The sequence below is a fragment of the Trachurus japonicus genome, chromosome 16 (genome assembly GCF_045865225.1).
Source record: "Trachurus japonicus isolate A0001 chromosome 16, Traja_1.0".
Taxonomy (NCBI): Eukaryota; Metazoa; Chordata; class Actinopteri; order Carangiformes; family Carangidae; genus Trachurus; species Trachurus japonicus.
The window spans coordinates 16,378,552-16,628,931 of record NC_140922.1 but is presented as its reverse complement, the minus strand read 5'-3'; the positions used below and the strand labels follow the sequence as shown (position 1 = coordinate 16,628,931).

The 250,380-nt window shown below is 41.0% G+C and overlaps 8 protein-coding genes and 1 long non-coding RNA gene across 11 annotated transcripts; 7 read left to right on the top strand and 2 right to left on the bottom strand.

Annotated features, from left to right (window-relative positions):
* Positions 1–49,223: 49,223 nt before the first annotated feature.
* Positions 49,224–159,264, bottom strand: LOC146972206 (uncharacterized). Its single transcript, XR_015037854.1, has 4 exons — positions 159,143–159,264; positions 117,408–117,483; positions 72,159–72,259; positions 49,224–49,350 (listed from the first exon to the last, which is right to left on the bottom strand). It is a non-coding gene; the product is annotated as an uncharacterized LOC146972206 (long non-coding RNA).
* LOC146972207 (transcriptional repressor scratch 1-like) lies at positions 49,348–58,719 on the top strand. Its single transcript, XM_085802156.1, has 2 exons — positions 49,348–49,765; positions 54,417–58,719. The coding sequence occupies exons 1-2, from the start codon at positions 49,651–49,653 to the stop codon at positions 55,142–55,144; spliced, it is 843 nt and encodes a 280-aa protein (XP_085658282.1). The 5' UTR covers positions 49,348–49,650; the 3' UTR covers positions 55,145–58,719.
* Positions 159,265–160,771: 1,507 nt separating the features above from the next.
* Positions 160,772–176,358, top strand: dgat1b (diacylglycerol O-acyltransferase 1b). Of its 2 annotated transcripts, XM_085802149.1 has the most exons (18): positions 160,840–161,184; positions 162,718–162,805; positions 163,625–163,665; positions 164,344–164,429; positions 167,220–167,272; positions 167,725–167,830; positions 170,871–170,999; positions 171,393–171,461; positions 171,597–171,700; positions 172,110–172,148; positions 172,336–172,377; positions 172,513–172,557; positions 173,099–173,211; positions 173,687–173,752; positions 174,433–174,520; positions 174,683–174,745; positions 175,231–175,401; positions 175,456–175,590. In XM_085802149.1, the coding sequence occupies exons 1-17, from the start codon at positions 160,952–160,954 to the stop codon at positions 175,378–175,380; spliced, it is 1,515 nt and encodes a 504-aa protein (XP_085658275.1). In that variant the 5' UTR covers positions 160,840–160,951; the 3' UTR covers positions 175,381–175,401; positions 175,456–175,590. The 2 variants fall into 2 exon arrangements, with proteins under 2 accessions (XP_085658274.1, XP_085658275.1); XM_085802148.1 differs by having other exon boundaries at positions 160,772–161,184; positions 175,231–176,358.
* A 4,505-nt stretch (positions 176,359–180,863) lies between these two features.
* gpr20 (G protein-coupled receptor 20) lies at positions 180,864–186,800 on the top strand. Its single transcript, XM_085802523.1, has 7 exons — positions 180,864–181,307; positions 184,771–185,050; positions 185,157–185,423; positions 185,542–185,786; positions 186,055–186,139; positions 186,297–186,422; positions 186,588–186,800. Exons 2-7 carry the CDS (start codon positions 184,853–184,855, stop codon positions 186,798–186,800), a joined length of 1,134 nt encoding a protein of 377 aa, XP_085658649.1. The 5' UTR covers positions 180,864–181,307; positions 184,771–184,852.
* A 1,401-nt stretch (positions 186,801–188,201) lies between these two features.
* On the top strand, positions 188,202–199,840 carry LOC146972203 (polyamine-transporter SLC45A4-like). The gene is made up of 13 exons (XM_085802146.1): positions 188,202–188,382; positions 189,706–190,601; positions 194,196–194,384; positions 194,474–194,653; positions 194,767–195,428; positions 195,609–195,755; positions 195,862–196,110; positions 196,633–196,752; positions 197,129–197,228; positions 197,330–197,410; positions 197,523–197,653; positions 197,997–198,065; positions 198,204–199,840. Exons 2-13 carry the CDS (start codon positions 190,343–190,345, stop codon positions 198,504–198,506), a joined length of 2,490 nt encoding a protein of 829 aa, XP_085658272.1. The 5' UTR covers positions 188,202–188,382; positions 189,706–190,342; the 3' UTR covers positions 198,507–199,840.
* Positions 199,841–202,001: 2,161 nt separating this feature from the next.
* On the top strand, positions 202,002–217,922 carry LOC146972202 (DENN domain-containing protein 3-like). Of its 2 annotated transcripts, none has more exons than XM_085802143.1 (28): positions 202,002–202,107; positions 204,218–204,379; positions 204,777–204,972; positions 205,124–205,213; positions 205,374–205,489; positions 205,712–205,836; positions 206,126–206,237; positions 206,360–206,479; positions 206,575–206,673; positions 207,110–207,229; positions 207,491–207,606; positions 207,770–207,925; positions 208,021–208,117; positions 208,216–208,319; positions 208,579–208,766; positions 208,939–209,098; positions 209,322–209,517; positions 209,692–209,860; positions 212,028–212,287; positions 212,387–212,557; positions 212,933–213,062; positions 213,283–213,390; positions 214,428–214,567; positions 215,383–215,543; positions 215,668–215,804; positions 216,081–216,199; positions 216,474–216,611; positions 217,260–217,922. In XM_085802143.1, exons 2-28 carry the CDS (start codon positions 204,296–204,298, stop codon positions 217,476–217,478), a joined length of 3,831 nt encoding a protein of 1,276 aa, XP_085658269.1. In that variant the 5' UTR covers positions 202,002–202,107; positions 204,218–204,295; the 3' UTR covers positions 217,479–217,922. The 2 variants fall into 2 exon arrangements, with proteins under 2 accessions (XP_085658269.1, XP_085658268.1); XM_085802142.1 differs by having other exon boundaries at positions 204,777–204,978.
* Positions 217,923–218,033: 111 nt separating this feature from the next.
* LOC146972201 (potassium-transporting ATPase alpha chain 1) lies at positions 218,034–226,202 on the bottom strand. The gene is made up of 24 exons (XM_085802144.1): positions 225,957–226,202; positions 225,566–225,670; positions 225,372–225,431; positions 225,050–225,253; positions 224,772–224,885; positions 224,500–224,634; positions 224,018–224,135; positions 223,638–223,906; positions 223,384–223,462; positions 223,174–223,293; positions 222,887–222,996; positions 222,315–222,449; positions 221,968–222,160; positions 221,668–221,843; positions 221,358–221,494; positions 220,988–221,138; positions 220,532–220,700; positions 220,186–220,340; positions 219,852–219,975; positions 219,567–219,712; positions 219,271–219,404; positions 218,721–218,822; positions 218,441–218,532; positions 218,034–218,318 (listed from the first exon to the last, which is right to left on the bottom strand). The coding sequence occupies exons 1-24, from the start codon at positions 225,966–225,968 to the stop codon at positions 218,290–218,292; spliced, it is 3,069 nt and encodes a 1,022-aa protein (XP_085658270.1). The 5' UTR covers positions 225,969–226,202; the 3' UTR covers positions 218,034–218,289.
* A 3,519-nt stretch (positions 226,203–229,721) lies between these two features.
* On the top strand, positions 229,722–235,364 carry tbrg4 (transforming growth factor beta regulator 4). Its single transcript, XM_085802141.1, has 11 exons — positions 229,722–229,792; positions 230,557–231,045; positions 231,161–231,481; positions 231,591–231,765; positions 232,192–232,349; positions 232,452–232,562; positions 232,657–232,801; positions 233,497–233,736; positions 233,886–233,997; positions 234,108–234,222; positions 234,790–235,364. Exons 2-11 carry the CDS (start codon positions 230,641–230,643, stop codon positions 234,889–234,891), a joined length of 1,884 nt encoding a protein of 627 aa, XP_085658267.1. The 5' UTR covers positions 229,722–229,792; positions 230,557–230,640; the 3' UTR covers positions 234,892–235,364.
* Positions 235,365–237,034: 1,670 nt separating this feature from the next.
* nacad (NAC alpha domain containing) lies at positions 237,035–250,105 on the top strand. The gene is made up of 10 exons (XM_085802139.1): positions 237,035–237,631; positions 241,052–241,338; positions 241,424–246,902; positions 247,090–247,338; positions 247,958–248,049; positions 248,444–248,512; positions 248,684–248,830; positions 248,999–249,133; positions 249,303–249,425; positions 249,961–250,105. Exons 1-10 carry the CDS (start codon positions 237,547–237,549, stop codon positions 249,973–249,975), a joined length of 6,681 nt encoding a protein of 2,226 aa, XP_085658265.1. The 5' UTR covers positions 237,035–237,546; the 3' UTR covers positions 249,976–250,105.
* The last annotated feature ends 275 nt before the right edge of the window (positions 250,106–250,380 follow it).

Below are 250,380 nucleotides of genomic sequence, written 5' to 3'. Positions count from 1 at the left end.
GCGAAACAAGGTGCCAGAAAGTGCCAGACATATGGAAGTGTTAGCATTTCTACAAATGACCTCTCTCACTTTCACTGTCTGAGTGTTACTTCTCTCAGCTCTGGACTTTGGTGAAGCTGATGAAGGCAGTATAGTATATCTATGAGAGTCACACCAGCGTTTCCATTCCTGCTGTGGCATCAAAACCTCAACATAGTGATTAATGAACAGCACCAGGGCTTTCTGCTACCCAAGCACACGATCTAATAGAGAGAGAAAGTAAGTGTGTGTGTGTGTGTGTGTGTGTGTGTGTAAGCATGTGTGTACATGTGCTCTCACATTTTTGGACATCTTTGCATCCTATCCACCAAAGAAACCACTACTGTCAGTTTATGCGTTTGTCTAATGGAAATAGAAATGATAACATGCAGCAAATGAGCTGCTTTTCATGTGTTGTTAAATGACAGCCCTCCTGCAGGTATACCTGTCTTTGCAGTCACACTTTCCCACCACTTGGGAGCGCCAGAGCTCTGCCTGCTCTACTATTCAAGCCTTTCTGAATTGTGTTTGTCGTCCCACCATGAGTCAGTGAGATCACACAAGTGTGTCCATTACTGATCAAAGCCTAGGATTTATAAACATGTAGGCCTACTGATACAGGAGGATTTGTTCTTTTTCAATCACTGCTCAGACTGACTTCCACATATCAGGGGTGTTTGACAAATATTACCAACAAGTGAAAGGCTGCAATTAATCAAGTGAGTGCTGAATAGTAATATGATTAATATAAATTACATCATAAATATTATGAATATTACTGCTACAGTTTACACATTCATATAAGTGACAGTGCATACTGATAGCAGTGAATATGGTATTCATAATAAACACCCTAACATAACATAAACATGAGCACACTGATTTAAAGAGGCTGATCACAATCATTACTAATTTTAGTACAGGGACGGAAATGGATGTAAGCAATTTAGGACTACAGCTCAATCATATAATAACCATCATTAAGAAATTGATTGTGCTGTGCATAAAATGACTCATCTTCCTTTGATGGAGGATTTGGCACCTGCAGCACTGCACAGGATGTGCGTCTTTCAGAGGGCGAATACACCGCTGAAATCAACGAGTAGCTCCTCTGTTGATTTTGTTTTTATGTTTACACTTTGCAGAACTTCTGTTGGCAAGTTTCTGCCACACCAGGTAGATACACTCTGTGAACTAAAGTCATCTTGGCGCTGCTCTGCTTCAGGTCCTGTCTGCCCTCGGGTTTTGGTCACTGTCACGTTTTAGTGATGATGGAGATGACACCATGTGCTGCATAATGCCTACCGACAGTAATTATATAGCTTCTCTCACTTCCCCAGTACATGCAGTTCTCCCAGGACCGTTTTTCACTTCTGCCCCTGGACTTATGACAAACTTAACCTTGGCTGACATATTTGGTGGACAAACAGGTACATTTGATGCACATCTGGTTTTGGTGAAGTTTTAGCTAAATGACCAGATCAGATCAATGACTTCATTGTTCAACATGGCTAAATGCGCCATTAGGAGGAGCAGTTACTTTCACAACATGTTGCGGGAAACACCACTGGTGGAATCCATCTTGTATTACTCAGCTGACGTCTCTTACATGAAAAGAAAAATGAGAACTACTCTAAAATGTCAGGTCAGAGAAATGGACTGCACCACCAGCTCTGGTAAGCTGATCGATAGACCAGACTCGGTGCCTGCTGAGCCAGCAGGGGAACTTTCATATTTATGTTTTTGACCTATCGGAACAGCACAAGTAGCACAGTGAACTTCTTTACTGCCTGTTAACAAAGATATAACAGTCGGAATCTGTTAGCTGCTACTTGACCACATGAATTATTTTGTTACAGCAGAGGCACAATGTTTATGGTGGACTTTAGCTCCGCAGTATAGCCTCAACATGACAATAAACACCCAGCGAAAGACAACTCCCATGGAGATACTATGGAACAAAACTTCCACTGAAGTTGGGACAGTTAGAAAGTTAAAAAAACAAAACAAAAACAACCTCCAGCCTCTTGCAATGTTTTTGTAACTTCCCTTAAACCCACTGCCGCACCAGTCACATTCTCTTTTTGCAGCAAATGGCAATGTGCAGGTGGATGTGAAAAGTGGGCAGAGGTCCAAGTGCTCTCAAAGTCTAGTCTCCACAGTCCTCACATAACCTCTGTGTTAGAGATGGGAGGAGTGCTGCTGAAATCTGAATCAACTCCTTAACAACTATCTAGAGACGACAGAAAAAACCTCCCGGCAACCCTACTCCATGTTTTTGAATCACAGTCGGTGTTATGCTCACACCAGTACCTGTGGCTAACAGTGGACTATCCCTGTAAAATGAATATTTTTGTTTATGTCTTGTACCAAGGACTGCTCCCACTTTATTCTAACTTGTTCAGACTGTATTTACTCTGATCCTAAGTTTCACACCGCATAGACAGCCTCTCCCCTCTGGATGTGGATTTAGAATACTAAAGGCTGGTCTCACAGGGCGAACGGCTCTTTTATCTCTCATGCTGTCAGTGTTAAATGTATGGGGAAGGCTTGATATACTCTTCTTTATAATGTGCTGCTATTTTTCAAAGATACAGGTTTTAGCATTCTTCACACATTTATACCACACCTTCCAATGCATTGTTTTTAGGTGATCTGGACAAAACTAACCCTAACCTCTCAGACAATGTAGCTACTGCATGCAGTGGACAGATATTTACAGTTTGTACTGTCTGAAAGTTAATTTATTATTGATATAGTAAATTTTCCTTCTTCCATTGGAGGAATAAATTGGTAAACATGACCTTGTCAACTGAGCAACAGAGACTTTTAAATGACTGTGTAAGACCCAAAAGACATGACACTGGTGCTTGTGGGTAGATATCCAGGCTAGCTGTTACCCCGTGTTACCTTTATGCTAAGCTAAAATAACCAGCTGCCAAAACTGTGGTGTTGATCCTCTGATATAACTCTCAGCAAGGATGCAAGTCTGTTTCCCAAATGTCAAATTATTCCTTTTAAGGCTTTCCCTTCCTCGTGCTGTATTGTGAGACCAAGCACCGGTGGTGCTTAGGCAGCGATTTCTCCTGAAACTCCTTTCCTGCCTCTTTTTCCTTCAACATCATCACAATTTCTTCATGTGTGTGTGTGTCTTTATCTTTAATAGCTGCTTGTGGCTATATTTGTTCTCGTATTTTTTTGCCTTCTTGGGAAACCTTTGCCCTTCATTGCCTTCATGGTTGCACTTTGTCACTGCTTGTGAGATTTGTCACTCTCTTAACAGGGACAAACCATGCGAAAACCGATTTTTAACCATAACCGATCACACTGTGGCTGCCCACACAGTCGCACAGTTTCATGGTTCGTTTAACTGAAAAAACAACAACAACAAAAAACTGACCGCTGCCTCAAGGAGGTTGCATATTAGTTTATTTATCTCCTAGTTTAAATGCAAACTGAGAAAATGTGAGGAGTTAGGCTACCAGTTGTTATTGGGCTGTAGAGGTCAAACAGCAAAGTGTCATCAGATAGCTAATCAACTCATTCAGATATCATTACACTGGGCTAAATCCCTGTTAATCCCACTGAAGATTCAATCAGTGTTCCCTCACAGGTCAGCTTGTTCCACCGTGTGTGTATGTGTGCTCACATGTAGGCATAAGGGACAGAGAGAAAGGTAATTCTTCATGTTGATAGACAATGATTGTCCTTCAATGGGCCACATTCACCGTCTCCTCTCTGTCCTTCTCTTTGGTTTCCTGTCCTGTCCGCTCCTATCTCCCCTCCTCTCCTTTCCTGTCGTCTCTCTCCTCACCTGGCTCTCCTTGTGTCTCTGCTGGCTAGAGGATTAGCACTGCTTTGGTCTTTGATTGATAAGTCTTCTGTCAGTCTATCTCTCCCTGTCTATCTATCTCTCACCTTGTATGTTTGTATCATCCCCTGTCCTCTCACTTTGCCCAGCACTCACATACATGCTGTGTATCTGAAGAGAGCACAGGTAGAAGTGGACCAGGCCTGTTTCTAGGAGTGAAAGTCAGTCGTCATGTACTGTGTCTGCTGTGTAAATATAAGAAAATAGCAGACAGTGGCTATTGCATTATCTGCCAAGGCTCAGCTAAGCCTGTTTAGGGTTCAGACAGTTGTTTCCCTGTCACGTTCACACTATTTCTGGAGCAACATGTAGCCTGAGGCCTATACCCTCATACCCCCGAGAAACAACATTCACTAGAGTGAATGTTGCAATTAAATGGCAAGTTACAGACCATATTAACTAGATTAAAAGAGGATACATTTATCAGATCTTTCAGAAAAGGAAGACGAAGAATGGAAAGGAACATATTCTATCTATCTATCTATCTATCTATCTATCTATCTATCTATCTATCTATCTATCTATCTATCTATCTATCTATCTATCTATCTATCTATCTATCTATCTATCTCATACTTTTACTCGCCTCACTGTTTCTTTCTGTTGCTCAGATTAGCTCCATCCATTGCAAACCTCCATTCAGCTGAATAAAGTGTCACAGGACAGAGAGAGAGGTAATAGGAGGGATGTGACCCTGCAACCCTCTCCATGTCAGATGGAACCAATCTAACCAATCCGAGACAGACCATCTATTCATACCTACCTACCACTGTGTGTGTGTGTGTGTGTGTGTGTGTGTGTGTGTGTGTGTGTGTGTGTGTGTGTGTGTGTGTGTGTAATGATAGTGCCCATCCATTCACACTGCTGCTGGTGATGCAACTCAATGCCTCACTGTGCTTAAAAGCTATTACATGTCAGCACTGGATTTGTGTGCTTTCAGGTGAGTGTGTGTGCGCGTGTGTGTATCTTTGGACCTGTGTCTGAGACCTGATGTTTTATCACCAGCTCAGCTCCAAAAGCCAATTTACTGTCTGATGGCGGTTGTGTGAAATTCAATCGCAGACGAGGGAAATAATCTTGGATGACTTTGAATGAACTTGTAAATGTTCTGTTTCCCATGGGAGTGCATAATGCCGATTTTGAGGCCGTAAAATTTTACATAAATCCAAACAACAGAATCCAAATGCAATAAATAATGTGACTGCGACAATCCCCCGTTTTTATTTATATATTGAAAATGAAAAAGAAGTTTTGCAAAATGAAAATAAAAGTCAACGCTTTGTTATAAATTCCTCCACCCTGTAGCTGTAGTTTATATTGATACTGCAGAGGCTTTATGAGCTACAGTGTCTCCAATAACTACTCTCTCTCTCTCTTTCTCTCTCTCTCTCTCTCTCTCTCTCTCTCTCTCTCTCTCTCTCTCTCTCTCACACACACACACACACACACACACACACACACACACGTTTCTAAGCCATATTCATACTCTGGATACACCTCAGAGACAGGAAAGAGGTAATTGCATTGACTTTAGAAGTAAAACAACAGTTACAGGCTTAGTGTACGTGTGTTTGTGCAGTGTGTGTTTAAACCTTTCATCCATCCATATCACTGTGCATAAGAGCACTGGTCCATCCCATTCTGCCTTATGTTCTGCTTGCCCTTGGAGAACAATACAGCATGCATTGACTCCAGCAGATATAAGCTGGTGTCACGTACACTATCATTCCCCTTTTAGGTGTGTGTGTCTGCATAATATATGCTTTGTGTTTGTATATGGATATGTGCACGTGCATGTGCAATAGAAAGAGCGAGACAAAGAGTACATATATGAACAGACAGAACGACCTGGAGTACACACACACACACACACACACACACACACACACACACACTCAACACTCTAATGCACAGTTAGTGTTTTGGGAGAGTGTGATGGTAAATGAAGCGTGAAATGAAGAGTCAGAGAACGTTCCTTCCCCAGGGAACCTCTATAGTGGACTGACACAGACCAGGCCAAGATAGATCAGGACGGCCAAAACCAAACCTTCAGTCTCACTGAATCAGCATGCGCCCTGATGGGTACAGAGTGACGTTTTCCAAACTTAACCTTTAGTTGCTGCAGAGGTTGCGCTAGACTTTTTCGTCGCCGGTCATTTTGACTGACGGGGTCATAAAAATTCCGTCATAATCTATTTTTACCGGTCACTTTATTTATTTTTTTTAATGATAATAATGCCATATTCAATAGCATTAAATTTTAATTCATGTTTAATTCATATCAAGTCCAAACAAATTGAACAGAGAATGCTCCGGAGCAGAGTCTGCGTCAGAGCACATCTAACCATGGGTCAGTCAGTGAATGCGAATGCGGGGTCACTTTCTGCCACTCAACATCTAAATACAACGTAAATACCTGATGATGACATCAGTTTTCTGTCAACAATCAACATGCTAACCCATGTGTTATACCAAAACATCCAAAGGAGCACGTTTTCACATAGGCACCGCATAGTGCACCGGCGTTAGCTCTCTCTCTCTCTCTCTCTCTCTCTGTGCCTCTCATCTCTCTTTTACGCACGCAGCCACTGTGCATCACTGAAACAACTGAAGCTATAGACCACACAGCCAGATGCAGCACAAATTCAGACAGGACAAAACCCACTCAGCTTTACGTGTTATAAACAATGCCACGGCGGGCAGAATACATTAAAAGAAGGCTTAACGTTACCTTTGGAAGAGTTGTGCGCGGCGAGTGTGTGAAACGGTGATGTCCTGCCCCCACCGCTCTACCTGTACCGAGACACACCTGTGTAGCTACAGCTACGTAACTTAACAGCTGACTACTGTCGGCCCCTCGGACACTGCAGCTGAATCTCGCCCGTTAAATCATTATCGACCGTCATATTTGCACTGACACGACTCCCATCAACATTTAATCCACTTGAAGGAGTTTGAATACTGCGGGAAGCTTTCTGTCTTCTTCTCTGTTGTTAGTGTTTATGTGTGGCAGCGCTACAGCCACACACGCTCCACACAGGCCTGGGGTATGTACTACAGCGTTCTACTGAGCGCACCAGCCAGCTGTGAGTTTGGTTTTTTTTAAATCTAATTCTCACCATAGTGACTTCGTGACATTGTATATGTTTTATAACGTTATCCACCGCTCCATTTATTGATTATCCGCCGGCTTCATTGTAAACAAATGCACATGGCCAGACAGCCATGGCTGTGAATTGCAATCTGTCAAAATGACGGATGGCCTCAAAATCTTTCCGTCACCGTTTTAAAAAAACGGTCAATGACGGAAAATATCCGGTTAACGCGACCCCTGAGTTGCTGTGACTTTCTTTCTCTCTTTCTTTCTTTAGCTGTGAGTGACGATCAACATTCAACAGTCAATTGAAGAAATGCGATGGCAGTTGCTATTTCTGTCACGTGTACAAGTGTGTCACTAATGCTGCATTCACATGGAACCAGGCAGACAGCAGATGGCAGACCGGATGTAATTTTAGTGGACAAGAGAAGGACGGTAAACTTGGGCAAGGCCAGCAAAGATAGCAACGGTAAACAGCAATGCTGTACAAAGTTAATATATTTTAACTTGTTAGTCACCACCAGCTGTGACGTTTTGGAGGGAATTCAACATAAGTTTCAGTTTGCAATGCAATATCAAAACAAATGAGAATTTTATTGCCATATATGTATAGCTATGATTGTGGTGTTTAAGAGAAAAGCACAGCAAATGTTAAACTAAGGTTACAGTAAAAGGGTGTCACGTTAGACAGCGCCCTGCCGTTCCAGGTGTTGCACACTATGTCCCTTAGAGGGCGCTAGAAGTATGTAGTGAAGAGTGTCACAGGGTTTCCTCCTCAGGTCAGTGAGGGGTGCTTTTATGTTCATGTCCACCGGCCTGCACGCAAATAAAAGGCTGCTGCCTGCTAGCACTCCTGGTCGTCGTTTTTCACCTCCTTCTCACACAGTCTGACGACACGACAATGATAATATCATTTAATAATACACAAAAATGTGGTGTAAACAATATGCCATTGGCCTGGCCGGGGCAGCATATTGTCACGAGTGTGTCGCTGTCCGACTGACAATTTGTTTTTCGCATTCCGTTTCATCCCGTCCCGTGGCTGTAGCCCGTCCACCATCTCCTGTCTTCTGGATTCAATCTGAAAGCAGCTAATTGTGTTTACGTAACTATCAAGTCTTGGCTTGAAATATAACAATTGGGACAGGAGGGGCCACCGACTTCTCATCTTCTGTGAGAAGAACCCACGACAACAAAGCAACGGCCGATGTACTTGAATGAAGTATATCTTTCCCACACCCACAGAAGCTGACACATTTCTGAGCAGTGTCTCCCTGTTACGGCCGGAAGGGGTTCGGCCTTGTCTGTGTCTTTCTCTCCCCCTCGTTCTCCCACAACTCCACCCAGGTCCCAATCAGCGAAACGAGGCTCACCTGGTCCACTGAGCTAAATACCCTGCAGCTGACACCAGAGGGCGGGGGCAGTGCTGGGGACTGCTGGGCTTGCCTGCCTCCCATCATGGCGTTCTGTTTTAGTTTGTCTACTTGTTTGTATTTGTATATTTTTGTATTAAATCTCTTTTAGTTAAGTTAGTGCCTTTGTCTTTGTATTTTGGGTCATTGTTGGGTCCCTTGTTATGCCCCTCTGGGCCAACAAAGTACTGGGGCGTAACAATTGGGGGCTCGTGTCCGGGATCTGAACAACCATGAGGTGAAGTGAAGGTTTGTAGCTGTTGTGTGAGGTAGTAGTCTAGTCTTCTTTTCAAGATGGTTTGTGATTTAATTGCCTGTCTGTGTTTACTTGAGAGTTCCCTGTAAGGTAGTCGTCGGGCAGAGAGAGACTCTTGCCACTTTGTTGTTTTGCCTTTCTTATTTTTGGTGGTGAAACCTGGGTGTGGGTACGTTTTCTGTGTGGCAGTGGGCCTTGCCTTGGTCCATTGTTCACTTGCAGAGTTCAACGTTTAAAGAAGCCTCCCGGGAAGCCACTGAAGACTAGATAGTTAACCACATTACAGGGTGCCTCTCCACAACGTCACTCTTTAGCAGAGTTGCACAGCAGTGTAATCACAATCTCTTGTGGGTTGACTCTACTTCTACTTCTAGTTTCGTCTGGATCCTGTGTAAAATAGTAACAGTAACTTTTGGGATGTGACTTTTTGTGTGGTACCTGCACAGTGCGTTCGTTGGGTCGTTTGGTTGCAGCTTAGGTGTAAGTTGGCAACATTTTGTGTAGCAGTGGCTACTGTGTGACCTCTTTTGTGTTGTGCTGTTGCAGTCCACTTTTCGGTTGAGTCACTTGTGTATGTTACTGTTTACTTAGTTGTGGCTTCGTTGGACCTCGTGTGCGTCTCTCCATAGATCAGTGGATCTTTGTGTGATGGAGTTGACTTGGTGAATTATAAGGTCTGTGTCCGTTGGTTAATGGCAGACTGCTTGGTGGCCATTTTGTGTCGTGGCAGTTCAATTTGTTCGGGTCTTTGTGTGTTGATAGACAGCAACTTGAGTGACCCTTTAGGTTGTGGCTGTGCTCGATTTTGTGTTTGGTCACCTGCAGTGTTTAGTAAGTTTACCTTCGTTTCGTAGTTTCCCTCATGGTGGTAGCCATTTAGTTATCTGGTGGGAGTGGCACCCACTTGCATGGCTACTGTTTGGCTGCTCACTCTTTACATCGAGTGGCAGTGTGTTGGTTGGCCTTGTGTATTTTGATCTTGTTGGATCCACTTTGACCTTTTCGTTTGTCCTGACCGCAGTCCCAGGGTTTATTTTTGATAAATGTGTTTATTGGTGTTGAGGCCAGGTTCAGTCATCCTTTTTTATAGATAAAAAAAATATTAGATTTAGATATTTCAATGAATAAATAGTATGGTGTTTTGATGTAACATGATGTTTTATTCATTGTCTTAAGGGAGGGGGTGTTACGGCCGGAAGGGGTTCGGCCTTGTCTGTGTCTTTCTCTCCCCCTCGTTCTCCCACAACTCCACCCAGGTCCCAATCAGCGAAACGAGGCTCACCTGGTCCACTGAGCTAAATACCCTGCAGCTGACACCAGAGGGCGGGGGCAGTGCTGGGGACTGCTGGGCTTGCCTGCCTCCCATCATGGCGTTCTGTTTTAGTTTGTCTACTTGTTTGTATTTGTATATTTTTGTATTAAATCTCTTTTAGTTAAGTTAGTGCCTTTGTCTTTGTATTTTGGGTCATTGTTGGGTCCCTTGTTATGCCCCTCTGGGCCAACAAAGTACTGGGGCGTAACACTCCCTCCCCAAATTATCCACTGACCAAGCAGATTATTTAGACACATCACTTTCCATAAACGAACTGGAAAAAGCATTACTACTTATGCCCAACAGCAAGTCCCCAGGTTTAGATGGCTTCCCCACAGAACACTTCTGGTCCCTTATCTCTCCTCTATTTTTCAACATGATATCTGAAATCCTCCATAACTCCAAAATTCCTCATCACATGAATACAGCCCTGATCACACTTATTCTCAAACCAAACAAGAACCCCACACAATGTTCTAGCTATCGTCCAATATCTTTAATAAACACAGATATCAAAATTATAAGCAAGGCCCTAGCAATAAGATTAGAATCCGTACTTCCACCATTTATTCACGCAGACCAAACTGGATTTATGAAAGGGAGACACTCCTCAGAAAATATAAGATTATTTAATATAATGGAACTATACACAAACAAGACCCAATACCCAGCCATAGCATTAACCTTAGATGCAGAAAAGGCGTTTACAGTAACAGGGTAGAGTGGCCCTTTCTCCTCACCTCCCTCAATCACTTCGGCTTCAGCCCCTATTTCATCAACTGGATCATAATTCTATATAACTCACCCACGGCATCTGTAATCACCAATGGATAAATATCCAAATCCTTCACATTAAACAGAGGTACAAGACAAGTATGCCAATTATAATCACTGCTTTTTGCACTGTTCATCGAACCACTCGCTTTAGCCATTAGATAGAATAACAGCATCTCGGGTATACAAACATTTTCACATTGACACAAAATCAGCTTATACGCAGATGACTTCTTACTATATCTAACAGCACCCTCCATCTCCCTTCTATCAGTCCATAAGTTTATCGACAGTTTTAGCAAGGTCTCTGGCTACTCCATAAAGTGGACTATAGGCCAGGAGTTATCCCAATGTGCCCAGAACCTACAAGCTCCAGAGGCACCATGTATTGCACCAAACAACTTGTGGATGATGTTCAGCAAGCAGAGGGAGTTGGTGCCCATTGACAGCATCCTGGAAGCAACCACAAAGGAGGAGACAGGCAGACTTCAAACAGTTGAAACCATGATCGTCAGCCTTACTGAGAGGCTTAGTACACTGGAGAAGGGCTGCACTAAAGGGCAGTATGTCAAGAACTGAAGGGTTGGGCTGGGTATAAATTGCAACTTTTGAAGAGACAGTTCAAAGGGGCAAGTGAGGGTGAGAAGAACTCTGTGGCCTCCTTAGGAAGAAATATATGATTCTCAGTAGGGTATAGAGGAGCACAGGAGATAGACTAAAGACGACACATGGATGTACACAGCCTTCCAAGCAAATCCCTTTGGGGGATTACCAAACAATTACTTGGTCAGAGGGGCAACTGCCAATCTGCATGCCGAAAACAGGAGGAGGGCGATATCATAGCAACGACCAATGCAAACTTATGCATGATGTGAATGCACAGGTCAACAGCAGACTATACTTAAACACGAGACACTGCTGTTTGGGCTGTGACCCTCAGCTACAACCTTAACAACATGTTGTTTTTGTTTGTTTGTTTGTTTTTTTTTTTACCTGTGAAGACGAAGGTCCTCTAAGGTTAGTGTATCTATGACATGTCCCCAATTGCTAATTCAGGAGTTGTGTCTGTGGGGTTTACCAAGGTAAAAGTGTGATTTGGCAGGAAGAGAACCTGAAGATCCAGTGTAGCAGCGGAGCGGAGAAAATGACTCATCCTTGAATTGTCCGCTGGGATCAGACCTCAGCCATATGAGTGACATACTCCAACATTAAAGTAAGTGGCATTCCCCTTTAATGACCATTGTTAACATTATTATCCCAGACTTGACTGCTGTAGCAGGTCACCTAATTCTACTGGAAGCAGCTTTAGCCTTTCTCTCCACCAACAGAGTCCATTACAATCAGGTCTTATCTCCTCTAATATGCTCTGCTGTTAATGAACAATCAGCCCTGTTAATGTCCTGCTAATTAATGGTCCATCAGCCTCTTCAGAGTGGTAATTAAGTGCCAGTTGAGGCGTCTAATTGGCATGGTTCTGATTGGATCGAGTCACGCTTGACCCTCTGGGACACAGGAAGTGAATTATAGCGTTGTCATCGTTGTGTAGAGGACTTTCACAAAGACTGCTGACTCGCTTGTTTAAGAAACAGAATCATCTTGTTAACCTAAGAAGTGAAGTGAATGACAGTTTCACTTGATTGACTCTGTCAAAGGACAAACTGTCATATCTGAATTAAATCAATGGTATAGAAGTCCGTTTTTGTCAACAATTCCTAAATGGCTGATTGAGACCTGTCACAGGGAGGTTTTTCAGTACATAAATCTTTTAGGGTAATGCACTGCCACTCAGTGCCTCATTAAGAAGCATTAGGAGACATAATCATTCATTAGAAATATATTGTTACATTTGAATCGATTGATTTCCAAGACTTGGACACTGACATTTTATGGTGAACATGCTTCTCATTTACAGATCCAGTCGAGGTCAGAGTCTTCCTCATTTCATCTCTCCTTTCTGAAATGATTGTCACTTTACTGTAATCACTAAATGCTCCACTGTGTTGAGAGAATCAAAATAATCTGTAAAGCTGATGGGAACTGCAGAACTGGGTGATAGTTACCTGTAGGTTTGTCACTGTTAGGGAATTCTTTTACATCACATTTAATTCTTCCATTAATTGTTAACAAAGAAATACTGATCAGAGCAGCTTAAGGAGAAATAAAAATGAAATATGATTAAACATTGGGATGCATAATGAAAAATCCCTTAATGAAGGAGAGAAGAGAACAGCTTATGGCTATCATGGTTTTAGTACAAACAAGGCTATCAAACAAGCTTCACACATGGCTGATGGTGAGCTCCTTCACTAATTAGTTACACTTAGCTGAGAAAGAAACATGCTAGAAAATATTTTAAGGCAAACAGGAGTTCAAAACCAGCTTGAATTGTGAGATAGATTCACATATGGCTGGATGCCGGCTATGAGCTGCCCGCTTAATTAGTTTGACTGTTAAAAAGAACAGAAATAGCCAAAGGTTTAGGGCAAAGTTTAAGGCTAAGCACAGACTCGATATAATACAAGCTAACAGTGTGAAGTGGCAGTTTTCACTCACATATGGCTGACTGGTTGCTTCAAGCTGTTGGATAATGAGTGAGAGAAAGGTAAAAGGAAAGGGGGAGGGAGGAAAAGGAGGGAGTAGAAGGAGGTTGGAGAGAAAGAAAAAGAGACGGGTGTGAGTGAGGTGGTTTTTATAATGAGGGGACAGACAAACACCTGAGTAGAGATAGAGAAAGAGAGAGAGAGAGAGAGAGAGAGAGAAAGGTTGGAGGCAAATAAAGACTCCATTTGGCAGCTACTGTATACACACACACACACACACGCACACACACACTGATGCACAGAGTATACTGGTTGCTTGGAGCAGCTTGGGATAATAAGAAACACAATAAGGTGTTTTTTATAATGAGAAACAACAGCTGAACCACCGATGGCAGAGAGGAGAGTGTTGAGGGTTGCAGGCAATGGACAGCTCCACTTACTGTACAAAACAAGGTTCTGCATTGAAATAGAAAGTTGCTATGTGATACCTATACTTGCAGAGAAAACAAGTATGGAGACAGACGTGTGTAATGAGTCCCTGGTGCATCATTTTAACAAACTTCAGAGCCAGGTGGAGAAGCTAAAGAGGTATAAAAAATATTGTGGAACAATGGAAATGAGTTACACCTTCATCATTTGAGAGCCGGCTGGAGCCTCTGTCTGATACTGCTAATTATAAACAAGGACCTGTTAGCATGGATGAAACTGAGGTCAAGTCCACGTAATATCAGCTCATATGGAGTTTATAATCTACAGAGAACAAATACACAGAACATAATTAAAAGGTATTAGCAGACATTTGATATTGAACATTGAAGATTTGCTAATAAGGAGAACAGTCATCTACTGAGCTAACTGTAAAAGCTGTTTAATAAAACATACTGATGATGCTAATTCAGTCATTGATTTGATTTATTCGGTTTTATTTTATTAATGTCCTCTGTAAGTCTGTAATAGTTCTTCATTAAAATCATTGGGACTGTATTAAATACAAAAAATAATTGAGTTGTTGTGTTGTTGACATTGCAGTAAAGACACACAGCACAGACAGGTCATGTTTTAGTAAAACTGTGAATATTTGAGACAAAGAGACAGTTAGACAGGATGCATGCACAAGCTAAGAGGCTTGCTTTTCTGTTTACGTTCATGCATGTGAGTCTACGGTAGCCTATAAACTGAATACTGAGGTGTGTGTGTGTGTGTGTGTGTGTGTGTGTGTGTGTGATCAAAGAGCTCTACAGCCTTCTCTTTTTTTCTCCTGGATAAGCACTTTGTTGTCCTTGGGAGACTGCTGGTGCTTGGCTTCTCGTGCACAGTCGCCAGGCGCTGTTCCACTGAGCCGTGCACGTGAGGTGACCTTCCTTTGCCTCTGGCTCAGTCACGCTTCTGTGCACCACACACATAGACACACACACACACACACTTACACAAATACATGCACATACCTTTGCGGCCTCAGGATAACACACTCTGTCCCCTGCAATGTTTCAAACTGACAGACATCCTGTGTTGTTCACTTTAATGGACCAATAGAAACACAAACTACCACATTTATACACATGAACACATTGAAACACATGAAAACCACTGCACATTACCCTCCATCCACCTCACATACACACACAGAGACACACACACCACCACCAAGTAACATAGAGCATCCATTACCATCTCTGGGGGCTTTAGTGCTGGTCACACAGGTGGCCAAATAAAGACATATACACAAACACACACACATGCATGCATGCACGCACAGATAAAATAAAATATAATCATTTAGTTATCACCTGTATGTTTATACTATCTATCTGCACTGTTTTCTGCCATTGGCACAATGTGTTACATCAATAAGTTGTACAGCATTTTGGACTTTGTGTGAAAAGTGCAACAGTTGATTCTACATATTAATTACTATGTCACATATGTAATTCAATTGAGTGTGGAAATAAAATACCTCAAGACAGTGGGGCGGCAAACAGCACTGAACACACTGGAAAATTGATATGAGAAGTGTCAGATTACAGTAGCTGCACTGCACACCTGAATGAATATGATTGGATATTGCTTTAATGAGACAGCTGCTGCCAGTCAGCTAATGCTGGGTGACTCCAGTGCTCTGCCTGAACTGTCACTATGCTTCATTAACACAGTTTTTAAAGCTAAATGCTCCAATGTTGTGTCCTCTGCACTCAGAGAAATGAAATCAAGCAAAGGAGAGAAATTATGTTTTTATACTACTAATTTGAGACAGTTAATTCATATTGGTCTGTTTTTAAAGGCGGAGTGTGGGACTTTTTAATTAAACACCCGTTATATTCAAACCCTTTTGAGCTGTAGAGAGCTACATGAACTAGAAGTACAGTATAGCAGAGAGTTTGACAGAAAAAGTGCTCAAGAAATGTCTCCGATGCTCCAGATGAAATATGACTTTATATTTTGGTGATTGGATTATAGTCTATAGTCGATAGATTATCAGTGTGGCTTTTTCCTCATTGGAGAGCTGTTTGTGTAATTACTCTCACTACTTACAAGTTCTGCAGTGTAGGTTTGGTGGATGTACTGTATCTGCAAAGTTGCATGAAGGTCATGAAGAACAACTCATGGAAAATTCACACAATGTAGTATGTTATTTTTCAATAGTTGTCAGGTTTCCCTCCAAATCTACTTAAACCTTTAAAAACCTTTTATTTTTATTTTTAAATCAACTATGCGAATGGCAGAAGTTTGTGAAGACGTACAGCTGGTGATCCAAATCTTCAAGTGGATGCCATTAACCATTTTTGAAAAATACGTAAGGCACAACAAGAATTAAATTAAAAGAGGTAACAATTGTTACCTTGGGTAAATATTAAAAGAGTTGACACTAAGTTGAAGCACCAGAGCAGTTTTAGATTGACACCTGACGACAAACAGGCCACATGATGCAGGACCACAGTGTCTGGTGTTGAAGTTGAATGATTTGTACAGATACCATCCACCCAACCACCTCTGTTAAACTTTGAGTGATAACAAATATAATCCATCCAGCAAATAAACATTTCCTTCAAAATGTACAGGACTAAACCCAACGAGTGTAATTTCTAGAAGACATAATTAAGCAGCGCCACAGAGCAACGAGTGCAGCTCTGCTACAACATTTAACGACAGCAGTGATAAAAGTGTTGCAGGGTGTGAGGGTTGTTCCTCCAGCCCAGATGTTGACCTCGCTGTAGAGCCTCAGAGCTGCTGTGAACACGGGCAGAAAATCACCCTGGGTGTTACCATGGTTATCAGGTCTGTACTGACAGATGCTCATTAGAACAAACAAGCACACACACGCGCGCACAAACAAGCACACATTCACACACAAACACACAGCCAATAACTTGATGGTTTCTCCTCACTTCAATGGTTCAGCCATCTATCTGTCTTTGAGTGTTAGATCTCTTGAAGCTTTTCAGACGAGAATGAAGAATCACTCATGGCTTGTAGAGAGTGAACATTTTCATCTTCAAACTCATTCAATTCATTAAGGATTTATACGTCTGGCCTGAAACAAAAAATAATAAAGTGCTGTCTTCTGACAAAGTGTGACATGGCCAGTGTGTGGAGAATAAGCTGAAACTGTTTGATTTTTGAATGTTTTATGTCACTCATCATTACTGGAAATTCACACAATCAATAATCAAACATGGTGTTAGGGAGAACCACCTCTTTGATTCTCACACCCACACCTCACAACTGTGGCTCCCAGAAGAATAAATATAATTCAACACATAATGTTTGTTTGCTACACTGTTATTCCAATTTATATATATATATATATATATATATATATATATATATATATACTTTTACTTTTATATATATACTTTTACTTTTATATATATACTATATACTTTTGACTCACACGTTTCACACCACATTTCTCACAGAAATAGTTGGTTGTAACTGTGATTTAAATATTTGGGCTTCATATTATTTCTTTGGTAAAATGTGTCTGTTACTATTGGTGGTGCATTGCCACAGTTTTTCCTGCATGGAGATTAGAAAAGCTTAATTTTCTCTTGTCTATTCCGGGTTAAAGAAATACAAGCAGTTATTGTATAGGCTACAAGACACAGGCTGCACTTTTTTTCTCTTACATAAATTTTGATTTATAAGCGCTTTTCCAAAAGCTCAAAGACACTTTACATACAATAAATTCAGTTAAGAACAATTTGCTCAAGTACTTCGTTTGTTTAGAGATAAAAACAAACTGTGTATAGTATATAGGCGTTTTACAGTACAGTAGCAGTAGAGCAAGACATTACTCTCCACAGAGGCAGAAATATTTATTCATGGATTCACCTCATCAATGTTTAATGTGATAAGGATTTTCGGTCATCATCTCCTGACTGAATGTGACTAGAAATATTCTTCAGACTTTTGATCCAGCCTGTGCATCTTCACAGTACACCTGAGTTTCATTATTTTCCATTTAAAATCTACCAGCAGGTCATAAATGTACAGCACATTAGCATACAATAGTGGAAATGAGCAGGCAGACAGGTGTTAATGATCCTCTAAGGACTCTGATATTTATTCATGGATTCACTTTAGCCTAATGCTGTTCCTATATCCAAACACACCGTGATGGCCCACCCAATTTTCCCCCGTGTTTTGATGTACCTTTACTGTGTATCAGGCGCAGCACGCAGACAGAATGTGTCATATTAAATCCTCATCATCGTTTAAGCATGGAGGCGTCTGGCTTCATTGTACAGATGTATTTATGAGCTGAAAAACATGAAAAACATGCTGATTTTTTTTTATTCAGTTCATCACTGAACTCATGAATATAATATTTCCCACAATGAAGGATTACAATTTTTAACTGTTCTTTTTCATGAAGTTTTGTTCACCAATTTAAATTAGGAGTTATTTAACTTCACAAAAACACAAAACTCATAGATTATGATCCATGAATAATTCTTACTGGGACTGAGATAGGAAGAGAAACACTTTTTTGTGTTTATCTTTTTCCACTTTCCTGAATATTAGCACTATAAACTATTTCTTATTTAAAGCAAAAGCCTTGGGGAGAATTTTTAAATTGAGTGATTGTCTTCTTCTGGGATTCTCTCAAGTTTTTATTTTTTCAGTTTTAATTAATTAGGGGTTAACACACTTTTGGTATACAGCAGATTCAGAGGAGATAGAAAATATTAAAGCGTCCTTGGTGGAATGTTTTTCTCTTACAGCTCCTATAACCATAAGAGGGATAGTTTAAATATCAGATGAAGATACAGTATCTTCTGTTTATAATAAAATCATAAAGAGTCAAAGAGAGACCAGAAGGATGAAATGATTTTGAGTGATTAAATTGATCTATAGATGCCATTAAATGAAAATTAAATGATATAAAATATGCCAAGTGAACAAAAGAGATTTAACACTTTACTTTCTTTTTTTCTTTTTAATAGTGGCTCACGTACCTCCATTGTACAGTAGGCACAGTAAGCAGACAGACGGGTGTAAATAATCCTCTGCGGCTTGCCATTTTTATTCATAGATTCAGTTTACTCTAATTTTGCCGGCTCATTGTTGTGTCTGTTGCAGGCCCCTCCCTGGTGGCAGCGTGGCTCATGAATATCAATGGTGTAAATCTGCATAATTAGATGCAGTGTTATCATAATAATAAAGGCCTACAGTATATTGTATCTCTAAAAGGATCCTAGACCTCAGATCAAATCTTTGAGCTTTGACCTAGAAAAGAACAAAGATGACTGTACTGCCAAGATCCCTCTTTGGATCCGCAGCCGTGGGCAACGAGAGATGCAGACGCGCAAAACTTTATTGTCTCGGTACGCAGGACACAAAGTTGTTTTAGAACTGAGCTTCTCCTTATAAACATAAACGTAAAAAATACTGTAAACATAGAGTGTTACGAAAGAACTGTTGCACAGGGCAGACTATAACACAATCTTGTGAGCTTCAGCAAAAAATGTCTTTCTTTCTTTCTTTCTTTCTTTCTTTCTTCCCTCATTTTTACCCCCCCACCCGCATAAAAAAACACACACATGCGCACACACACACACAGATGATAATCGTCTAACCAAGAGGGCGGATTGCTAGATTTGAATCTGGTTTCAAAGTTTCATATTTACTACAGACACACACAGTTGCACTTTTACACAAAATCTCAGTCAGAAACGGATTCACCCCTGTGCTCGTAAACACAACCGTACCTGTATACACACAAGCAGCACGAGCAGGCACACGCATCAGATGCAGTGTGTATAAATTAAACACACACGCATGTACGGAGACAGATAGACGCACGCACACGGACACCATACACACATGTGCAAATAATCCCCTTTACCCCCACCCCCTCCACCCCACTGTCTCCCTCACACACACACACACACACACACGCTCGCTGGCTGTGTCCTGTGGTCTGTGTGTGCTGATAAGGGTTTAATCCTGATTGGAGCCTCAGTAAAAGGCTTTGTTATGAACACTAAATAGACTGGCCCTCGGCGAGCACACTGGGACACTGCTGATAACATATACACATGTGCACGGACACACGCAAAACGGACGTATACAAACACACGTATGCACACGTTTATATATAACCACAACATAGAGACACTCAGGGTATATGCATACATACAAATTCACATACACTAGCAGATACAAACCTGTATGCGCCCTAAATGCATGCCGGCACACACACACACACACACACACACACACACACACACACACACACACACACACACACACACACACACACAATCCATAAAATCGCTGCATAAAATCATGTGCATGTATGTGTGTCTGTATGTAAATGTGTGTGCGTGGAGTTTATCGGTGGCTTGATAAAGCTCTGGAGAGTGGTAAGTGTTGGCAGACTCCAGACTGAATACGCTGTAAATAGACTACTAATAGAGAGAGAGATTAGAGGAGTGGAGGAGAGGACAGTAGAGGAGAGATATGAAAGAGAAGAGGAGGAAGAAGGGGATGAGAGAGGAATAGTAATGTCAGCAGAGCCACGCTCTACCTCTGCATTTTGACCGAACACCAGAGGAAATTCTACCATGTCACACCTGTGGCAGCAAAGTTAAACTTACAGGGGCTTTTCAAAAGCGCGATGGTCAAACCCTTTCATGCGTCTTTTTTGTCACTGCGCCTGGTCCTGCCCTGCTCACAGGTCCAAAGTACAGAGCTGGCAAACATCTCAGAGCAGTTTATTTTCAGCAAAACACTTTTAACCATGACCTGCTGCAACCTCACAGGCTCTCTCCCTAAAGTCCTCCTGAAAAAAACAACAACAAAAAAACACACCAGTTGTCCTACGTGTAAATACCATGATTTGTGTTTTAGTAAAAGTGCGCTGTGATACACGAATGAGCAAACTAAACATCCTCCGTACACCTTGTACTCTGGTGGTGTTGCTAAGGTCTAGTGGATGGGCTGGAATGCAAAAAAAAATGTGTGTTATAATTGATTCCGATACTTTCTAGTAATGAAAATGTGCAATGTGTGTGTGTGTGTGTGTGTGTGTGTGTGTTTGTGTGTGTGTGTGTGTGTGGGGGGGGGGGGCGGCAAAGCCTGCACCAGACACAAAAGGTTCAGCGTTAACCTGATATCTTTGATCACAGACCCCCAGCTACTCCTCCCCGTGCTGCTTCTCTTCCCCCCTCCCCTCGATTGACTGTCCGGTCAGTTAATCAGTAGATGCAGTCCCTTCCTGGGGTCACCGTGGCTGTGGGACATCTGCTCTTGACCTCTCATCAATGACCTCTCTGCTGCCCAGGCGTCATTAGATGTATCCCAGTATCATTACAAGTGTCCCAAGAGGTCAACCCTGAGGTCAAGGTTGCTCCTGGAGGTCAGAGGTGGAAGGTCACTGCTCTGTCATCAATAACAAAGGGGGTGTAAGGTCTATTGTTGTCTACAAGTAGTGACAGGTAGAGATGGAGGGGTATGGTCCCACAGAGGCACATCAGTGGCTCAGCTTCTGTTTGTTTGCGTGTGACAGTTTTTTTTTTAAAATGCAGAATACATTATGCACTACAGCTGCACTATGTGTTGCCCTTTTAGTGTTGAATCCACTCGCTTAAGATGAATGTTCGCTTTGTGGAGCTCAGTCAGATGTGGGAGCTTTTTCAGGCCATGCATACAGGCTTTGCAGATTCAGTCCACAGGTTTCTTGTTTCGCACAGGCTCTCACAAACACACATACAGTATACACCTGGGTAAATACACATCTTTACTGTCTGGATCACTTGCTTTCACTGCCTCATGTCCTCCATGAATAATCCTGTTTCTTCTTTTCTTTGGCATGCCATCCATCGAACACAAACCTTTTCAGAAAATGTTCCTCAAAATGAATAATTCTGAGAGAGCTGATTTTGCTTTTTCTATATGCACACGGAGAAACAGGTTTTTTTTCCCTCTTTTTTTTCCAAATATGCTGACGTGTGAGTGTCGTTTAATCTGAGGTGATTATCATGTGATCCACGGTCCAACCATACATCCAAAAATGGCTCTTTCGGCACAATCTGCTCTTTATTTTTGCTCCATAAACAACAAACAAAGCTTGAAAAACTACAGAGAGCTGCTTGCATGCCCGCGGTGTACGGTGGCTGGCGCAAGTAGCCAACAAGAAGAAGAGTGTTTTTTATGCTGTTTTGTTAGTTTCTCTGTTGATGACAAACTTTTTCAGAAATCCAAAACTGCTTGTGCGGATGGAAAACTTTTGAGTGGCGTTTTCAAATTGTGGACATGGCCTCTATCACCTTCCTGCTTGTCACAATCCCTGCTTTGTTTGTTTCTCTTTTCTTTCTCATTCAACTTTTTCCTCTGTTTCGCTCTCACCTTCATTTCCTCATCTCCTTCCACCGCCTGTGATTCTGACCCCCCCTTCGCCTTCCCATCTCACCCCTCCCTCTGTGTAACCTTGCAGGGTAAAGCTCCATTGACATCTGCTTCATAAGTATTCAGGACTCAGCGCCTTTGACATTAATCAGCCTACAGTACATTATCTCCCCACTCCTCTCCTGTCCCCCTCTTCCCCCTTTTTTTGCCTCCTGCTCCTCCTCTCATCCCTATCGCCCCACTTTCACCTCTTTTCTCTCCCCTCCGCTGCCTGTCTTTACCCCCCTTTCTCTCCCCCTCCACTACCCCCTCTGTTCTTCCTCCCCTCCTATCATGCTCCTCGGCTTTCTATCCACTGTTTTCTTATCACGGTGTGATAACCAGAAGAGAAAAGGGTCATTATTAAGTATGTATGTTGCCTACCTGAACGTCTGGCTATCGAGATACACTGTCTATCTGTTTATCTGCCAGCCTGCGAGTGAGGCAGCAACTTTAATATAGCACTCACAGTATGAAGAGATTTAAAAAAAAAAAAAATGAAACAGTGTTTGACCAAACAGAGGGCAAACAGAAGAGCAGGAGTCCAGTCAAGCAAATATTTATCTTAATTTTGATTTTTGGTTTGACTGGACTGAGATGTCTTTGGTTTGTCTTAATCTCCAACAGCCAGACTATGTCCATATGATAGACTGCAATAGTGCGGTGCAGAGTGTACGCTGCCTCTTGCTCAGCACATGCTGGGATAGGTTCCAGACCCCCTCGACCCTGAACAGGATAAGCGAGTACAGAAAATAGATGGATGCCTGCATCTCCCTACTACATCTTTACTGCACCAATATGGAAGAAATGTATGACAGAAAGCACAGCACCATCATCTTTCTACATAAGAGGGAAACCACAAACTGTGTTGTTGAATTTTGCCAGAACAGGCGAAACTAAAACTAAATTAAAATTAAACTCACTTGGCTCTTTTAGGGAATATTTCCAGAGCAAAAATGGTGTAGACAAACTTTCTGCAAATGGCTCAAATTTGATTAAAAAAAATAAATATCTTTTTACATGACAGCAAATGGGCATTTACATCCAGTGCAGTTATACCAGAAGGGTAGATCAATGAGTTTCATGAGCCTCATAACAATGCACAGTAGTTTCTAATTCGACGAGACAGGTTTTATGACCTTGGAGGTTCATTGCAATGAATTTTCATGTTATCCTGAAAGCGTTTTCACAGTGAATTCATGTTACGGCACAAACCACCATCATTGTGTGCTTACTGACTCACCAACTCAACAGCAATGATGGATGAAGAATTATTGCAAAAGTTGAACCAGGTTCAATCCTGCATTATTTTTGGCAGAGCTCTCTCTTTGTGCCAACACCGTATCTTCATTCAAGTGTATGAGAGGTTCGCAGTGATAATGTCAGTTTGAAGACAGCCTTGTGATGGTGTTAATGCAAAGCACAGTGGCGAATAGTTTCTGCGAGGCAGAGCGCAAAGTGAAGAGCAGTGGTGCTAGGATGCTAAGAAGTGCATCAGGATGAAGGAAATTACAAGATACATTTTCTCATCCTTGCTAATTCTGCTCTGCTTGAGATTTTTTTTTACTGAAGTTCCAGGAACTAGAACTATATAACAGTGAGAAATTGGAGATACTCACAATTTTACTTTTTTCTAGTAAAACTTTTTCTCAAGGCCAGAATCCTATTGGATTCATGTGATCTCCTCCAAGAAAAACCTGCTGGAGAATCAGTGTCGTAAATGCTCCACAGTTTTCACAGCTGCTCAACATACGAACAACAGCTTTTTTCCCATTGAGACAATGGAATACATTCACCTAAAGACAGGTCCTGTCTTTAACCTCAACTCTAGCACGTAGTTCTCGAAGCAGGAGAGACTTTCACAATAATGGAGAACAGTTTTGAGACAAAAAGGAGGCAATGACCGTCCATCCACTGAGTCACACAGGGTTTGTCTGAACTCCCATTTTCTAGAAACATTTAAATACTAGAGAAAATCCAAATACGATAACATAATACAACATAACATCAAGTGGATATTGTGCCTGTAATAGCTTTTCACTCCCTCTGGCAATGGGAAAATGGCTAATACCAGCAAACAGTTTATAGTTTGTACAATAATTCTGCAGTGTTCTTTAGACTGAAGGGAGATGGTCCTAACAAATGCGGTGTGTACATATCATCACCAAAGTAGCTGATGGAGCGACTATCCCAGAAGGAGTAGATTATGGGAGTAGATGAGGACATGCCGAGGTGTATAGCTGTCACAGCGCTCAGATCAGCTTGGAGGTGTGATGTCTGCCTCCGCTGCTAGCTAACAAGGGATTATAAAGCTCCACATAATCCTGGATAGGCGGGCTGGCTCAGGACTCTCACTGTTACTGCATTAGCATTAAGCATTAATAGTGCCCTAGCATTAGTGTTAGCAGCTAATAGTGTCCCAGAATACATTAACAGCTAATAATGCGATGCTGTAAGATTAGCATTAAGTTATAATAATGCCACGGCATGCATTATGAGAGTGTGTTACAAGACTGGATGCGAAGTATAATGTTAAGGCTGGTGACTGCTCTGTGTATGTGTGTGTGGGTACCTGTGTGTTGATGTACTGTATGTGGTGCTGGTGTGTGTAGGAGCATGCATTAGCAGATGATAGAAAATGTACAGAGAGAGACAATAGAAGGTTACTGAAGACACTGACAGAGGGAGGATGGAGGCTGTACCAGGTGAGGGGTTTAACAGAGTGTGTAGCAGCATGCATTAGTTACAGCAGGCACGGATGCAGCAGTCACACACACACACACACACACACACACACACACACACACACACACACACACACACACACACACACACACACACACACACACACACACACACACACACACACACACACACACAAGGTTATCTGGCTAAGGACATGTCATTTCCTCATATGCTATATGAAGGTCAACTAAAAAGTGGAGTAAAATCTACAAAACTGTACATTAACACATTGGCCTCAAAGAACAATGTCATTTGTCAGTGTCTTTGAGAACTGTTATATCCAACCGTTGCAAAAAAAGATGAGTTTTTTTGTGATTTGAATTGAATGTCTGACAGCGCCTTAAAGAGATAGTTCAACATGCTGACAAATTGGCCCATTGCCATAATCCATATAGTTTTAGGAGTAGGTTCGTTACCTTTAATTGTAGGTGCAAGCTATTTTTAGAACGACGGAGCAGAGCCGCAAGCTGCTCAGAGCTACACTACGGAGTCGGAGGCTAATGAGAGTTCTTGGTTTCCCAAACTCATCAAATACACAATCCAACAACTCCAAAATGCTCTCGTGGACAAGTTGTGACCTGCACGTTCACCACACTATGAGATAATGATGGAACGTTACGAGACAGAGTTGTTTTAGAGGTAAATGCAAAGACTAATTCCTGAAAAAACTGCCCCCGACGGGAACGTGCATCAGCGGTTTTGCATGAATTTACCTCTAAAACAAGTGTGAGTTTGATGAGGGGAACCAAGAAATCCCATTAGCCTCCGTAGCGTAGCTCTGAGCAGCTCGAGGCTCTGCTCCGCCGTTCTAAAAATAGCTTGCACCGACAAATAAAGGTAACGAACCTACTGCTATGACTATAGGGATTATGGCAATGGGCCAATTTGCCCAAATGTTGAACTATCCCTTTAAAGAAAAACAATTATACATTTAACTGTGTAAGGACAGACAGTTTCTGACAGTGCTGCATTAATGATGCTGCACTTGTTTACACACACACATGACATGTTAAAAATGACAGTGAGAAATTATTTCACAAAAAGTGACAAAAGTGTCTGTACACCTGGCCAGTTGCTATGTGAAATGAAGAGAGAGAAAGATCATGGTTTCTGTGAAATATACTGTGTTAAAATTATGAAATGATCACATTGATCTTTAAAAAAAAAAAACGTGTCTGTGGTGAAAACCAGGAAAAGAACATATTTATTCTGTGTAAACACTAAGTTGAAAGTTATGTTAATCCATCTCTCCACTGTGGTCTCCACAGCATGAGGTTTTGTGGCTCTATAACAAAGTGGTGCCACTTCCACTACTGTAGCATCCGTATTTACCACAATGGTGTCGAGCTACAGAGAGACTGAGCCGGTAAAATCTGTGGGTAATGAACTCTAGACTCTGTCAATAAGGAAGAAGAAGGCCTGCAGCACAGACAATAAAAAAAGAGGAAGCAGCAACAGAGAAAAGGAGAAAATAATAGGAATAAAGGCTGAAAGAGAGAAACAGACATAGAGGAGTAATGCAGACAAAAATGCAGAAGGGGGGTGGGGGGTATAATCACGCAGCAATTCAGTGGAGCCATTATTGGGCTGCAGGTTGTTCAGTTCTTTACAGACTAACAGCAGGGGTTCAAAGGAGCTTCTAAACCACCCACAGATACGCACAGAGGAAGGTCCTGCCAGCTACAGAGCTATCTTTGGCTGCAATGGCATACCACTCAATCTCAGATTTTCCTCCTATGATCCAGAGAAGTAGAATCAGGTTTTACGAGTTTGCAGATTAAACCTGTATATTTCTGAGGAGGCGCTGAGCCGCTAAAGAGGTGGGATTGATGCTTAAGTCTTATGCTCTTAAATGATTAAAGGAGAAACAGGCAGAGTGAGACAAAGAGAGAGAGAGAGAGAGAGACACACAAAGTCAGACTGATTGGTTAATTTTTGGTATCAGATGTTCATGGATAACATATGTTAATTACTGCTGTTAATGATGCCATAGATTACCACGTTAGATGACACAAGAAGGCTTACAGCTGAGACAAAGGGCAGTCGGGTGTGTGAGTGTCTGTGTCTCGCAGTCACCTCCCAAGGTGTTTGGAATCACAGTGCTATTAGAAGTGCATGTAAGTGTGTGTGTGCGCGTGTGAGTGTGTGTGTATGAAAAATCCAGTGTAATTGCCCTGTCTATCCATATCCGCCCACAGCACCATGTGGGACTCCGGCTAAAGTGGCTGCCATTGCTTTAGAAATAGCCGCCTAAATGGCTGGAGGGAGTTGTAAAATACCCCATTGTCTCCATGGTCACATAGCTCGGCCTTAAGGGACCCATTTACTCACTCAATCCAACAAATCGAGGCCACGGAAGTTCTTTCTTTGTGCACATTTGTTGGATTTTAAGCATTGTGGAGAGTTGTAGTTGAAGTTTTTGGATTAGAGCTTCCACTCGGCGGCCTTTCATGTGATCTTCAGGAATCCCAAATGTCTGCTCTGCTGAAGAGGAAGTACATGGAGTGATTGCATCTGCCTTGTTAAAGGGATATGTTGGCATTTTCAATTTAAGATTGGTTGCTCATTCACGGAGAACAATGAGGGAAATGTTCCCACCTCTAAAGCTCATTAATCCCCAGGTGTTTGCTGTACAGGAAAAATATGCCTACGTGTCCATCAGCAGAATGGGACAGTGTAAATTAGGTAACTCCTGGCAGTCGAGACAGTGATTGAGAAAAAAAGGAACCTATGGGCTATACAGTATGTCGCAAAAACACACTAACTCTGATTGGCACAGTTGGTACTAAAGCATTTTAAGAGACGGTTACCCACGTTAAGATAAGGTAGGAGTTACAGTAAAATCAAAATCTGAATAATTCCTTTCTCTTTAGGATACCTTCTGATTACTTGTAAAGAAACAGTGAAACATGCAGAAGTAAATGTTTAAGATACCACCATAACGCACTTGCCTTAGCATAAAACTGGAGAGCAACAGGAAACAAGTTTGTTTGACCTTTTTTTTTTCTAAAGACCCAAAACAAAACAGAATTGAGAAGCTTCCTCTCAGCTATAAAGGTATTGCTCCATCTTGACGTGGCACCCATGAATATGAAAGTGGTATCAATCTCTCATGTAACTACTGGAGAGACAACCAACATGTATATTTCCCAACATACTGACGTATTTGTTTAAAATACTCTCTAAAACCTTTGTTTCTTATGAACTTATTCTGATGTAGTCCCAGTCTCCTCCCCTACCTCAGTCTTTTCATGTCATCATCTTTCAATAGAAATGTATTTACATTTTTGTTATTCTTTTCTGTTTCCTGCCTCTCTTTCTACCAATTGCCCCGGGGGCATAATGAGCTAGCATCACAAAACACTCACACACAAATGCACAGAAGCACTTTAATAAGTCTATCCTCACTGCGGCTTTCAGAGTAGGTTTGTGTGTTAAATATTTGCATATGAGCAGAAGTATGTGTGTCTTTGCCTATAATGTGGATCATTATGCATTTTGCTGAACATCAGCGCACACTCACCCTCTATCAGGAGTAATTAATCAAATCCTGTCACCAATCTGTAATCATTTACATCTCCGCTACCTACTATATGTCTGTCTGGCACTTTGAAAATGTGTATATGTGTGTGTATGTGTTGTGTTGTATATGTATATGTGTGAGTGTATGTGTTGTGTGTGTGTGTATGTGTGTGAGAGTCACCTACACCATCTGGAGTATAGGAGAGTGTGCACGAGCATGTTGCGACACAGAGGGGGTCCTCCGAAAACACAGACGCATTCTAACATCCCCCTCAAGCTGCAGCACACACACACACACACACACACACACACACACACACACACACACACACATACACACACACACTCACGTCAGTATAGATATCTTTGTGGGGACCCATCATTGACATAATGCATTCAAAGGCCCTTAACTAAAACCTTAACCATCACAATTAAATACCCAACCTCAACCCTTACACTAAAACTGACCCTAACCATAACCTTAACCAAATCTGTAAACAGTCCTTTAAACTTAAGGATTCAGCATTTTGGTCCCCATGAAGCTCCATGGACCTCAGTGCGCTCCCACACACGCACACACAGATTTATTTGTTCATTACTGGCAGTAATCACAGCCTACATCTCACACCTGTGTTCTCAGCTCCGTTACATGCTTGGAGGTGTGTGTCCTTGTACGGTATGTGTGTTTGTATGTGAGGAGGGCTACTGAAGGAGGAAGAAAGACCTTGTTTCAGAGCCACAAACACTCATTTTGTGTTTTTTGTTTCACACAAACACTATGTATATTTTTTCACGTTTTCTTTTATTCAATAGTTGAGAGACAACCATGAAGCTATGATGAAAAAGGTCTTGAACCAATTTAATTATCTTATATACTATATCTATATACTGAATATAATCAGCTGCCGGCATTCTAGTCCATTCAGAATCAAGCAAACATTTTACTAATTGGGCCATAAATTGTGTAAATTATTAGCATAGCAGATTATTATACAATTAGACTCAATCATCAACTACAATCATTACATCCAATGACCATGTTGTTGTGGATTTAACCAAAATTAATTATATATTTAGAGACTATACTATCCAAAATTATATGATACAAAAATGAAATTTAAGTCTATGTCCTCTATCTGACCTATATATTAAATTCAATAATAAATTGCAAACACCACTTTTATTAATGTAGAGGCACTTCAGAGAGATAGTAAAATTGTATAAATATCCGACTATGATACCCTATAATAATAATAAATATTTCAAATGTATCCTTTTAAACAAATTTGCCCTCTACTACTCTTATTGTCTACAATTACAAATTAACTTATTATAATACCAGTAATTAAGCTAATAGGGCAGTCAAAACACAGAATTTCATTATATGCTGATAATGTAGTTTTATTCATGTCAAATTTAAATAAATGAGTTTTTCAGAGTGTAGGCTACATCCCATATGGGCTCTAGCCCTTATGCCGGAGATTACTGATTTGATTCCCAACCGGGACAATCATTTACTGTGTGTCCACTCTCCTTGTTTTCTGTCATATCTCCAGTGTCCAGTAAAAGTAGAAATGCCTGAAAAAATATTATAAAAAATGGTCAAGCATTTTTAGACCTCACTTTGCTTTAGACCAAGAATGGCAGGCAGAGCATGACAGTCATAACTTGTCAGTGCAACAAGTTCAAATATTTAAAATAGATTGTTAATACCTTCTTGACAAACCAAAATTAGCATTTTACAAACTGGTGCCCCAATGGACAGGGCAGGTTTCCATAAGAAATCCATTTAGTGTATAAAGTCCTCTATCCTTAGTCAATCAAATCAAACACTCTTCATTCATTTTTTCATTTTTTCTCTGGCATTCTGATGACAGCATCTTCAAAGACAAACAAAAAAGTAAGGGGATGTCTGGCAGGATCATGAAAAAGAAAAAAATTCACAGGAGTTGTACAGACACTGAAAGTTTGCTCAGCAGTACTCACAGAGATCTGAGGTCTTGAAAGAGACACCAGCATGCCTTTAATTTAGTGAAGTCCCAAGGCAAGAGAAGGTTTAGCTTATAGAAGGACACAGTCTGAGGCAGCATACACACTCGAGGACAATAACCTTGATCACGGGAGCACTTCAGAATTCATCACGGCATGGAAGTGTGATTTATGTTTGAAAGAACATTTTTCAGGATGCACAAAGAAACAGGAGGTTGCACCACTGGCAGCCTAGAGGCAGGGCTTCCCTTGTACACTCAGTAATGACATTACTATAATCCAGATAATTGTTCAGGAACACTTTCAAAAGAAATGGCCACACCTGGGATGTTTCCTTTTAAATCAGTACCAGATCTGAGTTATACTGGGAGGTGAAACATATGCCTACAGGTCTACAATGCATAAATCCAGTGAAATTGATGACTTTGATGAGAGCCTGACGCATGCATATGGCCAGACAAGTAGACATCAGAGTATGAATGCAGTCACAGAGACACTAAGTTGTGCATTGGTGAAGTTATTAAATGAACTCATGTAAATTAAATGACTCTTGATAGCATTTTACCAGTTGTAGCTGCAGAAGAAACATAAGTAATCAGTTCTTATACATGCTGATCTTGACCTCAGCTAATGCACAGTATCATATTATCCTCTTTGCTGGGCATTAATGGACTACAAATGTCTGTTGGTGTGTGTGTGTGTGTGTGTGTGTGTGTGCTTGGGGGGTGGGTGGGTGAGGTTGCCTTTCATCATCTACATAAAAATGAGAGGGGCACATTGTTCCTCCTGAAAACGCATACACATGCACATTCAGCCACATACACACACAAACAGATTGGTTTCAATGTGTTCGCCAGTGAATGTGTTTTTGTGTATGTTGTGCACACATGCTCATGTGTGAATATACCATTCTCCACACTATTGTTTACATGTTAATCCCACAGTTTCCTTTCACCAACCCTCCTTAAAGCGCTAGAGTGTGGTTCAGAGCAGAAGGTCTATGTATGTCTTGCCATTGTGTTTGACCCCCTGTAGTGTCTTAATTATACCGGTGAACCTGCTGAAGGCAAACCTCTCATTTAAATACAATGAAACTAATAGTCATTATGATTCTTTCAGTTGTCAAGGGGGAACAAAGGTAGTGTATTAAATAAAAAATCATTAAATCTTTTTTTTGTTTTTCACACATCAAGCCAGTAGTTCCCATACCAGTGTAAAAGCTGGTTTCACTTTTAGTTTTAAATACGGGGGATAGCCTGTTACTTCAAATAATTTTCAAAAGAGTTTTGGTTAAAGTAAAATAATAGAATAAATAAAATTAAAAAATCTCCTAAAAATCCTAAAATCCTTTATTGAAATATCTGATGGATTGGGTGACACGTAGGCAGCATTCAATTAGCAACTGCCTGGTAACATTGAGTTTGAGTTTGACTCACTTATACATTCATTACATTTATGTTCTGTTTAACTAGAATAATTAAATGTATTTACAACATTTTGGTTTGACGTTTTCTTGAAATAGTTGCTACAAAATCAAGAACACTATTCTATTAAATATAAATTACCTATTACATTATTTAGAATCAACAGAAGAATTTATTACAGTAAAAGACTTTACCGAGGATTGGTAGGATTGGTTAGGAGCCATACAAAAAGCAATGTTACATTTTGTATGACTTGATTGACCAGTCAGGGGGAAAATAATATAAACTCAAGATATTGCATATCCCACTGATAGACAAGCCTTCAGATTGCCCTCAGCTGACTCACTCACAGTCTGTGGGTGGACAGCATTCGTCCAATCACAATGCACACATTGACAGTGCTCATCTTGATGTATACATGATGCACCTGAATGCAGATTCCTCATGGTGTCAGCATCTTGTGTAATCCTGTCATTTTATGTAAATCAAGTTCAAATAAAGTTCAGCCAACCTCTTGGTTAAGCAGTGACATTATTAAAACACAAGTGAGGACACACAATTGTAGCCGTCATTCAGGGGAGTAAACTGGCTGCAGTAAGCAGAAGGTGTGTGTCTGGTTTTGTGCTTGTTTTTCATTTTGATTAGAAATCTTGTAACTAAAAGAAACATTAAATAGGACAGTCTCACCGCCCACTACATCAGTTTAGCCTGTCTGCCCCGAGGCTAGCTCTGACTGTAAACTGGAGACAGAATGGTGACATGTTGTCGGATTTATGAGGAAGGCAGACGGATGCACTGCAGCAAGTGGAACGGAGGAGGCATGAGGGCCAAAGAAAAACAAAGCCGTACTAAAATGAGAAGTGGAGACATGACGAGCAAGACAAGATGCAGGGCTCCGCTCTCTGGAAACATAAAGGTCAGATTTAACTGGTGGCTGGTAGAATTCAAGGATCTGAGGTGGGTCTGAAGTCTTGCAACACGGACATAAAAAGACTTAAAATACACACAGAGATGAGATGATTAACAATATACAAGTTACAAATAAGAGACAAAAACTGAGATGGTACACATGGATACTTTCAACCCAGTAGCCAAGTAGCTGATTGGATGATTCTGCACCACATGATTTTATATCCAGGGCCAATATTCATTGTCTGTGCAGGAAATAGCACGTCTGACTTTTATGCTTTGACTTTTATTGAGGTCACAGTTCACATCCCATCACAAGCACTACAATTTACCTTTGCCTTTTTATTCACTGTAACCATAACCTTTCTTTTAGATGTCTGACCTTAACCACAGTTTATTTGCCATAACCGCAATGTTTTCCTAACCTCAACTATAACATTGTCAGACAAGGACATTGTAAAGAGTGAGAGTATTAAAAACTTTAGACTTGGATAGGAAAAAACAATAAAACTTTGCATGGACAATCATCCAATAACAGTGGTCTTGTCTGGTGGTGATAGGCCTGGCTTTCTAATAATACTTAATTCTTAAAATCGGCTCAAGACTTTGTGAAATATAATGAAGCAATCTGCCATTTCTCTGTCACAGGTTGACATTTGCCTCTCATAAATCTTTGTACTTCAAGGTCCTATTAATTGGAAAACTCCTAGATCCTAACTGGATTCTTAATTAGTGGTATAATAAAGGAAAGGTGCACTGCTAAGGTCAACCAATTACGGTATATTAGACAGGACTAGCATCAGTAGATGAATATTCACTATGTTCCCTGCCACAGGTGACTAATTAGACTGATCAAAATGTAGACCATTTCTGGACAAATGAAAATTCACAGTCATTTATACTTTACTGATATTCTCTTCTTCAGAAGTTTTGTGAGCAGTGCAACGTAAAAAAGAAAAAAGAAAATTGCACTGGCAGGCTGAATGGCTAAATCCCTGTCGAGTGGCTGAACTACTGCTGCCAGATGCAACAGTAGCTGATTACTTTGCTCAGTGTAACTCTTCCAATACTTAAATATTTGCATTACACCAAACCCTGACTTACAAATGAACAAACTCTGTTCTGAAAGTGCTTAGAGTTGGTTTGTCAAAAATGAAGAAAGACTGATGTTGACACATGGCATACATTTATACATTTTGCCTTTCATAGTGTTTAAGTACAATAAGATCAAGTGTACAGAGTGTAAAAACAAAAGTGATATAGATAAAGGAGAAAAATTGATTTTCAAGCTGCTAAGAAATGAGAGGGGAGACGAAAATCAAAGAGCATTAGCATAGCTGCTCTTTGTCTCCTGTCTGTCTCTTTACCCTCTGTATCTAATGAGTAACCAATGGTCTGCCAGACAGAGATAAGGTGTGTGTGTGTGCGTGTGTGTGTGTCTAGTCCCAGTGTTAGTCTGTCTCTCCCTATGGACTACAGTGTGACAGTTAGATGGATGTCCCCCTCAACCACCAGCTGATTTCTACATGCACAGTCAAAACATACGACGACTGAGCAGAGCTGAATGACCATGTGTCAGAACATGCGGTGCCACTTCATTGTTGTGTTTTCTCCAGTGTAAACAAACATATACAGAGAACGACATTGTAAAGCTGTCTGCTCTGAGCCCGGCCCGGTCTGACATTTATCGAGGTCTACAAATAAGATCTCTGGAATGGGGACATTTTATTCTAGAAAGCAGGAGATGTGCAACCAGGGAGCCATATTTTTTTGGACCACATCAGCACTGTTCCCCTCTTTAACAGACAAGGTTAAAAGCCTCTGAAAATCCCGAGTCAACCTCATGACTGAACACTTTGACCTTTCTGGACTGTTTAAACTATTTAGAAATAAAGATTAAAAGGACAAAAGTATACATTGAGAGAGGAGTACTGGGTTAAATTGATATTTTGTCACACAAAATGAACTGCTGTGTGTCATTACACACAGATAACAGTTTGTTTGAGCTCTGAGGTGAACAATTGAGCAGTCAGATACAAAAAACTCTATGATTGAACTTAGTACAAGTGAAAAAACAAACAAACACTCCACCTTTTATGGTGAACTTCCCCTCATAACTAAACTTCCTAAATGTTGACTGGACAACAGATCGTAATTACCAAAAGAGCTTCTCCACACCAACAAGGATTTCTTCCTCTACATATGGTGTCTCCATCTGGAGACTGTGATATGGGAGACAGCTAGTTATATAGCTCTCCAAGTGATTCCTCAGTTGTGAAGTCCATGTGCAACTTTACAAAGTTTTTATTTTATCATGCATGACATGGCATCAGTGCATAGGAGAGCTGCTGTAGACCAGTTCATGATTTTCAATATGAATATTAGCATAATGAATGTGGTGATATCATGTAGGCTGCTGGTGTCTCTCAAATGCTCATATTCATCAATAGACTGTGAAGAATTTATAGATGAGTTCAACATGCACTGGCTTTGCTTTTCTTCTACTTTTGTTAAAATTTGCTATAATAAGTCATGTTGTTATATTAAAATGTTCTATTAATGTTGTCCATTGCGTAAATTTATTTGCTTCCATGTAATGCTGACGTTTCTTGAATTTGTTAAATGGCTTGTTAATTCAAAAGACGACTTCTTCAATGAAAGGATTTTACTTTTTTATTGTGCTGAATAGATAAAACATGTTATCATGACGTTTTTTACTGCTACTGTAACCATTGAAACCTTTACACTATATTAGGTCTTCACATCCCTTCTTTTAATGTCCGCAAGTTATTTTGTACTGTAAAAGAGGTCCATTTACACAAATAACATTTTTTGTCTATATCATTTATCATCTGATTTTAATACATTAATCTTCACTAGGCTTTAAAACATTAAACAGAGCTCTTTAAAAGTTTGTAGTTTTACATTTCATCCCTCTGGCTGCTATCTACTGTAGATAAGAATCCTTTCTTCTTAGATTTGCATGGCAGAAAGCCAGATGCGGCACAGATGACCTTTACGAGTTAAACTCTGATGTAACTTTTGACAATTGAAGTCTTATTCTGGAGCTATGGACACAGCTTTATTCATAGGAAGGCCACAATACAATGATATAAACATGTTGCCACAGGAAAGTTCGGACACATTGTTTTTCCAAAATGCTGTCTCTTTTCTCATCATGACAATTTATGAAGGTCCTGGCTTCTATCTTTTAACATTGGGGATGTGTATGACAACAAGAATGCAGAAGTAATATGTGCAAATTCTTTTTTTAACTGCACTTGAGCTCTGTGTGAAGATGAAATTCAAGCAAAACTCTACAGTGGTTCAGATTAATAGCCATGTGCAGCAGAGCAGGCGGCACGGCTCAGAGCCAACTGTCCCTTCTGCTCATACAGACAGGGCCAACAGCCAATTAAAGCCCTTGTTCAGGTCTCCGGCCAATTAGAGCCATCGGTCAGAGCACTGGGCAAGTACGAAGCCTTGGTCAGCGCTTTTAGTCCAAAAGTCTAGTTTGGACTTCACATGGTCCGAATGCTCATTATTTTATATTAGCCAATCAGAGCAGTTTTTTGCTTCGGCTGATTAGTGACAACAGCACAGACACAAGACAAGCAGATGAGCTGTGTCTCACACAGAAGTGCACAGTGTCTGTGAGTATGTGTACACCAGGGTCATGTTGAGCTGCCCCTGTTGGCTCATGCTGTCCGGTCCTGTTGTGGACAGACTCAAGTCGAGGCTTTTGGCCAGAAGAGCAGAGGAGAGCCATCAGTCAGCAGCTTGAGCCAGTGAGACCCTCTGCTCTGCAGTCGCAGCCAGACACAGAGGTCAGGCCAGGGTCAGGTGGTCAAGACTGGGGTCAAAGGTCAACAGACTCCCTCAGTGACCAGCAGTAATAAATGCCGCATACACACATGAATACACACACACACACACACACTCTAATGACTGGAAACCCTGTCCAACAGTGACCAGTGACTGTGACTAATTCTCTCTGCTGCCCAGACCTTCATTTATGACATGATCTGCACTGATTTGAATGTGCAGCTCGAAACTATAAGCTCCAAACATCTTCATAATACGCTCAGCATCAGGGTCGCGGTGAGTGTATAAAACCCACAGTTTGAGATCTATATGTGATTACTTGCATGAACCGAGTACATGCTCACCGAAATCAAAACAAGATAATAAAATGATAAATGGTGATGTGCCATAAAGACGAGAGGAGAGACTTTGGTTTGATGCTAATCTTTTTCTCCCTCCTTCAAGTGGCCTCTCCCAATAACACATCACAGATTCAAGCAGCATAAAAGAGCAATCACAGAACAATTTAACCTCTCCTGCTTCTGTGCTCACACTCTGTGCACATGTGACGGCACAGCAGAAGTGGCAGTAACTGCCAATTCACAAAGCTCCCACTCGTCGAATTCCTCACAAATGATAACTTTCAGGCCCCCTAGCGATAAAGTAATTTCTCCATCTCTCCTGTCGGTGGTTTGGGGGACAGCAGAGGGCTGTGATAATCTCATAAACAGAAGCTGTGTAGATACGGGCCATCTATTATGACTGGGAACAGTAGCGTAGATAGCAGCATTTATTATCTGAGACAGCAGACAATACATTCTCATTCTGTGATACTACTGCTGACAGACACAGAGTGATCCATCTTCACTGACCGAGCCGAGAGAGAGGAGGGAAGAGAGAGGGAGCGACAGATGGGGAGTGAGAGAGGTACAGTGAGAGTGAGAGGGGAAGGACAGCATGGAGACTGAGGGAGAGGGAGACAGCGTAAGGGGGACAATGTGTGTGTGTGTGTGTGTGTGTGTGTGTGTGTGTGTGTGTGTGTGTGTGTGTGTGGAGAGAGCATGTAGAGGAGAATTATTATTGCTCTGTTCTGCATTAGCTGTGCTTCTGTCTGGTGTGGTTATACACAGTCAGACAGACCATACACACACACGCGCACGCACACACATTTTTCCACTGGTCATTGCAGCTAACAGTGGACCAGTTTGCTGTTGCCTGAAGCTATAGCTAAATAAATAAATAAAGGGTTACAGTGGTTTTTATAGCCAGGCTGTTATTTTACTGCTAATACCAATAATTCAGTATAAACCAACTGCCCGGCCTGCTTCTGCCTCCTATTCATTCCTACTTCTTCCCTCGACTGCAGCAGCTGTAGCTGAAGTGGTACTCATAAAGTATTATTGAAAATGAGCACACATTACTAACACATTGTGAGTGCATTATCAATATTACTTTACAGTAATCAGAGTGTATTCCAATACACAGGACATGCACATTTTTTACGTCTTGTAGTAAAATGTATAAAAATGTTAGTACCCTAATGCATTAAATTATCTTATCTAAGGGTCCAGTAGACCTTTCTGTGTGTGCATTCACTTTCTGTCTCAGAGTTAGATTGATATCATCTGTCATGTTTGTGTATTTTATGTACAGAACTAGCAAAAGGAGGTGTTCAACTTAGCTTTGCATGAGGACGTCGTGTGGTTCTGTCTAGTTCTGGTGCAGTTTATCCATTGGTCCAACATTTGCTGTGCAACATGTCCACTGGTTGCTGTCCACCAGGAAACAAGAGCACAATTTGTGATTGGCTTATACAGTAATTAAACATATATTATATCATGTTAATTTGTGAGATTTAGAGGATGGATGGAGCCGGATCAGTTTTTTTTTACTTCCAGTCCTAATGCTAAGCTAAGCTAACCATTTCAAAGCACCAGCTCAGAACCATTGGAGAAGAGTGAATAGATACAGTATATAAAGCAGTTTGCAGTGAAATGTTAGCCCTCCCACCCACGGCAACAAGCAAAGAATACACTGTAATTTATCTCTGCAGGTTTTCTGGCATCTGCTCACAGTGATGTTATGGGAGACATTAATGTTTTGGCAGCACAACCTACCTTACTCTTCAGAGAGAAGGAGCAGAAAGAAAGACAGAAGTAAACAAACAGCCATGAAAAGAAGGGTAATAATAGAGAAGTTGGCAAATAGATGATAAGGAGTGGGGACAGAGCGGGGAAGGTGGAACGAGTCCAGGTGATATTTTTATTTGTTTCTCAGATTCCTCCATTAAGTCAGCGGTTTGAGCACAGAGACAGCGGACTGAAAAAGAACAGGTATAAACGCAGGGAAAGCTGTGGCTTATTATCAGTGTGTAATGACAGATGAGAAGAGATGCAATTAGAATGAGCCATATGGATGATCATATGGTCATTTTATAATTAGCACTATTTTAAAATAGAGTACAAGCTTGCGTAAACCCAGACAAGAAAGAGTTGTGGTTGGTTCACAAATAACTTTTAAGAGACACTCATTTAAGTCAGTTAAAAACAATAAAAGAGACAGATCAGCAGAAATCTTCTTCCTGTTCATGAGTCTCAATACAGTCATTTTCTTATATTGGTTCATGATTTTCCTATATTATGATTGGTGGAATCCGACAGTTAACTAACAGTGGGACTGACCTCGCGGATCAGACACTATCTCACCTTAAGCATCTTGTAATTCACTTTTAGAGACTTACTTTCTTGAGAATACACACATTTGTTGCAAAGTCACTTGATTTACTCCATTGCTATCAATGGTTGAGTTATTTTTCTAACTGAGAAAAGCTCATCTGGGCACTGCAACGACTGAAAGCTGCTTTTTTGTGTGTGTAGGGAGCAATAAAATGCAATTAACAGAATTTATATCACAAATGCTATAGATTTTGCAATATGATTCCTATAATGAGCTGTTTGTAGTGTAGCTTATCCTTCCCTTTTTATTATCAAAATATCACTGCAGCAATTCCTTGGTGCCCTGTCAGAGTGAAGTTTTTTCTAAATGAGAAACAAGCAAAAATCACAATAATGATGACCTTGGCAATAACAACAACAGTTCTCATAAACTTATATTTACAATTATAAACTAAAATTTTTTATAATGTGATATTTGAAGATGGAAGGACTGGTATGTCAGAAGTAAAATACAGGATTTTGACATTTAGAGCCTTTTTTCATAGTCACAATGCAACCTGGATGAATCACCCTCTCTACCGTCCACATTATAGATAAACCGTCACAGAGGGAGCGATACTATCATCATCATCTGGAAACAACCTCCACAGGATAGTTTGTGTTTTTCAATGCGTAAAAACCTAAACAGAATTTACTTGCAATAGTGTTGCTCCTATGCACAGTGGAGCTCCTGCATCTTTGTGATCCATAAAAGGTCACTGCCACACAAAACGCACTACAGCGGCGACATTTTCACGTAACACTCTCCAAACACTGCAGGGAAAAACCCTGGAGACAGACAAGACCGCCTGTGTCCCAGAATTAGAAACAGTCAAGTTCTCACCTCTACTGTTCACCTTCTCAAAAGCTTTCCACACTTCATTTATGTAAATGTACTTTTCCTTTTACATTTCTGACCTGTCGATTCTTTTCACTTCATCCTGATGTACACATAAACGTACATGATGTGTTTTTGTTGTGAAACTTGGATCAAATCCACAGGCCGGTTAAACACAGCAGCACATACTGTAGCACGGTGGAGCTGCAGAAGGCTGTGCACAAGCTATTCTGACTGCATTCTTTCATAAAGCAAAGACAAAATAAAAATAATCTTGGAAAATGTGCAAAAGCCGAACACTTAAAAAAAAACACACATTATATGAGAATAAAAATATGATCACGTAATGGGTTCATTCAAAGTTCATATCATGTCTTCATAACAGAAGTGTGTTTGTAAACTGTTTGGCCTCTGGGGGCAAATAAAGTTGATTTAGCAATATTGACAAAACATTAGAACATTTGAACAGTGGTGTTAGATCAGTAATGTGTTGTCCTGCTGATGGAACATCAGGCGACTACTGATGCCACCGCACTGCCTCAGGGGTACATATAGTACATACAGGCTGGGAGAGTGTGTGTGTGTGTGTGTGTGTGTGTGTCTGAGCCCAAATTTGTGTTGTGCATGCGCCCTGCAGGGTGGTTCTGTGTATCTGTAATCGTATGAGCATGTTTATCTGTGTGCGGACATGTGTGTGTGTGTGACTGACTGTGTGTGTCCCAGAGACAGATTGCTTGTGTGCCAGATGAAAAAAAAAAAAAGGTTTAGAAGCAATAGCGGTGTGGATGGAATAAAGGAATGAAACCTCTGATAATATTGGAAACGGTCAGAGATGAAGAGGAGGAGGGAGGGGAGGAAGAGTAAGAGCACTGAGCCTGTGTATCCACTGAGGAGCTCTCTGCACAATGCTGGCTTCCTCTCTATTCCTTCAATAGAGAAACATCTGATTCATTTTACGACCCGCACCTCGAGCTGTGAATAGTTTATTGTGTAAAGCATTGAGTGAGGGACGTTAAACAATATCTTCACAAATTGCAGGGTTGTCCTTTTCAGCGGTGCTTAGCAGTATTATTGGTTGAATGTACAATATTAAATTGAACCTGTTATGTAGTTTTCTGTCAGCTTAACAACTGAACAAGCTGTGAGCACATCACTGATGTTGTCCCATCTGTTGACATCTTCTCTTTGCAAACAGGTATTTTTGATTCAAAGTTACGCTTCTGTCAACTGGAGTTTTTAACTCTCTTAATACCTCTGTTTTGTATTTAGCTTTTAACTACTACATGATCCTTTATGTTCAGCAATTGGTGTCTTCAGTCAGTATGTTCACATGCACAGGTTATAGTTTGGCTAGGTCATTTGATTGAACCACTATCCTTATGCATCTAAGTATACAAGCTCAAAGTTTGTGTTTTTTATACTGTCATATTGTTGTTGTTGAATTTTATCTTATTTTGACTTTGGTCTATTTTATGATTTTTAAAGTGAAAAGTGTCTTTGAGCATTTGTAGAAGCACTTCCATATAAAATGTCTTCTTCTTCTTATTATCATAAATTAAATTATTATGGATCAAAATATGTCAGATACTGATACGGTAGGTGACGCTTTGCTCCTTCCAGCTTGTTAGTGTTGCACCTTTTGGAACAAACATGTTAGCTAATGCTAAACTGGCAGGATATCGAGCTGTGGAAACATGGACAACTTTACAGCTCTGAACATACAGTATACTGTAGATTTAGTTAGCGGCTTCTTCCTCCGTTGTGCATTTCATTCGATTTCTGAGTCAGAGCCCGGGGCAAGAACTATGGAGCGTGTACAAAGCGCCAGAGTGGCTGTTTTAAGTCAGATTAAGGTAAAAATGCAGAGGTAATAGAACTCCAAACTTTATTATCTGTGTGTATCGGCCCGACTTTGAACATTTTGATTTTAGTTTGGCTGACAAAATTAGTCGCACTAACACAACATAACGTAAATGTACTGACTGACTCCTCAGCGCATTCAATGTAATCAGTGTGAGGTACACAGGTAATAATTTGATCTAATGTTAATATGAAAAACAGACATTAAAGAAGCTTTAAATTCAGAATGTAATTCATTTGAGGCCTATTTTTATTCCCCCTGAGTTTAGCTACTGACAGATGTGCCCTGATTTGACATGAAGGGCAAATTCGCCTGTGTGGTGCGATCATGTGATCCAGTCCTGTAACAAACAAAACCACAAAACATCAACCTGATGCTGCAGTGACTGCCTTTGTACTGTACCTCAATGCAAGCTAAATAAGTAATGTCAGTTTCAAAGCCAAAGCTTGCATTTGCATACACTGCTGAGACTTGTGCATTTGTGTGTGTGTGTGTGTCTCCAAACATTTGATTATTTGTTTGATATGCTTGATCTTACCTTTTTCAGAGACAGAATGGACATAAAACAAAAAGAATATGAATCCAATTCTACATCCTTTGATGCGTTGTTATAAGTCGGTGGTTAAATTGATGCTTTCTGACCCTTCTCCACTATTTGCCCCCCTTAAATCACGAAGCTGAAGTGTTAGAGATTGAGGATAAAGACATAACACCTTGCTACTCCACTGACAGTATTTCAGTTTATTCTTTTTTTCTGACTTTATCGACCAGTTCTCTCTTCTATGCTCCAAAGTCACTGAATAAATGGCCCAATCTGTAAAACAAATAGAAACGCTACCTGGAATGTTTTCATAGCTCTTTTACTTAACTCATCGCTCTGTCTCTCATCCCCCTTTTCATTTTTTCCACCCTCCCTTCCCACCTCTTCCCCTTCTCCGTGTTTCCGAAATATGTCTCTCTTTATCACATGTGACATCGCAGGATAGGCCTGTCTGAGGCAGGTAATGATTTTTTTGTTCTTATTTCTGTGTTGAGAGGGATCAGAGTAGTGCTGGTTATCGGGCCATTTATTACCCTGCCAGCTCGCCACTCAGCTGTCTGGGTAAATGCAATCTCTCCTGATTCACACAATTACCCCAAGATAGAGACAGAAAGAGAAATATCTCTGGCAATAGCAGAGTGGGTCAGAGAGAGTTTAGGGAAATACACAGAGAGTGAGGAGAAAGGCTGCTTTGCTGCTTTTCCAACCAGACCGGCAGTTTTGTAAGTGCACAAGGGTTGTTAGTTTGCATAGAGTGAATATGTGTGGTGATGATCTCCTACAACAGGAATAAATGTCAAAGACATTAATCTATACTCCACTTTGCAGACTGTGAAATCTTCTTCTTTATGGATTCATTATGAACATTATACTGTTGCATTATACTTTCATAAGTGGAGCTCATCAATCCCATATGTCTTCCACATTCATTTAACTAATGAAGCACTACATCGGTTCTCTAGATCAGGCTGTAAAGACCAAACTCTGAAAAACAACAACAAATAATGTGTGTGTCCCACAGTGAGTAATGTAGCATGCTCTCTGACAATTACAATGTATATTGTGTGGGCTATATAATATTCATTTGTATGAAAATTGATCAGGCTACCTAGAATTCTCCTCCTATCATTTTAATTTAGTACATATAGTTAAAATATTGTAAAATGTTTACAGTTACACTTCAGTGGCTACATAATCTATATTAAACTGGTTTCTCTTTCTATGTGGTACTCTATAGAAACATGGTTTCTGACGGAGCTGTTTGTTCTGTACAGTTGAGATGGCACAAAGATGGCACAATACAGTTGCATGATACAGCTCTGCAATGAGAGTAGGTGGATCTGAAGTGTTGATTGTTTTGTTAACTGCTCTTTCCAAGGTCAACTTTTAAACCAGCATGGACTTAAAATATCTTATAATTAGTCAGAGTAATTAAAAAGCAGGTACAGGAATCTTCACCTGCAAATGAGGATGATGTGATACAGTACAAAGCTAAACAAAAAGTGAGAGGTTCCGACAGTTTCCCTACAACTGAGACCGGTTTATTTTTATCTTCTTGGAACTGTAAATGAAAATGTCTTAGACATCCAACATTAGAATTAGTCCTCTCCTCTCCTCTCCTCTCCTCTCCTCTCCTCTCCTCTCCTCTCCTCTCCTCTCCTCTCCTCTCCTCTGTTTTGGGACACTATCCTGTGCTAATGTACGCTGCATTCTGTTTCACCAGTACAGCGGGAGTCATCAAAAACTGCAAAGAAACAGGCCACATTTCTCCCCTAGCCCAGCACTTCTGCATGTGTCTGCAAGTGTGCATGTGTGTGTGTGTGTGTGTGTGTGTGTGTGAACGCTGGTGTGTGTGTGTGTGTGTGTGTGTGTGTGTGTGTGTGTGTGTGTGCGTGCCTGATGAGAAGAGCTGCTCAGCAATATTTAGCGTTACTGCGACAGAACAGCTTTAGGACAGAACAGAACAAGGCTCACCTTCAGAAAAGACGAAATGAGAGGCAAAGAGAGAGACAGAGAGAGGGGAAGAGCCAGAAATATATTCTGACTTTTGATGCTCCTTGATGAAACATTTCGCTTTAAGTAAGAGGAAAAATCTTAACACCAAACACTAAAACCACCTGCATATTCTCATAAGTGCACTTACCCCTGAGATAGAAACAAAGAGAGGTGAGAGGAAACATTAGACGTGAGTTAGTGAGTCCTTTAAGTCAAAGCATGTTAAGGCGATTAAATATGACTCTACCACACTGTGTGTGTGTGTGTTGTTTGGGGTGAAGGGTAATGTGTAATAATGAGTCATAACTCTAGAAGCATTACGTGCTATTGCTGTGGACGAACAGACATTTGCATGTGTTCATATTGGGGGTGTAAGACAGGAGGGCCTGCAGCAGCCTGCCTGTCACATGCACCACGCACAGACCCACATCCACCTACACACACATACACGCATATGTGCACAGACCAGCTGGGCAGCGACTTCGAGTTCGGTGCATAACACATATGTTGGCCTTCGATGGGCACTGCATCAATTAAACCAAACAGGACACGCGCACACACATGCACACACACACACACGCACAATTCTGATATAGAAACACTGTGGAAAAACGCTTTAAATTAGAAAATATGGGAGAAGCCCTCATGGAAATGAGGAATATTTCTCCAGATATAGGCTAGTGAAATAAAAAATCAGTTTAAAAGCTAATGGCAGTGAGGTTGTGTGTCATCATTTTAATTCAAATCAACTCTATATACCTCTGTAACAGCACTTACAGACAGCAGCTTACCATTCTTATTTTTAAAAAGCTTCATTCAAGCTGTTCAAAAGTCTTACTGTAACAAAAAAACTTGCATCTCACACTTCATCTGTCCATTAAATACATTCAATCTTGCAATCATTGCTATCATGGTATGAGTCAGATACTGACATTTACATTTTGCAGCAGGCGCTGAATGTTAGGTCTTTTATTGACGTTTTTCTCTTCAGTCACTGTTACACATTTTAGCTGTAGGAGTTCAGTTTTATGATGATGATACTATTTACTAGGAGTAAAAGGAAGTGGAATTAAAAACAGAAGTAATTGCTCAAGTAAAAACTAAAAAACATTGCAGCAAAAGCAACATTTCTGTATATGAGAACATTTTACTTTTGTGTTTACTCAGTTCACACATTACTGTAACTAACTGATCATGTTAAATCACACCAGTGGTAAATCTGTATCTGTATTCGGCCTGCTGATAATTTAAAAAAAACAACAAAAAAAACCCCAAAACACTGTCTCTCCCAAAAATAAAGTGTGGTGCTGTTAGTGAAGTGTGAGGATGACACCAATGAGAGAACACCCAGAGCTTTCCACTTTTGGCTGCAGTTCACACTCATGTGTGCTGCAGTGAAATGTTGTCCCTTCCATCCCTAGAAATTACTCTCACATCTCTAGTCTGATGCAGACACAGGGAGTGACTCGCTGTCACTTTGGCACTTAGTCATTGTTGGTAGAATTTATATATGGTAGATCTAATTTTGACATTGCCAGATGTCAGAAATGAAAAAAAAAAAATCATGTATCAAAATCAGACGTGTAGTTTGTTGAATATTGTGTTTGCTCCGAAACAACATCAGTAGTTGATCATCTACATGTGGAGCTGTGTGTGTGTTCTGAGACCTGTGTGTGTCAAGTCCTTGTAAACAATTGTGCATGTTTATTTATGTCCGTGTCTTGATGTTAGGTTGTGTGTGTGTGTGTGTGTGTGTGTGTGTGTGTGTGTGTGTGCAGGCGTCCACATGGCTCGAAATGATGATGAAATGCGTTGTTAATGTTGTAGGTTATTTTAGTCAACTGACAGTTGTTGTAGAGGTGGTTGTGTATTGTGTGTCGAGCTGATTGTGCATGTGTGCATGAGTTTGTGTGTGTGTGTGTGTGTGTGTGTGTGTGTGTTTAATTGGACCTCCCTGAGCCAGTCTCCAGGTGACGGAACTCATCTGCTCTTCCCCTGATTAAGGACAACAGATGGACGGGTTGCAAAACACACACACACACCCACACACCCACACACACACACTCACGATTCATCATCAAACACACTGAACACATGTTATCCAAATCACATGGCCTGTAATCAATAGTAAATACACACACACACGCACACACATCTGACTTGAAGATAGACATCCATGCATCATATTGCTATGACCCAGATGCCTCAGTTTGTTCGATCTTCATCATCATCATCATCATCATCATCATCATCATCGCCCTTCTCATCATCATGGTCAACGATGGAAGAAAACTCAGCCTCAGCCTCCTCTAAATCATCCTGGCGCTGCCTCTGTAAGTCTGTAAGTCTCCACTGTCCTTCTCCATCTGTTTGACTGACAGGGAATATGAGCTCATTTATTTAGCCAGTGAAACTAGAAGAAAAAAAAATCTCATTCAGGAGTGGAAACTACTGATGTGACTGACACTAAAATTGCCTTTGTTTTTCCCCTCAAATGAGTATTTGACAAGTAACGTAACGTTTTAATATTCCTAATCGTTGGCCAAAATGTCTCATGTCTATTGACTTTATCAGCAGCATTTAAAAAATAGTAGTAATACACACTACCTACATATGTGATTGACCTCCTATAGTAGATGCACATGTGTGTCATGAAATATCATTAAATGTAGAGATTTATTATTCAGTGTTATATTAAATAATGTATTATTTAAACGTATTTAGTCACTTTGAGATGATTTATGATCTGAGTGTATTCTGTTTTTTCCTACATTATTTGTCCACACTGTCTTATTTCCCACAGACTGAGTCATTATCCAAGTTAAGTTTGTTGGTATTAACTTTACAGCTCTGCAGCTCCAGACTCTATTAGCTCCAATAAAATCCAGTGCCCGCAGAGTTGATACGACAAACGCTTCCATTACTGTGAACGCCCAATCTTTAGGTGGTTTCTCTGTAGATCTGAGTCATCGGCTGAGCTTCCTCTAACCTTTAACAGATGTTCAGCAACTTCCCAACAGCCCACAGACCTGAGTCAGTGTGTCCTACACTACACCTGCCTCATTAAAACACAGCCATACTTTTTTTCATCTTGTGAGAGCACAAACTCAGTAATGTGCACTTCCTCACCCTGGGACTAATTAAAACATGTTTATATTCATTCTGGGTGTCAACCCGAGAAGGTGTGGAGCCTCAGATTATGAAGCACTTAAAATCCACCAGTGTTCATGTTTAGGTCCCAGATTGTAGTTTATCAAGATGATGCATGAGTCCGAGGTTTTTTGGAATACTTTAATCAAACTTGTTGACATGGCCTGTAGTTTTTCTTTATAACATTTGATATGATTATTATTTTCTCACTTTGATACGGGAAGAAAAGAAGTCAAGGGGAATAAAGAGTCAGCAGATGATTCATTAATCTCTTAAATGATCTTTGTTGTTACATAATATCAGAGCAAAGACAGTGGCTCCTCGATCTTGCAGTAAAACTTGTCAGTGAACCTGGTGTGACCCCGGAGCAGATATTACTCTAGTCCCATATTAATCCGACAGTCAGTGTAAAACACCCCATTTGGTCTACACCCATCTGCCTCCAGGGCCACCTTAATGATAATTACGAGGTTCTCAGCATGCTAGTTAATATTCCCCCATAAAACCCATGGCATCATCTCAGATAGAATATGCTTAGCAGGTGATAAAATGAGTGGGAAAACAAAACAAAAAAAGTAAATGGACTCCCAAAAAGTCTTCCACAACGGGACAATATTTAAATTCGTGTTACACGCTGCGATAGCTGAATCAAATCGATGAGTACTTAAAAAAAAACCATAACAATAATTTCCATTCTTATCTCCCCAAAACATGGCGCCTCGCCTCACACACAGAGGAACTGACACACACACACACACACACACACACACACACACACACACACACACACACACACACACACACACACACACACACACACACACACACACACACACACACACACACACTTAAAAAATGAAGAGAAAGGAAAGAAGGAGGGAGAAGGAGAATGAAAGACAGAGAAAAAGAGAAAGAGGGGGGGTGATAACAGCGTCAATAAATCATCCGGGCCAGTCGCTTCTCCCCGGGGATGTGGGATGGATTAAATTAAGCACTCCCTCTACCCGTGTGCCTATCCATCCCTCCATCCTCTCCCTCTCCTCTCTCTCTCTCTCTCTCTCTCTCTGCGCCGTATAAATGCCAACAGCTGATCGCGAGACAGCACACGGAACACCTCGCGGAAGCTGCAGAAAGAGACGAGGGGAACAGAGGGAGAGAGAGAGAGTGAGAGAGAGAGTGAGAGAGAGAAGAGAGAGGGATACAGAAAGAGAAAGAGGGGATGCTGTTGACCCGCTCGGCCGCAGGGAATCTTATTGTGGTTTTTTACCGAGTAGTCGCTCTTACCGGGAATTAAGGACTATTTCTGCGGCAAAGAGGGAAGGACGAGGTGTCCGACATTTATTCTGAAAAGCTTCCAAAAAAAAAATCGTCCTTCCATTTTTTCACCCCCATTTATTTTCTTCGGATCCCTCCCTCCTCCTCCTCCTCCTCTTCCTCCTCCTCTTCCTCCTCCATCTCTTCTTCCTCTTCTTTAAAGAGGCCCGGAGAACCACCGCATGCGCCCCAGGGTACCTTCAACTGCCTGTTATTTTGTTTTCATTTATTTTATTTATTTATTTTAATTTATTTTTTTTGGGACAGCTCGCGAGCCTCTGCCGCCTGCCCGCGAGCTCAGAGAGCGCGAGGCAACCCCCCTGAGGGAGCTGTCCGGTGCTGAAGTTGCATTTCTCTTCTTCTCTGCACGAGGACCTTATAGCGGGGAGACAGAAGACGTCCAGAGACTCACACACACAAGAAATAGTAGCCTAATAATAAAAAAGCGGCACTTGAACGGACAAGTGTTTTCCACGGCTCGCGCTTCCTCCTAAAAACCTGAAGACAATCTTCCTCCGTGTTGGTGGTTGGTTGGTGTGTTAACGGGCGAGTCACCACGCTGGCCAGGCCGTCGGCGATCGCCCGTGTCTGTGAGTGTGTGTCGTTGTGTTTGTGAGTGTGTGTGTGTGCGTGTGTGTGTGTGTGTGTGTGAGTGTGTGTCGGTGTCGCACCACCATGCCAAGGTCTTTCCTGGTGAAAAAGGTGAAACTAGATGATTTCTCCTCTGGGGCGGATTTGGAGAACGTCTACCGGCACAGGACAGACCTCAGCCTGCGGCTCCATGACAAAGGTAGGTCAGGCTGCCTACACAACCAACACTAACAGGTGTCTCAAACACAAGTCGGGCTCTTAGAGGAGGAGGAGGAGGAGGAGGAGGAGGAGGAGGAAGATGAGGAGGATAAGGATGAGGACAGGGAATCTAACGATGCTGTTTCCCAAATAAGGCTGCATGTGTGTGAGATCATGAGGTGGATTTACCTGTTGTGCCCAGGAAGGATTCCCTCACTGTGCATCATGTTGAAAAGAGCTGACACATCAGTGCAGACATGCAACTCTTAATAACAGATAACTCCTCCTGTGTTGCTATAAGGAGCACAGACTTTGTGCATTTATCTGATGGATACCCTGTAATATTACTGTAATTCATCTGCAGCCTTTCATGGTTGTTTGGCTACCTGTAGGCTGATGTGGGTGTACTCAAGGCAGATAAGTATCCTATAATTGACAGCAGAGAGTTATCACATAGTTATGCCCTTTCTCGTGGGTAATAAAAGCTTCAAAGCCGTGTACTAAGCAGTGCATTGCAAAATAAGCAATTCTGCATGACTTCAAAGGATTATTAGTGTGGACTGTAAAAGCTCCACGTGCACTTCAGAGGACAGCTGGAGCACAGGATAAGTGGGACACGGGAAAACTGATGACTGACAATCTCAATAACCAATAGTGCCTGCTCAGTGAGTGTTACCCCACACCACATAATCTGGCACTTTATTTACTGAGAGTGGAAAAGATAAAGCAGGCTTGGTTTTAAGTGGCTGGTCGTTTGTAAGAGTTGAGCTGCCACCGAAGCGGAAAGGTCACTTGAGAAATCAACTAAATCCAGCGCGTCCCATGTTTCATTGATTTTGGCTCATTGTCAGGAGGGACTCCCCCCCCCACCACCCCCCACCTCCCTTTTTGCTGGCTAAGTAAGGTTAAAAGAGATAAAGACTGCATAGAGGTTATTAATATCTGGTTCGCTTTCACTTTGGGTTTGTGGAATTACAGAGGGCAAAGCTCAGCCAAAGTCTAATTGTTCATTAATTCACAAAGCAGGACTTGTGTGGACATGTGTGTGCAAGGTCAGTGTGAAGCTAATGGTGTTTATGTCCCACAGGCTGGGTGTGGATGTCTTAGACAGAAATTGATCCAACAAAACATTTGTCAGTAGTTTATACGGTTTAAGTCATACCACTGATGAAATGTGTCCGCCTGCAGGTGCAGCACAAGTAAGCAGTGGTTTATCTTACATGCGGCAACACTGTGATGAAAAGCATCACTGCCGTCGGACAGGTGTTTTCCTGATTTTTTTCTTCTTGGTTGCATTTAAAATTGGCCTCCTCTCCTACATCCCGCATGAGGGGTTTGTCTGTGCTCAGTGTCCAGGTGTATACGCGTCCTCTGTTTTTGCAGTGTTGGCAGATTTTTGCACAACAATTCCTCACCTAGACTGGAGCTTTTTAATGAACGTATGACTCCCTGTGTGGCTACAACGACGGCCACAAGCTGATTATTATCACATAGATATAGAAGAGGAACAGAATTGACCTGCCTGACCATTTTTATCTGACTTTATGGCCACTGATGAACTGTTGAATATACAGTAGGTTAACAGATCCTTAATCTGAGCAGCGGTTCTCTCCAAGGGGACTGATTGTGTTGATCTGGATCTTATCTGGTCTACGTGTTGATTATGAATAATATTTTATAAGATTTAATCTCTGGGTTTTAACAGGGCAGGTCCCATTGCAATTATCCTGAAGTTCCAAAGCTGTGAACTTCCCCACACCCTGCAACTGTGTGCGTCACATCTTGAGCCCACACTAAAAACCAGAGATGTCCTTGTCATGTAAATGAAGCCACTGCACTGCTTCCACCTCCATGTCAATGACACATTGATGCACATCAACATGTGTATTCCGTGTGTTCTCCCTCTGTACCTCTCTGCTCATAAAGCAAAAAGCTGTCAGTGGTGTATTTATAATGTCGAGGTTAACAAGCCCGGCTCGGCTTGACATGCGATCTGCAGCCTCAGCAGCGCTGTGTAACGCTGCCTGCACCGGCCACCTTTTGTCTCCATCCCTATGATGGAAACAGCTTAATGCGGCTTCCACAGACAGTACAGTACAGGCTCGACCCACAACAGTGCGCCACGTTAGGAACAACTTTCTGCTTGAATGAACCAGCTTTTGGAATAATTCATGCTCCACCCGTGTTCCCTGTGCTGTGTGTAATGGGACTGTGTTTTCAGATGGGATGCCATGACAGATGCGCTAGCAGGAGCTGTTAGGCCTATCATATGTAGACAGATATGTGGTATAACATGGGGCTTGTTGCATCTGAGAACTCCCCAGAGAGACTGGATGCATAATAATAACAGACATTTGTTAAGGGGACGCAGGACCAGGCTGTATATGAGGCTGTTTTGCAGCATATGATGGCGATGCATGCAGTTAATCACATCTGTCTTATTGAAAACTTCTAATATGACAAATATGTAACAAAAATGTCACATCCAATTAATCACAAGTTTTCATCATAATGATAAGAAGCTAATATTTAGTGGGCCTGCTTGAAATAGTCTTACAGCTGTCTTATTTTGGTTTTTATATTTAGTTTTTTTTGTTGGCTCAACAGACTTGTAACTTGTAACTGAGGTTAAATAATGGGTTAACACTAAATGTCAATCAGTTGTACATGAATTTAAAAAAAAATAGCCCATGTAGGTCGTATTATGGTTGTCATGCAGTTAAGTCAGTTTAAGTCTTTAACCTATCAGCTATGTGCAAGAAATCACCCAGTGTGTTCAGCAAAACATGTGTCAACATGTGTAGATCCACACTCAGAAATGATGTATTTAATCTGTAGCTGTGTCAGCTGCATCTAAAGGTATTTTATATTGTGTGTTCTTGGACATAAGATCGTCAGAATGTGTTACTGTGTGTACATTGCTTTATTGTATGTAAATATGTATTCTTGTTTCATTGACATTTACGTATTTGTGCCAATGAAAAACATGCATTAAACTGTAAATACTTGGCATTTTGTCAGCAGAGTGGCAGCATCATCTAACCTGCACATACACTGTATATCTATACTACTTTAGACTGAGTTTCAATATCTGTATTTTCTCATAAGCCTTGCAGTGCAAGTCTCCAACCCCCCTGATCTGTGAGAGACCTCCAAAGTGTTGACTGCACACACTGAGCCTGTACAGCAGCCTTGCTGTTACTGTCCATTGACCTGCACTGCACTGGATCTGTCCGTGGTGCTGATGCTCATTTTCACACGCTAAATCAGCTTTCTCAAGTTCAGGGTCAGCCGGTACGCATTTATCTTCCACAGAGGAACTGTTTTAACTGCAACCTTTGAGGGCTGAGGGGAATTATATTGCTGAATTATCTCTGCACTAACACCGCAGGCTCTTTTCACTCGGGCAACAGGTGCGCAGGAGATAGACATACAGTCTGTGCTACAGTGTGCCAATCCAGTCATTCACACACTGCTCGTTCGCAGTTTAAAGTGGTTACAGTTTCTGCTGCAGTACTGATGGGGAGTTGACAACCTTCCCTTATCACTTGTGCAAGGCGAATGCAGGAAATGGGACTTGGCCATGGCCATAGTTGCTGCAGTATGGGGTAGATCCATACTGAAGGAGTGCGACTATCACTGTATTCTGTAAACGCTTACACCTGATAGATGCCAATTTTTTTTTATCAGTACATTTAGAGTGAGATCAGGACAAAATGCCATTTACTGGGAAAAAAAAAATACTGCGTACGACCACAGATGTTATTTAGATGTCATGGAAATCATTGTAAAATTGCTGATCTAGGATCAGATCTGAAAACTTCTGTTTCTCCTACTGTGCTGCCATCTTTGATTTTCTGCCCTTTCAGTTTAAAGGAAATATGGCACCTGGCTTGTCAACACATACATTACAACACCACCTGTCATGTCAGCGTTTGTGTCCATCCGCAGCGGCTTAATGCTGTTTCTACGTACAACATACTGACCTAACATGTTACATACAGCAACATGTTAGAAGCACATTACTGCGTGAATGAGCCACCTGTCTGGAATACTTATGTCTTATGTGTTTTGCATCGTACTCAAGTGGGATGGAGAAAAAAACACACCACACAGCTTTTAATAATAGCTTTTAATGTCACTAATGGGGTGATAGTATAGTTGTTTACTAATATAACTGTCTAGTGTGGTTTGAGGAAACACTTATTTAATTCCACCATGCTGGTCTCTGAATCTCAGTCACTGTTGTCTCGGTGAGGGAAGATACAGCTGGGGAAGGGGGACTATCTGATTTCACTCTGTGCTTCCTGTTCAGCCGGCTACAGCAGTCTAACGGTGTCAATCCAAATGTTTTTCCCTGTTGCCCCTCTGTCAGATAGATATACACTTCTCCTGCATGTCCACTGCATTTGTTATGAAAGGTCTCTGGCGTGGTGGGTGGAAATATTTGCTCCTGTGCCCTCTTTGTGCCTCTTGAGATAGATTTAATATAATAGTTTCCTTCTTTAATACCCATCAGATCATGCTGTGGCTGCAGCAGGAACAAAATTCATTTGTCTGTTTTTGTATGGTGGTTCACTGTGAAGCTTTTTTTTTTTTTTCCTTTACCCATTTTCTTTTAACCTAATACTGTTTTCTTTTTTCCATATCAGCTGGTTACATCAGTGACTACATCAGCCCTGTTGTGTACGATGGTGAAAGTGACAGTGGGATCAAGGTGCCCTCTCCTGACCCCCTCTATGATGGTATCCACAGTGACTACGGGGCCCCCGACTCCGAGTCTCCCGACAGCCCCGGCTCAGAAATCACTGATGGCTACATCAACGGAGATGCTGCGGTGAGCGAGGGTTACACAGTTGATGCCTTCTTCATCACCGACGGCCGCTCGAGGAGGAAAGCCCTGAGCAGCCCCAGGACCATTCAGAGGCACACCTGCAACGAGTGCGGCAAAACCTACGCCACGTCTTCCAACCTGAGCCGGCACAAACAGACACACCGCTCGCTGGACAGCAAGCTGGCAAAGAAATGTCCAACCTGCGGGAAGGTGTACGTGTCCATGCCCGCCATGGCCATGCACCTGCTCACTCACGACCTCAAGCACAAGTGTGATGTATGCGGGAAGGCGTTCAGTCGACCTTGGCTTTTACAGGGTCACATGCGCTCCCACACGGGCGAGAAGCCTTTCGGGTGCGCTCACTGCGGGAAGGCCTTCGCAGACCGCTCGAACCTGCGCGCTCACATGCAGACCCACTCGGCCTTCAAGCACTTCAAATGTAAACGCTGCAACAAGACCTTCGCGCTCAAGAGTTACCTGAACAAGCACTACGAGTCTGCCTGCTTCAAAGGCCCCTTCTCTCCTCTTGGCCCCCTAGATGCATGACCCCCTGCATATGTAAAACAACAGACAAAACTGCAGACATATAGATTGCCATTATCCTTACAGACTGAACTGCAGACACAAACAATCTATTTTTGGTCAGAATATGACCTCGCTTTCCCTCCTCCCCCCTCTTTCTCTCACTCCTCCCCCCACCTTGCTTTCCATTGGAGCCTATTCATGATGATGATGATGATGATGATGATGATGAAGATAGCACAATTTTTTCTCCTTGAGATTTGCCCACTTAAGGATTTAACTGATCTACGCATGCACTTCCTCAAAAAAACTCCTTACTTCCTCTTCCTCTGTCGGTCCTGGATAGAGACAATAAAACTAACTCGGCTTCCTTCTGGCATCTAGATACAATATGACACCGTATATTTTGGGACACACATGATGATGAGGACGACAACAAAGACAATAGTAAGCCTATAGCTACTGAGTTCCTCCCTGCATTGAAATGCAGTGAAAGAATTTTTCCTTCCGATTTTGTTCTTTTTTGGGGGAATAATAGTAATAATAATGATAATAATAATGTTCTGCTGCACCAAGTGACCATATTCTCTCCACTACTGAGGTAAAATACTATTTATTTATTTATGTACTTATTTACTTATTTATTTACTTATTTCAGCATTTTATTTCTTTTTTATTTATTGTAAGTTTATACTTGATTTGATAACAATGAAGTGATGCCATTATTTATTTGTTGCACTTTAATTTCTGTATATGTATGTAGGATGTTTGCCAACCTCTTTTTATCACTACAGGCCAAAGCATATGTCACTTTTTTGAGTACTATTTTTTCCTATTATGTTGTTTACCTTTTTCTTATTAACGTTATTGCATGCAAAAAAGAAAAAAAAGAAAAAGAAAAAAAAGACGATGAAATCTATGCCAACATCATAAAAAGCTTATGATTTTTGCCAAAATCCAATAGATAGAACCTGAGGGCAATATTTTTTCTCTTGGAGCCTCCGTAGGACTCTTAAAAAGCAATAATCACCTAATGCATGGTATTTTATGATGAAGTTATGAAGTATTACCTACTACTGTATAGCAGTTTAAAAATCAGGTATGTTTTACTTCACCTATAGTCATAAACAGAAAAATACTAATATTACAGACATCAGGGAACATGCCAATGTAGTGTTAGAGTATCAAAAAGAAAAGTCCTGTCTTTCCTCTCTTGTTATGCACTGCCTGCCTCTTAGTGAGTAGAACTAATGTAGGATGTAGGCTAGAGAGGCTGGGATCAGCTGCCTGCTGGGTGTGAGGCCTATTGTAGGATAACTAAAACCTCTACTGACCTGCGCGAGGCTAACGCCAGCATGAAACAGACCTGCTGACAATAAGCAGGAGAGGCCTCTCAACATTTTACTCAGATTGGATCACTGACCATTCATGACAGTGTAATTGTTTTCTTAAAGTTTGGGGATGTTAAAATGCTAGAAAACATCAGTCATGTCCTGCAGCCAAAACATAACAACAACAACAGGTCTTAAACAACCTTGTAATAAGGCTAAAGGGCATTTCATAATTCTCTTGATACAAACAAACACTAAAATGGTGTTAACAAAGCAATCAGACTGGAGAATCATGCACTGGAATGTGCATCGACCCAGAATGATACAACATGGTATTTAGCAAACTCTCACTACAGTATCTTAAACAGAATACCAATTCAAAGTTTGGCGCATTGTTGCATTTGGACCGAGGTCAACTTTAAATGCAATGCATTATTCAGCTACCCTTCCAGTGCACTTCCAAACCCTACAGCGTGCATTCTTAAACCACAGAGAAAGCATGCACTTAAGATGGATGGTCTGATTGCAGCATAACTGTACAGTCCCATACTGTAGATGCACACCACAGAGTCCTGATTATTCTGCAGTAGGCCCCTTTCATCCCCGCTGGGCCGACCATAGGCTAACTCTATGAGTGATATACCTACAGACAGGCTAACTTTAATCATCCCGGACCCATAGACGGTTTAACGTTTGATATAGCTGGCCAATACCAGTGTTGCTGAACCCAGTTCTCTGCAGCTCAGAAACCTTTTCTACAGATTCATGGAGCTTCCTGAGAGACAGACTGAGGACACACAGATCCGCACAAAAACAAATTAAGCGCTCGTTTGTTCAAATGCCATACTACAGTATATTGTCCACATTGTAACCTTGCATCAAGAACACAGTGCCTGCCAATTGGGTAACACAATCTGTGTCCACCGTCAAGCTTTTGACAACTGAGAAGAAATGGGTTTAATATTCAGATGTAGATCTCTGACAAATAAGTTTTGATAACTGCAGTGCTTCCTCAAGCATGAGATTACTGGGCTTGACTGATTCCCAACACCAGTTAGGGTTATAGAGACACAACAGAGAGTCTGCCCTGTTATACAGACCCATTACCTAATCTCATTTACTTCTGAGGGATTAAGCTATAGGACCTGTGCACAACACCAAAGGCTACCACATCTGACAATGTCCAGAAGTTGAAAAAAAAATTGTGATAAATGTTTCGTTGCATAATAAGACGATACAATCTTTAACAAAGAAGCTTTTTTGAAAAATGTAGCTCACAAGTCAGTTACAAGGCGGAAGTTTTTGTTGTGAATGGAGCACTCGGTATGTGAGTCAGCAAACTGCAGGTCTTATCTCTCTCCCTGATGTGTGAACCAGATTTGAGCTGCAATTACTTGAATTGTATCAGATGATTAGTCACAGAGCTCCAACTTGTTAGGGCTTACATTTAGGTTTTTTGTCTTTTTATCTGTGACTTTTAAGCCTTGGACACAATAATCAAAACAGAGACTGACAGAAATAACAATAAATTGTTATTCTAACAACTGATTCTAAAAACTCATTTCTCACTATATCTGTATGAGTGAGACAGAAAACAGTAAAAACACTGCTGCTGCTACTGTAGCGGGTGATAACAATGTGACAAGTACAAAGTTACTAAACATACCACTAACCATATCTCTGACTGCAACGTCGTCTCCAGGTGTTGTTTACATGTCACAGATTATTTCATTGTGTATTAAAACTCTTTGCACTGCAGTCTACATGTCATAAAGGGACATACAGTATTTAAAGTGGTCCACGTATTGCTGGTCACTGGTTTTAAAGCAGAAAAACTGAGTTTGTGCATCCGTTTGTCTGTGTGTCTGTCTCTGGGTGAGCTCCAGATCTGATCTCTCTAAGCACTTCCATTCTAGTCATTTCCACCTTAAAGAAAGTAGCACAATGAAACTAACTAGAATTCAGGTAGAGAAGAATTAAAAACCTTGTACTAGCTTGACCTCTCTTCTTTTTTTGTATTTCCAAGTTAAAGAATGATGATAACCTAAATAATCATTTATTGCAAGAGGGTTTGTAAAGAATCCTTTGGATTGATACATTTTTACTGCTGTATAGCGAATATCTGACAGACCTTATCTCAGGAGGTTTGGATCTCTGTTGCAGAGAGACAATCTCCTGGGGTTTTTTTGAGCCAGTATTCAGACAATGTAAGCACAATGAACACAAAGCATTTTGTGGCACTTCATAATAAAGAATAATCTTAATGAACTGAGGAAGTTGGTTGCAGTTTTGTGTCTTGTCTTCTGTCTTCCATGACTAACACACACCAACCATTGTGCCTGAGTGGTGAATAATGCCGTTACTTCATCCATTTAAATCCTTGCTCCATATGCGTGTTAAAGCTTTTAACATAATTCATGCAAATAAAGTAAGTTTACCTTTAAGTCAGAAGAGTGGTTCACACAGAGGAGCACTCACTCTGGACTCGACGGTCCACACTTAGTATTAGCTCTGTCAATACAGTATGTTTAAAGAGGGACTGGGTTAACACGGGTGCACAGTGGGCTCATTAGCACTCTTTAGGCTGGAAGCTATCTGCCAGTAATGGGCTGCCTGGATGGCTAAATACAGCAGTTTGTTAATTCCATATTTGGACTATTAAAAGTGGTTAAGTAGCTTAAGTAGGCCTGAAAACTTCAAATGTGCAGTGTTTTTCTATAACCTTGATTATGGAAAAATTAAAGCAAAAGTTTAGAGAAAGTATCTTTAAGTTTAATTGACAATGTGTCTATAATATATAAAAAAAACATCAGATAATAATCAGATTTTGATTCATAATTGCTAAATCCTGACAAGTGGTCAGAGGTACTCATTTTAAACCAATAAGAGGAGCACAGACACAATCTACATTTAAGAGGTTTGAGGCTTCATGGTCCCTAAAATTCAGTAACAATCACCTTCACAGTTAACAGGCAGAGTAAGCAGCCAGATTTGTCATAAACTGTGGTTATCCCACTTCAACAACAGCCATTAACATGAAACATACAAGAAGCTTCACAACTCACTACCATAATGATCTTCTGTCCTATTTCAGGATTTTCTCTCATGTTTCATATAATTTAAATTCAGTTTTTGGCGATTTCCAAAAATAAAATCAAAGTCCTACAACAACACTGCAATCTTAAAATGGATTAAAGATTCTCACATATCCACACCCATACTGTACAATATTCACTGACAACCGGTGGTGGACAGAGCCAAAGAATGAGAAGAAATTGGAAATTTTGTGTAGAGATTTTAGGATTAGAAATTTAACTTGTAAGGGTTTCCTCTTTCCTGGAACAAACAGCTGGAGGGAGAGAACGTACAGTAATACTCCTGTTGCAGAAAACTCAAACTTTAGATTGACCCCAGTGACAACAGCGGCGTGGAAGAGGACCTGACAAAGGAGCTGATGGTGTTTCTGTGTAGTGGCTGTGATCCAGGGCTACAGGTTGCTCTGTGGGGCCGTGGTCGTGTGGGCTTCCTGTTACACTGCAGAAAATGTGGAAAAGTGACCAACAGACATTTGTCTTGCAGTGACTTTGAATTAAAGGTGACCCGATTAGGCACCGTTTCAACCGGATCTCACCTAAAAATGACACGGCACTTTGGAGACACTGACAGCAGAAGGCGTACTGTATGACAACTCATTACACTTCTGTAGAAGTACACAACTCATAACTCACCTCTTTTCTTTCCTCTTACCTCTTCCTCTCTTTTTATTTTCTCATCGTCAGGTCGGTGTTTACTGCTTCGTTTACGCGGTGCAGCCTGTTAGATGATTCTTGCTGTTAGCCCTCAGTAAGCAGAGACAGTCCAAATCTTTTGTTGCTATGCCAACACTTGAGGTATCCAGGCAATACACTATCTACAGTATCTATAGTAGTAAAGTATCTGAACTGCCTCAACAAGACACAATGCAGCACTTTGTGTAGTTTTATGAAGTACAGTGTATCTTGCAACCCTAACCGGAAAATTGGTTTCACAGCAGTTGCAAAAAGACAGAGAAGCGACTGCCCACGCCGGTGAATCACCTTCTCCTGCCTCCCCCCGTCTTCCGCTTCTCATCACCTTTCTCTTTTCTCTTTCATATTTCTTTTTTCACCAGATGTGAGGAAACAGGGAGAAGAGGTTCTCTCCCTCTTGCCTCAACAGATGTTCTCCCCTATCTCCGCTCTCTCTCATCTCCCTTCTCTCTCCATCACCTGCTCGATTCTTCCTCCCATCTCTTTTCCTTCTTGTTGCATCCTCTCATCCACCCCTTTTCTCCTCCAACCACCTCATCTTTCTCTCTCCTGCCAAGTCAAACCAGGCCATCAGGCCTTTGAGGACCTGAAAGTCATTTAACTCCTGGTAGATAATAAGTCTTAGAATATAGCTCCTCTCAGATAATAAGCTTTATCACTTGATTGCTCTGCACGCTCCCTGCTGTCTTTAGATTCATGTCCAGGGACCTACTCAAGCGAATCACACTATTTCCTTCCTGGCAAGTCAAATTAACGCTGTGTGTGTGTGCATGTGTGTGTGTGTGTGTGTGTGTGTATGAACGACTACTCATAATAGGGAGCGAGGGAATGCTGAGGGTGCAAAATAAAATCAAAACAGCAAAGGTTGCTCTCCAACAGTTAACAGGTCTAATTGTTGAAATAGTTCAACAGTTAAAGTAGTCACAAGTGTGACATTAGCCTCTTTAGTTAACCTGGTGCTGACTTGAATTTTGATCAGTTTCTTGGTCCCACAGAAAACCCTCTCATCTCCTGTCCTCCATCACTTCCTGCGCTTTAACTTTCACCTCCTCCTTCTCTCACATCTCCTCCCCTCTCCCTCATCACTGAACTCCCACTGCATTATTAGAATTTCTACTTAATCATGAGGTAGCACTTGTTGATAGTCACTGTAATGAGATGAATTAAAGTGATAAAACTTCAAAAGGGAAAACTCTTGTTAAAAAAAAAAGTCTCTATAGTTTGTGAAAGCAAGTTAAATCTCTTTTAAGGTGTAATTTTCTGATTGAAGAACGCCTGGACAATTTTTGATTTCTGAGGCTTGAAATTTACCCAAAAAGATCTAGATGATGATCTGAAGAAGAGTGAGGAGCATCTTACAGTTTTTCTCGATTGCTAAGACACATTTCTCGAAAGCTTCTCTCATTTTCTCTAAACTGTGAACACAAACCCCAATTTTCAAGCTACATTCACAAAACCTCAGACTCTTGTTGCAAAACCAAACTTTCACGTCAAAACAGTTCAATCTGTGCCCAAAACTGAACTATGTTGTCAAATCGTGCCCCGAGTCAATCAAAATTAAAAACACTACTGAGCAGTCACTAAACACAACATAGAAAAATAGAAAACACAATGCTCAGCACATGAAGCCGTAGAAATAAATGTTTATCCTTCACTGTAAGCTAAATGTTGCAAAACAAAAACCTGTGCATTTAGCACTTCTATCCTTCCCTTTCTTTCACCCTCCTCCTTCCCTCCCCATGTCCATTTCATCCCCTTTTCCTTCCTTCTTCTTTTTTCTTCCCAGTTCATCCCTCCCTCCCTCATCCTCTCTTCCTTCACCCTGTCGTCTCTCATCTTCTCCTCTTGCAAAACAAAAAACCTGTGCATTTACGTAGTAGCACTTGTACATAGTACAGTACTGTAAAAAAAAAAAAAAAAAAGAAGTACAAAAAACAGAAATCCTGTGCATTTTACACGTAGCACTTGTACAGTACAAAAACAAACAGAAATCTTGTGCATTTAGTACTTGTATACAGTAAGCCTACGTAAAAATAAAGTACAAAAATATAGAAATGAGAAGTGCATAACTCAGCCACAGCATCATTTCTCTGTACTGGATCAGGCCACAGGACTTCATCCTGAACTAGCTTACAGTATATATGCCCTCACATCATTAGACACAAGTGTTATCAATTTTGAGTTGCTGTGTTCAATCGGTGAAACTTGTGCTTTACTTGTGTTTGACTTTTGCCACCTGTGCTCAGCATTATGCAACACAGGTGCATCACAATGAAAATGTGTTGGTAAGATGTGTCTAAACAGGTGAAAAGTGCTGATGGTTTTGCCAAAAGAGTGACTGATTCAATCAGTGGGTTCAGGCAACTGAAAATTTGGTTCAGACAACAGGGTTTAGTGTTTTAGCAATTGAGAAAAACTGTAAATGATCAGTGAGGCAACAGAGGAACTGAGGCACAAATAAAAACAGTGTCTACCTGGTGAAAATGAGGACTTCCCTCTGAGTTAGAGAAAGCAAGCATCTGCAACTTTACTGGCTCCTACACTACACTACCCCCCCTCCCCCCTCCCCCCTCCCCACACACACACCTCCCAGCCTCCTCCTCCCATGTTGCATTGAGTTTCCTGCAGAAAGGTGTAAGGAAGTGATGTCATGGCTATTAAAGATGACCTTAGATGTGTCTGTGATCAGCTGTGGGAAATGTTCTGCAGGTTAAGAAAGCAGAAATCTAATGAGCACATCACTCATCCGCTCCCTCGCTTTCCTCGCCCTTCCCTGCTCTCTCGTTGTGTCTCCTCTCATTCATGTCACTCCCCCTCCACCCAACCTCTGTTATATTAGGCAGAGCACTAATAAGTCCGACTTCCTCTGGGTTCTATGATGTCATCTGTTAAAGTATAGGCATCGTCATGTGCTTTATAAACTCAGTCAGTGCCGTGCTGCGATAGTGCCTAACTATTTAAACAATGCTTTAAGTTAATGGATATGTTTGAACAAATCAAATGATCAAAACAATCTTCTATTATATTGTATTGGTACCGTCCATAAAATTTACATTATGTTGTCATTCTGAAACACTGAGACTGCGATACACTGTTAATCATCCATAAAACAAGGTTATAGCTTATCAATATAATTACTATGGACAGGGAGCAGAGTTTTACACCACCACTGTTCCTCCTCATCTAAATGTTAGGATTACCAATGAACATTCATTTTCATTATCATTATCATTTTTATTTTATTGATACATTTTTATTAAGATAATCTATGCTTTTACTGTAACTGTCATCCTTTTTTGTAATTAATCTTGTTTTATTATCATCACCATCACTGTGTTCTATGGTATCCCATGACATGTTCTTATGTCTTGGGCCCGCTGTTGGTATGCTTGCTGTGAGAATCTATTCCAGTAATATTGTGTCCCCTGAAATACCTCTGTTTGACTTAATTTGTTAAATGGAAAAATAAAATGATTGCAAAAAAGATTACCAATGAACAGCTATTAATACATATTTGTATTTTTTTTAACCAAAGCCTTAAATTTCAAAAGTAATACAGAGAGCACATGGCGTTCACTAGGTATAAGGTGCACCTGTCTTATGCAATAATACAACAATCCTGCCCTATGATGTTCAGGTTTTGCTGACGTTGATGTAAATGGGTGAATTCATTATAAGGTTATTACCAAGGTCAAAAATAAAACTAGTGCTGAACTGGACTATAATATATTGAGATGAGAGTTTCTTGTTTACAATACATACGGGGTGGAGAGTATGAGACACAGCTCTGAATATAACACAGTTTAGTACAACACCATCATTAGACCTGATTGTTAAAATATACAACTGAATTAACCTGAAAAAAATGATACATATTGGACATTATAAAGTGTCCCATGTGGATGTTAGTCAACTACTGTACATGTTTTGTACAGGTTGCCTGCTGCCAAACAACAAAGGGAGCCGTATCTGTATCAGTGTAGCCACATCTTCTACTCTCACTCCAGACGGGGATGATGTTGAGAGCGAAGCAGTGTAGGACAGGGCTGTGAATGTTCTCACCACATCCCATGCTATTTGTAGAGATGGCAGCTGTCAGGAGAAATATCAACAGGCTGAAGACAAGTGCTGTTCACAACTCTGGTAGGTGCAGGTGTGGAATGAAGGGGAGAGATGCTGGAGCTGGTAGATAAACACTCAGATCTCTCAGCTATTGCCCTCTCAATTAACAATTTATCATCACGTAACTGATGAAACCTAAAGCTGGTGCTGCCTTGTCAATATTAAAGGTGCAAATATGCATGTAGTACAAGACACTATATTGATCGCTATGATAACAAGTAACTGGAGAAGAAGTAATTCTTTCTCACACACGCTGTCACCAAGAGATAATATTTTTGCTGTCCCCAGACAGCAAACATACAGCGATGGAAGATGCACACATTTATTCCAGTAATACTTGTCGTCAGAAAACAACAATATTCACGGAAAAAAAATATAAGAGAAGAATATTTGCAGGAGGAATCTGCATAGTTGCAAAAAAGAAACCAAACAGTCAAAGAATGCATTAAAAAGATGTCAAAGCTGTAGCATATGCAACAGCAGCCACAGAGCGTATATGGTGAAGCTGGTTTCTTTTCGGTCTGTTACCACTTACAGCTGCTGACATGATGAAAGGCACCGCAACATAACATAGGATAACATATGTGTATAAGTGCAGAAACACGCCCCAGTACTTTGTTGGCCCAGAGGGGCATAACAAGGGACCCAACAATGACCCAAAATACAAAGACAAAGGCACTAACTTAACTAAAAGAGATTTAATACAAAAATATACAGATACAAACAAGTAGACAAACTAAAACAGAAAGCCATGATGGGAGGCAGGCAAGCCCAGCAGTCCCCAGCACTGCCCCCGCCCTCTGGTGTCAGCTGCAGGGTATTTAGCTCAGTGGACCAGGTGAGCCTCGTTTCGCTGATTGGGACCTGGGTGGAGCTGTGGGAGAACGAGGGGAAGGGAGGGAGAGACACACACACGGGCGAACCCCTATCAGCCGTAACACCCCCCCCCTTAAGACAATGAATAAATCATCATGTTACATCAAAACACCATACTATTTATTCATTGCAATATCTAAATCTAATATTCTTTTTATCTATAAAAAAGGATGACTGAACCTGGCCTCAACACCAATAAACACATTTATCAAAAATAAACCCTGGGACTGCGGTCAGGACAACAAAAAGGTCAAAGTGGATCCAACAAGATCAAAATACAAAAAGGCCAACCAACACACTGCCACTCGATGTAAAGAGTGAGCAGCCAAACAGTAGCCATGCAAGTGGGTGCCACTCCCACCAGATAACTAAATAGCTACCACCATGAGGGAAACTACGAAACGAAGTAAACTTACTAAACACTGCAGGTGACCAAACACAAAATCGAACACAGCCACAACCTAAAGGGTCACTCAAGTTGCTGTCTATCAACACACAAAGACCCGAACAAATTGAACTGCCACGACACAAAATGGCCACCAAGCAGTCTGCCATTAACCAACGGACACAGACCTTATAATTCACCAAGTCAACTCCATCACACAAAGATCCACTGATCTATGGAGAGACGCACACAAGGTCCAACGAAGCCACAACTAAGTAAACAGTAACATACACAAGTGACTCAACCGAAAAGTGGACTGCAACAGCACAACACAAGAGGTCACACAGTAGCCACTGCTACACAAAATGTTGCCAACTTACACCTAAGCTGCAACCGAACGACCCAACGAACGCACTGTGCAGGTACCACACAAAAAGTCACATCCCAAAAGTTACTGTTACTATTTTACACACAGAATCCAGACGAAAGTAGAGGTAGAGTCAACCCACTAGAGATTGTGATATGCTGCTGTGCCACTCTGCTAAAGAGTGACGTTGTGGAGAGGCACCCTGTAATGTGGTTAACTATCTAGTCTTCAGTGGCTTCCCGGGAGGCTTCTTTAAACGTTGAACTCTGCAAGTGAACAATGGACCAAGGCAAGGCCCACTGCCACACAGAAAACGTACCCACACCCAGGTTTCACCACCAAAAATAAGAAAGGCAAAACAACAAAGTGGCAAGAGTCTCTCTCTGCCCGACGACTACCTTACAGGGAACTCTCAAGCAAACACAGACAGGCAATTAAATCACAAACCATCTTGAAAAGAAGACTAGACTACTACCTCACACAACAGCTACAAACCTTCACTTCACCTCATGGTTGTTCAGATCCCGGACGAGCCCCCAATTGTTACGCCCCAGTACTTTGTTGGCCCAGAGGGGCATAACAAGGGACCCAACAATGACCCAAAATACAAAGACAAAGGCACTAACTTAACTAAAAGAGATTTAATACAAAAATATACAGATACAAACAAGTAGACAAACTAAAACAGAAAGCCATGATGGGAGGCAGGCAAGCCCAGCAGTCCCCAGCACTGCCCCCGCCCTCTGGTGTCAGCTGCAGGGTATTTAGCTCAGTGGACCAGGTGAGCCTCGTTTCGCTGATTGGGACCTGGGTGGAGCTGTGGGAGAACGAGGGGAAGGGAGGGAGAGACACACACACGGGCGAACCCCTATCAGCCGTAACAAAATGCATGTTCAAATGTGTGCGAGTCTTGCGTGCATGCTACCATGTGTGTTCAACACGTTTTTTGCCTAAAGGTGATATAGCTCACCTACAGCTGATGATTCACTGTTCCAGCAAGAGGACATAACCGCTCCAAGGCTGGCTGCGGGGGCCAAGAAATAGACTGAGTCGAAAAATCAGGACTGTACTATTTGTCCTATAGTGTCAATCAAGTGATTTCATTCGTCAAGAGGCAAGGTAAAGGAGAGAATTAAAGAGACACCAAACCAAATAGGATATTGTGGAAGGTCCACACACAGACATGTAGACACACATCATGAGTTTGTATTCCTAGCCCTAATTTGATACTTCTGTGGTGCACTGCAGGCAGCAGATTTGAAGCGTCAGCAGCGGTGGTACCTGCACTTACAGTGACAGGAGATGTTTATATGTTTTATTTATTGTTTCGCGGCCTATTGTGAAGTTTCCTTTATTCAATTACAGAAACCTATACAACAAGAAAAAAATCTATATCCTCTGATGTTTTAAATTTAAACTACAATATGTAGCGGAGCAGATTAATTTTCATTGATTATTCCAACACTGAAAACAGATGGCACATTGAAACAGCGTTTATCTCCTCTTGTCTCCGTTTCTGTGGCTGCTTCTGTTTGATTTTAATGATGATGCTAACGTGGCATTCTCAATAATAATTTGATGTGTGCCATTTGTGTGTTCGTGGTTAAATTAAATCATCAGCGTTAGCTTCACAAGTGCCTTCATGTTTCTTTTCCCCTTACTTCACTTCACTACCAGCATCGTGATGCTATCACCAACATCAATATTATAGGTCATTACATCGCTCTCTCTCTCTCTCTCACACACACACACACACACACACACACACACACACACACACACACACACACACACACACACACACACACACACACACACACACACACACACACACACACACACACAATGAGAAAATAACAGAAATTATTCATCATGTCTCTCAAAAATTTATAGGCATCTTTATTTGACTTGGACACCGGATGAGAGCACGGGGCTGCCTCTGAGCTCTGTAGCTAAGCAAATACTCCCTCAGAGAGAGAAAGCGAGGGAGAGAGACAGAGAAAGAGAGAGAAGAGACAGAGAGACAGAGAAAGGAAGAGCGAGCAGGGAGAGAAATTGGGAAAAGAGAAAGAGAAGGGGCAGGAGAAAAGCGGAAGAAAAGGAAATGAGATAGAGAGGGAGAGCACATAGGGAGTTGAGCAGAAAGAGAGAGTGAGTGGGCAAGAGAGGTAGAGCGAGAGGAGGAGGAGGAGAGGATGGAGGGATAGAGGTAGCTCAGGGAGGAGAGGAGGGAGACTTGACCCAGATTGGGAGCCTAACAGCAGCAGCAGCAGCAGCTGAGTGAGCCGGTGAATGTTTAATAGCGCCAACCACTTGCACGCTGACACACACACACACACATGCACACATACACACACATAAATCCACCCCCACACACACACAGAATCACACAGACACTGTTGACTGGGACTCTTGTTGCTGGAGTTCAGCTTAGGCCTGTTGAATTACTGTGGCGGTGATGTGATTATCTGTGTAACCGGAATAAAAACACAGTAGAGCCATGCACCTGTGTGTCTCTCTGGAAATCCCTCCCTCCAACATCTGCAGCATTATAGTATATACTGCACATTCAGAAACTACTGACTCTCCCTTTTTTACACCTCAATTGAAGTCCACATGGTAAATGCAATGTTTTTAGACGTAACTTGGAAAGGTATACGCCTCTCTTAATTAAATATCACATGACAGAATGAAATCCAAGTGATGGTTTCAAAGGAAAAAGAGAGCAGAGATAGAGTTGTGTTAAAGCACAAATCTGGGAAACGTGACAAAAACTGCATTGAAGGTTCCCAGGAGCACAGTGGCCTCCATAATGTTAAAATGGAAGAAGGCTGGCACAACTAGGGATCTTCTTTGATCTGGCTGCCCAGCTGAACTGAGCAATCAGGGGAGAAGGACTTTGGCAAGAAAGGTGACCAAGAACCTGATGGTCACTCAGGCTCAGCTCCAGAAATCCTGTGTGGAGATGGGAAACACTTCCCAATGAAAATCTGGTCTCAGGAGTTCAGAGTCAGACTGCAGACTGGTTGAATGTTCACTTTGCCTGAGGGCGTTGACCCTCAGCATGCGGCCAAGATAGCACAAGGAGTTGTTTGGGAACAACTATGTGAATGTCCTTGAGTGGCACAGTTAGAGCCCTGACTTGAACTACATCGAACGTCTCTGGAGGGACCTGAAAATGGCTGTCCACTGACGGACGGTCCAACCTGACAGAGCTTGAGAGGATGTGCCAAGAATGATTGCAGAAAATCCCTAAATCCAGGTGTGCAAAGCTTGTCACGTCATATCCAAGAAGACTTGAGAACATAATCACTCCCAAGGGTGCTTCAACTAAGCACTGAGTAAAAGGTCTGAATACCCTCTGAAGGCATCGCAGATTCAGCTGTAAACAAACTGTAGTGCAGACAACAGAGACGTTACAACACAAGGAGAACATTGCCTTGTTGGTAGCATTTCTTGATGAAATTAATGAGCAGGCTACTTCAGCCCCGGTACTTCAAGCCTGCATCTGTCCCGCAGCAGAACTGTTTAATCTTGCATCAATACTGTATTAGAGCTGCTGCAGACACTGCAGCCTGTTCTTTCTCTAATGAGTGACTCCATTCAACAGGCAATCTGAAATGTTTAAATTGTGCTTATGTTTACTATATTTCCTAATAAAGTCTGTTAGAATGAAACTGACGATGGATCAATCAGACTAGACGTTACTATTCTTGTTTAGCCATTTTAGAGTATGACGTGGACGCCTTTTCATTTCACTGTGGAGTGCACATGACACCTTAACTGCTTACTGGTTGTTTATTATGGAGCAGAACACTATAACCTTACAAGAGACTCTGCACAGTGCAATACTGTGCAGAACAACACCGTAAAAATGGATGATAGCATTTAAAAAGAAATAAGGGCTCCGCACTCAAACAAAAGACAAACTAAGGAGGTGATAACAGTGGTGCAGTACAAAATCTGGTCCCTGTAAATATGCAGCCCTATCCTGATGACACACCTACTGCTGCCACAAATATGAATCAACAAGTGAACACACACATCTGGTGATGAAGATTAATAGAATTGTTTTGTTTATGCACGAGTGAAGCTGTGGCTCTGAGGATTAGATAATTACAGAACAAGCTTTCCTCTCATTATGTGACTGTCTTTCAGGGTAAAAGACCTCGTTTGACTTCTGTTTATCTGCAACATGTAGCTGAGTGTTATCCAATCTGTTGTGACATAGAAGTAGAAATAATGAGGCATAATCCACATATATCTAGACAAAAAAGCTCATCAGAAAACACAGAACAACCTGCTTCCCTCTGCTGTCATGTTGCTTAACTCTGTGGTGCCGTTATATGTGCTGCAGTTTACATTATGTAACTTCATTTGATCAGCATCACTGCGTGGTCAGAGGTCAAGGTTGAACCAGGGCTCATTCCTGTACGGCAGACAGGGCCACACTGGAGGCTGTCTGGAGCCAAACCTCCCACTCTCATCTCTCCACTGCTTCAAAGCCAAAGATGAGAAGTTACAGTAAATGGACTTGAATTGTTTTTTGAAATGCTTTTTTTTTTTTAACAGCTAAAAATTGTTAACACTGGGCATGAAATTAATGAGCTATCACCGGAGCAGTTCTCCTTCTGGACCTGGTGGTAAACCAAACTTTTTAATGACCAAAAAAAAACATTAACCTTGTCTATAGCACCGGTTGTAAAAATGCTTCTTGAAGTTGAGGTGAGCACAAGTGAGAGAGAGAGAGAGAGGTGATAGCAACAGTGCCAAAATGAAAAATATGTTAACAGACACATAACCCACCTCACCCCATCTCAAAGATAAACAAATGGACACACACACACACAGTACTTTTGGATGCAGCAATACTGAATCTCACTGCTACGCACAACAAAGCAGAAATGAGTCTGAAGTCAAAGAATTCTCTCTCTCTCTCTCTGTCACCCTGCTTCTTCCTCTCTGCTTCTTGTCCTCTGTTTGCCTTGTTTCAGAAGTCAGCATTCTTGTTCATGTTTTCAGCTCAAGTGAGTCACCCTTCTGTATCTGTGTGTGTGCGTATGTGTGTGTGTGTGTGTGTGTCAGGCTGCTATTTCAGCACTTTCCAGCACTATCGATTCAAACCAGCCTGCAGGGGAAAAACCAGGCCCCTTACAGCCACACACACGCACACCTCTACAGTTATATGCTACTGCCACATAATTGAAAAGATAGTTACACACACTCACATACCTGCACACAATTAAAGTTTAAAAATTAGACTAAAAATATCATATCGTACAAAAAATAATTCCCATACTATGAATGTGTGTTCATGGTACGACAGTGCATGTGCACGTGCCTATACAGTTAGCACATACGTGCACAGTGCTCATGTAGGTTTATATGTTTTTGTGACCTTCACTTACAGTGCAACGGACACAGCAGGGAAGGGAAGAGAGGAGAGGAGTTATGCACAAGCAGCACGATGACTCAATGCTACGCTAAAGCCTCTTCAGTGTGTGAGTGAGGTGTGTGTGTGTGTGTGTGTGTGTCAGAGAGAAACAGAGAGAAAGAGACAGAGGATATGCAAATGTGTGTGGATTTGCAAGGTTAAACTATTTTAGTATTTCTGTTTACATATGTGTGTGTGATGAGGTGAGGAAGCATGTGTACAGTTATTTGCATGTGTTAATGGAGGTATTCACTGTGTGTGTGTGTGTGTGTGTGTGTGTGTGTGTGTGTGTGTGTGTGTGTGTGTGGTAAACGGTATGGGGCAGAAAAAAGAAATGTTGTGGTTCAGTATTCTGGTTGTGATGTTTAAGGTTGGAGTAAGGAACTAGGGAATGCATTATGCTAATAAGTGTCCTCACAGAAATAAAAGTGTGTGTGTGTGTGTGTGTGTGTGTGTCTTTTGTTAGTTTACCAAATGATATGTGTCCAAAAGAGTTTGACAGCAACTAGGGTATTTGCGTGTTTGCGAATGTGGAAGAGAAAACAAAACACAAACAGATGTGTGTTTCCAGTGAGGCGGGCCCATGTGTGTTTGTACTCCCAGTCAAGGTCATCCACACAAACAAACACACACACACACACACACCCTTTACCAGTTACCTGTTTGTATTTGGACACATGTGTTGCATATATGCATGTATCTTTTACACACAAACACACACACTGACACACTCACCCTCTGGTGCTTGAGTGAAGGATACGCAGCAGGTGTGGGTCAAACCAACAGAGCCACATTACACCTGTCAGCGTGGCGTACTCCTCCGCCGCTGACCTCCGCTGAAAATAGAACCAGGAAGTAGTTATTTCAGGATCTCATTTCCACCCACACCAGGGGTAGACCACAATTAGCACAACATCTCCGTCTCTCTGACTGCCTCCCACTGACACTCCTCCACCCTCCTCCACCCTCCATTCACACTGACTGCAGCTCTGTGGAACGTGGCGGAGAAATGAAACGATGCTCTCTGTGGATTTTCTGCTCTGAAACGAGCTTCATTCTGATATGAAATTGGGATCGTCAGCTCCGCTCCTGAAATTGAATCTTTTGATTATTTGCAACAACAAGTCTATGCCATTAATTATCAAATCCCATCTCCTGCAACACAGACTCCAAATGTACAGGGTTTTCACCATCTTTTACAGTGCAGGAGTCAAATAAAAAGGGGACCTTGACAACAAGGACCAGGCTTTGCATCCTTTGACCCACTAGTGGTTCTGTTTATAAGAGGATCTGAGCACTTCAAAAACACACATTGCACATGTTGGAATCACGATGCTGTGTTCAAAACTGGTTACAACTTTCTGAAAAGCAAAATCTGACAAGCACACCAACTCCACGCAATGACGACCCAGGTGCATGAAGGTGAAGCTGTAAGGCAGACTTTGAACTTCTCTCAAGCTCTTGTGTTGTATTCTTCACACGACCACTTCTGTCACTCAGCATACAAACGACTCCGACACCATGACTATCTTTGAGAGGAGATCATTTGAAAGCGGTCACCGTTCTCTGTGTCGACAGGCTGCTCGGCCCTTCATCCAGTGTGGCTGTTTGGGACAGCGATCAACTCCTCTGCTGTTAGTTTTAGTGGAACAACACGGAGTAAAAACTAGTTTGCTTCAATCGCAGCCTGACATTCAACACTGTCAATATTTAACTGTGACCATTAGTTTTTTCTGAATAGGAAAATGCTTTGAGCTTCTCACACATAACAATAAAAAATGAATCATGGTTAATTGCAAGCAAAAGATACTGTTGGGAAAAAGCTAATTCAATTTGTTAATGAACAGGTTGCGGATGTGTTTAATAGTAATAAAATAAGACTTTTCTATGAAACTTGCGAAAACAAAGAGTTCAATTTAGAAGATGGGGAAGAAGCTTATTTTATAGTCTCTTATGCACTATATCAAAGGCAGATACAGTAGATGTCTGTATCTAAAATAAAATAAAGTAAAATTATCTCCTGAGTGGTATTAAGGTGTTAAAAGAAGCTGTAGCCAATGATACTATATTACTCTCTGTTATCTTAAATCTTATTTTCTGTGAAGGTTTTGAGTTATTTTTATGTCATCAAATCATCATAGTCACACACAGGTGATACAAAGACACTCTGATATGTGGACTGAAGAAGTGGAGAACGATTAGTTAATTCTTCTCTATGTCCTTTTTTTCCCCCTAAGTCACCTTTCACAACATTTTTTCTAGTCTTCATACTCTGGCTCTAGACTATTTCCTGGATTTACTTCTTTGTTTTTGTTTTTTTTTACCTCTCGATCTCTCTACTCGTGTTTTATCGAGCATTTTTGTACCTTTTTCTCCCTGCCTGTTTTCTCTACACTTGGCAGGAGTTCTGTCTTTTCTGCAGTCTGTGTGTTTGAGTGTGAGTTGACAGTCTGTGTGTATACACTCAAACTGGGTGCTTATGTTGGAGTGCATTCATCCACATATGAATTAGTGCTGGCCCAAAATGAGCAAATTAATCTTTTCTAGTGCTATTTTTACCGGTTCAATATGAATTACGTTCATGTGCTGCATCCAGGAAATGGCCTGGTTCTGAAATCCAACAATGACGAGAGTTTTCACCTTGTTTTTCCCATGTTTTTTGGAGTTTACTGCCAGCCGAAGAAGTGAAAACATCACAACTTTAAATACCTGCTCAAACTGTTTTGCAGGTGGTGAGTGACTGAATCAAGTTTTACTCTTGGGGCTTACTGTAGATTTATGCACTCACTGGTGAGGCAGCAAACCACAACAACCCTGTACAAACTGTATAGTTGACTCAACTACTGCTGATACCAGCTCTTGCACATACTTGCTGCCCTTGATACTTCCTGCACATGCTGAACTGCAGCCTCCACACTAAAGAGTGCCAAAGAGACTGAATAGGAGCTTTGGGGTTTGCAGGAATCATTCAGGTGCTAGTAAATCAATAGACTCAGTGCTCGTCAGCCTGTGGATATCACTCCTGATTCCTGCTGCCTGTGGACTTCGGTGAGACTTGCTGGGAAGTCTGTAATTTCATTAACTTTTACACAACTTTTAGCCTTTTTTTAGTTCTTACTTTATACTATCAAAAACCAATGTAGCATCAACACAATACCAGTAAGTTACCTAAAATATTTGATTTCAGAATTCATCAGCTTTATGTATTTGGTAAGACATTGTTACGTGTTGTTTAAATGCACTCCTATGGCCTGAAAGGTGTACAACACCCAGTATTGGAAAACATGAAGTAGTCAAAATATGCAACACATGTAGAAGTCCACATCAAATAGTGTGTGTGAGAGAGAGAGAAACTCCTGGCACTAATACGAATGTGTGGTAGCTCTCATTAAACAAGCAGTGACGTCCATCCTGCACTTTGTAAAACAGTCCTGGCAAGGGCAGTGTTGGCTCCACATTTTATGGTCACTGGGGATTTTCTTTCCCAAGATTAATTGTGTATTAAATCACAACTTTTTAAATGTCTGGGGAAACTAAAAGTTGACAATTATATTATTACAAAATGCTGTTGTGTTATTGGATAAATAGAGACACACCTACATGCAAGGCAGCAGCAATAATTTGATTAAAATGTTCAAACCACTAGTGATCCAGAGAGATCTAGTTCTCTTTTTAGGGTCCGGGCAGCTAAGCTGCCGGGACACTATTGTATTCCTAGGAATTCTTCTTCTTTCTTTCTTTCTTTCTTTCTTTCTTTCTTTCTTTCTTTCTTTCTTTCTTTCTTCTTCCAAGGAAGTCATACTTCCCATGGGCGAAAACTCACCAAACTTCACAGAAACATCCGACCCCATGCCAGATTCACTCAACTCCAAGGACATGTGCCCCCCCCTCCTAGGGGGGGCACAATAAGCGTTTAAATTTAAAAACTTTAAAAATTCCTACCAAACCAACGGTAGATGCTACAGTGTTGAAACTTCACCACAATGTAGCCTCAATACTGCTGAAACTTTTGTCCACTTAAACTCATTACAAATTATGAAGTCCATCACTCTGTTTTTTTCAATAACTGTAAAACCTTTAAAATGTATCTCCTCCCACAATTTTTGCTCAATTGTCACCAAACTTGCTACAGAGCATCTCCAGACCGTCCTCCACAAAACTTGTTTCTCGGATTTTTGATTAAGCAAAAATTGAGCCTACAGTGCATGAAAACGTTTGACTGTAAACACTACTGTAAACATATACCATCAAATTCTTGCTAAATACATTTTCAAACTTCCTGAAAAAAAAATGAGAATATTCTGGAGTCATGGTTGATGAAGTTTGGCAAATATCAGAATTTTAATTCAAAAACTGAATTTTCTAGAACATTTTGAATTCTGCTCTCATGGGAACAACTGCAATCAATGTGAGTGTGGAATTTTTAAACATCAGATTTTCTCTTATGAAGCAAAACACTTATCATTAAAAACAAATCACCAACATTTCCATGCTGTCAAGATGCAATTTATGTATTATCAGATTTTTGTTTAGATGACTGAATTTCTGAAATTTTGACCATTTCATCACAACAGCTGCCCGGGCACTGGCTCACCTGAGTGGATAAATGAAGCTACACAGCAGGTCTCACTACCAGCCAATTAGCTCAGCGAGTTAGGAGCTGGTTCTTGGTGTCAGAGGTTGTGGGTTCGAGACCCAGCAAGGGTGATGATGATGATGATGATGATGATGATGATGACAGATCAAAATGTCACATGTCCTCAAGCTGTTTTGCTGTCTAAATGCAATTTATGTATTAACAGATTTTTGTTTAGATAACATAATTTCTGACTTTATGACCATTTTTGAAATCTGCCTTTACAACAGCTGCCCGGGCACTGGCCCACCTGAGTGGATAAATGAAGCTACACAGCAGGTCTCACTACCAGCCAATTAGCTCAGTGAGTTAGGAGCTGGTTCTTGGTGTCAGAGGCTGTGGGTTCGAGTCCCAGCAAGGGTGATGATGATGATGATGACAGATCAAAATGTCAGTTGTCCTCAACATGAAACACAAGACAATTGTCCTAATGGTGGCATCACAGCAAGCTTCTAATTTTAAAAATCCAAATAGCTTGGACTGGACCATGTGCGAAGGCTCCTAACATCTTAGAGTCACAGTAGATGTTTAACAAATACATATCATTACCTCAAAAACTGATTTTTCTTTTTACTGTGGTTTCAAATCTGCCTACACGACAGTGAATGGCTTACTCAATTTGTGAAGCCACTATTGCACTCCCACTTGTCAATTAGCTCAGTGCGATAGGCAACGGTCTTTGGTTCCCGAGGTTGTGGGTTCAACCCTCAACTGGTCCAAATTGGACATTATAAGGACAACTGTCTTGTCTTCCTATTCTCCTGTTTGTTGCTCAGAATTGCCAAAATTTGCCCAAAAGTAGCCCGGACCCGACCCATCGCTGCGCAGCAGCTATAATTTTATTTGTCATCACAGCGAACCAAGCATAGCAAAAACCAATTAATTGGAACTACTGTATAGTTCAAACTGGTTATTGATGTCCAGCCCTATAGTGTGAGTAAACAATAAGAACATCAATGATGTTTCAAATACTTACACACCAATGCTTGTGAGCTTCCGTTTTTATCAACAAACCAGAAAACTACCAAGTTAAGCTGAGCTACTTGTTGAATTTATGATGTCTGCAGGCAACCCTCTGTTCGGATCTCACCATACTGTGTGAATTATGGTCAACAGGAACCAGAATAGTTTTAAGGAGTTGTTGCAGTGTTGCAACAGACACTGACACTGGAGATAGTCGGTTCTCCAAGGACGGTGGTTCAGATCTTGGTATTTTCTTTTCTTTCAGGTGGAGAAAAGAACAAGTCTCAGTCTGTGTACATAATGGATTGCTGTTTTAGAAAATCAATTGAACAGTCAGTATGGTAGCGTTACTAAAAGTCACTGCAGCAAGTCACTGATTGAAAGATCGGATCACAAATAAACAGCTTCTGGCTAATCCGTCTCCAACTGTGTGTGTGTGTGTATACAAACAGACAGTCAAGTGAGTATTTATAACGTATAGCTGTGATAAAGCCAGTCTATAGCTGCTGTAAGATGGGATCATAGAGGAGATGGCTGCTTACTAATCTGAGCTTTAGCTGCTTTAGTTAGTCTCATCCTCTCACTGTCTCTCTGTAAGGAAACAGTGTACGCCATAACTATACAAATTGCAAACACACTGACACGTACACACACACACACACACACACACACACACACACACACAGTCTCCTACTCTCCATTAATCTTCACAGAACAATTACACTGCAGAGGGAAATAGTGTAACAGTCAGCCAGAGTTCCTCTATTGAACAACCTCCAATATTCACTGTAAACTGATGCATCACCATCTTGGAGACAGTGACATCACTAGAGATGTGCCTAATTGTTTTCTTTTTCCCCCCTTTTTTGTGCTAATCGTAAAACAATTAAACTCCATTTCTCATTTCCTTGCTTATGGAAAGCTGAAGAAAAAATAGAAAGCGCAAATTCTGTTTTTGTTATTGGATTGAGTCACTTGCCAAACTCATTATTTCTCTGCGAGTGTGGGGTACAAAGCTCCTGATAAAACACTGACGAGCTGTGACAAATGTTTTCATTTTTCTTCGCGTTACGCTGACGCAAGGATTTTTTTTCGTAATGCATCTATTGGCTATCAAAGAATACGGTGATATGCAGGTATATAGTAATAAAAGTACAATTGCATTCAAACTGTCAGTCTTTGTGTCAATCTGCCTCTTTCTTTCTTTCCATCTTTTATTTTGGAACAACGCACTTCTCTCCCAGAGATGAGCTTTTCTTTGGTTCTTTAGAGTTGTTCTTTCAAAGCCCATCAGGTCTGTTTCTCTCACTGGGCTGTAACCTCCTGTCTCCATGGACTCAATTAACCCAGAGATTGGTACTACATGTTGTCTCCACTATCCTTCGAGTGCATCCCTTGAAAGAGCGGAAAACTAGACAACAGTAAATGGCAGTTTTCTTGTTTTTCTTGTCAGCAAGTCTTTTTTCACTAATAAACTTACACTGTTCAGAACAGTTTGTCCACATTAATCCAAGCAAAATTTGGAAACTGACAAAACAATCTCAATTTGTCATTGATTCACTACTCTCCCAGTGCTTTAAATTATATCACTTGATCTGCATGAGAGGATGGTGTCATGGAAATACAAATGGTAAAATTTACTCTTTTTGTGATCATTTTAAAGACTTGAGATCTTCCTTGACTTCGGAAGCAGAAAACACTATACAGTAGGTCTACATGCTGATGAAGATCATATGATATACTACTGTACCTGAAAGCTCCAAAACAGTTACTGAATGGACCTTGAGATTAAATAGTTTAATTAGGTATAGTTATAATTTCAAATGTAAGTTTACTGGGAATAGGGAGACCGCGCTCACATCAGCTGTTGTCTGATGTAATATTTTTAGCTTAGACTTTACATGTAGACCGGTAGCTGGTTGAAAGGTTTTACATACTGTAGTTCTGAACGACACAAGATTCAGGGGACCACTGCGACTGGACCAGAAATAGTTTGGTTCATAACAACCTTGTCACTTTTTTTTATTTTTTATGTTTGATGCCTTTGAATGAAGCCTGGCAACCTAAGCTAAGCTAAACCATTTTTCCCTCTGACGGCAGCCTTATATTCATCAGACAGATGAGAGTGGTATTGATCTCCTTTTCAAACTCTTTATAAGAGTTACGCTCTTCCTTTCGAGACAACAGACCAGCACACAGTCCAGTCTTAGCCAGAAGCACAGACTGGGGTAAGCTGTCTCTAAGAGGTGCTTTAATACACTATAATGGCTAATGCGCATGATGGTTGCTGTTGCGTGGTAGGTTTTAAAGTTAATGTATGTGGGCGGTTCAACCAACTATTATCCTTATTTTTGTTGTATATTGATCCCCAGAGCCCATTGTATCATACCTATTGATTTATTGCTCATCATCATCCTTACAGGAAACAAAACTTCCCATCATCATTGCCTCAAATAGTTGGCCTCAAGACAACACATGCAGACACAACTAGATACTAAAAGCTGTCTTATAGCCTCCAGGCTCCCTGCTCTGGTTGTCACAGTTTGTCTGTTACTTGCTCGGTTACTTGGGAGTATTCTGAGAAGACGAAAACTTCAAGTTGTGTATGCGTCCTCGTTCCAGTGTCTGTTTTGCCACACAGCGGCTCCTCACACCGCGTTCTGTGTTTATCTCAGTTATATCTCTCTACCTACAGAAGTGTGGAGATCGTTTCCTGTTTACCCCCACCTCGCCGTCTCTGCCTGTGTCTCTTGCTTTAGGACATAGATAATTAATCTCTGATGAAACTCTGAGCCCCTCTCTGTGTTTACATCTCCTGTGTGTGTTTGTGTGCATCTCCTATGTGTTGTTGTGCACGTGTGTGTGTGTGTGTGTGTGTGTGTCTCTGCTGATTGTTTCACCTTACATTTGTATGCATGTTTCTGTGATTCCATGTGTGTGTGCGTGTTTGCGTGTGTGACTTGCTAATTTGATTAACGGGTGTAAACAGTTAAGCTAGCAGTAATGACTACCAAGCAGTCTGTTTATCATCATGAAGATAAACCCATGGAGCAGGGACGTTATTGTGTGTGTGTGTGTGTGTGTGTGTGTGTGTGTGTGTGTCTGCCCTGAGAGCCAGTGCACAATGTGTGTTTGTATGCTGCCTGAATATGTGTGTGAGGTGCACAAACTGGGTGTTGGCTTGTTTCTGTGTGTCTATCAGTGTTGAACAGTGCTTAAGGCATTCTGCCTGTTTTTGTATGTGTGGTGGAACTTCACAGGGCTGTGTGAGGGTTAAGACTTGATTTTGGGGTTAGTGTTAGACTTAGGTTCAGGTCAGAGTAATGGGCGAGGGTGTAGATTTATTTATGATGGTTAGGGTCACGGTTAAAATAGACCAAAGTTAATGATTGTGAACAATAGTGTCCAGTGTGAAATTTTGTGTGTACAACCATCCAAACTAATCTCTAGCAGCCAAAGGGAGTGTACACCACAGTACACTCCCTTTGGCTTCTCAGAGACAAAAGCCATTATTTTAACAGCTAGAAGGTTCAGCAAAACATAAATGGCCTAAAAAAAACTGCTGCATTTTCTGATGAGTACAGTCTTGTATGGAGAGGCTGTAAGGAAAGAAGAGAGCAGAGAAACCTGTAGAGCCTCAGTACCTGGGGAAAGGGGCAGAGATGCCATGCTTATTGGCTGCCAATCATGAAAAGCCAATTTTGATTAGCCTACAAACACATCATTAATCGATTGGTGATGATTTATCACTTTCAAGCCAGTTACCTGTGGTTTAATATATATACTGTACGTAGCTATTCATACACAATACAATTGAAGACATTATGAGGAGAATTTACACAAACAAGATGGACATAGGGGATAGGGATGGGGTGGTGGTGGTGGTGGGGGGTGTTGCAGTACCGAACTGTACAGTATGTGCTTCCATCAAGCAAACACTTTGGAGGTCATGCAATCACACAGAGAATAACTTGTAAGCAAGAAGCATGAATACATATGTGGGGCTGATATACAGTATCAAGATCAATAAATATGCATGCATAAATACATGGTTACAGTCAAAGATGCATAATCTTGGTACAAATGTTCCACATATTATGTTGGGTATGTTATTATGTCCCATAAGCCTTCCTCCCCCCTGTCCAAGTCCAGCAAGGCAGATGCAGCCTCCTCCATGCTAACAAGACTCAGGAATTCCTCCATGGGGAACTTTAAGTGTGTGAAAACTGATATACACCATCTGCAGTGCATGCTAAAAGTGATCCGTATCAGCTGTGGATTGGCTGATCCCACACCTGAATGGTTAGTTTTACAGGCAAAAAATGTGATCTGACCGTCCCCAGTCAAATGTGTGGTGTTTCATATTAAAGGGGAACTATGCAAGTCCGGGCACTTTATCACCGTTTTGCTAACCCTTCTCCGTTCCCCCCTGGCCATGTGCATTGGATTCAATCAAAGGCGGTGAGAGGGCAATCCATAGAGCGGTGGATAACATTATATGACATATTACGATATGTATATTTGTGTAGTCCTATCTGTCATTAAGTAAGGGATAATGTATAGTTCGGAGGTTGTTATGGAGAAATAAAATAAATAAAAATAAACCCCGACAGGTTGTTTCATACAACCTGACCAACTATACATTATCCCGCTTAGAACACGGCCTACAACTAAATCATTGCAGAGTCGGCCGTTGCTATGGAGTCCCTAGCAACGGTCCGCTCAGCGGTGGTCTATCGAGAAATAAACACCGCAGAATATTGGTGATTGACCAATCAGAATCGAGTATTCAAGAGAGCCGTGTTCTAACAAGAGATAACGGATTATGGGGTGTATTTCTGTCGTGGTGCCACTGAAACAAGAGCTGGGACATCGGGTCGGAGGCGTTCATCTTGCAAGGTTGGTTTTCGGCCAGGAGACGCAGGTGGAAGTCAGAGAGCCTCCATTCTCCCAGTAACAAGTCATTTACCAATCACAATTACTCCGAAGTTGTTTAAGTCAGGTAAAAATCTTGCATAGTTCCTCTTTAAGTGGTCCAAAAATGCACAAAGGTGAATATGTTGAGGTTGTGTCACCCACTTTGGCATCATCTACAAATCACCTGTTGGTTATGGCCTTAAAGGACAGTCTCACTCTGTCTGTGAAAATGCAGTTTTGTGGGATGTACAGTAATCAGCCTAAACAGCGTAAGATCGGTCCACTCCCATTCAACGCTGCCATGGCAATGCGGGGACAGACACAACTCCTCCAGAACAGGAGCAATTAAAAAGAAAATCTCCAGATTCATTCTTTTAGACCTAAAATACTGTATTAGAAAACTATAGCCCCAGGTTGAATTTGCCTGGAATTGTCCTTTAAGTTTGGCTTTGCCATTGTTCCTCATTAGGAACTTCCTGTTCTTCAATTTTTCAGTTCAATTCAATTCAATTCAATTTTATTTAATTAAATTCAATTTAATTCAATTCATTTCAATTATATGTAAGTGAATTCTAGCTGTTGCAGAACTGTTTTCATCAATAACCTACTTATACAGTTTAATCTGTAGTGGAGCCATATCCTGATATGTTCCACAATATGCTCCTCTGTTCCCCTCACGGCTCTCTACTCAGCATTTAGGTTCACACTACTCATGCACACAAGTGTATATATATACACACTCACACACGCACGCACGCATAGTTGTACATGTTACATGCACAAACACAGGCATGAAAGCTCACACTCAGAGATGCTAATAAACAGAGAACACACACAAAAACATGCCAGCACTCACACTTTGGCAGAATGCAACTGGGAGGCTGCTCCCTTTCCTTGCCTGGAGAGGGAGAAGCTTATTATGGAGCCTTATTGAAGGCTTCAAAGAGTTTAAATTAGGGTGGAGAGGAGGGATTAGGAGACGAGCAAGAGAAAGAGGAGGGGAGAGGCAGAGGAAGAGGGGGTAAGTGAGAAGAAAGGACGAAGATAGAGAGAGGCAGGAAGAAGGCGAAGAAAAGAGGTGCAAATAGAAAGAGAGGATAAGATGAGAGAGAAGAGATGTGGGGAGGTTGGAGAGGGGAGAGAAAAGGGATGGAGAGGGCATGGGGGAGGAGATAGACAAATGGGAGGAGGTGAGTCAAAGAGTTTGCTGGCTCATGCTGATCTTACACCAGACGATGTTAGAAGTGGTTTCAGAGTTTATTTCCAAGTGGGAGTCACAACACTCGCTCGGAGTAAAACTCTGTCACAGCAGCTTGAATACAGGCTTTCCCCATAACGACTGTTCAGGCAGCATCAAACACATTACACTGTAGGAAATAGCAGCAGGTGTGAGGGCTTAAAGAGTCAGTGTTCATGTCATGACACAAACACAACATGTGTAACCTTGGCAAGATGCACACTGCAGAAACAACCAAAGAAGTCATTTTTTCCTACCACAAAACCAACTCACAGTATCCGTCAATGTCACTTGGCAGGATTTGAAGTCTTTTTTCAGATGTCCTCTGGTAAATGATTCAACCTGTACAGTTCTGGTGTTAACAAATGGGCTGTTGTTGAATATTTCTGCACAGAAAACAGAAAGATGTGGGTGATTGATAAAGGATCAGTGAGGAGATTTCATCAAAACAAATTACTTAAATCAACATACAAACATTTCATTGACAAAATAATTCATTGATAAATAAGATTTGACAAACTGGTTGTAAAAACGGGCTATACAAATAAAATTGCCTTGCCTTGCCATATACTGTATGTGTTTGTCAAAACACAAAAGTTTAACTAAGGTAGAAATCTGCAACATGAGACTGAAAGGTTCAGCAAAGCACCTAACGTTTACTCAATACTGACACAATCCAGTGGACAATGTATTGAGTTTGCATCTGAATTTGTAACAATAACACGCTGACAAAAATCACTGGTTGTGAAAAGGAAAGAAAACGAAGGAGTGCTGAACAGGGAGAAGGAAGAAAAACAAGTGAGATGAAGAAGAGGGATGAGAGAGAAGAGAAGACAGAGCGGGTGGAGACAATTTGACCTAGAGGGATGGGAAGAGGCTATGAAGGTTGCTAAACATGGAGCAAAGAGGGAAAAGACCAGGACAAGAGCAAGAACAGAGAGGAGAGGGGATCAGAGGAGGAGGGAAAAAGAGACAGAAGGCTTGGAAAAAAAGAGAAACAGGCATTAAAGGGATGGGTGAGAAAAGGGGAGAGAGAGGGAATAGTGCGACTCAGAGGGACAGAGAAAGGCTGTCAAGGTCGCTAAACAAGCAGCAGAGACGAGGACCTAAAGGGATTGGCTGCAGTGCTGAACAGCAGCGACCTGTTAGTCATGGTCACACACACACACATACACACACACACATACACGGAGGAGAAGACAAAATGAAAATGAATGGAGTGGCAGATGTAAAGGATGACCAAAGAGATTGAGAAGGAAAGAGACCACAAACAAGCAAGTTTTTTTTTTTTTTAATGTTTTTAGCATTAAGGTAAAAAAAAAAAAAAAAACGCCACATGCAGGACGAAGCTTACTATATAGCTTCCGTCTTTGCTTGAAAACCTAGTCCACGTCAACAGCAAAAGACTAAAATTAAATTTAATGAGCTTATCTTTTTTTTTTCCTCCTCCAAGCTAAACCAATTTGGGTCAATTCAGTTTGCTTGAAAATCTTGTTGTTTTTCTTAAATGTGCCACCAAAACACAGAACACCACTGGCTACAGAGATGGTACACGGACAGGCAGATAATCAACTGTCAGAGTGATAACCTGTGGCTCTGTCTTAAGAGTTAAAACGACACGCACAGGGAAACATGTAAAGCAGAGACGGATGGTGTGTGTGTGTGTGTGTGTGTGTGTGTGTGTGTGTGTGTGTGTGTGTGTGTGTGTCGGTGTGTATCTGTGTCCTGTGCACTGCTGCTCTGTGATTGCCCTGGGGAGAACAACATGGCAGACAGCAACAGTCACCTGTGTGTGTGTGTGTGTGTGTGCCTAAGGGTAAACAAAGCACAGTCGCAAAATCAGCCACAGAGTTTGGCATAATTTTACAAACACAACTCAGCTTTCAACGTGACATACCTGCATCCGACACACACACACACACACACACACTCACACACACACAGAACAGCAGCTGTAGACCTTACAAACAAACCTAGATCGCTAATGTACCGTATGTCCGCAGGGAATAGATGTTCCTGTCACCCGTAACTCCCCATGATTGGTTTCATTTTATGTTTCGTAACATATATAACACAAACCAGGTGCTGGCCTTGACATAGTCTCCTGTTTCCAGTGGCTGACAGCTGTTTAAGTGTTCATCTGAGGCTCACGAGTAGATCAGCCGGGTTTTGTAATTAAAGATACTGACCCTTATCCAAAAACAAAAACAAGCCTGGTAAGTAGCTGGACTGCCTTTACATGCTTCTTTAATAATTTAACATGTATTCATATTAATGGTTTAGTGAATGAATGATTGATGGACTCATGCTGGTTCAGCCCCCTCACCTTTTTTCCCCAGTTTATTTCACTTGCAATTGTACCATGTTATATTCAAATATCAAATTATAATCCTATCATCACAGAGATATTAAGCCTTAAATGGAGGTGTGGATGCCTTGTTGGCCTGAATGAGGAAACCGTCACTTTCAAAGAGCTCATGATGACAAACCCAACAATTATTATCAGCTCTGCAGCTCACCACTGGTTATGGAAAACATTGTGAGTTCAGATACACTACCTGCTGAGCACCACAAGACAGTTATGCAGCAGCTAAATTAGCAGCTAAAGAGCCATATACTGTACATATATACATACAGTATATTCGGGTGGACAGAAACACTCTAACTCTAAATAAAGGCCAACTATGTTTCTAAAGTGTTATGACCAGAGTGCACTAAATATATATTTTAGAAATGCGGCTGTGTTGCTGTGCATACTGCATTTTTTATTGAAAATCTAAACTTGGAAACTGCTGCAGTATTCTCAGTAATAATATTTGAATTTCCCTGTACTTGCAGGAAACATTGATGATAATCATAACTTCCTGTTTTTTGGGTTTCGGAATTTATGGAAATCTAGTGTCCTTGTTTGGTTTTTCCACCCAAATGAGCTCCATTTCATAACAGCACCAGCAGCTCTGAACTGGAAAATGGGCCCATAGCCTTGGAAAACGTGTTTCATTCCAGGGACTGTACATCTAATTGATTTATTTACACTAAAAAAGCAGTTGCCAATTTCTGCTGAATGTTTCATGTTGTGTCCTCTGTAGTCTGCTCTTTGAGGACTTGGCAGCACTATCAACTTTCTTATCATTGTCCCTGTTGGCAGAATAAATCAGACTGTTATGAAACAGGATTGGTGTGCAGCTCAGGGATGACCAGAAATAATAGTCCGACTTTGAGGATGATTGGAGAAGTAAAAAACTATTAATGGAAATGGAGTTATATGGATATATTTGAGTGTGTTTATAACAAACACCCCAATGATTTCCTTCTCACTCCTCATCCTTCTATCTCTGCCTCTATTTGTCACTTACATGCAAAAAAAAACAAAAAAAACACTCACACTCAAACACACACAGACACAGATTTCAGTGTGACTATCAGAAGTGTTATCACTGCACTGCAGACTATTAAACATTGATGTGTTGTTATTGTAACGGCAGCAATGTGGATCATCCAGACTGAATGACCCAAAATAAAAACACTCTGGCTTGCGACAACACGGATTCTCTGATAAACAACTGTTTTGTCTGCAGTGAACAATTAGAGCAAGCTTTGCTGCTGGGACCCATTTCGGCACAAGATTATCTTTTTTTGGGAAGTTATTGTTAGAACCTTTTTATGGAAACTGGTTTCCATTAGCCCTATGAGACACTCAAAAAAAGAAGCTGTGTAAATAAAACCAAAGATTTGCACAACAGCTCTCACCAGGCGCTGTTTTTGATTCATCAGGACGGTGTGGACGACACCGAATGTGACTGGACGTCCCCCTTCCTTCCCCGTGTCACTGTGTGAGCATCAGTCGGTGATGCTCAGTACATCACAGGATTTATTTCAGAGAAAGTTGGCTCTTTCCCCAGCCTTTGTCGTGTACAGCCCTTTAGCCTTTGTAGTTTGTGAACAATTCCTACATTTCCCAGATTGAAGTCTGGCACAAAACATCATTTAATGGGCTTGGAGCTACACATGAACACACAGTCAGAGAGTTAAAAATCCTCTGTTGTTAGGTGGTAAAAAACTGTTTTTGCACCACCATACCAGGTTCCAGCATGTCTTCTCTCCACACACATACAGTAAGTAACATTAATATGTGAAACACAAACAAGTCTTAAAAAATAACATTGGTTCTGAAAATAACTGTAGTGATGTCACTGAGATTATTTTGGTTTGCTCTTGGTTTGTAACAGAAAGTCTGAGATACAAACTGGGAGTATGGAGTTTTGAGAGACATGGCCATTTACCAGACCAACACCAATTTGCATCATGGGACATGTAGGATTGTGCATTTTTGGTGGTTGAATATGTTCATGATCTTCCTGGAAAACAGCATGCTGCATTAGTATATGTTTATATGTGTAATAAAATAAGTAAGTAAGTAAGTAGTAATAACTAAATAAATAAATAGTAGAAGTAAGTAAGTAATAAAAAGATCAAATCCATACAGTTACATGATACAATCCGTGCTTTACTCTGCTGTCTGGCCTGTAAAGATGAATGCCTCACATGAAAAACCAGATACGCATGATGATGTACTAGTTCATACAACACATCACATCTGAAGGAAAAGTATTTGCTGTTCCAAATGGCCACACTTGAAAGTGTCTTAATCATTCATGCTGTTGGATGAATGATGTGTGTGAAGACTTAAAAAGAACAAAAAATGAATAGAGAGAGAGAGAGAGAGAAAGAGAGAGAGAGAGAGAGAGAGAGAGAGCTGCTTACTGTCTCAATTCCTCCAATTTTGACCTTGGAAAAATGCTGCGTGAGTTGCTTCTCAGATGCAAGTCATCTGACAAGCACTTTGTTTTAACATATGCACATGAAGTAATATGGTCGCTTCATGAGACCTTTAACGTGTACCTCAACTCTATGGAATGGAAAAGTGAAATGTTAAGTATCCCTTGAGTTTTCCTCCACAGGTGTCCTCGCGTCTCACAGGGACCACTGAGGAATTAATTCAAGTCAAAGAAAATGTGTGAATGTCTCTCCATAGTGGAATTAAGGAATTACTGGCTTCCAGGGTGACTAATACACGGACAGAAAGGTTGGTTTAATTCAGATGAGACTTGTGCCCTCTCCCCCTGTCTCTCTTTCTCTCCCGCTTCCTCTCAATGTGTGTGTGTCAGCAGCTCACTCAAGCAGGATAATTCAGTTCTCACTCTGCGGATAAGGACTTCTATCCAGCTTTAGTCTGTCACAACATTTGTTCCACATTTAAATTAGACTGCTGCAGTGGGATGATTGCATATAGATTTGCAGAGGAGGGGAAAGCGGTGAAGGGGAAAGAGAGGGGGCAAAGGGAGGGATAGATGGGGCAAAAGGAGGGAAGAGGGAGGAGGGAAGACACAAGGGAGGAGAGGAAAGAGGAGAAAGGAGGGACAAAGGAGGAGCGATGGCAGAAAGGAAAGAGGGAGGAAAAGAGAAGACACAAAGGAACAGTACTACTTTTCCTTGCCAGAAACATTCAGTACAATCAACTGTTGTTGTTTCACCATCAGTCAGGTCCCCATGACAACTGTCCTGGATTCTGACGCATGCATCTCACAACAACACACACACATCTATAATAAATAGGCTAAACTACTAAAACTATGCAAATGATCTGAGTAGTGCCACATAGTGATGCTGGTGCAATCCCAAACTTTACCAGGCCCGTTACTCAACATGAATCTGATCTAATCAATAAAAGTTGTCATGCGTATCAATGTGGCTGTTGGAAAAATCTTCACAGACAAAAGTAGCTACAGCTTCCTGGTCAGGTGGTCGTTTTTCATTTCCAGCCCTCACCCCTAATCATGATACTATTTGTACTACATCTGAAATTAAATTGTACATTTTACTTGCTAAATCTGCTGTAACAACTACTTATATAGTTATTAGTTAGTCATTCGTCAGCTGCAGCACCTTATACATATTAAAAACTTATTCTCAACATGATGTTAAAGGCTGTGATCTTTCTGTCTGTACCACTACTAACACACTTCTGCCTGTGCCTTGGTTTGTTACGCCTACCAGAGCAAGTTTGTTTACATTGTGTCCATGCTCTTACCAATTCAGCCGTCAATCAAAGTGCCTGCCAGCTCAGGAAGCTTTAGGATGACGGACCATTTCTGATGCATCTCTGCATCTCCTCAGCATGGAAAAAACAATTAAAGTCAGACTATATAATAACCTTACATAGTTACTGAGAGAACAATTATTTGACGTGATAATGGCTGATCTTAAAGCAGGATTAACAACACAGTTAGAGAAGAGTTAACCATGCTGTCACGTGTTGATGCCTAGCGTTCTTTAAAGCTAAATCTACCTAGTTTACTGAAACCAGCTGAAAATCAGGCAACAAACGCTGCTGGTCACACCAGACTGTGTAGAGCTGTATCAACAAAATGCCTGGTTGCACTGAACTTGGAAAGGCTGCCTCTGATTGGATAATAAAGAGCATAATAAGAGGATAATAACAGCAAATAATGAAGTTTGGATTTAATGATAAATTTTAAAATGACTTTGATGATGATTGCCATCCATAGACCACGCTGCTGTTAAATTCCCTTTCAGGGTTCTTCCCTCAAATGCATTCACAAGCATAAAATGATATGACTAATGTGTGTAATCTAAGCGATGACTGCTCATTTATCATGTGGGTGTAGATAAATAATCAGTTAACATTACACTGCATTTTCTCCGACAACCAGTGAGTCCATTTAAAATCTTTCAGTAAGCTTTCAGACACAAACACCTCTAAAAGTAACAGGCTACTGTTGTAATTGGGTTTACACTGGCTGCTATAGGTTCAGCAGGTGGATATATTGATGTCAAGGCGTAAAAGCTCAAGATGAATGTATTGTTGTATCGGGAGAAGCATAAAATGGAAGCTTCCTGTTTTCACTGTTGAATGTGTTCTCACTAAATACATTATAGAGCCATTCAGTGTTCGTTCCAGAGCCAGGAGCCAAACGTGTTGTACTGTATGCTCTGTGTGTGAGCAAGAGAAGTGATGTGTGTGTGTGTGTGTGTGTGTGTGAGAGAGAGAGAGAACTGTGTGTTTGCCTTTTTCTATATGAGTGAGACTTGATACATGTGTTACATACAGTACATGTGTGTCTGCGTGTGTGAGCCTTCTGCACAGTATGTGAATGTGTGTGTGTAGGTGTCTGTCATATCCAGCCAGTGAATCTTTGCCTGAGCGTGATCTCCCCATCTCTGTGTCTCCATCTCTCCCACACTTCCTCTGCTTCTCCCCCTCTCTGCCTCTCTAACCGATGGTGACAGTTGTTCTTTTTAAAGCAGAGTGGATCAGAATGAAGGCGGAGCGGCTGTTAATTATGGATGGCCTGTTTATCCTCCCAGGAGCACCCAGGGAGGGAAAACATCCATTCTAACTTTGCCAGCTAACACCTCATCCGTGCTAATATGACAGGAGTCCACATACCGACTCTGCTTGCTAACACCTCAAAGAAACAGCCCCTCTAACCCCTGCTCAACACACACAGACCAAACACAAGGCTAATTCATCTGGAGTTCATGTACTGAAGCTGCTCACTAACTAACACCCACAATTAAAATCCAACAAGTATTGAATGGACAACAACACTAATTAGGACTAATGAGCTGATATTAGTCACTTCCATCGCAAACTCTTTTTTTCCCCCCGCCAATCTTGACAAGTGTCCCATTTTGGGAAATTTTCATGTAGCAGACTCACTTTCAAAGATTTTCAACAACTTACAATTATTTTCATTTATACAATATGTATAAATGAAAATAATGTAATAAATAACAGTATGTTATTGTAAATTATTAGCTATTTTTTGTCAATGTCTTACTGTTCAAACAGCAAAACACAAGATAAGACTCAAGGTGACATTTAAGTCACTTGCTTTGTATGGTCATTATCCCAAAACCCAAAGAAAGTAAGCAAAGCCTGAGATTAGAGTATTTCATTGCAGATATGTGAACCCAAGGTCAAGATCGAATTTCCAAATCTCAGGTTTCATCATTTTTGCTTCAAGATGAGTGATACACAATTATAAACTGTAACCTTTCAAAGGAGTACACCTGTGAGCTGCCAAACACTGCAGCTATTTTTCAGTGCACTTGGTAATCTGCTGCATTTCACTGGTCTGTAATTTAAACTACATGCCTCACTTTATACGCCAGGCCTTAGGACTTAGAAACTAGAACTTGTGGATTCAGAGGCAGCTGTAAGACTTTATGGGCAATTTAACCGTTTTCATATTATCTGCCAATCATTCCAGCTTCCTGTCGGCAAAGGATATTCAAGCAAGTTTCTTTGTTTTCAGCGGATGCCACGCAGTGAAAAACACCCAACTTTCCTCTGATGATGTGACATCCCCAGGGGCACAGACTGCAGAGAGCTAATGTCAGTGTTGTGAATACAGACAAATTAGCAGTTACAGTCAGAGCCTGTGCTGCCTGCCTCTCCACAGCTGTCTTGCAGCGCCTGTTGTATCTGTAAAGTTGACTCATGTGATTCAGCTGAGACTTAGCCTCTTTGGTCTGAATATCACCCTTTGTAAACTCACTCTATTTCAACACGTGGTGCCAAACTGAGAAGTCTTGCTCACGGTTTCAAGATGAATGTGTTTCTCAGGGAGTGACTGTCTGATCCTCAAAGTCCCAAACCAATCAGTCAGTCCTCCGATGACTGAGGCTCATTTAGCTCTTTCCTGATTGGCTCTAAAGGCAAGAAAAGAGTTAGGATTGCCCCAGTGGGAGGTTGGGAATTGGAGTTTTGAAGTTCTTTATGTGTTTCTCTTAATTTCCTCAAACTCTTTAATGTTTGCCTATATTTAATGTGTGTATTTGTGCAAGTGTGTGTGTGTGTGTGTGTGTATGCTAACTCCTCCAAGTGTATATGCAAACGACTGAGTGAGAGAGTGTAATTAAGAGTGTTTGTATGAAAGTGTGTGTTTGTGTGTGTGTGTGTATAGGAAAGTTGTTAATTAGCTAATGCTGCAACACACTGTGGCAATATGTGGTCCACAGAAAACCAGATGTTTATTGTTTTTAATAGTTTAACCATGGAGATCTCTGCAAGCGCTGCACACTGCCAAGCGTTGCCTTCTGTGTCTGCAGTCTTTTCCATCTCAGTAAGAATTCACAATAAATACAAAAGTGTGTGTCTTGAAATGTACAGTAAAGAGCCCATCAGTAAAAGGTCACCGCAGTAAAACACTGAAATAAGCAAGCATATGCTTTTTTTCACCACAAGCAATCTCTGGATTGTGGGATGGCTTCCAACATTGTTTTAGAGCATCTACTCAATGTTACCACAATTTAGTCTAAGGCAAATGTATGTTGCCACCAGCACAAATTGTCTACAGTGAATTGGAGAATAAGAACTGACATTAGTTCAGTTTACCCCATGCAGTTTTTAAAGGGTTAAGGTTTTTTTTAAGCAGAGAAGTACTAATATTCTGTTGATATACCAACACAACAGTAATATACCATGAATATACTGTATTACTGTTGTGTGCGTGTGAGGTGCTGTTTGTCTTATCAATGATGTACTGAACTTAAGGTGTAGATACACAACAACAATAATCATGTAATCATAGAAAGGGACAATAAACAATAGACCTGCAATGCAAACGAGAGGCAGTTTTGATGGTCTGACAATATAACTTGTCTCAATGTGGAAATAACTCAAACTGTGAAGTCAGACTGCAAAACTGAGACGGAACAGTTTGTGTGAGACAAAAGGAAATGAAATAAAATATTAAAACCAGTCACACAGTTCTAAATCTAACAAAACGCCTGTCACTGCTGCTGGGGAAAATCAAGCGTTGATGGAGTTTAAGTTATCAATTGTATTTACTAGTGGTCACAAGGCAAGCACAAGACCAAAAGTAAGGAAAACATTTTGATTCATGGACACAGTCCTGAGACAGATCTTTGATTGTTTTGAAGGAGTAGACTCAAATTCCCATCATTCACCTCCTGCCGCCCCAGTCAGGGTTACATAAAACAAACTTCTTTGATGGCATTAAGTAAGTCCAGTGTCACTGTCATACAGGCTGGAATATGAAGGCCGATCAGCTGGAGGCACAGACCTCTGCCATCACTGCCTTGCTAATATTAATAATTAATAATAATAACCATATTATTTTATCATCTCCAGTATAAGAAGCAGAAAACAGAGGAAAATGACTACTGGATGGATGAATTAACCTTTTACTGTAAAATGTTAGATTGACAATGTGCAAGGGGTAATTATTGTAACTTGAAAATTGAGTATAACCCATGCAAGAAATAGAAATGTTGGTTTAATTTTAACTAGGACATGATTTTAGCAATGTCATGAATACAAATAATTATTAAAAATGTTTCCAGGTGCAATGTGACTTATAAAACAATCTTTTGTTGAGGTGACACTGTAGTGGAGGCTTGATCCATCCATCCATCCATCCATCCATCCATCCATCCATCCATGCACTTTACAACTTTACCCTCCCATTCATGTAAACAGATACGCTTGCACAAGACTTAAACCTCAACCATGCTGCTTCTCTTTTTATCAGCCCACTATCCTCTTCGTGTGTTTCTCTCACACCTTCACGACAACCAGAGCACAACAGGAAGAGACCAGGAAGTGCCCACAGGCGTCATCCAATCAGAGTCCAGCGCACAGCAGGAAAATCCCTCTAGGTCTGCCCACCACGAATGCACACACACACACAGGCTCATGTGCTTAGGAGCGTGCACACACACACATATACACACGGACTCTCCTATAGGTTGGGTTGCCATAATGCCTAGGGAGTAACACCAGTAGAGAAAGGACACTGGGAAGGACTACACACACACACACACACACACACACACACACACACACACACACACACACACACACACACACACACACACACACACACACACACACACACACACACACACACACACACACACACACACACACACACACACAAGGGAGCAGGATAAAAATACTGTGCTGACAAGTCAATTAATCAGATGTGAAGGTGCTGAGCAGAACAATCCTTTACAAGGCTGCAGTTCAAAAACACTGTGTGTGTGTGTGTGTGTGTGTGTGTGACACAGAGGGAGGGAGACCGAAGCTCCTGTGGTTAATAACCTGTGTTCTGTTGATTAGAACATTTTAAAGACATGGGTTTAAACAACTGCATTCTATTGTGTTGAATGGTAGCTTCACTATTTTTTGATTCCCTGTTCCTGTATTTTGGTGCGCACAGTAGGTGTGTAATTGGAAAATATGGAGTGAATAATAAAATACATAACACCTTTTGTTCTGGAAATCCGCACACCCACAAAAGGTGTCTACAATTACCCTCAGTGATTAGATCTCTGCTCTGGTTGAAGTCATGTTGAAAATGATGTGCAGCCACCAAACGCCATGTATAATGAAAATGATAAAGCTGTGAGTTAATGATAGTGGCATTAGATTTTACTCTTTGATACCACCGGCCAACGCAGATGAATCACAGCTCTTGTTCTCCCCATGTGTTGTGCATCTCGGCCGTCACAACAACGTGTAGTGGGATCTTGAGGACGTGCACGGCTACACTGTAAAAACACTCCAGCGTTAAGGTGTGATTTAGTCGCCTATTGCAGGTGCTACAAACAGGAGAGTGAGGGAGATGCCAGTCAGTCAGGTCTGTAAATGGTCACACAGTCCTGTGGAGGCAATTAGGTGTAATAAGAGGAAACACCTGGTGTGCAAGGCCTTTACAGATAAAACACTCACAAGATGTGAAAACCAAGCACCTGTCTATTAAATATCCACAGCTAATACTCAGCTAATGGTTTAACCGTGAACTCCGGCAGCAGGAACAATCACAATGACATTTCTAAGCTCTGCTCACCAAGAGAAGAAGATTTCACAAATGATTCCTGTGATGTAAATACTTCAGGGGGTAATTTTCCAGCAGTTAGTTTAAATGGACTGCACTTATATATTTTGCTTTTCTAGTACAAACAACTACTCAAAGTGCTTCACAACACCAGTCACATTCACCCATACAGACACATTTACACAGTGCTTTTCCCTCATGAACATTAACTGAACTGAATAGACAGATTAACTATAAAATGTAGCACCTTCTATATGAGCCAGTATGACGTTGTCTTTAAACAGATTTTCTAATGTCTGCCTCAATATTGGAGAGAGACATTATCTTTTTACGAATATGTGCACCTGGAACAATGATGTAAGTTCATACAAAGCACAGTGAAAAACTTGGGTATTTCAACCGTTTAGAAATAAAGAAATATATACAAATACCTAGAATAAAAACATAACTAACATATTGTCCTAATGGTATGTATTTTAATTGTAGGGAAAACAAAACAGGAGGCAAGTGTTTATTGCAAATTGTCTCTTGACCGGTTTTGCTGATTAATCTGTCCGTGCAGCACAAAACTGCACCACGCTGCGATTGTCAGAAAATCTGACTCTACAGGTCAATAACTTTATGGAGTAAAACAGAGTTAATGAAACAGACTTCATAACTCATCAATGGTCAGTCTGTACTGTCAGCACCGCTCAAGTGTGTTGACTTTGGCTTGAAATCAACAGTGTGACTGACTGGCTGACATCTCCTGAGCGGAGCTGAAAGCAGTCAATCAGCAGTGGGTACTGCAGTAATGACAGGGATGTGTGCGCTCCCTCAGGAAGAGCTGTCAGGTCAATGGATGAGTGCCACTCTGACACACACAAAAAAGTGAGACAATACATCGGCTTATAAAATATGCTACCATTTTGCCTATGCACACACGGTAAAAACTTTCAAACACGTAAACAGTTCAGTGTTGACAGACTCTCGTGCTGCTTCTGTCCTGTTGTTCATTATAGATTCCTCCCAGGGGATTGACATGCACAAGTACTTCTTCTCCACCTCTGCTGAACTGGAATATAACTGACATCGTCTTCAAACAGTAGTTAAAGGTTTATGATGTCCTATACTAAGAGTTATATCACGGAGCTACGGAGAGAGTGAACTGCGTTTTGCTGGTTGATGGATGCATCCTAATCCTGTTTGTTCCAGGATATTTTATCTGGCCTGAGTGTCAGCCTGAGCAACTACATTTTCTCAGTTTGGGTTCCCACACGACAAGAGCACTAATATGTTTTAAATTGGCCTGAGCCCTCGGGTAAGAAACTACATTCCCTCTGTTTGGGTTCCTGTGTGGCAGAAGAGCGATTATATTATAATGGACCTGGCACACAGACTTATTTTCTCATCAGAGGTGAGGAGTGAACGTGTCTCACTGCTGGTTTTGGTTCCAATCCTCATTTACAACTAAAAAAAAAAAAAAAACTGTGAAATTTGGTTCATGTGTAAAATTTAAAATAAAATCAAGACCCAAAAAACAAACAATTAACAGTTTTAACAGTTATAAGCAATTCACTTTACATTTAGAGGCTTCTGTCGAGATAACTGTTAAGATATCCAATATCCCTGTGTCAGCTGGTATTGGCTCCAGCCCCCCATGACCCTGCGCGGATAAGCGGTTTATCCACTGGATGGATGGATGGATAACAGTGACACTGGTTCTGAATGGCAAAGGATGTATTCAATAACACCAGATAAACTCAACACAACCATTTCAAAGCTACTTTTTAATCACAGGCTGCTCCAGGTTCTCACCCAACTTAATTTGTTACAGCACTGGACATTCATATCTCTCTTAATCAATGTTGGATTGAGAGCTACAAGTTCGCACTTGGAGGAAAACAAATATATTTTGAGATGTTTTTTTGTTTTTTGTTTTTTTTTGGGGGGTGGGGGGGGGGTTAACTTTGTAAGATATGTCTCCAGCATGGTTTAAGGCTTTACTACCAGCTAAGCTAAACTCCTCCTTCATCCTTTCTTCCCCCTCCAAGCAGGGCCGTTGCTAAGAATTCCGGGGCCCCAGAAAGAATACTAAAGTGGGCCCCTGCTGCATTACCATAAAAACAAAGTAGGCTAAATAAAAAATGATAATACACATGTAGTCTTAGAAAGAAGGGGAAAAGTCAGGGGGCAGGGACCCACTTTAGTATTCTTTCTGGGGGCCCGGAATTCTTAGCAACGGCCCTGCTTGGAGGGGAAAGAAAGGATGAAGGAGGAGTTTAGCTGTTTAGCTGGTAGCTATGAGTATTAATCAGGGTCATATGCAGAATAATTCAGTCATACAAAGATTATACTACTGGGTTTTTTTGTGGGCCCTGCTGGGCCCTGCCTCCAAATACTCCCTCCCCTCCCCTTTCCCCTGCGTACACTTGCCTTGCAAAACCACAAAGTCAAATGACCAAGCTTTGAAGTTGCACTAGTGATGACTTAGGAAAGTAATTTTGCTCTAGTGCAAATGATCCTGGATAACACCCCATCATCTGTGGACCTCTAATCTATATGTAAATGGCATGTGTCTGTTAAACACCGCAGAGAGTGCAGGGAACGTAGACAGAGTAGTAGACAGGTTGTTTTAATGACCTTTCATATCACACAGTGACATGGTTGTTTACAAACAAACAGAAAGCGGTCAGACTTGTTTACTAATTAAACAGTTGTGACAGATGTGTTTACAATCCACAAACACTGCCAGCCTCTGATGATTTTAATATTCATACCTGGCCTCTCCAGAACACCTCACTAACACAAGAGTCAAATGCATCCAGAATACCTAAAATAGCTTGACTGTATTTATAACACTCAAAAAGTGAGCATGTTTCCTCTTAATGCTGAAATGGCTGATTAGATGAATACACCACATCCTAAAGGGGTTCCTGTTTGGTGCATTCATGTTTGCACAGCTGATAATGTAATACTGTAAGTCAACCTGATGTAGTTTAGTTTTTTCACACACCTCACAAATCCTTATAAGTCATATGACTGGAGTAGCTTAAGTGTTTCATATTTTGGGTCAAGCAATGTAAACAAATCAGGCCGAGGTGGTTGGTGACATTAGACCACTGAACCTATCAAAAGGCACAAGGGATTAAGGTTATTTCACTGGCACGGCTCTCTCGACGTTGGAGCAGCTCTGCAGGACTATTGCCTCTGACTTGTGGATTTGCCTTGATTTATTGCCTTTGTTTTCATCATTCTCAGCAGCGTAGTTCACTACAGGTGTAGCTGCCTATAAAAATGATTCATAATTTATTACATGTTCGCAGCTTTTCTGCGCCGCGGTGGACAGGTGGGGAGTACGGAGCGGCTGGAGCGGAAGAGACAGGGGGGCGAGAGAGGAAGACAAAACAGTGGGAAAGAGAGAGAGAGAGAGAAGGGGTAAGATGAGCATTAGGAGGTGCAGCTGCAAGTAAAAATAGAGAGAGGTAGAAAGAAGGTTAGAAAGGCAGAGAAAGATAAAGAGTAGAAGAAGTGACAATTACCTGGATTCACCACTTACATCCTCTGTGTGCTCTGCTCAGGATGTGTGGTCATGTGCCAGAGAAAGTAAATCTTACATAACTGTATGCAGTAAAATGAAAAATGCTAGATCAAATCAAACAATGTATAGTTCACACTGCGAAATATACTACATTAATAAAATAAAATAACTGCAGACCCCTTGTGGGAAATTGTAGTAGATAGAGATTAGAGATTCAGATAAAATTTGGGGGGGTTTGTTTGTTTTCACAGGGTGACAGTGTGGTCCAAAGTTGTAAACAAAGGCCATGCCCGAACCAACTGATTTCTCATTGGTCAGAAATCTTACCATCAGCAGCATGTGGCTAAGTTAGTTTCTTTGAGTCAGTTGTGTCAGTTGCTGAGTTGATTTCGTTCTCACTGCAAATCAAGCGCTGCAGGGTTTGAATGGAAGTGAGCTGAGGCCTCCCCTTCATGGCGATCTCAGTCCGCTTGTTTTATCCTGCATCTGAACATGATAGCTGTGTTCACATCATGCCCAAACGAAACGATCTTTGGGGGTTAAACGCTCCCTGCTCCAAACGAGCCGGGTCTGAATACACCCAACAATAACACATGCAGTGGACAACTTCACTTGCATAATAAACCTGTGCATTGGGCCTTTAATATTGCGGTCATGTGCTTTTTCTTTGTGCTCTTGAAATTTTCCCACGCTGCTGTTGCAGAGTGAACTGTAGGCTAAGGAAATTCACTGTGACTTAATGATCCTTGCCCTTCACATTCCCCCCACTGCCTTTGTAATTTTCTCATTTAACCTCAGAAGGCATCAACCATGCAGACAAAATGTCAAATCCTGGTTACATCTCTCTTATCTGCTTGTTTGCTATTAAATGCTTGTATTATAAATTAACTGTATAAAGTTTACATACTGCATGTTTAATTGAGTGCACTAGATAAATGATTTGCCTAGTGCTCATTCATTTGCAAAATGTCCTTTTTTCAAATTCAGGAATTAAAGAAGTTTTCAGAGATACAGTATATGTACAGAATAATGTTGGCAGAAACATTAAAACTTATTTCTCTAGTATGTTTAACTTTTCTCTGATAAAAACAAAAAGTCTGAAAATATATTTTTTTTCTTACCAAAATAAGAGAGAAACTAACAGAACGTGTCACCTAATAACATCTGAAAAAAGAGACATGTGGACAGAGTAAGAAGAACAAGAACAAAAGCTTCTCTGTATTGGCAAACTTTCCTTTCTCATATCAGGTATCTGAGACAAACGCCATGAGGAAAAGAATTAAACTAAATGGTTTAGTTTTTGTATAAAAATCCAAAATGCGGCTGGAAAAAGCATAATGGCCCTAATGATTTGTCTTGGTTAGGCATCAGGAGCTTAGAGGCAAGCACTCTTTGAATTATAGATTTTCCTCCGCTGCCACATTACACACACACACACACACACACACACACACACACACACACACACACACACACACACACACACACACACACACACACACAAAAAAGACAGCACACTGTTGTACTGCATGGCTTGGTGTAACCTTAAATGCCCTGCCTGACCCCCTCACAGTGACATGATAAGCAGACAGAAGGACGGTCTTTATAGGCACTAAACGTCGCCTTCTGCAGCTGAACATGGTCCAGATTTATTCACGCTAGCATGACTACAGTCGCCCCTCAGGGAGAGTCTGTGTCCTATTCGATGCAATGTTAATCAATAACTTGAATTAACAAATGTAAAACAAACAGTTTCACGTGGAAAAGTGCACTAAATATGAAAAGTGAACTATATCTAAATGCATAAGCTCGTCCCTCTGTCTCAGACTGTGTGTTTGCACCCTGACTAAAGTATGTTTGTCAGTTGGAGTTGTTATTTTTCTCTGCAGCATACGCCTCAATGGGTTGTCTGTCTTTTTGGATGGAGCTGGGCAAGATAAATTGACAGCTACACACACACACACACACACACACACACACACACACACACACACACAGAAATACCCACCCACAATGCCCCAATGTGCACAAACGTCTCTCACACCTTAACTTCACAAACACATACACACATGCAGAAAGAGAGGCAGCCATACATTGGCTGATGAACTGAGTGACAGTTTATTTTCAGGACGTAAATGAACAGAGGGGGAGACTTGATGCTCTGAGGCAAAGGAGAGCAGAGTAAGCAGAAGAATATGAGCTGCACTCGCCGCTTGAGGGTGAATAGATTCCACATTAGACTTCACGCACACACACACGCACACACACACACACACACACACACACACACACACAGTGGCCTTTGTCGCTGCCGTGCAACTGTCTTTCCATGTTGGATTCAATGATCATTACTGACAGAGCTGCTCAGAGAGCAGCACGAAGCAACAGAACAAAGAGAGGATATAGATACGTAGATTTAGTGGTCACCCACACATCTCTTTAATCAATCCTGCAGCAGAACTGCAACAGCTTTTTGCAATGGATTCATCGTGAAAGCCACACTGTAACACACTACTGTGCATAACTGGATCTATTGTAATAGAAAATTCCTTTCTCTCAGACAATTAGATGTCAGACCCTTCATGGATCAAAATGTGAAAAGAGGGGGGAAAAAAATGCAAATGTTTCACAAATCTCCCCTGAACGTGGATCAACAGCGCAGCAAAAAAAAAAGAGTGACTTTGATCATGGCTGTGGTTTCAAAGTGGATAGTTTGAATAGAATCGGCAACTGCTGAGGCAAAAACGTGTTTGATTAGGACGAATAAGGTCTGCAACATTTTCCATTTCGTGAGCATGAATAACGTGACATAATGTGAAATGAGAGAGAACAAGCAAAAGCCACGAGAAGAGCTGACTTCGGAGATTTTCCCTTCCACTAGTCTAACGTTACACGGCAAGAGAGGAGGAGGGAGAGGCCGCGAGGAAGGAACGCAAAGGAGACAGGTGAGAGCAGGGAGGGACCATCCTACCCTTCACCTCCTGCACACCTCTCTCTCAGCTATTTCCACTGTTTCCATGGGCAACATGTCACATCCTCTCTCTATTAAGTCTCTTCTGCTTCCTTTCTCCTCTTTGTCTCCTTCGTCTACTCCTCCTATCTTTATTTAATTGCTTTCTCTCTTGTCCTCAGGCTAGATATTACATACATTTCCCCTATGTTTCTCCTCTACGCCGTCCCCCATCTCCCATCCCTCCTGACTTTCTCCCTCTCTTCCACCTCCCTCCTGTGACCGGATGTCCTCCACGCTCTTTTCCTCCCCTCCGCTTCCCTCTCTACTTTTGGTTTGGTCGTCATCCTCTTGCTTCTCCTGCCTGTGACAAATTTGCATCCTCCCTCTTTTAACCCCACATTTCTCCACTCTCATCCACTCTTACAGCATCTCCCTACTCCTCTCCCCTTCTCCCCTGTATCCTTCCCTTCACTTCCTCCTTCCTTCACCCCGGTTGTCCTCCACCTGAGCTCCCCTTGGTTCAGGGAGGTGTGGGTTCAGTCCGGTCCAGGGACACACACACAAGCCCGACTCTCTCTTGCACTCCCTGAACGAGAGCCACACAGACAGCGTCCACTTGCACGCCGATGCAGCTGCCCACCTTATGTTCATTGGCTAATCCAGCACTGCCCCTTCTCTCTCCTATTGTCCCCCTCCTCCCCCCTCCACCTCCTGTATCTGTCCCCACTCCCCGGGCTCGTTAAACAATGTCCACACTCACCTGACATCATGCGCACGGAGCCGCCTATGGAGGTGACAGTGAGTGTGTTAACGTGTGAAAGAGGAAGTATGGATATACACTCAGTTTAAAATTAAAACACTGTGAGTGTATTCATTGCTTTGGAGAGGAGATAATGGAGTTTAGAAAAGAATGACTATATGCAGAGGACCTATAAAAGTGTGCATAAAGTTTGCCTTTGCACACACACACACACACACACACACACACAAAGTAAACTTGATTCAAAGTAAAACTACAGAAAGTGAGAGGGAGACAAAGACAGAGGCAGAGGGGGAGATAAAGAGGCCTATTTTGTTTTGGGAGATTTTGGAGTTTTGCAGGAGACTTTTATCGCTGCAGAACAATTGGTATTCACCAGAGTTAAGCACACAAGCTGTTGGTCTAGAGACAAGCACCCAACCCTCTGTCACACCCGTCCACCTAACACCAGCAACCTCGCCAACCACCTTGCCATTTCCCTCCTTTTTTCTCTTTTTCTAATTCTTTGTCTGCCATCCTTCACACCTAACCTTTCTGTTCACCCATTTTCCTGATGTTTCCCTTTTCTTTCTTACTCTCACCTTTTTTTTTCTTGGTCTACAGATCCGTCTTTTCCCCTTTTCTCTCCCTCACACTCTCATGCGTCCTCTCTCTGGATCCTTTGATGTCAGCTCATACCTGCTGTCACATACCACCTGTTCAGTTCTCAGCCGGACAGGACTGGATTCAACTAAACTACATGAACCTGGATGGGACTGGACTGAACTGAACCAGCCTGAATGAGACTGGACACATGAAGAAGAGTGGTAATTAAGGGAATGAAAGTCAGGATGCCACAGAGGTGGAGGCAGCTGTTGTCAACCTTGGTGGCAAGGATTACTCCAAATGTAGGCTACTGAAGGTTTCCACAAAAAGTTCAATTTCAGAGAAATCTTCTGAATAAGCAGAATGAAAAACTGAGGTTGTTCACTTCCTTCCACAAACAAATGAAAAGTAGAAGGTATCCAGTTGGTGCCATTGTGATATATTGGACTCATGTTGGACTGTATAAACCAAACACAAATAAAAAAAAAGAGTTTTGAATTAGTTTGTCTGTACAATGGTTAAAACCCCACACTGTTTTGAACTGCCAGTTTTTACTGGGCCTATACTGTATATGCCATGGGTATGTGTGTAGATATCACTAACTGCTTACACTGTAAAAACGGTGCGGTGGTTTTAGTCTAATTTCTGTGCAGTTTTTAAATGATCCAGGTGAATTTCTAAGAAATAATATCTTGTGTACTGTGTGTACTACCATTCACTTAGGAATACAACAGTGCAGAAGTGTGAAAAGGCACACAAAAAGTAAGCTTTTCTATAAAACTTCCCCTTGAGGGAAAATGTATTGACTTTGTTGAGATGTTTAGAATTTCCCCTTTCTCTAAATTACAGTCTTATATTCTGAGAGAAACTGTATCTTCATGCAGATCCACGTGGGCTTTGACGTTCAGCTGTGGCTTTTGCAGCTTTACTTTTTCATTCTGAGTTGGCTCTGATCTTTATCATGGTCATTTCAGTTCAATTCAGAGAAACTCGTTTTCTGTTTTAATCTGTCCTGTCTGACATTGTTCCGCTTTGCTCTGTATGTCTGGTCTTTTCCTCTGTCTCTCTCTCTCTGTCTCTCTCTCTCTCCTCCTTTGATCCAAAGCAATAGGTAAGTTGAAAGGTTAGCTCATTCTACGACAATGACTACACTAAAATCCTGATCAGAAACACGAGTATTGCTAGAAACTAAAGGAGAGTCACCAGGTTGTGTGTGTGTGTGTGTGTGTGTGTGTGTGTGTGTGTGTGTGTGTGTTCTGCTAGGTGACGGAGCATGGACGAGAGAGATACTCGTTTGATCCCTGGAACAAAGAGAGAGGGGAGGGAAAAGGAGAGAGCAGTAGAGAAAGACAGCAGGAGGGCAAGAGACAGAGAGACAGGAAGAGAGAAAGCAATGAGTGAGAGAGACAGATAGCTGAAGGGTGAGAGAGAGAGAGAGAGAGAGAGAGAGAGAGAGAGACAGGGGGTTAGGAGGGATCAGGCCTCACGAGAACAGAGCTTTGTTGAAGGGGGTTTGAAGATCACGAGCAGCTTTGTCAAACAGAGTGAGAAGGGAAGGAGAAATGTTGTGTCCAACAACTGTTCACTGCGGCAGGCAGACACAGACACAGACACACACACACACACACACACACTGATTCTATCAGTGTGTTGTTTATTGTTTCACTATTTAAAGGGTCAGTTAACGCAAATGACACAATAAAATATAGTGGTACTTTACCTTTAGGATAATTTGAGTTTTGTTTCTGTGAGATGTTTGGCTCCAGCATGTCAATGTAAAAACTGAAATACCAGAAACAATGTCACTGGATCTTCATGTGCTACACGTGTGTTTCGGCAAAAATGTGTATCCATACATTGTCTATCCATACATTTTGTATCCTTGTATGGTGAGTATCTGTTGATTGTGTTTACTATGGATAATTCACAAACCTGTTAACAATTTCCACTGGAACGATATTCCACCAAAGAAGTCATTCCTGAAAACTGTTGATAAGAATGGTTTTCAAATGCTGTGAGCAAAACTACTGAGTAGAGCTGGCGTGAGTGAGTGAGTGAGTGAGAAAATGTTTCTGTTTTCTATCCCTTTGCATCAATCTTAAATGAGATTAAGTTTACACAGTATTCGTAGTATCAAACTGCTATTGTTTTCTGCAGCTGGACAGTTTCATCATCAGTCATGCTTTATGCACAGTATGGTGAATTCCTTTACCTTGCCTATGCAATCAGCCCCAGAAACAGCCTGCACCACCTTCTTGGCATTTTACTGATGTCGGGGAAAAAAACTGCAAGGGAAATCATTTTACATCCAGTACGGTCATCAAGGCTCCTGATCAGCAGGTACTGTGGTGAAAAGTGTTTCGACGTGCTGAAACAACTAAAAGCAGCAGGCGGGGGGGAGAGGAGGAGGTGGGACAGGACAGACCTACCTACACCACATTTTACAGTGCAAATGAATCCAAATATGAATACGAATGAATCCTTTGTCATGGCACTGTTAAGTTGTAAAAGTTAATTATACATATGTACAAATGGTTGTGTGATGTGCTCTTTCATCTCAAGATTAGACATTAAAACGTGTGATGTTTCCATTTCAATTAAATCCTACGTATGTCTCCTGTCCAAGGCCATTGCATACATTATAACATGACTGGATCACCTTCATGCACATATGCACACTATATTATTATGTACACAGTAAACCAACCCCCTCAGACTCTCTCCTTCAACCCTTCATTTCTTCACCTCCACCAAAGACATTTCACAGCAATGTTACACTGTTAATTAATGCGGTTTTGTGTGATGATGTTGGTCGTATTGCACCAATGATATTGGAATACATTTTGCATCTTGAAACTTCCGCTGCACAACACAAGCAAAGGAAAATCTGGTGGCTATTTGTTCAGGTGCCCTTCGACAGTGCATTTTGCTGTTGAAACCATTTTCTTAAATGTGAGAGAGAATGCTAACAAAAAAACTGCACACATCCTCAGTCAAGACAAAGACATATCACAGATAAAGATGATGAAACACTGCTACAAACTGTCTTTACAAGATGTTGATACATATGAGTGATCACTAACTCTCACCCCCCTCGTACCTCACTTCTCCTGACACACAACTGTCTAATGTAACGGGCTTTCATCAAAAGTGCCTCAAAATACCAGGAAAGCACACTGTACATCTTTCGTGTGGATGTGCCCAGTGGGAATTGAGGCAAAGATGTAAAATACGTTTTCATACGAGTTTCACACAGAGCGACTAACAACCCAACCCCCACATCCCCTCCCACATCTACCTTTTTATTCTCTTCCTTTCACAGAGACTTCTATTATGATCCTCCAAACATGCCCAGGAGACATGTGAGTCACTTTGAGAAATAGACATGTTACTCTACAAATTATTAATTCCATCTAAATGTTTGGGTATGATGGGCACCATCCTAAAAATAGTAATCTATCCAATTTATGAAACTCTTAAGTAAAATTGATTTTCAGCCTGTCTTCGCTAATGTGAACCACCACCCAACCAGCTCCTGTGACCCCAAATAGAAATTAGTTGGTGTAGAAAATGAGTGGACATAGTGTCAGGACTGAATATGGTAATCTGTTTAAAATTGTTATTACATCTTCAGTTTTTGATCATGGAAAGAAAAGAGCTGGAAAAATTCTGATCACTTCACTACTTTATTCATTTTAGTTCAAAGATTTATCTTCTGTTTGTGTTTCTTTTAAGCTGTGAGAGCACATCAGTCAGTGTTTAAAACATAACCGCTAATGATGTTTGGCACTGCTTTTTGTCCCTCATGGGGAAAACAGGACAGCACATGCAGGTAAAGACGGTAATTAATCTAGTAAACATAGACATAGAGTTCATGAGCACAAAAGGCAAAAGAGTAAAGAACACTTGCAACAGTAAATTAACACTTAACTGTGGAGAGAGAAAAAACAAATCAATATCTCAAATTAGAAACAGCATCACAAAACAGCTATAATAGGAATAAGACTCCCAGATAATGCACCAACAAGGGTATTTAGAGGATGGATGAAATATTATTGTAAATATTATCTGGTCATAGATTTGAAAAAATGTTGAATACAACAATGTATTGAGTTCAGAGAAGTGTGCCTGTTGCTTGCAACAAACCAGCTGGTCGCACACATGATAGGAAAGTCTTTTTAACTAAGGCACAGCAGCCAAGGTTTGAGTGTATCCCTGACCTTCCTGTTTGTCTCTCACTCTCTCTATTGGAATTAAGGCAGGTTGAGGTTTCTGACCTGAACGAGTTTGTTCAAAGTTTTTTTTTCTTTGGTTGCAATAAAAGGTCACCATGTTTTTTCATAACTTTATCTTAATTAACCAAGTAGTCATCAGACAAACACCAGTGTACCACATACTGTTGGTATAAGGCCAATAAACATTTTAAATCAGTACCACTAATGATTCACTGGTCTACACACTCAGTTCTTCAGGATTGGATGTTTTTAGTTCAGTTCATGTCCTGCTGTGCTTAAGAAGATTTAAAGACTAACGCTGGTGTTCTCTCGTACCAGTGATCATGTGATCTTAAAAGTGTCTGAGAAGCAGCATGGTGAAGACAGTCTTTTGGTAATTCACCAGTGGCCTCTCCCCCTGTTTTCTCTCCCTCTGTCGTTGAACAAGACAGTGCTGAATCTAGCTGCTAGGCTTTCTCTCTCCCTCTGTTTCTCTGTCAGACAAGAGCAGTAGAGAGTGCTGAATATGAGCTGGTAGCGTGGTGAGTCAGCCAGCAGCTTTACATTTAACACATGCCAACGCTACCAGGACTGAAAAGGAACGCAGTGGGGGTGCCTTCTCTCCCTCTGTCTCGGTCTTAGTCTGTGGCTCTCTTCCTATTCCTCTCTCTTCCTCTCCCTCTGCTTCCCTCTTCTCTTTCCTTTCATCACATCTTTCTACCCATTGTCTCCCTCTCGTGTTCTCTATTTTTGCCCTCCCACTCTCACTCTCACCCCCTTCTTCTCCATCTCCCTCCCTCTTTCTCTCTCTCTGTAGTATCCCAGTGGTCTTGCTGAGGGGCATATGCTGTTGCAGGGAGAAGGGGATGTCAGCTTGGATTTCAACACTGTCACAACGGGGGAACACACACATGCATACACACAAACACGCACACACAGGTACACAGGCACAGGAAGCAAATGGCCACTTATAAAATATGCTGCATTTAGGTCTCACACACACATACACACGCCTACAACACACGCACAGGAATACACACAAATGTAAACATGGATCAAATGGCCACTTGTACAATATGCATGCACACACACACACACACACGCACACACACACACACACACACACACACACACACACACACACACACACACACACACACACACACACACACACACACACACACACACACACACACACAATGAAAAGAGTCTCACCAGGGTAGAAAACAGTGCTTGTCTGCAAACTGCCTGACAGGCAGAAAATAGCCCTGTCTAAGGAGGTGTGAGAGGGGGAGAGGAAAAGAGAGGAGATGAGGGAAGAGAAGAGAGGAGAGGAGAGGAGAGGAGAGGAGAGGAGAGGAGAGGAGAGGAGAGGAGAGGAGAGGAGAGGAGAGGAGAGGAGAGGAGAGGAGAGAAGAGAAGAGAAGAGAAGAGAAGAGAAGAGAAGAGAAGAGAAGAGAAGAGAAGAGAAGAGAAGAGAAGAGAAGAGAAGAGATGAAATGGATAATAGAGGAAAACAGAGGACAAAAGAGAGGAAGTAATATAGTACTTTATGAATGGAAGTCTTTATGAACGCAGGTCACGTGAGACAACTGCACTAACAGTTAAATGACAAAAAAATCTATTCTTTCTTTTCGTCTTTGCTTTCATCCTTGTCTCTCCACCATCCTCTTCCTGCCAGTCTATTCCTTTGTTTTCCTCTCTCATCCATCCAGTTGTGCCCCCCCCCCCAAATTCTCTCTCTCAGCTCGTGATATGGTATCAATGACCTTAGCTTTAGTACAGCATGGCCACACTGGCCTGACCAGAATCCCATTACTGACACCCTTCATGTGTAACATTACTGCACTGTGTGTGTGTGTGTGTGTGTGTGTGTGTGTGTGTGTGCGTGTGTGTGTGTGTGTGTTGGTGTGAGTCTGTATACACACGCGTGACATTGCCCTTTCCATAGCAACAACAATATTATGTGCGGTGCGTAGCAGAAGCAGACAGAGCCACACTGACATGCATAAACACACACAGACATCAGGACACGTGCACACACAGGCAGACACAGATGTAGCCGAATACAAAATACATGGCTGCATGCTTTTAGTGACAAAACTGCAACACACACTCAGCCGCAGACGTACAGACACTTTGCTGAATGATTCAATTTTTATTATTAGAGCTCCCTTCTCTAAAGTTATTAATCCGCTACATTGGTTTTTTTTTAAACATTTCCGTCTGGGAGCAAAGCTCATTAAAACAGCACTCATGTGGGTACTGAGCAGAAAAAAGCCCTCTGAAACTATCTGTGACTCGAAACTCAGTTTAAAGCAATAGAAAAGTTTACATGAAACATTCATTTTTCATCTTATATCACACGTGAGGTTTTTACGTGTGTCTTAGGGAGATGGTGTCACCCGATTAATTTGAAGTTATTTAGAATAACCTGGAGACAGGCACATCTGGCTGCAGATGTTTTGACCGATACATATTGTGTTTGATCCCTGATGTTGATGACTTGTGATGAATGTTTCATGGAATAATAACTATGTAATTCAGTCTTTATTTTCATTGTAAAATGCAGGGTGTGTTAATTGTACTGTTGCCATTATTGGGGCAGGACACTCTCATAGAAGAGATTTTTAATCTCAATGACACTTTTCCTAGTTGAAAAAATGGAATAAAATAAAATAAATGTAAGTAAAAACTCCACCATGGTTTAAAGATTTAAATAACATCATATGCTTTAGTTAAACACATTTGTTGTAGATGAGGAGCATCTGCTCGATTGCCTTTGAGGGTTGCAGGGGCGGGCTCTGTCATGATTATGTAAATCAATGGCAAGTTTGCCAAAACAAACCCTCAACTGGGGTGTAGTTCCTCTCAGCTTTAAATCAAGGCTGAGAAAAATAGCCTTTATGGTGACCTAAATGATGAACTGTACTACAAATATGTAACCAACCACCATCCTGTTTGTCGAAAGATGTCACAAGATTTCACACAAGAGCTAAGAACAAGGAGATTGGACTGAATCACCATTGTTATGTCTGAGTAATGACATTCTGTAGTGTTTTGCAACACTGAAAGTTTGAGAAAATCACCAAGCACATATCAATAAATTACATTATTGAGAACTGAAACGGAAATATACATTTTCTACATTTGGCTGGCTTTAGTGTGTAACAAAACCTACAGACTATGGGGCTGATTGGAGTTGACTTAAACAGAAGAATGGCTTTGATTTCATAGACTGCTGTATAAACTGCTGCATCAGCCATCATGACCATATGGCTTATATTATAAGGATGAAACTGGCAGCCATGATGCTCTGAGTCAGGTTGAAGAAGAAATACACAATATGTCTCGGACCATATGCACATTAAAGCCTGATATTATTAATTCTCTCTCATTGGAAAAGGTTTTGGTGAATTGTTGCCCTAATAAAAAGAGAACAATGGAAGTCAAATGCACCTAAAAACTCATTGGTTTGAATGAAAATCCCAGTGAATTTGGACAAAGACTCATAAATTTGCAATACCGCAAAAACACCTCATGGGTCACACTCAAAGCTTCTTATCTGACCATATTTTATGTTCCAGCATATAGATCCAATATGGTGGCTGTCAAATTCAACAAGGTTGGCTGATTTTTCCGCGAATTATTCTCAATGATTAATGGTCTTATTACTATAGCCACCCCTCCCTCCTCCTCAAACGCACACAGGAGAGATACAAGTATATGATTAGAGGGGTGGAAGTGAGAGGAAAGAGAAGCAGATAGAGGGAGACAGAAGATGAAAAAGCAGAACAAAGCGTTGAGCAGTGCCTGACAAAACTCACATCAAAATGATCTAACAGTAAAAGTGGGAACTCTTGCATGTTTCTACTGATAGATTTAATTGCTATCCATCCTACAGCAGCTGCAGGATATTGTACTTCTCAGGCCAACTAAATGAGCTAAAAACAAGCTTTTAAACTGCAAAAACTATACTGAAACCAAATAAGAAGATATTGAAAACTATGCAAGTCAAGGGTTTGAAGAAGATGAATTAAAGTGTGTGTGGGGGGGGGGGCAACCTACATTATGCAAATTATGAACAAAGTAGCAATGACAACCAATAATGCATGCACACTGTTTCAGTGTGTTAACTTTAGTTTCTTTTTTGGAAAGTTGGAGGTAAAAAAAAAAAATTGATAGGGGAATTTTACATGGAAATATCATTATTGTGTGGTTCATAGACAAGCAGAAAGTGGGGAAAGTGGGGAAGTTAACAGTGTCTGTGCTTTCCATACCTGGCTTGTAACCTTAGCTTTTTAAGTAAGTAAATAGCTAGGAAATCTGTTTGCCTTGGGTTAGTCTCTAGGCAAGACATTCAGATTGGGAGCAATGCTAGGAGAAGCATATGCTTGCCACAGTTATGCACCTACACCTCAGCGCCACACACACCCTGACTCCTCGTCCATTTTTGGATTGGCCGAAGTTTAGGTGTTGTAAGTAAGACTATTCATCAGACATCAGGCACACAATTCAATTTCTTATTCAAATGGGGTGACAAGTTGTGGGGGTGGAAATATTCTGCAACCAAATGAGATATCATTACCATACTGTACATTATGTAATGCATCATAATGCTTTGATATCGCAGAAGCAGTAAAGAAGTTCAACTAATTTGTTGCAGCTGAACTTGAGTTAAATTTTAGACATCATCTACTGTATCAGATTTATGTAAAAATGTGGGACTGTCGTGCAAGTCAGCAATTACAATATAACGTAACAAGCTATCTTTTAGAAAAACTTTTCAATGAAGAAAAACTTTGCTCATTGGGGTTACTCTCCCCTTTCATCCAGCAGAGAATCATGAGGCCTCTGATGTGAATACACAAAACAGAGGGGCAGGGCTAAGGGAAGAAGAAATGGGATTGAGCATTCATATTGAGTCTGTGAGTTTTGCAGAAATAAGGTTAATGCTCTTTATTCTTAAACATGTGTTGAGTCACAGATAACAGTGCAGTTAAGTTGCACCCATTTGTTCTCTCTGAAGAGGTGGTTCATTTGGGTAAAACAATATTTGCTCCTTCTGTTTGTATGATGTGATATGGCATTTTCACGATCTGCTGAGCACAAACTTCCTTGTAATTGGTTTGCTTTCCTCCTAGCAAACGCAATGACCCCTGTCGTTGGTGATTGCCTACAAATAAGTGTGTAGAGAGATGGTACTATTTGCAAAATGGTTGAATTACATTTGTTTTTGAGATCTGTGCATGATGTAGTGGATTAGTTTCCATAAAACCATAACAACAAACAAATATGAAATTAATGTGCATGCTGAATCATATTAAAACACAACTACAAGATAAATGGTTCATTATATTCTGAAAATATTAATTTTGTAAATCAAAACATGGTTTCTTATGACCAATCCGAAGATTGCAGTTGAATGATCACCACTGGTAAGATGATCATTCATATCATCAATTTTTTAATATGAACTCAGTGTTTCAAGTTCACAACTTGCTATCAATTTCTTGTCTAATTAATACTCAGCCTTGTTTAATTCCTTCTTTGTATTTTGCTATAATTGTATCATTATAAATAATGAGAAATATAACACTTGTCTTTATAGTTATATTTTTACCTTCAGTGTCTACATAAGAATTTTTGTAAGTGCTATTTTGTAGAAGAATGTAGAAGTGGTAGAAACCATCTTACTGCGGTACTCAACAGATGCTGACAAGGCGGGTGGTGGCAGAGCACAGAGGCAGACCCACCAGGACATGAAAAAGTGACTAACTGGCCCAACCAACGCTACATTAGGATCTAAAAACAATTTGACTAACAACACAAAGTTCACAAATATACAACGCTCTGTTTCTCAGAGTAACAGCAGCAGTGCCTTCTTATATACAGGGGTGGGTCTTCCATGGTGGCACAGGGGGGGCACATGCCAATCTGATTGGCCACCCTGTGTGCCCCCCCCCCCAAATGGTCATTGACCTGTGGTAATGTCAATCACTGTGTAAAGCTCTTTAACACTGCTATCTTTACTGTAGGTTCTTATCTTATATCTTATAACCTACTCTTACCCAGTATAGTTTGAGCTCAGCTCTGTACAGCAACCATCCTATAGTTTTCTGTGTCGTATATGTAGAAAATATATAGCAGCCTTCATTTTTGTTTGCTACCCACTGTGCCCCCCACCAGAAAATACTCTGGACCCGCCCCTGCTTATATACAGTCTCTGAGCAGAGCAGTGGGTGAGAAATCACAACAAACTCCTGGCCGTCTTCCTCTGAGTTCAGTGAAAGCGATCATGTTTCAGGTGGGTGTCTCCCTGTGTACTGTTAAACTGCTCAATCACACGACTCTTAACAACTCTCTTGACACAAGTGCCTTTCTGAATAAATTATTAAGATTTCAAAACTGAACTAGATTGCACAATTATAAGTCTATCTTTCATTTACAATATGCAAAATCATCCCATTCATTTGTTATGTGAATGGCTCATTTGGGCAGACAGAGGAAAGCTCATGAGGGCCAGAGTCACTGCCTAATTGACAAGAACAGATTTTCTTTTCTTTGAGCAGATAAGCAAAAAATGCTGCTCACATCATTCACCCTACTGCAGATGCACTCTCCAAGCTGAAACTACTCAACACAGAGTTCCCGCTGTACTCCCTGTTACTACTGTTACGCGTGGTTCAGACACTCGAAGATTAAATAACTTGCGCACTGGTCCCAGTGACCCAGCGGCAGCACCCACACTCATTAAGTAAAAACAATTAACATCTATAAAATACTGGACATCAATATCAAGTCTGGTGCTACAATTATAAACTGAAAGTGTCTTCTCCATACAGCAGCAAAGCGCAACACAAAGTTGCATCTTTTGCCACATACAGTACAGTAATGATGAGGGTTGAACTGGTGTTAAAGCTATACGACAATATTCCAGATTGAAACACAAAGCCAAAGGAGAATTTGACAACATTAACAAAGCAATCTGACAACATGGTGTGAGAGTGGAAGCATCTCACTTCTAACTACAGATGTTGAGCTACATGTCATCTCTTGTCAAATCTTTGTTAACACAACCAGTACTCAACTGCTGTGATAAACATATAGATTTTATTGTACAAGAAGAGTAGATGCAGATTGATTGTGTGTCCAATTTTGATTCAGCCGACAACAGGAACATTTAACTTTTGAGTGCAAAAACAGAACATTTGTTTGCCAACAGTTATGTGAATTTCAAAACTACTGAGAACCGTGGACAGACTATCACACGACAACAACCCGAGCAATGACATCGGTCTTTCAAAATGGCTGAAAGTCATCATCACTCCCCTTATGTACCATCCTTCCTCGATTCACTTTAGCCTATTTCAATTTTCCATCTGAAACACATGCAATTAGACAAAGGTATGAGGTAAATACAGTGAAAAGAAAGTTTAATCGAGGAGTAAAATTCAGTGACACATGAAAAGGGGTAAGGGAGGGTGGAGGAGAGACAATGGAACAGAGGAATGTGGGAGGCAGCCAGAAAGCGACAGAGGAAAGGTTAGACAGAGAGCGAGATAAAGGGGGAGAGGGGTGAGATAGAAACAGAGGAATGAATGGAGGAAGAGATGGTTGTGAGTAGAAAGGTGTGATGCAAGGAGCAGGATGTGTCTCTAATTAGTTTTTTTCAGCTCAAACTTCAATCTCTCCCTGTGACCTTAATAAACAGATGATATAGACACACATACGCGTACACAAAGCCATGGCTGGGTGTGCACACACAGTCTCTCGCACACAAAGTGATGAAAGTGTTACCTCAGCATTTTCCAGCTAAATGTACTCATTAGCCTAGTTGCACATGGCTGCCTGGGAAAACAACAAAGTCAGCTCCAGAAAGCAGAGAGCATTCATCTAAGAGGCTGTCAGAGTGGGAGACAGAGAGCAGAGGTCTCAGCACAACCAGAAACTCATGGCTGCATTATTTTCTCTAGGACTAAGTCAGTTTAGCTGCCATTACATACATTTTCATGACATGTTTATTTGGCCAATTTATGGCTCCCCAGCAGCCCCAAATAAGTTGTCACAGTAAATGTTAGGCATAATTTTCAATTAACACAGCTAACAGTACTAACAAGGTTTATTTTCCTATTTTAAAATCTAGCACACAGAAGGCAAACTGTGTGCCAGTATATGTGCGTTTTCTCTACTAAATGTTATATAGCACATTCATAACCTTTTAATAAAGTAGTTCTAAGGACATTGTAAATTTGAACATGGGCAGTGGGCCTCATACACAACATCTGGATACATGTAGACGCTGAACACATGCATGGTTTATACCTCATTATGCCACCCACCCGGTCAACATTTAGCACATAAAGAAGAATTCAGGAGTGCATGCACATGTTTATTTTTTTTTCATAACCTGTTGCATTGGGATAAAGATATATATAAATCCACCCTGCTATTATTTACATGCAAAGTTGCTTGGGGCTGGTAGGATTTACATTAGACAGTCTGTCTGTCAGTCAGTCAGTCAGTCAGTCAGTCAGTCAGTCAGTCAGTCAGTCAGTCAGTCAGTCAGTCAGTCAGTCAGTCAGTCAGCTAACACTCAAAACACCCAAAGAAAGAAGTAAAAACTAAGAAAAATAAGAGGACACCAAAACAACCACTATGAGAAAATGTTAAAGTCCACACAGAAAGTTCCTAAAGAGTAGACTGACAAGTGACAGCACAAACCACTGACCCATCACACCATCCATCCCATGTTTAAACTGTTTTAAAGGTGCAAGCGAGGCACAGAAATATGCACCAACAGAGAACAAAAACCTTTCTATCCAATCACAGTGCACTGATCTGTTGTGATTTTATTTATAATATAATTTTACACAGAAGTGGAATAAATATTAACATCTTTTAGGTCCACACAATGCACCTCATTTAGAAGTATCAAAAGTACTTGTTCTACAGTTAAGTCCCCCCTATGACTGATATATTCTCACTCAGGACATTATTAGATTGTTATTACTTATGTGTCAGTGTTTGTAGCTGCTAAAGGTGCAGCTTGATTTAACTGCTTTATACAGTGCACAGTTAAATACTAGTTTAGTAAGGGGACATGTTAGTAAACAGAGCTTAATACAAAGTCTTGCAAAGTCCCATGTGAACTCGCAAAGTCCCACGTGAACTCGCGAAATCTTGCGCGAGAGTCAAGTTGACTACAGTATGTCAAAGATACTCTATAACCATCTTTGACTATGTTTACAGGTTGTCTCCCGCAGTCAGAGGAAGTCTGGATATTGTTTATTTTACCTATAAACATACTGAGCATGTCAACTTGACTCTTGGACGAGACTTTGTATTAAGCTCCGTTTGCTTGAAGTAAACAAACCCCTCGGCGTATGTTTTTTTTTTTTTTTAAGTATATTTTTTTGGCCTTTTTTGCATAGCACAGTGAGATAGACAGGAAAGGGGGAGGCAGATAGAGGGGGAATGACACGCAGGAAAGGTCTGCCCGACACGGGACTCGAACCGGGGACGCCTGCGTTGAGGACTGTAGCCTCTACATGGGGCGGCCGCTCTAACCACTGCGCCACGCACCGCCCCCCCTCGGCGTATGTTTGAATGAACATCTGACGCTGTCTGTGGAAAAAAATTGCGGCTTTGAGGGATGTAAACAACCTAAACAGTGTCACCATAAGATCGATCTGCTCTCAGTATTCGCTGCCGTGGCGATGCAGGGACAGACAGAACTACTGCATAACAGGAGCAATTAAAATGAAAATCTTCAGAATCCTTCTTTTAGACCTAAAATATTAGGAAACTATAGCCCCAGGTTGAATTTGCCCAGAATTGTCCTTCAAGTGGTTGATTCTTGGATCAGACACTTTGTGATTTTTGCAGTTATTAGAGAACAGCATATTATGTTATAAGTACTGAAACTTCTCTAAACTCAAAGTTTAGAGGAGGTCAAATTAACTTTTTGTGAGTAGTGTATACGTACTTGGGTTTTAAGTTCAATATTTCCCTAAACTGTAGTGTATAGAATAATAGTGCGTAGCATAAAAAGAAAAAAATATAGGTAAAGGCAAGTGCTGTACTTGATTAAAATGTATTAGTTACCTTCCACACTTCTCTCACTCATGGTGCAAAATGTGAGTCAATGAGTCGGAGTAAATATCCCTTGTATAAATTCTCACTGGCAGACAGCCGCGTATCCTGCTAACACAAGAAGCATCTTTGTCGAGCAGTTCAGACAAACTCAGGGGCACAGCCCTTTCCAAATGTCTCCTCTAGTTAGTGAAATATTGGACCGTCTCACACACTCACCCAACGGGCGCCCTTTTCTTTGGAAAGATGCGATGACCATCTGATTCAAAGGCCGAGCTTCTGGCAGAATCTGCGGGCGAGAAGAGATCTCTGGTTGCTTTTGTGCATATACTGCTGCATAACATAAAGCTTTAGGCTCAAGTCTGGAGTCATGAAAATCGTGGTTTCAAAGGGTCAGGTAACACAGGAGCACAGGAGAAAAAAGTATATTTTCTGAGCACTGAGAACAGGTGGACATTTTTAGGAGGGAACTAACACTGTCAGGTTGAATCGGGGCAGACATCTGAAATATTATTATACATTTAATAATTTGGATAATTAAATAATTTTCTGTATGTTGTCTCAGCCTCTCTATGCTCCACCTGTGCACTATGATCAGCCCCTAACAGTGTGCAAGTTACAATTGACCCCTGCTAGGTTTAGCACCAGTGATGCAAATCCCCCTCGCAGGAGACACACCACATAACTTTCATAAGATACGATTCTGTACATGTGTATGTTACAGTGTGAGAATTTTGATATCTTTTGTAAATAACCAGCTAAACACAATCCAAACAGGTCAGATCAAATGTGTGTGAAAAATTGACTTTTTATCTTACCATTACATTAATACTGAAAAAAGTTTAGGCTGCAATGAACTGATATGACATGCTCATTTCTCTAATGTTACCTTTTTAATTCTTCTTAGATTTTTGGAAATTGCCTTTCCTTATCTATTGAGTGTATGTTTTAAAAACCATTCAGCCTTTGCTCTACAAAAAATGAATTCAGCTAATTCTATGAAATTAGATTATATGTTCTCAACTTAGCTCATGGTTAAAAGAAACTGATACAGGGATTAGTGAGAATAAATAAAATACAGAGTCTATGTATATAAGACTGAGGGGGCTATCATTACTTAGGCTTAAAATAACACTGCTTATGTACTACATATACATTTTGTCTCCTGCTGAACTAATATAGGTGGAAGGAGGTACTGTGTTAACACCTCTCATAATGGGGATACTTTAACCCTATGGTACTCATTGTATCTCTGAGGTAAACTACTATTGGCCGCGTTTCCCAGATTCATTGGGAAGCTCTTAGCACTAAGAGCTTCTTAGGAACGCCCTTAAGAACGCTGTGAAAGAAGGACGTGTTTCCCAGAGTCGCTCTTTGCTTAAAAAGATCTTTCACTAAGAAGGAAATGTTAAGAGTCTTCTTACTGTAGCGATCAGCGCTCACATATTCAGTAAGGCAAATCAATATTACACTAAGCGAGATATTAAAACAGTGCGCATCGTATAGCCTATATGTTTGAAACATATTAAAGCTATAGTGCGTAACTTCTATCACCCCCTAGAAGATTTCTGCGCTATTACAACGTGGAGTGTGGGAGCCGTGGTACCGATCCTGCTGCACCACACCAAAAAGAGTCTCTTTTGGCATTTTTGACAGAGGCTACACATTACACAAACACACACTATAGCCCATTATACTGTATATATACTGTATGTACAACATTGATCATTCAATGATGATGAGAAAAGAAAATGCATTGACCACCAGAATTATTTTCTGTTGTGTGGATTCGAACCCAGACAGCAACAGTGCCTCTGGTTGCAGTGGGCTACTCTATCAAGTGAGCTATTTGCTGCCCTTGCATTGTTAAAGTAGCCTATTGTATCTTCACTCTTTTCAGAGTTGGCTGGCCGTAAACCAACCAACCCCAGGCCACGACTTTTTTTTATTGTATTTTCTTACGCAGCATCGTCACACAGCATTATTATGGGGCTGTGCTATGGCATCTATGGCCACAGCACAGCTGCCAGTGACCAACGCGGCAATAACAGCGGAGAAGTTTCTAATCAGGCCCACGGCCCCATGTTAACCCCATTTTCGGCAAGTGGAAATCCCGTTTTTGGTGTATTCATCGCTCGTCGGAGGGGCTGCGCTTGTCACAGTGTGTGACCTGTGTGTGACTTATGCGCTTATAAAGTGGAGGGTGATACTGTACAAGAATCGATTTGCCTGGCATCGATTGATTCATCATTTCATTATCTGTGAGATTTATTCAGGCTTTTCATGTGATTTGATTGAGAAGGACAATACATTTAGCAGCAGAAAGCTTAAGTGTAGCCTGAAGTGAACTGTGGATTCAAAATGTTACCAATCACATTTGCCAGATTTAAACTAGAGTAGAAAAATGCCTGGTTGGTTGCATACAAACACTGTCTGCTCCAGCTAGAGAAAGCCCTTTCAGCTCTGGCAGTAATTAACAAGCAACTGGCTGTTGGTTACTGTTAGAGTATTGTCAAGTCCCAGGTGTATAAAATAATTGAGGCATTCAGAGGTCACAGTCATTATTTAGATTCACTACCAGACTGTAATGATTCCAAAGGTGTATTTACATATATTACAAATGAGAGGTTTAATCATTAACACTACAGAAATGTGGGATATGTATTTAACGGGCTACTTATTACTGACTCTTATTCTTTTACAAGGAATAAGTCTTGACTGTTTGAATTATAACCAACAAGCCTGTATAATGTAGGCTACTAAAATAGTGCTAAATGAAACAGGATCAATTTTCAGTCTCAGTGTGGTGTTATTTAAAGGTGAATGCTTCCAGATTATGAATGGGCAATATAGTATATTTATTTAGATTATGATTGAGAAATAGAGTATATTAATTGAGACCCAGTGGTGGTGTGATAATTGAGGAGTTCAATTTATTCATATTCATTACTCCATAATGTGCTGTATATATAATCTGTGAGAGCTGAGCTGGAGATGCAAACAAGCTCCCAGTGAAATGTTTTAATTGGCCTGTTCTATTTCCATTTCAATAAGATGTCCCCTCCTCTCCTCTTCTCCACCCCTCCTCTCCTCCTTTGTCCCCTTCACTTCTCTCAAGCTGCCCTGTCTGATATCTGACATGTGGGCTCTCTCCCTCTGCTTCCTGTTAATGGATCATTTAACTCCACAATTTGGAGCTGTAAAGTATGCGAGTAGATAAAGATGAGTGTATGTGAATGTGAGAGTTTGTGTGCGGCTGGATGCAGCAGGACAAGACTAACACAGGAAGTTGAAAGAGGAGGAGATGGGAAGATGAAAGGAGAGACATGAAAGGAGATGGGACGAAGAGAGAAAAGTTGAGATTTCATGAACACTACAAGTAGAGCTCTGGCAACTGAGATGAGATGTGCTTCTGATCAGAAGCCATTACAGACCGACATCACCAAAACTGTAATCCATAGTTATTCAGAATAGGGCCATCTTATCAGCACTTGAATTCAAATATCAAGACAGTTTTGACTTTGAGAGTTTTAAGACTTTATTCAGATTTTATTTTAGAGTGTGTTTCTATCATCTGTGATGCCAGATCATACGATACATACTGAGAATCAAATTCAAAGATGTTCAGATGCAGGCTAATTTTATCCACAGCAAACGAATCATGAATATTCTTTGTTATAGAACAGTCAATGCCTACAGCTGAAACAAACATAGTGTTAGTTTGGCCCACTTTTATGGCCAGTTCGAATTTAATACATAATATAAACTAGAACCCCCACTAAATCATTCTTACTACCCAAATTCACTAAAGTTTTAGATAACGGTAAACTTTAAAAAACGACCAATATAAATTAAATAAAACAACAATAATAAAAAAAAAAGAGTCAGTTGCCAAACGGGGCTAGAGGTGAATTTTAAAACACTAAAACTGGCAACCAGTATGAAGACGTTGCATAATACATAATACAAGCTCAAAAATGATAGTCAAAATACACACGGTAAACATTAACTAAAAGATCAACTAAACGGGAAGAAAATAGAAACTACACTATATGAAATTAATAAATGATACAACCAAAAAATGGTTAGTAAAGCTGTTTGATAACGTAATATAAAAAGACTGTGTGCAAAAAATCATGGAAGCAGCAATATTTACAAGTCAGCGGCTGCACTAGCACTCTGTGAATTCAGTCAAGTCAGGAAGCACATTTGGTCCAACAATCAACTAATTAAAAACCTCTGGCCAGAACGGAAATAATCTCAGTCTGATTGCTGATATTTAGATGCAGATGAAGAGGAAGGAGGGAGGGAGAGGGTATGGATGAGAAGGAAGAATGATCAAAAGTGTACAGGGTGAAAAGGAAGAAAACCCTTTCCTGTCTCTTAACTCCAAAACTCCTCTTCTCTTCCTCTCCCATTTTCCTCCCTTCATTCCCTCCTTCTTCTCATCTCGTTTCCACTTTTTCTCCACGTCTTTTGCTTCTGTCTTTTATTCACCAGTCTCTACTCTCTCACTCCCTCTGTTCCCCAACGTTTCCCATCTTTCCTGACCTAGTGTTCCCCCTTCAACTCTTGTACACCCTCCCCCCTGCTTTCTCTCCTCCCTTTCCTCCCTATTTGCCTTGGGTCCCTATTTCTCCCTTTCTTACCCTCAACCCTCTTTCTCATTCCTCCTCTTCCTTCCATCTCAACTCCTCCTCATTCGTTCCCCCCCTCTCTCTGTTCGTCTTTGTGTGCCCTGCCATTCTCCGTGCTGCCCCAGGCTCAGACATATGGCGCTCTCCTCTCTGCTATTGTCATCCATTAACACAGTTGTCAGTGGGAATTACAGACACATACTGTAGCGCAACATGCAAGGCTCTGCTCTTGATTCTGATGTTGGAGACAGAACAAGGCAAGAGAAGATGTGAGGTATTTTTAAAGGGCAAAACTGGTAATCTGATTGACAGTGCATTTCAAACATTACCTCAGACAAGAGGTGTTTTACAACATTTATGGCAAAAGACTGGTGTAATAATTCAACATAACATCTATGTATGTTCCAGGTTAATGGAAACTTTTAAATTACACTTTTTCTTTACTACTGTGTCGCAACTAATGTGTTGCACAGTGGCCACAATGTTTATGTACTATTTTAGCTGTTCATGGTTAGGGTGACAAGGTGACAGCTTACATCCAAATGTTTCAGTTCAAAATGATTCAAACATCCACAGAAACCTCCCAAACTATAATTTACACCTCTACTGTTCATGTATGTGCTCATTATGTTCTGCTGTTTACATCAAAACATAGCTAATTACAGCAAACCTTTTATTGCTATTGCAGTTAGTGTCTTTCATCTTTTGTTTGTGAGCGACCCAAACATATAACTGGCTGCATCTGACGCTAATTGATAATTAAATCATAGAATATCTTTGAGTATTTGTCTCATTGAAGTAAGCCCTTGGAAGCATGGCGCTAATAGGTTGTTATTAATAGCCAACCATATCTGATGATACAAATTAGCTATCACTACCAGGACCGGAGAAGTTTACATTTGGCTTGGTACAAAAATTATCTCTACGCCAAACAATAAGACACATCTATTAACAGCAAAATTTGAAAATAATGGTAAGTTAGAAAAAAAATACCTTTAGCTTTACAATAACTCGCGCCCCAGCACACAGAAAAAAAGAAGCTAACATGTTCCTGGCTAGCTAGCAGTTAGAAATGTATTTAACTACCTATTACTTACTAGACCTGCAAGAAATCCCTCTGTCACCAGACTGGTGAATGCTTTAGCTAATTTGCTTATAGCCTCAGTCTAGCGAGCTTTAAGCCCTGCGGCGCGGTATCCTGCGACCTCACATTTTAAGTCTTGCACCCTACAGGACAGGACGGACACTCACTTTATCTCAGCCAGCTGAACTGTGAACCTCCCAGGGAGTCAACCAGAAAAAAAGACACCTCCATGAACCTGTGCTCTCTGCTCATTCACTGAAAACAACATCAATATTTCTGTTTTTCTACACATTCAACAGAATCTTTTCACAAACACTGTCACAGCTGCATGAACACAGCTGCAGCCTATACAGTTAATTACAGGTATGTATGACTCAGGTGTGCCTGTTAGTGAGCAGTGGCTGTTACTCACCAATTCAACTGAGTCGTTCATTAGAGTCTCTAACACTGCAGTGCTGTGAAAAGGCTCCAATGAGCAAATATAACTATTATTATGGTAAATATGTTACATAGTTATATGATTATAAGTGTCTTCATAACATAAATGTACTACATGCATTTGCTACTATACATTCTGGATTGGAGCTTTAAAGAAAAGCTGTTGGCAGAGTGCTATAAAAAACACGATATGGGCTTTGTAGAAAACATTATGAAACAAGATGTGGACATCCTGATTAGATGCCTCTATCAGATGCTTATAGAAAAGTGAAGTTTGCATCTTCTCTGTCAGCAACAGACTTGATTACTCCAAGTTTGATTAGACTGGATGGAAAATCACAGCGCGGACACACGCACAAGCACAAGCACAGACGCACACACTCACTCACTAAGACACTCACATACTCACTTCTCCGAAGTTGTAATTAAAGTTGTTGTGATGACAGAGCTCTGAGTGTGATGTACAGTATTACAGAGCAGTCAGTATCATAGTCACAATGATGTGTGTGCGTGCAAATGTGTGTGTGTGTGTGTGTTACAGAGAGAGGGAGAGAGGAAGATAACAGCTCTATAATAATCAGTCCATAGGGAACAGCAGAGCAGAGAGCTGTGACAGCTTGTCCGCCAGCAAACTGTCAGTTACACAAACACAAACACACCTATGTGCGCAGACACACACACCGATGCTAATCAAACCTTACAGTTGTTACATCTGATCCAATGTCAAAGTCCTTTTTTAAAGATATTTTTACTTTATTATGTTGTTTGCAGCAGAGATATGGGAGTTGTGGTGTTTGTGGAATCATATGGAGCAGCTGAATGGGAAACAGGTTTTTAATGACATCTTGACAGCTGATCTGCAATTTGCAACATGAGAGTAAGAATTGGCTGCAGTTGCTGCAGCAGCAGTGATGAAGGATCGATGCCACTTAATAAAACAGACAGATGGAGGAGTGACAGGTAGACAGACTGACAGACAGTCAGGTATGAAGACAAAGAGAGAGAGACAGGCAGGCAGAGAGACAGACAGACACAGCCTGGGGTGATGCGTTTGCATCTCTCCTTCATCGTCTGCAGGTTTTGATTCTGTTTGAAGCTCTTCTTTCCTGCGATGGGTTTTGTTAACTCTTGTCAGATTGTTCTCTCGTTCTTTTTTCTTTTTTCCTGAGTTGTCAGGACAAGATGTCTTTAATCTTCCTTATCTACTGTATCGGCAAAGAAAAGACAAATACAGCTCTTTTCCTTTTTTCCCGCTCATAATAAGATGAAACCCTCTACCTGTGTCCATATTCCCGTACTTTAAGGCTTACTTTGATATCAGGGTTGTTAGAATAAATGTTGAAGAAATTGACATTTTAGATCTTTAATTGAGTGAGCAGACTGAGGATATGTGGATGTTCAATTATTAAAATTTTGTCTTTACATTATGCAGGTAACCTCTCATTCTCATACAGTGGAGACTTAAATTACACTCAATTTTAGGAGTTTTTTTTTCTAAAGAACACATTACATATGAAACTAAACAATGACGCTGTATATTTCTTTTCAGACTGGAGAACCCATATTTAACAACCCATCATATTGCTGAAAAAGAGATTCCCCACAACTAGGGATTACAACTGTTACAAAAGGATTTAGGTAGCTTAACTTGTTGAGTGAAAATTGTAACAAGTAAATAACCACTAAACATCACATTACAGCACAGCATATCAGTCTATAATATAATGTGCTATAATGTGTTTCACGTTCGTGTTAACTATCACACAAGTGCAACCCAATGGAGTAAGTAAATATATGACAACAGTTTAATGGACACCTGTTTCAGTGCAACAGTTCAAAAAGGCCGGTTAGGTTTACATTGCCGTGTCAGTTTGGTACAATTATGTAGTACACTAGGGAGAAGGAAAAGGTCACCATCTCCAATGTTCTCTCTGTGTTTTGTTTTGACTGCAGGGAAAACATTCTTACATCCAGATGTTTGATATGAACTCAACAAGTGGACATTTTGAAATTCAGTCTGTAATGGCTTTATTTTTGTGGTACAGATATTAGAGGGACACAGAGAGTTACACGTTTTTTCAACATGAAATATCTATAATATCTATCTGCTCTCATTTGCCTCCCTCCATGTGGAATAGATCACTATCCACATTAATGCTGTCCGCCGACCTCTTGCTTAATGCTTTGGGAAAAGACTTTTGTCAGGAGCATAGCTGTCTTCTTCTGGGGAGGTGCTGAGGAAATCCTTCTGCAGTTTTGTGGCTGGCTCAGTTTACGCTGCTTCACAGCTTTGACCCTGAGAGAAAGAATAAATGACACACAATTTATTATTTTTCAATTAACACCAGGGAAAAAGGCTTGACATGAATTATTATAAACAATAGCAACTGTAAAAATAAATAACAGCCATCTAGTAAACATAAAAATAAAAAATGATAAACAATACCTGCTGTTCATGCCTCTGAATTTTTATGGTGCAATCCCTGTAGACTTGGAGACAAGAAGCTTCCTCCTGGAACGGCAGCAATTTAAACCTTGGATCAAGGGCTGTAGCTCTCTAGAGATAGTCTTTAAGATCAGGATCTGCTTCCTCCCAGGTCTTGGATGATGGTTGCCTTTGTCTTTGATGGTGGCACCGTCCTCATGTCTTGGTGCCATAGATGTGAGCAGCACTTTCTTCAGTCATTGAAACAGAGCGTGGTGTCTCAGTGCTCGTAAGGACTGTTACTGTTTTCATTGGTTTGAGTAGCTGAATGAGTTCCTCTGCCAGTTTCAGTTCACTGCCGGTGTATACATCAATGTCCTTGACAGACTTCTTTACAGCCTTGTCCATTAAGCCAGAGGAGACAGCGGGCTGTGGCTCCACAATGACATCATGACTGGCGTATGTCTTATAGGTCTGGCATCTCTTCCTTTATTAGCAATGTATGGTGAGGTATGGTGGTGTATTTGTGGCCCGAGCCCAACAGTATCTTTGGTAGTGTGACTGCTATTGTGATATCCAGCTCAACCAGCTTCCACTTATTCGCCACGTTCAACAACTAATAAGCTAAGTGTGTACTTGTATGGCTCTCGCACAGGGGCCTGTTGTTTGTAACACTGCACTTTTCATCTCCCAGTTCAAAATGTAATGAACATTCATGGTCAGGTAACTCTCAGTTGCCCCGGAGGCCCAACAATCGCTGGTGAGAGGTGTGTAGGAGGTTCTGGCCAGCTGGTTCTCAATTTCCTCACCTGTCTGTTCATCGAGCTCAGGGATTACTTTGCTAGCGAGGTGCGTTTAGGAGAGCACTGTATAACGCAGCTCAAGCTTTTTCACCAAATGTCAAAATCATACATCAATAACAAAAAAATAATATAATAATATGACTCTTTCCCTTTTCCAGCGCACCGGTGTAGATGTCCCATTATATCATAAGCCATCATGTATGTGTTACCATTAGCATATATGACGTATCAAACAATGCTTACAGATGGTGGTATTCTTATTAACAACCTTCATTACCTCACTATTGTTGTCAAAGACGAATCCAAAATGTTCCCATACAGCTGACTTCACAAACGACGGTTTCTCTTCAGCTTCCACATGTCGTCCTCACTTGTATTCTTTCCTCTCTCCATTTTGCTCCATGGATGTATTGTCCCTCCTACAGTGGGGAGATGACCACTCTCTAGGAATTAGGAAAGAAAACAGGGAAGGGACAAAAATTGTTATGTTGTGAGCAAAATTATTTCATTAATTGAAAAACTGCACTCACATGCACAAACTGGGCTGTGGTTTGTGTATTGAACTTTTAGGGAGAGGGAGGAGAGGAAAGGAGAGTTGAGTAGAGCAAACAAGACAGTATAGGGTTCAACTGAACTGAAAACTGCACAAGTGCAGAGCGCGGAAAAGCGTCATTGAACGTTCTAATCTTCAGTGACTTTGTTGGAAAGATCTGGAATCCTTGACCGTTAAAGTTAATCTCATCATAATACGGGTCTATTTTCCAGCTCACAGTTTGCTGACAGAGGAAATCATCATGCTGGGGAGAAACCAAGCGTTCACACTTCAAATTACCGGTGACCCCAATGCATAGTCACACACACACACACACACACACGCGCGTGCACGCACACACACTCACGCATGAAGACAACAGCACAATCACACACCCCCACTCGAACAGAGAGAGAGAGAGAACATTAAATGAACAGATGCACAAAGAGCACATGCTGACATGCACATGCACATACACAGATGGACACACACACACACACACGCAAACCCACACACATCCATATTTGACAACACTAATACCAATCATGTATCAATCTGAAGAAATCAACTTCGTATTTCTTTGAAAAGTTATCAAGTTTTCCTGAAAGTTGGACCTTGAACCACAGACATTTAGACTGAAATCAAATCACTGCCAATCATTACTTATAAAAAAAGATTTTCAACTCAATAACCATTGATCAAGAGCCTGAACCTGAGAAGGTAAGCCTATTATTAGCTCATTATGCTATTGCTGACATGTTTTCTCCATTTTTACTCATGAATTTTACACAATTATATTGTATGAAACCCATCTATAAGACAAGCTATTGCCCAATTACTACCTTGTGATTATTGAGCTGTGGTTTGAGGGCCACCTATGTTTTCACATTGCCTGTTCACAGTGTGGTGAAATGGAAATGGAAAATTGCCTGATTTGTAGCTGAACAGTCGTGGAACAGAATTTCTTCATAACTCTGTCCTTCCATTAAATTACTTAATTACCTTATAATCTTTTGAATGTGTCAATCTTTATTGCTTCACCGGACTCACAGTCAGCTCAATAGCAGCATCAATAATGAGGTCCAACCTGCTTAAACAAAATGTGTGTGCTGATAAAACAAATCAAGCTCTTACGTAAACATGCGGATACATACTGTATAGGACACACACACACATACATACACACACTCACACACACAAGCCACTGCGAAAGACAGTGCAGAGAGAATGTGGCCGATGAGGCAAATGCATAGGAAAGCAGAGTGCTCTAAAAGACACTTACAATATGGAGAGGTACTTAGTCAAGGTCATTATTGTACTGACTGTGTGCATGTGTGCGTTCCCGCATGTGTGCGTGAATGCGCGTGTGTTTGTCTAGTGACTACAATAATGCAGCCATTTTCAGCTATACCAGAGCGCAGTAAAACCATTAAGTGTCTGACTGTCTGACAGAAGTGCTGACTGTAGATTACAGATGCTTTACATTTGAGCCTGTCTTTGCTGCTCCATATAACTATATGTTATTTTCAACAGCCATGAATGCAGCAATGTACGCCTACATCAAGCAACATGCTGTGGTACTTATTCCAGTCCACATTTACGAGCAGAGTTACACATGTTGATTATGGTGTAGGTGCCCTTGAGCAGCTCTAAAATCAACATACCGTATGGAACATGTTTGGTTTCTGTTTCCATGTTATTTTTGCCAGTAGCAGAACAATAGAATATGTTGCCCTTTATAGTTTGCAGTCCATGCCATACATCCTACAATCTGGGTGTCAAAAGTTTATAATCAATTTTTCATTGAAGATGCCGTTTCTTAGATATGATAATACAAAACGGAGAGAAACTGGGTCACTTTTCCCACTGAGGTGATGGTCAATCAAACATGATCTCCAAATAAAGATTACACTTATGTGGTAAATCATTTTCTCTTTAAAAAGTCTACAAGAACTTTACAAAAATATAATTTCCTGACATTAAAAATCTCCAAAATATAGAGGAATCAGCCTGTATGAAATTATACATTTTTAAATGTCAGGTGTTAGGGCATTATCAATCTAATTTCTATAGTTTTCAAAGAGCCAAACATCTTGTTTATTTGGTCTCCTATGTGTTCAATATGTAATATCCTGCCCTGAACTGTTACTATGAATGATGAATACATTCGTGCAACCATTTGCAACACAACAGAAGCTCTTAAATGTGTTCCGGCGCTGCTCTATGGTGGTATGATTAAAAAAATGACTCAAGTGTTACTAAACCACTCAGGATGGGGATTCCTTACAGACTGAATAGAAACAAGGAGTGGCTCTGTGCTAATGGTTTAGATGCGCAGTCTACACATGCAGCCTGGCGATTTCCTGTTGGCGATCAAATGTTTGGGAGATGATTGATCTCAAGTTCACTCCAACAGCTATGCTGGGAGGGAGGGAGGGAGGGAGGGAGAAAAAGAGAGAGAGAGGGAGGGAGAGAGAGAGGGGGGAAAGAGAGCAAGACAAAAGACTGTGTGGAAAGAGAGAGAGTACGAATGCAGTTGGGGCGAGAAAGGGAGAGATAAGCAGCATGTGTGAGCCTCTAACCACCAGCTGACACTCTTCATCTGTTGTGTTGTGTCTGCACGCCTGTTTCACCATCGGAGCACTGTGGGTTTGTCTGAATACATCAAAACAGCCAGAAAAACAGAGTGAGAGAAAGACGGAGGGAGGAAGAAAGAGAGCTTTCTTAGAGAGACTCCGGCATCAGCTCCGTCTCACTTTCTCTTTCTTTTATTTCTCTCTGTGTAATATAATTTTCCCACTCTGTCCTGCTTTTATCCTCTGCCTGCCCCCATTCCCACTTTGTCTCTCCGTCTCTCTCCCAGCGTCTCGTCTCAGAAGTAGAGTTGGGAGTTGGGAGCAAAAGGCAGGAGACAGACAAGATAAAAGCTGTTTCCTGATTCTGCAGCTCCCAGCTTCTCTGCTGTCAAGCAAGAAGACAGCTAGTCAAGACAGAGAATTTCCTGCTAGATGTATCCCTGCACAGCTGCTGTCGCTAACAGGCAGACAGGCGCCGAGAAAAGAGGAGCAGAAAGACAGACAGTAGGACAGATAAAGAGGCAGAAAGACTGGTAAGCAGATACGCAGACGGAGGGTAAGGAGGAAAACTGAAGATGATCCTGCAATATCACCTCTATGTTAAAATGCAGACTAGTTTGTGTTTCATATGCGATGCAAAAAAAGATGAGTTAGAACATGTCAGGTAGAGGAGATGATAAAACCTGCATGAAACAAATTAAAACAATAGTTTCAAGAGGTAGCAGGGTCACTAATGATGACACACAGAGAGATATGCATGTAATAATAAGAGAGACAATAACACACTCACACACAGATATTTACTGGATATAATCATAGTACGTAGATAATAGTAAGATGGTTAGTGCTTCCTGTAAGCTCTCTCTCTCTCTCTCTCTCTCTCTCTGTCACACACACACACACACACACACACTTCTATCCTCACACTATCTTTTGAAGCCCTGGCCTGAAGCTTGTTGTCTTGCAATTTGTTTGTTTTATCTGTGGGGAAAGTGTCTCCAATTCTCCAAGCAGATATACAGTAGATGAAGTGGAAACATGAAATGTTCACAAGTGCGCACAGCAGACTGGTGGTTTGATGACTGTCTGGTGTTAAGTTTAATACCAACAAATATCACTTGTTACAGAGAGTGAGCCTTGCTTCACTTTCTGATGACTTCCCCATGAAGAAAGCCTTTTACTTTGTAGGGGCATTTGGCAGCAGGAGAACAAAACATATCACTTTTTCTTTTTGTTTTTGCAGCATCCAAGTTCACTATCCTGACACATTACACTGTGGTCCTGCATCGGTCCAAACCTCAATCAGGCTGGGCTGACATCCTGACGACCTGTATGTGTGGCCATGTAGGCAACATCAAAGGAGTTGTGTGTGTACTGTATATACGTAGAGAGAGAGAGAGACAGATTGATGTAGATATACAGTATATATAGTATATACACATGAGAGAGAGAGAGATAGATAGAAGATTTTTGATGTTGTGATCATCTGTTTTTGGAACTGTAAAAAACGATACATTTAGTTTAAAAGAATTTTACAGTCCTTTAAGTTGCTTCAGAATTAAAATTCCTCCAGTGAGCCATTAAAAGGCTTTTGCTGTGAAGCAGCTGCAGAAAGTGTTGAGTTTGCCAGAGGTTAACGACTCCTCGTTCCAAGAAATGTGTTTTGACAGTTTTCAGCACTTATTTTTGTTGGTTCATCTGTTTTAAAATAACGCACGAGAAGAACGGGAGAAAACATAGAATGACAACTGACTAAAAAGGTGGAGGCGACAGGTATTTTAGCATTAGCAACTCTCCCTTTAATGCTTCAATCAGCTACAGTGCTTTTGCAGTGAATTCCCTTTTGTATGGCAACATGCTCTGCTGAAAATTCAACATGTGTTGCTTTTCTTGCATTTTAAAGCAGATCCTTTGGTGTTCCTGTCTCAGTGCTCCCCCTCACATAGACACGCATTTTTGCACTGCCACTCCGCTTGATGAGTACACACCTGAGCAGACACATACTGTACATATAGGCTACCATCTCTGTCGCACACAAACAAACACACACACACAAAAACCAGATCTCACGCCTCTGCTTGCAGATGCCACACAAATATGCATCAGTCACGCTGTTCAGTTCAATCTTACATGTTCCACTTTAATTATTCAATAACAATTTCTCAGTTTGGTCATGTGTAGTGACACTGATGGTATTGCAATGCACTGCAGGAAAGACAAGCTTTACTAAGTGATTTATCTTGTATTCTCATTCGTCAAGCCTGTGTTGAGACACTTAAATTCACATTACAGTGCCGCGCACGCCATTATCAGCAAATTTCCAAGCCTCGTAGAACAAACAAGACCTCACAAGTTGGTCACAGCATGATATGCGTCTGCACATCCTCTCCCTGATAACAATTTAAAAAGCTGTTGGTGCCACTTTGGATGATGCCAAATAGTCAAACCAACCAGTGTGACATGTGTTTGTGCATGCCAGCTGTGGTGATAAAAGTCACTCTACATAGGGCGATTACCTGCTGGAGCGGCAAGCCGGTATTACTCATGCATTAACCTCTCTGCATTTGGCCGTGTCAGTCAACAAGTCTGGCCACTCTCTCCCACGCAGGCGTTCGTTTCAAAAGCATTTGGACTTTTAGCTCCATGATAGCTAACTGCAGCTGGATGACGACTGCTGCTGTGTTTTTGTTCAGGGTTTTGCTGTAAAACAGAGGCAGATAGTCTGTCACTACCAGAAAATGCTCAACTTGCCTTATCCTTAACTTTTGTATCAGACAGGACGGCCAGACGCATCCCGTGAGACTACAACTTGACACCAGTGGGTTTTTTTCCCCCCTCATGCTGTCTGAGCTACAGTAGACAACATACAGGAAGAACACTCCCATTAGACATTGCTGCTCTTCCTCAGTGGAGCTGATATCATTTTTGTCATCCCCTCTCTTGTGCCTGTCTTTTATATTGTGATCCTCTGACTGTGGACTGCCCCTCTGTCTCTCTACTCTCTGCCTTCAGGATGTAGGCCCTTGTTTTTTTTTGTTTTTGTGTGCGAGTGTGTTGTATCTTTTTGTGAAATGTGTGTGCGTATGTTGTGCAGTATCTGTGTATCCCCTCCAACCCCATAGGGGCTGGTATACGAGTCTGGCCCTCTCTGCCTGCCATTGTTATGCCAGCTTTGTGCCTTTGAGCAGCTGTGAGTGTGTGTTTATGCCCATAAATGTGTGTACGTGTGTGTATATAATGTGCATGTGGGAGTGTGTGTGTGTGTGTGATATGTACTGTCTGTGTGTTTGCATACTGTATGTGTGTATGTGCTTATTGTGTATGTGCAGCTCCATTCTGCCAAGACCCGGCTCCTCTCTGTGTCTGTCCATTGTGTCTAGTGTTGTGTTCAGTGGCTCTGGGCATTTGGCCGCTATAGAGCACAATGCAGAACGGACAATAGTTGGACAATAGCTGGGATACTCTGTGGAGCGGCCGGATGAGGCACCTACCATGTACTTACAGCACCAGGAGTTTGAGTGTACATCACTCTCTGTTCTCACACACCATCACTCCAACCTCTCTATTGTGCACATGATGTAATATCCTAAACATGGTATGTGATGATACTTAATTAATTATGCACTATATTGCAGTGCTTAAAAAGCATCCGGTCCAAATGTGACTGGCAGCCAAGGATTAAAGGTGTGTGTGTGTGTGTGTGTGTGCCGTTTAGCCACCCAGCCATCATGCCTTGCCCCCCTCCACCCCCCCCTTTTTTTCTTTTCAATGACCTCCTTCGTCCAGCAGAAGCCAACCAGCAGCTTGACACCCGGTATCTAAAATCCATTAGTCATTCTTTCTCCGTCGGTCCATCCATCTCTATGTCTCAATAAGCCATCAGTGGTTTTGGTTCTGATCCAAATCAATCCTGTTCTGACACTGACCAGAATCATTCATCTCTCCCTGCTGTCTCTCTCTATCTTTCTGCCCCTCTAACAGTAGGAGTGTGTAGCCAGCTGCCAGCTAGCATCAGTCATGTTGTCAGGGTCTAGCTCTGGGGCTGCGGTTGGCTGCGAGGGCAAGTTCTGCCACGAGTTTCTCTTCCAGTCTGTCCCTAAACAGCCTTGATGCACTGACGGCATTTAGCAGTGATGGCCTTGTCACATGGTTTCAGAGCAGATATTAGGCTGTGCAAGCAAAACTTGAGGATTGTTTCAATGCATAGGAACTATTTCATTGGTTGAGAGCTGTCCCAATCAAATGTGTCTGATTTAGAGTCTGTGTTTGCCAGACTGCAAAACAGAGGGCTGAATAAATTACCATTGAAATACTTTTATTATAATATATAATAATAATATAATATATATTATTATAAGGTAATGTCATTTAAATTGGTCCTTAAAAAGAATCAACAACCATTGCTGTGAACTGATATGAACATTTTTGTTATAATACAATTCTTGGCCATAATTATGCCTAAAACCTGTAATACTGTTACCATGAAAAGAAATGCTAAAATGTTTTCTTTTTTGTCTTCCCTTTTGTGTGCATGGGCTAAAATAAAAAGTGATACTGTAATTTAGTTTAATGCTTGTGATTGACAAAAACTGCTTCAGTTATTTTAACAAGCAATTCACGTTCCTTATTTCCTTATTAGGCCTACATAATACACTTTAATGTTGCTCTATTGCGGTAAATAACATATAAAAGGATAAATGTGCTCAAATAAAGAGGCCAATTTGCTACATTTTTATGTTTCAGTGGCTTAAAGTTTGTAATTCTGTATGTGTATGTGGTAGTTAATTCTCTAATACAGGACATTGTCATCAACGATTCATTCATATGGCTATAAGCTATGCTGTAACTGAACGTTGTATCTTTCCTGTCCTGAAGTGGTTTAACTTTTCACCTCAGTGCAGTGATGTAGTGCATGTGTACTCCAGGGTCTGTTAGCACGCTGTGAAATCATTGGTGGGTGTGGTTACAAGTGTAACAACACTTGTAACCAAACTGACGAGGTGAACAGTTTGAGACGATCATCCAGGGCGAGCAGTGAATCAGTTTTTGAGTGCTTTAAAGGTATTTCTCTGTTTTATTTTACTTGTTTGCTAAGATGCTACGGCTTGATAAAAAATAATCTTTGTTGAGATAAAACATTTTGATAACTCATGTTGCTTTAATTATGTGCTTTTCTGTTTGCAGTGCTCCCCACGTTTAGCCTTTTGCTACGTGGATGGTTAAACTTCCCCGCTGAAGGAAAACTCCTTTTCGCTGATGTGGCTGATATGGTAATGCACAGCATGAACAGCTGTTTCAGGTTCATAAAGGCACAGACAGTGATATCTCACTGAAACAGCTGAGCTTCCGCTTATTGTCTGGCTCATACATTATTTTCAGACGTTACTGATCTTCGAACGTAACACTGAATCACACGTCGTCTTCGTTGTCTTGACCTGTGCATCGTCCTGTGTTCTTGGAAACAGCTGTCATAGATTCAGTGTGCAGAGAAAACAGCTGCTTCTTCAACTTCTAAGCACAATGATTAGCCAAGTACCTGAACTAACGTCATGTTCTCCACTCCAAAGATCAGAATCATTTAGAGTTAAAGTTAGATATTACTGTTTAATGTACTGTAATGTAGTAGCATGTTCTTAATCCAGCTCCTCTCCTCTCCTCTCCTCTCCTCTCCTCTCCTCTCCTCTCCTCTCCTCTCCTCCCCTCCAGCAGGTGTCATTTACCTGCTGTCCACTACCCAGGGACTCCATAACAGACTTGACAAAATTAAGAGAAGATCCACTCCCCCCTCACGTTGTCTTTCTCTTTCTCATTTGCCGTCTCCCCTCTCCAAACCGCCCCCCTTTTCCATTTTTCTTTCTCCCTCCTTCCCTTTCCTCTTTCTTTGAGATCAAATATAATCTATCTACCCTACACGACAGGCAGTTTGCGGCTCTTGCAGGCCTTCAAGATTAAAACATGTAAAACTATTCTGCTTTTTTATACGTATTTTCCACCAAAGCCCACAGAGTCTCCTCCAGATTTAATTGGCCCTATAAATAAACCATTCTGCTGCAAAAGTCGTTTAGAGGGAGAGAAATGGGAGGGAACACACACAGAGAGACAGAGACACTGAGAGAGATGGTGAGATGCAGAGACAGAAAGACAGACTAAGAGTGAGGGTGTGAATTACCACCGCAGATGAACGTAATTCTCTTACTCTTGCTTGAAAAACATTCAGACAACTGACTTGGGGTGCAAACAGACAGAGGCAGAGACGGCTTCATCAGAGCAACTGAGAGGAGGAGGGGTACTATACGTATAAAGGATGCGTGTGTTCCTCACAAGGAGATGGAGGTGACGAAGAAGAACAGATGCAAACTGAGGAGAAGACTAACTTGCAGAAAAAAGAGAAAGAAGCAAGTGGAGGAGGTAAAAAAAAAGAAAAAGAAAAGAAGCAAGGACAAAAGTTTGTGTTTTTAGAAGTGACAGCATTTACAGACGGACGACAGGTCTGCTACTTCCTCCCACTGTAAGAGAACGGTGGCGCTGGTGACATCATTTAGAGAGTCACCATCATAACTGTCAATCACAATGCCACACACCTTTTATAGCATCAAAGAACTAATTAAAAGCAAACTATCAAAAATGAATGCTTGAAAGTACACATAAGAAATTGAAAAAATATTATTTATTTGATTTTCCTAGGTGTGGGCCATGTCCCATCCACTAACATGGAGTGGACAGGGTTTATAAACTGCAGCCAGCCACCAGTTGCAACTGAGATGTTTTGACTTCTCTTTTTGGCCACTGGCTTGCCACCCATTTTTATATACTGTACATTAATTGTTTTTTAGTGATGGAAAATGAAACACCTCACAACAATCTTGCAGTTAATACCAATACCAATTAATTTTGAATTTTTGAAATGTCCTCTTACCCACCTACCTACATGGCCAAAAGCATGGCTGCTTTCCATGGTGGACAAATCCCTCGTTATTTACCGATACAGCCCTCAAAAATGTTATTCAGTCAGAGATAAGTAAAATATAAACACACCTGTCGGCTTCATTCACACGAGAGGCGGGGGGGAGTCTGCTATTTTGAGTCAGTGCGTGAATAAAATCTTAATACTACAGGATACAATGATGTTTTAGACAATAATGCATTTCTAATTTTGTGGCTACAGGAAAGGCCTGTTTTCATTTTCACCACAACAATGCGTCTGCACACAAAGAGATGTCCGCAAATAGAGATGGTTTTTTTCCCCTTCATTTTGGTGTTGTCTCAAAGTCCCTAACCCTACAGGACAGGATAAACCTGTCGGGTCCAAATATTTGTGGCCATTACTTTGTGTTTTTTCAATCTTCATGTGTTTGTTTATATTCTCTTTGAGAGTTTATCACATTAGTTTTTGTACACCTGCAACCCAGGCATTAAGACTGTGATTCTGAGGTACAAAGGAATCTGTACACAAGTGGCTCATTAAGTTGAACACCAATTAGTGGGATGCGTGAGCTTTGATACAGGTTTGAGAGATTTTTAAAGACAGTTTTGAAGGCAGCATAAGGTAACCTGAAAACAAGGCCAGATACTGTAGCTGCTGCTTGATTTGCTGGTGAATCGCGCTATGAAAAAGTCAGGTGAGGCAGCATGAGGAAAATGCCAAACATGAGCTGAAATGTTTTTAACAAAGAGGAACAGTGGTTGCAAGTTATGAAAAAATTGAAAAAAAAAAAACATCACTGTTTGTGTGTAAGACATCTGTACATCCGTGTGTACGTTCATGTATAAGAGAGAGAGAGAGCGTGACTGCAAGATTTGTGTGTGTTTGTGTGTGTGTGTGAGATAGAAACAGAGAGTAATCATTGCTGTGCAGGGTGTTGACTCTACAGGGATGTGCAGTAACATGCCGTCTAATTAACAGTGTCCTCTCCGTGTTGAGGCTGGTTCCCACAGCCCCAACAGCCATGATTAAAAGAGTTGCTCTCAAAGGACGGGAGGCTCTTCCAATTCACTCCAGATACTTCCTGGATGTCGTCCACACACAATCAACCATCTCATCTTGACCAGAAACGGACGCTCTTTTAACTCTCCGTCTCAATCTGTGACTGGGTCCTTTCTCAAGTACGCACATACTTTTCTCCAACTTTCTCTCTCGTCCCCCTTCATCTGTGTGCCGCTTTTTCTTTTTCTTTTTCTTCTTCTTCTCTTTGGGCTCTTTCTCTCCCACAAACACTCCTTCACTTCCCTCCCTTCTCACTTCTCTCACCCTCGCTGTCTGCCAAGGCTTCACATCAAAGCCGGTGATTGGTTTCTATCTGTTCAGCAGGCAGTATTTTATCCTGCTTTGTGTGAGGAAACCAAAAATAATCAGCATGAATATGGAAAAACCTGCTTCTATGGTAATATCCAGCCCAGTAATATCCATATCAGTCAAACTAACTTGGCTTAATTTGACTTACACACAAACGGATGGCAGCACTTTACTCCATAGTCCCCTTGGCTTACAGTCACATTGTAAACACTGACTTTGCCTCATGTGTATAAATATAGCAGCTTGTCAAGGTTGTTGGCTCAGTGCTGAAATTGACTCATGTACAGAAAGCAACAATTTACTTCATTTCTGTTGTTTTCTTGGCACCACCTCCACCTCCTGATGTAGAGTCTCTTCACCTTGGTTTGACTCGTCTGTGCACTACCACTACCTCAAGGTTGTTGGCTAAGTGTTGTGAGGCTGCTTTAAGAAGTTTCCCTGACAAGGTCTCCAACTTTAATTTAATAGTTAAGTTGAATTAAATTAGTCTCTTGTCCTTGGGCTCAAGTTTTCTGAAAAAAAAAAAAAAAAAAAAAACTCAGCTGGGACATGGTATCAGAAGGTTTAGGTTCTGATAGTTTCAAGTTTAAAATGCACAATTTCAGAGTTACTGTGGAACAGTATTTTAACACTGGGTATGATGCCCAGTTTTGGTATAGTTCCAGTTTTATAAAATGTCTAAGCAAAAATAACTGGATTTGTTGATAACAATTATGTAATATTCTTCACTGATGAGATGTCTAAACCATGTGTCGTTTATAGAGCACTTTATTCTCCAACAGTGAAGAGCTCAAAAAGTGACGTTCTAATAGTGAATAGCGTAGCGAAGTAAATTAGCAGAAAGCCTTCTCACATCTCACAAAATCACACTGATCATAACTGCTTTCTGTCAGCATCACAAATTCATGTGTAGTTCTCCAAAAGACATGTACAAATGTGCTTCCCTCTACTGCTGGCTCTTTTAGTTTTTGGCAATTCTGCCTCAATTAATTGAATGCACTTTGACTTCACACTAAATCTTGGTATGACTGGGCAAAAATCTGTGAATGTCTGTTCCATCCATTTTATTTATATCTATGGGTTCATCTTACATGAGGTAACGTGATATTTTCTTGTTATATATAAAATATGAAATATCAGTGATGAATATTAAAATAAATCTGCACTTTGCTATACTTTATAACATTTCTCCCAATGTGACACATCAGATTCTGTTTTCATGCTGTCAATAGAAGCAGAGAGCCGTCGCATGGAGAAAAAAAAAGGGATAACTTTGGTAGATAAACAGAATAGGCAGAGACATGCAGCCATGAACACATTAAGTTTCATCCATCCCAAGGGACATGTGTGGGTCTACATCTTCCAATTGAACTGTTTGGGAGTCTGAAAAGTCTGTGGAATAGGTTGTAAAAGTTAGTCTACAAAAAAGTGTTCAGTAATGGCACCTGTTGTGTTGAAATAAAGCAGCTGCTGACACTTCAAATCTGCCACCTGCAGTGTCATAGAAGCCTCAGATTAGCAACAACAAATGACGCATTTCAGCAAATTGCTTCCTATGTACTCTGGCTTTAACTTCAATCAAAGTCTCCCACAAACCCCGACCTCAGTGGAAAGCTATACCCTGGTTTCATAAATTCTTAGGTGGAGATGACAAGCTGTCTGAAAGGAGGGAAGGTACCCACCATTTGGGGTCTTCATCCCTAGAAATAATAAGTTCTGAGTAAGCATATTTTGATACCACAGTATTAGGAGGAATCCCTATGGCTCAGTGGATTAAGTCTTGTGACATGATGTGAATCCTCCCAATCTTTGTCACATTGTCCTTTTTCCTGTTGCTCAGTGAAATGAATCAGACAGAAATGCTTTTATGTGGCAGAAAATGGAGAGAGAAGTACAGAACAACTGTAACAGACTGAGGGAGAAAATAGGGAGGGTGGAAAGACATATTTCTCCCTCAAAGATTGATAAAAGAGAGATATTTCTGTAACTCCAGGCTAATTCAATGAGTAGTGCCAGATCTCGCTGGGGATTTACAGGCCTGGCTTCAAAACAATTAGCTGGAGAATGGGAGCCGTTTAAAAGACGAGGAGACGAGGAAATCTTAATACAGCTGTGGGTATTTCCCCATGGAGGAGTCATTTTTACAACCTCCTTACAGAGTCTCTCTCTCTCTCTCTCTCTCTCTCTCTAACTGCTAGCCAATCTCCTCTGTCTCATTTCATACAGAAGACAATTTTCTGAAAGCTGCTGTAGGGAAAAAGGAGTGAGTGAGGAAGAGAAAGGACAGCAGTGCAGACAGAAAGTGTGGAGAAAGGGGGAAAAAAAGAAAGAAAAGAAACAGATACCAGAGAATGAGAAGGTGTTAGAGAGACAAACGGAGGAAGTTATAGACAAAAAGAGAGATAAAACACAGCGAGACAAACAAGAATAAAAAGAGACAAGAGGCAAAGAAACACAGCAGCAGAAACAGATGTGGCTCAGCAGAAGTTAGGTTGTGGATGTCTGGGGAGCTGGAAGATTGAACATCCTTCTCTCTGTCTTTATGAGGACTTCCTGCTTGCTGCCCTATGTATGCTGAGGGCCAATCAGTGAGTCCATCTGTCCATGGGGGCCAATCAGTCAGAGCACAGAAGAACTAAGTCAGCACGTCCTCGTCCACACAGGTAATCAAAGACACTTTTAAAACTCCACCACTTCTCACATGCTCTTAACCCAGGGTTATCCACGCTGTCATGCTCACACCGGCGGCTGCCCTGAGGTAGTTTCGCCTCTTTTCACATGGCTGGACTTTGACATGGGGCCTAATGCAGCAAAAATGTAGATATTACTGTAATTGGCAGGTGCATCGACACATTTACAGTTCACGTCAACAATCCAGCTGTTATTGCAACTGAGAACCAGATTTTCCCGAAAGCTCTAATAAATCCACCATGGTGCTAAAACTGCCTTGACAAGCAAACACGTCTTCTGTAGGATAAAGTCAGTCTATCAAGGTAATTAAATGCTCATTTAAAGCCGCCCTAATCAGTACTTTTAGATTAATAAAGGTTCAAACTGCTATGTGTTATGTGCACGGTGTTGCTCACAGTAATGAATCTACAGTGAATTATCATCTGACTGCAGTTCCCCTCAGCTATATAGAGTTTAGGCTTTATGGTCTGCGACTTTATTGTTTTGGTTCATTCTCGTTGTTCTCATCAACAGTGTTTTCTGGGCGCAACAGGCAGCTGTTGTCAGCAGCGGAAGCTCTAGATAAATATACTGTGCACTGTACATGTTCTCAGCACAAACAGTAACATTAAGTTAGCATGTAGCACAGGGGTTCCCAAAGTTGGGGTCGGGACCCCCCTGGGGGTCGCAAGGCACCGAGAGAGGGGTCGCAAGATAATTTCCAGAAATCAAATAACATTTGAAAATTATTAGAAATACAGCATTGTTGTAAATGTAAAAAAGATAAAAGTAGTAGTTAAAACTTAAAATAAAACCATGTGTGACAGTTATTTTTGAACATGAACAGATGTAAAATGTAAAAACAAGAGGTGTATCTCATGCAGTAATACTATGACCCCATACTGATTTTGAGTCAATTGATCACGGCCTGGTAGCTATTGAGCTAAAATGCTAACATTTACTTTTAAAAATGAATAAAAATTATGAACAGATGTAAAATGTAAAAACAAGAGGTGTATCTCATGCATGCAGCCAGTGTAGTTACATGATCCCACACTGATTTTGAGTGGGGTCGCCAGTCTGTGGCACTGTTATTTTGAGGCTCGCAGGCTGAAAAGTTTGGGAACCCCTGATCTAGTGGGTGAACATAGTACAACATGTACAGTAGCATCTAGGCCATAAGGGCATTTATCCTAAAAGAAGTGGATGTTCCAGATCTGTGCTCTTTCAACAAGGAACTTCTTATTAAAACGTGCCCTACCAACTTTGTAGGGTGTTAACGTGTCACTAGTGACAAAATCATGCACTGTTTAAGGACTAAGATGACACTTGTATGGGCAATTACTGTGTAGATTAGAGTGCCGCCATGAACACTACATGAAAAACAACTAATAAACAAAATGATGCAGTGGAAGTTTCTCTATTAGGCAGAATACCAAAGTCCTACATGACTGTAATAGCTACCTGTGTCAACAGTCTGGCCAGCCATAGTTATTTATACTGGTCCAATATTATATTAGTCAATTAAACTGTCAGTGTAATCTTAAATCCCCCAAAATGTGTCTATAAAAAAAAATCAAAAATTCCTCTCAGGCCATTAATGCCACTGCCTGCAGATGTATGACTGAAAAGATTAGAAAGACCATTATTTCTTTTTTGGCCAATTTCCACGTTACTGTATGCTGGTCTCAAGATAAATTACAGATGCGATGTGACCTAAGCTTTGAACAGCTGAAATTCATGTTTTTCCAATGAAAAGCAAAACCAGATATAATTTTGTCTTTTATTTGTCCTGCTTGTGAGGCATATCTTGTAACATTGTAAGCCTTCTTATCAGTTTTACTCGGTAACAAACATGTCTCCTGCACGTCATACCAACAGGATATAATACACAGCAGTTCTCTGTGGTGCAGCAGCCCATATCATCAGACTACTCCCACTCACACCTCCTCCTCTCAGTATGATAAATGGACTTCTCCCTGGAGAGTAAACAATAAAGTCATCCAACCTCAACCCTACCAGTCACTGTCACTTTCAGGGATACATAGTCACAGGTTACATGTAGCAGAGATACAATTATTAGACATTTAGACACACTGCACAATGAAAGCATGTAAGAATGTCATGCTCGAAGGTGACAATGACCTCAGGCTGAAATCTGATCTGCAGGGCTTACTGTATGTGGGAAAAATTACTTTCAAATGCTATTTTATCATCTTTGGGGACAAAGCAAAGTGTTGCTGTTACTGTTTTGTAGGAATTAAAGCAAAGGTTGTTAAGCAACATTGTTTATCTCTACCTCTTTTTATGTTTCTTCTCTTCTTTCTTGCTTTTGTGATGATATTATCATTTTTGTATCTCTGATTTGTAAATAATTTTACCCACCATCTGTTAAAGCAAGTGCTCAAATAAAAGAAAACAAGGACTGGGAACACAAGCTTTTGTCTGCAGCTTGCTTTCTTTGTGACTGGTGTCTGTATTTGTGTTTTCTTGTGTGAGTCAAGTTGTCCCAAAGCCTCAGACTCATCGATACCAAGAAAGAAAAAAAAACGTGAACATGTTCACTTGTAATGGACGACTAACCTGAAGGAAATTGAAAACTCTCTGAGTCAGTACCACAGCTGGACAACCACTTGTGAATTCAATAGGTTTTCTCTCTGTGCATTCTTCTTTTAATTCTGAGTTTTTTTGTATTATTTGCATGTTAAGGTGTCTCTCTCACTGGGGACCAATTAAATGATAAAGCAGTGCTGTTACAGGTTTATGTAAATTCACTCTGCAAGAGGCTTGTATTGATAAATGGCGTGGAATTACAGAACAGCAAATAACTGCGGGTGGTGTACATTATTTTCCCTTTTTTTAATTGATAAGGTTGCAGAGAAAAATTTTGTGTCTTAAGGTGAAGTGAAGCGAGCCTTTCTCAGGGGTCGTTATTTTTAAAGAGAAAAGGAAGGAGCACTATGAAAGAAATACAGAGGGGAGAATAGAAGAGACACATACTCTAAACTAATGCAGTGGCTCAACAGCTTGTTCAGCTCAGGACAAGAGTGAAAAATGGAGGCTCTTATTGTGGTAGCCAACATCATTAAAGCTGCATTAAGCAATAAGTTTTACATTGAATCAGATGGCTTCCTGAATCAACAGCCCACTCTGCTCTCCTGCTTTTAGCCTCTTTTTCAGCCCGTTCCCTCACTTTGCCGACCAATGGAACAAAAACAATCCTGGTGCGTGTAAAAGCAAGGGCAGAGGCTCTCGTCACAGTAGCTCACACATTCACGCTCATGCACTCGACTACAAAGTTAAATATTTAGCAAACCAAACGTATTTCCTAAAAGTTAGTGAACTAAGGCTGATGGCTGTTTTACCGGCTATGTGCAACTTCAAATGTAGCTTAGCTTGAACAATGAGTAAAAAAAAAAAGGTTGTACCATGCAAATTAGTTACAGCGCAGTTAAGTTCTTTTTTTCCCCCACGTTCCCTTTGGCAGATTCCATTTCTTTACATTTTTGATGTAAAACCTAAGTATTACCATTAATTAAAATGATGTCCTCCCATTTTCATGAATGCTGCACTAGATTTTACATCACGTTAATCAATCACTACATACAACTTTATAAGTTAGTGTTGGCTTAACACTCTCACATCTCAAACTGAGGATCAGCTGGTGCAACAGGCTGCTGGAAAAAAATAAATGGGTTTGGAGATAAATTCAACAGGTGGTTAAAGAGGAGGACTCCAGTCCATGTTTCTGTATTTACACATATCTTTGTTAATGTATCAGACTTACACATGTTAAAAGTAAGCGGCTCGATATTGTGAGGTTGTTAATGAGTGGTTCTGCTTCTGTCTCATCAATATATTGTACCAATACTCAATTATACATTTCACAGAGGCGGGGGTGGTATTGTCTACATGACAAGCTCCGCAGCTTCTGTTGAAATGTAGTGTGCTGAGTTTATTCAACAAATGGCAGCAATACTGACAAATATCAAGTCTATTTATTGGTCAGGGAAATAAAATAGCACATGAATGACACAAAAAGAATGAATGAATTATGACTCAAGATTACACAGCTGGATTATCACTCGCAAGGAGGTTCTTCCTCCATAACTAGGACTAATTTATACAAAAGCATCTGGAATTTGTATGAAGTGTGATCCACTTAGAAGAGACTGACACGTACTGAGACAGACAAACAGACCAAAACATACATACATACACACACACACACACACACACACACACACACACACACACTCAGCCATGAGTCAGAAAGGCCCCTTGATGTTCTCATCAAGCCAGAAGGCACAGCAGGGACTGACAATTCACTGTCAAGAGACAAATCAGCGCGCACACGCACACACACAGGACAGGGAGAATAATGTCTAAACATTTCCCCCAGAGAAGCAGTGTTTCTTTCATCAAAAAGTTAACCATTTGTGTTTCAGTAGTGAGGGTGGATATTAAGAGATGTAACGGATGCATCTGCACCCTTCTGTCGGTCTGTCTTTGGAAACAAACTACAGCTAACTATCATTTCTCATTTCTTCATTAATCACAGTGACAGATAATACAGTTTATGAATGACATAACTATTGAGTGAACAGAAAAAGTCAAGCTGTAATCAGTACGTCCGTCAAAGATTGAGACCAAAGAGAGTGCGAAACAAGTCTGCAACACAAAAATGACCGGTTTTGTGCCTCACCTCTATTTACCAGCTACAAAAAATAAAATGTTTTCAAGACTGCTCTAATCTTCCTAGACTTTGGGTTATCATTCCTGCAGTAGTATCTTCAGCATTCACACTGACTGCTTCACTGGCTTCTCAGAGGGAAAAAAATCATTTATAAGTGCGCAACACACGTTGTATCTGAGCCCACAGACAGGGCCATGCATCAGTCTGTGATCTCTGAAGGTCTTCATGTTACTTGATATCTTTCATCTTCAACACTGTGCCAAATGTCTTTTGTGTAGTTCAGCTGCAACATGGACCAGTCGATGGACAGTCGACGCCTCCATTCAAAACCACAGCAATTGACTGGTTTCATTTGAAGTTGTGTGTTTCCGTGTTTTATATTCAACACAGTAAAGAACACAAAATTACTAAAATTAATCAACTGAATTAGCTACAAGGAAAATGATGTTTGAAAGTTCGATAAAGCCATGATGTGTCACAGAACAGTAAGAGCTTCAGCAGCCTGCTCTTGTTGATACTGTGACATTGCCACATCTTTGTGGCTTACTGCGACATTTTGTATAGAGTGTAACCACAGTTAATATTATTAGTAACACCTGTGCCTCTCCTATAAGTCAAAATACAGGCTGTGAAGAAGGCATATAAAAAGGCATGAAGAACACAGATTTGTTTACATGCAGTGTTTCACATTGTGTCCTTAAGGCTCGAGACGTTTTCTATGTTACAAATCATTTTAAACCCCTTGAAATCCTGAAACCTGTTTTGTTTGCAGTCTCCCCTCTCTTTACCTTCAGTGGTATATCTGTCATCAGCAGGCAGCATCGACATGCATTGCCAGCCTCTGAGAACATTGGAGATAACAATGCATTGCTCAACTCCACCATGACAGGAAACTTTTCTGTCTTCTGCTGCAAGGACTTCATGGAGTGGTGTTTTACACAACCACATGCACTCACAAAAAGTTAGAGAGATTCGATTTTCAGGTGGAATTTATGGAAAATGTAAAAAGTTCATGCTACAGTGATATTATATCATGAAGGTAGGGCATTTAAGTAGAGGTATGGAATGATAATATCTTCATCTCAAACAATGTATAGAAACAAAAGCTATCAATAGTGGTGGGATGTCTTTCTGTGACTCTTCCAGTCTCTCTGTTGCATCATCACAGCATGATGAAGAGGACTGTTTTAATACAAATTCACTAAACCAGAACATTTAGTGGTCAAATGGATCAGACACTTGTTGTAATTTTTGCGGTTAATCACCTTATCAAAGAACAGCATGTTACTGAACATTGAACAGTTGGACCTGTGCATTCAAAAGTTTAGAGAAGGTCAAATTAACTTCACCTGAAAAGGTTATTGTGCATTTTAGGTGCATTCTGAAATTTCATCCGAAAGCCTAATATCCCTAACTTTGTGTCCATAATGAATTGCTGGCCATCATGAATTCTTTCTTGCAATCTAGTGTTTGCATCTGTGTCTATTAAATACTATTATCACAGTGCTTACTGTAGGAGCACCTTCTGTTTTCACTGAGTAATTAGGTTAGGATTTATGAGGTCCACCCACTTACTCTGGCTGATTAGACTTCGTCTTTGGACTGTGGGCGTATACATCTGTGCTTGGTTGACATCTCCCCTGACTCTCCTTGTTAGCATTTCTTTTTTGTGAATCAGCTATGGTGGCATAAATTACACCTTTATTATTTGTAATGGTACATGGAGTCCTGACCTCATAGATTTCCGTGCAATAGGTCTGACCACCTTCAACCTGTGCAGAGGTCCAGTCAAGCATAATAACTCAAAAGGTCTGTGTGTGTACAGGAGAGGTAACCAACAGCACTAGTTTCCACTCTTATTCTGTCTGTGCCACTGTTAGGATTTGAACGTGTGATAATTTGGCGTAAAATAAAATCATTGAGGACTCTTTACATTGTTTTTGTGTTGTTTTTTTCTCTCTGGTACATGGCAGCACAGTGAAGCACATTTGAAAACATTGAGAACAAAGGGTGATGCCTGGTATAGTTCAACTTAGGAGGACAACTACAGACTAGACCACACCAATAGCGATGTGGTGGAGGTGCTGCTGGCCAACAGGAAGATTTAAACCTCAGTTGGTGCTGGTCTCGCATAAGTTAAACTCAAGTGCTTTGTGTTTCCTTTCCTTTATTTGGTGAGTTAAGGATTTGGGGATAGATTGTTACATTAGTGATTTTTGCCACTGCTCTTTTATGAGACTACACAAAATAACTAACCCTAACCCCTAACCCAACCTTGGGGTCGGGACCCCACGTGGGGCCACCTGGAATTCAAATGGGGTCACTGAAATGTCTAGTAATTGATTTAAAAAAAATTAATAATAAAAATATTTTCAAACTAATTATTATTCTCTTTAAAATTATGATTAAAAACACCACACAATCTTAAACAACTGTATTCTATACTTTCACTTTCTCAAATATAAATCGAGGTCAAATAAAATGCAGCATATAAAAATATCTGAGCTGGTGCATCTTGATTAATGGCTGCGATGATCACGTGATCGTAGGGGTCGCCAGAAATTTGTGATGTCAAAATGGGGTCACAAGCCAAAAAAGGTTGGGAACCACTGGTCTAACATGTGCCATCCTGATTAGTCGTAAAGGTAGCGGTGGAGATTCTGGAAAAACGGTTCTAGCAGGCTATATTTGAAAACTCACAAATCAAAAGTCAGAGCCACATTGCCACCCATCAGACTGGAGTGTGGCTTTGCTGCGGACATAGGTGAAGACTCTGATCGCGCACGCGAGAGGAGGGAGAGAGGGAGAGAGACAGCAGCTTGATTGGGCGCAGGCAGAACTAGACATGAAGGCATCTGATTGGTTTTTGCTTTTTGGAGCGAAAAGCATGGATTGGTCAGTTTTGTCAGTCCTTTTTTTGCAGCCGCCACAGAGGTCTGATTATTTGCGTTCCTTTTTCTGAATACATAATGTATTGATTACTTTCAGGATAGAAGGACCATTTCACCCAGTATAACAAAAAAGTGTTTCTGAACATGATTACCAACCATAACTTTAACTTAGGGACATAACACAGAGCAGCACAGTTGGAGGGAGTTGTTGGCAGTATGTTTCAAATCACAAATAAGGAGACAGTGTAAACTCAGACACAAAGAAATCACTATGAGGCTGCAGAGTTCTCTGATAAGTCTAAACGTCTGTCTTAGGATCAATAATGCAGCCATAGCTACAGTTCAGTGTTGCAATGAACTGACAGGACTAACTGACTAATAGGGTTGGACTGCCTTCACACTGACAGCAGATGTGGATTGGGTGATCTGCTCTGTGGAGCCGTTATCATCAGCATGTTGTTCTCTGTCAACCTCTTTAAATTCTGTCAATATCAACATGAACCTGAAAGTAAGCCACATCTCATGTCCCACACCGACTTAACTTGGTTATCGTTGAGATGGTTTAAATGTAGATCACATGACTTGTACTTGTACTTAGCTACATTTTTTCTTCATCTACTTTCATCTACTTTTGTTTTGCCTCTACCATCTGTATGTAAAGCACATTGAGCTTACTAGTCTATAAATCCATTATAGCCTATGAATATCGCTTGGCTTACCTTTACATTTATTCCGTATGATTCAGCAGGCATCCTTTAATTCTGTAGTCCTAACAGTTACAGACAGTCTCCTGCTCAGCATTTAAGTATGCGTGTGTTCATGTTTGTGTGTGTGTGGGCTTGTTTTATCGTATTTGTGGGGTCCTGAATGCAAGGAGTCCACCATACTCGTAGGTTGTGATAACTTTATACTGTAAATGCTGGATCCCACACATTTAAGTGGCTGTTAGAAGGTTAATACATGGTTTTAGCATTAGGGGAGGGGTTAGGGTTGGGGTAATGGGCTAAAGAATGCATTATGGCAATGATGAGTCCCCATGAATGCGGTAAAACAGGCATGGGATGTGTGTGTGAGTGTGTCTAGCTAAGGAGGAAACTCAGGGAGACAGTTGCCACCACCATTTCAGCACCCAGCAGTAAAGTATTGATCTCTTGTTTCAGCAGCGCTCTCTTTTTCCATCTCTCTCTCTCATCACTCTGTCAGCTCTGTCTTCTACCCCACCCCCATTCACTTTCTCTCTTTTCAACTGTTTCATCGCCTCAGTTTTATTTAATTTTCCTTTTATTTCATTATATCTCCTTTCTTTTGCTAAGAACATGAGTAATTCTTTTACTCATTTTACTTTCTATCCTCTTCTGCTTTGCCTTTCCCTCTGTCTCTGTCATTCTCTCAAATTCTCCCCTACTCTATCCTTTCCCATCCTCTTCTCATGCTGTTTTTCCTCCCCTTGCATCCATCTCTTCCCGACTCCTACAGATGTTAACCTTGTAGCGTAGTTTTCTCAGGTTGCAGACACTGAGGAGAAGCAATGTAGAGCTCAATACCTCCACCCTCAGGTAATGAAGTGAACTTTTTCTCTCAGCTTGACTGTAATAAAATCAAACCTTGATGATTCATGGATTTTTACAGCATTGCTGTGGAGGGCTGTAAATCATTTTAAGATACCGTTCTCATAAACCGTGGCATGGAATCATCGTTCCAATGCAGACAGAGATGTATAACATCAGGATGCAGCTTTCATGAGTGTGTTGTTCACCTGAAGTCTTTGAGGGGAACTTAAAAACCTTTTTAATGAAGGCATAACAGACAGATTTTTAACGAGGGTCACCTTCAGAGTGTGTAATCTCATTTTATATACACTGTTTAGTCATAATTATATCACCCACAACAGGCCACAGCGGTTAGCGCGTGAACCTAAATCAAGACAAAAAAGACCATAAGTCTTGTTTATTAGTTATCACAACTTAAATGATCTTGAAATGAGAAACAGACAGATTCTGTTTTTTTTTAACTAAACAAATTGCAGCCTCATTGCCTTGTGTTGTACAAGTAAATCAAAAAAATGTTCAAGTCTATGTTTTGAGTGAGACAAATAGCTACAGTATGTAAAAACCCCATCATTTATTTACATGAAAATACTTGAGATGAAATACTTTCAGGACTGACAAGAACGGTGCAATAATTCCACAGGCATCCTTGTCGGGCAGCAACAGGTCGACCATGACATGTCAAGGTTGGTGTATGGAGATACTCTGTATTTGAGGCAGATCAGCAACTTATTCTACTGTAGCATTGTTACATCTCCACCCTTTAGAAATGTAGAGGCTTATCACTGAGGTTGTCTGGTTTGTTTGTCGGTTCCATCAACTTAACATCAGAGAAAGAGAGATAGCAATAACGATAAACTGACGGTATAGGCAATCTGTGGGTGACAAGGAGAAGGAAACGGACAAGACAAGAGGTGAAGAGTTAGGGAGAAATGAGAGGCAATAATGGGAGTTGACAAGAGGAGGACGAAAAGGATACAAGAGGAGAAAAAGAGAAGTACGGGGAAGAGGAGGAAGGAGGAGAAAGAGTCCCTCTCCTTGCTGTTACCGTTTCTTCATTGTCAGCCTGTGTCAGCCAAAACACTGAAATTGACATTTTCCCTGGGACCACACGCACATGCACAAAAATGAAAATGTGCAAAGCCACACAAACAACTCCTCCATCCATGTTTTCTTGATGAGGGAAACAGGGGAATGAACCAGACAACACACACACACATGTGAAAGTGCTGTACACTGAGGAGCTGAAGAGGATAACATTCACTGAAGGACTTCATTTATTGCACCTTTCAAAAAGGTAGCAGCTGATTATGTTCTGTTGCAGTGATATTGCCATTGATACTCAAATAAACAAGTCAATCTAAATCAATGCTCATTATTATGAACAGCCATGTGGACTGGAGTCAGATAAATGAACTCACTGTCCAGGGCAAATATAAATTATTCTGCACATACAGTAAACAGTGGTATACAGATGAGTTTTTCTTTGTTGTAACTGAATATTTCTATGAATCACCACAATTTATCACTGTTCAGTTTAGATTTTACTCTAATAGAGGTTATGTAAACCCCAGTTGGTTCACTGTTAATGGGATATGTAAGTGAATACAAGTTAGCAGGAAATGAAATTCCTGCATATATGAAGCAGTTAGCAATAAAATCTCTACAATACATTCACCCCTTGCCAAAGAAAATCACAAATAATCCCCGCTGTTCCCTGGTAGCGCTACTTCAAACAGACTGCACACACTCGCGGGCACATGCACGCACACACAGATACATCCAATCACATCATTTGAATACAAAGTAATAAACAAACACATGGGCATGAAACACACACAATTTCCATGCACACACCTCTCCTGGCAGCAGATCAAGAGAAGAAAGCCTTTTTGTGCGTGAGTTCATGTGTGTATCGTGTATATTGTGTCTGTGTTTGTGTAGCAAGTAAAAAGAACAGCTTCTTGGACAAATCCAGTCTAAGTAATCATCCTATCCTGGCCGTCCAGATACCAACACTGCGTCCCATGTGGCTTCATTACTGTTGCTGCTAATTAAGCAGCTCCAAATAAACACCATCTTCTGCCTTCATTAACACAAACACAGCAGCATCATCACATGCTTAAACTTGATGGAGTTGTTGATGCCGACACAGATAAATATGGAAATATATTATATGCTTTTAACGCTGTAGAAAATTAACACTATATAATATGGTGTATTTACAATTACTTGTAGAGTTTATATTCCCAAATGTTTACATTTACACCGACATTTTTGAATTGTCTTACCTCTTAGTAATCTATGGCTCACAGCAAGTAGTAATGGAAATGTCAGACAACCATTTGTTGAATATGAATCAGTGTATCAGAAGGGTAACAACGGCACAGTAATATAAAATACCATTCATTGTAATAAAATAGGAAACAGTAATGGACAAAACTAATCTGATGAGTAAATTCATATTGTTCTGTCAAAAATATCATTGTGGATGGTTATTCAGGGTGGATGTTAATTACAAAAAATATTGTTAAATCCAAATGTTGAAACTCTTAATCGATTAAGTGCAAGATAATTTAAGTCATTTAAGTCATGGTTTAGGCTACAGCCATAGTAATGGCTCTTAGCTGTGCTTGGACACATTGGTAAGTAGAGATGAATGGCAATATGGTGGTGTTTGTTAGGAAGCATCAAATTTACCACTGTTTTCCACCCCTTCTTTTAGCATGGTAACATGCTAAGGTATTCAAAACAACACTAATTTATGACGTCAGATATCACAGTTTGATCAGGATGATTTCAATCTGTGTCCAACAAATATATTTCTATAGAATTAAAATATCTGACCCTGACACCCAGAGAAACCAAAGGGAAAAAAATCTAAAAGATAGGAATATATATAATTCATGTTATTTGCAAAAGTAATGTGCACTTTCATTTCATTTCAGCTGAATGTGAGAGACTATTGAGTTTTGCTGTCATTGAAGATGGCATTACTCTGCTCTGCTTTCTGTTTCCCCATGTGTCATTGCCCCTCCACACACAAAGCTGAGAGAAGCAGAGGAGACAGGTTCACACTCTTTAAGTGAAATAAAAGCTTTTCAATAATTGTAATAAATACCTAAAACCAAAGACAGACAGGCACCAACCTCACACCATGTGAAAACCTTCAGCACATTATTCTGCCTCTATAAAATGTGGGCTAAACCTTTGCAGCCTCGGGGTTAACATTGAAACAGCTGATTCTGAAACAGGTTGACAACAAAAAGAAAAGTCCTGTTTTTAGTCTATTTTTCCCCCCCCTCATAATGCAACACTATCAGCTCTTCGTCCTAGAAACAATACAGGAAGACTGAGAGGGATAGAAACTATTACTTTACTTCCCAATTCATCCACTCTTCCACATAATCTTGATTCAACTGATGATCAGGTTTTACTGACTCATAGTGGAGGATAAAGCTGTCTCTATTTTAACTTCATGACCACCAACTCACTGTTGGGATAATAGGAGAATCACAATACATTCCAGTCCTCCACCTACATCCACCAGTGGAGACCACTGGATGGTGATGTGATTCATCAGCAGCCGCCGAGAGGGCAACAAATGAACATCTAGTTTAATTAATTTGAGTCTGCAGTCACGGTGTGTAATTACAAAAGAGCTGAGTGTGGAGAAATCATTGAATTGGGGTGAGTTAGATCAGAGGTGTTGAAGCAAAATTATTAAGTCCTTTAAAGAGTGCTTTAAAAACTGTCTGGCTACATGCATTTGTGTTACTGCACGCATCCATCTGCATTCATACAATATGTCAGCACAGCGGTTTGTGTGTGGGAGAAATAATGAGCAGGAGATAAAACAAAACTGCATGCTAAAATCTCAGTACTTCAATTTATTCCTCCATTACAGTTCAGAGTTCATCACAGTGCAGAGAGAGAAAAGCCTTTGATTATGAAGCTGCTGAAAACTAGAACACAATGTAAACAGCAGACCGCCAGACTGAACTCATAGGTTTTCTTTCATCAAAACAAAATTGATCCCCGATTTGCATACAAAGACGTTTGGCTACAAAATGCTCGGAATGTGCAAATGTTTGAGGCGTTTGTTTGAAGATTGGAGTTTTGTGTTTTTATCCCTACAGAGTTTTGCTTTCACAAAGTGCGAGGTTGACAATGTCAGAGGAGCTGCAGACTCAGAGAAAAGCTGCGATAAAATGCTTCATAACCCCATGACTAAAGGACAACTCGCCTCTCATCTTGTAACCCTTCAAATCTCCATCTTTCCCCACCTTCCCCGTTTCCAACAGTTTCCCCTTGGGCACTCTCTAAAGGTGAGAAAAGGGTTGTATTACTATCCTTTTTTTAAAGTCGCAAAAGAGTGTGCTGGAGATAAAGGGGGAGAGATTATCTGTGCTTGTGCAAAGGTTGAATTTAACACAAACGTTTACAGTCTCACATTCGGAGCATTTAGTTTGAAACTTGAGGGTTTATACTGACGAAACAAGACAGCAAATCACCATCCTGCTAAGAATTTTGAAGTGTTAATAAGTGCTGATTTTTCAGTGACAATTATACAGAGTTGACAAGTTGATTGGAGATTAGTCTGTGCCCTCGAAGTTCATATTTTGGTCTGAGACAATTGTTTGAAAAGTTCTTTAATTAACTCTCTCCTTTTCTTTTAAAAAGTATCATCAAAATTTGTTATTTTGAAGTTAAATTGATTAGCTAGATTATGGATATGATCTTAGGTGTTTGCACATGATTTCTCCCCAAGCTTTGTGAAAACTCGAAAAGATATCTTGGCATTTTGAATTTCACAGTTTTTTTGTCATCTGACACTTGTCACATTAAGAAAACAATTTTCATTTATTAGTTTGTTCACCGTAAGTTAATGCACACATTTATTTACCATAAGTTTATGATATTTTGAAAGGTTATAAGATTGAATGAATTACAACTCTGGACAACAGAGAACAGATTAGACCATCTACTGCAGTAGCACCTACAGTTGTGTCAAAATGGCTGGAAAAAGTAATGAGAAAAAATGTCACTTGGAAAGACGTTATGACATCATAATGTGACATCTCACTGAAAATTTATGAGTATGAATTAACGAGCGCAGAGTGTCACCTCCAACAGATCAGTTTTCTGACATGTTGCTGGGTTCGGTGTGTGTGTGTGTGTGTGTGTGGGTGAGTGTGTGAGAGAGAAGGGGAGGGATATTATTCTACCATTGTTAATGAGTGAATGACTAATGCTGCCACAGAGCACAAAGCTTCCTTCCTACTGGTTCTATTAAATTCAAATGACATCAATCCTGCTGTTACAACATGTTCATTATGAGATACTTTTGGTAATGAATGTGGGAAAAAAATATAATAAATAAATAAAATATATATACAGAATATCATAAAATCACAATATGGTGATTATCTGTCTATATGTGAAGATTTTAGAAAAAGCCTTTTTTTTTTTTAAATATAGTGATACAAGCCCTTTTCCATCTCTGAATGTATTTGTGAGGGCGACTCCAAATCAGTCACAGTCAACTTGCTGCAACGTGGCCAAAAGCCATGCTACAGTATGAGGCAGTCATGAAGCTTTCCTTATTCCCTGCCATTGTGCTGTACTCCATAAACAAACACCAAAAAAAGAGCCTTGCTTAAACCCCATCATTTTTTTGTTGTGCATGGTCCCAACTTCAGACAGTGAAACCAGATCAGATCAAATTCTTTCTGGTGCGGACACAGAACTTACCTATTTCACGGTAAGAGAAACACCGAAGCCACAAATGGAACTGATAAAACGCTTCTCCATTCAGTTCCATACAAATCATTTCCCTTCAACATCACTACTCATGTAGTAAGTGGTAAATGACATTTCCCCAGGCCAACTGTTAAACATGGTCTGCTTCACATACACGCACGCAGAGATAAAATGCATGCATATAAAAACAAACTGTCTCGTCCCTCTCAACTTATTCTCTGTCTAACTCCCACTTGTGCCCTTTAATAATCTGAAGCAAGTCAGACTATTTTAGGTGGCATTAAGCTCTGCCTGCTGCCTGCATATCTCCGATGCATGTCACAACTGTGGTGAAATGCCCCGATTTTTACCTCCGACAGTACATGAAGTAATTATACTGTATTTTGGGGTAAGGTGCTTTTTTCTATAGAATACAAGGATGAATGACAGAGGGAAGACAGTCAGGGGTTAAGAGTCAATGTGACATCTGACAGGGTGTGATTCAGACTCAAACTGACAACATTGTCAACATGAAGCATAAGCTCACAGCCAATGAGACACAAGTATTTACCATCAAAGAAAATGATGAAATGATAGTAGTTACGGTATAAATACTTTGCCTTAAAAAAAAGTACCCACTAAAGGCTGAAAAAATGTATAATATATAAATACTTATATTCCATAAAGACAAATTATGACTGAGAAATAATAATAGTAGAAGTACAACACCTTGTTTAATAAATAAAACCTGTTTCTCCTAAAGTGCTGTAAAAGGTATTTTTGCAATATGTTTTTCCAAATCGTATAAACACCAAACTGCTGAAGCCGACAAGAAAGCAGAAGCTGTTATTGACTGGCTGTACTGTGAGGCTTTGATGTAAATGAGAGGACTTGCCATGAATAATCTGATTGGACAAAACACTAATGTTGTCCTCGGTCAAAAGAAAACTTGTTTACAATATCATAACTCTCAAAAGTGAGCAAGTAGAGAGCTTTCAATCATTTATAAACCGATAAAAATCTGTTATTTTATTATGGTGCAATTCCTCACTATCTAATTCTCTGCAGAAATAAAATCTCAGATATTGTCGGGGAGAAAATATAATTACACTTAAAGACTTTAGGCAGAGACTATTAGCCAAAACTGATATCCATCAAATTATAGTACAAGCAAAAAAATCCTAGAGCCTGAGCCACAGCGTTCTCTTGATGTAACAATATTCCTATGCTCCTACGATAATAGTCATGTATACTAAGGAAAAAAATAGCCACAGAAACATAAGCTAAGGAGAGAAGGTCAGGAAGAAGGGTTTCCAGAGTGCTGCATGATTCATTGGGGGAGCAAACCTGAAGCGTTCTTTAAAGGAAAAGCTTTCAGATATATCAGAAAGCACAAAGTTACTCCGTGGTTCTGACTCTCTACGGGAAGGTTATTCTCTACTTCACTATTAGAAAGCCAAGAGGAGAGAAGGCCCGTGGATAAGTGGAGCTCATTTTTCCATAGGGAATGAGGGCAGATGAGTCCAGCAATACAGTTTGCTGCATTACCCAGAACACTAGGACAGACTATGATCTGGTCATGTGGGGGTGCAGCTCCTCTACCAGTTGTACAACCAGATCTTGACATTAGGACGTTTGGTATAATTAATTCCTTCATCCAGTTTTTTCTGCCCCAATCCCATTCATCTAGCCTGCTTTCCATCCCTCTCTCCTTCTATCTCTCCCTCTCAACCTTTTCACTCTCAGACATGTGGAGATGGATGGACAGTGTGCGCAGGAGTCCTTGGCTGAACTGTAGAAGTGCTGACGTGGCGCCAAGCCCTCTAACAGCGCGATGACGCCTCTATCCGTCTCTCCGTGATGCGCTCTCTCTCGCTATAGCGCACACAGACACACAAAACAGGTGCCTTACAGAAAGGCCGTTGAAACGTAGTATGCGGTTGAACAGATACACAGAGGGGTGCACACTCGGCGTGCATTTTTATCTGCACCCAGATTTATGTGCTCACTCGTGCAAATGCACTTTAACAGACACTAGCATATACACCAATACTCGTGGGTGCACATTAAGAGCAGAAGACGAACCCCGTCTGTCTAGTGATACCCTTATCACTCCATCCGGTCTCCTATATAATCAGCATCATTCTCTATTGTCACACACTCGGTAGCATTACCACCACAAACACACAGGCCCTCACACTTTGCACCCTCCCACACACACAATCACTCACTCAGGTCAGCTGAGTGATGTTAGAGTGTGTATTTCTCCTCTGCTTGTGTTAAAGTGAGTCATCTATCCTTCCACAGCTTCATTACAACCTGCAAGGGCAAACACTATCTCTCACTCCCTCTGCCTCTACAGATGGAGGGGTGAGAGAGATAGAGGTATACAGTATATGGTAAGTGAAATCTCTCTCTCTCTCTCTCTCTCTCTCTAACCCCCCCTCCCCGCCCGCCCGCTCTTTCTCTGTTGTTCCTTCGTCTCTATATTTATCTTTTGTCTCTAAATCTATCGCCTTATATCTATGTTTTCAATCACACAGCCTTTCTCCCGTCCTCGCCCACCTAGCCTTGAGCTAGTGCCAGCATGGTTAAGCAACTTGATGTAAACATTTTTTTAACCCAAGTAAAAGATGCAGCGACATGCGTGCTGCTGAGCAGATGGCAAAAGTTAAGTGGACCCCCTTGTCCAGTTAGACACCGGTTTCAGCCTCTGAGTTCCAATCGAGGAAAAACTTAATTCAACAACTTGCAGTGATATTTTGGATCACAGCGTGCTCACAGCTTTGTGGCAACAGATTGCGAAAAAGCTGTTTCAACCGTGACAGCGTCCCTGAGCACAAAGCGAGGTCCAAAAAGAAATGGTTTTCTGACGTTGATGTTGAACAAAAAACTTGACTGGCCTGCAAAAAGCCCTGCCACATTCCCCGGGAGAGTCGAGTCTATTTTATCCACACACACACACACACACACACACACTGATGCCCATGTTTTTGGAATAGTAATGAAATAAGAAAATGTCACACATAAGTGTAATGTTCAGATGCCCACATACTTTTGCAAGCATATGTAGACAAACAGATTGATTGTGACAGGCACTAAAAAAAGAGGAATTAGACGGGCTAACAGTAGTTTCAAGAGGTTGTGTTTCTATAGTGACAGACAGAAAAAAAATAGAGACAGAGACATGTGAAAAAAAGGGAGACCTGGCTTGTAGAAAGCTTCAGTTTTGAGGCCTTACATAAAGAATGAATAATGCATAGCTAAAACCTCTTATTCTCTAAATTTTAAATGGCTAGCTGTTATCAAAAATAACCTGATCTGCACAGCATTGGGAGGCTCGCACGCAACAGAGTGGCTTCTATGTTACAGGAGGGAAAAGGGACTGCTCCTAAGTTTAACTTGGACTCATATTGCCAATCTTCTGATTTGCAAACCCTCTTCCTTATTTATTAAGAGAAAATAGAGAGGGAGTTATTTTATTCATACACTTTTGTAATATTAGTAAATATTTTGACCCATCATCATGGCACAAAACAGTGGAAAGTCCTCACAAAACTCACAGACTTGAACTGGAGCCTTCATTTAAGACACAAAACATCTGCCTGACTTACCACAAGGTGGAAACAGGATTTAAGCCTTGGACTCCCTCTACTGGCTCATGTAACAGGGTGATGAAAAGGCTCTGGATACAGTGGGATGTCAAGATGTCGTCAGTGGAACAGCCTCCCTGAAGAAGATTATTACGAATTGTTAGAAAAGAGACTCAAGCCCAGTTCTGAAAATGTGGAGGAGAAATCAGAAGTTTTCCTCTCATAATTATCCTAAAGAGATGCTTTTAATCACTGCCATTGCAACCTATATACAATTTCATATAGTTAAATGATTTGGGGAGAATATTTTTGTCGTTCATTAAGAAGTTTAAGAGTTAAAACAATGAGTTTATAAGTTTCCTATTGATCCATCCCCAAGGTCGGTTTTCCAAGCAACTGGAGACAGGCTCATTACTCTAAAAGACAACCTTATAGACAGTGGGGACTGATAAAGCTGGATCAATGCCACTGATCAGCTTCCACCCTAGCATGGATAAGCGCACAGAAGTAGACAGAGAGGGCATTCTCTTTAAATGAAAGCTCTTAAAGTCTTTGGGCTTGTATACACCAGGAGACTGATGTAGCTATCCCTTTACCACAGTCCCAGGGAAGATAGTTAAAAGGGAAACCCAATCCAATCCATTACAGGGAATTAATAATCCCAAAAATTAAACTGTTCAACTACTTTAGCCAGAGTTGATTGAGCTCTCCATCTTTAACAACACTAACAGTCCATCACACCCATGGCTGTGTGGGGCTGTGATGCTTATTGCACACTGTAAAGCTATGGATGGGTGGAAACAGAAGAAAGCCAATATCATTTCCCCATTTCAAAATGTTTTTTTTCCTCCTGCACTGTGGCCACTGCATTAGATCAGACTCAGCATGTCAGAGTCAGCTCTAGACTCATTTGAGATTTTATTAACCTAAATTTTACTCGGTTTTTAGCTGCAAGTAATAATGTTTACCGGTATTAATCTTTGTCATGTCTCCAAGTAGCCTATTTCTAACATGCTAAGTCAGTAGGACCAATTCACATGGATTGTTTTTGTCTTTTTATGAACACACACACAGGCTGTTACACCATTATATTTTTGAGGCTGACAGTTTTTTGAGCAGAGCTTACAACCATTTCGCATCTTCATCAGCAGATGGAATTGGGTTACTTCTTTTACATACATAGATACTTTGAATCTCAATTTTTGAGCCAGTGTGGATGATTAGTCCTGACTCTTTGGGGAAAAAAACAATGTGAATTTGATCTATTTATGGCGACTGATTGAACAAACTCCAACTGCTGACAAAGATCATCAACCATGAAAACTTCAGATACTAAACAGACTTTGAGGTGAGACATTTTTTTTTACAAATCAACTATTCTTTTCTATTCTGCAGGTGCTCTGATCTTGTTGACATCCAACCTCCATTACACAGGCCTACATTCAACATGAATTTAAAACACAGCTTTACCAAAACCCAAGTATCTGAACATGTAACTATAACTGTTGCCGATTTACATTTTAGCCTACTAATAATTTCGTTTAAAAAAACAATTCAGTCTGTAGAAATAGAGGAATTCATGTTTGCTTACAGTCAGTTGCCCTGACTCACCAGTTACAGTACCACACTACTCATAGTTCATGTGGCCTCGGACACACCTACCTCCACGAAAAACACGGAAATCTGGACTTTGGGCGGACTGTGTGCTGTGCAGCAGAGCCTCGGTCCCTACAGCTGTGTGTTACAGTAGCAACAGGTATGCTACACTGCTGAAGTGAACTTTTGTGTGTGTGTGTTTTCCCCTTTCCCCCTCTGTCTCTTTCTGTCATCATGGGTGACTCGGAGGCGGTCGGGGCCTTTACTCGCAGGAGAAGGGCGACTTTAGCGGCGGGGAGAGGAGCGTCTCTGCAGCCGGTGAACGGGAAGTCTGCGGCGGCGTGTGCGGGTTCAGGGACCGCCGACAATGGCACCAACAACGGTGTGGAGAAAAAACGCGAGCGGTCACTGGAGACAAGGAGTGAACAAAAGAAACGCGGCAGGAATGACATTGGTGACCGCATGAGGTGAGTAACTAAACTTACCAAAAGTGTGTTTAGTGTGGAGGAAGTTTAGAAGCACGTTTAAGTATTGTAGTTATGACAAAGTTTTGCCTTTTAAAGAGCAGCCGCTAGCAACAACTCCCCTTCAGGCTAACTTACAGCAGTGTTGTCCTTCACCACTTTGACTGTGCCGCGGGAGGAGGGGAGGGGTTAACAAGCTGGTCAGTGTGCGTGGACACGTGGGGTCGTTTGAGGTCACAATGAACCAATCCTTCGCCATACCTGCTCATGTCATGTCTGTTGTGACCATAGACAGGTTGTGACTCATTCGTGCGTTTAGTCTCCCAGTGATGTGTTGTTGAGTTACCTAAGTTTACAGTAGCTGTCACCCTTCATGGCCAACCCACAGCTAATATTGGTTTGTGGACTCCTTTATTGATCATGGGCGTATCCAATAGAGCCATGCCCCAGAATGAAATGTGGACTAGCTTAATCTCCAGGCCAGCTCTCCCTGTTGTACGTAACACAACAGGGTTCTGTCTCCATACAAACTACAAACATGCTGAGTAGTGCAACTTAAAACATATTGCAAACTTCGGAATTGCCCAAGTGAATCAACATTTGGTGCTTAAAGCAGATATCAGTGGAATGTTTTTGTTAATATAAGTCCTAAATAGTCCTATTTTCCGTCAGCAATCACTTACATGAAGTATTTCAGCCTAAACACGAGTCTCTCCGTCACTCTGCTCTGCTGTAACCCGAGGAGAAAATTTTCCTTGTGGGATACAAGTTATCCAATGAGGGAGAACGGCATGAGGGCTGTGTGCAGCCAAGGGATGCGCATGAATGTGGTGACGTAGCACGAGGACCAATTGATGCCTGACAAGGGCGGGGGCTGCTAACTCATGGTGCGTTCAAGGAAATTCGTACTTTGTGTTTTTCCTTCCTGTGAAGTCATACCAGTTCGATCTGGTACGAGTTCACGGGTCAGAAGTTACGAGTGGCCGTTATAGGGAACTTTCACAGACAACAGGACGGTAAAAACACGAGCTACGGGTTACCTGGAACGCTACCAAGTCGTAGTTGTGACTTGAAGCTGTAACTTACGGTTTCAAAAGCCTGCCTTGAACACAGCATTAGCCGAAACGGCCGTGCCGCTGTTATCTGCTTTAATGCTGTTATTTAGTGGGGAATTTGCCCTACAATTGCAAAACAATCACAGTTACAAATACTATTTTTGTAACAAATAAAATATAAAAAAATAAATAAAATGAAAATATACTCGTCCATTGAGCAATGCTGTTGAAAAAAACATCCTATCGTTGTACGTAATCACTGACTTCTTTTCTTTGTCCTAACTTCTTTTCTTTGTCCTAACTTCTTACTAAAACTGACAAGTGTCAGTGTGCGTCCATTATAGACAACAGCCTCAAATTTTTTTATATATATTTATAATTTCTTGTATAATAATTCTAATAATCTATGTGTAAATGTCAATAACCCTAAGTGAAAATCATATTATTCATGATTGTATCATCATTCCTTCTATTTCTGTAGCTGTCACAAGACACAGGAGTCCCTGCTGAGCTCAGCCAGTGGTTACAACAACTACAGAGGAATCCTCAATTGGTGTGTGGTGATGCTGGTAAGACACAAGTGTAGGCTACATACTACACAGATCTGTAGACACACAACACCATGGGTTGTATATAAAAGGTTACTTACACATCTACTGTTTCATCTCATGGGATAACCAATATTTGTGACAACTGAAATCAGCTTTTGAAAGACGTTCTTCAGTGTGAACAGGAAAGGTTATGTGGGAATGGAAACATAAGATTTGCTATACCTCCAGTTCTCAGCAGTGTTAAGATGTCAGATTTTGTTCAGCAGGGTGTATTGTTATATTTATCTGTGTATTGTGTTTAACATCCAAATTATGAGCAAGTACAACAAGATAATTTAATATAATTAAGACATTAAATGTCAAAGTCAACAGCCGGCTCTCACTCCTGTGGAGAAGTGACAGAATGTTAGAAAAGGAGAGAGGAGGAGGCCAGCGAAGGCTTTTTGGTAATCCAGGCTTTGAACACAGATTTTTGTGTTCATTGCAGGAGGTTTTTCTTCATTCCCACTGAACTTCTGTCCCATCCCCAGGCATAGAGCCTTTGTGCTGGGTAATGAGATATTACAATCCATTTAGAAAGAAGGAGAGTGAAGAGGAGAGATAAAAAGAATGATGGTACGAGGAAGATGAAGAGGAGGAGAAATGGGGTGAGGAGAGGAAAGAGGGGAGCAACAGAAGGAGAGAGAAAAGCAAAGCAGGGGATAAAACGGAAGGCTAAGTTTATTCAATTAAGAAGGAAGAAATGACTGAGAACAATGTAAGAAACCAAGAGAAAGGAGTAGGGAGTATTAAAGTGTGTTACTAAGTTATATCTTTAACTTTTGCCTTTTATGACAGGTGCTGAGTAATGCTCGCCTCTTCTTAGAAAACCTCTTAAGGTGGGTAAAAAATTTTTTTTTAAGTCTTTGAAAAGCATGTCAATTTTTTATTCCTGTCTTTTTCACACAAATCATTCCCAATCATCTCTATTGGCCTCCCACCCTGCTTCTACTCAGTGTGCCATTCCGAAACAGAAATTACAATGATGTTTGAAATGTTCCTAAAACAAGAGCCCAAAAAAGATTCTTCCTGCTTTTCAAGAGTGCTTTTACTAATCCTTGACAATCTCTGTTTTTCCTGTTTTGACAATGGAGCTTATTCACAGCATATTTTGACACGTCATAGCAGGAAGAGCACAGTCACGGTTCAGATGGTAGCGCGGGTTGGCTGATGGCGCTTCAATACATCCGCCTCCCTGAAGCCCATGTTCCATAATCAATCATAGCATACAGGATATAACCCATGACAAATGAAATACATGCATGATGCATCATCAAGTGTAATTAATACAGCAACATGCATTTAACTTATGGGGCATTGAAGGTGCTTCCTGTCAAACTTGCTTTTCCTGCTGTGACAAAATGTCAAAATGTATGTGGATAACTATATCCGGCATCAAGTAAAAAGACAAACTAAACTTCGTCTTTAAAATTAATTTCTGTATTCTGACACAGGCATATTCATTTAGATTTCTTTTTTTAATGTGCCATTTCCTTTTTCTTTGTTTGTTTGTTAAGGTACGGTGTACTGGTGGACCCTATTCAGGTTGTTTCGTTGTTTCTCAAGAATCCCTACAGCTGGCCAGCCGCATGCCTGGTGATTGGTAGGTAAACTTTTTAAACCAGCTGCCCCAAATGGAAATCAAACAAAGCATCTTTTGTAGATGAAAATTGAATAGTTGTTAGAAGTGCTGTTAATTAGTGATACATACAGTTATTTGTAGCAGTCATTTTATTTGGGGATGGAAAATCAATGTTCCCTGTTGCAGGGAAATGCTACAAATGAGGGAAAATAAAAAATAAAAGCAACCACAATAGTTTCAATAAATAACAGAGGAAACATGGGATTCATTTGTAGCTTTGTGAGATTGTGCACCAATATGTCTGAGAGTAATACACTCACACTTTAACTGAAAATAAACCACAATGTTTAGATAATTGGATGAAATAACTGGACTAATTTTAAAACAGTAAACATGTTTTCATTAGCGTGGGTGGTGTGATCTGCCTCATCTCAAGCCATGCCTTTTTTTTAAGGCGTACAGTAGCTTTATTCAAAGGCTATATTCAAAGTTCTTTCAGTATTTATTTTCATGGTATATTGCAGTGGAAATCTGCAGTGGTGCAACTCCGAGTCTCTGGAGGGACAATCACCTGCCCTATATACTGTACTACACTGTTACTGTGCTGCAGACAGAGGTGGTGAGATAGAAATGGGGAGCAAAAGGATGAGAGAGGCAAGAGTTGGAGGGAGGTGGGATTGATGTAAAGTGATGCATTTACACAAGGGAAGAGAGGAGAGGTGGAGAGAGGGATGGACTAAAGGTAAATGACAATCAGTAAGAGACAGGTGGAACTGGAGTCTGTTTACATTGGCATGGCCAGTAAAGCAGCTCATTCCCAGAGGGTGTTCACTTCTCACTGCAGCAGCATACACAAACACCCCCAACACTGTAAATGAGTAGTCTACCTTCAAAGTGGGTAAGGTTTGCAAAACCCGTCAAGGAAGTTTTACGTTAAGCCAACTGATCTGTGAGTCATCTAAATTCAAATGAATTTTAATCTAATATAAGCTAATGTGAGGTATGTCACTACATCATAAATGTGCTGCTTTCAAAACGGCTCCCAAAAGCTCCTCTGGAGATACCTGGTGAAAGGTTTATGAGTATCGCACAGGTGCTAAACGGTGCTGTTTGTCTCAGTTTGACGCACAAGTGGATACAATGGTTGCTGTTTGTCAAAGATGCTGAACAGGCCTGTTTCCAGCGAAGATGGAAAAAAGCACATTACTGTAGCTATGAATTTCTTGTCATCTCTCCTCTTCAGATAGTTGAGTCTTTATGTCTGATGACCATGCTCTCCATATCTGTAATTTGTCCAGGAGAACATGATTTGGACCATTGTTTTCTGGTTGCTATTTTCAGCATTTGCCACTGTGCTATTGTGTTAAGAGAAAAAAATACAACGACATGTATAGCTGTTATTTTATGTGAAACACAGCCAGATTGCACAAACAACAGTGTTATTTATTTAAATTATGCTGAACAAGTGCCAAGATTTTTAGAAGTTACCTTACTTCATGATACCATCGTTTGCATATTCTCTGAAGGTCCTGTCTATGTCAAAGCCACCTGGTTAAAAGAATTGCTGTGGAAATAACAGATAGTTTGCCTCCTGACTGGATGTGATTTTTGTTTACTCTGTATGGGTGTGAGATAAAATGTGACTTATGCCTAAATACCGAATCTCTAATGAACACCGTTGCAGAGGTCTGTGAAGTGAAGTGAGGCCTACTTCATCAAACTAACTGCAAATGATGGCAGCATAAATAAAAATAGTTTTCACTTGTACACAATTAACTTGCATGGTGAACATATTTGGTTATCGTCACATGGAGGAGGAAGGAATTGTGCCCCTAAGGCTTCCGTTCCTCAACAGGACCTTCTTGTCTCCTCGGTCTAGCAGGAAGTCAAAACCAAGCATGCGACTGAACCATTAAACAAATTGATTTGGAATGGCAATGCTGATGGATAGCTACACTGATGACAGGATGATAAGACCCACCACTCAAAATGTCTGTTTACAATGCAGTTTACACATCTGTTCACTCTAGATTAGATGGATTGACATGCTAATGCTCTGATTAGGGTCTTAAAATGGAACAATTGCTGCAATTATGTGCCATCAGCTTGGCTCAGCCTAGTCTAGTCAGGGTAATGAGCAATCTACATACCAGTGCTTTCCTAAGTTCACTCAGCAGTGAGTTACCCTGCAGTTTAACCTGACACTGCTGCTACAATAAAAAAGGGAGATCTACATACAATTTAGCCTAATATGCACCTTAGAGAATCACGGTTAGTGGCAACAATTAATGTATAATAAAGTGTGCTTTAAAGAAAGAAATGGGACAGTACAAAATTACTTCATCTATTTTTGCCTCAAATAAATATATCCTTAAAATTTGTCCTGCTTTTTCCAACATATGGATATTATAGCTGTTGGATACAGAGCAAGTTCCCTCTCATCCCTTTGCCTCGGTCTGCCTGGGCAGTTGAAAAAGCTTAAACCAGGACAAAATTTAACCCAAAGTGTAATAGGATAATTTAAGAAGGGGAGACTGAGGCCATATTTCATGCAATTTGTCTGGTTGGTGGAGGTATAAAACCGCGAGGCAGTCATTCTAATTACTTTCATATCATGATTTAGTGGATGATAGTTTTACACTTATGTAAAACATTATTAGACCAAAGTAAAATATGTATGCATACCTCTTTGAATTGTATTTTCTCGGGGTTGTACTCTTATCCTGTCAGGAAGTGGGTACACAAGGGGGCGGGGGTGAATCTGAGCTGTTTTAGATCAACTGACATGTGTCTCTCATTGTGTTATGACAGTGTCCAATGTGTTCGTCGTGGTGGCTCTCTACACAGAAAGGCAGCTGTCGAAGGTGAGTAGGTAAACCCTGCACAGACTCTGTGGATTCTTAACTGAACTGTTGAATTCAGAGCACTTTCCCAACTCTCAGGAGGGATTATTTTTCTAAAATTGTTCTCTGTAACTGACTGACTAGCTGACCCTCCCAACTGCATCTGCATATGTTAAATGGGAAAATGGGAAAATTAGTTTCACCATCTGCATTTAGGACATATTCAGTAATGCCCTGTCTACTTGGCATGAATATGGAACATTTCGAGTCCTTTAAAACTTTACTAGGCCACCGTAGCTCACAATGTAGTTCTGTTTTGAGTAAACAAATGCTTATAAGTTTAACTGCTGTGTTATTGTCAGTGTTTTTTAGAATGAAAACAACAACAGCAACAAAGAAAAAGAGAAGAGCTTGGAATTTTCGAGCAAAATGAAGCCCCGTAGCCTGCTGCACCTCTCTGTCTCTCATTTCAGGGTTCATTCAGTGAACGTGTGGGATTTCTGATCCATTGCATTAACATGGCAAATATGCTAACATTCCCTGCTGCAGTGGTTCTGCTGGTCCCCTCCGTGACCCCAGGTAAAATGTTTCACGCTGTTATTAAAGTACCATCTCTGCAACCTATGCACAAACTACATAACTGAGAGAAATAGCCACCTGAAACAGTAGCACCTTATGCAGCCAAACCATTATCCATTCATTGGTGGTTTGCAAAGTAGCCATGTGTATAAAACAGAAAATAATATGATTGTAATGGGAGATTAAGAGGACTTTCACAACCTTGCCCTTCAGAGAAACAGTTGACCAGTTTGATAGTGCAGTAAAAAGACTTGTCTTATACAGAGTGATAATTGGAGTCGGTTAGTGGTAATGGACCAGTTGGTCATGACTGGATTATTTCCAGCTGGCTCTGAGGATAGAGAAGAGGGAGGAGAACAGAACAGAGCAGAGAAGAGAAGAGAACAGAGGTGAGGGGAGGAGGTGTACAGCACAGGGTCATTTAAGGGTCACCTTGCTCTGTCTTCATCAGGGTGCATGACAAAAACCATGGCAGCCTCCCATAAACCATTTATTTCCCTTATGATGCTTTGCAATACTAAACACTACATGACGCTTATTATGACTCTGCGCTTAAGAAATCCTGAGATTCCCTTTTTTTAATGTTGCTGTTGTGTGGTTAGTGAGTTACTCAAGATTCAACAGGAAGTATAACTTATTTCTTCACCACAAAAAGCATATTTCTCATGTTTGGAGTAATGTGATATATGAAAAAGTCCATACTTGCATTAGTGTGATGGGCATTTTATCCACAGTTTCCCATTTTCTCAGGCCAAAAGTATAAATTGGTAAAATATGGTTCCTCTAACAGGGTTTATGCTCTGCTCTTGTACTGTCCATGGTGAACACAAGATATTTAGTTCACATTTTTATTTGGATACCTTCAGCCTTTTGTCTTTTATTCGTTAAGCTTCATCTTTAACATTACCATAGTCAGAGACAGGTAGTGAGTTTAGTGAAGTGAAATTTGGCACCGACTATGGTGTTAAATTCAGCCAAGAAAATCACTGCTCCTCTCATTTTGGTATACTCCTCTCCTCTCCTCTCCTCTCCTCTCCTCTCCTCTCCTCTCCTCTCCTCTCCTCTCCTCTCCTCTCCTCTGTTTTCTCACCGGGAGGTGAAGGAGTAAAGGAATCAGCCCATCTGTCTGTCTGTTCTCCTCTCTGCGCTGCTGTTCACACAGGAAGGGCAATGACAGAGGGCAGGTGTGTGTGTGTATGTGTGCGTGTGTGGAAAAGGGGCTATTGCCTTTAGTGGACGCTACTTGTGTAACCAGTATTCAGCCATTGTAGCGGAGTGAGAGGATCTCATATCAAGGTTCACTTTAAATTGTATTGAATTTCTTTTGAGGAATAGTGTAGTGATGAGGGAGCTCTGTTCTGCACTGTCTGCTGCCATTATTTCATTATTTCCACAGCGTTTGATCTCTTTTAATGTGCCAAGTCTGGTGCAAGAAGTGTGTTTTACAAGTAGGTGTAAAACACACTGTAACACGTTGCTTATGCAACCAGTATTCAGCCATTATACATTAAGCAGTGTGCTTAAAAGTATTACAGCACTGAAAAGTTTTGTAGAAACATCTTCATTATGAACTATGATGAAACAAGGGCAATTATCTTGGGACAGGTACTTTTTTTTAGATGTAGATAATCAAATATCCTTATGGGTAATAAATGAAAAAGAATCATTTCAGCTTTGATGCCCTGTTAGTTTCCACACACACAGATCTAAACATAATAATAACACATAACACATACCTGCGTGTTATGTGTGTCAACTTGGCATCTGATGTACGGGAAGTTTTCAGAAGCCACCATGTGTCACCTGAGGGAGCTCAGCTTAGTATTTGTGATGGTGGTGGAACTACTTTGAACTTTATACCCTGATCAAGATACTCCTTCCAGGAGAAGAGACAGATTTTATTGTGAAAAATGAAGCATGCCGACTTTAATCAATGAATCATCACATTATTTCTTTGCCATTCTACTGCTGGTGGGGAAAAAAGCAACAAAATCACATAATCAGAAGCTGAGATTTATGAAAATTTAAAGCGGGTGAGTCAGAGAGTTTCCCAGGCAAATTCATGATCTGGCTGGCTAAATGTGAGCGGACGATTATTGGCTCCTCTGGCGTGTGGCGAGTTAAGTCCCGCCTTTTTATGTGTGTGTGGGTGTGTGTGTCTGTAATCACTATCTACAATAACTGTCTGGCTGCCACATTGAGCCAGAGAGACAGATGGGTGTTGGATAAGATCTGCTGTGGTTTGGTGTCAGGTATGCTGACCTCCACCTCACGCTGCAGGCACAACATGTAGCGTTAATTTGTGTGTGCATTTGTCCGTGAGTGTTTGTTCACATGTAGTTTATGAGTATATATTATGTTGGTGTGTGGCTCCAGCATGATCTTGTTCTATCAGGCATATTGTGACTATTGTTAAAGTGCCAGTTGGGGAACTGCTCAGTTGGTCTATGTGTGTGTGTGTATACATGCTTGTGTGTGCTTGCTTTCTCATTTTCAAAATATGTTTATTATCAAATTATTTCCTTTACTGACAAATAAAAGCAAACACTGGCACAGTTTTATGTGCACACACACAGACACACACACACACAACCACAACCACACTGGTAAACAACATGGTGACTGGCACAGTTACAGTGCTCTCCTCTCATTTTGAGCTGAAGCTGAGATGATTTATTTTACTGGGCATGTTTTGCTGTTTGTTAAAGATCAAATGACGACCTCTCTCTCATTCTTTTCTACCTTTGTCATTCTCTAACCCTTTCCCACTTCGTCTCATTGCGTTCCTCTTGCTCATTCTGCTCCCGCCTCTCCCTCCTTTCTCCATCCATCTCACACTTTTTGTCCACTTTCTTCTCCTCTGTCTCTGTGTCCCCTCCTCCCTTCTTCCTCATTATTTTCTGCCCTCTAGTGGCTTTCCCTCATTTCTTCTCATCTCTTTGTATATCCATCCACACAGTGTATCAGCTGGTCACATGTTTCTCACCACAGCCATGTCCACATCACAATGTTAACTATGATCTCTCACTCTCTCTTACAGTTGGTGGTGCGTTTGCACTTGGTATTTACACCATTCTCTTCCTAAAGCTGTATTCATATAAGGATGTCAACATGTGGTGCAGAGAACTGAGCACAATCAAGGCCAAGAAATTAGCGAGGTCACTGTCATGTAAGTCTCTCTCTCTCACACACACACACACAATTTGGCAGGCATCTGCATATCTAGTGTATGACATAACTGTAAATGAATGCCTCGCCAAGTTGCTGTGAATGCTTTAAATTTGTTCGGAAGTCCCAGGGGAGCTTAAAGTTTCTTGCCCATGCTGTTATACTGACATCTAATGGCCAAGTTGTGAGACTGCAGTTTTCAATTTAAAAAAAAAATCATTACACACACAATCACAATAGAATATGTACATTTAGCAAGCAGCAACTATCATAAATCTGTTTTGAAATTGTGGCTGTTGAAATAGCTTTTTTTTATATTGGCATTGATCATCCTCATGATTATGTCAGTACGTTTCTTTTAAGCGTAAGTCTTTGTGTTTAATTGTTCCTACAGGTCCCTCACCACAGTATTTTAATGGAGTTGAGCGCAAGGTGTGTTATCCAGGCAACCTCACCATCAGAGGTACTCCAATTAATCTCTTTTGTAGTGTATGCATGAAACTGAATTGCTCATATTTCTGTCATGCCTTTATTTCATGTGCCATATTGCCACATTTTAATTAACTGTAACACTGACCTCCTCTGTGTATCTCCATAGACATGTACTACTTTGTGTTTGCCCCGACTCTGTGCTACGAGCTCAACTTCCCTCGATCTCCGAAGATTCGCATGAGTTTCCTGCTGAGGAGACTGTTTGAAATGGTGAGGAAGTATCTCATGACAGCATCAGCCAGAAAAACACAACATCTTCTAAAGCTGTATCCTCAAGTGAAACAGGATCCCTCTTCCTGATGGCAATCCATCTGTTTACCAAATGCATTTATTTCTACGAAGCATCTCCCAGAAAATGCTTAACATTATGTTTAACTGTACAAATGTGAAGAGCATCGCATTTGCTGTGAGTGATAATGGTATTTTTAAGTCGTTTTTATTCAAGCTAAAATACTGGGTCTTGCTTTAGCAGTTTGGTTCATCAATCAGAGTGATCATGATTTATTTGCAAGAAAAGAACACGCCAAGTTGAACTTGAAAAAACAACAACTTTGGCAATGACAATTAATTACTGTGAAATAATGTCACTCGCTTCATGAATGTGTATGTTTCTCCACAGCTGTTCTTAATCCAGATGTTGGTTGGTCTCACTCAACAGGTAAGGTCTTATATAAACCAAAACAGATCTTCCCTCAGTGTTAATTCAATACTAAAGCTTAAATGAAACTGACACTGATATGCAGTTAAGTAATTGTATTTGTCTGACTGCCAGAAAGGCAGTCATGTCCGTATATACAACACCTTATCTGTAAACTGTTTGTTTTTTTCTTCTTGCTCTCTTTCAGTGGATGATTCCCATCATTCAAAGCTCAATGAAACCACTAGAGGTGAAGAAGACAGAATGACAGTGAAGCTTAAAGTTCACAGAATAACATTGTGTCCTGTCGTATTCAGATGCAAACAGCAGTTGTGCATTTGTTAACGTGTGGGTTTCTGCTCTCCACTCCTCTCTTCTCCTCTAGGACATGGATCTGTCCAGAATGACTGAGAGACTCTTACGATTAGCCGTGAGTAAAAAACCTCAACGCCTGCACTTTTACTAAGTTTGTTTGTTTCAGCACTTTTTAGGATGAAACAGCATAACGTTATAAACCAGAGCTGTGTCTATAATCACAGTATGTAAAGGATGTGAAGATGATTTTCAGCTCCACTGTTCTGAAATGAAATTTATTTCCAGGAGGCAATCGTGATAAAACTAAAACAGTACTCGGTGAAAATATTGAGGTCATAATGACCTCATTGTTCTCATTTCAGTGGCATCTTATAAAAACATTTCTGGTTCACAAATTAAGATTTACATTACAAGCTGAATATTGCACATGGTCATACACAATATGTACATCTATTGAAGTTTTTAACTCAATGAACTTGACACACCTTCTTATGTATAGTCCGTGGCCTATACTGAGATTATTAGTGGGAAAGATGCTTGAGTTTTAGATCAGGCTCTGACTTGTAGTTAAATTTGGCATCTCCTCCTAAATCTCTCCCACTTATTCACTTTGTTCTTGTTCACGTGGTTGCTTGACATTTCCGACCCTTCTCTAGGTTCCTAATCACCTGCTGTGGCTGATGTTTTTCTACTGCTTCTTCCACTCGTCTATGAACTTCACCGCTGAGCTGCTGCGCTTTGGAGACAGACGCTTTTACAATGACTGGTGGTAAGTTTGCGTGTCTGCTTGTGCCTGTGCCGTTTGTGAAGTGTGATGTACGGTGCAGACGGACTGACAGCTCGGAGTTGCTACCACCACAGGTATGTGGTGGTAGCAACTCTGCATGTGTGTGAAGACAGTTGTGTTGTACAAGCATGTGTGGAGGATACTTTCAGCGCTTCGGAGAAAACATGATCTTGGAAGGTATAGTTTTTCAGCAAGTTTAAAAACATTTGGGCTTTAACAGTACCCTTTCCAGAGTCAAACAATTAAACTGACGCATCATTTTGTGTGTTTTACCTTTGCTGATATTTTCATCACTCAGTGTACTGTAGTATAATCACTGCTATTTCCTCTTTCAGCCCCACTTGATAACACACATTTAAGAATTTTTCATGTCCATCAAAATTTATTAAACTGCCAAAGAGCCATTATTTAGACCCTGTAATGTTTCAACACATCTATTTTCTGACTCTTCTATCAGGAACTCTGAGACGGTGACATATTTCTGGCAGAATTGGAACATCCCCGTACACAAGTGGTGTCTGCGGTGAGTTACTCACACAATAACGCACTGAAAGGGAGCAATGAAGTTTAGAGAACTGAGCACAGGGGACAGCATCAGGTTTGATCCAGGGAGAATGACTCAACAAGGCACGCTGATGTATTTGGGAAACTCATTCATCTGGCTCTGAGTAAGTGGCAGTAATAAATACAGTGCCCTCAGCCAGCTCCATGTACACTAACATAGCACCAGGAGCAAAAACAGGTAAGAAATATTGAACAAGACAAAGCGAATAAAAGGCAATTTAGAGGCTGTACAGGCTACTTTGACTTCCTTTCAGTTTATAAGACATTTCATCATGCGACAGCAGGTAATACAGTAGCACATGACTGATGAAACAAATTAGTGAACTTTTGTCAGTGTATTTGATTTTCCTAATGTATGCACCCATATGCGCATTTAGGGCCGCAGCTAATTATTGTTTACATCATTGATTGTTCTGTCACTTTTCTTGGCTTTTCTTTCTGTCTGTAAAATGACAATATCAAAAGAGCTCAAAGTAGCATCGTTAATACCCTTGTTTTGAGTCATTCATTTATCAGTTTATTCAGATATGACAAAGATGAGGAGTGAATCTCCACATCGTTCAGTTAATATACTAGTTATTTCAACTTTGGTGTGTGAATCCACTGGCTTGATGATCTGTCCTCTTGTCTGTCTTCTAGACACTTTTATAAGCCACTGCTGAGGAGAGGAATGAGTAAAAAACTCAGCCAATCAGCTGTCTTCTTCTTGTCGGCTTTCTTCCATGAGGTAAGAGCTGTTTAAGACTAGTCTTAGACTGGACGCTCAGTGTGTCAAGCACTTGTAATCTCCTCTGTCCGTGAAATATTCTTGTGCAGATGGTGACGTTATATGTTATTTTATCATTTAATGTAATACAATTATTAATACCTGTTTGTCTCTATGTCTCAGTACCTGGTGAGTGTTCCTCTCAGGATGTTCAGACTTTGGGCCTTTATGGGCATGATGGCGCAGGTAAGACCCAACAACACATGTCACTAATGATAAACTTTCAGCTGTGGTCAGCACAAACCTTGCAGTGAAGTGATTTTTCATTTAAAACCATGTAATATGCATTGTGTAAAACATGTAAACCATGTGATGAGTACAGGTAGGGTAAAGGTGCTGTAGGTTGTACGAAAAGTCAAAATAGAGACAAATGTTTGATGTTCTTTTTAACTCTAATGGGATATTTTAAAATTGTTTTTAGTTTTTGGCTTTTGTTCCAGCACCATTCGTTTAATTAATAGTATAGAAAATGTTGGAACAATAGGCAGTTTTAAGTGGCTCTTGTTCTTTGCTGACTCTGTTAGTCCATTATTCATTATAGTTTGCAGAGTCATACATCAAAGACAGCAGAAACACACACACAGAAAACTGACTGTAATTAGGTAAAAACACAATCACCAGCATCTCCCACTATGTTTATTTAATTCCCTCTTTTTCTATTGACTCATCAGCTTCCATTAGCCTGGTTTGTTGGACACTTCTTGCGTGGTAACTACGGCAACGCTGCCGTTTGGATATCCCTCATCATTGGTCAGCCATTCGCCGTCCTGATGTACGTCCATGACTACTACGTTCTGAACTACAGACAGGAAGCTGACTGACATGGCACACACACACACACACACACACACACACACACACACACACACACACACACACACACACACACACACACAAGTCTACAGGGCAGGTAACAAATCTGGTCCTCTGCATGACTGGATGAGCTGATCACGTCTTGCAACATGTTTACAGTAGCCACATTAGCCACTACGTATGTCTACCTGCTGAGAAAGCTAACAGGCCTATGGAGGCGGAAAGCTTTAATTTGATTTTAAGTGGACAGTACAGAAAATGTCAGTCTTGAAACACTACTGGTCAGTAGCTAAGTCAGGAAGGCGACATAGTAATGCAGCAAATGACTCAGGTGATTTATCTTCTTGTTAAAAACCACAGTACAGCACAGTTTGGGCTGAAATGTGAGATGGGTGGATAGTTTATTGTATTCGGTACAAATACAGAAGTATGCGGGGTTACCCAGACTTTTCTTTTAATCATAGCACTCCAAAAATATTTTCCTGTTCAGTTATGGACAGTGTTTTGACTCAAGCAGAATCTTATAAAATGTTCCGTCCACAGCGTGACTCAAGTGCCTTGGTCCATGATCCTCTGTCTTCCTTTCTGTTACTGTTTGCGAGCCGAAGGGGTCTTATGTATTGTAGAACAGTAACGTCACAAGGAACAATGAATGTATGCAGATGGGATTTTTTTTTGTTTTACTTTTACTTTGTCCGTTCTCAAAAAGGCCAGCAATACTGTACGTCTGTTTTATGTATGAATAGCTATATATACATTTTTTTCTGCCTAGTGACTTTTTTGGATCAGAAAGATCCATGGTACACGATGCATCACTGTTTTTTGTCACTCTAGTATCTCACTAGACTGTTTGCCGTGTAGTGTCAAGTCGATTTTTATTTATATAGCACCAATTCACAACAGAAATGATCTCAAGGCTCTGTCAAATGATGTGTCTAAGTACAATGTGTGTGTTTGAAAATAAATATTCAGTGGGTTCAATTGAGGTCCTCTTGTTAAGTGTGTGTGTTGCTTTTTACCATTATTTTTCATTTGTGTGTGTGAACATGAACATAGCTGAAACTGACAGGATTTGTTCTTGAACTGAAAGACACAAAGAGCCAGAAGAGTCTGTCTTTCATAAATTTGCATGCATTTGTCACAGTCACTGACAAGTGAATGCAACACACTGAACTAAAAAAAATGGATGTTGCCCTTTGGACTTTATCTACAGTTTGTAGCTTTAAAAATAACCCATCCAATCAAATGCCAAGGATCAATTCTAGCTAAGAACATCTTCTAATGTATATTAAAAAAAAGAACTAATAATCTGTAGTCTGCAATTATCAAAGTGACAATCTATATTTCTTGTCAAAACATCAATCCCACATATACAGGATTTTAGTAAAAAAAAATACACATAAAACGATAAAGCAGGATTTGTCAGTAAATGACCATAAAGAGATGCAGAATGACAATAAAGAGACTTAAATGACTTGTGTCTTTCAGTCAGTAGCTTTTGCATCTATGTATGAGGAGTCAAGGGCCTTTTTGCAAGTCTGTGCCCAGGGGCCCATTGTCCCATAATCCATCCATGAGCTTGCAGTTTTACACTCTACACACCATCTAATGAGTCAGATCTTTACTTTACTGTCGGGACTGTGAGTTGCAACTACTGCACTTCCTTCTAATCTAAAAAAAAAAAACATTCCTTTCAACACTCAGCACTGATCCTGTGTACTGCTGCATGTGCACTAGTCTTCCTGCCATTACTCTAACTGCCGGTGGCCTCGTATCAAATTCAAGCCCCTGTTGACAGAGGCTCAAAAGAAATCATCGCACCAGCTCTACAGACCTGTCCAGATGTTGTTCATTTCCTAATTGTTAAAACATGCTTGTGGCTCCAGTAACAAAAGAAAAAAACAAAAACAAAAAATCAAAAGGTCACTCCCATCCTGTGACATTAATATAAAGATTTACACACACACAAAAAAATCAAAATCCCAAATCATGACTCATATTAAATCTCCTGTATTTACACTCACAAATGACCCCAATGTGTCTTTTACACTCTCATTTATAGCACAGGACTTTTTTTGCTTAGACTGTATGTGTGCACTGAGATCACATTAGTAGTGTCAGTTTAAAGTCAGTTTTGACAGGAATATCTGCTAAAAGCTGAGATCGTAAACATACAGTATAGTGTAAATGACATTTACCATGTCTCTCTGCTCTCACTACTAATTCTCCAGTGTTCAGTCAGGCATTCAGCACAACACATGTAAAATGATTTACCACCATCATTAGTCTGACATATTCATCACCATGCGGTGTAGCCTACCTACTGTACCGACCAGACTGATTATCAAAATTTACCACCACCACTTTGCCACTGAGTGTCCAGGGTTACACAGTCATGTCACAATTGTGTCTGTGTGACTTGTGTAATTGTGTGTGTGTCCATTTGTCAGCCAGACAGGACTGCAAACCTGTTTCTTGTCAGGCTGACAGTGAATTAAACAGTAAGTCTACGGCAAATCACACGTTTCTGTGGCTGTGTGTACATGCTCTGTGAGTGGGACATTTGGTTAAACAATAGTCAGTGGAGATTACGGTGTAGATGTGACAGGAGATGGAGCTTTGCTGATAACACGATGTGATCTAGAGAATCTGCCTCTGCTAAAATGTACGGACTTGTTTTTTTTTCCCGTCTTTTAAAATTCACGTGAAAGGATGTCCAGCTGTGACTTAAAGCATGTTAACACACAAGACACAAGCACATGGCCCTTTATTGGTTTAGGAGATGCTAACCTACTGTGCGATGATGAGGTGATTTATCTTCTCAGCATCACATTGTTGAACACTCACTAATGTTCTTTGGGGGCCATTTACGTGACAGGTGCACAGTGAGAGTCTCACTCTGTTGATTATAAATACCCTGACGTGGTTGGTAATGGTTTATAGGAGGCGTGCTTGGCAAGCAGGTGTGTTTTATCTGACTTTTCAACTTGCATCTTAATAAGAGGAATATGTGTGACTATTTGTACAAGCAATTGACTATTCAAATCTCTCATAACTCCCACCCCAAGGAAAGTGGCCACCACTGCCAAAATAGTGAGCTTTTCCTGCGGGACAGTTGTAATCCTCCATCCACCCCCACCCCCTCTCATTCCTGACAAAAAAAACCCATGAGAGGACAGTGGGGGAGCAGTCAGAAGACCAGAAACCTCGTCATCTGTCGTCTATCATCAATATTCAGACTGTCCCTGACATAAACAAAGCTTCCCAGTCCCCCCCCTGGTTGGACAGACTCACTGATTCACTGTCTTTGTACTTGCACACATATACACACACACACTTACACTTTACACTGAACACTTCTCTCTGTCTTTGTCTCCCTGTCTTTGCTTTGTCTAATTGTTGCTTTCATTCCTCACCCCATTCTCTTGCTCTCTCCCTCTTTCCCTCTCTCCTTCCCTTTCTGTCCCCATCCTGCAACTCCTCTCTGTGCTCGTCGTCCTCGGTAACAAGTTGATCCATGGCTCTTCTCCTGACATCCGTTATTCCGGATCTTTCCGAGGAACGCTGACGGGCCGTGAGTGATGATGATCCGCTAGACAGGAAACTGAAAGACACAAACCTGCCTCATTCTGCAAGATGGATGGAATGTAGGTCCAGAGACATGTTATAAAGAGACAAGACTTTTACACTTACATTTGAAATCAACTTTTAGTGAAGCATGTGTGTAACTGATACACAAAGTATATAGTAGTGTAAAAGAAGTGGCTACAGCATTTAGTAACTGATGCATGTGCACTTTATGCAAACAGGATCAGCATCAGGAAAAGGGTGTAACATCAGATTGGTTGAATGTATATCTAAAACAAAACACCTGTACATTATCTCCATGCATTTCCTCAGGAAAAATATGAATAGATTGGAGCTTTATGTAGTCCCTCCGTTCTCCTCTCTACAACATTCACGCAGGCAAAACCTTCAGCACTAAAATTGTATTTTTATTCACATTTCAGTCTCAATTTTTGATTTTTGTACATTTTTCTTACAGCCATTGGAGGTTTGAAACTATTTTAATCATCTTGAGAGAAGTGATTACCCTCAATTAGACGATAATGCTTGTCTTCATTTATTTTCACCTTTAGTAAAAACAAGTGTCAAGATGAAAAAACATCAAATCTCTCGTTAAGCCCAATGTGTTTCATCGTTGGGGTTCAGCAGAGAGAGATGAAAAGGTGTGCTCCGGTTCAAGATTTTGTGTCTTGAGTTTATTTTTAATATATCACTGAGAAAGCAGTCACGACAGAGCGCTGGTATTGCATCGCTGTCATATTTGATCATGAATCTTTAAAAAAAAAAATCTGCCTTGCAAGGTTCTTAGTATTTCTGTAAAAACATTAGGTGTATAAATGCATGTCTTGTGAGTGATGTTTTTGTAAACCTGGCACAAATCAGAGCACTTTCTGTTTTCATCTTACAGTTCAATTCCATACATCACTCTCCATTCACATATCAGAAGACACAGACAAAATCCCTTTTTATTTTAAATCAAAAAGAAAGATGTTTATGAAAGCATCAACAACACTAATTCAGTTTTTCAGAATGATTTAAAGAGCCATTCATTTTCATCTACTTTTGTAATTTTGACTCACATCTTGTCTTTAAAATGTTATTTGACATAAAGGGTGTGATTTAGTTTCTTTTAACAGTGCCATGTTTAACATCAAAAGAATGTAAGTTAACATTTTTTCCATCATGTTTACACCTGCTGCATAATTTTTTCTTTGATCATTTCTGTACTTGTGTCTCTTGAAATGCAGCGTGCTTCACACTCAACAGCATTTCCCACCCGTTACATACTACAGTATAACCCTGCTCCATGAAAGGTAGCTGAGCCCTTTAGCAAAGCCTAATTAGTTCGTGCAATTGCATTCAAATGTACCTATGTGGAGGAGGCAGGTCTTGTATTGCTCCTCATGTGAGATTACAGAGCTTTGTAGTGAAGAATGTCATGCAGGATATGAAGACTCCACAATAACTTGATAAAGAGTGATGGTATGTTAAGACACAAAAGAGACAAATCACTTGAAAGAACCAGATAGCCTGAAAAAAGTGTTTCACTTTAAAAGAGGCTGTATCTTTATTTTATGAGAGGAAACACATACTTTGTGTGGGCTCCATTTAGTACAAGTCTTATTTATGAAAAATATTTAATGGTTTGGTGAAGGACTTTATGGACCCACACAGTAAATCACACACATAATGAAAAAATGATGCTTCTGATGTTGTGTGTATTTGTGCATGCATTCTTTTCTATTGCGCATACTGTACATGGGTATGCATGTGCATGTCACAGCAGAATGTAAACACATACTAAGACTTCCTGTCTGAGCCCAAACTGGGGGAAGATTTAGAGAGAGGGAGGGAAGTAGACAGACAGAGGCATTAAGGGAAAAGAGAGACACTCAAAATGATGAGAGAAGAAAGACACAAGGAATGAGAGCTACAACAATAGAAGCAGAAAGATTTGAAGATGTTTGAGAAATTGAAAAGTGTTCAAACTGCTTACAAAGTGACAGAAATGACAAGGAGACCTCTTGAGGGACAGATTTGAAGAAGAGTGTTTGCTGCATCCAGCGGGCATGACTTGAGAAACTGTGTGGAGAGAATCAACAGACACGGAGACAAGAGAAAAGAAATTCCCACTGAGATGCTGAACCACTCCAGACAAAAAAGTAACTGACCTACGTGGATTTCCAGAGATGATACGAGGCCACAGAGGTCACTGAGGGTTGAAACATCCTTAGTTGGAAGAAATCCAGCATCGACCGGTTGATCACTGAGCAAGCATCTGTGGACCAGGACAAACATGAGGACACAGACACAGATTTGAAGTCCAGAGTTTATCTCCTGGTTTGACCAGACTCATTTTTCTTCAAAGGTAAGATGTCATCCACAGTGGATAAATAATGTCTACGTTATGAATGGAAAAACAGTGATGTCTCATCCTGGAAACCAGACTAATCACAAGGTGCATGTACAAAAGTAGAGCCAAAAATCACTAAAATGTAGAATGACAAGTGAAGTCTAAGTATACATTCAATGTTCAAAATACTGAAGAGAGATTATATTTACAGCACTTAAGTGAGCACAACTATGCATTGAGTTTTTTCCCATATAATGAAACTAAACATCTGTGAATAAAGTATTTAAAGAAGACAAACATCCAGATCATGTAATATATTAAACAATCAGGGAACATGCAAAGGCCACTCTGAACCACAATTGCAAGTAGATCTATCCCTAAATTTAGAGCTACAGCAGCAACAAAATGTTCCATTTGCCTCAGGGGTTCTCTGTAGAGCTATAATTTGATGCAGGACAGCGTGAGATCTGTATACCAGTATTTCATCCTGTCTCTCTTCCTTTTATATATATATATATATACTATGTTGGTCTTTTTTTCTTTCTTTCTTTCTTTTTTTTTTATTTTTACAATCCTAGGCACACACAAGCATGTACACACACCCAACCGGGACTCCCACGCTGCTGGAATTTATTTGGACAGTGGTATTTGTGATCTGTCTCTAGGCCCTCTGCTCTCCTTTTAGTATCACTTTACAGTGATTACATCACCACTGTCTTTGATGTTGGAAAAGCAACGATAGGACAGAAACAGTGACGCATTAGATTATCAAACAACCTGGGTTGAATCAATTTAGAAAATGCACTGACTTCATGTGTTCTTCATTTCTATATTCAATTAGTGGCTCTGTACACAGTGTGTTCTCAAATTAGTGTGAAAATAGACCAGTTACCAAGATGTCAGTGAAGTGAAATGATTTCCTTATCCATGACCCATTTTCAATATGCCTGCATCAAAAGACAGTTTTACATGAATACATTTTGTAATGCATTCAATTTAATTAAAGAAAACAGCCTAATGAAACCCAATAGTTGGTTTTATCTTAATAAGTAGTAATAAGTGTTGAACAATTTTTAAATTGTGGCCACTTGGGTAGAGGACTAGAGGAAAATTGGGCATGAACGTCTGTTGGACACTAAAATCCACCCATCAACTGTAAAGTTACTGAAAACCTCAAAGGTCAAACATCAGGGGATTTTTGCTAACATTAGGATACATCTTCATGTGTTGTGTAGTTGCATGGCTCTAAGGAACTCACTAGTTAGCTAAGCTTTGACAATGTCACCGAAAAGAGCTGAAATACTTCTGCTGTCATTTGTTTCTCAACACATAAAGTGGTCCTACATAATTTCCCCAAAGCAGTGCTCATAACACTTGTTAGCGCTGTTAATGATGATGAAATAGCACCAGTACACCGAATAATATCAGGGGATATTACTGTGAAAACAGCCATTTGTTTCCTTCAGTAGTCTTAATGTTCTATGGCCAGACTGGTCTTGGTAATGTAGATGAATCATATTATTCATGCCTCATCCTCAGCTGAGCATGTTATTCTCATTAGCCTGAATAGACCACATTTTTCATCAGCTGGATGATTATTTTGCTGTGAGAGATTACTTGTGAATCATGAGCATACGCAGAACAATATGCTGGACTTCTTAAACCTTCCCTGTTGGGGACTCACATGAGCAATTAAACTACATTTGTCACAGAAGGATGAAGTAGCATGCTAGCCACAAGCTAATTAGTCATTTGGATGCTACAAGGAATTTGTGACATTTAACCTCATATGGTTTGGAATTTTGTGTGTGTTTTAAATGCCAGATTTTTAGTTTGATTGAATCAATCTCCCTTTTAATCTGATTCTGTCAGCTATGGGAGTCCTCGGATCAGTCAGAACTTTGAATTTAACCAAAATAATAGTGAATTAAAGACAAAACAGCACAGCTTGTTGCCTTGCATCAAAATCATTGTGACACTGTTCAAAATATCACATACTGTACTCTTCCCCCTCTTTCTTTTCTCCACACCTACCCTTCATCCTTTTCTTATTACTGACTGTCCTTCATGGGCCCTAAAGGCTCTTTCCTAATATGACCATTGACCACTTTATGAACCGTATCAACTGATGAGGAAACACCTATAAGGACAAGGAGCAATTCATATATGCTAAATTGATATCTATTCTCAGACTATATCCCAGTGAGATATCTCGTGCAGTGCAGTCACTGACTGCCCTCTGCTGTCTTTGATATTCACACCTGGTAGAATCTAATGAATATTTACATATTAATCTCCTCACATCTAAAAACATTGTATGGAAAGGGTCACATCTTTAACTCGAGTGTCTCTTTTTATGAAGTCTCATAACAATGGGATGCTATTCCACATTGTGAGACATAATCATCAAACTGTCAAGATGTAACTTCCCTGAGGATGACATACAGTAGCAGTGCTGATCTGTGTCATCTACAGCCGTACTGCAGCATTTATCATAGTTAGGTTTTAGGATGATCAGTGGTTGTTTTGTCTTGTCACTGTTTACACAAAAATGTATTTTCTTGGTTTTGGTGAATATCATTGGAAACTTAATGGAAGCTGCTGCATTTTAATAAGCTGCTCCAATTTGATTTGTAGCCTATGAAGGTGATATGGAGTTAGGTATAAAATGATGACCCACAATAGCATCCCAAATCACTGCATTTTAAGTATTCACCAGCTCATTCCTAACAAGCATAAAAAGAATGCTCTAAATTAATGAAATGACATTAAAACATGAAATTGTAAACTTCCCGAAAATAAGGCTTATCCAATTCACCCAGTTCCATGTGTTTATCCCAATTACGAGAAGAATTCTCCATCTTTGTTAGAGGTAAATAAACTCACACAGATCATCTCTGAGACAAGGATTGATTCACACAGACACTGTAGGCATAGATAAATAATTATAAGTAAATAGTCTAAATAAATCAGATATTGGGAAGAAGTGGCTTGGTCAGCGTGGCCATGCCAACAGCAACAACCACAGCGAGGTCAGAGGCGGGGGGAGTGGATGCTTGTGAATGTCTTTGTGTGTGAAAGTCTAGTGGTGGGGAATATTTACAGTAGGAATCTGATCATTAACTGGATAAACAAGAGTAAGACAGGCTTAAATTAAATGGTAATTTTAATTTTAAGATAAAAAAGGAATCTAACTTTAAAATCAATTCATTATGCCTGGAGGAGTTTGAACCTTCACCCTGGTTTGTATGTTATCCTTTAGTTTCCATCCAGCGTACATTACTCCCACAGAATTTTGTTGTGATGTGGTAATCTGATTTCCCTGTCCACTCCAATGCTAGGCCTACTGTAGGTCCAAAACAGCTGTGGGTGTAAAAAAAATATATGATGATATAAATACATTTTGCAGCTTGCACCCAGAGTACAATCTAATGTAAATGTTTACATTATCAAAACACTGTGTCATTTTGTCTGACAGCTTCTGCACCAGCTGCAAATCATCATCATTGTTCACCTACTTCTGCTTCATCATCACCATCATTATCCTCATCATCACCATTATGATGAACTTCAACAGTACTGAGTCCTGGGTTGTTATCAATACTTCATTCCCCATCCTGCCTGTAATAGCCAGTCCCACTAACAGAAGTGGTATGGAAGCATATCTTCAAAGGCTGGCTCATTTAGATGAAGGGCTCTACAATGACTTCTACGGCCTCTGGATTGCACTGATGGTCATAAACTCTCTCATATTTCTGGTAGGAATGTTTTTTGGAGTTCTTTTTGATCCACTTTTGCAACCATGCTAGTCTGCACAAAATCTAATTTCCCTCTCCTTTACTTTATGTCTCTTTGCTTTTCTAGGTGGGCATGGTGCTCAACACAGTTGCACTTTATGTTTTCTGTTGCCGCACCAAGCAGAAGACCACCTCAGTGATCTACACCATCAACCTTGCAGTGTCTGACCTCTTGGTGAATCTCTCTCTTCCGACTCGCATCCTCCTCTACTACAGTGGGGGGGGATGTCTTACCTGCTCCTACTTGCACATCTTCAGCTACTTTGTCAACATGTACTGCAGTATCTTGTTTCTGACCTGCATATGCGTCGACCGCTACCTTGCCATTGTGCAGGTGGGTTTTTTTTCCTGTATTTTATTGACAGATTCCATCTCAGTTATATTCTCTGAAACCTGAATTGTCCATTTACAGCATACTGGACTTATTGATTTATTTTCTTATGTCCTTGCAGGTTGAAGCTTCCCGTCGGTGGAGGAACTCCAGTGTTGCCAAATGTGTGTGTGTCTCTGTCTGGCTGTTTGCCATTGTGGTCACCTACTCCTTCCTGTCCTCTGTTTTCCAGCACACAGGCTGCTGCCTCTCAAAGCTCCTCTTTCTCACCATTACTGAGTTCTTTCTACCCCTTGTCGTTATTGTGGTCTTCACCTTGAGGATTATGTGGGCCCTTGCTGACCGCCGTCTGATGCAGCAGAGCAGGTATCAAGACTTAAGGAGATAGAAAAGAATACAGAATACCAAGACATTTCACACATTTGTTTAGTTTGATGTTTAATTTAGTTCATGTGCACATAAGACATATGACATAGGACATAGGTTGAAGCTATTAAGCTTTAAAATGTTGTGTCTTATTTACATGGTGCTGAAAAACTTCCAAAACTTGAAAGTGATGAAGGAACATTTGAGATTTGCAGCTCTGAGCAGCTGATGGGATGTCACAGTGATGGTCTGAACTGTGTTTCCTTAGGGAGAGGAGGAGGAGGGCTGTGCAGCTGCTCAGCACAGTGCTGATCATCTTCACCGTGTGCTTCACACCCTTTCACATTAGACAGGTGAGTGAGGATGTACAGGTATATGACACATGAGAAACCATCATCATATTTTTGGGGTCTTTTAACTCTGAAGCAGTTCCAAAATATCAAGTATTTTTGTTGGCTTTGGTAATACTCTGGTAAAAATTACGTTTTTTTGTTTGGTTTTGTGATGAAGGTGGTGGTGTACTTTTACCCTGAGATGCCACATCATGTGATTGTCTACCACTTAACCGTCACTCTCAGCAGTTTGAATAGCTGTATGGATCCTATAGTCTACTGCTTTGTTACAAATAATTTCCAGGTAAGACTTGAAACTCGTCTTTACTCTTTATATCTCATCTGTCTTAATTTCGTTCATCCCAACAATCTTATCCTTTTATCCATCCATCCTTGCCTGCAGCCGTCCACTACTCACTTTATTCACTTATCGATGGACTGAATGATTCATTGCCTTTTTCTCTTCCAGGCCACTATGAGACATCTCTTCCGTCGCGCAGAGCTTGAGCAGACCAGTGGAGACATAATCAGTATGCAGCACAGCTCCAAGGCCTCAGGAGCGAAGGTCAATGCCATCTCCAATAATGTGATCATGATGACCAAGATCCCCCCCCCCAATACTCTATGTAATCTCCAACATAAATCCAACCCAGGCCCTACCTGTGCATTTCCCATAGGGTGATAGCTGTGGTTATTGGTTACATGTTGACCACTGCAAAAAAAATACTGTATTTGGGAATGATAACCACTTTAGTGCAGCAGAGGGCAACATTGCTCTCTCATTGAAGATCTGTTAAAGCATGAGGCCAAAGACAATTTCATCAGTCAGATGGAAGCTTGCTTAGATAAGTGAGAGCACCAACATTGTGATTGTTTGAACAATAGTTGGGCTGTAATCACATTGCTTTACTGCATGACACAGTCTGACATAATGTTAAATGAACACTGTCATTTTTGCTTAATCAACAATGATCAGAGTCTGTCTTGGCAGGTACAAAAGTCATATTAAATATACATTTGAAAAAGAAGGGTGAAATTTTATTTGGTTATTTTCCTATATCTGATGTTGATGGGATCAATATCTAATGGATGAGTGGGCAGCATGAATGTATGATTGTTATTTGTGAGAAACGTCTTTTGATTTGACATTTAAAGAAAGAAAAGTAGTAGGCTAATGTTTCATTATATTTAAATCATACACCAACACTTTTAACATTCGCTTTGTTTTGGTATTATTAAAGAGTGGCCTGATAAATTAAGCATTCTTTTTTTTAACTGAACAATAGTGTACAAAACCAACTAGGTCTGAACAGCACATCTTATGCATATTAACATTATAGTAATACAAAAATATAGTTAAAGGACTAAATACATAAAAGGTTGGTACAAATAAAAAGAAAATAGTTCAGCTAGAGGTTTCAGGGGAAAACTTTTCATAATGACTAATGAGTAGGTAGCCCATTGGTTTTTTATTGTTGTTGTTTATCAAACTGAGAGATTAAGCAAAGAGCTCAGTTCCAGGAGAAAAGGACCGACCTTAGGTGGTGATTTAGCAAATTTATGTTTGTGAATATAAAAAATTGCATAAAGGATAAAGTTCATCAGGTGTTCAAGAGCGCCATCTTCTGGATTAACATAGTAGCCTAGCAAATAATATCTTTAAGGTTAAAGACAGTAGACAGATTTAGCAGCGTTGGAAAAATGAGACTCAAGATCACTCTATTTTTTTTAATAGCCTGTCACAATAAAAAAAAAAAAAAGTGAAATTGTTTCTGTATTGTTTATAAAGGTACAATACAGTTCACAGAGTATTTATTATTTAGGATTTTTGTACTTATTTAGCTTTGTTCGATACTTTGAAACCATAGGGGTTACATGCTGTCATTCCGACCCCCCCCCCTTTGTGGTAAAGAACAAGGATTTGTTTATTATAAGAATATTTCTGTTATTCCAAAGAGAAAAGAGAGACCTCCAATTTTACAAAGATATCTGGGGTGACTGTAGTTTTTCATCCTCAGTAACAGTTAGGTGAATGGCTTGTCCACGTCATAGGCGTTCCCGTTTGGCCACGCCCCGCTTTGTTACTGTGGAAACCAATGAGACTGATGAGTTTAGTAAACCAGATGGTCACTCAGTTAGCTGGCAAAGGTTAGCCAGATTGCTAACTTAAAAAAAAAAAAATCGACAGTTTTGCCTCGACGTTATCGAAAATATTCAAAATGCGGAAGTGGCTCCACCTCAAGTTACACGGAGTGAAATCTCAGGTATGTTACATTTTATTCTCTCCGTTTTTCAGTGGTTCCCGTGTCGCAACCAACTCGCTAATGTTAACGTTAGCTGTCAGGTTCATTAGCCCACCTAGCTCGCTACAGGGACGTTAGCGTCACGTACAGTAAATAAATCACATCTCAGTTGGTGAAGTTGGTGTTTCCAAAGTCAGGCGTTATCAACCAGCCGGACGAAAACACGTCTATCTATCGGCGTGTTCGCCTTTCTCCTCCCACCATGTGACAGACTGGTCTGGTATTCGTAGAGTGTCTGTAACAGCGTCTGTGCGTTAACCTGTTAACTGAGTGTAACGTTACTGTAGAATAGGTCGGTCAGTCGCTCAGGTAAGTCAGCGTTGGGAAGAAGAGCAGTCCCTGAGCTAAACATGTCCTGACCGGTTCACACACACACACCAAACTACTACACATTCCGCAGGGGAGGTAAAACAAGTCGTATGCAGTCGTTACAACACACAGCACAGGAGCAAGTTACTCTGAGAAAATACTATGACAAAGAAAAATCCACAGTGCTGTGTCGCGTCTGTGGGTTTAATGTCGTTTAAACATGAACCCCTACCAGACCTAACCTGTATTATACCGGTCCTTCCTTTACCTCAGGAAAAGGAAACACAAAGTGACTGCATAATGTTGATAAATAAAGTGGGCTCATCTATATCTCTAAAATCACATCACATTGCCATCACAGAGGGTTGTGAACTTGTGGTCTACCTGCTTAAACTGTTACCAAATATGCAGCAGCTATGGTGTTGCAATATGGCTTGATGTCTTCTTGTACCTGCCAAGTAGCCTAATATAAAGTTTATGGGTTCAGACAATGAATGTCATTGTGTGTAAGTGATTAAAAAAAGATATGAATAAAACTGAGGTAATCAAGGTGTTGCAAAACTAGTTTAACCTCTTTTTTTTTTCTTTTTTCTGTCATAAGATCCATGTAATGAGTCTATACCCTCAATAAACCATTGTTAGTTCTGTATAACAGGGTGTTTTATTTGTATGAGTGTAAACTTGTTGCCAGTGCACTTCCTTGGATTAGGGCAGCATTTTTCTAAAGCCCAGACATTTTTTATGTCCCTCCATGGGACCCATCTGCACTGAAGCATTTTTCTTTTTACACATGGGAACTTTTTAGCATTTGGCCTTTAACCCCTTACTTACAAAAACAAATATTTTTTTTGTGAATAAGTGTCATCCTATCTGACACTTATTCAAAAAATACTTCACGAATGGGCATGTTGAAATCAATGTGTTACATTGTAATTGCATCATATTACTGTCTAACCAGTAAATGTTTTTCTGCAGGTGGCTGTGTGACTCAGAGGGTTTCCACATGCTTTGACCTTGACTTGCCCCGAAGTACACTCTGATGCACGTGCACAGACTCCTGCCGACCCCCACTTTGCTCTCACGCTGCTTTCCACAAACACAGCTACTGGAACCACCTCCACGCATATTGCTACCCCTCTCCTCCTACCTCCTCTGCTCCTCCCCTCTTCATACTTCTGGAGCTTGCAGATCTCTGCTCTTCCTTAGTTTTGAATTTGTGCAAGTCACAGTGAGGAACATTACTGCACTCCTGCAGAGCTACTGAGTCATACACACTTGTCAAATGATGCCTACAGGATAAAATGTATGGAACATATTTTTACCGCTTCAGTTTTTTGGACATATCAATCTCATTACAGCGATGATTCCTACCTCCTTCCTCAGCCATTTTCTGTTTTTTTTGTTCCAAGCTCAGAACATGTTGACCAGCAGAGATGCTCGCTGATTATTCTTTTTGGATATCTCCTCCTCTGAAACAGTGAGTGATCAAGATGAAAACTGTGGACATCCCATATATACGTTTAGTCTAGTATAACATAGTACAGTGTGCTCACCTAAAGAAAATAGCAAGAAGTGGTGTACACTCACATAAAGCGACCATCAAGCAAAATAAATGGTTCCTCTCAAGCCAAACCATGCTGAAAAGGGAGGAGAAGCAGAGGAGAGGGAGGCTTCTGGCCTTCTGGAGAGGAGAAAACCTAAGGAAGAAGGAGATGAGAATGAACTTGACAACGAGAAGGAGGTGGAGGAGGAGGGCAGAGTTGTGCGGATTCCTCTGCATCGCTGGGTAATGAATGGGGCAGTGATGTTTGGACGTGAATTCTGCTATGCCATGGAAACAGCATTGGTGACACCAGTGCTGCTGCAGATAGGTAAGGAGATGCAACAGTCAGAAACAAGCACTTTTCTTGCTCAAAGATAATGCTGTAGCAATATTAAAGACTTTAAAATTCAAGAATCCTGACAGCAGTGAAACTTCCACAAGTGTTACTCTTGCTTACCTTTTCAACTGTGATGAATATTTGACACAGACAAAGACTTGTAGTAACACTAGTTGTACACACAACAAGTGGGTAAATACCTTTTAAATTGAGAAAAATAAGTTAGAGAGATTGTAACTAGACAGTATTTGCTTAATGTACCCAGTGGTTTGCTGTCAGTGCAGCCATATATAGTTTCAAAGCTGGTGTTTACACTAGCTGTATAACATACTAGATTTATAGCATATTTAGTTAACCCTGCCATGTATCTTAGTTTTGTAGTAAACTTCTGGCAATGTTCCCCTTGTTAGTTTTAGGAGTTGTCCAGATGAGCATCATGTATTTGGTTCATTGTCTTTCTCTGAAAGTTGTTGGGTTTGATTAGTGTTGAGGTCTGTCACAGCTATCCACAAGTTTCCAGGTGCAACAGTAGTTGGGGAAACAGCAACAACAATGTGGAATTTTACTGTCGTTGCCTTAGCCAGGCCGGACATTTTCATCACTGTCGTGTACCTGTGTGCCCAGCAGTAGCCAACAGGGGCTATGGAATTAGATGTCAGGTTTGCCACCATAGCAGAAATGAAACAAAGGCATTTTTTCCCCTGGCCAGGTATTACAAGAATGTCCAACACAGCACATTTCTCTCTCTGTTTTCCTCCCTGTTCACAATATTGTAAGAAAGAAAATGTTTTAAAAAACTTGAAATCATGCTCATTCAAGGTGTTTTTTAAGCATCCGGTTTTTCTTTGGTAATATAAAGGTAATCTGTATGACAAATGTTATAGAAAGAGTTTAATATCATTATGGCCTGTCTGTAGGTAAAATAGGTTGATGTCTTCTGACCATCCAAGGCTAAACCCACGGAAAGAAAGGACTGTTGTAAATGAGTCACCATATGATAGATGACAATTGTTTATTTTGGCCTAGGATTATTGGTTTAAAGTAAAAAGATAACTACCACCCCTGAAGTTCAGAATTAACCTTTTTCATGACATGCCATTTAAAGAGGGAAAGGTGCACACAAAAAGACATGTCCGGCCAAAGAGATGTTGAGTCTGTAGCTTTCCTTCCTCTGCCCATTCAGTGATTCAACAGTGTGCCAACACCACCTTCAGAAACTTTAACACGTTAACCCTGGATGAAGAATTACCAGTTTAAAAAGTTGAAACATTATCTCTGTGTTTTTACAAGGTAGACTTTGCTATGTGAGCACTGTAAAACCTGTATCAATCTAGTGCTGGATTTCACAGAGCACTTCAAGCACGATCATACAAGTCCCTCTTGGATATTCTTTGAGCACAATACATATACCAGGTGGAGTCCTATCAGCACTTTTAGGGCAGTGAATCCATAAACTGATAAACAAAAATGTGGATTAGTTGGAATGGAACTATCAAAGATACACAGGGCCACAGCTTTGTGTTTATTTTGTATAAAGTACATATTATTAAACAATTAATTGCTAGTGATGTAATATACCACCACTTTTTAAGTAATCCTTTATTTTGTAATGCCTGCTTGCAAAACCAATAGAGACAGTTATATACAGCAAACCCTGTCATAGGGTTTGATTAATTTCTATAAACTTCTGAATGTCTGACTCTGATCACTCAAAGCTTATGTTGAATCAATTTAATTCAATGGAATTTAGGATCCTGTTTTCTCAGCTTCACAACTGACTGAAGGAAAGGGTGGTTCTCCAGTCTACACAGGCAGCCACTGCACAGGGCGTTTGCTGTGCAACACTGAACTCAGGCAGGATATGTTTAACTTCTTGCAATGCAAACCAGCCTAAAGAGTGTGTCATAGTTTTGCTAAAGGTGAAGTTTTCTTATAAACAAATAAAAGTTATGTTCGCATACAGTGTTACTCATCAAAGCACACTTTATTTTACTTCTTCATCCTTCAGGTGTGTGTGTTGAACACATTTCTTTCCTCATTCAATATTTGCAGAGCCGATTCTTTTTAAACTTGCATTGTTTGCATTGTTTCTACTTTCTAGCAGGGTCTTCCTCTGTTGCCAGAATTATATACGTCACCCATGTGCACATGCTTGTGCACGAATGTCCTTGTCCATAATGCATGAGCAGATGGAGAGCCGCTCATAAAAAATAATGTTTCATAGTACCACACAAGGTCAAAACCTCCACAGAGTACCTTTAAGTCTTCCTGTTGGCCTTTTGACAAAACAGTGTGCAGCAATGGGAAAGGGAGACAAAAGGCAAGATATTTTTCTTGCTGCTATATAGTCATCTGGTGTTTTGTTGACTTAAGGGAAAGGGAAAGGCAAGAGCAGAGCAAGGCAGCATGGGTAACAAGTTGTTCCCGTGAGAACCAGTGGGCTCACCCAGCCAGCTGACTGGATTCAAATGCATCACAGTTTTACATTGAGACTAAAATGTCTATATATGGGGTGGAAAATCCGAGATGTTGTCATGTTTTAGAGATCTTTTTTTATTTTTTTATTTTTTATATATAAGTGATGTGCATAGTTATGCATACATTTGACATACAGTAGCAGTAAAACAGATATGTGCAGTTATAGTCAAATCCCTGCCATCAAGCTGGCCACGAGAATTTCCTTATTTCACTACAGAGCATGATAAAGCATGACAGTCCTGTCTTATGACATAGCCAACTGGAAGTGATTTCACCACTTTTCCTGGCTTGTTGGTGCTCATTTCTTTCTGTGTTGCAACAGGCTGCCTCATTATCTGAAATGTTGTTGCCAACCTGAAAGCCAATGGTAGAGGAAGCTGTGTAAGAGCACTCGTGGTTCTACAGCTACGCACTGGTATGCAAGTGCTGTCATGTGCTATGCTTTTATAAACAATGGAGCACAGGAAAACTTTCACCTTTTTGTGCAGAGAAAATTCCCACTGCTTTAGTTATTCTGCTTCCTGCAAGACAAATGTATGAATAGGTGGAGGAGTGAGTTTTATACCAGGATACAAAGGTTGTTAAGATGATAGTATAAGCCAGTAGTTAGGTAGTCTGAGTTAAAGATAACATTCATGATACAAAGAAAAGAAAAGAAAAAAACACTAAACACACAAATTAAATGTAAATGTTCAGATCTCAAAAAATGAACACGAAAGACACTAGACACAAAAGACAAAGAACTACCCCTGCATATTAGAAGCAGCAAGGATGTATTTTTATGTCATGCAGCGTATGCAGAGTAAAAGTATTCAGGCTGAAACTAATCAGATTCTCTGATTGAAAGATATTTATCTATGTTAATTTCTAGAGCCCGTCAGCAAAGAGTGTTTCGTTAAGTGTCCTTTCATGTCTATCATTTAATTGTCCGTTGTATTCTGTCCTGGTATTACTCAACTCTGTAAAGCACAGACAAAAAAGCTGCTGTAATGATGCAATTTATTATGGTAACTCCTATCAGTGAGGTCAAATATGAAATGTATAGATTTTAATCTGATGATACTTTGTTAATCTGAATACACCTACCATTCTTTTCATTGTTTCCAGGCCTTCCCGAACAATATTACAGTTTAACCTGGTTCCTCAGTCCAATCCTTGGTCTTCTCTTCACCCCTTTGATCGGCTCAGCAAGTGACCGATGTACTCTGCGATGGGGCCGGAGGAGACCATTCATCCTGGCTCTGTGTGTGGGTGTGCTGCTGGGAGTGGCACTGTTTTTAAATGGATCATTAATAGGTGAGGAGAAGGTTTCAAAGAAAATCTCCACTCGCAAATTGAAATACTCCTTGTTTAACATCTGTGTATATGTTACCGTTTTCTTTCAGGCCTTTCTGTTGGTGATAGTCCCAACAGCCAGCCAATCGGCATCGTCCTTACTGTACTAGGTGTGGTGGTGTTGGATTTCTCTGCTGATGCGTCTGAAGGACCAATCAGAGCTTACCTCCTTGATGTTGCTGATACTGAGGAGCAAGATATGGCCCTGAATATTCATGCATTCTCTGCTGGTAAGATGTAGAAAATATAATAATAATATAATAATAGTCAGAGATCTGCTTGTGTTTAATGTATTTGTCCTTGTTTTTGGAACTAACATCCGTCTCCATATCTGTTTCTCTAGGGCTTGGTGGAGCCGTGGGCTACATGTTAGGTGGTCTAGACTGGACTGGCACAGCTCTGGGCCAAGCATTTAAATCACAGGAACAGGTCCTTTTCCTGTTTGCTGGCATCATCTTCATTATCTCTGTCACGCTGCACATGTTCAGTATCCCTGAGCGACCTTTCACTCCATCCAACAAGCTCAAAGCCACAAGAAGTGGGGAGTCCACCAGCCAGTTGTCTCTCAGACCTGTTGGCAACATGCCACCGTTACTCGATGTAATTGCAGAGGAGGATGCCTCTGCACTAGTTACTTCCAGAGAAGATGACGAATCAGGTCCCGAGGACGAAGACATGGATTTCCTTGCAGTTGATCGAGTGCGGAGTAAGAGCGATTCGGTCTTAGCCATGCCAGATGCTACGATTGAGTTGGATTCTGACCTCGACCCCGACACACAACTTTTCCTCCAAGAAGTGCCTCACTTTCTTCCAGAATCACAGGGTGAACTGGAAGATGCTTTCAAGCCATCAGACTACAGTATTGAGTCCCCATCTCCATCCGGTGCATCACATGCCTTCACTGATGCGATGGTCCTGGAGCCTAAAAATCCAGTTTTGGCCGAACATAAGGCTCCAACAAACTCTCAGATCAGTTCTGGCTCAGAGGACTCGTACCTGAGACAGGTGAAATAAGCTGCTACAGTTGCAGATGTTGTTTGTTTTAGCTTAATGACTTTAAGACGAACCATTCCATTGCTTGTATCAAATTATTTCATGTTATTGTTTTCTATTGGTAATATATGAAAACTTAGTGTTTCAGATGTTATTTCATGTGGACTCTGTGCATCTCTCCAATCCCTGCAGGTCAAGGCTGCCAATGGTCAGAACGCCTGCTCGTCTTCCTCTGATCACTCCAATCCACTGAAAACCCACACTTCCACTAAGACTGGGAACCGCTCTGCCAACCCCTCCATTTCATCACAGCCATACAGACACACCTTCTACAGACAAGTACAGTTTCATTTGTCATTTTTAAAAATGTACTTTATTTTATCGTCATAAATTGTTTTTTGCTTGCCACCGCTGTTAAATTTGCTGATTCTTTTTTACTCTCCAGCCGTCTTTTACGTTCTCATACTACGGAAGAGTAGGATCGCAGCGTTACCGACTTAAACGGGCAGCCCCTTCGAGCCCTCGGCGAATCACCACCTCTCGCAGTCTGAATGATCTGAGTGACCTCCAGGGACACGCAGACAGGAGAGAGCTGCAGCTGTCAGTGAGCAGTCTGTCATCTGAGGGCTCAAGCAGTGAGGGAGGAGCAGATAAGGGTACAACTGTTCGACTGCTGTGGTTGTCTATGCTGAAGGTGGGTAAATTACAAAGTTACAGTTAGGGATAGGTACCTTTCACATTTGAATCAATAGGCCTACTGTACCGATACTCTGTACCTGGGTACCGGTGTACAACAGTACCTGTTTTCGGTACTTTGTGTGTATGTGTGGTAATTAAAGTTATTTTGTCTATAAAAAAATAGTCAAAATTCTGAGTTTTTTATATTTATTTCCTTAGCCTTTCAGAGTATGTTATGTTTTAAGGATGGGAAATTATTTTCGAATAATTGAGTAGTCACCCAATGAAAAAAAAAAATTTGAAAAGTTCATGAGACTATCTTGTCAGCCCTAACCCTAACTTGTCTGAAAAAAAAATTGGTCAGTACCACTAAAAGTACTGAATTCGGTACCCATTCCTAGTTACAGTACTATTGCACTGCATCACATGTAAGCAAAACGTATGTTGTTGTAGTCTAACAGAGCAAAGTTTTTGTGGATCTCCTCTTTTTTCACCTGCTCAACTTGATTTCTGATTTTGTTTTTCATGTCCATTCTAGATGCCGAGGCAACTGTGGAGACTGTGCATATGTCACCTAATCACATGGTTCTCAATCATAGCCGAAGCAGTGTTTTACACTGATTTCATGGGGCAAGTCATTTTTCACGGAAACCCCACGGTACAAACACACACACACACACACACACACACACACACACACACACACACACATTCCAATGGCATGGTTCAGCTTTTTTGAAGTGGGGTTGTATGTTTTACAAATGGCCATTAAGTACACTATCTGCAGTAGAGAGCATACAACCCCACTTCGAAAAAGCTGAACTATCCCTTTAACTTAAAGATACCAGCATTGACATCATTTGGTATTTTTATACTTTTAATATCACACTAGAGGACAACAGAACATAAACAGTACACCACCCATAGTAATTTAGATATAATTATTAAATATGAATATGAAGATTGCATTATCACTTATTTGGTCTTTTTGTCAAGTCAGCATTTCTCTGATAAAATATTCCACTTTTTTACAGGCAGCAGCCAATTCCACAGAGCTACAAAATTATCACAAAGGGGTACAGATGGGCTGCTGGGGACTGGTGGTCTACGCTGCTACTTCTGCTGTCTGCTCTGGTAATACACAACCACCATTTCTATTTTGGGATCAGAAGTACAAAAAAAGGAGAATTGATTGAACAATTAAACTTCCTCTCTGTCTCTTTCTTTCCATCCAGCCATTCTTCAGAAGTACCTGGATAACTTTGATCTGAGCATTAAGGTCATCTACATCGTGGGGACTCTGGGATTCTCAATAGGTCTGTTAATACATAAGAATAAACAGATGTCAGTAATGCAGCAGGAGCAGATGCCCATAGTCTCAATAAAGGTAGAGACAAGTATTAAATCTGTTATTCCTCCATATCTTAGGAACTGCAGTCATGGCGATCTTCCCTAACGTTTATGTTTCCATGGTGATGATCAGTAGCATGGGCATAATCTCCATGAGTATCTCCTACTGTCCCTATGCATTACTGGGGCAGTACCATGAAATCAAAGAGGTATGTACCCCCACAAACACTACACACATATATCCATGCACACCGTTACTACCTGATGACACTGATTATCCATATTATATAGTTTTCATGTGCTATTATTAATTGACAGAATTGTTTTATTGTGTCTTAAGTAGCCCAGTGAAGCTAAGTCAAGTGTTAGTACATTAAATCAAGTGTTAGAGGTCGATGTGATGTTTGTTCTGTCTTGTCTCTCAGACAAACAGTTAACAATTTTTGTTTTTACAAAAATATTATATCATATTCTTGTATATGTACAGTATACTAATAATGCTTGGAGACTATGTTTGCACATGAAGTTATAATCTCTGTTTCCTTTCCTCAGTACATTCACCACAGTCCAGCAAACACTCGGAGAGGTTTTGGTATCGACTGTGCCATCTTATCCTGCCAGGTGAGCCTTCATGTGTTTTAAATCCAAATTAAATGTTAATTTTTAGTTTGCTCTAAAATTAAACTGATACAGCAGTAACACAAGATGAATCTTTATTTTCTACTTTTCTTACTACTTTACTTTTCTCTCCATTTCCAGGTCTATATCAGCCAGATATTGGTTGCGTCGGCCCTGGGATCTGTGGTAGAGGCAGTTGGCAGTGTGCGCGTCATTCCTGTTGTGGCCTCTGTAGGCTCCTTCCTTGGATTCCTTAGTGCCTGGTTTCTCGTCATTTATCCCGATTTGGAGCCCAGCAGCTCAGAGCAGGGCCAGGGCTTGGTGGATACGTCTGGAGATTCAGACCAGAATGGAGGAAGGACCAGTGACCAGAAACTGGCTCTGCTGAACGTCACAGACAGAGACAGTTTAAAGATGACAGAGAATCACTCTGTTGCAGAATAAGCATGAACACGGAGTATGGTTAAGGTTCAGCCTCAGCAAGGACAAGCCATAGCAAGTGAGGATTGTACCAATTGAATTGAAACATGGCAGAAATCTGGGTAGGCTGGATTTAGCTGGATATCTTCTTGGAACATAGGACTGACAAGAAGAAATTAGTTCAGTTTTGGGCTGCTGTACTTGTTGCTACCTCAACCTGAGTGCAGGGTTTCTTTGGGACCTTAAAATCGGCAGAGACCTAGTATTAGATACAAATAAATGTTTGGATAGATAGATGTAAGCCATTAAAACACAGAGCCACATGACAGTGATTTGGTTAGACTATTGAAACCCACTTAGCGCAGACTACTGAAGCAAACAAGTCTTTATTTTGAAAACATAAATGGGGAGCACACAAAGCACTTTCTGTCTCACTTCTGGACAGCGCCGTCACACTGATGCTCCAGAATGTTTGACATTTGACTTCACAGAAGCTGCTCTATAATTGCTTATTGGACAATCGTGATGCTGTAAAAGTGTTAAGTTTGTGTACCTCTGCATTACTTAGGTCGACGTAGGCTGAATGCAGATGTAAATAATCTGTTCAGGGAATACCTTGTGATGACATTGTTACTCAGTGCCACAGAGTTTCCAAACTACACGTAACCTTCTACATTTGTTGACTTCCACATGAGAATTTGTTTAATTTCATATACTGGTAATTTTTTTTATCCACATTTATGATATTGGAACTTAAAACATAGCAGGCTAGTGTGCAGTTCAAAGTGCTCTTTTATGAGTTTTTTTTTATTAGTTTTTTTTATGATCGCCTACTGTATACAGAAGCACCAAATGTCTGAATGCCATATTCTTCTTTCTTCATGCCGTGATAGACAAGCAATGTACTATCATCACGTAGCCTGCAGCTGAGACCGTTTTTGGCCCTGTAGTTGATACATGACAGACTTTTCACTGCCATTATTGTGGAGTTATTGGTAGTTTATCAAGCCCTCTGATATAGACCTCAGAAGGTTTTGGGTTTCAGTGTGATTGTTTTTTTAGGGTGTCATTAATTTCGTTTTCTACTGAATTCATTTTAAAGTTTTGAAATATACATTCCAAATACAGTTAGTTAATGATGATCTTAGGTTCATCGTGGTACATTTGTCATATACAGTCTTAATAATTGGATAGAAATACTCTATCACTGTAAAAAGGGATTGGACATTCTACTTGTACTTTGTATTGGAGGCCTTGCTTTACATATTACTATATTACATTATTACTGTGCCTGTCTGATCACATGACAGCTGACAAATATGGAGATAAATAGTCCCTGCACAGCCATGTCAGTAAATGTCAGAATACCAAACATGAAAGGTAGCAGAGAGTCTTCTGAGAATTATTGTGTGTATTTAGCATACAGTATAGCTAAGGGTCTGACCCCTACCCTATTCTAACATAGGATTTAGTCACAAATTTAGTGTAATAAGCTATAGATTTATGTGCAGTCTAACCTAATAAAACAGCCTAATCTCTCCTCTCTGAAGGCTCGTCTTCAGTAGAGCCTTATCTCTGCTGAGTATGAGAGTTGGTGTAAATGCCCAGAGCAGCCTTAAGCTCACTGATGAGAGCATTATTCATTTAATTTTAATGTCACATGGTCTGAAACTGTTCCAGAGGTCTACAATGCTGCATCTCACATGGGAGAGGACCACCTCTATGGAAGACCAATGACCGATCTATGCAAACTTGAATTTCCCTTGACTGGGGTATTACGACCAAATGGAACTACAAAAAAAGCACAGGGCCTTCTCACAAGTGAAATCACTTAACCGTTTTTTTTTGTTTGTTTTTTTAACTTCTGACTCTGACTGAGCACAAGATGTTTATTTTCATCACACTCTTGAGAGACTTCTTTATTTTGTCCACCAGTATTCAGGCAATGCTAACAGTATTTGTTAGGACCTTGCATCCTGCTAACTTTGTAATTGCTTTACCAGTCATGACAGAAAAGTGTCTTTTATGGTGCGTTCATCATTCAAGATTTACACAACTAGATTAACAAGTGCTACAAAGGGAACATCCTCACTGTGTGAATTTTTGCATCAGATATCAAAGGGAAAGTGTTGAGACAGATATAACACAAATTATTATAATTATTTCTTTTTGTAAATAATCTCAAGAAACTAAGTGTGTGTGACATGCAGCGTGTGCCATCATGTTCTTATTAGCAGCTGTGATAAGGTAAGGGTTTTGTTAGTGGTAGGGTTCCACTTTTGCTAACGTTATGTTTTTCAGCTGATATACGGTACTAATCCAGATAACATTTCAATTAGATCATAAGAAGTCGGTTCGGTTCAATGAGTCATTTAACTTCAGCTGGTCTTAATGTTCTATATTTCCATCTCACCAAGAAGCTCTGTCTGTGGGAACGACTCTGTTTTCATGCTGAAAAAGAAAAAGAATTTCTGGTTCATTGAACCTGTTTTGATTTTATACAAATGTTAAGACTTTTTGGATGATAGTCTGTTTTATTTTGAAAGTCAATCACTGATGTGTGTGTGTGTGTTTTCAAGTGATTTTTTTTGGTTCTCTTTGCTGCTGTACAGACCTTTGTACAATGAAAAATGGTATTTTTGTACCAGTTATTTGAAAAAAAGCACCCTGAATTGTTTCTGTGTTTTTATTTTTATCATTAATCCCTCACACATTGTTTTCTCTCTTGCTTTTCTTCCTATTCTTTTATAGATATTTGTGATTTTGGGGAAAAAAAGGCAAAACAAAAACACAAACTCAAGCAAAAATAAGTTTTGAATAATAATTTAATATGTATCATGATACAAATGTTTGCAACCTCACTGTCATTTGTTCACACTGACAAATTTAAAATATATTTTTTAAATTAATATTTTTTTTACATCATAAAACTATAAACGTCAGTATGAATAATAGTAATAATCAGGCCTATCATATCTTATAGTTCATGTTTTTATATTGCTATATTGCCTACTGCACAACCCATACGTTTGCTGTTGAGTCCACTGATGTTTAATTCACAGTTATTGGCATTTTAACATGTAACCCCTCAAACCATCAGGTCGACTTTAGCCTATAATATAGCCATACACATTATATTACATACAATATAGGGTATATAGATATTAAACACGTTTAATACTGCCACCCAGAGGTTATGATGGGTTACTGCATCAACCATGATAGTACAGGAATTAATGTGATCAAGTTATGTCACAGCATCGGGACATACCTGTAAGTTTTTATAGGATGTCACCGTTTATTATTAAATGTCCAGTGTTCATTGGTGCTTGGAGGGAGGGAGGTCGCTGTTAACCCCTGTTGCTGCATTAGTCAGCTTACTGTCCAGTGTTTTTCAAAGAACAGATTCATTAATAGTGCACGGTGCATGATATAATTATTCTTCAACATTACCGTATTCCTTGTGCTTCCCCGAGGCATCAATGCGCATGTTTGTCTGTGCACGCACAGAAACAGGAAGCGGCCTGACGCAGATCATGGGAACTAGATGAGCCGCCGGTGTCATTCGCTGCAGGATACAGACATGAATGGATGAGTGAGGAGCCGCACAGAGGTCTGCGAGGAGGTCAGTGACTTGACAGAGACACTTTATCTGCCTGGGCGAGTTTGGGTCTTAACTTTGAAGTTAGGTCGAGGGTTATCTAAGGGCTAACTTGACGGGACGCATCCTCACCTGCACAGCGAGAGACGCTTGATCACATGTCACACCAGCAATAAAATAGTTCCAGCTGTTCTGTAAACTTTAATGAGTAAAACTCCTAAACTCTGTGCTAAGCTAAACCACACTTTACTCTGTGTAGTCATATCCAAACACTGCTGCTCTAGATTACATTCCTTGGTAATGTATTTCCAGTTGATTTCCAGATTCCAGATACTTTTATTGATAGATATATGATTATTGAAATAAGTAAAGTGATGAAGTGATGGAAGTGATGCAAAGTCATGTTGATGTACTCATGTTATCAATTTCTGCTAACAGTCTCCATGCTGTTCTTCATGAAAGCTGGGAAAGTCTGCCATTAACTTCAAATTTTTTGCATTTGTATGGGAGGACATGTAAAAGCGGGAGACATCAGACAGTGTTAGAGTCTCTCTTCCAGGCTGTGGTTATAGCCTACATCTTATTTCCTTGTAATTGATTCCTATGGTCAGATTTTTTTCTCCTAGGTTGTATCTCTGGCTGCCAACTCACTCTGGTAACCACAGTCAGTCCTCTCCTTCTGTAAACACTTTGTTATTGTAGCTTTCCCCACTCCTTAGCTCTGACCCTGCACACTGCTTTCCTGTGTTTTTAAGGACGCGTTTGACCCAGATCTCAATGCAAGCTTGCCGGCCTCAGACCTGAAAGAGAGAAATGTCAGATTGTCATGTGTTTATGCTGCGTATTGTGCGGTGAAATCATTACAAGATGTAACACTGGTTCAGATTTTGCATCTAAAAAGATTGCGTTTTTATGGGTTTATGTGGAATTCTCCTTGTTTTTCAGTGATCACATGATTGTGCTGTAGATTATAATGATCGTGTCACATCTTTGGACTAATAATGGAGGGACAGCAGCTGGTCATGTGGCATCCTCTTTAATGGGAAATTAGTAAAGTTATGCTGAACATTCTTGCTGCTGATGGTTAGTTAACATTTCATGCATCTTTCCTAGGGAGAGCAATTGGGAGTTATTTTAGTCTCACTGTTTCTTGCAGCTGGCTCCAGGTCTGTTCATGACAAGGCTGTTGTTGACATTTAATCTGTACAGCCCATCATGTGTGGCCTTATAACAAGTCATGTTCTCTGTGTTTGTGTGTATCTTCCTTTGTGCACATGAGCTTATATTTTCCAAGAACTGACTGGACCGCGAGGTGTCTGAGCTGTAAAGGAGAAGTAGCAACCATCGAGGGATAAAGACAGTGATTGGATAGAGTGCAGAAAAACACTCATCAGTGCTGTGACATCTGCTGTCATGCCAACATTTTATCTGTAAAGTCTAATTCAGCTTCATGGATTCACTTTCCTAAGTTGTCAGATGGGTTTCTTGGGATAACTAACGGTTGTCAAAGTCTAAAAATGACAAGTTGGTAATCTCCCGGCAACAATGTTTTGTTCCACAAGACTGATTTATGCAGCAGTAATCAATACCACAGTGCATTAGTCCTATAAATGTTAATATTGTAGTACAGTGTGTGATGCAGTACACTGAGAGGCACTGTCTAATCACACAGAGCTCTGAAGAGGATTGATGTGTGGGTGTTGGTGAACTGATTAGTTTAAGCATGGACTGATGGAGAATTTGATCTTATTATTTGTTTACAGTCAGATCATAGCAATAATGCTATATTTACCTTTGGTAGCTATAATAATTGCTGAGAGGCTGTTTCTACTTTCTCCATCATGTGGTGGAAAAAAAACTGTCTGTTTTTTTTTTTTTTTTTTTTTTAGAAATTGTTGTTGATGAGAAGAACAGCAGCGATAATGAGCGGCAACAACCACTCGTGTTGTGACTTATCTAGCTGATCAATGTTGTTCTCATGCAGAAAGATAAAGTTGAGAGAAGTGAATGAATTGTGCTCCTTGTTAAAAAGAAAAAAAGTTTATTTTTGTCTGTGATCTGTATCTCTTTATTTTTGTCACTCTCTGGCTTTTGTTACCTCATCCTGCTCCTGTTTCTTCTCTCCCGCTCTCAGTGGTTGTGATCAAGCAGATCTGAGTTGGCCCTTGGTCCAGTTCTGCTGGTCCAACTGCGTCCTGGACTGGTTTCAGCGATGGCGGACCATCTGCCTGCTGCTCTGCTGGAAGCCTGCGTGATAGTAGGAGCATCTGTTGACAAACTCCGGGAGGTCTCTCAGGTATTTGCCTTCAAATACATGTAAACCCAATATGTTGTTGTTTTTTAAAATCGTTTTACTTTATTCTACAAGTGAATCTTACCGACAAAAAAAAAGGATAAGAGTCTGTGAAAACTTTTAATTGCACAACCCAGAAGTCCAAACTAATACAAACTCAATGTCTCTATGTTTCCTGTCTGTCTGTCAACTCTCAGTATCTAATAAGAACATCTGTATATTATTCGAGACTTACCATGAGAGACCGCCTTAAGCACTCAGTAATTGTGCAATGAACAAGGGAGAGAAAACACAGTGACCAGTCTGCCAGATAACAAAAATATAAATAATATCCAGATGCTAATGACATTAAAAGGTAATGTTCTCTGTGTGGATATTCCCCATCCTATCTCCCACTCAGGCTTTTAACTGTAATGGAGCTCCAGAGCATGTGCTGTTGGAGCCAGAGGTCCTGCATGTCCTGGCACCTCCCTTTGTTAGCAGACCGCAAAATGAGAGCGAGGTGGTGAGGCCACGTGGGAAGAGACGGCGCTCCTTTCTCAGGAGGAAGAGGGAAAATCATCCTTCAGCCGTGGCTGCTGCAGCCCAGAGCCACAGTTCTGGTACACCTGTTGTTCACATATCTATACATACAGAAGAGGTCGTAGTCAGTGGAGCCTCAAACTTTTCTTTTTCGTTCCCTGGAGACCATTGTTTTGTTTTTTTCATTATGTTTTATGGTGTTTTATCTGCTGATATTTTTTACAGGTGGAGGAACAGAAGGAAGAGGAGGAAGTGAAGATGTCAGTGTCCCTAAAGACATTGACCTCATGGCTTTGCCTCAGCTTTGTTTCCCAGGTATCTCTCTATCGTCTAAAAGCACAAACACTAAACATCATTATATTGTTAGCAGGAAGACATAGCTTCAAAAATCTGATTTTGTATGTGCATCTGGAAAATGGCATATTGAGCCAGTCTGATAACATTATATTTATTTGTTTTGTTTTTTTTATTCCAGATGGGCTCCAAGTAACTAATGAGCAGAAGGATGAACAGTTTCACTTCCTGGTTTTCACTGATGTCTTTGGCAACAAGACCCATGGGATAGTAATGCAGTGTTACCGACCGATACTGGTACATAACGTTACACATACTACTTCACACACACCAACAGTTAACATGCATTTCAACTGTGTTTTACTGCTACAACCAGATTTCTTACCTGCAGTGTTCACAAACTGCTAACAGGCCAGACAACAAGGTATTTCATGTGCAGGCATTTAGATAAAACTGATTATACCTTCAATTAAATCTTAAATGAGTCACTTTGTGTTTGTCTTCTCTCTGCTTTTGCAGGAGGGCACCTCTATCTTCCACAATGGAGCTGGGTCCTCTAAGTTTTCCACGCTTTTCTCTGCCTTCAGTTTCTGTGTCATATCAAAGTATCCGTACTTCACCGCGCTCAAAGACTGTCTTTCCTGGTGAGAGGAAGAGAGAGAGCTAGAGAGAGAAAGTGCCAAACTGTGTGGTAGTCTTTTTTTTTAAAGACAAATTGCTTTTGTCAGTTTCTGTTATTGAATGTTTATATCTACTTGTCAACAGCCAATAGCATAAATGTAACACACACTTGACCTATAAATGCTTATTTTAAGATAACCTGTGAGGAATTCATTAGTATGGTAATTAGATCTACAATTATGTGTAATGCTGTTACAGTATCTGTTTGTATTAAGAAGGATTCCTTCTTGTCTCTCTCTGCTTCTTTGCCAGCCTGTTAGTCCAGCTGAGATCTTGTCGTTTATCAGACATGGAGGAGAGAGTGAAGGAGTTTGCAGCCAAACTGACACTTGTGCCCGTCCCACCTCCTGGACAGCTACATTTAGTATGTCTATGTGTGTGTGTGTGTGTGTACAGTGTGTGTGTGTACAGTGTGTTGCCAAGCCTCCGTCTGTGATAAAACGAGATGTTATTAAAGCACCAGCAATAATCGTGTATGTCTTCCAGATGTTTACGTTGCGCCCTCTGACCATTGTCTTACCATCCAGTGAAGACAAAGACCACCCAGCGATAGATTTAGACCTCCATCTACCTTTCCTCTGCTTTAGGCCACAGCAGCTACTGCAGGTATTACTCACTCTCGATTTTATCAGTGAAGCACAAGGAGGTCCGCATTGACCCTCTTTCCCCATGTGTCTCTTTTTCTGTCTCTGTCTCTTCAGGTGATCTCTTGCCTCCTGCAGGAGCAGCGAGTGGTGCTATTCTCTTCTGACTGGGCCAGACTCACACTGGTGGCCGAGAGTTTGTTGCTCTTTCTGCAAGTCAGTTCAAAATCTAATAATGCACATCTGCAAAGGACAAAGTAGTGTTGAAGTTAACCATAACTTTTGTTGAATTTAACTCATAGCTATGAGATCAGATTGACTTTTCTCACAATCACAAATTAAGTTTCACTGACTGTTTGAAAAAACTCTTGGAACAACGACTTCCTGCTGGTTATCATGGAAATAAAATGTCTGTCTGAAACAGAATGTGATGAAAGTTAGTAACTCAGTCATTATTATGATAGTGATGAAATGAAATTTGAATCCAGTATCTTACTATCTTACGATTTGGATTTGTTGTCAGCATATAATTACTGTTTCTTTTTGCTGGCTCATATGAATACAGTAAAATTACTTTAATACACTTTCAGAAGCCATCCTTTGATATTTTGGTCCATCAGTTTGTTCATCTATCTATCTATCCTTCTTCCAGCCTCTATCATGGCAGCAGCCATACGTTCCTGTACTGGCCCGAGGCATGCTGGACTTCCTCATGGCTCCCACTGCCTTTCTTATGGGCTGCCACCTCAGTCATTTTGAAGAGGTTGCTGCAGTAAGTAGACAATCATCCAAATTGACATTTCTAGTACATCAGTGGGATATGAGTTTACAGCTGTTGTCTTTGACCATCACTTATTTTTACATTATTGAAGAAAACAATGCAAAGACGGTTGTAAACCTACATTTTAAATACAGTTTTCTAAGTCCTTGTTAGCTCAAGCATGATTCATTTATAGGGTGACATGTTGGCATTTGTTTGTTAACAAAAAAAAATTAAAGAAATTAGTTTTAATTTTAACACTCTTTTATCCAGGAAACAGATGATCTGATCTTAATCAACATCGACAACGGAAGTGTCTCCACTTCCTGCTCTGATACCATTGACCTTCCACAAATTCCTCCATCAGTTGCAGACTGCTTCACACACAGGTACTCTCACTACCAAACTATATAAAATGTATAAAAACTTCAGCAGGTATATATACTGGTAAAGAGAGTAGATCTTTTATTAATGGTAAGCTTCTCTCATACTAGGCCATAGCGATGGAGACATTGCAACTGTAGGTTTATACAATCTGAGTATGTTTTGCAGGAGCCAGTCGCTGCAGATTCACTTTGACTTGGACCAGTGCCACCACACCAGCTGCGCCGACATCAATGAGCAGCGGGCACATAGGAGAGCATGGCAATACAACCTCAACCATGACATCCAGAGGATCATGCTGGAGCTAATAGTCAACATATTCAGGTTGTGTGTGTGTGTGTGTGTGTGTGTGTGTAGTCTTTGGGCACTGATATCCAATGGGATTGTTAATACTGTATATACATGTATGTATTTTACAGGGATGTTAGCAGTCATCTTAACTATGAACATCGAGTGTTCAACAGTGAAGAGTTCCTGAAAACCAGAGAGCCAGCTGAACAACTATTTTACAAGAAGGTAGAAACTTAACTTGAGACAACAAGTGGTATTTTCCTTCTCTACGGTTTTCTGTTATTTTTTCTCAACACAACCTCTCCTCTCTTCTTCTTTTGCAGGTTTTGGAAACATACATCTTCCACTCCTTCCTGAAGGATCGTCTCAACAGGAAAATAGACAATTATGCTCGCATGGAGCTCAACACTCGCACAGAGATGCAGAGGTAAGATATTAAAGCTATAGTAATAATCTTTAATCTTACTGAAGACATTCAACTTGCTTTAGGTCTATTATTATAAGGAGGTTGAGCAACATATTGGCAAAACCTTTCAGTATCACGGTGTATATTGAAATTCCTTCTTCTAAATCTATTGTATGCAAAAATACAAATCTGTTTTCTGTTTTCTGTTGTCATTCTGCATCTCCCTCTTGTGCAGGAACAGTATCCGTGCAATGCATTGTTTCTATTGTGTGTCCTCCAGGATGAAGGCTATGGTTGAAGTCCCACGCAGACCCACCATGCAGGAGATTCAGGCCCGGAGGAAGAGCTCCATTACAGAGAACAGACTGAATAAAAGACTGGGGATGAGCCTTCCTAACTTAGGAGAGGCCCAGTCTCTCAGCTTCCAGAGAAACTCGCTGCTGGCTCGGCTCATCATGTCTGACCCTGGTAAGACTGGAGAGCAATATACCAAATTAAATGTACAATTAATTGTACAGGTGTACAAACCATCATGGTGAAGAAGTGGCAGTAAACTGTTTAATATCTCATTGTTTTTCCTCTTCCTTTTATGCCCTCTCTTTCACTTCCCCTCTTCCTCCACTCTGTCTTTGTCCCGTAGCTCTGAAAACTCCTCCAAAGCCTGTTAAGGTGTTTAAACTCCCAGACTTCCCGGCGTCCCTGTCCTTCCACACTGTCCAAAGTTATTACAGTGAGCTCATCCAGCAGCTTGGCAAGGCTATCTTCTCCGTCCAAAATGAGAACTCTACTCTGCTTGCCAGGTACTCTCTGATCATTTTCTACACTCTTTCTGAGCCAGAGTCTGAACCCTGTCATTCCTGTCATCTTCATTTAAATGTGTTCAGTCAAGTGTTTTTCTGCTTCTTATCTTATCTGTTAGCCTCTTCACCACCAGCTTGTTCTAGCGCCTCCATTCCTTCCCTTGATGAATGTCTTTATTCCACTATGAAACTTAAAATTGATCAGATAACTTTCCGTCTGTAGATTCTACTACTTGCGTGGTTTTATCAACGCCTTGTGTTCACGGCGGCTGGACGCACTGAGTGATTTCCAGAACCTCTACAAGACGGACACCGCCATCTTCCCCACACAGCTGCTCACGTGGCTCGTGGACTCGCTGCACCGAGATGAGAGACAGCAAGCCGACAGACGACCTGAACTCAAGAGACTCATCCTCAAGGTCAGTTGATTCATGGCATCTTCGTCACCTACAGTATGTTATAGAAATGGTTGTTTTAGATCGACGATATGTTTGCTGGGATGTCACAGTTATAGCAAGAAAGTACTGAGATGTTATTATTATTGTCATATCTCTGCCTGATGTCAGTGATCTTTACTGTGACACATCTATTAGGTGAAGACTGAGAATGAGAAGCCGCCAGTGCAGCCTGACGACCATGTTAAGAAGTTTGAGCTTCCTCGAAAGCATCTGCAACAAGACGAGTTTGTGCGGTGTGTCCAAGAATGCGGGATCGTAAAAGATGTAGCGACCATACACCGTTTATTTGACGCTCTCACGGATGGTAAGTGAGGGAGGGAAGGTGGGTTTTACAATGTACAGCATGAGTAAAAAAAAAAGTGCTGTAAGTGTTGTGCTAATTTAAGAACCAAATCCATGACGACAAATGGGTAAACCTTTGAGGCATCTTGTCATTTTGTTGGACACAGATGTGGCTAGACAGTAACTATTTTCATCACCAGCATTAAATGAAAGAATTTTGAATCGATTACACCAGTGGCTGCCGACATGGTGAAATCAAGCAACTGTCAGATGATCTGTTACGGTCATTGAATGCTCTGTAAGCATAAAGTACAGTCTGTACAGCATGTTCTCTCTCTCTCACACACACACACATCCTGCTAAACACAAATGCAACATAAGTGTCCTACTGAGGAGAAGGGGACAGACATGTGGTAACGTCAATCTTTATATTATATCTTTAGGTCTTGACCAGGCACTGACTATAACATCTTAGATCTCTGACTGGTTTGACTGGGTTTACTGTTGGGGGAAATGGAGAAATAATGAATACATAGAGCACTAATAGGGACTACCTGAAATAAAGACTGCACAGTACACAGCATTCTCAATCCTTTTGGAGTAATTCCTATACATTTCTTTTGTTTGTTTATGATACAGCACTTATGAGGCTGATTCCAATATCGATGTTTCAGAGTTTAGAAAAATTATTTGCACAACCCATGACATAAATAAATACAAATGTTTAAAAATTAATAACAAAACATATATCAACCATGTCTGCACCTATTCTCATACTGATACTGATATGTCTGCAATGAGCTAATATCATCCTGACCAATGTCATCAACAATCCCTTAAAGCTGCACTAATCAATACTTATACATCAACAGTGGGTCAGTTGTCTAAATATAATGTAGCAACAATAGCAACAATAATGGGCATTGTTGCTGTAGCAGATAATTATCATGGATGAGTTAAGTTTCAGGGAGATTTTTCCTTAAACAGTTGGTAGAGGTCAAAAACAGAGCCAAAAATGATTGATTGGCCACAAATAAGTAGCTGTTAGCCAACAGTTGCACTGATAATTAGCTTTAGCCTCAGAACAAAACAATAAACTACAATGATCAGCTTGCTAATGTGTAGCCAATATCTAATTGCTTGATTTCAGTCAGCCACATCATGTGATGTAAGATAAGACGCATTAATCTTCAGAGGAAAATGTCTCACAGATTTCTATAACTCTAATTTGTGAATCGCAGGAGAAAAGTCGCTGTTTACAGCAACAGAAAACATGAGAGGAAAGAGGCGATGTCATGTGACAGTGGCCATGAAATCACCTCACACTTAAAGTTGAAAGCTCATGGTGTGGTACTCCTCTGACCCCTGACCCAAATCACACAAAGTCTTTAAAGCTATTTCAGCACAGTTGTGTGTTTTTTTTATTCTGTCAACATGTTTTCCCCTGTCCTTGTTTAGTTATTTAACTGATCTGAAAAGGAGTCATGCATGGCTAGTTGGCCAGTTAAAAACAGAACGGACCTCTGTAACGGGCTGAGAAGGACTTTTCAGTTTATGTTATTTCTTTCTTCTTTTTTTTTTTTTTATTATATTTTTTCATATTTGATAGCAAAGTATACGTACGTACATGGAACTCAAGCCCCCACATCTCATGTTCCCCCACAGAGGATAAATCAGAATAAATCAAATAAAACACACAATAAAACAAGCTTGATAACCTAGAAGAAATCGTTAAAAAAAACAAAAAACAAAACACTTCATATCATTTTCCAATCCTAAATAGGGGCTGGACCCTTTCACAGCAATCAGAGACCATAATTTAAAAGTGTCATACAGCATGTAATACTTGGGTTCTTCCAAATGCGGGAGAAAGAGAAATTGTATAACCTAACAGTTTATGAGACCATTTCCAAATACTGAGGCTGTTTAAAATAACAGGATTCTTGGTGATTTTATTCACTACTTTGAACTTGATATATGTTAAATGTTTCAAACTGTATGGATATAAATCTAAGGATTCTGTTCTTTTCCATGAACATGAAGTATTTAAAAACCATTGTTTAAACTGGGTAAGCTGAGATGACAGAAAATAATAGTAAAAGAGGCACGTGTATTTCTTTGTGTTGCATACACTATGTTTGTCTGCTTGCACACTTACCATACATTACTGCTCTCTGTGTGTGTCCTAGGCCAGCCAAAGCAGGTGGATCCTGAGCTCTTCCGAGTTTTTTACACCTTCTGGAAAGAGACAGAAGCCGAGGCACAAGATGTTAACTTGCCCACCGAGGTCATCGACCATCTTGACAACAGTGAATGTGTCTACAAGTTGTCATCCTGTGTAAAGACCTCCAACGGTGTTGGCAAAATTGCCATGACGCAGAAACGCCTGTTCTTGCTTACCGAGGGACAGCCCGGGTACTTTGAAATCACAAAGTTCAGAGATATACAGGTCCGTTGACTTCCACCCGTTTTCTCTGACTATTCTTTTGTCTCTTAAGTCATAACCTCCTCTCTTATTTTAATCAATAACTCCTCCATCTCTTTGCAGGATGTGAAGATTGCCTCAGCTCCCTTTCTACTTGTTCGTATCCCTTCCCTCCGTATTCAGACATCCGGCAGGCCTGAGGTGTTTGAAGCCAACCTAAAGACAGAGACTGAACTCTGGAACCTCGTGGTCAAAGAGATGTGGGCCGGACGCAAGATGGCTGATCAACACAAGGTAAGAGCTCACAACATCTTGAGTTGTTATATTTGGTCCAACATTGTATGTAACATGTTAGTAAGACGTACTGAGCACCAGTTTTATAGCAACAGAAGGTTATAGTGGTAAAGTTGGTTGTTGAGTTCAATTGGCCCAACAGAAACCAAGTAGGTCAAAACTTAACAATGGTGAACAACATGAAAAAGTGGTCTTCAATAGGGCATGGCTGCTGTTGACTATATACATTACATAATATGAACACATTTCTAGCAGTGTTACAGATTAATTCAGTGCTTTGTGTATTTAAACCAGGAATGTTTGTCGTTACGTTTACCCACACTGCACCTCTTACACTAAGCTATTTGTAACATTTAGCTCACTTTATGTCTCTAGGACCCACAGTACATGACTCAGGCTCTGACCAATGTGCTGTTAATGGATGCTGTCGTGGGCTGTCTGCAGACCCAGAGGTCCATTACTGCTGCATCAAAGCTGGCTTACTTTGATAAGATCAAACATGAAGGTCTGGGCTCGCTCTCCTTCTTCATCTTCTGTTTCTAATTTTTTTCTTTCTTTACATACAAATATGCAATTGTAATAATGTATGTTATTCATGTTTGTTATTTTTATAACTTTATACTTTTTTTTTACTCCCTCCATTGTGTCTCTGTTTATACCCTTCTCCATTTACCCTATCCTATATTCCCATATCTTCTACTCATTGTATTTGTGACGGTGCCCAGTGCCCATGATGGTGCCTAAAACTACCTCAGAGACTCTAAAACACAAGATCAACCCCTCATTGGACCTGGCTGAACCTCAGACCGTACATGTGCTGCTATACACACCAGGTACGATTTGGAGCAACTTGGAGTTGTTATTGTCGAACTATATTTATGTGTGGAATACAATACGTGACAAATATAAGACAGTACTAAAAAAAACAGTACTAGCACACACACAAATCATGTTAATATTTACACTAGTTTCATGCAGTATATCCCTGTTGCCTTATTGTTATTACTGTAAAAAGTCCTTTAAACTTCAGAGAACCCCTAACCCCGTCTAAGGAGGGGGATTATCATGTGCCTCACATTTTCTTTTACTTTTTTCTGTCTCTTTAATTTACTGTATAGTATTATGTCTGTTGTACGCTGACTGTTAAAGTCACAAGACACCCACTGTCAGATGGTGTTAAGTTGTCCTAATAAGCATTAAGATGAGAGTAGGGACAGAGATTACAAAGCAAGGGATAAAAATAAAGACAGAGGACAAAGGGCAGAGCGGCATCAATGGATGTTTCTGTATCAGCAAATTAATTTACATGTTGGTATCAAAGCTCTGAATAACAATTGGTTGTTGCTCAGCTTGGCTTGTTCAAAAGTGGCATGAAAACAACATGTCACCATGATAACCTTATACTGTATGTAACTACGTGTGAGGGCCGACACGTGAAGACTTTGTAAACGTTTGTATGGCAACAGATGCCTCAGGGAAACCTATCCACATAACCTGATTAGTCTTGTTGTGCTGTGTGTTAGCAGGCAGGATAATGGAAGTCTTGTTAGTGTCTCTTGTTTACACTGTGACAGAGAACAAAAGCATCTGCCACTGATTTGATTTGAAAAGAGCTCGGTGTTTTTTTAGAAGCGATAGAGTTGACATCAACACATCACAGCAGTGCACTCACTTATAGTGGGTTTATCAGGACACAGGAAAAATGAAAATGTCAACTAATAACACCTGTGTATTCGTTGCCACTGAGGTGTGCGGAAAATAGAAAATAGAGTGTTGAGATTCTCATCTCCACCCTGCTGGGTAACATGTTTTTCACTCATCAACTGCTCTCTCACCCTCTCTCCCCTCCTCTCACTCTCTCTCTCTCCAGGTCAGTTGACGTGCAATCACTCAGAGGGTGAGATGAACCCGAAGCTGTGGGTGGCTCTCAGTGGGGGCAAAGTGGTTGTGTTTGACGCAGCGAGCTGGTCCATGTTGCAGGACTCCATCCAGGTTGGAGAGTCACAGCTGGTGAGAGCAGTTACTCTATTGCTCATAGTGACATTTGTTTAATTTTACACTTTTGACTCTGTTTACAGGTGTGTGCAAAAGTCTCCAATTGGAGCTTGAAACCTGATAAAGTTTGAGGAACTGAATTTCAAAATTGATGCAATACTGTATCTGTGTGTGGAGTTGAAATAAAGTCTGCTCAGCAGATCTTTATAGCCCATTCCAAATCTCTGTGGCCAAAATGGCATTAACCACTACCAGCATAATACCTGCATCTCTAACAGAGCTATAGGTGGTGACAATCACATTGCATTGTGGGTAATATAGGCACTAAGTTTTGACAATGACAAATAATGCATTGAATGAAATAATTTTACCTCTGGATCTGCTGCATCTATGTTTTTGTTTTAACAACTATTTTACATTTTATTCCAAATCCTTTTAACTTAATGTTGTTAAACTCTGTGCAGTAAAGTCAAAAATAAAGCTTCTGTTTGTGGAATGTGCATTTGATTAAATGGTCTTAATTATTATTGTTAGAGTTTTTGTTTATAGAAAAAAGGAGAAATCTTGAAACTTCTTGGATGTAGTCTACGACATTGTCTTAGTTGAAGGCTGCTGAAGCTGTAGATGTTCAACTTTTAGACTCAAAAATTCCTGTTTAAATTCTTCTTTTCCTGCAGATATTTGTTGCAATTTTGTGAAAGAAACCTGCATAATTAATAGAAACAAATGAACATAATGTATATAAACTGTATGTCGTGTACTATACAGATAGTATATGTTAATACTATCAATCATTAAAACTTTGACCCCATGTCACATCCTCCATGTAGAACTGCATGCTGGGATTGGTCCAGGAGCAGGTGTGGATTGGCTCCCAGGATTCTGTGATCTACATCATTGACACTCACAGCATGTCCTGCAACAAACAGCTGACTGAACACAGGCATGAAGTGACCGGCCTCACAGTGGATACCAGAGACCAACACAGCAGGTAGAGATGACCACCTGTGCTTCTGTTATCAGTTACCATACATAAACATCTGTCTAAAGGTATAACTAGACATCCAGAACATCCAGAGCAGTCAATCAGCTGAGTCTCTTGCTGCCTCTCCCAGTCAGCAGCCATACTCCTGCAGCAGCGATGGAACGATCCTGCAGTGGGACTCAGCTGGTCTCAAAGTGAAGCGGCAGCTCCACCTGAGCTGTGACCGTCTCTCCTCCATACAGATCCACGATGGGACATTGTGGTGCTGTGAGTTTCTAATCTTAAACTTTTAATTTATGTGCAGCGCTTTTATTTGTACAATCAGTTCTCCCCCATTCAGTTAAATGTATCCACTGCAACATACCCTACTGTATCTTTTGGTTCATTATGTCATGCTGTTGTATTTATACATGACAACTGTGAGACTTTTCCTTCTTGTGTAGATCTCTCGACTAAACCATCAGTGTCGGTTTACTGTGTACTTCTGCTTTACAAGTAAAAAGGATCCTGATGTGTTGACGAGAAGTGTCTGTGCATGTGCAGGTTGTGGTGACGGCATTGTGGAAATGAGAAAGAGCGGGATACCACAACGTAGAATGGCGCTTCCAGACGACGTTGTGAACATTCCCAGTAGCTTAAGCAGCTTCATTGTCATGCCAGAGGTGACTTGATCTATTCCAACATGTCAATCAATTACTTAATTCATTATTAATGGTAGCAGCCATTTAATTTTTTGGCAAGTCAGTCATCCAGTCAGCTGTTCGGACGGCAGGTCAAGCCTGTCAGTCAATTAGTGCATGAAACTCATCTGCAATCAAACATCACATCATAATACTCACATGCTGGTTGCAACCACTGAAACTGTGACATTTACTGTATCCATACACATTTCCTGACCCTTTTGTGTATGCGTGTGTGTGTGTGTGTGTGTTACAGCGAGGTCAACTGTGGACGGGCTGTGCAGACTCAGGGGAGCTGTGTCTGTGGCACACAAGCAACCACAGGCGTCCGTCTAAAAGAATCCCCCTGCCCGGCAGTTCAGGAGTTACCTGTATGATCCGTGTGAAGGACCAGGTGAGCTGTGGTGACATGTCAGATCACAGATCACAGTTGTATTTTTGTTTTTTGTAAAATAAATAGAGGTGCATGTCTGAAAAGTGTATAGATATGCATTGCATTGGCTTTTATTTTACACTGTGAGAGCGGAGCAACAAGGTGTTGAATGACAGAAAAAATGATTCCAGGTTTGTTCCAGCCTCTCAAAAATGATGATTTTGTTTTTCTGTGTGATTGTAAACTGAATATTTTTGGGTTATAGACTAGTGGTCCATCAAAATGTATGTAAGATTTTCTCTCTTTTCTGTCATTTTATTTACAAACCAATAGTTGGGAAAATAATCAGCATCAAAGGAAGCTCCTGCACACTGTCTTGCAATTTAGGACAGTGTGCAGAAGCTTCCTTTGATCTAATTGTTTGTGCTGGTCTTCTCCTATGCACCCGTCTGCCATTGTAGGTGTGCATAAGTTTTTAGTGGTTTAAAATAATCAGCATGGAAATAAATAGCGACCTTGAGAAGGTAATGTGTATATTAGGAAGTGTGTATTGCATGTTATTACTGTTCATGTGCTTGAATTACGCCCACTCATCTCATCACCCTTTTAGAGGCTTTCTATCACAGTCGTCCCTAAACTGCTGCCTGTCCTGCTCTCCCCTCCACACAGATTTGGGTGGGCTGTTGTGGCCGGAGCGGTGTTGGAGGTCATGGTGACGGTCAGTTGAGGGGTCAGGTGTTGGTGGTGGATCCAGAGAGCCACACTGTGGCAAAAGAACTGCAGGCTCATTCAGACAGCATCCAGACCCTCTGCTCAGCTGAGGATCGCTACGTCCTGAGCGGCTCCGCGCGGCGTGACGGCAAGATCGCCATCTGGAAAGTCGAGTGAAAAACAGAGAAGGAGAAAGCAGCAGTGCAGAGTAAAGTTCTTGTCTTTTCCACTCGGCAAAGCAGCTTCACAGCCATAATTCATTGCTAATTTAAGTTTTCTGCTGGGAGCTAATAGCCTAGTTACGTAACATACTGTACACCTTGAGACATTTATGGGTGTGTGAGCCCTTGGAGTGAAGCACAGTATACTGAATGTAACAAAGCTGTGTTTTCTGACACTGGTCCTCGACAGTGAGGAGCGGATCTTTTTCTTCTTGGAAACAAACCTGTGCACATAATTTGTGAAAAGGATCTAGTTGGTGCCTGCTCAATGTTACGTTTGGAGAAAACTTGATTCAGTCTAGATGTCAGCAGCAGTCAGATGTGGACATCTCGCAGTGTAATTGTCGTTCGCATTTTATTGTCAAGCACTGTTAATAAATTTCATTTTCAGGTACTGTCATTCAATCTTGCTTACTTTTTGGATCTTTTCCTTGAAATGCTAGACCGCTGTCTGCTTGCCTCTACATTTTATCTGGGTGTTGCTTCAAATAATCACACTTTGGGTTCATGATTGGTCTTAAATTTCTTTATTAATACAAATGCAATGCAGCCACAGTTACAGAGCTGGCACACAACAAATATGTGTGAATGATTCAACGATGACTTCCAGCAATAATTACCTTTATACTTTGTTAAAAGGATTTAGGCAGACTCTTGAATATTTATATAATGTTAACATTAAAAGACAGGATAAGCTATAAAAACATAGATTACAGAGGAAGCTTCCATGTGTATGGATGGATGAGTGAATGAAAGCGCCTCTTGTCTTAGTAGTATAACTCCTGATCCCACCAACCTGCGAGAGCATTAGGCCACAGATTAATGAATAATGAGTGGATATACAGTAGAGATGTTAATGATGACTGATGAATGGATGTTTAATTGTGGGTTAGTGGAGAATAATGAATGTTGACTTACTTCCTGGGTATCTTCTGACTCCCAGCTTCCTGATCTCATCATAGACAAAGATTAAAATACCATATGGAACAGGAATAAACCACCACTGGACCCTGAAGCAAAAACATTAGAATTTGTTTGATATACTGGAAAAGAAGTGACTGTAGAGGGGGGTTATGGTTTATGTTAATTAAAATTTGTATCCTCAGAATTGACAAGACACCAAGTTTGTTTGTTATGATACAGGCTGACCTTTGATATCAGATGGTGACTTTGTGAATGGAGCCTTTTGTGCTTTTACCTGATGGGCATGAAATTGAAGATATTGGGCATCCCAGGGCAGTAACAAAGCAGATTACCGAGGCAGAGCTGGAAGACGATGGCAGAAACCAGGACACGGTTCCTGCATTCAAAAAAGCACTTAAGTAACCAAACACCCAGCTGGGTCAGGCTTAATGTCTTCCATGTAAAATGATCTCAAAACCACAAAACACCGACTGCCTCAATTGGCAAATTAATATAAAACTTAGATTTACATACAGTACAGCTGTAACAGATATTTATTTGACAAGTTCAAGTGTTCATAAGTGACAAAGTATGGTGCAAAATGTCTTGCTTTGGCTCCCAACAACAATGCTTTGTATCTGTGAACTGTGCCAAATTTATGCATCCAACCATCTCAGAATAATTGGGGATACTGATTAATATGTGTGTGCAGAATAAGGCCCAGAGTTGTGAATGTTATGATGGCACAGACAAAGAATGAACCCTAGAAATGTTTGTCTATTAAAGCAATTAAACTGCACTATACTGGGCGATTCATGTTACTCTTCATGTGGCTGTTTACCGACCTGAAGAAACCTTGTTGGAACACAGACAGACGTCGAGTTTTCCTGATCAGCACATCAGAGATCTGACAGATCTCTATACTGACGAAAAATACAGTGTAGCACGTATACTCCTGGTACAGCCTCTGGCTGAATGTCTGTAACAGATGAGGAGGGTTTAGAGAGAACTTATTTGTTTTCTTTACTGAAAAATACGAAATGACCCCTTGACCCAATGCTTTCCATAGGTTAAACACTGGAGGCAGAAATATGTCTGTATGAAGATGTTTTAAAGGTGGGATCTTCAAGTCAGTACTAACCCATTCTTGTCCATAGCTGTCCTGTAAGTCTTGCAGGTGAACATCCTCCCACTGCGACCGCAGGCCGACACACAAGAGTGGAAACCAGCCCTCCTGGGCCATGGCTGCGAAATAATCTGTAAAACCGGCAAAGGACTGGATGGCTCCTAAAACAAAAAGATGTAGATGTAGACAGATGTAGCTCAAAAGCTGTGTGGCACTACTCAGGGATCATATTCATTCATATTATTGTCATCATTATTGTGTATGTTGTGATGGGCACAGACACACACACTCCAGTCTCACCTATCTGGAAATACGAATACACAGCCAGGGCTTCGTTTACCAGACGATCACGACGGGGGTTTCTAGGCTTCAGGTGCATGATGTCACTCTCTGCTTTCTCGTAAGCCAAAGACACAGAGGGGAACTATAGACAAAAAAACATATGCAGCAGAAGTGAGGAAGGCGAGCATCTGCTGTGAAGACCAAGGCTAGAGACAAAAAACTAGTGTACGTATCACAGTGATATATGTACATATTAAACATATTCATCATCTATTATGATAATACATTTCAACTGTAATGACCATAAATAAATTCTTTCCAGTCTCTTGCTTAACTGCTACTATTGACTCACAATGTCGGTGGCAAGTTCGATGAAGAGGATAGTGATGCAGCCCAGAGGCAGAGGCACGCTCACGGTGATGTAGATCAAATATGGAGTCAGCTCAGGAATGTTTTTGGTCAGTGTGTAGGCAATAGACTTCTTCAGGTTGTCAAAGATGAGACGGCCTACAGATAAACAGACATTTGGTTACTAAAGTTTTTCTACCTTCTCTGAGAAAGCTCAGTCTATGTAAATAATATGTATATTGTAGGAATAGATTAGATTTTTGTATCTCCTGACAAACAGAAAAACAGGCGTTATTAATTTATGGTATATCGACAACTTCACATAATACTTTTTTTAACAACATTATCACCTTGCTCCACTCCAGTCACAATAGAAGCAAAGTTGTCGTCCAACAGGATCATGTCTGCAGCGTTCTTGGCAGCATCTGAGCCAGCTATCCCCATGGCAATGCCAATATCAGCCTTCTTAAGAGCCGGCGAGTCGTTTACACCATCACCTGTTACAGCGACAATAGAGCCCTGGAGTGGGGGGGATAAAGTGATAAGTCTGAAAACACAGTTCTATTAGTCACACTGGATATGTGAAGACATGCAAACCATTCTCTTCCTCTGCTGCTTAGTCCGATTATCCCAGGAGGCTAAAATACCATATCAGCTTAATACAGTCTTTTCTTTTCCATTTTCTGTAGATGTATATCTTCTTTTACATACAGTAGTCAAATTAAATTTCGTTGCTTAGGAAGACACAAGGTAGTAACACAAAAGATGTGTGCATTATGCATATGTTTATGTCCGTGTTTATTTACCAAACGTTGGCAACTCTCCACAATAATCAGTTTCTGCTGAGGTGATGTTCTTGCAAAAACCATCTCAGGATGGCTTCGTAGCGCATCGTCTAACTCCTCACTGCTCATCTCTTTCAGCTGACCACCGCTGATCACACAAGCACGGGCATCCCTGCACACAGACGACACAATGTTACACACATTTAACAGGCAAATACACAAGCCAGACACAGTACTCCAGTGGTCCTCTTATAAATCTCAAAGATGATGATGATGATGAAACCTGTGGTTCATTATGTTAAGAAAGTGAACATTTTACTGGAAAGGTGTAGTTAGTTTCCTGAGTTGTCACGGAGATGTGCATTGTTTAAAGTGTGGACTGATTCAATACCTCTTGTTGACTTGTTCGACAGGTATGCGCTTCCTCTCTGCAATATCTTCCACTGTTTCACTGCCTTCTGAGATGATACCAACATTAGCTGCTATTGCCTTTGCTGTGATTGGATGGTCTCCTGTCACCATGACAACCTTTGGTTTCAAGATATTTTAGAAGCAATTATGAGACAGGTGGATCAAAATAAACCAACTCACAAAATTAAACCACTCAGTTCTACAAAGTAATTACATATGTGTCTTTTTTTTACTGTCCAAAACTATCCCAACAAAGATGTTCATGAGCATGTGTGGCGACGTCAACACACCCTGATGCCAGCAGTACGACATTTCATCACAGCATCTGGCACAGTGGCTCTTGGGGGGTCAATCATTGAGATGAGACCAGCAAAGCACAGTCCGGACGTGGTGAAATTCATCTCATCTGAGTCGAATCGATAGCCACGAGGAAACTCTTTCTCATTAAGATAGATATGACAGAAACCTGTGAAAGGAAGAAAATGGAAAGGGTTAAAGTAACAACTTCATAATGTACATCACATTAGATATCACTATGTCTATTCTATGTATAGCCTCACACATCCGTGTTACTAGAAGAACCTTCTAACCCAGTACTCTCTCTCCCAGTCCTCCCAGGTCCATGTAAGCGGTCTGAAAAGCTTCTTTCCACTGCTCATCCAGAGGCAGCTCCTGGCCCTTTATCAAAATGGTGGAGCAGCGCTCTAAGATACGTTCAGGTGCTCCCTTCATCACCAGCAGGTAGCGGAGGTCCAGTGGATCCTCCAGTTCATGAACAGAAAGCTGTAGAGAGAGGGGTGAATAAAAACTGAATGTTAACAATCGGTAGCTACTCTTAGATTCATTCACCTTGAATCACATGATTACAGCAGCGCCACGGTGTTAAAGAGGAAAACCCTTTCTGCTGCCCCCTCACAGCAAAGCCTTCTGTTCTCACCTGGAACTTGTTGGTGGAGTTAAAGGGCACTTCCACCACTTTCTTGAAACGGTTACGGTACTCCATGATGTTCCCTACTGTGAGTTCAGTGAACTTCAGGAGAGCTGTCTCTGATGCATCTCCCACCACAAGCCTCTGTGTGAGACGGTAAAATAGAGATTTATTCTTAGCTCTGTTTTTACAATAATTTAGAGTTTAAATCACTACCTGTTTAGCATAATCTCACCATAAAATCTTGAGTAATGGCTAAGAAGTTTCCAAGGTCACAGTGACAATGAGCTTTAACTACCAAAATCTAATCAGTTTGTCCTTGAGCCCAAGTCAAGGTTTATACCAAATCAGTAGTAATCCTCTCAAGGCATTATACTGTAGAGATATCGCATTCACAAGACCAAGACTATGCTTTATGCCCTTGTCCAAGATCAAATAAGTTTGGTTATGCATCCTAGTGAATGTTTGTTTGGCAATGATATGGGTGGACAACCCTAAAACAATAAGAATTGGTATTAAAAATACTGAATTTAAGGCAACTGGAATGAATGAAATGATGTCTTGAAGAAATACATTTGTACCTTAGGAATAGGTATTCCTTCTTGATCGGGTTTGAATATAGCTCTGTTACACAGGGAGGCCACTCTCCCCAGTGAGCGCCATGTCTCTGATGACTGGTCGAAACTCTGGCCTGAAAAACCACACAGTCACATGTTAACTGAAAGACTGCTGAAATGTAAAATAAACCTTATCCATCCTTACCCTAAGGATAGTTCATTGTGGCTTCTATCATATCCAAATTTTGACATGGCTTATAACAACAGCATTTCTTGTGTTTAACAGAACAGGCTTTTATCCATGTGTTTACCGGACTGATCCTCAGTGGTATCAGCTGCATGGATGTGGTTGTCGAACCAAAGGTGAGCAACAGTCATCCTGTTCTGGGTCAGGGTGCCCGTCTTATCAGAGCAGATCACTGAGGTGGAGCCTAAACACACACAGGTTAAAGGTCAGAATCCTGCCTGAATATAACAAAACTACTTGGAAGAGGATACATCTGGTACACAGGTATACTGACCTAATGTCTCCACAGCCTCCAGGTTCTTCACGACACAGTTCTTCCTAGCAAGTCGTTTAGCAGTCAGAGATAGACACACCTATAAGACACAGGCTGTTAAGATGTATCTATCCTGTACTGTATATGTGAACTTAACAAAGGATAGGACATTACAAATCTTGTATTCATACAGACACTTTGTTCATTTTCCAAGAGGCTATAAGCGACGGGCAGTGCTTTATTGACAGAAATCCACATTTATTGCGGTTACTTACAGTAACTGTGGCAAGCAGCCCTTCTGGCACATAAGCCACCACGATGGCCATGAAGAAGATCATGGCTTCCAGGAAGGCATATCCAATGAACATAGCAACCACAAAGAAAGTAAACCCAAAGAAGATGGCAAGACCAGCGATGATGTCCACGAAATGTTCGATTTCAATGGCGATGGGTGTCTTCTCGTTGCCGACGCCGCTGGCCAAACTGGCAATGCGACCGATGATGGTACGATCGCCCGTGTTAATGATCACACCAGTGGCTACACCTGGAGAGGAGATTGTCTGTCGTTATTAGAGGTAGGAGAATTCATACAAACCATTAAACACATACTACTTCAACTGCAAATGACAAAACAGATTAGATCTATGTACTGAACCTTCCAGACAGGTGGTAGAGAAGAAAGCAATGTTTCTGGTCTCCAGTGGATTCTCATGAGTACAATCTGGACTCCTGGTTTGGGGTTCAGACTCGCCAGTCAAGGACGAGTTATCCACCTGTCACACACACACAGTATGTATTGTTGTATTACATGTCTACATTATATAAGTTGGTTGCAAGAATGTGAATGTGGGATCGGGCCTCATCTGTTCTTCAGACATTATTAAAATCGAAGCACTTCACTAGGTTTGAACAAACATTATTGACCTACATTGGCCAAATATGCAATATAAGTGACACCAAACTAATCACTGTAAGTAAATGACACTGTCTAGCCGACTGAAGGCTCATTAAAAGACCACAACTTTAAGTTGATTCAGCCAACTCTGACCGACTCTGCAAATAATAATTAGTTGTTGTGTCTTAATAAGAGGCATGTCATTCTTTGTCTATGTACATGCATTATGTGTGTATTTTTACCTTGCAGCCCTGACCAGTGATGATACGAATATCTGCAGGCACTCTGTCTCCTCCTTTGATTTCCACCAAATCTCCCACCACCAATAGGTTGGCGTTGATCTCATTTTTCTTGCCATCACGGATCACAAGGGCTTGCTGGATTTGGAAATTGGGAATAAGATAAACAAACATGAAGTAAGAAAGGAGGAAACAGCACAAGGAGACAGTGAGAGTAACAGAAAGGAGAGATCGAGACAGATAGGTAGTGATAGAGAAGCTTTAAATGCACTTACCTGGGGTACCAGATTCTTGAAGCTGGCAATGATGTTGGTACTTTTGAACTCTTGGTAGTAACCAAAGCACCCAGTTACAACAACAACAGCAATCAGGGTGATGGCCAAGTAAAGCTGAGGTCAGAGAGAAATGTTACCATGAAAAACAGGTAGCTGGAAATGGATGATTCAAACCCTCTTCGTTTTTCTTTTATCCACTTGATCCGTAGACGCTCTCCATCTCTATTTCATGCCCAAGCGCACAAAAACAGAAACAGTCAATATGTAATATCACTCACATCATCGAAGCTGGTGAGGTTCCCTCTCCCAAGTTCAATTCCAAAGGCAATGAAGCAGATGACAGCTGCGACCCACATCAGACACTGCAGCCCGCCGGCCAGCTGCCTGGCAAACTTTACATACTCAGGTGTTCCTTTAGGAGGCTTCAGTTCATTAGGACCATCTCTCTCCAAGATCTGCTGGGCAAATGTGGTGGTCAAACCCTGTGGATGAAGAGCAGAAAAACAGATTAAATAAGTGAGTGTGTTTCTTTAATAAAAAAATAAAAAATAAAAAAACGAATTAGGAGACATGAAGATTTTTTTGTTTGTTTTGTTTTACCTTGGTAACACTAGTGTTATATCTCATTTCCAGCTCTTCAATTGTAATCTCATGGTCGTCCTGCAGGAGGAGACAGAGTGAATGAAGGTCATTTATTCAGACATGATTCACTGATGCTTGGTCATAACTCAATGTCACATCTCACCACAACACTCACCACGGTATTTTATTTTTACCAGATAAATTTCACTTACAATATCCATTTCTTTCTTCATGCCCTCCAGTTTCTCCTTTTTCTTAATCTTTTTCTTCTTCTTCTTGTCCATCTCTCCATCCATCTCGAACATATTGTAAGAATCCTAAATAGTCAGAAATGGGATAAATATCAAATGTGAGCATCTTTTATATGACAGTCTTCATGATAGACACTAGAACTAGCCTATATCAATCGATTCAAACAGCTTATTGATCTGGTTCGTAATAGCTAATACAACAAGCTCATGAGCATAGATTCTCTGATTTAGTAGAATGTAGAATCAATTGAAATGGTTGCCATTTAAAAAAAATATATATCAAAGATGTGCCTACATTTCCTACAATTAAGGACAAACAAGTAGTGGTCATCTCATCACAAGGGTCTCTTACCGTTTTACTCATGGTTGCCGGTTTGACTGGGGACTGCTCTCCCAAATCAATGGAGGTCCAGACCACTCGCTTTTTCTTTGCTCCTGAAATTTTGGCTGCCAGTTAGACTTCAGTCCCAAACATACACCCTGGTTCTTCCTCCCTCTCTCTCTCTCTAACACACACATACACACACACACATGCAATGGTTAAAAAGATGACACATTTTGTGGAAAAGCCTTTTATACCCAAAACTCCCCTTTTACTCCACACATGCGCACAAACACCTGTGGACACACACACACATCCATCTGCATAAGATGGTACCATTAGTAACAATGTCACCCCTAGCCAGGTCACACACAAAACACACATACATTCATATCACAAGCTATGCGTAGGCTAGTGTTTCTCTGCTATCTCTTATCTCACCATAGCACGTTTCTTTTCTTGGTAAACTAATTGAATGAAAGAGGTGTGAAGGTTAAAACAGACCAATGTCATTTCAACCAGTCTGCCTGACATTGCACTGCATTAACTTAAACCAAAATCTGTGCTGCAAACTCTACTATGACCCATCAAGTCACGACCCATCAAGTCATCCCATAGTAATGAGTATTAACTGAGACAAAGTGACTTAATTAGTGAAAGGAAAATTAGCGATCTTTATTGCTGCCATATGCGCTGATGGACAAATACACCCTTAGGAAAGAAGACAGAGGAACTCAAAACAGCAGGCCCAGTCCAGCCTGACAGCTGTGCCACTCAGTCAGACAGCCAGCGATGCCCTGCAGCACCATTAAGCCAAATACAAAGGCAGAAGATGTCAGGGAGAGAATAGCCTGCAGCTGAGGTTAATCAGCTTGTCACATCTACTGCCAATCCCAGCTCGTCGGCAGTAATAGGTAGCATCAGCCACCACTGCAAGTTAATGGTGTCAGTGTGCCCACTGAGGCTGTTTCCTCCTCCTGCAGGTTAAACTGGTCTGGCTGTGTGATTAGGCCGGTGACGAAGCACTCTTTCTGTCTCAACCCGGATACCCTGCTCTGGCTACAGCTTCTAACCCTCAATGTTTGATTTATACATTCCTGTCTGCAGGTGCACCTCATTTGTCATGTTTTCTAGCTTCCCAGCTGATGTTTTCATCATGACAAGTCTTGATGTGTACCACATGAAACCAACAAACAAGACAGTTTGGACAGAACCCCATTACCACGTGTCGTGTTGTGAATCTTAGTAGGTAACAAACCTACAGTACTCCTAAAACTAGGGATTATGGCAATGGACCAATTTGCCAAAATGTTTAACTATCCCTTAAAGAGAACTGGTGTTTATTCTGAGCAACAAGAACAACTTGTTGGTTAATACTTCAAAGACCATATAAATGATTATTGACTTTGGCAGGTCCAAGAGATCCTTGCGGCCCGTGACTGGATGGGGTGGACCTTGAGTGGGTTCAGTCATACAAGTACCTTGGAGTACACCTTGACGACAGGTTGGATTGGTCCGTACACACAAGTGCTGTGTACAAAAAGACACAAAGGAGGCTCTTCTTTTTGAGAAGACTCAGGTCTCTGGACATCTGTAATGTAATGCTGCACATGTTCTGTCAGTCCATCATTGCAAGTGTTACATTGTTTGCCATTGTCATCAGGGTCAGGGACAGGAACAGACTAGACAGGCTCATCGAGAAATGTAGCTCTGTGATGGGAGGGGGAGTGGAGGTGGTGGAGGCTGTGGTTAAGTAGAGGATGGGGTATAAGCTGAAGGCCATCCTGGGTGACCCCCAACACCCTCTACACAAGACTGTCACAGGTCAGAGGAGCAGCCGCAGTAACAGGCTCATCTTCATTCCTGCTACCATCAAAATGCGCAATGCCATTTGTTAGGCTATACATGTTTACTTGGCATTTATGCATATCATTTTAGGTTATGTAAGATGATAACAATTGTAATTTCCATCCAGGGGATGAATAAAGTATTTTTCTTCTGCTGACTCTGAAGAGTAATGACTTGAAATGGAGCTAAGGTCACCCTGTCCCTTTGCTGTTTCTGCCCAGAACATGCTGCATGCTGGGTAAATAACAGCCAAGTAAGATAAGTTGTGTTTTAGTGAGTCAATATTGTACTGTGCTGTATACTTTGGAGTGAGAGTATAATCAAAGAAATGTTATCAACCTACTCTTATCAACTTGAATGACACTTTATTGGGAGGGACAGGTGAATGGGGAGGGAAGAGAGGGGATGATGGGTAGCCTAAGAATGAGAGATGGAGATATAGGTCCAACACACATAGCTTAAAACATACACTCAAATATCCTCACTGCCCTCAGCAGCTTAAATCACATGTCCATTTAAATCCCAAGAAAGCTATCTGCATTATCAGTGAGATGGATTGTCCAGACATATCCACATGTCCAAAGATATTTAGTCAGGATGTCTCAGCATCTTCTATACCCCTTTTAAAATCTGACAGTTGCAAATAGACCAATTTTATTGAGGTAAAATGTCTTCTGAAGTGTTGTTTTGAACCTTGAGGATATTTTATTTCAACCTCAAACATTGCGTACTTAAAGGGATAGTTCAACATTTTGGCAAATTGGCCCATTGCCATAATCCCTATAGTCATAGCAGTAGGTTCATTACCTTTAATTGTAGGTGTAAGCTATTTTCAGTACGGCGGAGCGCAGCAGCTGGCTGCTCAGAGCTACGGAGGCTAATGGAATTTCTTGGTTTCCCTCATTAAACTCATCAAATACAAAATCCCCAAACCCCACAGCGCTTTTGTAGACAAGTTGTGAGCTGCACAACCACCACGCTATGAGATAATGACGGAACGATACGAAACGGAGCCGTTTTCGAGGTAAATACATACAAAACCGCTGATGCGCGTTGCGTTCAGGGACAGTTTTTCAGCAAGCAGTCTCCGTATTTACCCTGTATTTACCTCGAAAACGGCTCCGTTTCGTATCGTTCTGTCATTATCTCATAGCGTGGTGGTTGTGCAGGTCACAACTTGTCTACAAAAGCGCTGTGGAGTTTTGGGATGTTGAATTTGATGAGTTTAATGAGGGAAACCAAGAAATTCCCTTAGCCTCCATAGCGTAGCTCTGAGCAGCCAGCTGCTGCGCTCCGCCGTACTGAAAATAGCTTACACCTACAATTAAAGGTAACAAACCTACTGCTATGACTATAGCGATTATGGCAATGGGCCAATTTGCCAAAATGTTGAACTATCCCTTTAAATTACACAGTCATGTCCAACAGTGTGCCTTCTTATTCTGTAATAGCCTACGGCTTGACTAAATTTGTTTGAGCTAAATTTACCATTACAAACTTAGAGAACAACTGATTTATTACAACAACTAAAGATCACACCAGAGCAGGAAGGCGTTTCTTCCATTTGCAAAGCTTCACTCTATGGGAGCTAACTCAGCATAGCATATTACACAGCTATAAGAGGACGTTGTTGGTTTAAATGTTTTTTTCTTGCTTTTCTGTTATAAGGAGACGATGTATTTTTCAGTTGCATTAATTACCTTCTCTGGGTGTATTCTTTCCACAGTTCACGGTGTGGCAGCTGGGGGGCTCCGTAGAAATTAGAAAAACTGCCTTAGAGAGACAATACAAGTTGAATTCGCACACCATAACCCGCTCAACTTGGAAACTCGAAAAACAAAACAAAACAAAAAACATTTAATCGATTTCGTATTAGAAATCTGTCGTAAATGATTCGAACCAATAACAGCGGCATCCGCCAATCACGTGACACCGGGCGGCGACGTCATCTCCCCGCGACTACCCCGGACAGACAGGTCCATGTGAACAGCTTTCACCAAAGTTATCGTTTTGTACAGGTAAGTAATGCTTTGTTTCGATGACGAACTGACTGGATTCAGCTTTTATAAAATAAAGTTCATTGTTGTGAGAGGAGACGAATGCACGCGCTGCTCGTGCGTCTCCACAGCGCCTCTCTCTTACCTCCCGCGACAAGGTCAGGATTTAACGTTACATATCAGAAGAAACATCCTCTGCCGGTTCCTGTAGCAGCGCCTTTACGACAGGAGAGGTGTCGTTCCAGTCAAAGTAACTACCTTAGCTTGGGACTGAAGCCTAACCAACTGTAACTAATACGTTAGCTGGTGTCAGCGTAGCTACATTATCATCGCGTGCCTTTAGATAACTCATTCTGTTATGGGTTACACAACCAGTAGCATTACTCCATGTCTGTCATAGTAGGGAAAAGGCAGACAGCATTTGGTTGACATGAAGGTGAATATGTCTCTCTGTGTGAGAGTAATAGAGTAATAGAGTAAATACATGAACATTTTTGTGCCCAGCCCATATGGGCATAAGACACTAAAAGCATGGCTAGCGTGTCATCTTAAAAGAAAAGAAAGGAGAAAAAACTAAAAAACAGACAGGCTTCCAAGCTATACAAAGCAATACACAGTCATTTATGGTTTCATGTGGGATATAATGTTTTCTGTCTCAGTGTCCAGGCTTTATCAATGAATCCAGCCAGGGCATAGATCTCATCTCAGGCATAAGTCTGGATTCTTCCTCTGGGCGTTGAAATAAAAGTTGATGATAAATTGCTGACATGTTTCTTTTCCCCTAGGTTGAATGTGGGATGGTGATGCCCGCTGCTGAATTGTGAGAAACCTTTTCTCAGCTGTTCCACCTGTCCCGCCTCTCAGACACAATGGCCAGCCGCCTCTTGGGCAGATATGCCCGTCTGATGTGCAGGGCCTCCTCTCAGGCCCCCGCCGCCGGCCGCCTGCCTCCACCCATGGCAGCGCCTGCAGAGGTGCTGAAGGCTCAGGGTTGGCCGAGGGTCACAGAGAGGTTAATGTGTGAGGGAAAGACCCTTCACAGGGAAGAGACTTTTTCAACCTTACCTACACTCACCCAGCTGGACGAATTAGTGGAAAAGGCAGAAGTGCCAGAGGACATACTGCGGTCCTGGGAAGAGCATGGAGGAAGTAGCAATCAGGCTGCTAATGCCTTGATGAAGTGGGCGCTGTTGATGGCACGGACGAAGGGTAACTTTACAGAACTGATGGGGGATTCAAGGCTACAGGATATGATGACTACCTTATCTCGGCAGGTAAGGAAGCCAAACACACTCTGGTGAACTAGTGTTGAGATCTCTATCATCTTATCCAAATCTTCGTGCCTGTCCATTAAGTTTATTTACCCATTTATCGGTGTTTTTCTTCCAGGTGTCTTCGGTGTGGAACGGCAACCTAGTATCTGCTTTGCGGGCTCTCTGGATTATGGATGTGCCCTCCAATTATGTGGTTCTCAGTTCTGTCCAGACAGAGGTCCTGTGGCGAGTACGCAGGCTGACCTACAGGCAGCTGGGTTTTTTGGCAGACTGGGGAGTAAACAGGAAGGGACAGCAGGATCTGGCAATAGTGAACGCCGTCTTAAAACAACTGGAACTGCGCTGGACTGAGATTGCTGACACCAAAACTGTCACTGCACTGATCACCAAAGGATCACGCCTGTCACCTACGTTAAGGGACAGATTAGAGGACAAGGTATTGAACCTGAAGATACTGATAAAATGCAAAATATATAGTTGAAAAATTAAAATAAGATGCCCACTGTGCAGATGATTATGTTTTATTTTATCTGTATCTCTTGCAGGCACTGGAACTTGCAGAAGGTTTTTCAACAGAGGAGATTCGCAGAGTGTGTTTGTCTTTGGCAGCACAGAGCCGCAGATGTGTCCCACTGCTCAGAGCTCTGTCCTACCATCTTCTCCAGAAGCCGTCATTAGAGTACACCACTCCGCTCATACTGGACATGGCTTTTGCTTATGGTAATGATATTATCAGTTAGACTCTAATATTAAGTCATGCATGCACTGAATCAAAGAGTAGTAAGTTTCAAGCTTGACATATGAAGATAGAGTTACAGTGTCACAACAGACGGGACCATCACCTCTCTCTGCTGCTCGCTGCTAGATTTAACACTGAGCTTTTCTGAGGTCATGACTTAAAGCTATAATTTTTTATGGCAGTTTGTTTAGTATTTGCCTAGTACTAATAAAAACATATATTTTTGTAATTGTAAATCTTAACATGTACACCATTATAAGTTCTTATTTGTTTAACCAGAATGAAAGGCTGCTCAAATCTAGTGGTGAAAAATCTCACATGTTTCAGGCAAAATCAGAAGTGATTCCAGCACTGTGCTCAGTAACATGCTCTACAACAGTATCGTCTTTGTCTTTGCTCTTCTGTAGGGAAGCTGAATTTCCATCATTCTCAGGTGTTTCAGCGAATGGCCTCAGAGTTGTTGCCCAGAGTCCCTGAGCTCACCCCTGTTGATGTCACACGCTGTGCTAAATCACTGGGCTTCCTCAAGTGGCTCCACATCCCTCTCTTTGAAGCCTTTGCCGTGGTCAGTCCTAGCTCTATTTTAGTGCTTGGTGTTTAATTGTAGGTAAACTAATATTTTTCCCATGCTCACTGTGTACCTTTCTCTCTCCACATCTTTTACCAGCACTTTTTAGAAAACAACGAGAAATACAGCATTCTTCAGGTCTGTAATCTGCTCATGACTTTTGCCAGACTGAACTTCCAGCCCAGCAAAGGAGAAGAGTTCTTTAGCAAGGTACTAATGACATTACAAGTACTTGTTGACTTTACATGGTGGCTACCACCTTTCTTTTAATATTTATTTTCTATTTATGCAATGTTGTTCACAGATCCACTCCGTGCTGGAGATATCCCTCTCTGGCCTGGAGCCCCACCTGCAGACAGATGTGGTTTGGTCTATGTGTGTGCTGCAGCAGGCCAGGCCCCACTACCTCATCCCCCTCACACAGCAGAATCACATTACTAAACTGTCAGGTAAGACACATAGCTGTGAGTGTTTACCCTTTTTTTATATGCATATTTATAGTGAATTTATAAACGTGCAGACATGCACAGTATGAGTACATATTGCTGCATACATCACTGTCGGCGCTAAAGGAGACACTCAGCGTAAAGCACCTGCTTCCCTTGACAGGGAGAGGTTGGCAAAATTGATCAGGCACCTGCTCTTATGGTACAAACATTACAACAAAACAGAACAACTAACCAGGATGTCAGATTAATTGTGACGAATGATTCATATTAAATAAAAGCCATAAATAACAATAACAACAATGCTCACACATTAAGAAGCTGGGATTTTTCAGTGGCACTCATGACCATAGGAGACCATAGGCTTCACAGTAGCATAGTTTAAATAAAAAAATGTTTTGCTGAATGAACCAATACTTTTCCTGCTTCAGACATTCTCATTTTATTATAGGTTATTAGGTTCATCGTGGGTGATATTTTGTTTGCGGAGAAAAAATAGAAAAAATATGACTCATTCATGGTCTCTCTAAGGAATCTGGGAATTGAAAGTAATAATACTACACTGGCTCAGTAGATGGCAGTGTAGTACTAAAGGATTTCTGGTTAGAAAGACACATTAATCAAACATTTTCCAATATATTAGCATTGATTAGTAATCCATTATTCTTGTTTTTTTGTTTTGTTTTTTTCATCCACAGAGGGCAGCGCAGTTCGAGCGGAGAGCTACCGGCTGAAGCTCCTCCACATTTTCTCTACCCTCCACTTAGAGCATCCTGGTTCCTCAGATTCAGATAGTCCATCCGCCCAGATGGCCCCACATGTTCCAGCCAACATCTCCCCACTGCAGACTAGTGTAAGAGAGGCATTACAGAGTATGGTGGGTGAGAGGACAGAGGCTGTTCGCACTGGGGTTGACACTGTGTTTGGATGGACTATAGGTAAGGGCACCAAGGTAGAACATACAGTAGATATACTGTTAGGCTATCTATATAATCATGTGACCTGTTTCTGCCATTACTGGACATTTATTGTAAAAGCAATATTCCACACAGTTCTTTCTACAAAAAACATGCCCTTCTTCATTCAGATGGTGAGCTAGTAGTGGATTGTGACAACAAACCGCTTGATATGTCGAAGCTGAAAGCCCCTCATCTACCCAGTGGAGGAGGAGACCAGGCTTTACCTGTAGGGTCACGCCGGTGAGTCATAGAAGAGAATCAGAGTTGCCGGGGCTGTTAAAGATTTTCCTCCTGCTGCTTTTTTAAAATGTTATTACTCATTCGCATCTGTGTGTGTGTGTGATTTATAGGATTGCTTTTGTGGTTTGGGAATTTCCCAACTTTGGCTCAAAGAGTAAAGACCTTCTGGGTCGGTTTGCCATGATGAAGCGACATCTTCAGTTGGCTGGCTTCATCACAGTGGAGGTAGGAAGAGGCGGGAGGTGTCATAATCCACCTCTGTCACATTGTTTGTCATTTTAGGTTTGTATACTTTAAAGTAAAAGACTTTTTTAAAGAGTGATCATATTATGTTCTTTATAAAGGTTAAACTGAGCTGTTTGGTTTCCACCTCAGTTTTTCATTACTTGCACATCACAAAAAAAAAATCTAAAATGAGAGTGAGCTTACAGAAGCTGTGCTGCTGCTGCTACCTCTGTAGCTGCTGTTTCTGACAGGCTAATTCCATGCAAACAATGGACCTAATGCTTTGGTAGAGCTGAGAGTCAGGTGGGTCCCGCTGCAGTCAGTGGTATAAATAGAGCTCCAGCTGCAGCTCTGCCTCATCTAGGCCGATCCAAGCACTTTCACTCTCATCTAGGACAATCTCCCGAGCCTGTCATAGCATCATATCCCACTCAGATTTGAATAGGGTGATAAAATTGTTTTTACAATTGCGTTCAGTTATGAAGTACTCACAGAGCATTTGTAATGAGACGTATTTGCTAATCAGCAGGAATGTTTTATGAACTAATCCTTTTTGACCTCTTCCAGGTGCCGTATTATGAGTGGCTGGAGCTGAAGACAGACTGGCAGAAACTGGCGTACCTTAAGGATAAAATGGGGAAGGCTGTGGCTGAGGACATGGCCAAGTGAACTGGGCAAAGTCTTGATGAAAATATTTGCAGGCTCAGCTAAATCAGAGCTTTCCCAACTTAATGGGACCACAGGGAAAACACATACACATATACACCCACGTTCACACTTAGGGAGCAGCACTGCAGAAGAGCTATCCCATTCTTTGTGAGGAAAAAAAAAATATATATATATATCATATTTTCACTCTGGTTCCCTTGGCAACATGTGGGGCTTTCCCTGTTTCCATGGTGATGACTAGCAAGAGTTTTGGAGCCAGAGAGAGTGACAGAAATAAACACAACAATGTTGAGCTGAGATAGTATGATCAAGGACAAGTGTAACCGGTCCAAACAAAAGCACCCGGGCCATTTGTAGAATATTGGCTGAAATATTGTGCTTTATATCAGCATGTGAATAGATTGGAATAATTTAAGTATCTCTGTAAATGTGTCTGAAGTCAACTTGTGATGGAATAAATTGTTTTATTGATGCTTTCCCTCCCCACTTTTGTTTTGTAATTCTCCAAAGATTGGCTTTGTGCTTTTATAGGGTTCTGATCCAGGATGTGTGTGTGATACATGTGCACATTTTCTAGAGGGCTGTGTAGTTTACATTAGATTATATTTGGTGTGGTATTCAGACCGAGGATGCTTCATTTCACATCCAACAGCTAGTTTGCACACCTCTCTGGCGCACTGGTGTGTGTACTGTACAGTGCATTTGTATTTTTAGCAAATATTTATTGGATCAGCAAGGAGCAGCAACTTGTTACCATGTTCCTGCAGAGCTGAAGTCATTTCTTTCTGTTGAGCAAACCAACTTACCAAAGAAATTAAAATCAATAGATAGAGGAAGTTTTGGTAATGGACAAAGATGTGTTTAAAGAACTTACATTTGAATGTATATTTTCTTTATTCATCATCTGTGTGCGTTTTTGTTAAAGAACAGCATTATCATGAAGGCACAAGGTGAGACAAACCCTTTGTCGACCTGTGAAACCGCTTACACAACATTATGGGCAGCAGCAGCACTCTGACTTCACAGGCTGCTAAGTGGCAGAATGAACAAGGCTGACTAATGCAAGCTATGGCAGAGGAGAGAAAATGAGTAAATCCGAGGGGGGGCCAAAGGAAAACACACGGAGCCAGGACGGCAAATGAGGTGACGGAAAACAACAAACACAAAAAATTATTATTACCCAAACTATTCCATGATTCAGAGGCTTGGGTCAGTCTTAAGGATATTAAGGGATTAATTAACTATGGATCAACTGATGGGCCTATTCACCACCTTGGTCACAGTTTCTCCTTTGTTGATGGTTCACAGTTAGCTGTGTGTGTGTGTTCAATAAGCAATGGAGAAGCTTAAATGTCTCAAATTTTTTTTTTTTATAAGATTGAAAAAATTGCAATTTAGTAGCTATTAGCAGACTATAGGCCTACTGATGTTGTTTCTACTCTGCCTTTGATATCTGGGTGCTGCATATAAAAACAAAACTGCCATATTTTCTGGTAATTAGCAGTTAGCTTGTCTACAGCTGTATTATTTGACCTCAACTCAATTGCACGGAAGCTATTAGACATTATCCAGTAAAGCAGCAATCACTTCTGCTGAGCTGGCAATCTGTAAATGGGAAGTTTTGGGTTGTCATGGAGACTACCACTGCCGATCATTTGGCTCCGTGCTGCTGCCCCCTCTATCTCTTTCTATTTCTATCTGGTCTCCCCACTTCACTTGTTATCTACAGTATAAAAGAAGAGGAAAACTGATGTGAACATGCTGGAGAGGTGGCTAAGATGGAGAGCACAAACAGATGCTATGGCTGCCCTTGGGGGGGGGGGGGGGGTGGGGGGGGGGGGATGGCTCCCTGTTGATTCCTCTGGGATGTAATCAGAGCTGGAGGCAGAAGGTATAATTAACTGAGTGCTTTTAGGTTTCGCCTCTCTTCCTGAGCCTTGTGTTTCTTTCTTTCTTTGTTTTTAGTTTCTGTTTTGTTTTACTGGAAATGGTCATCTCTTCTTGATTTCTCCATCCTCCCCCTTGTTTTTGCAGTACCTGTACTTTCCTTCAAAGTCGAGGGCAGCACTGAGAAAGCAGTGGAAATCTGCTGACATCATCTCCCAAGATCCAGTCATTGCTTGGCTGGGGAGAGAAGGAGGTGGGGCGGCAAAGAGGGAGAGAAAGATACAGGAGGGAGGGGGAGGCAGGAATTGGGCATGAAGAGAGAGAGAAAGAGAATACTGCAGCTCCCTCTCAGATTTTACACGCACACACACACACACATTATTCAGATGAACTGGATCATGAGGCTCTAAAACACACGCCCACAACAGCAGCATCACTGTGCTGCACCAGAAAGAGAGAGAGAGAGAGAGAGCAGCATACACTCCCATCTCTCACTCTCCATCTTCCTCTCTCTGTCTGCCTCATTCTGCCTCATACACACAAACACACACACACACAGACAGACACGTGCTGCAGGGAAGATCTGAGTGTTGGGTCGCTGAGCATTCAGCCAGCCCCCCCACCACCACCACCACCTCCTCCTCCTCCCCTTCCTCTGCTTTCTCCCTCTCACTCTCTCACTCTCACCCCCTCTCTCCCTGTTCACCTTGTCTGTTCCGGCTGTATGGTTTATTGTTGCGTCAGAGCCAGAGAGCACCAGCGAGAAGCATGCCAGGGGAGAGCACGCACAGATCTGTCCCCGCCGACAAGCATCCAGAGCAGGGAGCTGAGGAGACAGGGCTCCCTGGACCAGGTAGGACCTCTGGGGGCTGGGGAGAAGGGAGAATGGAGGTGAATAAGCAGATTGGTTTGATTGAAGGCAGGAACCAGGACATAATTAGAAAGAGAGAATGAAGATAGACTAGAGAAAGCAGATGGTGTTAAATTGTTTGGGGCAGGAGGGAGAGTTAGCAGGACAGACAGCATAGCACATGTGAAGTGGCTTCTGGGCCAGTGAGTGTATGAGTCTGTTAGATGAGCACAATCTGCTCTAAACTGCCATGTGGAGAGCTGTTTCAGCCTTAGTCATTTTTATATGTCTTTGGACATGTACAATGAGTAAGCTGTTATTCAGCTGCATGTTGTTTCCCCCGTCAGCTCCTGGCTGATGGCACCCTCAAGGAAGCCTCCACCCGAAAAGCTGTCAACTCCAACTCCACCTTTATGCACTTGTCAGTACTAAAATCCCAATCGACAAACAATCTCTCTTCTAAAAAAAATCCACCACAGACCGCCTTTGTGCAAATTGTCCAGCCCTCACTGTCATCAGAAACTCAGCGCTGTCTTCCTCCACCCTAAACCTTGGCCTCCTCACCCCTATCCCTCCTCTAGCTGCCCCATCTTAAGACCCAGAGCCGCCCCATCCGCACCCACATCCAGTTCTCTCCATCAGTTTCACAAGACGTCAGGATGGAGTAGAGTGGCTCCTCCCTTCCCCCCAGCTTCAGCAGGAACATGACACAGCAGCATGGCAGAGCACTCTGTAGGAACACACAAACACAGCCGCACACAAACAAGACCCCCTGTTGTTAATCTTTTTCGAGTATTGTCAGTTACTGCTTATGTTGCTGCTGTTTATCTGAAGTTGAAAAATCCTGAAATAATTTGGCTAATTACCCAAGAATGATTTTTTAAAACAAGGATAGAGCAATGCGAGTAGGTAATACTGGAAAATGAGAGATTGGGAGGGTCAAGATTTTATTATTGACTCCTTAATTATATTTCATTAACAATTTTAGTAGGCTACTGTCACCTTAATTAGTCAGGTTATAACAGTCAGAGTGAAAATGACCTCAGTGGAGGAGAGTGTTGTGAGATATGTTTCTCTGACAAATATTGCATAATACAGCTCATAGAGCTATTTGGGTGTACTACCGTAAACACCTGATAGTGACAATGGATAACCTCGTAGTGAGAAAGCTATACTCTTTACTGGAAGTGGTTTGCAATTTTAGATACATTACGGCTTTAACTTCAACATTGCCCTGATCTGTTCTGAGGCTTGAAATTATTTTAAGCTGTCCTGGCCTGAATCTTGACAGAGGAGGGAGGAGAGAGAATTGTTGGATGCTCTGGTTTTATGGAAAAGGAAAAAGAGGAGGTTAGAGAAGGGAGTATAGCTAATAAGATGAGAGGTGGAGATGGAGAAAGACAAAGAAGCATACAAGATCGTTGGGGTGTTTTCTTTGTGGCTCAGTCTGAGCAGTAGCTGAAATAGAGGCTTCCCGTTGGGGCTGACAGCACTGCAGCCTCTGTGACGCAGCTCCAGTCTGCTCAGCTTGTTGCGGCCTACTCCTCGTACAGGCAAGCCTGGTGCTCTGTTTCACTGCGTTCCCCCAAGAGGAGACTCCAGAGCTAGGCCAGGGAGGGGAAGAAAGGCTGACGCCCGTATTTGCTGCACTGAGTCTGCAGCTAAGAGGCACAGGCTGACAGATTTTTTTGCTAACATATATAATACATGTCCCTGGCCTGTTTGGCAGCCAAAACTGCAGCTCTCACATTATGTTGGTCTTGTATTTGATTCTAGTTTGTAGCATTTAAGTAAGGAAGACACAGAATCTCTCTGTCTTTTATGTGTTGTTTTGCTTGATTTGGTGTATGTATAAGCTAGGTATCTATTTATTAGGCTAAAGGAAAATCAAAGTGGGCTGTACTATACAGTACATGTCAGGCATGGCAAAAGTAGGCATTTGTGCACGCTTAACTGAGCATCTTTCTGATTAGTGGAAGGTTTTAATCTCTGAGGCATGACTCAGCACACACACAAACACACCTAGAGCTTGTTTTTGGGGCAGTGATCATCGGGCAGGGCTGCTAAGTGCTGATGCTTGCATCCGCCATCACCACTGGCATGACCGGAGAGCAGCGAGGGAGGAGAAGGACTTTTACTATTTGCAGAGAAAAAAAGATTACGCAGACGAGAGAGGGAGGCAAAGAGTAACAGATAAAAGTGAAACAATGGAACAGCAGCTACATATAGTATATTCATCTATATAGCAGGACCAAAGAGAAGATTAGATAGGGAGAGGTTTAGAGAAATTCTGAAGAATTGCATCAAAAGAGCTTCTGCAGAACAGATAGTGAATCAGTAAGTGCTTTCCTGACAGAGCAAATGTTTGTATGAGGGTGTGTGTGTGTTTTTTTGTGGCTGGCACCAAACTGAGCCACTTGTGTGTTATAATGGCCAATCAGCATGTGGCTTGAGGTCACTGTGGCAATGGCCCAGTTAAAAGAACAAATTCCCTGTTCTGTCCTTGTGTGTTATAGAAACAGGCTTATGTCACATCCTCTTGGCCTATTTCAGTGAATGTATAGTGTTGTGTTATGGTATTGAATCTGACATTACAAAACCAATTTAAGCTAATCAGTGGAACAGAATCTAGTAAAGAATACAATCTCTTATTTCATCTTCTCCATCCATGTTCTTTCCCCCACATGCTCATATGAGACTCCCTCAATGTACCCCTGACCCAGTTTCATTCATTCATCCTGTCATTTTATCTCAGTGACATCTCCATTCCTGATGAGTGTTATGAAAATGATAGGATGGTCTAAAAGGACAAGAGGACGGAGAACACTGTAATTCAATAGGAGTTCTTTTTGCCTTTGGCTAATTGTGCAATTGTGCAAGTAGATAAAGATAGAGAGTCAGAGAAACTGTGTGAGGTAAATAAAATTGGTAGTGTATGCGGGGAGGCATTGCTCCCCCCTTACAGGTCATTATATAGTGGATGCTACAGGGAGGATTTTTCCATTTAAAACAAACAAACAAAAAAATCAAACAGACACATAGACAAAATAACAGTTATCCAAAAACAGCTGGCTCTTATTCTCTGTTTTCTGTCTGTGATCTTTTGCTTTGCTTTTCTGGAGTCAGATATAGAGATGAGAGATTGTTTAATCCAATGACTGGCATTCTGGTGACATTTTTTGTAGCTCTCTCTAAATTAGTGTGTAGGAGAAGAAAAATAAAGTTCACTAATGGTGGTACAACCTTTCATCAATGATAGCTGGTCACATAATGATAATTCAGACAGTTCAAGGACACATCTTTGTTAAATCTTCACTGAATTTAAAATTTACCATAAATTTGTTCTTATTTCAAGATTTTGACTACTCACTTCTACACCTGCTTTTCAAAGTGTTGTTTTACATTGATTTCTCTGTTTTTCAGACATGACCAGACACCCATCAACTGACTCCACCCCTAGTGACAGTGGCTCCTCCCCCAGTGATTGTGGCTCTAGCCCTTCTCCTAGTACTCCTCAGAAGCTACTCCCAGCATGCACCTCTCCATTTGGACCAAGACTATTTCATGCAAGACCTAGTTCCTCTGGTTCTCCAAGACCTCAACCTGAAGGCTCTGACCACCGGAACACCAACACGCCAAAATTGTCTGGAAAGTTAGGTGGCCATGGACCATGTGGGCGCCTTGTCCCTGTTAAGATGGAAAGAATCAAGGTGTGTAATGTGTGTATAAGCATATCTGCAATTGCACATGATATGCTACCATGCTTTAATAGGTGTGTATAATGTGTCATTCCAGGTCCTGACTGGTTCGGAGGTGGAGAGTGACTACCAAGAGCCACAAACCATTGACACAAGGGTGGTGATGGGTCAAGAGACGTTGCTCAAAACAACAGAGGTCCAAAAAGGGAAACCGCGTGTTGAGCTAAGTGGTCAGGCCATCCCTTTGCCAGCTATTCCAAGCTTTTCAGATCCTCAGGCACAAGAAGAGGAGACCCAGCTGGAAACCAGCAAAGAGGAAAGCCAAACCCAAAGCCCTCAAAAACAGCAGGATCAGCCAAAAGACCCTGTGCAGCCCCCAACCACACTACCTTCCCCTTTCCACAAGCCCTTGTTACCTTCTTCATCCTCCCCAGAGCCAGTCACAAGCAATGACAGTTTGATAGACAACCAGGAAGAGGGTCAAACCCTCTCTGAAAACGAAGTGCCTTCCCTCTCTTTTTCTGAGCTTGCCTGTCCAGTTGCTTTGTCCTTCTCTGAACCAGCTTATGCTGTTGACCCTCTACGAGTGGGTGTGCCCTCATCTCTTGACCCTGACCTGTATTATACCGCCCCTTCCACCCCAATCAAGATGGCTTCCCGCTCTTCGCACCTTAAACATCATTCATATCCTGGCTCTCCAGCCAGCCCGCTCTCCCCTGGTTCTCCCTCAGACAGCGAGGACCTCTGTTCTCCTCTCACCTCTCCCTCTGGTTCTTACATCACAGCAGAGGGAGGTAGTTGGACCTCCTCTTACACATCTTCCACCTCCCCCTCCACTTCTCCCAATCTGCTCCTTACAGAGGAAGCACAAGAGGCGCCTGCTTGCTTTGTAAGCTCCCTATCAGAAATTGGAGATGAAGCTGGAGAGGAAAAGGGACAAGTGGGACAAGAACGAGAGGAGGAAAGGGCAGGTGACTTCTGCCTGTACCGCCCTGAGGATTTTGTCAGGAACTCACGAATAGGTATAACGGGGACAGTGATCCTTGAAGAGGAGGAGGCCGTAAAAGGGGAAGAGGTCAAGATTTCCAGAGAAAGTTGTCGTCCATGCTGGGTGACTGAGGATACATCCCCTCAAAGGAGTAGTAGTAGCCGTAGTAGTGACTCCCAGGAAGATGGAGGAGAGTCTGAAAGCTCACTCTGCCCACTGGAAGATGCCGGTTCAGGGAGTATAGAGTACTCAAGACCCATGCACACAGGCCTAAAATTGCAACTGGAGGCATGCATGTCAGAGGAACTCTATGGACAAATGGATGACCACCCACAGCTTGCTTCCACTGCCTTGACTCCTGACATAGAGAACATGACCATGGCCTCATCTAGCCTTAGCCCTGACTCACCTCTTACCCCTCTTACCCCCCTGGATGCTTTCTGTCCTGGAGCTTTTGAAAGGCTCGGCCCCAGTTCTTTCATGCTCTCACAAGCTGCCAGTGCTGATGATATACCAGACGAGGAGAGGATGATCCCTGCCTCCCTCATCTCTTTCCCGCTCCACACTAGCCTTATCTTTAAGGCTGATTCAATGGAAATCACCTTATTCCCCACAGAGGAAGATAATGAGATTGAAGTTCATGACAGAAATGAAGGAAATGATGTTGATGCATATGCAGCTGGAGAGGAGGAGGCAGATGTTGAAGATGATGATGATGATGATGATGATGATGAAGACGATGATGATGATGATGATGATGAGGATGAGGATGATTATGACTTTGATGATGATGGTGATGGCAATGCTAATGGGGCTGCTGATGGTGACCATGATGAAAATAATGAAGTTGATGACAGTGCTGAGCATGATGAAGCAGGTGCGGAAGCTAAAGTGGAGGTGAAAGTGGTGGAGGAGGAGGAAAAAGAAGAGCAGGAAGATGATGATGACGATGATGATGATGAAGATGATGATGAGGAGTGTGATAGCAAAGCAGTAGATCCTACAGATGAGGACAGCTCGGCATCGTTCCTTCATTCACTTTCAGACACGTCTATCAACGAGGGGTTGGATGAATCATTCTGTTTTCAAGATGATACAGATGACTCATTAGATTCTGCATCCTATAACGGGGAGGAGGATGAACGTCTATACAGTACTGAGAGGCATGCACAATCACTAGAACCTACAACAACGGATGCACTTGATCCAAATGACCTTCAAACACAACCTGAACAGGGGTCTACCACGGAAACCGGTCAGGCTGAACCTTTGCACACACAGCTGAGCACAGACAGACAGACCGGTATGGAAGACGTTGGTGCCATCCCCTTGGATAACAATATACAACCCAAACATCTGGATGAACCTAAACCCTGTGAACCTCAGTCAGGTCTTCAACCAGAATCCACCAGTGGGATAGGTCAGACAGAAATGAGCACAGATCAACCAGTGGATCACCAAAAACTGACCTTTCCTCCGCAAGCAATTTCTTGTCAACCAGAATCCTCCGACAACCCAAAAACAAGTGAAATAGACAATGAGATGACGTATACATCTGGCTCTCCCAACCCTCTTGATGAACCTACAGGCAGCTTCCAAAATAACCCCCCTCCCACTCCTGTTGTCATTCATGCCCCTTCTGACCCTGTAGATGAGCTCCACACCTCTTCTCTTTCTGCCCCATCCACACAAGAACCAACAGATCTAAACAGTTCTCTTCCTCTGGAAGAACAGGCCAAGGAAAATCCCCAGATGACAGATACTGATGAAAAACAGAGTAATGATAATTCAGAAGAAGAATCCACCAAAGAACCAGAAAGGGACTCGTTCAAACTGCTCATCAAGCCTCGCAAGTATCAGCCAGAAAGCCAAAGGACTGTTGGAGCAACAAGACTGGTACTATCAAAGTCATTCTCCAATAAATCGGATGCGCCCAGAGGGGCTGAGGCCATGTGTAGGCCCAGTTTGCACAGGGATTCTGACACTGAGCTTGACCAGAAGAATGGGAACGCCTCAGCTGACTCCATGAGTTTGGAGAGTAGAAGTTCTGATTCTGGTCCCTCTCTTAATATGGCCACTGCCACCAATGACTTGAATAAAGGTGTCCTCCTTCTTTCCTGCCCTAAAGACCCTAGTCCCAACCCCAGTAACATCCCTGTTTCTGTCTCTCCAGAGATTATCTCAGAACTTGCTGACAATCTGGCCGTGACCCCTGAACATTGTCCCAGTGACTCTGCCCAGGAGAACCTGAGGGAAAACACCCTGAGCACTGATGAGGGGGCCTTGGGAGCTGTTGGATCTCCACACTCCCCCCTTGCCATTTCACCCAAAAGGGAAAACTCAGAAACAGACTCAAGCAGGGAGATAGGTCCTGGAGCTGGGGCATGGTGTGATGACAGGACTGGGCTAGGGTTAGGTTTAGGATTAGGATCAGGGGCTGGGTTTAGTGTCTGGGGAGCAGGAGAGTCTCTCTCTCTGTCTTTGGGGAAGAGGTATGAGTTAGAGGCAGAGAGTGTGCTCATGTGCGACACAATGGGCCAAAGCACGCAGAGCAGTGAAGTGTATAAGAATTATGACAATGATCTGGGGTCTGTTCTGGATGAGGAGGACAACAACAGTCTCTGTGGAAAGAGGGACCAAATGGCAGATGAGGAATTGGTGGAAGAGGGAGCATCTGAGTCAAACTTAGCCCATTGGAAGTCCATTGAGGAGATCTCAGAAGCAGGGGGAGGAGAGGATGGAAGCTCCAGATTTCCAGAAGACGATGTCAGTAATCTAAATCCGGACAATGACGGAGATAACACAGACACAACAATACAACACACTTGGAAGAATTCTAACAATAACAATGACTCTGCCTTTGAGTCTTTGGAAGTAGCCATGTGTGGAAGTCTTAATGCTTTATCAGAGGAAGTGAGACCCCAGAGTGTGAGTGTCAGTGTTAAGGAGTCTGTGTCTAATATTCCACTAGAAGAGATGCCACCTCAGGTTTCTGACACAATTATTGATGACGAGCAAGAATCAACAGACAGCTCCATAAACCAGACATCAGACCCAACACAGGTGCCATCCTCAACCGAAGGTGTCAGTAGCATCTCCGTGCCATTAGTTGAAACTCGCATGGACCTAATTCCAACAAACAACAAGGATTTGGGTTCGCCAGATAAATCCAAATGCCATACTCGTCCAGAGTGTCCAACAGTCACTCCAGAAAATAATACTGCACTTTCTTTGCTACATGGTTCCTTTGGATACTTTTCTCCTAAATGTAAATCTAATGAATCCAGATCAAGAAGAGCTTGTAAAGACAAAGTGGAAAATACTGGTACTCTGTCAGAGCCAGAGATTGTGAAGCCTCAGACTGAGGGTCAAAAGAAAAGCGATGTGACTGACAGACTTGCCAGTGAACCAAAGAGTAAGGATGACTTCAAAGAACAGCCATGTGTTGTTTGTAACTCAGGGGAAGAAGATGATGAGCAAAGAGTGGAAGAGAAAGGAAAAGAGAGAAGTGAAGAGAATGATGAAGAGAACAAGAAAGAAAGAAAAACCTCTCCTGTACAGAGTAGCCCAGAGCACCTTTCATGTCACACCCCTAAAGGGGAATTTTGCACAGATAAACCAACTGCTGCTAAGAAAGGGAGGATAGGGAGGCAGAACAAACACAGGGCATCCCAGAGAGACAGTCAGGCTGACTCTAGCCCTGAATCTGTTGTTGATCCAAAGAATGGTGATCCATTAAATACCACTGCAGATGGATGGTCAAAGGAGATTGCAGACAATTCTAAAACTAAGACAGGTCAAAAAGCAAACAAAGCTTTATCGATGGACGGTCAACAGAGGACATCTGAGACAGACAAAGAAGAGTCTAGTTCACAAATTCAAGCAGATAACAGTCACATTTTTGATGTCAAAAGTGCTGGCCATGGATGCTGCAATTCAAACATCCACACCCCAGACAACCTCAATGCTGTGGTGGCATTGAACCAAGAATTACAACAGAAACAGGAAGTGCTTGATAACAGACCACTATCCGATAATCAGAGAGGAATTACAGTAGACATTAATGACAACAATATAGATACTGGCCCAAGCACATTAACCCAGGATACCATATTATGCTCTCTGACTCCACTTCCCTTCCCAGCATCTCCCGATTCCCCCTCCCTCCTACCTTGTGCCTCAACAGAGCCAGAGGGAGATCTGTCCACACCTGTGCAGGAATCCCAACCTGTCCCCTCAGCCCAGCAACAATCTTCAACATGCCACACCAATCCAACTCATTGCGCTACCACCCCTACAACACAACAACCCCCAGATTCCCAAAACAACAACACCCAAGAGGCCACTGTTGTTCCTTCTACATTATCTCCATCTGCCACACGTATCACGTCAACTTCATTCTGCACTGCCATGCCATTCAGCCTGTCCCAACCAACCCAGGAATCATCTTCACCTGGGTCAGGGACTCAAGACTCACCATGTGTCCCAGACTCCACTCCCTGTCCCCAGTCTCAGCCTAATCTCCACACACAATCTCACAAACAAATCAAGCAAAGTCGCACATGGAGCACACAAGACCGGTGCAGGGGTAAGTGCAGAAACAATTTGTTATCTAGATGGATATCACAGCACAATGCACACTTAGGAATTACTTATTAACAGCTTTGGAAATTTGGATTGCTATCAAAAAGAAAAACAGCCACTACATTTACTTTTTTGTGGTGTTTTGTTTGGCTCCTAATGCAAATATGATAAATTGATGTGTGTTCTGTAAGGTCCCAGTTTGGCTGAGGAGGAGACAGACAGTGAGGATGATGGTGGACTGCCTCGACGTAGTCACAGATCCCTGCCCAGGGGAGTGACAGGAAACAGAAATGGATTGTTGCAGAATGAGTCTGGTCCATCAAATAAACGGGAGATACAGCCTTTCTCTGCCCACCAGATAACCGATAGACAGTCAGGCTGTCCAATCAACCACAGCCACAAGATTTCTGAAGAGATTGACTTGTCCTTCAAAAACAATTGTGAGTTGTTTCTGACTCCTGCAGGAAAAAGAAATCCCCTAAAATTCCTGTGCTTTCTGTTTCCTTCTGTTGTGTACACCCCACCCTTCTTTCCCTTGCTCTGTTCCCATCTCTCTCTCTCTCTCTCTCTCTCTCTCTCTCTCTCTCTCTCTCTGTTTGCACAGTGACAATCACTGTTACTCTGTACTGAATACAGTATGAAGTTATCAAACAAGACAGTCCTAACGTTATGTTTTTTTCATAGATAACATCACAAGAAAATCATAGTATTATATAATTCACTTTTTGAATTATAGATGACAGTTTCCCTGAGGTTTTTTCCTATCACTGTCAAAGGCATATTGAAGAAGATGCAAACTCACATACTATGGGGATATACAGTAATAAGATTATTTTTTCCTTAGGCTAACTTTTTTCCTTAGATAAGGATTTTGGATTTCATAATAAAACCCTCCATTGGCATTACACTAACGAGACAGTCACGCTAAGGCTCTCATTACTTCTACTATGGTGATTCATTTCTATGGTGAATAGTAATGAAATTCTACCTTCACTTATGTGTGTGTGTGTGTGTGTGTGTGTGTGTGTGTGTGTGTGTGTTGAATATGTGCCTGTGTAGGCTCCATATTGGCCTCCTGTAATGAGTCTGAGAGTGAGGGGTCAGTGCCTGAGCTAGAGGAGCCAGAGCCACTGAGACCATCAGAGCCCCAGGTAAGTTTATTCATGCTACTGTAGGAAACATATAATTTAAAAGCTCTTATTTCTTACATGTTAATATTAAACTTTAAATTATACATACAATTTTAAGGCGATGATGTTTAAGAAGTTTTAGGTATTGGTCTTCTAGTTTTGTAATAGTGGCAAATGCTTGTCAAAATAACTTTTCTCAACTCATCACAAACGGTTGCTATAAACATAAAACTATTTCCTGTGTTCAGAAGAGCACACATTTGCCTGGCAACAGCAAAACAGTTTGTAGAAAACCAAACTGGTGGCAAAACTGTAATCATTTTACTTTTATGTCCCATTTAGTGATAAGGGTGAAAATGACAAGATGAATGCATAAAATCAAAATATTAATACTGATTTTAAGTTTTTCCTTCAGTCCCTCTCCTCTGCAGATGAAGGGCTGAACAGACCAAAACAGAGTCGCAGTGAGAAGAAGGCTCGCAAGGTCAGATGACAGGCTGTATAAAATTACATTGATTAAGTAATCAAAGATCATTTTAAAGCTGACTATGAATTCAAAATGTGCTTTGTTGTTTGGGTGTATACAACACCAGTGTTTAATTTGTGCTATTTTGGTTGTATTACTAACTCTTCCTCCTGCTGTATGTGAATGTAGGCCATGTCTAAACTGGGTCTAAAGCCAGTCCATGGTGTGACCAGAATCACCATTAGGAAGTCCAAGAGCATCTTGTTTGTCATCAGCCGACCTGATGTCTTCAAAAGCCCGGCATCAGACATTTATATTGTATTTGGAGAGGCAAAGGTAAGGCTTTGTTTGTTTGTTTCTTTTTTTCTTTCTTTCTTAATCAACCAATTACCCATTCATTCCTCTCCTCTCCTCTCCTCTCCTCTCCTCTCCTCTCCTCTCCTCTCCTCTCCTCTCCTCTCCTCTCCTCTCCTCTCCTCTCCTCTCCTCTCCTCTCCTCTCCAGATTGAAGACCTATCACAGCAGGCTCACAAAGCAGCTGCGGAGAAATTCAAGGTGCCTGTGACCTCCTCTCCTCTGGCTCCACCTGTCCCACCAAGCCTCACCATCAAGGAAGAGAGTGAAGAGGAGGAGGAGGAGGTACTATCTAAACTATTTTTCCTGAACATTCATGTATTGCACTCATGTCATAGCATAGTATATTGTATTTTCCTGAAAACCTCTCTATTCTGTTACTTACTTCTGTAACTTTATTCTTTATACTGTATGTTTCTCAGTCTCTGTCTTTTTCTATCTTTTACCACATCAGGTGGATGAGGGAGGTCTTGAGCAGAGGGACATTGATCTGGTGATGGCACAGGCTAATGTGTCACGAGCCAAGGCTGTCCGTGCATTGAAACACAACAAGAATGACATTGTGAATGCTATCATGGTGAGGAGGAAGAAGGGGCGGGAGAGGCGGGAAAGGAAGAGGGAGGGCAGCTGGTGAACAAAATAATGAGTCATAGCCAGTTGGAGTTGGGATAGGGAGGGGGGGACTGGTAGAGGAGACGGAGCAGAGGACAAATGACAAGTACAATTTCTCCCCAGTAACTGAGCAACCTCTGCAGTTCTGTAGGTCATCAATGCTGTTTCATGCCCACTAGGTGGCGGCAACAACCCACACTGAGATAACTGCTCCAGTTGTTCAAGTGACACTGATGATTTTTTTTTCTCTGGGAAATCTCATGATGTGCTGGCAAAAGTTAGCTGAGTACAAGCACAGCCTCTCATCCTAAGTATCCCAGACAATTGTGTTTATTTGAACAATGCGAGTAGTACAATTCAGTACAAGTGAAGACGTTGCTAGATATTTAACTTAAATAAATAAAACCCAGCAGTTATTTTCTTTGTCATCTGAAGTTTATTGATTGTTTTCATGATTTCATTTTTCTCACTTAAATCCCTTTTCCCCCCTCTTTGTGTAGGAGCTGACCATGTGAGTGGAGGGCAATTTGAATCCTGATCCCCGTCTCCCAGCCTATAAAGCCTAAACGCCACTGACTCTTCTGTATCGCTGCTACTGTATGTTGCATCCCCAATATCTGCCAAATAAAGTCTGTTCCAACGTGGGCTGTGACTGCACCATGAGATTGATTTTAAGATTTGCAGATAGTTTGGTGTTTGAACAAAGGGGCAGTACATAGCTTGACATTTTGCAGATACTATGTATATAACATTTTCAGTGACATTTCAATGACAACATCTAATTTGAATATAAAATGTATTAAGCATCTAGAGTCTTATAATTTAAAGGAGTATTTGTAAGTTTTTCTGTTGCTACATAGCTAGCATCAACATTAGCAGTTGTTTGCATACTGGTGGCAACACTGCTTCAGCATCAAACT

What these genes read in the sequence shown, in the direction of transcription:
- gpr20 (XM_085802523.1), top strand. Translation starts at nt 184,853, where the DNA reads ATGATGAACTTCAACAGTACTGAGTCCTGGGTTGTTATCAATACTTCA. An exon ending in CGTCTGATGCAGCAGAGCAG is followed by an intron (nt 185,787 to 186,054) that starts GTATCAAGACTT and finishes GTGTTTCCTTAG; the next exon opens with GGAGAGGAGGAGGAGGGCTG. An exon ending in CACCCTTTCACATTAGACAG is followed by an intron (nt 186,140 to 186,296) that starts GTGAGTGAGGAT and finishes TTTGTGATGAAG; the next exon opens with GTGGTGGTGTACTTTTACCC.
- LOC146972201 (XM_085802144.1), bottom strand. An exon ending in TCACTGGTCAGGGCTGCAAG is followed by an intron (nt 224,136 to 224,499) that starts GTAAAAATACAC and finishes TGTGTGTGACAG; the next exon opens with GTGGATAACTCGTCCTTGAC. An exon ending in TTCAATTTCATGCCCATCAG is followed by an intron (nt 218,533 to 218,720) that starts GTAAAAGCACAA and finishes TTTTTGCTTCAG; the next exon opens with GGTCCAGTGGTGGTTTATTC.
- LOC146972203 (XM_085802146.1), top strand. Translation starts at nt 190,343, where the DNA reads ATGGTTCCTCTCAAGCCAAACCATGCTGAAAAGGGAGGAGAAGCAGAG. An exon ending in TATTCATGCATTCTCTGCTG is followed by an intron (nt 194,654 to 194,766) that starts GTAAGATGTAGA and finishes CTGTTTCTCTAG; the next exon opens with GGCTTGGTGGAGCCGTGGGC. An exon ending in TTTTTCACGGAAACCCCACG is followed by an intron (nt 196,753 to 197,128) that starts GTACAAACACAC and finishes ACTTTTTTACAG; the next exon opens with GCAGCAGCCAATTCCACAGA.
- tbrg4 (XM_085802141.1), top strand. Translation starts at nt 230,641, where the DNA reads ATGGCCAGCCGCCTCTTGGGCAGATATGCCCGTCTGATGTGCAGGGCC. An exon ending in TCTTTGAAGCCTTTGCCGTG is followed by an intron (nt 232,350 to 232,451) that starts GTCAGTCCTAGC and finishes ATCTTTTACCAG; the next exon opens with CACTTTTTAGAAAACAACGA. An exon ending in TTACCTGTAGGGTCACGCCG is followed by an intron (nt 233,998 to 234,107) that starts GTGAGTCATAGA and finishes TGTGATTTATAG; the next exon opens with GATTGCTTTTGTGGTTTGGG.
- nacad (XM_085802139.1), top strand. Translation starts at nt 237,547, where the DNA reads ATGCCAGGGGAGAGCACGCACAGATCTGTCCCCGCCGACAAGCATCCA. An exon ending in CACACAAGACCGGTGCAGGG is followed by an intron (nt 246,903 to 247,089) that starts GTAAGTGCAGAA and finishes GTGTTCTGTAAG; the next exon opens with GTCCCAGTTTGGCTGAGGAG. An exon ending in TTGTATTTGGAGAGGCAAAG is followed by an intron (nt 248,831 to 248,998) that starts GTAAGGCTTTGT and finishes TCTCCTCTCCAG; the next exon opens with ATTGAAGACCTATCACAGCA.
- LOC146972202 (XM_085802142.1), top strand. Translation starts at nt 204,296, where the DNA reads ATGGCGGACCATCTGCCTGCTGCTCTGCTGGAAGCCTGCGTGATAGTA. An exon ending in AGCCCAGAGCCACAGTTCTG is followed by an intron (nt 204,979 to 205,123) that starts GTACACCTGTTG and finishes TATTTTTTACAG; the next exon opens with GTGGAGGAACAGAAGGAAGA. An exon ending in GCAGACTGCTTCACACACAG is followed by an intron (nt 207,607 to 207,769) that starts GTACTCTCACTA and finishes TATGTTTTGCAG; the next exon opens with GAGCCAGTCGCTGCAGATTC.
- dgat1b (XM_085802148.1), top strand. Translation starts at nt 160,952, where the DNA reads ATGGGTGACTCGGAGGCGGTCGGGGCCTTTACTCGCAGGAGAAGGGCG. An exon ending in AGCCGCATGCCTGGTGATTG is followed by an intron (nt 164,430 to 167,219) that starts GTAGGTAAACTT and finishes GTGTTATGACAG; the next exon opens with TGTCCAATGTGTTCGTCGTG. An exon ending in TTATGGGCATGATGGCGCAG is followed by an intron (nt 174,746 to 175,230) that starts GTAAGACCCAAC and finishes TTGACTCATCAG; the next exon opens with CTTCCATTAGCCTGGTTTGT.
- LOC146972207 (XM_085802156.1), top strand. Translation starts at nt 49,651, where the DNA reads ATGCCAAGGTCTTTCCTGGTGAAAAAGGTGAAACTAGATGATTTCTCC. An exon ending in CCTGCGGCTCCATGACAAAG is followed by an intron (nt 49,766 to 54,416) that starts GTAGGTCAGGCT and finishes TTTCCATATCAG; the next exon opens with CTGGTTACATCAGTGACTAC.